Here is a 218,179-nt window from a genome sequence, read left to right on the forward strand (position 1 = left end):
TTTAGCCTCCTTTTGTCAGGACAAAGTGGGTGATGAACATTTTAGTGGCCTCTCATGTTACTACACTTAACACTTCCTGATAGGTGTGGCTGGTCCTGGCCCTGTGAGGGGTGAGGGGATGGATGGTTACAACTTGCAGTAGAGTCTCAAAGACAAACCAAAATGTCTACTGTGTTTGGAGAAAAAAAAATACAGGAAAAGTGATGCCACCACTTTCTAATAAGGCACAGATTACAAAGAGTTGAAAGAAAAGTTGTAACTGATGGCTTTATAAGTGGTTAATAAATCATTTCTCATGCCTAATAGATCAATTATAATCCATTAACGAGAACAAAAAATGATTGTGTTGTGAGAAGAAAACCTTTAATGTCCGTTTATCATTTCTATTTAGTAAAAATGCATTTAGAAATGTTGGTAATCTATTAATTAATCCTCACCAAATTGTTAATGAACAGATTTTGTATGGTGGTCATACAGTCCAAAATTACCTGCCATTTTAACCGCTGAATAAAGCATCACCAAGGCAGCAAACACAGATGTATAGATAACATACGGTTACACTTTACTTGAAAGTATCTACAGCGACATGACACTGTCATGAATGTGTCATAAACATTATAAACAGTCATAAACGTTTATGACATAACGCTTCTTTTAGTAGGTGTCATTCGGTTTTTGTCTTGACAAGTTAGGGTTAGGGTTAGGGTTCATGTGTCATGACTGTGTCATGTCACTCTTATGTAGATACCTTCAAATACCACATCACACACACACACACACACAAACACACACTATTGGTTCACCCATCGAGGCTCTGCCTCGGCACTCACCGCCTAATCAGGAGGTAGCAACCACATACAATCAGATAATAGTTATTTTTTGCTTTTATCCGGAATTGTGACGCACTTTGTAAAGTCTGTTTCAACATGAGCGCTATGAATGACTCATTGATCATCCTTCTGACGTTTAATAATAATGATGATTGAGAATTGCAATGATGGTTTGCAGAAACGTGATGAATTAGTGGTAGGCTACTATATGGACACTAACCACAGCCGTGCATAATGACAGTTGCTCTGGTGACATTGCACTTTCCTAATATATTTCTCATTGACAGGTCTAATGAGTGGTGGAGAAGGCACAAGTATTGATTATGCAAACTAGAACAGTTCCTCAATGATGGAGATTTATATAATCACAATGGGCCATACATGCAGCTTTATATATCTGATGAAAAGAATGCATATGAGCGTAGGCACAGTTTTAGTCATGAATCATGAGTTTTATGCATCTGGCCCAGCACTGTTCATCTCTCATTTTCATTCAGCCACCTTGGAGCACGGATCTACTTTCACAATCTAAATCCTTTTTTGTTTTTTTTGCCCACCCCCCCCCCCCCTTTTTTTTCTTTACCATGACGAAGAGCCTCACGGAGGACATCACTGCTGGTCTAGACACTGCTGGTCTTCACTACCCGGATTGCACCGGTGCCACCGGAAATTCTGCCGGATGTCACTCTTTTCGGCCAGATGTCCGCCACCTTCCGCTTTCTTTGTGTTGTAATTTAATTTCGGTGGATTTATGAGGACCATGGATAACTGCTCCTCAGATCTCTGCAGGGTATATCCAGATAGCTAGCTAGACTATCTGTCCAATCTGAGTTTTCTGTTGCACGACTAAAAACTTCTAAAGCTTTTAAACGTACACATGTTCCACCAAAACATGGCAATTTTGCAGCGGCACCATGGCTTCGTAAGGCGCTTAGCACCGCCCAAGATGATTGTGATTGGTTTAAAGAAATGCCAATAAACCAGAGCACGCTTTTATTTTCAACCTGGAATGTTGTGTGGACTAGCCAGACCCTCCTCCACAGTGCTGTGGATGAAGGTCTGACAATGAGAGACTACTGCTAGCCTAATCATCCAACCACGTGGCAGACAGAGGCCCTGTGGCAACTGCCCACCCATGGCGCCTATTATACATTACGGCTGAGGAAGATATTGTAGAGGTCAGATGATAGGGGCTGCACTCCTCTGGATGACCCAGCCGTTCACTATAAACAGTGGCTGTTCAGGTGTGGCACAGGCACTTAGCGGTGGTAGCTTATAAACATCTCCACTAACTCCCTCTTCTGCCAGGACATCCAGCTGATGATTGATTGGCTGGAGACAGTGAGGCAGGCGTCCAGGCAGTCGGACTCCCACCTACGCCCCCACCAGCTCCCATGTTGACAGCAGCCTCAGCATCACCCGTGCTGCCCTGTGACTTTGAGCCACACTGAGTGAGGCAGGTGTGCCAAACCGGTCGGAGCTTTGGTCTCATCTTACATCACCACCAAAGAGCTGAGCTCCTGTGATGCACACACAGGATGATTGGGGCCCCTTCTGGGAGGTGGAGGCTATCTCTTCTCTCTCTCAGGTGGGGGTAACTTCTGGGGCTCCAGCCCCAAATGTTTTCTCAAAAGCCCTGAATCTTTTATCCATCCATCTTCTTCCGCTTATCCGGTGTCGGGTCGCTATCTTTTCTTTTATGTTTTTTGAAATACTTTCAACTTTGTGTCATTTCCCCTCAGTATCTCTGAATGGCTTAAAATCAGTGGAGCAAAAGTTCATTTCCTGGAGAAATATTGCAATTACTTCTGTGAACTCTACCCTATTATGTAACCTATAACTTAAAAATAGTAACATTAGACATTTTTTTTGCTTTTTTAGGTGGCAGGAGTGAAAATCCTCAACATTAATTGTGTTCTAGTTTCAGAATGATGAAGACAGTTGGAGAACAGTTAGATACAAAACAGGATGTCTGCTCTGCAGGATCATTGATGTATTTTGTATTTTGTGCATATAAACAGCGTAACATGTCCACAGATAGATGGACAGGACTGTGTGTACGAGTGGTTTAAAGAGACACAAATAAGACAGAATTGCTAATAACTGTATGCTACTACAGCTGTCACTACTGTTGATGCACGGAGCAGCCATGATGGATTTTCAGGTTGGCTTTGCTCTGGCTGCTGCTGCTGTGATGTTCTCCGACTTTCCGTGTCGGAAATCCAACTTCAAGGGCGTTCCATTTGAAATTTCCTGACTTACAAATGGAACGCACCATTTTATTCCCATTCATTTATGTATTTAATGCCTAATTTATTTATTCAAGGATGTATTGCATAGGCATATTTATTTATTTAATTTGAATAAAACGGCATTCCATAGAGTTTTGGCGCCGCGCGGAACTGATGAACATGGTATTCGATCTACCCGGACGACAAGGCGGTGCGGACATGTGTAGCAGCATAATATCCACTGAAAACAGTTAAATCAAAGAATTTCTAAATTCACCATACATGTCGCTTGTTTAACGCTGTTGCGGTGAAGCTAACATGCATGATGTTGATTCGTAAATAATGTCTGACGCTGCTTTAGAGGAAGTTTCAGTGTTATCGTCTATTTACTGCGGAGAAGGAGAGTTCCAACTCATCCAGCAGTCCGGTAAGTTAACATTAGTTAGCATTTAAGTTAGCTGCAAACAAACATGGTATAACGTTAACGCTACAAATTACAAAAAATGTACTATGTTGATATACAACCCGTAGTTAACCTTTGGCATCAAGCCACGCCAACGTGTGGTGATTTTCTGTTTTTATTTCTTATTTCTTATTCATGTCCGTCCCTGTCTGTCTGTTACTTGTTGTCTGTTAAAGTGTATCCTCTATGTGCTGCCTTCTTGGCCAGGACTCACTTGTAAAAGAGATTGTAATCTCAAAGTGATTATTTTCCCTGGTAAAATAAAATAGGGCTGGGCAATATCATGCATTACAGTAAAGTGATGTAATACCAGACTTACTAGCTATCTGTTCTGTTATTTGCCCTTAACCGCTGAGTCATTACCCAAGTTATAGGTGATTATTTATCAAAACTATCATCTGTTAATGTTTTTGCAACAATAGTCAACCGTATAACATCGTTGCAATATCGACAGCTATTTAGCCAAAAATGTCGTGATATTAGATTTTTTTTTTCATATCGACCAGTTTTAAAGATAGATGATAGATTGATAGATACTTTATTGATCCCCAAGGGGAAATTCAAGGTCCCAGTAGCTTAAAGACATCACACACATCTTAAACAGGATGATAAAATTACATATCCACATGAATAATATGGACAATAAGAGAAAAAATACTAAATAAAAGAAATTCACATGGATGTGCTAAAGGCTGTTTTATACTTCTGTGTAAAATCTACGCCGTTGCTACGTACGTAGGTACGTGGAGACACAAACCTACAGCGGACCCTACGGGGTAGCCTGACGTGCACCTCTCGAAAATTGTAACTACACGTCACGGCGACGCACATCGCTCGGCCATGGCTTGGTAGCGTTGCATTTCCCCCTACTCATTTCCTGGTTCTCCTTTTTCATAAACAACATGAAATCAAGGAGAGGGTTAACTTTTCCTGCTACACATTTCCCACCGTGGTCAGAAAGCACATGAGAGACACTTTGTTTCTCTCACTATGACTCTAGAGTCGGTACTCGCTCCAAAGCTAATCGCCATCACTCTCTCACTTTCTCCCTCTCTCTATCACCCACTCCCCACACACACACACACACACACACACGTCGGCTCGAGGCACACACCAACGCACAAGTAAACAAAGAGTTTTGCGATTGACCCTCTGGAAACCCTCTGGGGGTCCCAGCATTCTGGCGGTGAAATGCACCGCGAGGCAAAGAAACGTGTTCAACCCCGACGCAGAACTATAAAAGGGTCACGACGCCGTAGCTACGGCGTGGAGTTGACACAGAAGCATAAAACAGCCTTAAGAGACGAGACGCTTGCAGTGACAGGGCAGGGACTGACCCTCTAAGTCAGTATGCATGGTAAGGTGCTCTTTGAGAGTGTGTTTCATGGTGGTAGTGCAAATAAGTCCAATAGTGCAAGGATAAAGTCTAGAGACCAGCATTAAATATGGACAATATAAGAGAATAAACGTAACAGATGAGCTACAGAGAAGGCTGCCACTCTCGAGGGCACCGGAAGTTGTAAAGCTTCAGTTCTTATACAGTATGATATTTAGGTAAATCTAAGTTTCCAAGTAGGCTACTTCTGTGCGAGCCTAAGTGCATTATAACGTAAACAAGGGTTTATTATATTGTCTAGTCTCGGGTTTGACTATAAAATAAGGAACCACTGGCTTCCAATGCCGGTGTCGTGCCAAGGCACTTATCACTGCCAGGATTTGCATCCCCTGGCCGCGGGAGCGAGCGTGCACTCAGAGAAGCGGCGTTTAACTGCTGCACTTCGAATTCACCTCTTAAATGGAACAAATAGCGACCTGCGAATTGTTTAATGCATTGTTTAGAAATACTGATCAGTATCGTGGAAGACTCAACAGGGTTTTTCATAATAACAAGGGACTCATTTATCTACATAAATAAGTTTATTTGTCTGTAACATTAAGGCAGCGTGTGAATTGTTTAATGTGTCGTTTAGTATTGTGGATTAATCAACAGTGTTTTCCAAAGTTCCATATTGCCATGCACCTTAGCTACATAGGCCGACTTATAGGCATATGTATGTGACTCGACATCACATGCAGGTTTATGAACAATATTTTTTCCTTTAATCTAGGCTACCTCCATCTGTCCATTCTCTGCGGGTGTGGTCTGAGGATGCCCCCGTCTGCCCTCTAAAGTGATTTCTGTTTTAATTTATTTAGTTTAATATGGCTTTTCAATTAACCCGCTTTGTTCACCGGTCTACCATATGAGTTACAGAGGGGATACACATTATATCAGGCCATTTTTCCACCTAATATAATGTGTACCCCCTCCCCTAACATGCAAAGAGTCTATCCTGTGTGTTCTTTTCTGTGTTTTTCGGTCACAATGAACTTTTTTGAGATTGAGATAATATTTAGATGTCTTCTCTTTTCTAGCAAAAGTTACAGAGAGGGTACACATTATATCAGGTGAAAAAACGGCCTGATATAATGTGTAACTTTTCCCAGAAAAGCGCAGATATCTTAATATTATCTCAGGTTGTTTATTGTGACCTGAAAAACACAGAAAATAACACACATGATGGCAGGATAGACCCTCTGCATGTAAGGGGAGGGGGTAGACATTATATTAGGTGGAAAAACGGCCTGATATAATGTGTATCCCCTCTGTAACTCATGTGGTAGACAGGTGAACAAAGTGGTTAATTGAAAAGCCATATTAAAGGTGCTCTAAGCGATGTTGGGTGACGTTACTTCTTGTTGACGTTCGAAGTATTTTCAAACAAAACAAGACTAGCTTGCCCCTCCCTCCTCCTCATCCCGTCCCCTCCCCCTCCCTTCCGTGCTTCTGCGCACCCCCCCACCCCCAGCTCCATCTTGTTGGTTATTGGCTGGAACACCGTTTGTTATGTTTCGTGGTGCAGGTTGGCAAAGTTTGTTTTCATTGCCGTTTGTTGAGCCTGGGCTGTCTACAGAGACCGCGTTTTTTTTACAGTATGTTCAGGGGACAGGTAGCTAGCGGAATAGTGAGGATATGTTTGCAGTATGTGACAAAAAATGTTGTAGCCTAAAAGACGTGACATCGCTTAGAGCACCTTTAAACTAAAACAGAAATCATGTTAGAGGGCAGGGAGGGACGGGTTAGCAAAGACGGGGCATCCTCAGACCACACCCGCAGAGAATGGACAGATGGAGGTAGCCTAGATTAAAGGAAAAAAATATAGTTCATAAACCTGCATGTGATGTCGAGTCACATACATAGGCCTATAAGTCGGCCTATGTAGCTGTGCATGGCAATATGGAACTTTGGAAAACACTGTTGATTAATCCACAATACTAAACGACACATTAAACAATTCACATGTTACCTTAATGTTACAGACAAATAAACTTATTGATGTAGATAAATGAGTCCCTTGTTACTATGGAAAACCCTGTTGAGTATTCCACGATACTGATCAGTATTTCTAAACAATGCATTAAAACAATTCGCAGGTCGCTATTTGTTCCATTTTAAGAGGTGAATTCGAAGTGCAGCAGTTAAACTCCGCTTCTTTGAGTGCTCGCGCCAGGGGATGCAAATCCTGCCAGTGATAAGTGCCTTTGCGCGACACCGCAACCAAGATGGCACTGCACGTCTCACTTTATTTAGTCTGTATCCTTGACGTTACACTTCTGGGATTGTTCCGGTGCCGCAGGAAAGTCTGCCGGATGCATGTATTTTCCGTTTGCTTCCGCTTTCTTTGTGTTGGAATTTTAAATCCGGTGGATTAATGAGGACTATTGTTGACTGCTCCTCAGATCTCTGCAGGGTAAATTGAGACAGCTAGCTAGACTATCTTTCCAATCTTGAGTTTTCTCTCGCACAACTATTTTGCAGCGGCTCTGTGCGGAGCTTAGCACCGCCCATGACGGTTCTGATTGGTTTAAAGAAATGCCATTAAACCAGAGCATGTTTTCCTCCCATCCCGGAATGCTATGTGGAGTAGCCAGACCTCCCTTCAGCGCGCTTTGGAGGAGGGTCTGGCAAAGCGAGACTACACTTTATTCAACCACAACACCGTCACAGTCAAAACTCAAATCCTGCTGTCTGTTAGTCCTGTCGCAGTTCTGCAGCGTTCACTCTGTTTGCCTTGTAGCTCAGGATGGGCTCGTGGTCCGAATCAACAGCACTGTCGGAGGAGAAAGAGGGCTGGACGTGAGACTGTTGTTCCATCTGCAGCCCAGCTACCCTTCCTGTCCCCCCGCCATCTCCATCTCTTCCACTGCTCTCTCTAGGACTCAGTGTCACAACATCAGACAGACGCTGCTGGATCAGGCTGCAGCTTTACCTCCAGAACCAATGGTCCATCAGCTGGTGGAGTGGTTGCAGGTAGGCTGAATTAACACGTTTACAGACTCTCTATTGAGCTGTAACTTTAGAAATGTAGCTGTTAACATTAGGGATGGCCCCCGATCCCGATCCAATTTTTTAAATATTGAATATCTTCTGATGGCGAGTCCCGATCCGACGCTTGTATTTGCCTAGACAATAGAGCTGCACACCTTTTTTTGTTTACAAAAGTTAACAAAGTAACTAAAAGATGTCTTCAGCTTAACTTAGTGCAGCTAGTATTTTTGTAAAACTCACATATAAAATCAACTTCACAAATCCACTTTGATGATATTGGATGTTGGGACTATTTTCACTTTTGTAGTTTAAAATACTTCCACACTGCTGACATTTTAGCCAAGGGTTTCACTACCCGATGTGAGTCGAGTGCACATGTGAGTTGCGCCGTCTGTGTCCTACTGAAATTTGTGAAATCCATAAAATAATAAACTTTTCTCATCGCAAACAATAACAGAAGATGAAAATGATTTCAAAAACATTTTGGCTATCTATGATTGTTTGATTGCTATAGTGATGGCGAACTGAAGCTTTCTGAAGCAGGGAAGCTTTCAAGCCAATTGTATCGAAAAAAGGTTCACTACTCGAAGCTTCAGAATTCTATGAGGACATCTGGTGGTGAAGTTAGGGATAGCATTGTGTCACAAACTGTTTCACAGTTATTAGCCATGAATGTCTTTAGAGTAAGCCCGACCCAACCCGAGCCCGTGCGCGTTGTGTCCAAGCCCGGCCCGACACGTTAACTGGAATTATGAGCCCGATTTCAACCCGACACTTTTTTAATACGTGGGCCATTATAACTGACGTTCTCATACAATTCAGAGTTGTTTGAACTGCAGAAATCTGTTTAAAATGATCTTAATGAATAATGCAACAAGGACTAGGCCTAAGCATGTAAACTGCGCTGTTTGTTTATTCAGAATGGAACGGATCGCAAATGGATCTGAATGAAGAAACGTAAAACAAAACCTCAACGTATTTCTCTGTGAGGGCTTGCCTCTCATCACGCTTGGAGAAGTAACAAATGAGGACGTTGAAGGCTGACTGTCATCTTTTCTGCCACGGCGAGCCTGCTTCATGTGTCTGTTCATCATCCAAGTCCCGTTTTATTTGCTGTTATAGGCGACAGTGTGCCGCACTTAATGCACTCAACAAAGCCGACACATATGTATTGTCACTGCCCACGACTTGTTTAAAATGGTTCCATACCTCCGACTTTCCTCCAAACTTGCTCAAAGGTAATTGTCCTATTTCTGATTATAACATGGCTTTCTCCCCACCCAATTTAGGCTATAGTAAAAAACACAAAAGCTTGATCAAGGGCCCGGCCCGGCCCGGCCCAGGATAGTGGCGGAAAATAACGGCCCGGCCCAAAAGTCGGGCAGGCTCGGGCAGAGAATCTAAACTCTAGGCGTACTTTAGAGTTGAAGATGAATACATTTTGAGTATGAATTCCTTGATAAATAAATAATGACATAAATAAATAAGCCTATGTGGGACCTTGCATAAATAAAAATGTAATTGCCTTCTCCGCCAAAAAAAAAAGAACTATAAAGTTAAGATTTTGGTTGTGAACTGTCTTGTGTTTGAAAACAAATACATCAATTTGGGAGGGAAATGAATGAAGAACACATTGCACATTGCACACACATTGCTGTGATTAGGCCTACGTAGCCTAGAGCAACATTGTCTCCTTAGCCAAATAGGTGAGATAGGCCGTGCAGAAGGCACTCTAAACTCTCTTTTATAAACTCTCTACTCACTATAAACTAGGCTACTCGCTATGAACTTTCTACTGGCTATACACTTTCTTACTGGCTATAATAATCTCTCTATTCACCAACTCTCCTGACTCTGTTGACTCTCCTACTGCAACAACCCCAGCCCCGTGTCGCGCTGCTCGCGCAGCTTTTGAATTCAACTTCGAAGCAGTCACGTGGGTGTGTGTGAAACGAAGCTTCGGACGTCACTGGTCACGTGATTATCCCAAAACGAATCAAGCTCCGATACAAAGCTTCATTCCAAATTGGTTCATGTTTTCGATACATGCCTCGAAGCAGGGGGTTCACGGGTAACATCACTAGATTGCTAAAGTTGGCTCAAAACGCCATTCAGGTGACCGCCTTTGTTGTGTTTGATTGCTAACTTGTAGCCAGCAGTGAACGGACTTCGTTATGTAGGTCAATTTGTTATTGTATTGACATTACAGAAGTCTCTCGTTCTTTTAGGCTACTTCAGCCTCTAATCTCGAACTGACATCAGGGATTATGCCGTGAAAATGTGATGCCTTAACGCTGTTTTATACTTCTGCGTAAAATCTACGCCGTTGCTACGTACGTAGGTACGTGAAGACATAAACCTACGCCCGACCCCACGCCGTAGCCTGACGTGCACCCCTCGAAAGATGTAACTACACGTTACACATTTCCCCTGACTCATTTCCTGGTTCTCCTTCTCCATAAACAACATGAAATCAAGGAGAGGGTTAACTTTTCCTGCTACAGATTTCCACCATAGTTAGAAGGGGAGACACTTTGTTTCTCTCACTATATGACTCTAGAGTGGGTACTCGCTCCGAAGCTAATCACCGTCACTCTCTCACTTCTCCCTCGCTCTACCGCACACTCCCCACACACACCGGCTCGACGCTCACACTAGCGCACAAGTATAAACATCAGGCCACTTACAGTACGTAGGCTATGGCGAAAGCTCTGCGTGGAGCCTCCGCAGAGCCATAAAACGGCCTTTACGCTAAATAATAAATTACTGCTATGTCGCAAAGTGACGCATGCGCAGCTCACATCTGTACTCGACTCACATCGGGTAGTGACAAAGGTAATATGACAAGTTACTTGCGAGTTTCCATGCTGCCGCAAATTGTGCTCAGGTGACGTAAATGATAGGAGTAAAGTGATTTTTGACTATGGGTGGGGGACAAAATCAATACAGCATAGTATGGTGATATTTTCTGTTGCAATACTGTATCCATACACAGACGCCAAGTAACTATCTATTAATTTAGCAAATTTGACCTGTTTTCAAAGTTTCTATGTATAGAAAACATGGGTTTTATTCAACCAAATTGCCCAAAAATAACATGCATCGTGCCATACACGAAACAGGCTGCGATTAATCATCAAGATACGTTCCTCTGATCTTACCTATAAGTCAAAATAATTAATCATTTCTGGGTTTTATAAATCAAAAAATGAGGTATAATTTAATATGAATGAGGTGTATTGACCACAAATTCAATAAATTCTGTACGTGTAAAACTAGTGGTAATTAGTTGGAATGAAGTTGGTTAAGAAGATGTATCACAGAATTGGGTGATCATTTATACTTGATGCTTATGAACAGGAAAAAACAGACGGAGGACAAGACTTTTTTTTGGTCTGTGTTTTAAAAACCAGCAGCGTGTGGAGTTGACGGAGAAGTTCAGAGGGGGTGAGGAGGAGGTGAAAGAGCGAGAGGGAGAGGAGGAGTGGACGGCAGTGCTGTCGTTAGACCACATCCGATCCCGGAGTCGTTACATCGGTCTGCTGGAGCGCTGGAGCCGGACGCTGCAGCTCACTGGGAGCTTACTACTGGGACAGAGTATACTGGTGGTTCTGCAGGGAGCCAGACCCAATATCAAGGTACCAGCCCACATGTTTAACACACCATCAGCCTGCTGCTTTTTGTGTATGTCTCTTATGCACCATGTGTACATACAAGGGATGGGCTGTTTTTTGGCAGTTTGCAGATTATTTGTATCAGCGTTTTATTTGCCCGATAACCGATAAAGTTAATGAATTAAAAAGTGCGCTACTTTGGCTCCGCTACAGCTCTGTGTCTGTCCCTGTGCTTCGGTTTCACTCACCACCGAGTCTGACTTGATAGATAGATAGATAGATAGATAGATAGATAGATAGATAGATACTTACTTACTTACTTACTTACTCTTACTTACTTACTTACTTACTTACTTACTTACTTACTTACTACTCTTACTTACTTATTTATTTATTTTACTTATTTATTTACTTATTTATTTATTTACTTATTTACTTACTTATTTACTTACTTATTTACTTATTTATTTATTTATTTATTTATTTATTTACTTACTTACTTACTTACTTACTTACTTTATTCATCCTGAGGGAAATGTTAGGCATCCAGTAGCTTAGCTACATATACAGTACAGGCCAAAAGTTTGGACACACCTTCTCATTCAATGTGTTTCCTTTTTATTTTAATGACTATTTACATTGTAGATTCTCACTGAAGGCATCAAAACTATGAATGAACACATATGGAATTATGTACTTAACAAAAAAGTGTGAAATAACTGAAAACATGTCTTATATTTTAGATTCTTCAAAGTAGCCACCCTTTGCTTTTTTATTAATAAGGGAAGAAATTCCACTAATTAACCCTAACAAAGCACACCTGTGAAGTGGAAACCATTTCAGGTGACTACCTCATGAAGCTCATTGAGAGAACACCAAGGGTTTTCAGAGTTATCAAAAAAGCAAAGGGTGGCTACTTTGAAGAATCTAAAATATAAGACATGTTTTTAGTTATTTCACACTTTTTTGTTAAGTACATAATTCCATATGTGTTCATTCATAGTTGTGATGCCTTCAGTGAGAATCTACAATGTAAATAGTGATGAAAATAAAGAAACACATTGAATGAGAAGGTGTGTCCAAACTTTTGGCCTGTACTGTATCTCACATACACATATATCTCACATACATAAAAATTACTCACAGAAACTTAAAGAGTTAACAATTTGTGAATTGATTACAAAGGTCTAGTATGGACTGGAATGTCATGACAATGCACCACAACACCATCTGACTATCTTTTACTGGGTATCATATTGAACGTTTCTCATTTATTAAAACATTTCTTAAAGCATTTAAACAAAGTTTAGTATTAAGAGTTTGTAACATTCCAAAATCTTAATTTTGATTTAAAGATTTTCATTTTCACAAATGCAGTTTCACCAACTACTTATAATCGGCATCGTCATGAGCTTCGGAAAAAACAGTATCGGTCGATCCCTAGTACATACAGTACATATACTGTGTACTGGACATAGGCCTATTGTATGTCTTATGAATAAGGATGTAACAATACACTCAACTTATGATTCTATATGATTCACGGTTTTAGGATTTTCTCAGGATTTGTTTTAACAGAATGATCTGCACAAATGAGTGAAAAATATTCCTTTACCTGTTCCTTATACAAACTGTGCCAAACAACAGATGTGTCCTCTTATCAAAAGTGCAACTGAAATTGCATTTTATCTTAAGTAACTAAAATAAAATAAAATATTAATAATTACATGTGTAAAACAAATCCCACATCAAAATTACTAAATAAATAGAAAAAAATCTCTTCAAATTAATAAACTAAGAAGATGTAGTGACAAATCAAAAGTAGATTACGCCCTTAAAAACACTACTGGTTGTAATCTTTACACATTTATATAGATTTTTGAACAATTCACGATGCAATGTTACTAGGGATTGACCGATACTGTTTTTTTAAAGGCCGATACCAATTATTAGTAGTTAAAGCGTAACTCTCACCAAAATGCAACCTAGGGTCTTTTTGTGAATGAACCAGAGTCAAACTTTCGTTTAAAAGCATAATTAGGATGGAAGCGCCACTTTTAAGATTGACCTTATTTTCGTTTGCGGTCAAATGGCCTTTTGAATGGGAGTGATAGGGCTACTACTATGATCGCATCAAAATCATTATTTTTAAAACACTAAAAAGGCTCGACACAACATGAAACTTTGCTCGAAGTATCACCAGGGGCTCTACACATGAACTCAGCATTGAGAACATTGTTTGTGTACACACAGTTTACTAAAAAAGATTTTAACAACTCACTTTAGCTGTTGTTGTTTTCGCTCGCCGCCATCTTGCCAGTCAACAAGTGTTGATCTCCAAATGCGAATGAACGGACTCCATAGGAGGAATGCTGTCCTCCTCTCCTACTTTAATGCCTAACAAATCTAGCTCTTTCTCTCCCTGAACCGGTCTTTCACTGGTTGAAGCCTGAAAATATTGTAAACAAATTAATAACATAACTAATTACACTGGTCGGACTGTTCAGCTCTGTTTCAGACTGATACCTCCGGTTCAGGCTGGTCCTCGTCCTCAACACGTTCCTTTTTCAGTAGCGAAAAAATACTTTTCAATACTCATCTGGATTGAAGCACAAACATTCAGTGTAAGAGTAAAGAAATGACATAACATTATTTACAATACGTTTATTTGATTCACAGCTGCTACATATAGTGTTTTGACCTCAACAACCCAACTACATTTTACCGCAAACTTGCGACTAGTTAACTTTCTGAAGCGGGCACAATCGCTTGTTTGCTAAGAGTCGGGTCGGTGATTGTGAATGTGTGATTGTGTAAAGGTGTTCACGAGCTAGATACCAACCTTTCATGAACTTGTGAATTTCGCCAGCTGTCCTTTTTATGGAGACAGACGCTGTGTGCACGGTGGGCTCGATTGTGTTTTAAGCCTCCAACGTCGCCTTCCAGGCAGCTAACCCTCACCTTAACTGTGTGTGTGTGTGTGTGTGTGTTTGTGTGTGTGTGTGTGTGTGTGTGTGTGTGTGTGTGTGTGTGTGTGTGTGTGTGTGTGTGTGTGTGTGTGTGTGTGTGTGTGTGTGTGTGTGTGTGTGTCAGACAAGTGACAGAGAGACATAGGAGAGCAGGGAAAGGAAATGCAGCGGTACGTGTTTTAAATAGCCTTTTAAGAAAAAATGTATAATGCAATGTGCGGCGGCCGGTGTTGATAGTGCGGCGCATCGCCACACATTAGTCTATGTGTGGGAAACACTGAAACCACACTGTATAACTTGTAACTTAAGTTTCTACTGCTACAGTAACTTGATTGAATGTTGTATGTTTAGTTTGTGAAGGTACTGGTGGAGTCGTGAATGATGAGTGCATTCTGACCGTACTCATGTCTCTTCAGGAGTTCTGTCGCCTTTTGAAGACTGTGAAGGTGGATGTGGATTCTTCAGGCAAGAAATGCAAAGAGAGGATGATGAGGGTTCTCATTGAAAGCCCTTTGTCTTCCTCCTGCGGAAATGGGTATGGATCAAAGGCACATGACTCTGATGTAGCAGAGGAATGGAATAAAGGCAGGACTTCTAGGGCCATGTGGTCAGTGTTAGATCACACAGCAGCAGCTCTCATATGGTTTCTCTCTGTGTTTGTCTCCGTGTCTTTCGATCAGTCTCCAGGGTTTCGTAGTGAAGAACTACGAGTCGTTGCCAGAGCTGGCCGCAGCCTTCCAGGAGATCAACATGACCGAGCTCTACCAGCAGATCCTGCCATCATTAAGGGACTGACAGCACACAGGGTACCATGGTGACCATGGTGACTTGACCTGAACTGAGACAAGATTCAAGGAAGTAGGAACAGGTGCACACAGGAAGAGCTGGCTCCGTTGTGTCAAAATGTGATAAAATCTGGTTTATAATTATATTATTATATTAAGGTCCAGTGTGTAACGTGTTTCATAATCAAAATCTGTGTTGCCCGTTCACAAACTTGTCCTTTTTCATGAATATTTACCACCACCATCAATTCCAAGTATTCCTTTTGGCTTGAAATTTTTACATTTGCATTCGCATGAACTTGGGTAGACGCTCCATATTCATGCGCCATCTTGAAATACGTTAGCCGGTAAGGGACATACAGGACATACTGTTCCGCCCTACTGTTTTCGCTGTCACATGATAAACTCACAGGTGCTGCCAATGCTGCTAATGGGTATCGTAGCTTCCCGGCCCCGGCAAGTTAGAAGAAGGAAACCTGGAGGACCACACGTATTCAAAATCCAAATTTCAGGAACAGGAGTCTTCTTCTTCGCCCAGAAAAAGAAAAAGAATATTGAAAAGAGCAAGAGACCGGCGTTTTGAAACGCGAAGGCTACCGTAGCTGTAATACGTACTTTGAACTGCGTGGTGCGAGAGAGTTGATTGCGATATATATGATCTCAACGCTAGATGGGAGAAATTCCTACACATTGGACCTTTTTTTAAGGGCAAATATAATGTTGTGAGTCTTTGTGGTATAGACAGGTGACGGTTATGTCTGCCTAAAGAGAAGTCCCAGACTCCCCCTCCTAGTGCCACTCTTAGTCGCTGCTGCACAGCTCCAGAGGCAGAGACTGACACAGAGCCAAGGCCTCAAGCGCTGGCACTAGAGATGCGAACTCGGCTAAAAACGAGCAAAAATCATCAATATAACTCAACCAGAAAGACCGTCCTAAAAAGCCGGTCCTTGGACTCCAAAGTATCCAATTGGATTCTCACACAGCATGTCCTGAAAAGGGTTATTGGTGGATTTATTTTGGGGGAAAGTCTCTTTTAGCAAATATAAGACGACACTAGACAAAGGAATCTATAGTAGTTTTTTTGTGTGTTGAATTCCTTTCGAGCACATTAAACTTTATTTTTTTGCATCGGATTCTGACTCTGTGGATTTTTCTAAGACCTTTTGGGATTTTTTTTCATACTTTGAGGAAAGACAGGAAAAGTATTTAAAAAGGGCAGTTTGGGGCCGTGCCATTATTCTGGTCTTGGCATCGGATCTATAATTTACTACAACAGCTGCCCAGAATTCCCAATGAAATGTAATGGCCGATACCCAACTCCAACACAACTCTAGAACTGTGTAGCTTCGGCTCAACAACAGACACAAAGAGACCGATGGTCGTTACACAGAATAAACATGGATCCATTACCCCTGATGTGTATTCTGACCATAGACTGTATAATATTAATGGACAGTGCATGTGTGACGTCACCCATTGGTTTGTGGAGATCTGCTATCCGTCGTCGAGTTTGCCTTTACGGGCGTAGCTACCCTGGTTGCAGATGTGATGATTTTACACACTTTCACTAGCAATCGCATCATAGCCACGCCCTAAAACACCCCCGTTTTATCGCCGATTTTAAAATCAACGAGACCATAATTCCAAAAACTGAACATCATTCTGTGTTGCAGAAGACTTGAAACTAGCGATTGAGACTGTAAACGCAGTATTAAAATGTTTACTGAGGTAATAAATCAAGTGAGAAGTGGGTCACTTTCTAATATACATATACTACTACGAAACTAACCTCCTTTTGCAACCGCACGTGTCGCCGCCCTGCTGGAATTCAGATAGAATGCAGGTTTAAGGCACTTGGCATTTGCAGCACTTCGCCGAACCGGATGCGTTGTCCATTAATATTAACAGTCTATGATTCTGACGCTTGATTTAATCGTCATTGATAAACCGATTGGTTTGTTCGTAATAAGTCCATGTGAACACATCTTGGGCCAGATCTATAAGATGAAAATCTTTTTGTTGTTGGTCTAAACCAATTGAACTGAACTACAGGTATAAAAGCTAGCGGTGGCGAGATGAAGCCTCATGAAGCATTGAAGCTTTCCAGCAAAATGGTTCGCAAAAGAGTTTATTTCTTGAGGCTTCATTTGCTCACAATACCACCTGTTGGTCAAAGAGTGTAAAACAGACAGGTATATTACAGATGATCTGATGTGATCTGTATTTTGCGCCAGGAAAGGCTTACAAATACAAAAGAGCTTTAGATTTAGAACAACAGTGTGTACATGGTTTATCCAAAAAACGTAGCTTACTGTTATGAAAAAAGCCATTTGATGCAAATGCTTCTTTTTGAGAGGTTTATGGCATTTTGAAGGCATTTAGACCGCAGTGTTTCATTTTGAAGGAGATGTGATCGAGGCATTTTGCATTTTGTGTTTGCAGTTTTGGGAATTGTGTGTAGAGTTTTGAAAAACGGAGAGATAATGTTTAAAACATGTTTAAACAGATGTAAAAAAACAGCGGTCGACAGCGGTCTAAAGGTTGAAATAGATCTACCTGACTATTGACCCCTTGCTGTGGCCGAAAATGCTAATGAAGTTTATTTCACTCACTTCGTCTTGTTTTAGACGCGGGTTCGAATCCACGCGAGGAGTGGCCACATTAAAAATGACTAAACGACAAAACATGATGGGCTCGTATTTCAAGCAGACAGAACAACTAAACAATACTACAGTCGCAGCTGAGGCTAAAGGAAATGTGATTTAGCTTAAAGCCCACCTCACCATCAGCACATACCTGATCAAAGATTACACTTAATGTCTAAAGAGTTTAAAACGTAGCGCACACACACGCCACACCTATGTGTGAATGGTTCCTGTAATATGTAAAAGTGCTTTTAGTATGCTACTTGTTAAAACTAGAAAAGCACTGTATAAATAAAGATTTTAAACACTGTAGTAAACGATGAGGCTCCAGGAGTAGTGTCAGATCTGTGAGTCATTGGGTTAGAGCGCCACCTGCCCATTGACACCTCGTTGTCAATGGGCGCTCAAGATGAGGGTTCGATTCTAAGCGAGTAGCGGCTACCTTAAAAAATAACAAAACGACAACACAATCTAATGGACTCGTATTTTCAGCAGACAAAATAACTGAGAAAGTACTACAGTGGCAGCCGTGGCTAAAGGAAATGTGATTTAGCTTAGAGCCCACCTCACCATGACCATATACCTGATTAAAGTTCCTATTTTATGGATGAGTCAGAAGAATTCGTATACATTAATTTTACGTTGCATTTATGAGGCGTTACCCACAATTCCAATGGGCATCCTCCAGCCAATCAAAGGCAATAATATGAAAACTAAAGCAATTTAAAATCTGAACTCAGTGTCTGCAGTGACGTGTGAAATAGAGAGTGTGTCCGACATGGGAATGAACAGAGAGTGTGTCCTACATGGGAATGAAAAGAAAAAAAAGAAAAAAAACAAATGTGCACCGTCAGTAAAACAAGGTGGACATTGGAGGCCTTTAAATACAGCTCGATTCCGTTGTTATATTTGTAGGTGGCTGAGCAGCTGCGAGGCTTGGAGAAACATTGACGTAAATATGCGTATGCGCCAAAAAAAAAGAAGGCGTATATGCATGTCTGTCAGTACTGAGTCTGATCAGCTTGTAAGGCGACCTACGTTTTTCCACTTTTTTTAAGCTTTGTGACATCAAACTCTTTTAATGACCTTTGGCATAATGCAGATAATAGGCTACCTAGCCTAATGCTCTGTTGTCTTTTTGAAGACTTACAGTTGTCTGACTAACAGTTTTAAATTAGGGTAGCCTAATAAAGTATTATCTTCCAGGAGATTTAAAAAAATAAAACAAAAAAACAACAGGCTTCAGTGGGGAAAATACAGTGCAAGATCTTTAAACCCCATCAAATCTCCATTTAATAAAGTAAAATTCCTTCAGGAGTCGTTTAGGAAACATGCTTGAAATTATTGGATGACAATCACCATCAACTCCCCCGACATCTGTCCCTCTGAAGTGGATGGATTCACACATAGTGCCCGCTTTTTCTAAACATAAAGGCTTTACCGGGCTTTAGTGTCTCCCTCGACAGCGGTCTAAACGTTGAAAGAGATCTACCTGACTATTGACCCCTTGCTGTGGCCGAAAATGCTAAAGAAGTTTATTTCACTCCGCCTCGTCTTGTTTTAGACGCGGGTTCGAATCCACGCGAGGAGTGGCCACATTAAAAATGACTAAACGACAAAACATGATGGGCTCGTATTTCAAGCCGACAGAACAACTAAACAATACTACAGTCGCAGCTGAGGCTAAAGGAAATGTGATTTAGCTTACAGCCCACCTCACCATCAGCACATACCTGATTAAAGATTACACTTAATGTCTAAAGAGTTTAAAACGTACACACACGCGCACACCTATGTGTGAATGGTTCCTGTAATATGTAAAAGTGCTTTTAGTATGCTACTTGTTAAAACTAGAAAAGCACTGTATAAATAAAGATTTTAAACACTGTAGTAAACGATGAGGCTCCAGGAGTAGGGTGGGTTGGGGGGGTTTGGGGGGGGGGGGGGGGGGCGCCCCCCCCCTCTTTTCCTTTTCTGTCTGCGCGTGGGTGTTTGGTGCGTGGCTGGGCGGCCACATTAAAAAATAACAAAACGACAACACAATCTAATGGACTCGTATTTTCAGCAGACAAAATAACTGAGAAAGTACTACAGTGGCAGCCGTGGCTAAAGGAAATGTGATTTAGCTTAGAGCCCACCTCACCATGACCATATACCTGATTAAAGTTCCTATTTTATGGATGAGTCATGAGAATTCGTATACATTAATTTTACGTTGCATTTATGAGGCGTTACCCACAATTCCAATGGGCATCCTCAGCCAACCCAAAGGCAATAATATGAAAACTAAAGCAATTTAAAATCTGAACTCAGTGTCTGCAGTGACTGTGAAATAGAGAGAGTGTGTCCGACATGGGAATGAACAGAGAGTGTGTCCTACATGGGAATGAAAAGAAAAAAGAAAAAACAAATGTGCACCGTCAGTGAAACAAGGTGATGGCATGGAGGCCTTTAAATACAGCTCGATTCCTTTGTTACATTTGTAGGTGGCTGAGCAGCTGCGAGGCTTGGAGAAACATTGACGTAAATATGCGTATGCGCCAAAAAAAAAGAAGGCGTATATGCATGTCTGTCAGTACTGAGTCTGATCAGCTTGTAAGGCGACCTACGTTTTTCCACTTTTTTTAAGCTTTGTGACATCAAACTCTTTTAATGACCTTTGGCATAATGCAGATAATAGGCTACCTAGCCTAATGCTCTGTTGTCTTTTTGAAGACTTACAGTTGTCTGACTAACAGTTTTAAATTAGGGTAGCCTAATAAAGTATTATCTTCCAGGAGATTTAAAAAAACAAAACAAAAAAACAACAGGCTTCAGTGGGGAAAATACAGTGCAAGATCTTGAAACCCCATCAAATCTCCATTTAATAAAGTAAAATTCCTTCAGGAGTCGTTTAGGAAACATTCTTGAAATTATTGGATGACAATCACCATCAACTCCCCCGACATCTGTCCCTCTGAAGTGGATGGATTCACACATAGTGCCCGCTTTTTCTAAACATAAAGGCTTTACCGGGCTTTAGTGTCTCCCTCGACAGCGGTCTAAATGTTGAAAGAGATCTACCTGACTATTGACCCCTTGCTGTGGCCGAAAATGCTAATGAAGTTTATTTCACTCCGCCTCGTGTTGTGTTAGGCTTCGAATCCACGCGAGGAGTGGCCACATTAAAAATGACTAAACGACAAAATATGATGGGCTCGTATTTCCAGCAGACAGAACAACTAAACAGTACTACAGTCGCAGCTGAGGCTAAAGGAAATGTGATTTAGCTTACAGCCCACCTCACCATCAGCACATACCTGATTAAAGATTACACTTAATGTCTAAAGAGTTTAAAACGTACACACACGCGCACACCTATGTGTGAATGGTTCCTGTAATATGTAAAAGTGCTTTTAGTATGCTACTTGTTAAAACTAGAAAAGCACTGTATAAATAAAGATTTTAAACACTGTAGTAAACGATGAGGCTCCAGGAGTAGTGTCAGATCTGGGAGTCATTGGGATAGAGCGCCACCTGCCCATTGACACCTCGTTGTCAATGGGCGCTCAAGATGAGGGTTCGATTCTAAGCGAGTAGCGGCCACATTAAAAAATAACAAAACGACAACACAATCTAATGGACTCGTATTTTCAGCAGACAAAATAACTGAGAAAGTACTACAGTGGCAGCCGTGGCTAAAGGAAATGTGATTTAGCTTAGAGCCCACCTCACCATGACCATATACCTGATTAAAGTTCCTATTTTATGGATGAGTCATGAGAATTCGTATACATTAATTTTACGTTGCATTTATGAGGCGTTACCCACAATTCCAATGGGCATCCTCAGCCAAATCAAAGGCAATAATATGAAAACTAAAGCAATTTAAAATCTGAACTCAGTGTCTGCAGTGACTGTGAAATAGAGAGAGTGTGTCCGACATGGGAATGAACAGAGAGTGTGTCCTACATGGGAATGAAAAGAAAAAAAAGAAAAAAACAAATGTGCACCGTCAGTGAAACAAGGTGGACATTGGAGGCCTTTAAATACAGCTCGATTCCTTTGTTACATTTGTAGGTGGCTGAGCAGCTGCGAGGCTTGGAGAAACATTGACGTAAATATGCGTATGCGCCAAAAAAAAAAAAGAAGGCGTATATGCATGTCTGTCAGTACTGAGTCTGATCAGCTTGTAAGGCGACCTACGTTTTTCCACTTTTTTTAAGCTTTGTGACATCAAACTCTTTTAATGACCTTTGGCATAATGCAGATAATAGGCTACCTAGCCTAATGCTCTGTTGTCTTTTTGAAGACTTACAGTTGTCTGACTAACAGTTTTAAATTAGGGTAGCCTAATAAAGTATTATCTTCCAGGAGATTTAAAAAAACAAAACAAAAAAACAACAGGCTTCAGTGGGGAAAATACAGTGCAAGATCTTGAAACCCCATCAAATCTCCATTTAATAAAGTAAAATTCCTTCAGGAGTCGTTTAGGAAACATTCTTGAAATTATTGGATGACAATCACCATCAACTCCCCCGACATCTGTCCCTCTGAAGTGGATGGATTCACACATAGTGCCCGCTTTTTCTAAACATAAAGGCTTTACCGGGCTTTAGTGTCTCCCTCGACAGCGGTCTAAATGTTGAAAGAGATCTACCTGACTATTGACCCCTTGCTGTGGCCGAAAATGCTAATGAAGTTTATTTCACTCCGCCTCGTGTTGTGTTAGGCTTCGAATCCACGCGAGGAGTGGCCACATTAAAAATGACTAAACGACAAAATATGATGGGCTCGTATTTCCAGCAGACAGAACAACTAAACAGTACTACAGTCGCAGCTGAGGCTAAAGGAAATGTGATTTAGCTTACAGCCCACCTCACCATCAGCACATACCTGATTAAAGATTACACTTAATGTCTAAAGAGTTTAAAACGTACACATACACACACACACACACACACACACACACACTTATGTGTGAATGGTTCCTGTAATATGTAAAAGTGCTTTTAGTATGCTACCCAGTAAGCACACATACGTCGCGGCGACAAAATGTAACCTATCAATAGTAAATATTTTAACCCTTTGGAAGTTGTACTTAAGTTACATTTTGTATTCAAATGTAACCCTAATGTGCAGTGAAGGAGATATACCACATGTCCTTCCTGCTGCTGCCAGACTTTATAATCAACACTGCTCCAAGTAGACCACACGTACCCTATCTGACAATTTACTCACGTGCAACATCAATGTACACCTTTTTTATGCAATATCAATAACTCCTCTGTGCAATACTGTGAATACCGTATTATTAAACTTTCTGTCTGTATACTGAACTGTTTTTACTGATGTTTTTGTCATTGCACTTTCCTTTTGGTGCAGTATCACTGAAAATGTCCTCCACTGTGGGATTAATTAAGGATCTTATCTTGTTTTCAATTTTTATATGTTTGTATTTTTCAGATCTCTCAATTGCCATGATGACCAAGATATTCAACGGGAAAATGTGGAAAGCTGCCATATTCCCAGTCATTACTTTGACAAATTATCTGTGGTAAGTTTACAAAATCGTAATTCAAAATGGGAGTAAGAAGTAAAGAGAGGGCAGCATAAAATGACACCTTTGGTTTCAAAAGTAAATACTTTTTAAATAATTGTGATTACTATGAAACCTTGATGTTAGCCCTTTTAGAGAGAAAGTTATGGTATTTTTTATGGGACGATTTATAACATGCTATTTAAAGCTTTAATTTACAGAGTTATCTCAATACATATTGTCAGAATGGCACTTTAACAGCGGTTGAGGCTAGATGGGATACAGCTATGGTGACGACAGTTAAGTTTAGGCACCAAAACGACTTGTTAAGTTCAGGAAACAGATCATGGTTTGAATAAAAAACTCTAGAGGAATGAAACACGTTTTCCTGGGTGAAAGTATAACAAATATATTATTATATTAGTCTAGATTTTGCGGGATTTTTGCGTAACTTTTGGCCGTAGCTGTATCCCTTCTACCGTAAACAGCCCACCTTGAACTTCATCCAAAATGAAACTGCACAGACTGCAGCGCCCACTACTGACCAAATGTCCTTACTGTTCAATTATATTTAAAGGCTGAATTGGAGCTTATGAGGGAAATTTAGCAGAGAATTTAACTACGTTAACGACATTTGGCTTGCCATATTCTACTTGCCATATTCTTCTATTCACATCTGCAAAAAAAAAAAATATTACTCAACCACTCAAAACAAAGGGAGATAAAACAAAAAATGTATTAAAAGATACTTCTTTGAATAACGCACAAAACCCAAATCTTTTGTTCTTGTCACTGCAGCAGCACCACTGAGGGACCCTACTTTCCTGAGTACGAAGCCAGCCATCAAGGAGTTCCCCAACTGGCAACAGACTGGAGCAGAGGCTGTAGCAGGGACAGCATTTTTTTTTGCTACTGAAATAATTTACATTATGATAGAAAGTGGACAATATAGTGTGACAATTAGTTTTTGTTCTCCAACATGTACACACTGCTGTTGTGAAGCAGTGATATACAGCTCACGAGTGTGTAGTCAAAAGAGAGAAATACTGTATATTTCAGCGACTCCTACAGATTAAGAAAAAATAATGAATTTTGTTAATAAATAAATGTTATTCTTGGCTCAATTGTTAAGTGTTTGGGTTCAAATAACATTACCATGATCCCATAGGCATCCAAAAATTGAGAAAGTGACGTTTTTTTAAACTGAAACAAGGGGTTTGACATCCTGTTGTGTGTGCAAGCCCTTTTTATTACCACGGGTTTACAGACAGTCTCTAATAATTGGGTATCACCTGGAACACAGCCAATAATCGAGAGACACACCCACCAAACGAGAGAAAACATAACTCAAGCCGTTGCACCCCGTTCCCAGGAAACCTGCATGCCCCAGCTCTTTGCCTGAGGGGAAGCCCACAGTCTCAGACTTTTAAAAAAAACCCTGGTTTAAGCTTTTAACCCTTGTGTTGACTTCGGGTCAAATTGACCCGTTTTCAACTTTTGTTTTATATCAGAAAATATGGGACGTAGAAATAAGCGCTGAAAATGTGTAGAAGAAAAATGTAATAATTTTTTTTTCAAGGTTGACGGAAGACAACACAAGGTAGTGTTTTTGTACATTAGCCCTTAGTATAGACCACAGTAGGATAATTATCCCCAAATCTAGCTACATACAAGAATATATTTTAAAGCCCATGTTGCAGGTTAACCACCACTGTTGATTAACAGGTACATATAGCACTCAATATATGTATATCATTGTTAAAAATGTCTCCAAATAGTGTTAAATGCGAGTTTTTGTCATTTTTGTCAGGTTTGTGGTATTAGTGTTTTTTCTTCCGCAATTCGGTGATGACGTCACGTTGGGGAGACGTGTATCAGCCTAGTACTAGAACTATGGTGACTGACTGAGATGAGGAAGAGGGGTTTTTACTGTCCGTGAATAGCACCAAGTGAAAGTCAATGTTTAATTTATATCTAGTGACAGTGATCATGTCGTTAGTTCAGATAAGTACCGGTAAACTTAACTAGATCTAGAAAATACAAGGCATCATGCTAGCTATGTGCCAACTTGCCGGTCCCACCTGTGAAATCCCAGATGGTTGTAAACACATAGATATGATTGATATCATGATTAGATATCTCATGTTTTGATGGTAGCCTACTAGCTCCAGTATCAACATATTTGCCTAGTGTTTATTTATTACTTGGACGGGGATGCTGTTCAGCTTTTCTCAAGTTTAGACAGCTAGCTCCTACGTCACGCTTCGTTTGCGTAACGTTACGCGCAACAGCCGTTAGCCTAGCCGGCTAGGTAAATATTACAACTGCCTTCGGAGTTTCCTATATCTCGTCCACGTTTTTAAACCCATACGCCGTTAGTGCTCCATTTGTACCATAACTTTATTGAATGAAACGTTAAACTTCGGCTCCTTACGAGATGGGTGAGTTTTTGTTAGTTACACACAAAGCTAAGTGGCTATAGTTAGCTGTGCGTATGCTAGCGGACATTAGCTAGCTAACGTTGCATAGCCAGCAAGCAGTCGGCGAGCTAACCTCGACAGCTAACACATCCATGTGTCTCCATTTCAAACATCACTGCAGATTGACTGCTTTTAACAGCAGAGGTTGATTGTGGGCAACATACTGTCGCGGTTAGCTCGCGAAACTACTGCCGATTGCCGGGTTGCTGGCTGGCTACGCAACATTAGCTAATCCCGCGCTAGCATACGTACAGGCTAACTATAGCCAGTTAGCTTCTTTGTGTAATGTTACAAAAAACACCTATTTCATAGGAGCGAGCTTAATATTTCATTCAATAAAAGTATGGCACAAAAGGAGCACTAACGCCACATGTCTTGTGTTGACAACGCGGGACGTAGCTCGATTGCAGTTGTAATACCGGTATTTAACTAGCACGTCGAGCTAACACTGTTGCGCTAACGTTAGCAAACGTCGCGCGTTAGCCGCGCTGTTAAAACTTATGACAAGACGAATAGCATCCCCGTTCAAGCTACCTTTCACTTCCCCAATATTATTATACACATAATAAAGACAAATTGACTCGGTCGAGACCAAAGCCATATTTTGCCAGACCAGCGGCAGAAACCGGCGGACGGACAGTGAACCGGCGACGGGCGGTCGTCTGTCGTCTCCCCAACGTGACGTCATGCAATGCATTGTGGGGGAAAGGAGAAACCACTGTAAAAATGTACTACTTTTTCGTATTTTATTCCGTTTTGTGATATCCATTGTATTTGATGTTGTTGGGTAACAGTTTAAATGTTTATTACCAACAAGCAAATTGCAAAAAATCGTTAGAAAATAAATCTTGCAACATGGGCTTTAATGTGTTACAGTGTGCTTTTTTCTATAATGATTTGAACTTGTGTAAATTGTCTTTGAGTACCCTGAAAAGCGCTTTATGAATAAAATGTATTATTATAAGTAATTGTGTATGGTTTATCTATCTTACTTTAGCAATTCAATTTAGTAAAGATATTTAAAGTAATTGTGTGTGACCTATTACTGACCAGTTTTGTTAAATGGATTAATGCAGGACCAATTGATCTGCACATCTTCCTGACATCTGTACTACGTATAACAGATGTCAGGAAGATGTACCTGAGACTGCATCTGTAAGATGTATAGCAGATGTTAGAACGATGTATATAAGCCTGCATCTCTACGATGTATTGCATACGTTAGAACGATGTATATAAGCCTGCATCTCTACGATGTATTGCATACGTTAGAACGATGTATATAAGCCTGCATCTCTACGATGTATTGCATACGTTAGAACGATGTATATATGTATACGTCGCGGAGAGAGCGGCTATATGACGCTGAAACGTAGCGCAGCGACGTCGCGGGGAGCAAACTACCAAAATACTACATATCCCGGATGCATTCTGATTACATCGCCAAAACGTCGCCGCGACGTATGTGTGCTTACTGGGTAGCATACTAAAAGCACTTTTACATATTACAGGAACCATTCACACATAAGTGTGTGTGTGTATGTGTACGTTTTAAACTCTTTAGACCTTAAGTGTAATCTTTAATCAGGTATGTGCTGATGGTGAGGTGGGCTGTAAGCTAAATCACATTTCCTTTAGCCTCAGCTGCGACTGTAGTACTGTTTAGTTGTTCTGTCTGCTGGAAATATGAGCCCATCATGTTGTGTCGTTTTTAATGTGGCCACTCCTCGCGTAGATTCGTATCCGCGTCTAACACAACACGAGGCGGAGTGAAATAAACTTCATTAGCATTTTCGGCCACAGCAAGGGGTCAATAGTCAGGTAGATCTCTTTCAACATTTAGACCGCTGTCGAGGGAGACACTAAAGCCCGGTAAAGCCTTTATGTTTAGAAAATTCACTATGTGTGAATCCATCCACTTCAGAGGGCCAGATGTCTGGGGAGTTGATGGTGATTGTCATCCAATAATTTCAAGAATGTTTCCTAAACGACTCCTGAAGGAATTTTACTTTATTAAATGGAGATTTGATGGGGTTTCAAGATCTTGCACTGTATTTTCCCCACTGAAGCCTGTTGTTTTTTTGTTTTGTTTTTTTAAATCTCCTGGAAAATAATACTTTATTAGGCTACCCTAATTTAAAACTGTAAGTCAGACAACTGTAAGTCTTCAAAAGACAACAGAGCATTAGGCTAGGTAGCCTATTATCTGCATTATGCCAAAGGTCATTAAAAGAGTTTGATGTCACAAAGCTTAAAAAAGGAAAAAACATAGGTCGTCTCTTACAAGCTGATCAGACTCAGTACTGACAGACATGCATATAACGCCTTCTTTTTTGGGCATACGCGCATATTTACGTCAATGTTTCGCCGAGACTGTCTAATGTTGAAAAATGTCGGCCAATTGCTGTCGTAGTTTTAACATTCCCAACCAATGGCGTTCGCGGCTTCAACATTCTGCAACCAATCACATTCGCGGCTTCAACATTGCTTCAACATTCAGCGACGAATCGTCTTCCCAGCTCCAAGCTACGATTTTTTTTTTTTCGGGAGGGGCCGCCATCGTTCATATTTACTCAAGCGAAATGGTGAGTGTTTATTACAGTGCTGTATGTATATAATGTATATTTAAGTATATAAGTAATTTAGCATTGTCATTGTGTCATATCGATTGATTTAGTTATCTAACGTGACGTTATCAAACTCCCCGTCTCGTCTGCCGAAGTTTGCTAATGTAAAGGTGGATTTTTAGGTAACGTTAGCTTATGAGTAACGTTACCGGTTTTTGACAACAAAAACGTTGACTGTGAAGGAGAATAATTTAAAACCAATTTGTAAATGTAGATGTATAAACGAATATGACGCGTTAGTACATGGTTGTCACGTGAATAATATAGCTAACTTCTGTTTAATGCCACTATTATTAGCTTTCATCCACGTAACGTTAACACCTTTATGGTGGGTATATCGTCAGTTTAGTGTCCCCAAATTCAATACAATGTCCTTAATTATGAACTCGCTAAACCACCTGTTTAACAGGTGTTATGGTTAGGGCAACAACCTGTCTCAAATAATACCCTCATCATTTGGGACACTCAGTTTTTGGCAAATAATTTGGGACACTAAACCTTTATGGTGATCATTTACCATTAGTGTTAACGTCACGCAATCACAGTATTAATAGTATGTACACTGTTCAAGTTTTAAAGCAGGGTATTATTTACAATATTGCGGCCTTTCTAACTATTCTGAGAAGAGATGACATAAATGTAGGCTTAGTATGATAAGTTAATGACAACGTCAATATTATATCCATTGTATGTAACGCCAGATTATTCATAAGATTATTAATATTATGACTATGGTATTAACACTGTCTTCTGTCTATCTGCCTAAAAAAAATATACAACTAGCTTTCTAATTAATGATAATCAGCACACACTAAGAATACATATTTATAATGGAATCTGGTTAATTCATGAGCTTTTTTCAAACACAGCCTAGGTATCTTATGCCACCCACTGCATTTTTCATATGATTATTACAATATAACGCCCATGGTCTGACTTACATGTTCCAGCACTTATGTTGTTTTTATGTATTGATGTCACCAAACTAGGCAAAATCACACAAAGGCATGGGAGACTCGGAGTGGATGGCACGCTTGAGAAAGTTTGCCAGCACGGGGGCCTGGCCTGCAGGTGAGGGAAACAGGCCAGCCCCCAGGGCAGACGGCGGGGAACGAGCTGTATCAAAGGGTATGAGTATATTCATGGCACAGTATATTAATCGTTATTTACTCTTAAGACATTTTGCTTATTATAACTTGTATCAAATATAATACAAGGCTAGGTTCCAATTAGTTAATAAACATTTAATGAGCAAATCATTTACATCAGATCTCTCTCTGTCACGACACAAATGAAAATCAGTTTTTGTATCTGTGTTTAATTCAATCAAATGTACAACTACTTTTTTTTTTTAGATTGAGAAATGCCCGATGCAAAAACAAGGACAAATGTCCTTGTTTGCCCAAGTGAGGAAGTGCCTGTGTGGATTCCACACTCAGAAGGTAACACTGGTATATTTAAGAGTCAAATGTGTGTGTGTGCATATCAATACACAAACTAATCAGTGATGTATCTATGCTGCCATGAAACAACAACCAACTTCTGTTCAGGCAGCAGCAGGGCAGCAGCAGACTGAAGCAACGGAGTCCGGGCCATGTATGTGGCCCAACACACTGCAACAGCGGGTCTGGTCCAAGCGACTGTGGGGCAGCAGAGTGCAGCACTGGGACTGGGAGTGCCGGGGGCGGTGGGCCATAAGCAGCGACCACCATTGAATTTGTCAATGGTAATTGGGCAGTTATTGACACTCATAAATTGACCCTGAATATTTGACATTTTGTTGGCTTAATTATAGTTTGACAATATTTGTTTTTATTGCCTTTTAGTTTACAAAGCCAAGATTTGGTGGAGCTCATCTTGATGCGGCAAAGCCAAATCTCAGTAAAGCCAGGCCCAGAATAGCAACCCAGGTAAGGTAGAGTCAAATAGCAAGTGTTTGAATTGTGTTATAAATACAAGTTACTTAGACTGAATGTTTTACAGACCCAAGTCAACGACCCCACCGACGAAAGGGCCAGTTCCTCAGCCAACATTGCTGTCTCAGTGAGTAATAATAGTGTTTTATGTAGAGCAGTTATATGAAACATTAACTTAAGGTTTGATTGTGTTGTAAATGCTATGAACATTTCAACGAAAGTGAGTATATTCTTTGCCATGTTTCATCAGGCTCCAGAGTCTCAGACAGTTTCAGCTTCAGCACCTGTCCTCAGTCCAGTAGCAGTGTGTGCCACTGTGTCCGTAAGTAATCTAACATTATATTTAATACTTTGTACAGCATCAGCCTAGTATTTTACTAGTGTTAAGTATGTTTGTGTATTGTTTTGTTATTGCAAAGACTGCTGACTCCAGGACAGAGACACCTGAAGCTGTAACATCGCTGCCCCGTTTGTGGTCAGAGGGCTTGCCCCCTGAAGACCACAAATGGATTTTAAAGACAGTAATGAAGGTGGGGCCCAAGGGAAAACTGCAGCTTCAAGACCACCTGAAGCTCTGGTTCTTTCCCCCACAACCAAGCCCTCTCTACCACCAGGCTCCTGCTCCCGACCGCTTTTTTGCGCATCCACTTCTTGTCTGGATGCCCTACAAGTTGTGGAAAGTGAAGGTGGTCTGTCCCAACCCTGTCTGTGGACAGCATCAGCTCACAGGAGGCGGGCTGCACAAGAGGGCACGACAGGTCCTGGATGTGGACAGGATCTACAATATGGTGACAGAGACTCTAACCTGCACCAAATGTAGATCCACCCATGTGTCGTGGAGCCAGACTGTCCTGAAACAACTGGACTTGGCTCACAGATCTGAATTTCGGGTCATCCTGACACAAAAGTGAGTAACTTTTCTCTTGTGCCTTGTCAAACAGAATTGTGTAAAACATTGTAATTGATATATCTGTCTATGGCTGTTGAAGGTTTGCGTGTGACATCCGGGTGATCCGTCTTCTGCGGGAAAGAGGCCTCGGTAACAGCCCAACGCGGGTTTTAAAGCAGCTGCGAGAGAACCACACAGAGGAGTGGCTGCATCGCGTAGCGAGGTACACCACACAGTGTGTGGACTTCCTCCAACGCCCTGGACTGTTGCCCATGGTATTTCCTGAACCTCCAGAGCCAGCTGTGGTGCCCAGCTGTAAGTGGCTCCTCTCTGTTTACAGCCAGGACATTTTGACAAGAGTGGATGACATCAAGGCCAGAATAACATCGACCTATGGCACCATTCTAAAAATGGATTCAACCAAAAAGGTTAAACAATCTTTTTATCTTTTAAAATAGGCTAGTGATATTATGAACTACTGCCTGTATTTCGGAATCATGCTAACAGACGCCCTATACTGTACATTTTGTGTGCTACAGATCATTAAGAAGCTTGCTGGAACAGCCAAGGGGACAGCACTCTGGCTCACCTCTGTGGGAAATGAGTACGGTCAGATTCTCATCAGTGTGCTGACCGCTCAGGAGGGAGCTGGCCTGGACATGATGACAGCAGGGCTAGTGAAGAGATACCAGCAGGCTGGTGTGGATCCCCCTGTTGCCTTATATGTGGACTGTGGCTGCTGTACTGAGGTAGGGGAGACCAAGCTGCAGGCGAGATTCAGCGGGTGGCCAGACCTCACCATAAGACTGGATATATGGCACTTCATGCGCCGGCTTGCCCTGGGATGCACAACAGACGCTCATCAGTTGTACCCAATCTTTATGTCCCGCATTTCTGCGTGCATTTTTGAGTGGGATGCAGCTGATTTAGCTCTGTTGCGCGAAGCCAAAAAGCAACAGCTTCTTTCCCAGGGCCTCACTAGCCCTACTGATGACATCAGTAGACATCTGTCCAGGGAGGAGCTGGCTCTCCATTGTCGGAGGAGGACCCGCGGTGAGGAGACCACCACTCGGCTGCTGGAGGAGCTGCTGCAGCAGCTCATAGGGACCAACGGCAACGACTCCCTTGGAGTTCCCCTGCTGGACAGAGAGAGGACGGAGCACATCTGGCGTGTCCAAAGAAAGCACATCAAGTGCATCCAGGATCCACCAGGTATTTCTCTGTACATCAGGACAGGGGAGCTCACAAAGGGAGGTGTGCGGTTGCCCATGTTCAGATGTGCCAGAGGCTCTACATCGTTAGAGTCTTTCCATCTACACCTCAACCGCTTCATACCAGGTTTGTGTCTATCAGACATGTTCATTCATGTGTCGCATAGTCCAAAAATATTTCATGATTTAACATTTAATAATGTATTTCTAGGGACCAGTGCCAACAGCCTGAATTTCCAAGTGTACCTGCTGGAAGGACTGCACAGGTGGAACCAGGACCGTGGTAGTGCTGCCCTGTCTACTGGACCATCTGCTTTACGCAGCTACTCAGGTGACCTGCTTCACTGTGTCAACCAACATTTTGAGAAGCTGTTCAGCAGGAAGATGGTCCCAGATTTCTGCCCACCTTCCCGTTACACTGGTAAGTATGTCTGAAATGTTTGTATTTATTTCATTTTTTATTAACTGATTTGGACTTATGTGTCGGAAATTAAGTTTGAACTTCTGACAATAATGCACTTTACCTCTATTGTTTCAGGAGAGCTTATTGGGATACAGTATCTGTTCCGGCAGACTGGTCAGGCCCTGCAGGATATGCACCCGGATTCAGAGGAGACTGCTCAGTTAGTCGAGGAGCACAACATGGAGGACAACCTGGAGGAGGATGAGGGCTTCTCTGATGTCACAGATGACCCCACAGTGCTGCTCCTGGAGGTTCAGGCTTCAGCCTCTTCTTCCTCCGCCACATCCACCCTGGCTCCTTCCTCCTCTTCCACATCCACCCTGGCTCCTTCCTCCTCTTCCACATCCACCCTGGCTCCTTCCTCTGCCACATCCAGCCTGGCTCCTTCCTCTGCCACATCCACCCTGGCTCCTTCCTCTGCCACATCCAGCCTGGCTCCTTCCTCCTCTTCCACATCCACCCTGGCTCCTTCCTCCTCTTCCACATCCACCCTGGCTCCTTCCTCTGCCACATCCAGCCTGGCTCCTTCCTCTGCCACATCCACCCTGGCTCCTTCCTCTGCCACATCCACCCTGGTCCTTCCTCCTCTTCCACATCCACCCTGGCTCCTTCCTCTGCCACATCCACCCTGGCTCCTTCCTCTTCCACATCCAGCCTGGCTCCTTCCTCTGCCACATCCAGCCTGGCTCCTTCCTCTGCCACATCCACCCTGGCTCCTTCCTCTGCCACATCCACCCTGGCTCCTTCCTCTGCCACATCCAGCCTGGCTCCTTCCTCTGCCACATCCACCCTGGCTCCCAGCATATCTGCAATGGCCTCTGGTGCATCAATTCTGCCCTCTAGTTCATCCTTTGAGGCTGGAGTCGATGCTCAAGATGAAGATATGGTAAGTGTCAGTGTGATAAATTTAGATATGTATATGAGCTTAGCTCTTTTTTTAGTATATATGCACACATATTTTATTAAATCTGCAGCATCAATAACATGTCATAACAGCTCTATGTAAGTAAAGGTTTTACATTGCTATTTTCTAAACTGTTTCATCATTTGCACAGGCTGTTGATGACAGAAATATTCCGGGGTACCAGCACGTGGACAAACTTGGAGAGTACTTGGTGGAGCTGCGAAACCAGACCTCTCTGTGTCTCAGCAACCAGCAGGCAAGGCAAATTCGAATGCTGTGGGACAGCTTGTCTGATGGAGACAAAGAGCGGGTGATTTTTTCTGCACGACACCAGGAGAGACTTTTGAGTGGTCGCTACAGAACACCCAAGAATCCCTCAAAAACGGCTGGTGTGGAGAGCGCCATCCGTTGCATGCTAGGTGCGAGCAGCGCACCTGCTCAGTGGCCTAGCTGCTGTAGGTTGGTGGAGAACATTTTTATAAGACTCTGCAACATTCACCAGTCCCCAGTAGGGAAAGGAAAGAAGGCCAAATCAAGGTGGTCCATAATTCTAAGAGACTACAACAAGATCAGGCAGCTTGTGGTTGGCAACTATCTGGTGATGCAGGAGACAGAACTTCAGCTGGTTTTTATGAACCAAAACACCCTAATTACATGGCACAACAAAAGGCTGAAGAGGCAGGAGCTGTCGGTGGTGCTCCAGGGTATATCATTACCTCCAGCCCTCCCTGTGTCTGAAGAGCCTCTTCAGGAGGCAAGAGTGCTCCCTGCTGTACCTGTGCCAGCAAGACAAGAACATCAGTACCAGCTGCCGCAGAGTACAGCAGGTCAGGCCCAACAGAGACAGATAGCCCTACGTCCCATCATGCCAAAGTTGCCTGTGTTTTTAGCGCCCTCAGTACCAGGACCCTTACTCACACCTCCGACCCACACACCAGCAGGACAAACTGTACGGCTAGTACCAGTAGCCATGCCCATGTCTGTGGTTCAGAGCACCATGCCACAAACCAGTGGAACCACCACCACGGCAGATGCTGGAGCCACTACAAAAGGCCATACAGACGCACTGTAGAAGCCAATACATGTAAGAAGTGTGCGCCACCAGTTCCGCCGCAGACACTGGACACAGTCATTACCGTGGGCAGAGTGTATTGCCCTCAGTCGGAGACTCTTACAAAAGCTCAGTGGCTGGAGGAAATGAGAAAAAAGTTCTCCAAATAATCATGTACATGTACTGTAAATAGTAGTTGTAATAATAGTTGTAATAATTATACTGTAAATAGTTTAAAATAGTCTTTGTTTGATAATTGATTTCTGCTTGCTGTGAATAGTTTTTACATTTGAAGTGTTCATTTTTTGTACTTTTTATGGTGTGTTTTAATTAAATCTTTAAAAAAAAAAATCTTGATGTATTCCACTTTTTCTAAGAACAAACAAAACTGGTGTAGACCAAAGTCGGTATTTTATTGACAGTTTGTGTAAACAGCACAACATTATAATAATAATAATAATGGTGATGACAACATGCAATAACAGATAGTTACATGGTATGCAAAACAAATATACATGAGGAGAAGTTGTAGAATGTGGGTCAGCAATGGAAAGATCCATTACCCAAGTTATGTCATGAGGCCTTTGCAGTGGACATTCTGGTCCTTGAGGAAGGTAGGAGAAGGGTAAAAAAAAGAACAATTAGACATTCTCATAAATAGTACAGTGTATAAATTTTCATTTATGAAAGATGCCAAACAATCCTTGCAATTAGACCAAAAGTAAGCATTTCTGTAAGGTGTAGGGAAGAACTTCACAAGAATTATTTATTTACATTTATTATTTATTGTATCACTATAATGTTATTAGCTTTATAACTGAGGGATACCCCCAAATAAGCCAATACACTGTTTTTAACCTGGATAACTGGACTAAATAAAGAAACTGATGGAATATCTGCCCTGTATTGGACTAGATAACAAAATAACTGTTCATTTTAACGAACAGTAGGGGGCAGTAAAACGCCTAGACTGGCAGGTAGACTTAAAGTTCCACAGGTCGATGGTTCGAAACCCACCCGCGGCTTGCCTGAACAATTTAAAACGTCCAAAAAATTATATATGTGTTCATGAGGGGCTAAAACACCTTAATGTCTTCAATTTTTTCCTTTTTTCCTACTTTTTTCTCTTTTTCTCTCTTTTCTTCTCCCACCTCTTTGACGGCCGATTGTTCCCCAGCTTTCTCCAAGCCTAGAAGCTGCTCAGCCACCTACAAATATAACAAAGGAATCGAGCTGTATTTAAAGGCCTCCAATGTCCACCTTGTTTCACTGACGGTGCACATTTGTTTTTTTCTTTTTTTTCTTTTCATTCCCATGTAGGACACACTCTCTGTTCATTCCCATGTCGGACACACTCTCTCTATCTCACAGTCACTGCAGACACTGAGTTCAGATTTTAAATTGCTTTAGTTTTCATATTATTGCCTTTGATTTGGCTGAGGATGCCCATTGGAATTGTGGGTAACGCCTCATAAATGCAACGTAAAATTAATGTATACGAATTCTCATGACTCATCCATAAAATAGGAACTTTAATCAGGTATATGGTCATGGTGAGGTGGGCTCTAAGCTAAATCACATTTCCTTTAGCCACGGCTGCCACTGTAGTACTTTCTCAGTTATTTTGTCTGCTGAAAATACGAGTCCATTAGATTGTGTTGTCGTTTTGTTATTTTTTAATGTGGCCGCTACTCGCTTAGAATCGAACCCTCATCTTGAGCGCCCATTGACAACGAGGTGTCAATGGGCAGGTGGCGCTCTATCCCAATGACTCCCAGATCTGACACTACTCCTGGAGCCTCATCGTTTACTACAGTGTTTAAAATCTTAATTTATACAGTGCTTTTCTAGTTTTAACAAGTAGCATACTAAAAGCACTTTTACATATTACAGGAACCATTCACACATAGGTGTGCGCGTGTGTGTAGGCCTACGTTTTAAACTCTTTAGACATTAAGTGTAATCTTTGATCAGGTATGTGCTGATGGTGAGGTGGGCTGTAAGCTAAATCACATTTCCTTTAGCCTCAGCTGCGACTGTAGTATTGTTTAGTTGTTCTGTCTGCTTGAAAAACGAGCCCATCATGTTTAGTCGTTTAGTCATTTTTAATGTGGCCACTCCTCGCGTGGATTCGAACCCGCGTCTAAAACAAGACGAAGCGGAGTGAAATAAACTTCATTAGCATTTTCGGCCACAGCAAGGGGTCAATAGTCAGGTAGATCTCTTTCAACATTTAGACCGCTGTCGAGGGAGACACTAAAGCCCGGTAAAGCCTTTATGTTTAGAAAAAGCGGGCACTATGTGTGAATCCATCCACTTCAGAGGGACAGATGTCGGGGGAGTTGATGGTGATTGTCATCCAATAATTTCAAGAATGTTTCCTAAACGACTCCTGAAGGAATTTTACTTTATTAAATGGAGATTTGATGGGGTTTCAAGATCTTGCACTGTATTTTCCCCACTGAAGCCTGTTGTTTTTTTGTTTTGTTTTTTTAAATCTCCTGGAAAATAATACTTTATTAGGCTACCCTAATTTAAAACTGTAAGTCAGACAACTGTAAGTCTTCAAAAAGACAACAGAGCATTAGACTAGGTAGCCTATTATCTGCATTATGCCAAAGGTCATTAAAAGAGTTTGATGTCACAAAGCTTAAAAAAAGTGGAAAAACGTAAGTCGCCTTACAAGCTGATCAGACTCAGTACTGACAGACATGCATATACGCCTTCTTTTTTTTGGCGCATACGCATATTTACGTCAATGCTTCTCCAAGCCTCGCAGCTGCTCAGCCACCTACAAATATAACAACGGAATCGAGCTGTATTTAAAGGCCTCCAATGTCCACCTTGTTTTACTGACGGTGCACATTTGTTTTTTTTTTTCTTTTCATTCCCATGTAGGACACACTCTCTGTTCATTCCCATGTCGGACACACTCTCTATCTCACAGTCACTGCAGACACTGAGTTCAGATTTTAAATTGCTTTAGTTTTCATATTATTGCCTTTGATTTGGCTGAGGATGCCCATTGGAATTGTGGGTAACGCCTCATAAATGCAACGTAAAATTAATGTATACGAATTCTCATGACTCATCCATAAAATAGGAACTTTAATCAGGTATATGGTCATGGTGAGGTGGGCTCTAAGCTAAATCACATTTCCTTTAGCCACGGCTGCCACTGTAGTACTTTCTCAGTTATTTTGTCTGCTGAAAATACGAGTCCATTAGATTGTGTTGTCGTTTTGTTATTTTTTAATGTAGCCGCTACTCGCTTAGAATCGAACCCTCATCTTGAGCGCCCATTGACAACGAGGTGTCAATGGGCAGGTGGCGCTCTATCCCAATGACTCCCAGATCTGACACTACTCCTGGAGCCTCATCGTTTACTACAGTGTTTAAAATCTTAATTTATACAGTGCTTTTCTAGTTTTAACAAGTAGCATACTAAAAGCACTTTTACATATTACAGGAACCATTCACACATAGGTGTGCGCGTGTGTGTAGGCCTACGTTTTAAACTCTTTAGACATTAAGTGTAATCTTTAATCAGGTATGTGCTGATGGTGAGGTGGGCTGTAAGCTAAATCACATTTCCTTTAGCCTCAGCTGCGACTGTAGTATTGTTTAGTTGTTCTGTCTGCTTGAAAAACGAGCCCATCATGTTTAGTCGTTTAGTCATTTTTAATGTGGCCACTCCTCGCGTGGATTCGAACCCGCGTCTAAAACAAGACGAAGCGGAGTGAAATAAACTTCATTAGCATTTTCGGCCACAGCAAGGGTCAATAGTCAGGTAGATCTCTTTCAACATTTAGACCGCTGTCGAGGGCAGACACTAAAGCCCGGTAAAGCCTTTATGTTTAGAAAAACCGGGCACTATGTGTGAATCCATCCACTTCAAGAGGGACAGATGTCGGGGAGTTGATGGTGATTGTCATCCAATAATTTCAAGAATGTTTCCTAAACGACTCCTGAAGGAATTTTACTTTATTAAATGGAGATTTGATGGGGTTTCAAGATCTTGCACTGTATTTTCCCCACTGAAGCCTGTTGTTTTTTTGTTTTGTTTTTTTAAATCTCCTGGAAAATAATACTTTATTAGGCTACCCTAATTTAAAACTGTAAGTCAGACAACTGTAAGTCTTCAAAAAGACAACAGAGCATTAGACTAGGTAGCCTATTATCTGCATTATGCCAAAGGTCATTAAAAGAGTTTGATGTCACAAAGCTTAAAAAAAGTGGAAAACGTAAATTAGTCGCCTTACAAGCTGATCAGACTCAGTACTGACAGACATGCATATACGCCTTCTTTTTTTTTTTTTTTTGGCGCATACGCATATTTACGTCAATGTTTCTCCAAGCCTCGCAGCTGCTCAGCCACCTACAAATATAACAAAGGAATCGAGCTGTATTTAAAGGCCTCCAATGTCCACCTTGTTTTACTGACGGTGCACATTTGTTTTTTTTTTTTCTTTTCATTCCCATGTAGGACACACTCTCTGTTCATTCCCATGTCGGACACACTCTCTCTATCTCACAGTCACTGCAGACACTGAGTTCAGATTTTAAATTGCTTTAGTTTTCATATTATTGCCGTTTGATTTGGCTGAGGATGCCCATTGGAATTGTGGGTAACGCCTCATAAATGCAACGTAAAATTAATGTATACGAATTCTCATGACTCATCCATAAAATAGGAACTTTAATCAGGTATATGGTCATGGTGAAGTGGGCTCTAAAGCTAAATCACATTTCCTTTAGCCCCGGCTGCCACTGTAGTACTTTCTCCAGTTATTTTGTCTGCTGAAAATACGAGTCCATTAGATTGTGTTGTCGTTTTGTTATTTTTTAATGTAGCCGCTACTCGCTTAGAATCGAACCCTCATCTTGAGCGCCCATTGACAACGAGGTGTCAATGGGCGGGCGCTCTATCCCAATGACTCCCAGATCTGACACTACTCCTGGGGCCTCATCGTTTACTACAGTGTTTAAAATCTTAATTTATAGTACAGTGCTTTTCTAGTTTTAACAAGTAGCATACTAAAAGCACTTTTACATATTACAGGAACCATTCACACATAGGTGTGCGCGTGTATGTAGTGCCCCTACGTTTTAAACTCTTTAGACATTAAGTGTAATCTTTGATCAGGTATGTGCTGATGGTGAGGTGGGCTGTAAGCTAAATCCACATTTCCTTTAGCCTCAGCTGCGACTGTAGTATTGTTTAGTTGTTCTGTCTGCTTGGAAAAACGGGCCCATCATGTTTAGTCGTTTAGTCATTTTTAATGGCGGCCACTCCGCGTGGATTCGAACCCGCGTCTAAAACAAGACGCAGGCGGGTGAAATAAACTTCATTAGCATTTTCCGCCACAGCAAGGGGTCAATAGTCAGGTAGATCTCTTTCAACATTTAGACCGCTGTCGAGGGAGACACTAAAGCCCGGTAAAGCCTTTTATGTTTAGAAAAAGCGGGCACTATGTGTGAATCCATCCACTTCAGAGGGACAGATGTCGGGGGAGTTGATGGTGATTGTCATCCAATAATTTCAAGAATGTTTCCTAAACGACTCCTGAAGGAATTTTACTTTATTAAATGGAGATTTGATGGGGTTTCAAGATCTTGCACTGTATTTTCCCCACTGAAGCCTGTTGTTTTTTGTTTTTTTTTTTAAATCTCCTGGAAAATAATACTTTATTAGGCTACCCTAATTTAAAACTGTAAGTCAGACAACTGTAAGTCTTCAAAAAGACAACAGAGAACGTAGACTAGGTAGCCTATTATCTGCATTATGCCCAAGGTCATTAAAAGAGTTTGATGTCACAAAGCTTAAAAAGTGGAAAACACAAGGTCGCCTTACAAGCTGATCAGACTCAGTACTGACAGACATGCATATACGCCTTCTTTTTTTTTTTTTTTTTTTAGGGCGCATACGCATATTTACGTCAATGTTTCTCCAAGCCTGCGCGCGCTACGACCACCTACAAATATAACAACGAGAAATCGAGCTGTATTTAAAGGCCTCCAATGTCCACCTTGTTTCACTGACGGTGCGCATTTGTTTTTTTCTTTTTTTTCTTTTCGTTCCCATGTAGGACACACTCTCTGTTCATTCCCATGTCGGACACACTCTCTCTATCTCACTGCAGACACTGAGTTCAGATTTTAAATTGCTTTAGTTTTCATATGATTGCCTTTGATTTGGCTGAGGATGCCCATTGGAATTGTGGGTAACGCCTCATAAATGCAACGTAAAATTAATGTATACGAATTCTCATGACTCATCCATAAAATAGGAACTTTTATCAGGTATATGGTCATGGTGAGGTGGGCTCTAAGCTAAATCACATTTCCTTTAGCCACGGATGCCACTGTAGTAGCTACTTTCTCAGTTATTTTGTCTGCTGAAAATACGAGCCCATTAGATTGTGTTGTCGTTTTGTTATTTTTTAATGTAGCCGCTACCGCTTAGAATCGAACCCTCATCTTGAGCGCCCATGAAACAACGAGGTGTCAATGGGCAGGTGGGCGTTTATCCCAATGACTCACAGATCTGACACTACTCCTGGAGCCTCATCGTTTACTACAGTGTTTAAAATCTTAATTTATACAGTGCTTTTCTAGTTTTAACAAGTAGCATACTAAAAGCACTTTTACATATTACAGGAACCATTCACACATAGGTGTGCGCGTGTGTAGTACCGTTTTAAACTCTTTAGACATTAAGTGTAATCTTTGATCAGGTATGTGCTGATGGTGAGGTGGGCTGTAAGCTAAATCACATTTCCTTTAGCCTCAGCTGCGACTGTAGTATTGTTTAGTTGTTCTGTCTGCTGGAAATACGAGCCCATCATGTTTTGTCGTTTTGTCATTTTTAATGTGGCCACTCCTCGCGTGGATTCGAACCCGCGTCTAAAACAAGGCGGGAGTGGGAAATAAACTTCATTAGCATTTTCGGCCACAGCAAGGGGTCAATAGTCAGGTAGATCTCTTTCAACATTTAGACCGCTGTCGGGGAGACACTAAAGCCCGGTAAAGCCTTTATGTTTAGAAAAAGCGGGCACTATGTGTGAATCCATCCACTTCAGAGGGACAGATGTCGGGGAGTTGATGGTGATTGTCATCCAATAATTTCAAGAATGTTTCCTAAACGACTCCTGAAGGAATTTTACTTTATTAAATGGAGATTTGATGGGGTTTAAAGATCTTGCACTGTATTTTCCCCACTGAAGCCTGTTGTTTTTTGTTTTATTTTTTAAATCTCCTGGAAAATAATACTTTATTAGGCTACCCTAATTTAAAACTGTAAGTCAGACAATGGAAGTCTTCAAAAGACAACAGAGCATTAGGCTAGGTAGCCTATTATCTGCATTATGCCAAAGGTCATTAAAAGAGTTTGATGTCACAAAGCTTAAAAAAGTGGAAAAACGTAGGTCGCCTTACAAGCTGATCAGACTCAGTACTGACAGACATGCATATACGCCTTCTTTTTTTTTTTTGGCGCATACGCATATTTACGTCAATGATTCTCCAAGCCTCGCAGCTGCTCAGCCACCTACAAATATAACAACGGAATCGAGCTGTATTTAAAGGGCTCCAATGTCCACCTTGTTTCACTGACCGTGCGCAATTTGTTTTTTCTTTTTTCTTTTCATTCCCATGTAGGACACACTCTCTGTTCATTCCCATGTCGGACAAACTCTCTCTATCTCACAGTCACTGCAGACACTGAGTTCAGATTTTAAATTGCTTTAGTTTTATATATATTGCCTTTGATTTGGCTGAGGATGCCCATTGAAATTGTGGGTAACGCCTCATAAATGCAACGTAAAATTAATGTATACGAATTCTCATGACTCATCCATAAAATAGGAACTTTAATCAGGTATATGGTCATGGTGAGGTGGGCTCTAAGCTAAATCACATTTCCTTTAGCCACGGCTGCCACTGTAGTACTTTCTCAGTTATTTTGTCTGCTGAAAATACGAGTCCATTAGATTGTGTTGTCGTTTTGTTATTTTTTAATGTAGCCGCTACTGCGCTTAGAATCGAACCCTCATCTTGAGCCCCCATTGACAACGAGGTGTCAATGGGCGGGGTCGCGCATATCCCAATGACTCACAGATCTGACCCTACTCGCGGCGCCTCATCGTTTACTACAGTGTTTAAAATCTTAATTTATACAGTGCTTTTCTAGTTTTAACAAGTAGCATACTAAAAGCACTTTTACATATTACAGGAACCATTCACACATAGGTGTGCGGCGTGTGTGTATACGTTTTAAACTCTTTAGACATTAAGTGTAATCTTTGATCAGGTATGTGCTGATGGTGAGGTGGGCTGTAAGCTAAATCACATTTCCTTTAGCCTCAGCTGCGACTGTAGTATTGTTTAGTTGTTCTGTCTGCTGGAAATACGAGCCCCATCATGTTTGTCGTTTTAGTCATTTTTAATGTGGCCACTCCTCGCGTGGATTCGAACCCGCGTCTAAAACAAGACGGGGCGGAGTGAAATAAACTTCATTAGCATTTTCGGCCACAGCAAAGGGGTCAATAGTCAGGTAGATCTCTTTCAACATTTAGACCGCTGTCGAGGGAGACACTAAAGCCCGGTAAAGCCTTTATGTTTAGAAAAGCGGGCACTATGTGTGAATCCATCCACTTCAGAGGGACAGATGTCGGGGGAGTTGATGGTGATTGTCATCCAATAATTTCAAGAATGTTTCCTAAACGACTCCTGAAGGAATTTTACTTTATTAAATGGAGATTTGATGGGGTTTCAAGATCTTGCACTGTATTTTCCCCACTGAAGCCTGTTGTTTTTTTGTTTTGTTTTTTTAAATCTCCTGGAAAATAATAATTTATTAGGCTACCCTTAAATTTAAAACTGTAAGTCAGACAACTGTAAGTCTTCAAAAAACAACAGAGCATTAGACTAGGTAGCCTATTATCTGCATTATGCCAAAGGTCATTAAAAGAGTTTGATGTCACAAAGCTTAAAAAAGTGGAAAAACGTGAGTGTCGCTTTACAAGCTGATCAGACTCAGTACTGACAGACATGCATATACGCCTTCTTTTTTTTTTTTTTTTTTTTGGCGAATACGCATATTTACGTCAATGATTCTCCAAGCCTCGCGCTAGCTTGGCCAGCCACCTACAAATATAACAACGGAATCGAGCTGTATTTAAAGGGCTCCAATGTCCACCTTGTTTCACTGACGGTGCGCATTTGTTTTTTTCTTTTTTTTCTTTTCGTTCCCATGTAGGACACACTCTCTGTTCATTCCCATGTCGGACACACTCTCTCTATCTCACTGCAGACACTGAGTTCAGATTTTAAATTGCTTTAGTTTTCATATGATTGCCTTTGATTTGGCTGAGGATGCCCATTGGAATTGTGGGTAACGCCTCATAAATGCAACGTAAAATTAATGTATACGAATTCTCATGACTCATCCATAAAATAGGAACTTTTATCAGGTATATGGTCATGGTGAGGTGGGCTCTAAGCTAAATCACATTTCCTTTAGCCACGGATGCCACTGTAGTAGCTACTTTCTCAGTTATTTTGTCTGCTGAAAATACGAGCCCATTAGATTGTGTTGTCGATTTGTTATTTTTTAATGTAGCCGCTACTCGCTTAGAATCGAACCCTCATCTTGAGCGCCCATTGACAACGAGGTGTCAATGGGCAGGTGGCGCTCCATCCCAATGACTCACAGATCTGACACTACTCCTGGAGCCTCATCGTTTACTACAGTGTTTAAAATCTTTATTTATACAGTGCTTTTCTAGTTTTAACAAGTAGCATACTAAAAGCACTTTTACATATTACAGGAACCATTCACACATAGGTGTGCGCGTGTGTGTACGTTTTAAACTCTTTAGACATTAAGTGTAATCTTTGATCAGGTATGTGCTGATGGTGAGGTGGGCTGTAAGCTAAATCACATTTCCTTTAGCCTCAGCTGCGACTGTAGTATTGTTTAGTTGTTCTGTCTGCTGGAAATACGAGCCCATCATGTTTTGTCGTTTTGTCATTTTTAATGTGGCCACTCCTCGCGTGGATTCGAACCCGCGTCTAAAACAAGACGAGGCGGAGTGAAATAAACTTCATTAGCATTTTCGGCCACAGCAAGGGGTCAATAGTCAGGTAGATCTCTTTCAACATTTAGACCGCTGTCGAGGGAGACACTAAAGCCCGGTAAAGCCTTTATGTTTAGAAAAAGCGGGCACTATGTGTGAATCCATCCACTTCAGAGGGACAGATGTCGGGGGAGTTGATGGTGATTGTCATCCAATAATTTCAAGAATGTTTCCTAAACGACTCCTGAAGGAATTTTACTTTATTAAATGGAGATTTGATGGGGTTTAAAGATCTTGCACTGTATTTTCCCCACTGAAGCCTGTTGTTTTTTTGTTTTATTTTTTTAAATCTCCTGGAAAATAATAATTTATTAGGCTACCCTAATTTAAAACTGTAAGTCAGACAACTGCAAGTCTTCAAAAAGACAACAGAGCATTAGGCTAGGTAGCCTATTATCTGCATTATGCCAAAGGTCATTAAAAGAGTTTGATGTCACAAAGCTTAAAAAAAGTGGAAAAACGTAGGTCGCCTTACAAGCTGATCAGACTCAGTACTGACAGACATGCATATACGCCTTCTTTTTTTTTTTTTTTGGCGAATACGCATATTTACGTCAATGATTCTCCAAGCCTCGCAGCTGCTCAGCCACCTACAAATATAACAACGGAATCGAGCTGTATTTAAAGGGCTCCAATGTCCACCTTGTTTCACTGACGGTGCGCATTTGTTTTTTTCTTTTTTTTCTTTTCGTTCCCATGTAGGACACACTCTCTGTTCATTCCCATGTCGGACACACTCTCTCTATCTCACAGTCACTGCAGACACTGAGTTCAGATTTTAAATTGCTTTAGTTTTCATATTATTGCCTTTGATTTGGCTGAGGATGCCCATTGGAATTGTGGGTAACGCCTCATAAATGCAACGTAAAATTAATGTATACGAATTCTCATGACTCATCCATAAAATAGGAACTTTTATCAGGTATATGGTCATGGTGAGGTGGGCTCTAAGCTAAATCACATTTCCTTTAGCCACGGATGCCACTGTAGTAGCTACTTTCTCAGTTATTTTGTCTGCTGAAAATACGAGCCCATTAGATTGTGTTGTCGATTTGTTATTTTTTAATGTAGCCGCTACTTCGCTTAGAATCGAACCCTCATCTTGGCGCCCATTGACAACGAGGTGTCAATGGGCAGGTGGGCTACTCTATCCCAATGACTCACAGATCTGACACTACTCCTGGAGCCTCATCGTTTACTACAGTGTTTAAAATCTTTATTTATACAGTGCTTTTCTAGTTTTAACAAGTAGCATACTAAAAGCACTTTTACATATTACAGGAACCATTCACACATAGGTGTGCGCGTGTGTGTACGTTTTAAACTCTTTAGACATTAAGTGTAATCTTTGATCAGGTATGTGCTGATGGTGAGGTGGGCTGTAAGCTAAATCACATTTCCTTTAGCCTCAGCTGCGACTGTAGTATTGTTTAGTTGTTCTGTCTGCTGGAAATACGAGCCCATCATGTTTTGTCGTTTTGTCATTTTTAATGTGGCCACTCCTCGCGTGGATTCGAACCCGCGTCTAAAACAAGACGGAGGCGGGGAAATAAACTTCATTAGCATTTTTCGCCACAGCAAGGGGTCAATAGTCAGGTAGATCTCTTTCAACATTTTAGACCCCTGTGCGTGAGGGAGACACTAAAGCCCGGTAAAGCCTTTATGTTTAGAAAAAGCGGGCACTATGTGTGAATCCATCCACTTCAGAGGGACAGATGTCCGGGAGTTGATGGTGATTGTCATCCAATAATTTCAAGAATGTTTCCTAAACGACTCCTGAAGGAATTTTACTTTATTAAATGGAGATTTGATGGGGTTTAAAGATCTTGCACTGTATTTTCCCCACTGAAGCCTGTTGTTTTTTTGTTTTATTTTTTTAAATCTCCTGGAAAATAATAATTTATTAGGCTACCCTAATTTAAAACTGTAAGTCAGACAACTGCAAGTCTTCAAAAAGACAACAGAGCATTAGGCTAGGTAGCCTATTATCTGCATTATGCCAAAGGTCATTAAAAGAGTTTGATGTCAAAGCTAAACTTAAAAAGTGGGAAAAACGTAGGGTTCGCCTTACAAGCTGATCAGACTCAGTACTGACAGACATGCATATACGCCTTCTTTTTTTGTGACGCACGCATATTTACGTCAATGATTCTCCAAGCCTCGCAGCTGCTCAGCCACCTACAAATATAACAACGGAATCGAGCTGTATTTAAAGGGCTCCAATGTCCACCTTGTTTCACTGACGGTGCGCATTTGTTTTTTTCTTTTTTTTCTTTTCGTTCCCATGTAGGACACACTCTCTGTTCATTCCCATGTCGGACACACTCTCTCTATCTCACTGCAGACACTGAGTTCAGATTTTAAATTGCTTTAGTTTTCATATGATTGCCTTTGATTTGGCTGAGGATGCCCATGAATAATTGTGGGTAACGCCTCATAAATGCAACGTAAAATTAATGTATACGAATTCTCATGACTCATCCATAAAATAGGAACTTTTATCAGGTATATGGTCATGGTGAGGTGGGCTCTAAGCTAAATCACATTTCCTTTAGCCACGGATGCCACTGTAGTAGCTACTTTCTCAGTTATTTTGTCTGCTGAAAATACGAGCCCATTAGATTGTGTTGTCGATTTGTTATTTTTTAATGTAGCCGCTACTCGCTTAGAATCGAACCCTCATCTTGAGCGCCCATTGACAACGAGGTGTCAATGGGCAGGGGTGCGCTCTATCCCAATGACTCCAGATCTGACACTACTCCTGGAGCCTCATCGTTTACTACAGTGTTTAAAATCTTAATTTATACAGTGCTTTTCTAGTTTTAACAAGTAGCATACTAAAAGCACTTTTACATATTACAGGAACCATTCACACATAGGTGTGCGCGTGTGGAGTATACGTTTTAAACTCTTTAGACATTAAGTGTAATCTTTGATCAGGTATGTGCTGATGGTGAGGTGGGCTGTAAGCTAAATCACATTTCCTTTAGCCTCAGCTGCGACTGTAGTATTGTTTAGTTGTTCTGTCTGCTGGAAATACGAGCCCATCATGTTTTGTCGTTTTGTCATTTTTAATGTGGCCACTCCTCGCGTGGATTCGAACCCGCGTCTAAAAAAACAAGCGCGGGAGTGAAATAAACTTCATTAGCATTTTCGGCCACAGCAAGGTTCAATAGTCAGGTAGATCTCTTTCAACATTTAGACCGCTGTCGAGGGAGACACTAAAGCCCGGTAAAGCCTTTATGTTTAGAAAAAGCGGGCACTATGTGTGAATCCATCCACTTCAGAGGGACAGATGTCGGGGGAGTTGATGGTGATTGTCATCCAATAATTTCAAGAATGTTTCCTAAACGACTCCTGAAGGAATTTTACTTTATTAAATGGAGATTTGATGGGGTTTAAAGATCTTGCACTGTATTTTCCCCACTGAAGCCTGTTGTTTTTTTGTTTTGTTTTTTAAATCTCCTGGAAAATAATACTTTATTAGGCTACCCTAATTTAAAACTGTAAGTCAGACAACTGTAAGTCTTCAAAAAGACAACAGAGCATTAGGCTAGGTAGCCTATTATCTGCATTATGCCAAAGGTCATTAAAAGAGTTTGATGTCACAAAGCTTAAAAAAAGTGGAAAAACGTAGGTCGCCTTACAAGCTGATCAGACTCAGTACTGACAGACATGCATATACGCCTTCTTTTTTTTTTTTTTTTTTTTTTTGGCGCATACGCATATTTACGTCAATGTTTCTCCAAGCCTCGCAGCTGCTCAGCCACCTACAAATATAACAACGGAATCGAGCTGTATTTAAAGGCCTCCAATGTCCACCTTGTTTCACTGACGGTGCGCATTTGTTTTTTTCTTTTTTTTCTTTTCGTTCCCATGTAGGACACACTCTCTGTTCATTCCCATGTCGGACACACTCTCTCTATCTCACAGTCACTGCAGACACTGAGTTCAGATTTTAAAATTGCTTTAGTTTTCATATTAGATTGCCTTTGATTTGGCTGAGGATGCCCATTGAAGAAGTGGGTAACGCCTCATAAATGCAACGTAAAATTAATGTATACGAATTCTCATGACTCATCCATAAAATAGGAACTTTAATCAGGTATATGGTCATGGTGAGGTGGGCTCTAAGCTAAATCACATTTCCTTTAGCCACGGCTGCCACTGTAGTACTTTCTCAGTTATTTTGTCTGCTGAAAATACGAGCCCATTAGATTGTGTTGTCGTTTTGTTTATTTTTAATGTAGCCGCTACTCGCTTAGAATCGAACCCTCATCTTGAGCGCCCATTGACAACGAGGTGTCAATGGGCGGGTGCGCTCTATCCCAATGACTCCCAGATCTGACACTACTCCTGGAGCCTCATCGTTTACTACAGTGTTTAAAATCTTTATTTATACAGTGCTTTTCTAGTTTTAACAAGTAGCATACTAAAAGCACTTTTACATATTACAGGAACCATTCACACATAGGTGTGCGCGTGTGTAGTACGTTTTAAACTCTTTAGACATTAAGTGTAATCTTTGATCAGGTATGTGCTGATGGTGAGGTGGGCTGTAAGCTAAATCACATTTCCTTTAGCCTCAGCTGCGACTGTAGTATTGTTTAGTTGTTCTGTCTGCTGGAAATACGAGCCCATCATGTTTTGTCGTTTTGTCATTTTTAATGTGGCCACTCCTCGCGTGGATTCGAACCCGCGTCTAAAACAAGACGAGGCGGAGTGAAATAAACTTCATTAGCATTTTCGGCCACAGCAAGGGGTCAATAGTCAGGTAGATCTCTTTCAACATTTAGACCGCTGTCGAGGGAGACACTAAAGCCCGGTAAAGCCTTTATGTTTAGAAAAAGCGGGCACTATGTGTGAATCCATCCACTTCAGAGGGACAGATGTCGGGGGAGTTGATGGTGATTGTCATCCAATAATTTCAAGAATGTTTCCTAAACGACTCCTGAAGGAATTTTACTTTATTAAATGGAGATTTGATGGGGTTTAAAGATCTTGCACTGTATTTTCCCCACTGAAGCCTGTTGTTTTTTTGTTTTATTTTTTTAAATCTCCTGGAAAATAATAATTTATTAGGCTACCCTAATTTAAAACTGTAAGTCAGACAACTGTAAGTCTTCAAAAAGACAACAGAGCATTAGGCTAGGTAGCCTATTATCTGCATTATGCCAAAGGTCATTAAAAGAGTTTGATGTCACAAAGCTTAAAAAAAGTGGAAAAACGTAGGTCGCCTTACAAGCTGATCAGACTCAGTACTGACAGACATGCATATACGCCTTCTTTTTTTTTTTTTTTTGGCGCATACGCATATTTACGTCAATGTTTCTCCAAGCCTCGCAGCTGCTCAGCCACCTACAAATATAACAACGGAATCGAGCTGTATTTAAAGGCCTCCAATGTCCACCTTGTTTCACTGACGGTGCACATTTGTTTTTTTTCTTTTTTTTCTTTTCATTCCCATGTAGGACACACTCTCTGTTCATTCCCATGTCGGACACACTCTCTCTATCTCACAGTCACTGCAGACACTGAGTTCAGATTTTAAATTGCTTTAGTTTTCATATTATTGCCTTTGATTTGGCTGAGGATGCCCATTGGAATTGTGGGTAACGCCTCATAAATGCAACGTAAAATTAATGTATACGAATTCTCATGACTCATCCATAAAATAGGAACTTTAATCAGGTATATGGTCATGGTGAGGTGGGCTCTAAGCTAAATCACATTTCCTTTAGCCACGGCTGCCACTGTAGTAGCTACTTTCTCAGTTATTTTGTCTGCTGAAAATACGAGTCCATTAGATTGTGTTGTCGATTTGTTATTTTTTAATGTAGCCGCTACTCGCTTAGAATCGAACCCTCATCTTGAGCGCCCATTGACAACGAGGTGTCAATGGGCAGGTGGCGCTCTATCCCAATGACTCCCAGATCTGACACTACTCCTGGAGCCTCATCGTTTACTACAGTGTTTAAAATCTTTATTTATACAGTGCTTTTCTAGTTTTAACAAGTAGCATACTAAAAGCACTTTTACATATTACAGGAACCATTCACACATAGGTGTGCGCGTGTGTGTACGTTTTAAACTCTTTAGACATTAAGTGTAATCTTTGATCAGGTATGTGCTGATGGTGAGGTGGGCTGTAAGCTAAATCACATTTCCTTTAGCCTCAGCTGCGACTGTAGTATTGTTTAGTTGTTCTGTCTGCTTGAAATACGAGCCCATCATGTTTTGTCGTTTAGTCATTTTTAATGTGGCCACTCCTCGCGTGGATTCGAACCCGCGTCTAAAACAAGACGAGGCGGAGTGAAATAAACTTCATTAGCATTTTCGGCCACAGCAAGGGGTCAATAGTCAGGTAGATCTCTTTCAACATTTAGACCGCTGTCGAGGGAGACACTAAAGCCCGGTAAAGCCTTTATGTTTAGAAAAAGCGGGCACTATGTGTGAATCCATCCACTTCAGAGGGACAGATGTCGGGGGAGTTGATGGTGATTGTCATCCAATAATTTCAAGAATGTTTCCTAAACGACTCCTGAAGGAATTTTACTTTATTAAATGGAGATTTGATGGGGTTTAAAGATCTTGCACTGTATTTTCCCCACTGAAGCCTGTTGTTTTTTTGTTTTGTTTTTTTAAATCTCCTGGAAAATAATACTTTATTAGGCTACCCTAATTTAAAACTGTAAGTCAGACAACTGTAAGTCTTCAAAAAGACAACAGAGCATTAGACTAGGTAGCCTATTATCTGCATTATGCCAAAGGTCATTAAAAGAGTTTGATGTCACAAAGCTTAAAAAAAGTGGAAAAACGTAGGTCGCCTTACAAGCTGATCAGACTCAGTACTGACAGACATGCATATACGCCTTCTTTTTTTTTTTGGCGCATACGCATATTTACGTCAATGTTTCTCCAAGCCTCGCAGCTGCTCAGCCACCTACAAATATAACAACGGAATCGAGCTGTATTTAAAGGCCTCCAATGTCCACCTTGTTTCACTGACGGTGCACATTTGTTTTTTTCTTTTTTTTCTTTTCATTCCCATGTAGGACACACTCTCTGTTCATTCCCATGTCGGACACACTCTCTCTATCTCACAGTCACTGCAGACACTGAGTTCAGATTTTAAATTGCTTTAGTTTTCATATGATTGCCTTTGATTTGGCTGAGGATGCCCATTGGAATTGTGGGTAACGCCTCATAAATGCAACGTAAAATTAATGTATACGAATTCTCATGACTCATCCATAAAATAGGAACTTTTATCAGGTATATGGTCATGGTGAGGTGGGCTCTAAGCTAAATCACATTTCCTTTAGCCACGGCTGCCACTGTAGTAGCTACTTTCTCAGTTATTTTGTCTGCTGAAAATACGAGCCCATTAGATTGTGTTGTCGATTTGTTATTTTTTAATGTAGCCGCTACTCGCTTAGAATCGAACCCTCATCTTGAGCGCCCATTGACAACGAGGTGTCAATGGGCAGGTGGCGCTCTATCCCAATGACTCACAGATCTGACACTACTCCTGGAGCCTCATCGTTTACTACAGTGTTTAAAATCTTTATTTATACAGTGCTTTTCTAGTTTTAACAAGTAGCATACTAAAAGCACTTTTACATATTACAGGAACCATTCACACATAGGTGTGCGCGTGTGTGTACGTTTTAAACTCTTTAGACATTAAGTGTAATCTTTGATCAGGTATGTGCTGATGGTGAGGTGGGCTGTAAGCTAAATCACATTTCCTTTAGCCTCAGCTGCGACTGTAGTATTGTTTAGTTGTTCTGTCTGCTGGAAATACGAGCCCATCATGTTTTGTCGTTTTGTCATTTTTAATGTGGCCACTCCTCGCGTGGATTCGAACCCGCGTCTAAAACAAGACGAGGCGGAGTGAAATAAACTTCATTAGCATTTTCGGCCACAGCAAGGGGTCAATAGTCAGGTAGATCTCTTTCAACATTTAGACCGCTGTCGAGGGAGACACTAAAGCCCGGTAAAGCGCTTTATGTTTAGAAAAAAGCGGGCACTATGTGTGAATCCATCCACTTCAGAGGGACAGATGTCGGGGGAGTTGATGGTGATTGTCATCCAATAATTTCAAGAATGTTTCCTAAACGACTCCTGAAGGAATTTTACTTTATTAAATGGAGATTTGATGGGGTTTAAAGATCTTGCACTGTATTTTCCCCACTGAAGCCTGTTGTTTTTTTGTTTTATTTTTTTAAATCTCCTGGAAAATAATAATTTATTAGGCTACCCTAATTTAAAACTGTAAGTCAGACAACTGCAAGTCTTCAAAAAGACAACAGAGCATTAGGCTAGGTAGCCTATTATCTGCATTATGCCAAAGGTCATTAAAAGAGTTTGATGTCACAAAGCTTAAAAAAAGTGGAAAAACGTAGGTCGCCTTACAAGCTGATCAGACTCAGTACTGACAGACATGCATATACGCCTTCTTTTTTTTTTTTTTTTGGCAATACGCATATTTACGTCAATGATTCTCCAAGCCTCGCAGCTGCTCAGCCACCTACAAATATAACAACGGAATCGAGCTGTATTTAAAGGGCTCCAATGTCCACCTTGTTTCACTGACGGTGCGCATTTGTTTTTTTCTTTTTTTTCTTTTCGTTCCCATGTAGGACACACTCTCTGTTCATTCCCATGTCGGACACACTCTCTCTATCTCACAGTCACTGCAGACACTGAGTTCAGATTTTAAATTGCTTTAGTTTTCATATGATTGCCTTTGATTTGGCTGAGGATGCCCATTGGAATTGTGGGTAACGCCTCATAAATGCAACGTAAAATTAATGTATACGAATTCTCATGACTCATCCATAAAATAGGAACTTTTATCAGGTATATGGTCATGGTGAGGTGGGCTCTAAGCTAAATCACATTTCCTTTAGCCACGGATGCCACTGTAGTAGCTACTTTCTCAGTTATTTTGTCTGCTGAAAATACGAGCCCATTAGATTGTGTTGTCGATTTGTTATTTTTTAATGTAGCCGCTACTCGCTTAGAATCGAACCCTCATCTTGAGCGCCCATTGACAACGAGGTGTCAATGGGCAGGTGGCGCTCTATCCCAATGACTCACAGATCTGACACTACTCCTGGAGCCTCATCGTTTACTACAGTGTTTAAAATCTTTATTTATACAGTGCTTTTCTAGTTTTAACAAGTAGCATACTAAAAGCACTTTTACATATTACAGGAACCATTCACACATAGGTGTGCGCGTGTGTGTACGTTTTAAACTCTTTAGACATTAAGTGTAATCTTTGATCAGGTATGTGCTGATGGTGAGGTGGGCTGTAAGCTAAATCACATTTCCTTTAGCCTCAGCTGCGACTGTAGTATTGTTTAGTTGTTCTGTCTGCTTGAAATACGCAGGCCCATCATGTTTTGTCGTTTAGTCATTTTTAATGTGGCCACTCCTCGCGTGGATTCGAACCCGCGTCTAAAACAAGACAGGCCGGAGTGAAATAAACTTCATTAGCATTTTCGGCCACAGCAAGGGGTCAATAGTCAGGTAGATCTCTTTCAACATTTAGACCGCTGTCGAGGGAGACACTAAAGCCCGGTAAAGCCTTTATGTTTAGAAAAAGCGGGCACTATGTGTGAATCCATCCACTTCAGAGGGACAGATGTCGGGGGAGTTGATGGTGATTGTCATCCAATAATTTCAAGAATGTTTCCTAAACGACTCCTGAAGGAATTTTACTTTATTAAATGGAGATTTGATGGGGTTTAAAGATCTTGCACTGTATTTTCCCCACTGAAGCCTGTTGTTTTTTTGTTTTGTTTTTTTAAATCTCCTGGAAAATAATACTTTATTAGGCTACCCTAATTTAAAACTGTAAGTCAGACAACTGTAAGTCTTCAAAAAGACAACAGAGCATTAGGCTAGGTAGCCTATTATCTGCATTATGCCAAAGGTCATTAAAAGAGTTTGATGTCACAAAGCTTAAAAAAAGTGGAAAAACGTAGGTCGCCTTACAAGCTGATCAGACTCAGTACTGACAGACATGCATATACGCCTTCTTTTTTTTTTTTTTTTTTGGCGCATACGCATATTTACGTCAATGTTTCTCCAAGCCTCGCAGCTGCTCAGCCACCTACAAATATAACAACGGAATCGAGCTGTATTTAAAGGCCTCCAATGTCCACCTTGTTTCACTGACGGTGCACATTTGTTTTTTTTCTTTTTTTTCTTTTCATTCCCATGTAGGACACACTCTCTGTTCATTCCCATGTCGGACACACTCTCTCTATCTCACAGTCACTGCAGACACTGAGTTCAGATTTTAAATTGCTTTAGTTTTCATATTATTGCCTTTGATTTGGCTGAGGATGCCCATTGGAATTGTGGGTAACGCCTCATAAATGCAACGTAAAATTAATGTATACGAATTCTCATGACTCATCCATAAAATAGGAACTTTAATCAGGTATATGGTCATGGTGAGGTGGGCTCTAAGCTAAATCACATTTCCTTTAGCCACGGCTGCCACTGTAGTACTTTCTCAGTTATTTTGTCTGCTGAAAATACGAGTCCATTAGATTGTGTTGTCGTTTTGTTATTTTTTAATGTAGCCGCTACTCGCTTAGAATCGAACCCTCATCTTGAGCGCCCATTGACAACAAGGTGTCAATGGGCAGGTGGCGCTCTATCCCAATGACTCCCAGATCTGACACTACTCCTGAGCGCCTCATCGTTTACTACAGTGTTTAAAATCTTTATTTATACAGTGCTTTTCTAGTTTTAACAAGTAGCATACTAAAAGCACTTTTACATATTACAGGAACCATTCACACATAGGTGTGCGCGTGTGTGTACGTTTTAAACTCTTTAGACATTAAGTGTAATCTTTGATCAGGTATGTGCTGATGGTGAGGTGGGCTGTAAGCTAAATCACATTTCCTTTAGCCTCAGCTGCGACTGTAGTATTGTTTAGTTGTTCTGTCTGCTTGAAAAACGAGCCCATCATGTTTTGGTCGTTTTGTCTTGTTTTACTTCGTTCGGCCACCCGTGGATTCGAACCCGCGTCTAAAACAAGACGAAGCGGAGTGAAATAAACTTCATTAGCATTTTCGGCCACAGCAAGGGGTCAATAGTCAGGTAGATCTCTTTCAACATTTAGACCGCTGTCGAGGGAGACACTAAAGCCCGGTAAAGCCTTTATGTTTAGAAAAAGCGGGCACTATGTGTGAATCCATCCACTTCAGAGGGACAGATGTCGGGGGAGTTGATGGTGATTGTCATCCAATAATTTCAAGAATGTTTCCTAAACGACTCCTGAAGGAATTTTACTTTATTAAATGGAGATTTGATGGGGTTTAAAGATCTTGCACTGTATTTTCCCCACTGAAGCCTGTTGTTTTTTTGTTTTGTTTTTTTAAATCTCCTGGAAAATAATACTTTATTAGGCTACCCTAATTTAAAACTGTAAGTCAGACAACTGTAAGTCTTCAAAAAGACAACAGAGCATTAGGCTAGGTAGCCTATTATCTGCATTATGCCAAAGGTCATTAAAAGAGTTTGATGTCACAAAGCTTAAAAAAAGTGGAAAAACGTAGGTCGCCTTACAAGCTGATCAGACTCAGTACTGACAGACATGCATATACGCCTTCTTTTTTTTTTTTTTTTTTTGGCGCATACGCATATTTACGTCAATGTTTCTCCAAGCCTCGCAGCTGCTCAGCCACCTACAAATATAACAACGGAATCGAGCTGTATTTAAAGGCCTCCAATGTCCACCTTGTTTCACTGACGGTGCACATTTGTTTTTTTTTTTTTCTTTTCATTCCCATGTAGGACACACTCTCTGTTCATTCCCATGTCGGACACACTCTCTCTATCTCACAGTCACTGCAGACACTGAGTTCAGATTTTAAATTGCTTTAGTTTTCATATTATTGCCTTTGATTTGGCTGAGGATGCCCATTGGAATTGTGGGTAACGCCTCATAAATGCAACGTAAAATTAATGTATACGAATTCTCATGACTCATCCATAAAATAGGAACTTTAATCAGGTATATGGTCATGGTGAGGTGGGCTCTAAGCTAAATCACATTTCCTTTAGCCACGGCTGCCACTGTAGTACTTTCTCAGTTATTTTGTCTGCTGAAAATACGAGTCCATTAGATTGTGTTGTCGTTTTGTTATTTTTTAATGTAGCCGCTACTCGCTTAGAATCGAACCCTCATCTTGAGCGCCCATTGACAACGAGGTGTCAATGGGCAGGTGGCGCTCTATCCCAATGACTCCCAGATCTGACACTACTCCTGGAGCCTCATCGTTTACTACAGTGTTTAAAATCTTTATTTATACAGTGCTTTTCTAGTTTTAACAAGTAGCATACTAAAAGCACTTTTACATATTACAGGAACCATTCACACATAGGTGTGCGCGTGTGTGTACGTTTTAAACTCTTTAGACATTAAGTGTAATCTTTAATCAGGTATGTGCTGATGGTGAGGTGGGCTGTAAGCTAAATCACATTTCCTTTAGCCTCAGCTGCGACTGTAGTATTGTTTAGTTGTTCTGTCTGCTTGAAATACGAGCCCATCATGTTTTGTCGTTTAGTCATTTTTAATGTGGCCACTCCTCGCGTGGATTCGAACCCGCGTCTAAAACAAGACGAGGCGGAGTGAAATAAACTTCTTTAGCATTTTCGGCCACAGCAAGGGGTCAATAGTCAGGTAGATCTCTTTCAACGTTTAGACCGCTGTCGAGGGAGACACTAAAGCCCGGTAAAGCCTTTATGTTTAGAAAAAGCGGGCACTATGTGTGAATCCATCCACTTCAGAGGGACAGATGTCGGGGAGTTGATGGTGATTGTCATCCAATAATTTCAAGAATGTTTCCTAAACGACTCCTGAAGGAATTTTACTTTATTAAATGGAGATTTGATGGGGTTTAAAGATCTTGCACTGTATTTTCCCCACTGAAGCCTGTGTTTTTTTTGTTTTGTTTTTTAAATCTCCTCCTGGAAAATAATACTTTATTAGGCTACCCTAATTTAAAACTGTTAGTCAGACAACTGTAAGTCTTCAAAAAGACAACAGAGCATTAGGCTAGGTAGCCTATTATCTGCATTATGCCAAAGGTCATTAAAAGAGTTTGATGTCACAAAGCTTAAAAAAGTGGAAAAACGTAGGTCGCCTTACAAGCTGATCAGACTCAGTACTGACAGACATGCATATACGCTCTTTTTTTTTTTGCGTATTACGCATATTTACGTCAATGTTTCTCCAAGCCCTCGCAGCTGCTCAGCCACCTACAAATATAAACAAAGGAATCGAGCTGTATTTAAAGGCCTCCCCAATGTCCACCTTGTTTCACTGACGGTGCACATTTGTTTTTTTCTTTTTTTTCTTTTCATTCCCATGTAGGACACACTCTCTGTTCATTCCCATGTCGGACACACTCTCTCTATCTCACAGTCTAAGCTAAATCACATTTCCTTTAGCCACGGCTGCCACTGTAGTACTTTCTCAGTTATTTTGTCTGCTGAAAATACGAGCCCATTAGATTGTGTTGTCGTTTTGTTATTTTTTAATGTGGCCGTTATTCGCTTAGAATCGAACCCTCATCTTGAGCGCCATGAGGCCGGGAGAAATAGGCTGCATTACCATGTTCGGCCACAACGAGGTGTCAATGGGCAGGTGGCGCTCTATCCCAATGACTCCCAGATCTGACACTACTCCTGGAGCCTCATCGTTTACTACAGTGTTTAAAATCTTTATTTATACAGTGCTTTTCTAGTTTTAACAAGTAGCATACTAAAAGCACTTTTACATATTACAGGAACCATTCAAACATAGGTGTGCGCGTGTGTGTACGTTTTAAACTCTTTAGACCTTAAGTGTAATCTTTGATCAGGTATGTGCTGATGGTGAGGTGGGCTGTAAGCTAAATCACATTTCCTTTAGCCTCAGCTGCGACTGTAGTATTGTTTAGTTGTTCTGTCTGCTTGAAATACGAGCCCATCATGTTTTGTCGTTTAGTCATTTTTAATGTGGCCACTCCTCGCGTGAATTCGAACCCGCGTCTAAAACAAGACGAGGCGGAGTGAAATAAACTTCATTAGCATTTTCGGCCACAGCAAGGGGTCAATAGTCAGGTAGATCTCTTTCAACATTTAGACCGCTGTCGAGGGAGACACTAAAGCCCGGTAAAGCCTTTATGTTTAGAAAAAGCGGGCACTATGTGTGAATCCATCCAGAGGCGCGGGAAGTCATTTCCAGCAGGGGGTGCGGGAGAACAACTCTCCCTCTGCCTCCCCCCCCCCCATGAAGTAGGCTACATACTGCTATGTACTGCACAGCGAACTATATAGGCACTAAATCACATGCCAATCACTACTGGTCAAAAGATTCCTTTGCAGCGGCCCGGTTTAAATCCGACCTGCGGCCCTTTCCTGCGTGTCATTCCCTCTCTCTCTCCCCGTTCCTGTCTATCCACTGTCACTATCGATAAAAAAATAATAAAAAGATGAATGACTAGTCCAGCTGAGCAGGCGTCAAGTATGCCTTTCCAGTTCAATAAACCAAGTACTGCCATCTGACTCACACATCACAAGACAGTGTTACAATTAATTAAATCATACCAAAGCGTTGTATGGTTCAAGACTATGGCGATATAGTACTCACAAAAAATCACCCAAGCAGAAAGCACAATAGTAATTCTGAAACGTGATTGACTGAAGATACAACAATGCCATCACACAACACAGCTGAGTGAAGGTTGTTAAATAACAGTCACTTAGTCAGCTGCAACTTCACAAACTGCAAAAGCCAACAAATCGCAATAATATCGTATCGCGACATAAGTATCGCGATGATATTGTATCGTGAGGCCTCTGGTGATTCCCACCACTAACATTTACCATGTATATTCTGATATAATCATGTTGAGACAGAATAAAAGGCATTGAAAAACATAAAAATAGGTAATAGGCAGCATTTGTCATCTTGGTGCTTTCAACATTAAACAATTGGAAAGTTGCGACCAAAGGGCAAAACATATTTACAGTGTAGTGAACCTAACATCCAAGCTATACAATTTTGTACCTTGGGTTCAAATACAGCTCACTGGTGTCAAAGCTTGTCATAATATCTAAAGGCTGAAAATCTGAAGTTTCAGCCAATGTAATCAGTTCATATTCTTTTGTTCTTTGCACTGCATAGGCATAAAAATGGTCATCAAAGTACTTGACTTTTAGGATCCTCACAAACATAAGAATCGACTCATTTACTGCCTGTGGCAAAATATGAATGACTTCACCGAACAAACGTTCTTCTCTATGGTCTGTTCTCAGTGGCAGTATAGAACCAGTTCTATGAGCCTGGCCATACACATCAACACAGTGAGACACAAATAAGGTACTGGTCAAAGAAAGGTCAGTTTCAAGGGTTAACCTCAAGTTTTCTAACAAAACATCAACAAAGGCTGTCTCAGTTCAACCCATTTAGGAGGAGGAGGAGCGTTGAACAATTTAGTTGAAACTGATAATCCTATTTCAGATGTTTTGGAGATGTCCACTGATGCTGTAGCATCAGAGTCAAGGAAACGGTCTGATCTTGGTGACTGTGCGGCCTCTTTTGTGGCCCAGATGTATGCGTCGTCAAATGTGACTTTAAAAGATGTGAAAGGAGTGTTAACTGTACAAAAGGAGTTGCTTGAGAGAACTGTAGACAGTTTGCAACAATCAACTGCTTCTTTGTTGAGTAGTTTGGATGTACCACATGACAGTGAGGCTGTTCAAGCATTAATGGATGAACATGCTAAACACATATTTAAAGGTGCAATATGTAATATTGTGTGTAATACTGGCAGCTAGCGGTTAAAATAGTTACTGCAGTACAAATTCAAAATACTGGAGAGTCGTTTCCCCCGCCCCCTCCTGCCCAGACTCGAAGTTCACGGAGGTTGCCAGGCTGAGACCGCAGCATTCACAACAATGTTGCTAGATGCTTTTCTCACATAGCCAGACATTACTTCACAGCACAGCAGAGTAGCTAACGTTAGATGCTAGTCTCACATAGCCAGACATTACTCCACAGCACAGCGTAGCTAACGTTAGATTCTGGATATATTGACAGTCATAAAAGCCCCGTGCTCATTCGGGGCTCTGTAACCAACTGACAGACACACCTTTTCGGTTTAAAATTACAGTATGAACCGCTAAAAACACAACAACCTCACCGTCCTCACCCGCCAGTCAGGCGCACTTCCCCGGCTTAGAATTACAATACGAAACGCTAAATATACCACTACCTTGCCGACGGAACACACTTCATTGGCTTAGAATTACGGCAACAATCGCTAAACACACTGCAAACTCACAGTCCTCTCTTTCCGATTTACAGCCCCCCTCTCGTGGCTTAAAATAACTCACCGTTGTCGGCTCCAGCCGCTGAAGAGGCTACATGCTGTAAACAGCCATGGGCTTGCCTGGTCCCCCGGTAACGTTAGCAGTAAGCAGGGTTAGCAAGGCAGCGTTAGCCAGGACCAGTCGGGATCACTTTACTGTCTCAATTGTTTTTTGCAAGTAACCAACTCCGGTACTCTAGCTATATAATTCAATGTGAGTACACAAATGTTTAAATGACAAAAATGCCCCTAGTAGCTGTGATAAATTAGCCCCGAAGCTAATGCTTACCGGTTCAGGAGGAAATAAGCCAATTCTGCGTCCTTTTGGGCTCTAAGCTGTCTCCATCTTTCAAATACATCTCCAATATTTACCAGGGGGTTGTTACGTCTCTGGTCACGCAACTGTTAGAAAAATCCTGTTTTCTTTTTTTTAGGTCGGGTAGAATCTATCTCTGTTGATCCTGTTCGTTTGTTTGCTGCTTTCATGGCTGTACTACCGTTACAGCTGTAGCGTGCTGGGTTTACGTTTTTACAGGTATATCTGGCAACCCAGCCTGGCTGTCAAACTGGGCCGTTGATAACAACACACAGGCCAAAACATAAACATAAATTCCGTCACGGAATGTAAATTTCAAAAAGAAAAATACTGAAATTAGCATTGTTGTCAGAAAAGATAGTATTTCAGTTTAACATGTTTCCTTAATATCTGATGAGGCATTGGTGTCATTTTTGGATTTATTACAGTACAAATATTACATATTGGACCTTTAAAGATGTGGACACACAATATAAAATGAACAAGTACTTCACTGAGAAGGTTTCCTTTGTTAAACCAAAAGAAAGTTTCCTGGGTCACAGGTCTGATACCGTAAGAAAGGATGGTCAGATGAAAACGATTCTGGCAGCAGACACATGTCAGTACATATCCATCATTGAAACTTTAACATTTCTATTCAAACATAAGGAAATGCAGGACCTGTTTCTACAGAATAAGAAGAGCACTGATGACAAGATGTGTGATTACTGTGAGGCTTTCAGTTCTCCTCACACCTGTATGTCCCCTGATGCTCTTCACATACAACTTTACTTTGATGACTTCAAAACAACACATCCTTTGGTTTCCAAGACAAAAATACATAAGCTAGGAGCTGTGTATTTTACCTTGAAGAATTTCCCACCAGAGTGTAATTCCTCACTTGCGAATATTCACCTGTCTTCTTTTCAACTTAATTGACAGAGAGGATTTGACAAGATTTTGCAACCACTTCTGGATGACCTAAGATTTCTTGAAAATTCTGGTCTAACAGTGGAGTTAAGAGGTAAAAGCCATCAACTGTGTGGCACAGTTTGCCTGTTAACGGCAGATAATTTGGCCATGCGTTCACTTTGAGGATACCTTGAAAGTTTTTCTGCAAACAAATTGTCAGTTTTGCATGATTGACAAAAAACTGCACAATTTAGTTATGATGAGGATGAAGTTGAGTTGCGCACCAAAGACAATTATCAGCACCAAGTCAGCCTAAATGAACCAACCACAACAGGTGTGAAAGAGGACTCCTGCTTGAATAAGCTTCAGTATTTTCATGGAACAGAGAACAAAAGTGTTGATGCATGATATACTTGAAGGAGTAGCCCCTTTAGAGGTAAAATTAATGCTGCGCCATTTTATTTATGAGGAGAAGCTGATTACTTTGGAACAGCTGAATGACCGAATTTCAAGTTTTCAGTGTGGATATGGAAATGTAAAAAACAAACCAAGTGTCATAATGAACTTGAGGTCCAATGAGAATGCAGTTAAACAGACGGCATCTCAAATGTGGTGCCTTTTACTGGTCTTGCCCTTCTTATTAGGAGGTCTTGTAGACAGAAAAAGTCAACATTGGCATTTATTTATTCTACTTAGGGAAATACGCAGCATCATCTTTGCACCAGTTGTTACAAATGGGCCTGCTGTATACCTAAAAGAGCTGATAAAAGAGCACCATACTCTCTTCAGACTACTTTATGACAAAAATCTCATTCCAAAACATCATTTTATGATACATTATCCGAGGATGATGATTTTGTTTGGACCTCTGTCTAAACTTTGGTGCATGCGATTTGAAGCCAAGCACAATCCATTTAAAAGACTAGCACATGCCGTTTGTAACTTTAAAAATGTGTCAAAGACATTGGCTTTCAAACATCAGGTTCAACAGATGTATCACTATAAGCATTGTGATAATATATCTAAGAAAATAGATGTGACCAATGCCTATCTTGTTAGTGTAGGGTCATTGAAAAAAACTGATGTTTTGTTAGAAAACTTGAGGTTAACCCTTGAAACTGACCTTTCTTTGACCAGTACCATATTTGTGTCTCACAGTGTTGATGTGTATGGCCAGGCTCATAGAACTGGTTCTGTACTGCCACTGAGAACAGACCATAGAGAAGAACGTTTGTTCGGTGAAGTCATTCATATTTTGAATGACTTCCACAGGCAGTAAATGAGTCAATTCTTATGTTTGTGAGGATCCTAAAAGTCAAGTACTTTGATGACCATTTTTATGCCTATGCAGTGCAAAGAACAAAAGAATGTGAACTGATTACACTGGCTGAAACTTCAGATTTTCGGCCTTTAGATATTATGACAAGCTTTGACAGCAGTGAGCTGTATTTGAACCCAAGGTACTAAATTGTATAGCTTGGATGTTATGTTCACTACACTGTAAATATGTTTCGCCCTTTGGTTGCAACTTTCCAATTGTTTAATGTTGAAAGCACTAAGATGACAACTGCTGCCTATTACCTGTTTTTATGTTTTTCAATGCCATGTATTCGGTCTCAACATATCAGAATAGACATGGTAAATGTAAGGGCATTGTTTTTATGGTTGTGGACATTTTAACAAGTATTCACAAAACGGTTAGTTAGGCACAAGCTATTTTGTTATATGACGCACAGTTAGGTGTGCATGTCACCCTTTGCAGGTACTGTGGAATTACATGGTTTATTTTTGTTTTATATTTGCTGCACAGAAACCATGCAATCATTTTGTGAGTTCATCCCATTTGAGAGAAGTGGGACTAATGGATATGGAGTCCTTAAAAAAATTTGTCTTCACATATGCATTTAGTAATTCAAATAAATGATTGGTATGTATTACCGATTACAGAAACGGATTTAATTACATGATTGTTTTAATGTAAAACTCTAAATTTTAATCTGTAATAAACTTACGTGAACAAATGTACATGTTTCTTTCTTGATTGCACAAATGTAAATTGTCTACACAAAATGTTTTTAATCATAAGTTTGTAATTCCACATTAATCCATCAAAACACAAGTAAACACATCTTTGTGTAAAAATAACACATCTTTGTGTTAAAATACATCTTTGTGTAAAAATAACATATCTTTGTGTTGACCTTTTTGACACAATAGATGTGTTAAAGAAACGGACACATGAGTTGTGTCAAATCTGACACAACATGTGTTGTCCCTGAGCTGATTCAGCACGTGTTAAAATTGAACACATGTGTTGTTTTTAACACATCTGTTCTAAGAGTGTAGTATAAAATAATAATTACAAAAAATACAACCTTTGTGTCCCCTTTTGATGTTATAGAGTAGATGAAGAGAGTGCAAGTTGCAGCCATGAGGCCAGGGAAAGTGCACGTGCAGGCAGCCAATAAAAATAAATCATTTTGGTGCGGAGTTTTGAAATTCATGTTCACCCCCCCGCCCCCCAAGTGCCTCGTCCCGAATTTTACCCATTCTCATCTGGTCACCCTATTTCCAGGAGATTTAAAAAAACAAAAACAAAAAAACAACAGGCTTCAGTGGGGAAAATACAGTGCAAGGTCTTTAAACCCCATCAAATCTCAATTTAATAAAGTAAAATTCCTTCAGGAGTCGTTTAGGAAACATTCTTGAAATTATTGGATGACAATCACCGTCAACTCCCCCGACATCTGTCCCTCTGAAGTGGATGGATTCACACATAGTGCCCGCTTTTTCTAAACATAAAGGCTTTACCGGGCTTTAGTGTCTCCCTCGACAGTGGTCTAAATGTTGAAAGAGATCTACCTGACTAATGACCCCTTGCTGTGGCTGAAAATGCTAATGAAGTTTATTTCACTCCGCCTCGTGTTGTTTTAGACGCGGGTTCGAATCCACGCGAGGAGTGGCCACATTAAAAATGACAAAACGACGAAACATGATGGGCTCGTATTTCCAGCAGACAGAACAACTAAACAGTATTACAGTCGCAGCTGAGGCTAAAGGAAATGTGATTTAGCTTACAGCCCACCTCACCATCAGCACATACCTGATCAAAGATTACACTTAATGTCTAAAGAGTTTAAAACGTACACACACGCGCACACCTGTGAATGGTTCCTGTAATATGTAAGAGTGCTTTTAGTATGCTACTTGTTAAAACTAGAAAAGCACTGTATAAATAAAGATTTTAAACACTGTAGTAAACGATGTGGCTCCAGGAGTAGTGTCAGATCTGTGAGTCATTGGGATAGAGCGCCACCTGCCCATTGACACCTCGTTGTCAATGGGCGCTCAAGATGAGGGTTCGATTCTAAGCGAGTAGCGGCTACATTAAAAAATAACAAAACGACAACACAATCTAATGGACTCGTATTTTCAGCAGACAAAATAACTGAGAAAGTACTACAGTGGCAGCCGTGGCTAAAGGAAATGTGATTTAGCTTAGAGCCCACCTCACCATGACCATATACCTGATTAAAGTTCCTATTTTATGGATGAGTCATGAGAATTCGTATACATTAATTTTACGTTGCATTTATGAGGCGTTACCCACAATTCCAATGGGCATCCTCAGCCAAATCAAAGGCAATAATATGAAAACTAAAGCAATTTAAAATCTGAACTCAGTGTCTGCAGTGACTGTGAGATAGAGAGATTGTGTCCGACATGGGAATGAACAGAGAGTGTGTCCTACATGGGAATGAAAAGAAAAAAAAGAAAAAAACAAATGTGCACCGTCAGTGAAACAAGGTGGACATTGGAGGCCTTTAAATACAGCTCGATTCCATTGTTATATTTGTAGGTGGCTGAGCAGCTGCGAGGCTTGGAGAAACATTGACGTAAATATGCGTATGCGCCAAAAAAAAAAAAAGAAGGCGTATATGCATGTCTGTCAGTACTGAGTCTGATCAGCTTGTAAGGCGACCTACGTTTTTCGACTTTTTTAAGCTTTGTGACATCAAACTCTTTTAATGACCTTTGGCATAATAGGCTACCTAGCCTAATGCTCTGTTGTCTGTATGAAGACTTACAGTTGTCTGACTTTGTCTCTATAAGACCCGACACCTCACTGCATGTCTAAACATTTTAAAATTAGGGTAGCCTAATAAAGTATTACCGTCAATGTGACAAGATTAAATTATTTTATTTTATATTATAACAGCTAACATTCAAACTTATGAATACACGCAAGTCTTCCGAGTCATCGTGCCTCAAGTCAAGTCTTGAGTCATTAAAGGGTAGGCTAACCTGGATGTTTTTGTGTCTAAGTGACTGATGGGAACAACAATCTTTGACATTGGTCCAATATTAAGCGAGATCGCTTCAGTCGGCAGCGGCGAAACAAGCTACAATGTAAGTTAACAGGACAATTGTGCGGCTTGTATTTACCTTCAGAAAAGTGCTTGTTTTGCCACTGACAGGCTCAGATTAATATTGTAGCCCTAAGTGTCTGACATTATGGTAAGGATTTCTAAGGAGGTTGACCTTTCTGTTAAAGATTAAGTTCCTGTGGCCAGGTTAGCTCAGTTGGTAGAGCGGGCGCACATATGTAGAGGTTTACTCCACAACGTAGCGGCCGCAGGTATGTCTCTGACCTGCAGCCTCTGCATGTCATTCCCCCTCTCTCTCCCCTTTCATGTCTTTATCTGTCTTGTGAAAATAAAGGCCTAAAAACATCTTTGAAATCTTATGTGGCTGGGTTGTCTCAGTGGGTAGAGCAGGCGCACATATATACTTGGAAGTTTATGCTTCGACGCAGAGGTCCAGGGTTTGAATCCGACCTGTGATGATTTCCTGCATGTCTTCCCCCTCTCTGTCTCTGTCTTTCTCTCAGCTAGCTGTCCTGTCAAGTAAAGGCGGAAAAGCCCCATGCAAATTTTAGCATTGATTTTAGCATCGTAAAATACACTTCATTCAAAGTCGACAGAAACAAAATAAAACTATGAAAAGCCGTTTCAGGCCGTCTTTCCGCTTTTCCAACCGTCCCAACTCTAGTTTTGGTTGAAATAAACACATAGTTTACCGATTTACATGTGAAAATATGTTTGCTCTATGCACGCTACAAGTATTCCTTTTTTAAATGGAGTCTGGTGGGTTTAGCGACTTCAGAGCTTTTTCTGATTAAACAGAAAGGTCTCAAAGAGGTTTTAAAAAGGTCTATCTCTGAAGGTATCCTTTCCATAATGTTGTCAGATACATAGAATATTAATCCGAGTCTGTCAGTGGCAAAACAAGCACTTTTGTGAAGGTTAATACAAGCCGGACAGTTGCACTATTAACTTACATTGTAGCTTGTTTCGCTGCTGCCAATCGCTTAATACTGGACAAATGTCAAAGATTGTTGTTCCCATCAGTCACTTAGACACAAAAACATGGGAAAACAGGGTCCAAGTTGAAAAAAAAGAAAAAGAAAGGTAGTTACCCTTTAATTTACAAGTCCAAAATGAGTCTGGAGTCGACTTGTCACCAAGTTTCAAGTCTCTGGGAAAACCTCTAAGCTGTGTATAATGAGTTATAATGTAAATGTGTTGTACATATCAGAAACAGAAGTTAAGTGATCTAAAATCTTTTCTTTGCCTTTTTCATACTATTCATCCTGCACATACACTTATTCTTACTATTCTTATAATGTTACTGTTTCTGCATTTAAATGGTACTGTTACCATACTGCACATAGCTGTACATACTGTACATATCTGCTTATATGGTTCATACTGCATATCCATATTTATTCTGTTTTTCTTATAATATATTCTGTTAACACACTGCATCTATCTATATTATTCTTACTACTATTATAATGTTACTGCTACTACATTGCACATATCTGTACATGTTGTTCATACATTGTTCATATTACATAGCCATATTTATTCTGCTCTTATAAGGCTAATACAATGCACATATTTATATTTAATTTATATTACTCTAAACCCCCTTCTGTACACTGCACTATATTTCTTGACCTGTCTATAGCTGTCTATGCTTTGTATATCGCATTGCACTTTTCTGCTCTTTTTGCACTTCTGGTTGGACGCAAACTGCAGTTGAAATAGTTGAATATAATCTAATCTAATCTTATGTATGAATACGATAAACATACAGTAAGTCTTCAGTTGGGCCACGTAGAGCTTGAAATATAAACTATGAACATCGGTTTTACTCCAAACTGTGAGTCTTTGATTTACAATCTTAAGACGTTTCTGCAGTCTATCCCGTGTGACTACCCGGGTATTAACTGTAAACCGCTGCTCTGAGCCATTCTGAGCTCTCTTGAGTATCCCCCCCTCCGGTTGCTGCAGGTAGGAGTGGACTCCTCAGCATGGATACCTTCCTCTACCCACACAAATACCCAGCACTGAGCTGATGCATGTGTAGCCTCACCAGCACTGATACTCTTTAGCAGTCTGACTGTGTACCAGCACGCTTCACATGGCCCATTCTCTATCAATAAAATGTTATTCTGCTCCGAGGCATTGTCCAGGATTCGGAGCCTGAGCTGATTTGAAACAGGATGGCCTGTAATTACAAAAAAACAACAGCACACCAGTGTCTCGTGCCTCTTGTACAGGAACATTTTAATAAGACATGTATCTGAGAAGTGGAGTAAATCAGACACCTCTATAAGCAGTGACAGTATCAGCACCACAGGCCTATCCCAAAATCAATAATATAGACTAATGAAGGTAAATGTGTCAATACTTTTAAGCATCTTTAAGCGTCTTAGTAAAGATTTGTTCCACTAAGTGCCTCAAGGACAGCTTTAAGGAACACGATGAAAACGATAAAGAGCATTCTTTAAAACACGTGTCAAACTCAAGGCCCGCGGGCCAAATCCGGCCCCTCGCAAATATTGATCCGGCCCGCAATTTGGCAGATTTGCAGACTTAATTCAGGCTGTGAAACAGGTTGCTGTGAGTCGGCTGTGTGGTAGCATACTTTTAGAAATGTAATCCTAGTTTTGCTTGATTTGTTAAATTCTCTGATGGCTAAGGAGCTTTTTTGCTGACTTTTTTAGGGCTTCATGTCGAACAAGCTGTAAGTGAGAAGACTGTACGAGACAGACAATACATTCAAAAATATGTTAAGTTGACTAAATAAAAGCATGTCAGTAAACTTAACATGTCTGGCCCTTGATGTGATATCATTTTCCAGTGTGGCCCTTAGTGAAATTGAGTGAAGAAGATGTTACCATTCAGTGAACCCTCAAGGCCTGCATGGAAGCATCTTGGTTCACTGTGCATCTAATTTATTCTGCTTTCTCCTTTGATTTGTCACCCGTCTGTATATCACCGAGAAGTCAAACCAGAATCTGGAATGGCTGAAATGTGCTGTGCAGACATGTTATAGACTTTTCAGGTTTGCCTGCAGAGGGCAGTGGCTTTTTGTGAAAGGTTTGTCCCATAGAACAGATCTGAATGTTCTCAGCTGTGGTGGAAGAAGTATTCAGATCCTTTACTTAAGTAAAACTAATAATACCACACTGTAACAATACTCTGTTACAAGTAAAAATCCTGTTCCTTGTAACTGTACTAGCATTAAAAGTAATAGGACTCAATGCAGAAAAATCCTCCCATTTTAGAAAGTGGAAAGGATCCACACAGTTGTGTCTAATCAGTCTAATCATTTCAGCTGGACTTGTAGGCCGTTATATTGTTGGGTAGTGTCATTTATAATAAAACATCAGATTTTATAAACTACATGTGTTTTGTGTGCAAAAATCCTAATGTGTAAAGTAACTACTAATGTAGTGGAGTAAAAAGTACAATATTTCTCTCTGAAATGTAGCGGAGTAGAAAGTAGAAAATGTCACGAAGAGAAAAGAGTCAAGTAAAGTACAAGTACCTCAACATTTGTACTTAAGTACAGTACTGGAGTAGATTTAATTAGTTACATTCCACCACTCACTTTATATTTCTCCCTCTATCTCTCTCTCTCACACACACACAAAACAATTACAACTACTACAACTATTAAACAACTACAACACTTAAAACTATTACAAATAATCAGAAAGCCAAGTCATTTACACAAATCTCCAACATAACTTGACATCATGACCTTCTTTGCAGCACCTATGGGGCACACTTTAAAAGTGATAGTCCCTTGATTAATTAAAGTTTCAGGAACAGGGCCACCCCTCAACCCTGTTCCAGCATTCCTATAAACACCCACCTAACCCTGTCCTCGTCGTTCCCACTCCCATTCTGCGCCTCTCCCTCCCTCCCTCTTTCTGTTTGTTCCCCTCCCCTCCATAGAGTCCTAAGGGGGTCTGTCATGCCCGGGTACTTTGGCAGATTCCCTGCCTTGTGCTTCCCCACAACACAAACAGCCAGCAGGAGAACTACAAGCGAGTTCAAGCCTCACACACCAATCATTTCTCATTGACACATTGTTTAAAAGGATCTTGCTGGTCCTTGCTAGTGAACATAATCCGGGAAAATTCTGGCTGTATTTACTGTGGGACGTTCTCAGTTTCTTGCTAAAACTGAAAACCAGTCTATTTACAAATGTGGAGCAGATATTGTAATTGTATGTGATATTTTTTAGAACAGCTCAGACGTAGTAAAAGTACCAGCAATTAAATCAAACATTCTGTCACAATTAAATGACAGGCTTAAAGGCAAGGTGGGGAATGTTTAAAACAACCATGACTACTATTAGCAATACGGTGACGCCACGCATTGAGCTCAGGTTCACACATCGGAGGGGTAGAGTACGTACAGTGGGGCAAGGAGGCATTTCATTGGTTCTTTTACTTGTAACAGAGTATTTTTACAGTTTGGTATTAGTACTTTTACTTAAGTAAAGGATCTGAATACTTCTTCCACCACAGCTGAGAACATTTAGATCTGTTCTATGGGATAAACCTTTCGTGAAACCCCACTGCCCTCGGCAGGTAGCCTGGGTGCCAGCCGAACTTAGCCCCGCCCACAACATTTGAGGTCGGGAAGTTCGGTCTGAACTTGATCCGTTGTGGAGCAACTATGCTCGAACCAGAGCTGTTTGGACCAATCTTATTGTCAGGGCGGGCTTTATACCATGATGGACAGATGATCAACAGTAACGTAATCAACCACGTCACCAAAGAGCGCTTGGGTTGAATTAATTTACAACAAAGATGGCTGCCGCTGGAGAATTGAGATGTGTAGATTCCGCCATCACGTCTGTTATAGAAGATATCGACAGCGCATTCATTTTAAAAGAGGAACAGAAACCACAATCAAGGCATTTGTCAATCGGAAAGATGTTTTGCCGTCCTTCCTACGGGCTTCGGCAAAAGTTTAAACATCACATACTCCGTTGCTCTAATTGGTTGTAGGTCTGTCCAATTGAGTGCAGAGGCATTTTCTTTCCTGGTTCCGCTGAAACACGCCCCATAATCACAGCCCAGTGGAGCAGTATCTGACTAATCTGAGAATGACGACGTCAGGCAAACCTCAAAAGTCTGTAACATGTCTGCACAGCACATTTCAGCCATTCCAGATTCTGGTTTGAATTCTCGTGATATACAGGCGAGTGACAAATTAAAGGAGAAAGCAGAATAAATTGGACGCACAATGATACTATTTTTTTTATTTATAATTTTTTGTGGGCTTTTCCCTTTATTTGAAAGTGGATAGATATAAAAGGGGGAGAGGGGGATGACCCGCAGCAAAGGGCAGCAGGTTGGACCCGAACCCTGCGCCGCTGCAGGACTCAACCAACATGGGGCGAATGCTCCCACTGGGTGAGCCAGAGGCCGCCACACAAAGTACACCTTTTATATGACGTTAATGGAATCAGTTGTCCTTGTTTATTTATAGAATGTGCTTTTCCAGACCAATGTGTTTATTATGAAATAAACTGGTGTCCTCACTTGCCTGCCTTCAGCTGAGCAGTAGACTCTAACCCGACAGGATGGTCTGATATAAGACAGAACAACCCCAGTTCTATATGGAGAGTAGGCCTATCTTCATCATTACCAGGAATAACAACAACAACACACAGAGGAAACAAACACTTCTGGGTCTTAGATGAGCCAGTTTCAAGTTAAACGCCACGAGGATGTAGACAAGAACACATTCTAGTTGCTTCATCTCAAGAATGTAAACCCCAGGTCACTCACCAGCTACAGCTGTTGTGTGTTTTTCCTCAAACATTTCTGACCATATATGGGATTTCGAAGGCTGGAATATGCTGTTTTGTGCTTTCAGTCTCCATCCTCATCCTCAAGAATTGATTTATTTTTGTATTTGATTCATTGTACTACTAATATTGATCACTATTAATGTTGTTAACATGAGGCCAGTGGTGTTTCAGCAGCTTTTCACCATGACACTTTTTCTGTCAAGGACAAAATTTGGGCACTTTCAGTCCAAATAGCTGGATTTAACATATGTACTTGTGTGACTGTTCTATAAAATGTTTTGTCAGATGCATAAAGGCACTAATTGATCCCCAGTGTCCCCCAGGGGTGATCAGATGGCTGGAAAACAGAAATGTTCAAAGTCTGCACACCTAAACAACAAAATAGGTTGTTTGTCAATTGATTTAAAAATCAACTTTTCACATTGGTAGGATGAAGACACAGTATCAATAGCTTTTGTAAGGAATTTTATTGTGTTACCTCTCAGTTAAATGTCAAGAGGAAGTTACAGTAAACCACAGACTTTTATTGTGACGGGAAAGGAAGTGGAAAAAGGCAGTAATGTGTGACTGTGGACTAGCCTGGAAAGCCAGACCCAAATCCAAAAGATTAAGGGTCTGGCAATGAGTAATGAAAATGGCCAAACTCGAGGGGCGGCACCAAGCAGACATTGGTGCCTGGAAAAATCTCACTGCACGCAATTGGATAACACTACGACCAATCACAACAATACACAGGGTATCCATAGCTATCCGTACCCATACGCTTAACTACCAGCGGAGCTATCCAGTCAGCAAAACAGCAAAAATGTCCTTCTTGCAAAGGAACGATTCGAGCGCCGTCTTCTGTTCCTCTTTTAGATAAAAAGCCAAGTCTAACTCGTTCATTTTACGGCCAAAGCCGTTTCAAACAACTGGTGTTCATCCGTAGCCATCTTGCAATGTTTACTAATGACTTCGACGTCACAGCACTGTCGTCATCTGTTTAGCTCGCCTCTGGGCCACCTATATCAGATACACTGATGTGATTGGTGATTGAGATTCAATTTCTGCTTAGTTTTTTTTCTTTTGTAGTTAGTCATATCACTCAATTCATACAGTCAGGTGACATCCCTGCAGCATACATATCCTGATAGCCCGGGTTATCCTGAAAATTAGCAACAGTCATAGCGTTGGCAGCACCAGGGCTGAGTTTCCCACGCTTAAGCTCTGAATGTTTTCAGCAAAGCCCCGAATCTTTATCACCTCTGGCGTGTTTCGCCTTAAACCCAAATCAAAGCTGCATAGGAACCAAAGTGTTTTGCATGGTTGGAGTGAGGCACAGACGGAATGAAAAACGATCTCTTTTTTAGCCTTACAGCATTTGCATACAATTAAACCTGTTATCTTGATAGGGTTATTTTTTTACTTATAATTTAATAAGACTGGGGGCTTGTTGTCTCTTCCAGGCCCGGCCATGCCACCCAGTTATGTGCATGGCCCACACATCACAACATTTCTGGTTACTTTTTCTTCAGTGAAAACAGCTCTCTGCTGCTGCTGAAAATGACACTGATGAGAGCAGTGAGAGTGAACAAAACACTGAAGCTGTGCACTGAAAAAAATGAGCTTAGAGATGTTCAAACCATAGACTGTATAATATTAATGGACAACGCATCCGGGTGGGTGAAGTGCTGCAAATGCGAAAGTGCCTTAAACCTGCATTCTATCTGAATTCCAGCAGGGGGCGACACGTGCGCTTGCAAAAGGAGGTTGGTTTCTGTAGAAGTCTATGAGAAAGTGATCCACTTCTCACTTGATTTATTACCTCAATAAACATTTTCATAATGAGTTTATGGTCTCAATTGCTAATTTGAAGTCTTCTGCAACACAGAATGATTTTCATTTTTTTACTTATGGTCTCGTTGATTTTAAAATGCGCGATAAAGCAGGGGGTGTTGGGCTATGATGTGATTGCCAGTGAAAGTGTGTAACGTAAAGTAGAGTGTAAGCAGCTCCTCCTTCACTCCTCCCTCTCGTCTGAAATCGTCACATCCGCAACCAGGATGGCTGCACCCGTAACGGCAAACTCGACGACGGATAGAAGATCTCCACAAAACAATGGGTGACGTCACACATGCTCAGTCTATGGTTTAAACGCTAAAAATATCCGAGCTAGGTGGCCGGGTTGGATCAGTGGTAGAGCAGGTGCTCATATACTAAGAGGTTTATGCCTCGACACAGAGGTCCAGGGTTCGAATCAGACCTGTGACAATTTCCTGCATGTCTTCTCACCTAGCTGTCCTGTCAAATTAAAGGTGGAAAACCCAAAAAATAAATATCTGAGCTAGCATGGGGAGAAATGATAATAAACTGTAGCATCATGTTTTAATAAAGCTGTGGTCATAGCAGTCACTGTAATAGAAGACAGAGGCAGCACTTCTGGATTTTAAAAGCTAAGTGTGCTTTATTATTTACATTTTAACTGAGCTGAAAATATTCAGCTCAAAATAAAAAAAAATAAAAACTCACTGAAACAGAAGGGAAATAGACAATAGCTCAGAACTTTAAACTGAGATCATGAAATGGCAGAGAAAGACAATCTAATTTGATAAACCAGAAATAAAACAAGTGGCAGCTCCATGCTTTACTATCTTTGATTAAAAGCGGTTAAACTTCATATTGTAAAACGCACATGCATTATAATGTAGTTTTGTACATGTTTATACCATTCAAGTTCAGTACAGAATATTTATACACATTCCACATACTGCTGTTTACAAAATGTTTTATGGAAATCACACCTGCCTTCAGGAACCTGTAAAAATACAACAGAAGATCATTCCAAAATGAGACATCCACCATTTGAAAACAAGTTGAATACCCTTTACAAATAAAGAGTAACTTGTGACTTGTCCTGACAAAGGACTTCTCTCCATACTTGTCTTATTAGATCTTAGTGCTGCATTCGACACTATTGACCATACCATCCTGTTACAGAGATTGGAACATTTATTTGGCATTAAAGGAATTGCACTAAGCTGGTTTAAGTCCTGTTTCTCTGATCAATCTCAATTTGTTAATATTAACAATAAATCCTCCAAGCACGCTAAAGTTAGCCATGGTGTTCCACAGGCTCAGTGCTTGGACCAATTCTATTCTCCTCCTATATGCTTCCTCTAGGCAATATTATTAGGAAACATTCAATCAAATTATAGAGTGTGGTCTAGACCTACTCTATCTGTAAAGTGTCTTGAGATAACTCTTGTTATGATTTGATACTATAAATAAAATTGAATTGAATTGAACTTTAGTTCTTTATGGAAGTTTGTAACAGACATAAAGTAGGTTCGACCAAATGGTAACACTCCACTTGTTGTGTCTTCTTCAGACAGATTGAGAGTGAGAGAGAAGGAGGTGTGGGTGGTGTTTGGCTCCTCATCCGTTCATCAGACAGGTCCGGCAGCAGAACTGACGGTAAAGCTTCTTCTCACAGAGACGGTTGGACTTGACCATCTCACAGAAAACCTCGTCAGCTGGCAGACAGATCGGAGCACAAGCACAGAATCAGCTTCAAGAAATAAAAACCTTACTGTCTGCTGCCTGTTCCAAGAGCTGAGTCAAATCAATTCTTTGCTTATATATATTAGAGATGTTCCGAAACAATTATTTCCTTCCCGATACTGATTCCGATACCTTCCATGTTGGCCGATACAGTGTACCGATCCGATACCAGTGTGAAAGAAAAATAAATAAATATACAGTATACAGTGTATATATATTATGTTTTTACAGCTGTGTAACCCTGTACAGATGCGATATGATTACTATCATTGTTGTATGGCCTGGCTCAGGTTAAACTCTTTGTGAAACATGAACAAATACAGAAAGAGAAGGAATGCAATAAAACTTTCTTTGATTATCTAGTTTGACAGTCAGTCATAACGAAAAACAAATATGAATGAACTACTTTAAGGTAGATTTTTTTCAGGGCTTCAAATGACTTGGTATCGGATCGTTGCATAGTTTCACATACTGGCAGATACCGATACCAGCATTTTAGGCGGTACATCTCTAATATACAGTATAAGTTGATTATTTTTTTTTGATAGTTGAGGAAATATAATTGAGTCCTGCTGTCAGATATCAGCAGATAAAACAGAATCCCTTTAGCAGTGTAAGTGGTCATATTAGAGGACCTGCCATTGACGCGTCATCAGAGCAGAGCTGAACAGTGATAGAAATAAAGAGGGAATGGTTGGACATAAGTGGTCCTTGACAACAACTACTTTGTTCGTACCTAAGAGAAAATTTAAAGAATGAGAAAATTGGTAAATGCCACAATTGAAGCGAACACTTAAAAGGTAAATTTAGTATTTTTCAACCTGGACCCTATTTTTTTCATGTTTTGTGTCTAAGTGACTGATGGTAAAAACATTTATTTAAGCAGCGTACATTTTTATCCACTAAAAGTGCTGTTTTTGCCACTGACAGGCTCAGATTATTATTCTAAGTGTCTGACAACATTATGGAAATGATCCCTATAGAGGTCGTCCTTTCTTTTAAAGAGTTACATTATTTGTGTTTTACCAGAAACAGCTCCGAAATCGCCATCACCAAACTCACCAGACTCCATGTAAATAAACAGTACTTTTAGCGTGTATAGAGCCAGCATACAATAAGTTTTTCAATAATAATGTAAATGGGTGAATTAGGGGTTAATTTCAACCAACCCAGAGTGGTGATTGTTGAAACAGGGGATATACAAACCAAGACAGATTTTATTAGTTTTATTCTGTTTCTGTTGACTTTGAATAAAGCGTGTTTTATGATGTAAAATGATAATGGGGTCTGTTGAGTTTGGCGATAGCGATTCCAAGGATGTTTCATGTTAAACAAAAATGATCTTAATCTAAGGTCTATCTCTGTAGGGATCCTTTCCATAATGTGTTCAGACACTTCTCAGCCTGTCAGTGGCAAAAACAGCACTTTTAGTGGACAGAAATTGAAGGTGCGCAATTGCCCATGACCGTTACATGGTAGCTTGTTTTGTCTTGCTTAATACTGGACCAATTTCAAAAATTGTTGTTCCCATTAGTCACTTAGACACAAAAACATGGGAAAATAGGGTCTAGGTATTGCCAGTAGAACATCACCCTAGGGGAATGAAGCCTATGTAGGTTATAATTTCAAACTCACCATTATTACAGGATGCATTCACAATACAAGTCCTGCTGACCAGACTAAAACCCTCTTTGCATTTGGTGCAAGTTGTTCCGGCTCCACTGCAGCTCAGGCAGTTTTCCTCACACCTTGAGAGACAAAGGCAGATTAAAAAAATTAAATCATCCTATCTTATACAAACACCTGTTTAGTTAATTTCCATCCTTCCTTTATATAAAGAGAGATGCTTGGGGGTACTCAAACAGTAAATATATCATTATTTTTAAATAAAAAATATGACTGAAGCTAGTGTATACCTCTCCCTTTGCACCAGTACATGCAAGGTGTATACTTCTAATTTAACTGCAATAAAAGAACAATCCAAGGTTTAGATTTTACAGGCTATCAAGTTATACAGATAAGAAGCATTACACCCTGACTGACATGGCAACAAGGCAGGCCTGCTTGGTTCTTTCGGGGAATGATTGTAAAGATATATAAAAAGTATATATTGTAACGGCCGGCAGGATGCTGTTGTGTTGACTGTTCTGCACTGCAGTGCAAAGGATCATGAGACTATGTTATTAAAGGATCCTGTCCTAGTTTAAGTGTGTTCATGATGTTCTGTTAGTGTTTTCGTTATGCATTCATGTTATCTGGGATTTAGTCTTGATTTAGTGTCAAATGGTTATTTACAGTACATTTGTTGGGTTACCATGACTGAGACACTGGGGTAGGTTGATGACCTCTGTGTATTGAGTGTGTATACAACATGAATAAACTACCTTAAATTCCAGTAGCTCTGGCTCTCTGACTTCTTCCACGCAGCTTGCTACAATATTAATTGCTTTTCCTCTCTAACTGGGATGTTTTGGGACTGATTGGAAGGATTGCTGTGGACGAAGTACACACGGCGATACACTGGTGAGGTTTAACCATGTATCCAGCTAATTTAAAGTGCTCATATTATGCTCATTTTCAGGTTCATAATTGTATTTAGAGGTTATATCAGAATAGGTTTACATAGTTTAATTTTCAAAAAACACCATATTTTTGTTATACTGCACATTGCTGCAGCTCCTCTTTTCACCCTATGTGTTGAGCTCTCTGTTTTAGCTACCAAGTGAGGCATCTCACTTCTGTTCCATCTTTGTTGGGAGTCGCACATGCGCACTGCCTAGGTCAGCACTACGAGCTAGCCAAGCAGAGTATGAGGGTGTGCCACGCTAGCAGCTAGGTGAGCATAATAATTGTTGTTACAAAGTGACACACGTTTGTCACGGAAGTAAAGGCTGGACTACAATAGAGCTGTTTGGAGCAGTTTGTGAACAGTGTTTTCTGTTGGAGATGTCCCTTTGGGGTGGACTTTGGGCTTTTTCACTTTGTAAACCTATAACGTGCACAAAAAAGATACATAACACAATAAAGGAAAGGGAAAAAGTCAAAAAGCATAATATGTGCACTTTAAATAGCTCACGTTACTTTATTATGTGAACAGTTAACTTAATTTAATATTGTATGTGGAGTTTTCTTTTGCAGGGTGCAAATGTTCCACCAAAACAAGTTCCTTCCTGAGACTATTTTGCAAAGCCCCCGTCACTACATCTGGAGCTTAGCGCTGCCCAAGACAATTGTGATTGGTTTAAAAAAATGCAAACAACCCAGAATGTTTTTTCCTCTCATCCCAGAATGTATCAGTGGTGTAGCCAGACTTTACTCCACAACGCTGTGGAGGTAGAGCTGGCAATGCAAGACTATTGTAAGACAAACATGTTAAAATGATGCAGGGATGAACCAGTGATGAATCACCCACCTATGACACATCTGATGAGGGACTCCTGCTGCCTTTCCAGAGTAGTAGCCAGGAGTACAGGCTTCCACACACCTCCACTCCTGCTGCAGGTAGCCCTCAGCACACTTGATACACTCCTCCTTACCTGGTCCTGGGAAATACATACATATTAAACTTATGTTTTAATTAATTCCTGTTGCTTACCATAACAAATGATCAAGTCACTATGACTTTATGTGATTAATTCACACTTAAGGAGTGTTAATTCACATACTTTGTACTTTATGCAGCCACATTTTTGCCAAAAAGTTAATTTCAGACCGCATTTGCTCAGGCTCTTTGAAAGCAATTCCTTTTTATTCTCCCCCATTTTGTCAATTGGCACCTGCTAGATGATTTTGGTTTGGTGCAGCAACATGTACATGTTTGCATCTGACAACCAGTTACATAAAACAAAAAAATAGCTTCATAGTTCTGTGAGAATAGGTAGGCTACTGTTAATTTGGTTGCATATCAATTAATGTATGAAGAAACTGTGAACTAACATTCCTTAACTGATTATCTGTTAAGTGTGTACTAATCACATGAAGTCATAGTGACTGGATCATTTGTTAATGGCATGGGTGGAATTAACCAATTTAATTTACTCTCGTTAATGTAACTTCAAATTCATGATGCATCCTGCAATAATTCATGCATTAAATCATTATGAATCATGCAATAGTGAAACATGACTTAACTCTAGGATTTGTATGCTGATTATAAAGTGTTACCAAAATATATCCACAACTGAACCTACATCTCTTCAACCATGTCTGCTGGGCAACATGTGTATACCTCAGATTTTTGAATTATCATTTGCCTGTATTAGTTCTGTGGCTTCTGTGAGGGCACTGTAAAAACTGCCCACGCGTGGCAAACACACTGACCTGTACACGTCCTACAAGAGGAATGGCATGGGCTGCAGGTCATCTCTTCCAAATGGAAAAAGGTCCCATTGGTGCATTCAGGAACACAAGTCATCCCTGCAAGACTATAATCAAAAATCACTACATTACAACACTTTGTTTTGAACCAAAGTGTAAATATATAAATGGCAGTGTAAGAGTGTGTTTCCATACCTGTAGCCTTCGCTGCAGGCAGTGCATCTGTCTGCATACCTCAGGCATCTCATACACGTGTTATGGCACTTCAGACACTGTCTCTGATCTGGCATAGACGGCATGCACAACCATCAGTATAGTGGTGAAAATAACTACATCATGTCCAACCTCTGAATCAGCGAACTAGCAGCAGGCCTCAGACCCTTTACTACCAGGCCACCAGGAAACGGAATAATATTCCTGACTGTTTTAGACCATTTGTGCTGGAATAACCTTGGACTTGGTGGGGTTTGTCTGTGTTGCATCTTCTCTCATTACTTTCCATCATAGTGATTTTAAATAAAAGTAAGTCATTTGACTTGTGCTTTCTTTTCTTGCAGATTTCCTTTGGATTGTGGTGGCACCTGGATTGTGGTTGCAGATGCTGCCATGGTCCTGGTCTATGCCCGGCTACGCCCTGCACTGATGCTACTATTATTATTAAGTCATAGTTCTATTATCTTTATCTTTACTTTAACTGCCACAGTTCATTATACCATTCCATTATACCCACTGCTATAATTATTATGAGTCATATTTCTGTATGGCCCCCCACCAAGAGTCAGGTTCCGTGTGAGGTTTCTGCCTGTTAAAAAAGGTTTTCCTCGCCGCTCTCGCACCAAATGTGTGCTCTTGGAGCTAATTGTTGGGTCTCTGTCAATTATAGTGATGTCTAGACCTACTCTATATGTAAAGTGTTCTGAAATAACTTCTGTTATGATTTGACACTAAAAATAAAATTGCATTAAATGTAAGTCATCAGTCTGTCCTCACTTATTACTGTTGCAAACTAGTTTGCTAATATGGATAAGGAACAAAAACATGAGTTTAAGGGATAGTTGTAGAGTTACTTTTAGGTAGGGGAGATACAAAGTCCTAGTGTGTGTGTGTGTGTGTGTGTTACAAACATTTAAACTACATAAAGCCTAATTTTATAACTCAATAACCACACACACCCCTAACACATCCATTTGAACACTGACAATATATAAGAACGGCCCATGGATCAAAAATGTTGCAAACCCCTGATCTACATGCCTGGTACATATCAGATATTTAATAAAAGGCCAACTGAGTTCAGATTACACTGTGGATGTGTTGACTTACTGTCATCAGCAAAGTAACCTGGGGGACAGGTATCGATGCAGCTGGAGTTGAGTGTGTTGAGAAACAGGCCTCTTCGACAGGAGAGACAATCACCGGCTGACCGGGCTACACATCTCTCACAGCCTTTGTAGCAGCGTCTACAGCGACGGGAAGCTGTGTCCTCGTAGTGTCCCAGTGGACAATGGCTTACACAGGTTCTTACACAGAGGTGGGACGGTGCAAAGACAGTTAACAGCACAATAAGGACTTTCCACTTGTCTGGTTTTACTTCTTTCTATCAACTCTTACCTGCCACTTTTCAAGCTGCCTGAGCTGAAGTGGACACAGTTGAGGCAGTGGTCACTATCTGGTCCGTCGCAGCCCTGGTCTCCACACTCACTGTGGCATTGCCCTAATGAACACAACATTGATTATGATCAACATTCTATCACTAGTTTTAGACATCTTAAGAAAATATGTTTGGTAATTTTTTAAAGCCATAGTGCGTAGTTTCTGTCTCCTCCATGAGGAATTCTAAGTAATGACAACCACTCCCACCCCATCCTCCACACAGTCTGGTTGGGTAGTGTTTGGTTCAGAAGCCTTAATGTTATTTTTGACGGTAGAAAGTGCTGCTCCATTCCATTCCAATCTAACGTTAGCATATTGCTAACTATTAAGTAGCTGCATGCTAACGCCAGATAGCTGTAATCCTGGCTGCCAATGCAGGTCATTTCTCCTCAATTTCGGGTCACATTACTGATGGGACATGTCCCGTTGTGTGGTACTTTGTTTAGAAGGCTTTATTAATGATTTGTAACAGTACAAAGACCCGCTGTATACTCCACTCCTCGGATGTGGAAACACGCTGACCAATCAGAGCAGACGGGGCTTTTTCGGGAGCGGGGCTTAAAGAGACAGGCGCTCCAACAGAGTGTCTCAGACAGAGGGTGAATACAGGAGCAGTAGCCATGGGCAGTATGAGAAATATTAAGTGTTTTTTAATATTGAAGCATGTAAACATGTTCTAGTACAAACACAAAATACAAGTATGAACCTAAAAATGCTATATAATAGGTCACCTGTAATATAAAATAGTCGGGCACTATAGCTTTAATAAATTTTATCTTTTTTTATTAACACCACAACTGCAATATTAAATCTTGTTATTTCAGTTTAGATGTAAAGTTAGGAACAATTAAATTCAATTGCATTGTCATTGACACAATGTGCAGGCACATCTGTAACGAGATGTGACTTCCTTAAATCTCTCACCATTGTACTCGTCTTCCTCCTCCAGCTCGGGCTCCTCCAGGATCTCCTCCGTGGCTGGGATCTCCACCATCCTTGAACCAGAGTGCTGAGCACTGCTGGGCTGGTAAGGGTTCTGAGATGTGCCATAAAGGACCAGTGTCCATTCTTTCAGGTTTCCTGTGCCAAGTAACAATAATAATTTTAGATTGCTCTGGATAAGGACACCAACATTAACTGTAATGGGACATCTAATGCCTGAGTGTGCTGATTGTGCTGTTGGACCTCACCCAGCACCTCGGGGTTGCGAAGCTTCGATGGTGAGTCAACAATCTCCAGAGTCCATGTGCCCTCTGCCCTCTCACCCCAGAAATGAACTGTCATGAACTCCCAGTTCCTGAAGCCCTCATTGGAACTGTCAAACAACCTGTGAGCATAACAGTGAGGTGAAATGAAACGCGAGCAAGGTGAAGTTAAGAAGATGTTTTGAAAATTCGCACATCCAACAATTCTATTGTGCATGTGTGTTGGAAATATATCACATATCTTCTCAACTTGGGAAAAAGGAAAATCCCACACCCTGCTCTTGCTGCAGCATCACCATTTATAAAAAGAAAAACTACTGTTCCGGTCCCTCTAAATGGTGATGCTGCAGCAAGAGCAGTGTGCAGGATTTTCATTTTTTCAAAGTTGAGAAGATAAAAGCTCTATGTTAATGGTTTAAATTACCCCTTAAGGGCCCTTTGCACTGTAGTATTTACATGTGATGAAATCTTTGGCCGGTTTAGAGCTTTGGTGACCTAAAACAGCCTGTCTAAAATTCTGTGAGTGTCATAAATTTAGACCTTAAATCTCTCAATGTTCCCACATTTACGCACCCAGGAATCAAATCAGAATATGATATGAAATTACACAGAATGCACTGGCAGCTGGTTGATAATGTTTAGAATATTGGCACAGCATGCCAAAAGATTGAGAGTTGGCAACCCTGTTAGCATTTACTTTAGCTGAAAGCTAAACCTCACAGAGCTGCTAGTGCATCTGCTATACTTATACACATAATATAAGTATAATAATGAATACATAATACACAGCCTTTTTCTGACCATTTATCACAGACTTTGCTTTCTGTTTGTTTCACTTTGTTTTCAACTTGATAGTAATAATAATGATTCATTACGTTTATATAGTGCTTTATCATAGACACTCCAAGCGCTTCAGGCTTCAAACTTGTTGAGACTTTAAAGAGAACTCCACTGATTTATCGCTGCACTCCCTGAACAGTGAACACTGATGACTTAGTGGCTTCCCCAGACACTTACAGTAAAAAACCATCTACATTTCAAAAGACATTCTATGGTTTTATTCATAAGCATATTATGAAGAGTACCGACAATAAATAGTGCTCTGTGAATATCAACAAAGACGATGAAAGGGAAAGCTAGGCAGAAAGAAAAGGCAAAATAGAGGGATATGTGCCTGTCCCTCACACACACAAAGCCCCATGGTTATGTGTGTGTGTGTGTGTGTTTGTGTGAGATGGATTTAATTCTTGGTCAGCCTTTTTATTTGAAGAATGCTTTCCAGATTTAATTTGAATCTTTACTGTTTCGTTGTTGTTGTTAGTAGTATTTAGATGATTACAGAGTCTATTTTGAACATGCCTCATCATGACCTGCAAGCACACACCATGCTTAGAGATTGTGGAGTGATGATAATAAACTGCCGTCACACATCCTGGGAGCGATGTGGCCTGGGCGGTGGAAGCTGCTGAGGAAGCCGCGACAGCGTGCGGGAGGAGAAATGGAGAAATGTGCGCAACCGCCGGCAACAAAATAACGTGCTGGAGAGCCCAAGAGCCGGGGCGTCCATCTTTATGTGCTTGTGAACGATTATTTTCATCATTTGCATGTAGGGTAGACAGCAATCAGTTTTTGGCGGATGATCACTTTTTGGCAGGACACCACTAGCCGGTGAACCGCAATCAATGAGCCATCTAGGGATGTAGTAACTCCCAGCCCCTGCTGCTGTACTGCTCATGGACACACACACACACACACACACACACACACACACACACACACAAACACACGCACAGAGATTCCTCGATTTCTATTTAGATTCACAGATCTCACTGTGAACTGTTTTCAATAGGAATGGCAGAACATAGTGAAAACTGTTAGAACCTCTGCAGATGACGTTGAGTGGTGTGCAGAGTGTAGCTCTCACCTGTTGGCCAGTAGCTGGGACCTGGTCCCAGACGGAGAGATCAGGTTGATCTCCAGGTCTCCTCGCCGCGGGTGGACAATCAGGACCTTGACCACCACGTGCTCCAGGTAAGCCACGTGCTGCTCAGGCTCTCCTGAGCACCCAGAAGTGCTAATGTTGCAGCTCATATGTTGGCCAGCATGGATGTGCCTGGGACAGCCGTCAGTATAAGCATTATGCAATTACATGATAACTGTAAGAATTGCAGTTTCATTTCGGCAGCAGGTTTGCGGTCAGCTACCTGTCTGTAGTTTCCCTCACCTGGTGCGTCGCTCGGGCGTGTGACTGCAGGTGTGCTGAGCAGGAACAGTCCTCCACTTCATGGCCTCCAGCACCATGGCCTCTGCATCCACCAGGCCAAAGCCATACAAATGGCTGACTGGGAGAAAAGACAACGTAAGGAAGGATTATGCTGAGGCCTTTTAGAATGATCTTAGTCCGAGGCTACAGTGTTGTCACATGTTTTGAGTATGAAACAGTCAATGTACTATGCAAGTATTAGAAGTAGAATGCAGTGTGCCTCTGAATCCTGCAGCATTGGTCTTCCAGTCATCAGCTTTCAGGTGGACTGGTCTGGATGTCTTCACCAGAAGATGTTGCACATCCCTCCATGTCAGCAGAAGGCTGCAGAAACCAAAGACACCATTCATCTCCCCTTGCCAGACAGAGCCACTCATGACCTTTAGCTTTGTTTCATTGTTATGACAAGTCAATTCAACTTCTTTAATTTGAAGAAATGCCCCGTGTTTTTGGCAGACCGTTCCATTGGTCAACATTAGCCTTTACAGTACATTCACACATGGAGGTACAAAAATACAAGAAGAGGCAAGACACCATTCATTGTTAAGTAAGGGCGCGTTCACACCTATAGTTTGGTAGACTCTGTGTGATTCGGGAGTTAGGTTGCAACATTGTTGCATTTTTCATTTGGTCACATGGTCGAAACGATCACTTGTTTATTGGACAATATCTGAGTGAAACTCATTGATACTTATGGTCTCAGAAATAATGGAGCAACACCAAATTTTTTAACGTCTTGGGTTTTCTGGTTCTGCTTCAGTGTTTCTAATGTTTTAGAAGAAGGCGAACAATAAGCAGCTGACAAACAGCGAGTGAAGGAGAGAGAGATGATGATGTCACACAGACTTATGATGTATGCTCAGAACAGCTTATGGATCTGAAAGTTATCATCCCGTAAATCATAAAGAAGTCCGTAAATTGTGTTCAAGGTTGAAACTTTTCAAGCGGACCAGATTTTGTTTCTTTGATCCGCAGTTCCGAGTTCGGATGAGCTTTCACACCAGCCCAAACATGGATATAATGGACCAAAACAGCTCAGGTGTAAAAGCAATCTAAAGCTAAAAGGATTGATGATATTTTTGTTTTTCTTATTGTTATCAAATTCAATGAAAACCATTGAGTACTGTGAGTACTGTGTGTATCCAAAGCCTGATATATCTTATTCATCTGTGTCACTGATAGGGTTGGGTACTGAAACCTGGTGCTAATACGGCACCGGTGCGTAAACGATCGGTATCTACCGGACCGAATTGCAACGCGGATTTTGGTGCCTCATTTCGGTGCCACTTAAATGCCTTCTGCGCTGCTCTCTGATGCTCTGAAAACAGACATTAGAGGCAAAAGGAGCATCAAAGTTAACACTTCACTTGACAGCAGCTAACATTAACCTATACCGTTAGCTAGCAGCTGGATTAAACACGGTTAAAATGCTGACAGCTAAACGGTGTGAAGGGTGTCTGTGTTTCATGTAGAGGATTCCAACAGCGGGACGTTAAGCAGTGTGCAGCTGCCGTAGTGCTGTTGTCGGAAAAACAACACAGACGTGGTGCATTCACTTGAAACTAGTGAGCCTCGTGGTGCATTCAAGTTATTGTAAAATACCCTATAACAGTATTTTTTTAAGTATCGGTTAAGGCACTGGCACCATTTTAAAAGTATTGTTTTAGCACCGGTATCAAAAAAAACGATACCCAACCCTAGTCACAGAGCTGCAGTTTTAAGACACAACTGAGCATTTTTGTTTTTAAAGATTTACATTGAGGAACCAATGGGCTGTGCCACAGACAGGGTAGGGGAGTCTTCAGAGACGGACTAAAGGAGCGAGAGTGCTGCGGTCGAATGGTCGAAATTAATTGAACTTTGACCCCAGAGTCACAGAAACTGAAGTCACGGTTACACACACGGGTAATGGAAAATATAACTGCAACATTATTTTCTCTTGAGAGGAGTCTGAGCATCACAATAACATTGACACTTAATGTTTATCAAGGAGTGTATAAGGATAAAAGGAACATAAAGTACCAATCAGGACAGAAGCTCTGAAAGTTCACAGAGAAATCGGGGAAACATCCTGCACACAAAAAATGAAACTAAAATGTAACTAACTCAGAGAAATTATATTTTTAGCTGTAGTTTCTAGATAAGACACAGCACACACAGTTCAGATGTCAGCAGAAGACCTAAACAGACATTAAGAAAGGACAGAAGACAGATGGTTACGGAGAGAACATAGTAATGAGATGATTGTGACAGTAAACAGAAAACTTGACTTACTTGGCTTCCAGAGCGAGAGCTATGATTGCGGCCACAATAGGAGCAGAGACAGAAGTGCCAGTATGACCGTCAGTGCAGCGGTGCCTCAGGTCAGTGGTTACCTGCAACGCAGCACAAACATAGTATAGTTCCCATTATATGCAGTGTTTATTATTATTATTATTATTATTATTATTATTATTTCTAGTCATAGTTCGATTATCTTTATTGTTACTTTAAGTGCCATGGCGCATCATACCAACTGCTATAACTGTTGTGAATCATATCATGTATATCTGTATCAGTGTCTCTGTGTCCCAAACAGACAGCGGCAGATGGCCGTCTACCTAGAGCCTGGGTCTGTCCGAGGTTTCTCCCTAAAAAGAAGTTTTTCCTCACCCCTGTCACACCAAATGCTTGCTCGTGGGAAATTGATGGGCCTTTGTAAATTATAGAGAGTGGTCTAGACCTACACTATCTGTAAAGTGTCCTGAGATAACTCCTGTTGTGATTTGCCACTAAATAAAATTGAATTGAATTAAATTGTTTAAAGATCTGATTTTGTATAAAGTTCCTTCTACAAAGTATTATTAATGTATTGATGTTTACTGAGAGTCCTTAATTTGACAGAATGCTGATCAGCCTATAGGTGCATTTACATGGTCAAACAGAGGTAATCACAAAATGGTATATCACTGAAAAAAACATTGAATTGCTTATTCAGACTTTCTCTTCCAAACCTGCTCTGTCTTGGGTCTCAGTCAATGATCTTGTAGATCATTTCAGTTTTAAAATTACAAATGTTCTGGATGCCATTGCCCCAACTATGATAAAGGTAGTCTCTGAATAGAAAAACGATGACGCTGGTAAAGCTGAAAGCTCTTTTCATATGATACCAATAACTTCACTATAGCTTTTAAACAGAGGTCGGGGCCAGAGAGGGGTCTGGTCTAATATTACAGGGGCGCTGCCTCCCCCTTGACCCCCCCCTTAGAATGGCCATTGCTCCACAAGCTGACTAACTTTGCTGTTTGGCTGGCCTCCACTTTACACACTGCAATGAGGAGCTGGTTCTCTCGTCACTCTGGTTGGTGTTACACTAGTCTATATCCTTTGCGTTCTACTTCCTGGATTGCTCCGGTGCTGCAGGAAATTCCACCGGATGCATGTATTTTTCCTTTCCTTCCGCTTTCTTTGTGTTGTAATTTTAAATTCGGTGGATTAATGAGAACTATTGTTGACTGCTCCTCAGATCTATGCAGGGTAAATTGAGACAGCTAGCTAGACTGTCCAATCTGAGTTTTCTCTCGCACGACTATTTTGCAGCGGCTCTGTGCGGAGTTTAGCACTGTCCATGATGATTCTGATTGGTTTAAAGAAATGCCATTGAACCAGAGCACGTTTTCCTCCCATCCCCGAATGCTATGTGGAGTAGCCAGACCCTCCTTCAGTGCACTTTGGAGGAGCGTCTGGCAAAGCGAGACTAGTTTTACACAAACCAAAGCATACTATTTACACTGAGGAACAAAGTCTGTGAGCCGGCCACATAGAGAGATGGCTTGTAGCCAGAGCCAAGAGGCAGATTCTCACAGTTTGTTGTTAACAGCAGCACAACTTCTACCTTTTGTGTGTATGTGTATGTGTGTGTGTTTTGAACATAAATCATTATGTCTCTTCACTTGGTCATAATTCTCTTATTCTTTTATTCACACACACACACACACACACACACACACACACACACACACACACACACACACACACAAAACACACACACAAACACACACAAACCACAAGTGTACAATCTTACACTTACAATCTGTACACGCTGGCTTCATACTTTTGGAGTACATGCCTCACCACAAATCTCAACACTGTGGTTGGCAAGAGAGCTATTCTCATAATAATGAGATACAGAAGTCATTGTTTCGCATTGCCAGCTCTATCTCCACAGTGCAGAGTAAGATCTCGCTAAACCACACATACATTCTGGGATAAGAGAAAAAAAAACAATCACAATTGTCGCTAAGCTTCAGACGCAGCGAAGGTGGCTCTACAAAATAGTCTCAGGAAGGAACTTGTTTTGGTGGAACAAGAAGGGTGATTTACATGAAGAAGGCAATGAAAAAGTCTAACTAGAGAAGAAGATATTCAGGGAAACCATCACACAAGTTCAAGAAACAGCAAGAGACTCTCGCTTGTCATGACCAAAACTTACAAGCCGCTCAGTGACGGTGTTATCGTGTCCCTGTCTGCTGCACTCTCTACACAGCAACACCCCTTGTCTAAACCAAAAGAGCATTTACAGTAAGTGAGAATGCATCTGACATGGACAATCTCAAGTTATGTGCCACGTGTGTTAAAGGGAAACTCCGGACTATGTCATATACATAGACATAATTCCTCGGACATTGTCCAGAGTTCATATGTAAAAACGGCTCTAGATAAACCAAAGAGAAGAGCTACTAAATTAATCCCAGGAATGAAACATATGTCATATGAAGAGAGATTGAGAAAATTAAGTTCTTTTTTTTGACTTTTGTATACAGAAGATACAGAGGAGACATGATTGAGGTTTATAAGCTGTGCGTTCCCCTTCAGTTAACTCTTGGATAGGTTGGATACATTTTGTTTGTCAAAAGATGTCATGTACAACTATTAAGCTGGTTTGTAATTTATGTAATTTATTTATGAAATATAAGTCATTTTGAATCATGAAATGGATATGATTTATGAAATTAGTATGCTTTCAAATTTGTTTATATCATTTTGTTTTTGTTGTACACAGTGTCTGAGTCTGGAGTAGAGGATTTTATATCCTGTACCAGAAAGGTTCAATATATTTTTTAAATTTCAATGTTAGCAGCTTACAGACATTCAACAGTTATATGTCACGGGTGTAACCAATTTGTTTGGAATTGTCATATGAATTATGAATGTGTCTAACTGTCTGAGCTACAGTTGATGAAGATAGATAGATAGTCTTTATTGTTCACTGGGGATATTTGTTTTCACAGTCTGTACAGGGCCTCACAAATATACATACACATATAGTAAACATAGACACCTTCACCCCCAAACACCCTATAATGCACAGTTCCAGCAAATACAAATAAAACATATAAGTTACCACGACACACACACACACACACACACACACACACACACACACACACACACACACACACACACACACACACACACACACACAAGTGTACAATCTTACACTTACAATCTGTACACGCTGGCTTCATACTTTTGGAGTACATGCCTCACCACAAATCTCAACACTGTGGTTGGCAAGAGAGCTATTCTCATAATAATGAGATACAGAAGTCATTGTTTCGCATTGCCAGCTCTATCTCCACAGTGCAGAGTAAGATCTCGCTAAACCACACATACATTCTGGGATAAGAGAAAAAAAAACAATCACAATTGTCGCTAAGCTTCAGACGCAGCGAAGGTGGCTCTACAAAATAGTCTCAGGAAGGAACTTGTTTTGGTGGAACAAGAAGGGTGATTTACATGAAGAAGGCAATGAAAAAGTCTAACTAGAGAAGAAGATATTCAGGAAACCATCACACAAGTTCAAGAAACAGCAAGAGACTCGCTTGTCTATGACCAAATTACAAGCCGGCTCAGTGACGGTGTTATCGTGTCCTGTCTGCTGCACTCTCTACACAGCAACACCCCTTGTCTAAACCAAAAAGAGCATTTACAGTAAGTGAGAATGCATCTGACATGGACAATCTCAAGTTATGTGCCACGTGTGTTAAAGGGAAACTCCGGACTATGTCATATACATAGACATAATTCCTCGGACATTGTCCAGAGTTCATATGTAAAAACGGCTCTAGATAAACCAAAGAGAAGAGCTACTAAATTAATCCCAGGAATGAAACATATGTCATATGAAGAGAGATTGAGAAAATTAAGTTCTTTTTTTTGACTTTTGTATACAGAAGATACAGAGGAGACATGATTGAGGTTTATAAGCTGTGCGTTCCCCTTCAGTTAACTCTTGGATAGGTTGGATACATTTTGTTTGTCAAAAGATGTCATGTACAACTATTAAGCTGGTTTGTAATTTATGTAATTTATTTATGAAATATAAGTCATTTTGAATCATGAAATGGATATGATTTATGAAATTAGTATGCTTTCAAATTTGTTTATATCATTTTGTTTTGTTGTACACAGTGTCTGAGTCTGGAGTAGAGGATTTTATATCCTGTACCAGAAAGGTTCAATATATTTTTTAAATTTCAATGTTAGCAGCTTACAGACATTCAACAGTTATATGCTACGGGTGTAACCAATTTGTTTGGAATTGTCATATGAATTATGAATGTGTCTAACTGTCTGAGCTACAGTTGATGAAGATAGATAGATAGTCTTTATTGTTCACTGGGGATATTTGTTTTCACAGTCTGTACAGGGCCTCACAAATATACATACACATATAGTAAACATAGACACCTTCACCCCAAACACCCTATAATGCACAGTTCCAGCAAATACAAATACAACATATAAGTTACACACGCACACACACACACACACACACACACACACACACACACACACACACACACACACACACACACACACACACACACACACACACACACACACACACACAATCACCACTGGAACTGGAATTGAAATTGACGCAGTACTTACAATCTTCCTCTCATTAAACTCTCCACTACTGTAAGTTGTGGCTATGATGGAGCTGCACACCTCCAGGTACCAGGGCTTGTTTCCGTTCTCTGTGGTGCTGGAGATGGAGATGGTGTAGATACTGCTGGTGTAACCGTCACATGAGCAGTGATCACCCTGGCGACCCCCGTTACCTGACGCCCAGACAAAAATGGACCCCAAGCCTTTGCGGCCCTGTGTGACACACAGTGATGTGTTGCTGTGATTCCACTCAAACACCAATCATACGTGCATTAAGTCTTCTCAGAGACATTCTGGTTTTTCTTTGTGACTGTTCAAACCTTGTTGATGCCTTGTTCAAAAGCTTGTTTAGTTAGCGGCCCTGGGCCATCCACCGTCTTGCCATCGTCTTTTGGGCCCCAGCTGGCACTGTAGATGTCAATGTAGTCTGGTCGGATTCCCAGGGACATGGCCTCTACCAAATCAGTCACATCGCCATCCAGCATCCGAATCCCTGTGTCAAAGACGGCATCAATCCCAATTCAACACACTCATTTCAACTGGAATAGATATTCCAGTCTTCTTTGCATATTCATTAGATTACACAGTAAATTGGTGTATAAATAAAGAGATACAAGCAGCATCTACACAAAATAACAATAATATCTTGCAGCTTGAAGTAAAGTCTCATACAGAAAATTGTTTACTTTTTACTCTGCTATCTTTTTCTGATACTTTATCTGATAGCTGTAGTTATACTTGATTTTACACACAAAGGTGACTCATAAAATAGGATACTTTGCAATTTAAACCAGTGGTTCCCAACCTTTTTGGTCTGAGGTCCCCCCACATGAACTCACATACCCCTTCATCGATTCCCAATGTATGTTCAAATATATAACACTATTCATTATATAAAAGTGGATATTGTTTAGTATTTTATTCAATTGAACTGTTTAATTTAACCTCCTAGGCTACTACTACTTGGAGAGAAGCTGAATGTTTCAACCATTTATCCATCCGTTTAAGCCAATCATCTCAACCGTTAGCCAACTATTTCAATCGTTAGCTAACTATTTAAACTTTTAGCTATTTTAAGTGCTCCATTACTTTTCCCTAATCATTTTGACTGTTTAGTCATTACTTTTGGCTAGTTATTTCTATCATTCATTCATTCATTACTTTTGCTAAACTTCCTTGCTGGTTTACTAACTAGTTTTCTCCCCATAACTGCAACATGTAGTGTTCAGATGTCACAGTTAACTTAATGTGAATATTTGGGTATATTCTTCCAAACAAATGATAATTTCATTTTGTTTTTAATTTAGTTGAGCTACTCTACAATCTTTCCACATACCCAACTGCAGAAGTACCCAATGGGGTATATGCACACCTGGTTGGGAATCACTGGTTTAAACTACTTAAAAGTGGATACATATTTTTAATTAGCACCACTGGGTCTCGCTCACACCATAAAATGCTGTTTACAACACTCATTTCAGAATTTCAGTTCTTGCCCACCCCTGCAGACACTTGAGGTTTGATTCTTGGTGGTGAAACACCACTTAAAATAAAGTATAAATTGCATCTTTGTATGATTTGCTTTAGAAAGCATTGAAAAAGACTACATTAAAAACAGACCAGCTGCACCCTGCAATACAACAACAATTATTTAAAGTTTGACCTGATTAATAGTAGGATCAACAAAGTCTTTAGGATTCATCATTTGTTATCCATTAATGTCTAAACTAAACTTTGTGCCAATCAATGTAGAAGATTTCAAGATGTCAGGGGATAAGTGAACCTTCTGATGTGTAATGATGGCGCTAAATCAAAAGTTGGGATCAACAGAGTAATTGTGATCCATCCTGTGGGGACCATGAATATCTACACATTTCATAGCAATTCATCCAGTATAGGCTGAGATATTTCTGTCTGGAACAAAGCGATGGATCAGCAGACCACACTGCTAATGTGGCTCAGGTGTTGAGAAAAAGGACAGAGAACTCTACCTCCAATCCGAGCATTATAGGCAATCCCAACGGCACAGTGGGAGTTATTGGCCACTGCTGCAACTTGACCTGCACACCGAGTACCATGTCTACAGAGAGCAGTAAAAAGAGAGCAAACACAAAAGCCTGACAAGTTCAAAGGCAGATTACTGTAAACATTTCTAACAGGCATATCTGAAATTAAATAACTTGACAGAGTGGTGAGAAGGCTTATTTTATAAACCACACCAACATTTATTTTATATATCATTCAAATGAGAAATGTAATCACACCAAGAGTGGGATCAAAGACACACTATGGAGACTACTCTTGCTTCTGCTATGATGGATTTCCTCTTGTATGATCATTAGTACAAAATGGTCTAGAAAGAAGTCTTTAATTCCTTGGGATGACATCAAAACCTGGCATTTACTGTTGGTTTTTTAGGTTGCTTTTGCTCTCAAAGCCTATGTTAGATCTGCTGGAAATAGAAAAAGATGAGGATTTGAACATCAAAGGTGTAGGCATTATTATGTAGGTTGGGCATAGGCCCATTGGATGAATACTAACAGAATGAATCCAACCCAAAAGTAGGTGCAGTTACCTCATCTGCAGCACTGAAATGAAGGCACAACCATCTACCTCACATGGGGAACTTTAAAAAGAGGATTTGGAAAAAAATATTTGAAAGCTTTATCCCATCACACAAAGCGTTATCCCATCACACAAAAAATGAAAGAAGTAGTTGTGTGAAGAATGCAAACAGAACTTAAGAGATCATTTTCTCACCTTCACACAGCTGACCAATCGCTGCATAAAGTGAGCGTGAAAGTTACAAAACTGTTGGACACAGCCCCCCTGATTCTGCTGTCACAATCCAACAATGACTGTGTTTGAAGCCCCCTGAGGCACTTAGTATTTCTAAATATTCTGAAAATGAGCCTGGAACCAATCTGACACTACTCTGCTGTATAGTGTGCAATTGGCCTTATATCAAAATGACAGAGACATGATTAAAGGACGTAGATGGGGGAACTGCGGAATAGATTTAATTTGAATGTGACAAAGTGGAGACATTGGTGCTATTCATTCTTACATGTTTTCATTGCGGGAGTCATAACGTGGTGTAGGGTCATGGTCATTCCCATTGACATCATAACTTGCTAGATGGTCCTAGAGAAGTGATACATGACAACAGAAGAAATGGCAACAAATAGGTGAGGCTGAGACAATAGACTGTGAAAATAATGGACATAGATTCAGTGATGTCACCCATTGGTTTGTGGACTGCCGTTTTGAAGCCTTGAGTTAGGACGTCGCCAACGGATCAACGTTTGTATCTTGTAAGTTACCCCACTAATAATGCCCGAAATGATACCAAACTTCTACACTAGTACAAATAGGTTATGCACTCATAAAACAACGGATTGGAAAGTACACCAGAAGTTTATGTAAATAACACTTGCCTATTGGCTTCTCGTCTCTGCTGCTGCTGCTGCTACCGAGTGCTTAGGGCCGTCTACAAATTACAACACCGAAAAGAGATACAACAAAAATATTTATTAATTTAATAATTAAATAAGGTAATGTCTCCAAACTTACCTCAATTACAATTTGTCTCCTGCTAGTTATACTACAGCACTTAAAAAAAAAAAGTTAAATTAATAAATATTTTTGTTGTATCTCTTTTCGTTGTTGTAATTTGTAGACGGCCCTAAGCTCTCGTCTTACTGCGGTAGCAGCAGCAACAGCAGCAGCAGAGAGCAGAAGCCAACAGGCAAGTGTTATTTACATAAACTTCTGGTGTACTTACAAACTTTCCAATCCATCGTTTTATGAATGCATAACCTATTTGTACTAGTGTAGAAGTTTGGTATCATTTTGGGCATTATTAGTGGGGTAACTTACGAGATACAAACCTGGATCCATTAGCCCCTGTGCTAAGCTATTCAGCTGTTAACGGTAACTCGTCCAATGTTCGACCCAGGTGAAAAAAGCTTCTGGGGGATTGTTTGGCTCGAGGTCATGGTGCAAAGGACCCTAGGGTGAAATTACTCCGAACCATCACTTTAAGTTACCAGCTAACGCTAGCGGTAGCTAGCTAGATCAATTGGCGAACGCTGAACAAGAAATTTTTAGGCGACCAAAATGTTCCAATTTACTTTGATGAACACAGACAACACCCAAAAACAAGTTCAGGTCTATTTTAATGTCCACAGTGCCGTGGTTAGCATTGTAAAGCTTCTGTCCTGAATGACAGGTCGGCGTGTAGCCCGTCCCCTAAAGCATACCCTGCTTTATCGTCTATTTTTAAATAAAAAGGACCATCATTTGTAAAAATTATGCTGTTTTGAAGAAGACTTGAACATTTTTAGAAACAGATTTCTTTTTGCCCCCTGCTGGAAATGAGATAGAATGCAGGTTTTAGGCACTTAGGGCATGTGAAATGAAATCCACAGCACGTTTATTGATTTTGAACTGTGTCCATATTTGGAGATGGTTGTATAGATAACACATACATAGTTCTGAGCCAGATCAGGGTGGTTCCTCTCGATGCCGTCATCCAATATGGTGACCACCACGTTCTTGCCGGTGTAGCCCCTCTGCCAGGCTTCCAGAATGTTCATCTCTGAGCAACAACGGCTGCTCTTATCATTGCAGTGCTAAAAGGAAAATGAAAGGCAAGCACCAAACTTCTTAATTTGTCTTGCTGAAATGGAAATGGCAGGATGAATGATAATTCAGTGCACTTTACTTACAATGTACCACATGTTGGACCATTTAGGGTCATTGAAATGAATGAAGCTTGGGTCACTTTGGACATACCTCTTTACTCTTGGTTTTACTACCTGCTGCTCAGCCCAGGCCACCTAAGGATGGAAATGGAAACAGTCAGAGCCACACCATTTCTATGGAAGCCCACACCTATACATTAATATCAAAATCCTCATTTTGTGGGTTAGGGTTAGGGTTAGGTAAAGTCAAGAACTTTATTTTCTCAAAAATAAAATACATTTTAATAATGGATTAATAAAAGAATTGGTTCATAATTGATTTCATCTAAGAATACTGAAATTACTGTTATATATAGGCATCCTACCGCAATGTAGAATCCTTACCCTGACTTTTGCAGTTACATGAGCATACACCCACATACACACTAGAGCTGTCCATATTCCTCTATTTTACCATTCAAATTTCATTCATTGCTAATATTGGAATTGTATTTAATGCTCAAATTCAGCTTAATAATATTTACTTTACTATTAAGACTTATACGATAGAACTTAATTATCAGTTTACACTGAAATTCATTTTGCGTTCCCAAGCAGCCTGTTGTGTCTAAGCGAAAGGAATCTATTGCCTGTTAGAAGGCAAAACTTGGTATTCATAATTCAAAACATGCATGGAGTCAGAAGAGTCTGAGCATGCTCTTCTTGTGGATTATTTTAAAGGAGTGTGCAACAGGTTGACCAATGATTGTAGCGCAAACTTTGAGTTGATTATATAATTTTCTTTTAAGTTTTGCACATGTGCATTGCCAATGGCAATATCAGCATGTGGTTGTTGTTATAAATTCAATAGACTATCTGTCCAATCTGAGTTTTCTGTTGCATGACTAAAACAACTTTTGAACGTACTAGTTGCACAAAAACAAGTTGGGCGCTTAGCACCGCCCATGACGATTGTGATTGGTTTAAAGAAATACCAATAAACCAGAGCACGTTTTTCTCTTTCTCCCATCTCGGAATGCTGTTACTACAAACTACAAAGCTAGCAAACACAGATGTAAACAATGAATGGTCAAAATAATAGCAGCTGCTGTCAATGTTTTATGAGGAAGGAGATGCATTCAACATGTTTGTTAGATCCCAAGGATACACACATGCATTTTGGTTTGCACACATAGCTTTGTTTGAAAGAAACATATGCACCTTTAATGCAGCAGTCTCACATGATCTGCAAGACTCCTCCACGCTCAAACCTCTTTTCTTCTGTTTTGTGTCCATGCGTTTCAAATCTTCAAATCTGAGCATCTCCTTACTTTCTTTTGATGTTAATATCAACGTAAACATGTTTAAGTCACTCAGTCATTTAAGTTTTAATTACTAAAACTCTATTTGTTATTCACTTTTCAAAATTATCATCATTACTCTATATTTAATTCACTTGATTTTGCTTGTGCAATTATTTTCCAGCTGATGTTTGATTGGATGACGTGTCCTCCAATATATGCTTTAATGAAGGCTTTAGTTGTAAATAAAATTCACTAAAATTGACAATTGCGTGTCGTTTGTCTTCACTTTTTAAAATTAGCAGTGGAGTGGAGTGAGTCTCCAAGGAAGGAATGTATCTTATCTGTGTTGTGAAAACAACCACTATTTTTTTCATCCACCTGAAACTCAGTCCAAGAGGCGCAAACCTGTCTTCTTATAACTGCACAAAAATGTCAGGTTCATCTTTTTTAACCCTTGTGTGGTGTTCATATTGGTGGTGTTCATATTTAAGGCTTTTAAATCAATACAGCCATGACAATTTATGTAAAAATACTTAACAGATGTTTACTTTAGCTCAATTACCAATGATATATACATCATTTATGGTTAATATTTGCCATTTACCCCTGTGAGATCACATTTATGAGCATTTGATCATTTTCGTTTTTTGTGAGAAAACAAGGAAATTCAATTATAAAAAAGGTTTTAAAAAAAATTGATTTTTGATCATTATTGGTGCTTATTTCTTAGAACTTAATCAGAACAGGTGAAAGTGCTGGAAATGTAACTATTGTGTAACTTTATGTGGGAATAGCATGTGCAGAAATACAACATAGTTTCATAGCACCTACAATTAAATACACTTGGGTCCAGTAGACCCGAATACCTCATATGTAATAGTTATGTGTGCAGTCATTGAAAATAAGTTATTTTTTATGTTCTTCACAGAAAATGAGCCAAGGCCAATGAGTTTGAGTTAGATGAAATAATAAATAGCATAACTTTTCTTTTAGCAAACACTGAAAACGGGTCCCACAGACTCGAACACCACACAAGGGTTAAATCAGCTATACAGCATTTCCACATCATAGTATAAACCAGTGAAATGGAAAATTACAGAAATATTTGAACTGCTGCCAGTGTGGTACTCCAACTACGTCCAGGGTTGCCAGGTCTGATGGGAAGGCTTTAGACAAGAGGAAACGTGTGTTCATTTGATCAGATCTCCTCTATTGTGTTGTGATTCCACTTGAAAGAAACTGATCCGGGACTCACCTCAGGATCCATATGGATGAAGCTGTGGGGGCCCTTCAAAGAGTATGCCGCTCTGCGAACCACTCTGCTGTGGTGGAAATGGTAATGGTCCTCCAGACTTCCTATCTGACCGAACACAAACAGCAACATCAAGACAAGGACAACAACTGCACTGAAACTCAGACCATAAAACCATGGCTAAATGCTAAATATTCTATCTATCTGAGCTGCTTTCATCTAAATGGCTTTTACACTGATGTGGTCTGACTTAATTCAAAAACATAAACCTTATTCTACAAAGCATTCTACATTCAAAACACATTTGGACCATCTGTATAAATTCTGTCACTCAATAAATATGCTTTTTCTCTCTTGACTTAGCACCAAAAATGTCATCTGGATTCTCAGCACATGTGCACAGCTGGCACAACTGCAGTCATATGCTTACATCTCTCTTAATTCTCTCCCTATCTCTTTCAACCACACATGTCTTGTGTTATTCTCTTTTACAGACTGTACTCCTACTGTATCTAGTAGATTACCACTTTCGAAAAGGCAACCTTTATAAAGCGTTAAGAACATAAGTTGTAACTTGTAATTTTACAAATGTTATTAAATCCTTTACTGAAGGTTTATAGATCACTTATAAGCGAAGACGATGATTGTGGCCATTCCTAAAGGTGCAGCACAAAAATATCCAAAGAGAAGAAGAAGCTCCTAAAGTTCTAATGTTGCAATGTTTTCACCTACAAGGTCTTTATCGAGACACCCGAAAAACACTCCCATAAGTTGTTTGTACAAGCTGCAATTATGGCCTATATTTATGTTTCTGACAGAGCCCTCCAGTGGTTGAGGTAGTCATGACGGGAGCAAAGCAGGAAGTAAGGTGTGGAAGTAGAAGAGCACCAAATTTCTGCATAAGCAGGCAGGTTGGGGGGGATGGATGGGTCAGACAAACACAGGACTTTCACTATTAACGGACATCACGTTCAGCACATCTACAACGTTCCACTTCCGGGATTGCTCCAGTGCCGCTGGAAATTCTGCCAGATGTCCCTCATTTCAGCCGGATGACCGGTACCTTCCTCTTTCTTTGTGTTGGCGTTCTAAACTCCGGTGGATTTATGAGGACTATGGTTAACTGCTCCTCAGATCTCTGCAGGGTAAATCCAGATAGCTAGCTTAATCTGTCCAATCTGAGTTTTCTGTTGCACGACTAAAACAACTTTTGAACGTACACATGTTCCACCAAAACAAGTTCCTTCCCGAGGCTATTTTGCAGCGGCGCCGGGACACCGTGCCGCGCTTAGCGGCACCCAAGACGATTGTGATTGGTTTAAAGAAATGCCAATAAACCAGAGCACGTTTTTTTCCCATCCCGGAATGCTGTGTGGACTAGCCAGACCCTTCTCCGAGACTACGGTCAGCGTAACCTTCAGGGTGTAAAGTAACGTCTGATTTGAACCCAAATGACAATCATTTTATAAACCTAACCAAGTAGTTTTTGTGCCTAAACACAACCAAAATTCGACTGTGTCAAGTTTTTTTTTACTTTACGAACATGACATACAGCATCACGTGCGTAACCAGCATCTGATTTTAAGCCAATCCACCATCTTTTTCTGAACCTAATTAAGTAGTTGTGTGCCTAAACATAACCAAACTGACATTTTCACTTTTAAAAAAATTCTCAAAAAATGTACAATAATTTGGTGGCTCCCCCCTGCATTAACTGGAGGGCCATCCAGCATCTTTTTTTCTTCTCTTTTTTCTTATGTTAACAGCTATTTTGTATATAGCCTATTTGTTTCTGTATTTGTTCTTTATTTCATATTAATGTGCAATAGGCTTATGTTTGTTTGTTTGTTTATGTATGCACCAACCAAGGCTACTTAGCCTACTTGGCAATACATCTTTCTCTGATTCTGACCCAGTCCCCCTGCTATAGAGTAGGCTATTAATAAATTAATTATTAACTATGAATACATACGTAATGAACACATTTTAAACATCTTTTAATCTTATATGCTTCAATATCCAGAAGGCAATAAGTCAATCAGTTCTCCCCTGCAGGAAAGTGTACACAGTTTTGAAAGCTACAGCCTCCATAGGACACTTAGGCTATTACAACATTTCATGTGGGTGGACTTGATTTATTCTCATATATAGCTTATTTTCTCAAATGTAGCCATTTTGATTATATCTAATCTTACCAAGTGTGAGATCACAGTGACCATTACAGTTACTGCATGCTGCTACGTCACAAAGTAAACATGACAGTAATAACAAATCAACAGCGATAAACTGCTTACCTGTCCGAAGTTGATGTATCCATATTTAGCAGCGATCCTGTCCGCCTGTCCCCGGCCCCCTGGGATCCGCACTGCCCAGTGGTTGGTATAAACGCTCCCGGGTCCCGGAGCCACTGACTCACTCCTAACAACAGTTACTATAATGAGAAGCAAGAAAAAAGCCATCCTGACTCCCAAGTTAGGAAACAAAACTCGGTTGAGGAGATACAGATGGTGTCGGATCTTTGGGTCAGCTTTGGAGGGAAAGTCTAATAAGTCCATCATGTTGTGGTCAGTCCCGGTAAACTCCGGTAGAAACGACCGGGGCTATGTGTGAGCGATCAGATCAGAGCTGTCAGCTGCAGCCAATGGCACACACACACACACACACACACACACACACACACACACACACACACACACACACACACACACACACACACACATCATTAGATCAGCGCCCTGGCTCACTGCTGTTGCTGCTGCTGCTTATAGCCTACCATTTACCTGCAGTGGTACGTTTACACCACACTAAATGTTGGCGCACATTTGTTCAGTCTTTTAGTCGGTAATTATTATAATTAACGGTCCTGTGTAGATGGCCTGCTTTAAAACAAACGCTTTCCCCTCAAATAAGTTGTCCAAAATCTGAAACTTAAAGTTGGATAATGTCAATCCCTTTATTTAAAACGAATAATCAAACTCATCAACTAAATAAATAACAGTTCTCCTTTCCATCTTAACAGGAGCGATTCTAGGATCAAACCTATGAGGGCTCAGCCCCTAATGAGAACGTGACATGGATACGGGAGAACGAACAGTTTTTAATTAAACGTAATTTACAAAGACATTTTAAAACACTGAAAGCTAATATTTTTTCACTAGCAACCTAAATCTGTCCTCTGTCAAATACAGTTGCATTTTCAGCTCTGAACGAAACCGTTCGGGAGTTATTTAAGCAGTAGTCTGAAGTGTTTTTTTTCATTCGTCCAGGCCAGGAGGGACGAAAGAAACATACAGTTTAAGCTATGTAGGCCTACACTTCCCACAACTTCAATATTTGGCAACATATCATGAATGTAACTTCAGATAGGTGTTATTTCAGATAGATTGCTGCAGGGCTATACGTCTTGGTGAATGTCTGTTAACAACTCATTGCGTAAGTGCGTATCTCGTGGTTATGGAAATACCATGCATTATGCCATTTATATAGTTAGAATAATATATGTTTCCAATTATATAATGTTTCTATAGTACAAAATGTTATTTCACTCTGTTCTTATGTGGGTAGGCCCCCGCACATCCAAATAAGTGCGCTTCATGACCCATAGGCCGTCAGTCTCCATAGGATAACATGGCAAAACTCGACCCCCTACCTGATAGCCCCAAATATATTTGCATCTTTCTAAAACCACTTTTCCATGTCTCATGGGGTTTACTGCCTGGTCGGGACGAATGAAATAACTGTTTCATTCATCCCGACAGCACCAATTGACATTTAAACCTATTTTGCTCCTAAACTAAAAAACTCTGACATTCCACACTGTAGGACATTTTAAAACACTAATTCATCTGTCGTATGACCATGACAACGGTACATGAAACAATAAATACAACCGGTCATTAAAAAAAAATTACCGCATCAAACATTTTACAGACCCGCGAAATTGGGTTCGCGGGTCTAACTTTGTAGCAGCATGACGTCATGACGCCAACTTTCCTGGGTCTGGTAGATCTTGTGTGCTGTACGTGCTGACGAAATTTGACATTTGCAACGTGTATGGTTTTCGGGATAACTGCAATGTTTCATTTGTCGTTTCAATCGTCCCGGTTGTACCCTACAGCTCCTAGCTAGATAAGTAATTTCATTAGCCAATAATCTCTGAGCTAGTTACCTTGCGTTCATGGACATCGGAAAAACGTTTTTTACCATTCACGTAACGTCCTGTGGGAATCAGAGGTGGGAAACTCGGGCTGAATTTTGCTAACCGAGTTTCCCAGTTGGTGACGTGTTGTTGACAACTGACGTTTGACGTAGGCGACTTTGGTTCACTGAACATATTTCAATGACAATAAACTGTTTATTGTGGACAAATGCCTCTGCCAAGAAACATACACAGACATAACATGTTTAAAATTATTCATAAACAGGCCCATGTATAAAAAAACACATTATCTGTGTCTTTTCCCGTTCGTTGTCCTACAGATAACACAAACAAACACCTAGCGATGCGCTGTTTGGATGCTTGTAATAGAAAACAACAGCAAATCTTTTGTTATTGTGGCCTCCGTGTTTTCACACACCTGATGCTCTAGGCTACGCCCAACCGTTGGTGTCAGTCATACAAAAAGTTGTTATGCCAAACGCCAATATAACAGAAGAAGAAGAACACACATTCCGACCATGTGAACGCTGCCAGTTGGAAAAACAACGTAACCACGGGGAGGGTTATTCCGAGGTGGCATGAACGCACCATCTGTGAACAACAACGTCAGCTAACGTTTTTTGACACTATTAACACTATGATGGAACTAAACCTGACACTTATAGGTCACAGTAATAACGACCAGTTTGACACAATGTTCTAACATTCAGCAATTTGAGTTGCTTACGTTTCAATTTAGGTTCTAATCTGCGCCATGAAATTATCTACTTCTTCTCTTTCTCTGGGGACTACCAACGTTAAACTTCACAACCGCACTCCCTCTGACAGATTAGATAGAGACTCAGCCAAGGGCGGGAGTCTGGCACAACCTCCTCCGATTGGCCAACACTATGTTTCTGTTAACCCTTTCCTTGACTGGGTTACAGGAGCATAGCATCGGCGACAGCGACACAGGATATTAAACCTGTTTCAAGCCCTTTTAACCTGTAATTGTTTGTCCTCTGTCACTATCAGACAAGTACGCAAACTCTAACTTGAAGCACTAAAATTGATTTAAAAAAATTAGGCTTGAGCCCCCCTAAATAGGTTCTAAAATCGCCCATGCATCTTAAAACATTACCACCATACCTCGTACTACGAAACCATGGTCAAAAATCTGTGACCCCCCTGTGTGCAACACAGCTGTAGCCTACCAATTAGTCTGCGTCACACGCTGGGGGCCAATGAAATGGCTCCAACACTGAACAACCGCAAATACTCATATAGCCTAAATCATATTAAAACAAATTTGGCAAACTTTTTTCATACTTTGGAAGCAGTGGTGGAATGTAGCTAGATCGTTTACTCCAGTACTGTACTTAGGCTACAAGTTTGAGGTAGGCTACTTGTACCTTACTTGAGTCTTTAATTTTCTTTTCTCTTTCTACTTCTACTCCGCTACATTTCAGAGAGAAATATTGCACTTTTTACTCCACTGCATTCATCTCACAGCTTTAGTTACTTTACACATAATCATTTTGCACACAAAACACATTACACATATTATGAATAAACTAGCCAAGTCCAGCTGAAATGATTAGACCATTAAAGTCCAATGGACTTTCTCCCATCTAGTGTTGAGAGCATATGTCGCAATCAACTCTGTCACGCCATGCAGTTCAAAGTAGGTATTACAGCTGCGGTAGCCTTCACTCTTTTTTTCTGATGACGCCGGCCTCTTACTCTTTTCAATATCCATTTTCTTTTTCTGGGCAAAGAAGAAGACTCCTGTTCCTGAAATTTGGATTTTGAATACATGTGGCCCTCCAAGTTTCCTTCTTCAAACTTGCCGGGCCGGGAAGCGACGATACCCATTAGCAGCACCTGAGTTTATCATGTGACAGCAAAAACGCTAAAGGCGGAGCAGTATGTCCTGTATGTCCCTTACCGGCTAACGTATTTTAAGATGGCGCATGAATATGGAGCGTCTACCACAGTTCATGCGAATGCAAATGTAAAATTTCAAGCCAAAAGGAATACTTGGAATTGATGGTGGAGGTAAATATTCATGAAAAAGGACAAGTTTGTGAACGGGCAACACAGATTTTGATAATGAACAACTAAACACGTTACACAATGGACCTTTAAACACACAACTGTTTGGATCCTTTACACTTTCTAAAATGTGAGGATTTTTCTGCATTGTGTACTTTTACTTTTATTACTTCATTTTCCTGATGATGCGTACATACTTTTACTTAAGAAACATTAATGCAGGACTTTAACTTGTAACAGAGTATTTTTACAGTGTTGCATTAGTACCTTTACTTAAGTAAAGGATCTGAATACTTCCTCCACCACTGTTTGGAAGGTGTTTAACTAAGGTGAGAACAATAATTAATCCAAAAGTGAACAGTTTTGTTATTTAATCAAAAACAAACTTTAATATGCCCTGCACTAATGTCTGAGGATGTGTGAATATACTCAGCTACTGATAATAATTTATGTTTGCTGGGTTTTCCCACAACAAGTTAAATAAAACATATACAAAATGTCTCCTGTGTAACTGAAAAGTCCATTCTCAGTGTTTGTGGCCTGCACACACTGGCTGTGATGTGACAAAATCCTTCTGACTGTGTCATACATGTGTTGAACTCAGATTTAAGGTGAGCTCATAGATGTGTAAGCAAACTCTGCACGGACATTATTCAGCACAGTGAAGCTCACAGCAGAACACATTTCTGACTAGGGGGACTTCTTGCCCACACATTTAAATAAATATTACATTTGCAAATTACAAATGCACAGAAAAACAACCCACCATGAATCACAAAAACCCACAACACAAATATTCCAATAGGCTATATACTTAAAGCTTTAGTGCGTTACTTTTTGATATAAATGAACATCTGTTACATTCAAGCCATTGCCAAATGAACTGCTACAAAGCTAATTAAGACTATCATCTCTGGGGCGACCTCTAGCTCACCCAGTAAGAGTGTTCGCCACATGTTGGCTGAGTCCTGCAGCGGTGCAGGGTTCAAATCTGACCTGCTGCCCTTTGCTGTGTGTCATCTCTCTGCCCCTTTCTGGTCTATCCACTTACAAAAATAAAGGGAAAACCCCCCCAAAAATAATCTTTAAGACTATCAGCTCCACACAACTCTCTTTGTATTTCTCAGTAAGTATTTCTATGTTCAGAAGACTGTGGCGTCCGGCGACTTTCCCACGTAGAAACTCAAGTGAAGATAATTACCTCTTCTGAAGATTCCATCATGTTTTTTTTAATCCTCCGTGTCTTCCTTGGCTACTAGCAACTGCGTGGAGGAGGGGTGGGAGGGCTGCACGATCATGGAAGGCTTGTGTCATGTGGATGTGCCGGCAGTGTGGTTGTCATTACTTAGAATTCCACATGGGGGAAACAGAAACTACGCACTATAGCTTTAAATTATTAAAACTGAATAAACCATGCAACATAGAAATGACCCATCATATTTGTAATTTGCTCATTTGGGGCCCCCTGGTGCCCTCTAGGTCCCAAGTAGCTGCTGGGTATCAGCTGGATGTGATTACAGTATTTAACACCAATCTCCAATGTCCAGGTCCATCTGTCTGTCTGTCTGTCTGTTGGTCCACCACTTTGGTTCAGACTGAAATATCTCAACAACTGTTACATGGATTGCCATTTCATTTGGTTTCATTTTGTTTCAGATATTCCCATCAGGATGAATAGTATTACCATTTTTTGTGATTTGTCTAATTTAGAGCCATCATCAGGTTGATATTGTAATTTCTGACATTTCAGTTTGATCCGAACCAAAATTACAGGTGTGAAACCTTCCCCAGGCCACGGTTAGGACCAAACAGCCGAAATTTGGTCCGACAAAAAGAGGTGGTCTCGGTCCTGATCAAACTGAACCATGTTCTGATTGGTTTATAGTGTGAAAGCATTAATGAGTGGTCCGGACTTTCGGACCAAATACAGGAAGTTCTTGCAGGCTATCGTCAAATTATAAGAGTAGGAAAACTCTTAAAAGGAACATCTCAGTATATGGGATCTTTAAAAAAACTGATGACTTCATGTCCGTGCTGGTTGGTGGAATAGGCAATTGTTCTGGTTCTCTGCAATCAGTGCTCCACAGCCTTTGGAGCTCCATTTGGAGGATTTTTTTTATGTCAACATCATGACGATGTGAACGGGTCCCTATTAGAGGATAAAGAATCGAGATCAAATTGTGCTTTTAGACACTTTTACAGTAATTCATCAGACTGGATGGTTGCGTCCCAACTGCTTCTCCATATACAAGCATAGGCAATTGTTTCTAAAATGTTTCATTACACTCTGTGTGTGGGGGAAGTTAGTACAAACACAGGATTTGGCAGCTGTATGGCTGGCAGAGGTCCTGCGGAGTTGGCAGACTGACAGGGTTGTGTTTGAAGTTCTCAGGTTGGGTAGACTATGTGTCACTGCCCAATGAATCACCTATTTCTACAAACAGACCAAAGTTTTTATGGACTGTTGGACCAATGTGAACAAATATTTTGCACGGATTCATCACCATGGATCGTTTGATGTTAACCTATCGGAGTTACGTTTCTTCATTATTCTTTGTAGAGTTTTAAAAACAGGTCTCACATTCAGTCTACTGGCTATGTTCAGATGTCATGACACTCTTCATGTAGTGACTGTAGTCACATTGAAAAGACTGACTGCTCAGAAAATCCACTGGCATTGTCTTGACACCACTGCAATCTAGTGAAGAATACACAGAGACAGAGTGAGAGAACAGTATTAGGTTATTTATCAAAACTAATTTGCCTTCTGGTTGCTCACCTGTTTGATTGTGCGTCCTTTACTGTGTACAGTTGTTCTGTCAATAAAAAAAAATTAAAATTAAAGCTGTAAGCAGCGATGACGGGCCCTCGCTTCTTACTGGCATATGCAACATCACATGTAGACCACACATTCTAAGTTTCATGTAAATTGCAAAACTTTTGCCAAGATAGAACCGTTCATGTTTCCACACCCACGCAGATTGGACTCACGGCCCAGGAGGAGTTAGACAAAGTATGTTTCCCATATATCGCGATGTGAATAATTAATAAAAAAAATTCTAACAGCGCCATCTATATAAATTAAATTTGGCGTGGATGCTCAAACCCCTATACGGAACAACTTTGTCATATTTGGTGTCAATCAGGAATAAATCTTGTTAAGATACGCAACTTCCTGTTTCGACAGCCCCCTACAGGAAGTTGGTCCTCTGTAACTTGCGCATAGTGTTAGCTATCAAAATTCTTTTGATATATTTTTGTCATGAGGGTCCACCGAGTCTACATGCACATTTTTGTGCAGATGGGACTCACGCTCTAGGAGGAGTTAAAAAAAGTAGGTTTCGCTCAAAGCAAATTAGCTAATTAATTAAAAAAAAATAAAACAGCGCCATCTAAAGGCCAATTGACGACATATTTGGCAAACAGCCTCATTGGCACATGAGGAACAACTTTCTTAAGTTTTGTGTCCATTGGAATAGCCGTTGGCAAGATATAACCATTCCTGTTTCCACTCCCACCTACAGGAAGTTGGTCCTCCATAACTTTAGAAGTTGGTCCTCCATAACTAAAGCATTGTTTTATCTATCAATATTCTTTTGATAACATTTTGTCATGAGGGTCCTCCGAGTGTATATGCAAGTTTTCGTGCCGATCGGACTCACGTCCCAGGAGTAGTTAGACAAAGTAGGCTTCCCATATGTCAATATTTTGATGATTAAATAAAAAAACTTAAAACAGCGCCATCTAATGGCTGATTGCAGCCAACTTTGGCACAGTTGATAAACAGGCCAGGAGGAACATCCTTGTCAAGTTTCGGGGCAATCGGAATAACTGTTGTCAAGATAACGCAACTTCCTGTTTAGACAGTAAGTTGCTATAACTTCCGCATTTTTTCAACTATCAAAATTCTCTGGATAACTTTTCATTATGAGGGTCAACAGATACTTCCTGCAAAGATTCAAGAAGATTGAAGTCACGGCCTAGGACGAGTTCGAAAGAATGTTAAACACCTGAAAAATGGGCGGAGCTAATGAATGTAAATGGGAAATATGTCTGCAATGATTAGAGCAATATGGGTATTAAATCTGGTGAAGATCGGAGCAACTATGTCCAAGTTAAGGCCTTCTACGCATTAGGGGGCGCTATGGAGCCCGCTTACAGGTATGGGCCAAATCGCTGTACAGTCTCGCAAAGCCCCCAGGTGTTTATGTGGGCGCCAATTTTTGTGAGTTTTCGTATATATTTAGGCCGTCAAAAATGTGCCTAAATAGCTCCATGAAGACCTATGTTCCCTCAAAAGTTGGTATATTAACTTCTTACTTTTTTCGGAATTAAGGCGCACGTTAGGGGGCGCTATGGAGCCCCTTGGCAACACCAGAGGCCAAGCACTACAGAACTTTGCAATTTTCACCAGTTGTGACAGGTGTGCAAATTTTTGTGAGTTTTCATGCATGCTTACGCCCTCAAAAATGCGACAAAGGACTCGGAAAAATGATAATCTGACGAAAAACAATAGGTTCCTTCGCACTTTCAGAGCAAGGCACTGTTGGGGCCTTGCACTTTCGTGCTCGGGCCCTAATAATACTCACAGGGGCTTCGTCCCTAACAGGAAACAGTGGTGGTACCAGCAACATTGCTCAACAATAAACACAATACCGTCCTCCACGAAGATTGCCAACCTGGTTAATAGTTCCAGCTCCAATTGTGTGATACATTTAGGAAATACATCTGTATGTAGGCCTAATACATATTCCAATTCCATTTTCTACTACTACTTTAATAAATTCTCTATCCACTATACAGCACTTAAAGAAAACTTACTTTTACAGCTAGTTCACTGTTTCTATAGTTATTTCCTTCTTCCAAAACAGCCAGCAGTTGAGTTTTCATTAAAACTAAATTATGACTCGTGTGATAACTGCATGCCAAATTAATCAGAGCACACAAGGCCAAATGGCCTTTCTAAGGTACCACATTGCAAAGGCTCTTTTTAAAATCGCAGTGATGGCGAGATGAAGCCTATATCCAGCAAATTCATTAGCAAAAGGGTTCATTTCTCAAGGCTTCATGAGCATAATACCACCTGTTAAGAGTGTAAAACAGGCAGATATATTACCCATGATCTGATGTGATCTGTAACAGACTGTATTTAGTGCCAGAAAATCTTAGAAATAACGATGAAGAGAAAATCAATTACCATGCAATCCATTTGTATCAATATAGTGTGTTTTTTGGTAGTATGTTATGATTGCATAACATAACTCTATAATAGACTAATTGTCTTGTGAGGAATGCAACATATCCTTTGGTCATAATATAATAATGGTGGGGGAATATTAGTATTCTAAAACTGGAAAGTGGCAATGGTTTAAAGCTGTAGTACGTAACTTTTGCCATGTGCGGTCACGGAAGGTTCGTTTCATGTGGACGCGTCAACATTTTTGTTGTCATTACTTAGAATTTCTCATGGGGGAGACAGAAACTACACACAATAGCTTTAACCGGCAGAGGGCAATGAAAATGATGCAGAGGGTATTCTTGTTCAGATGAGAGCAGATTAACTTCTGTCTCTCCCAGTATTAAAGTGGATCTCCAATCATCCATATTTGGTTCAAACTATCAAATTACAATCACCATTATATGTCTTCCACGCAATCATTATTTTTCTTAAAGAACCAAAATGGTCCATTTCTGACCGTGTAACCCAAAGTTGAGGTAGTCTTTATTATCCCTGAGGGGTAATTTGTGATCCAGCCAGCAACCAACACATACAATCATTACAAAACAACAACAGTACAGTAAGGATTAACCATTAAGTGCATGTATAGCAGCAGTAACAGATTTTTAACCTGTTCATCCTGCATCCAAGCAAGCTGTAACTACAACCAGGCGGGAGCAACTGAAGAGAGAACTGCAAAATGGGAGATTGGTCAAAGTAGTACATGCGATTTTGTACAAAATACAAGAGACTTTATTGTCATTGCACTACTGTTTAGCAGGATCACAACAACATTGCACTGGTACTCCTTGAAAATTAAATTAAAATTTTAACACAACAAAACAAAACAAATACACAAAATGGAAGACACTGTACTTTAAGGGGTCCCATATTCCCCTAAATGAGTCTTTGTTTCATATGTCATTTTTCTAATGCCATCTCCTTAAACCACTTACCAACAGGTGTGGATGATTTACTTTTACTTTTTCAGTTAAGCATCTTTGATTGCCAAATACACATACTAATGAGCACATATTGACCCATTTATATATAAATGTGTACAGTATACATTTGTAATAAACATTCTAGGTTCAAAGGGGAAGTGTGCTAAAACCAACAGTCCAACAGCACAATGAACCTCTCCAGAAATTCCTTACCAACCTACGTTTCCACCGGGAGTGTTTATTTGATATCATTCAAATCACTTAGAATAATGGCTATTCCTGTGAATCTACTGTATGTCTGTGGCCAACTGTGGTGAGAAGAATCAACACAATGCATTTGTAATTTCACCCAAATCCAGCCCCTTGTGAAGCAGCAGTGTTGGGGAATCTTTTTTGACTTGCTGACCGGGCGCAGTAGGGGGTGCTGTCCTCTACCTTATATGTGACTCTGTCTCCAGCTGGGACTGCCAAGTACAGTAGCTTGTGTGGAGTCATATAAAGACTAGTTTTGTCCTATAAAGTGATAAACATTTGGTTATAAATTTACTTTTACACTTTGTGTCACCGATGTTTAAAGCTATAGTGCGCGACAACTTTATATTATTGAACGTCCGTTACATTCAAGCCATTGCCAAATGAGTTGATACAAAGCTAATTGAGCCCATCAGCTCCTCAAAACCCTCTCTGTATTTCTCAGTATGGCTATTTTACTAAATGGTGTAGTCCGGCGACTCTTGAGTGATGCGTTTTATGTCACTGCTGAGAAAGGAAACAGCAGCGTTCCACAGAGGAGACGAAGAGGACTGATGCAACAGGTGAAAGCAGGGCTGAAAACCCGAAGAAGTGCCTACGAAATGTTTCAGTCAGTGATTGTGCTTCTAAGAGAAGACCTACATGATCAGCAGGAGGACTAAAATCCCCAAAAGAAAGTGACCATGGACCGACCGCATTTCTGTTGCATAAAAACAACAAGATAATTACCTCTTCTGAAGAGTCCATCATGTTTTTGTTTTTTTTTAAGATTATTCTTTGGCATTCCGCCTTTAATGGATAGGAAAGCTGAAATATAAAAGGGGAGAGAGAGGGGGAAAAACATGCAGGAAACCGTCATAGGTCAGTCTCAAACCCTTAACCTTCTGCCTCGAGGAATAAACCTCTCTACATATGTGTGCCCACTCTACCAACTGGGCTAACCAGCCACCATCATCACAGTGTCCTCCTTGATTTGACGAGATAAATGCTACTAGCAACTGCGTGGAGGAGGGGTGGGGGTGGTGCACGATCACGGAAGTCTAGCGTCAAGTGGGTTCTTTGGGCCGACACAAACTACGCACTATAGCTTTGATATACATCTCAGAAAGCCCCAGTACAAAGCCAGCAACCTGTGCTTCTCCCTTTATGACAAGTCAAATTAACCGCTGTGAAAAATGCCTACTACTCTATCTCAACTGCACTGTAGAAGAATAGAATTATCCTCAGCCCATGTTAATAAAGTCATTGTGATTAAAATGTTCTCATGTGTGCACTTAACTTACTGTGCAACCCGGTGACCTGGATGTGACATGGGTGTGAAGACTAGAAGCACAAACGCGTTTGTGTTTGATCACACTGCCGACTTCTGAAAAGAACAATTTAACGTGCATGAAATGACAAACAAGTTGGCAGCGTGTCAGTTTGTTATCTTGTTTTTTTACTGCAGCAGTCAGACAACACTGAACCTGATTGTGAAACGTGAGCTATCGTCTCAGTTTTAGCTCAGTTTTACTCTGTAGTTTCTGCCACAGAGAAAAGATTTCACTCTCTGTTGATGCAGTAGATTGCTGCTTTGTTTTTCGAGATTCTTATTTTGTTTCATCCAAATATGTTTTGTTGCCACTTAACAGGTTAGCACATGTGTAACCTCAGTATCTACCTCAACATCACATACTGTTGCTCAGATGTTTAAAAGTTGTAGAATGCTAGTTTTATTTTGAAGTAAATTGATAGTTGGAGATGGAGGCGGAAATATGATTATAGCTTAAATCAATAGACATGGCTTACATAATAAAGTGAATGGAAAATTCCCAGGAAGCAGTTTTAAAAATGTTTCCATTCTGAAAATAAATGGCATTTCCTTCTTATTTTTCAGTGTCACACTTCAAATGTAGCTCCCTCCCCGTCACTTCTTGAAAAATGGGCTGGTCTTAAAGCTGAACTTACTTTGGAAACTCCCATTGCGCCACAAAGGCTTTAAGTACTTAAACACAGCAGCTCGTCTCCTCAGAAAGACAAGACGAACTATCAGAAAAAAGACACTGACAACAGGACTCTTGTTGACTTGTTGCCTAGAAACAAAGACACCATGGCTGTACAGCTCATGTTTACTCAGGATAACCGGGACCGGATACACGCTGTGGAGAACTCATTTGGGCCCAAGGTGAAGCCCTTGTCCAAGCCGGGTCGGGTCCTGATCGGAGAGGGCCGGCTGATGAAGCTGAGCCGCAGGGGGCCGCAGCCTAAAGTCTTCTTCCTCTTCAACGATGTGCTGGTGTACGGCAGCATCATTCTGAACGGCCGTTGGAACAAAAAACAGAAGATCATTCATCTAGGTGAGCAACTCATCTGCTTCTCCTCAACACTTTATCCAACTAGACAAAAACTCCCCTGAGGAAGATTAGGCTTGATTGCGCCATCATTTTTAGGGTTTTGAAATGCTTTGACAGTTAAAAGTGTTGGTGGTCAGTCTGATTGGCCTACATCTCTGCAGCTACAGGCAGTGACAATGTTTAGATGACATTTTGAAACAAGGGATGGCTGTAACTGCTGGCTCACATGCTTGGTGACCATCTGATAATGTCCCTTTGTTACCTTATCTTAAACTATTCTTTCATAATTTCAGAGGACATCCAGCTGGAGGACTTGGAGGACAGCGTGACAATGAGGAACCAATGGTTGATCCGCACACCACGCAAGTCCTTCTACGTGTCAGCCATCTCAGACAAGGAGAAGCGAGCCTGGATGGAACACATCGAGGACTGGCGGTCCAGACTGGTGCAGAGCGGTGGCTGCAGGCCCGGCTCCACCTTCGCTGTCACCTGGATCCCCAACCATGCCTCTGCGGTCTGCATGCGCTGCTCCGATAAGTTCACCATGGCCCAGCGGCGACACCACTGCCGGAGATGCGGTTTCGTGGTCTGCTGTGCGTGCTCCAAGAAGCGAGCGGTAATCCAACACATTCACCCGACTAAGAGGTTGAGGGTCTGCACCACGTGTCACTCGAGTCTTTCCACGACGGACGCAAAAACCCAAGAGATGTCTCGTCAGAGGGGAGACAGCACAGAGAAGATCGGTTCGGATGAAGATGAACTGGAGGGATCCAGTGAGGAAGAGGAGGCAGAGGAGCAGATGGAGGACCATGACCCCAGCAGGTGGATGGAGACCCAGATGGACTCCTGGTCCCCATATGTCTACCTTAAACCAGACCATTTGAGGCCCCAAACATGAAGCACACCAAGAGTGCTGCAGCCACTCAGAACGCACCTGGCGTTGGTCTTTCTATAACATGGACACAACACTGATGCAGCTTTGTGCAGTCAGTCATGAACATAACAAGACAATAATGTATTAAGTTAAATTATTTTGTACATACTTTATTTATTGATGTGAATAATTTGTCTGTTCACATTGTGCTGTTTGTGGGAACACTGCTGCTGTGAAGTCCTTGATTTGCTCTGATAATGTGGTCAGAGGATTTGGAGTAGAACACTAAAGCTAGGTCTCAGTCTGCCTTAGTCTGACTAGATTTTAATTTAAGACTACCTCCTGTGGAAAGGACATCCTGGGATTTCTAGTGATGTCACACAATTGTGGGTGTGGCCAACAGAACACTTCTTCTGCAGCAAAAACTTTGATGAATTTATATTGTGTAAATGTATAGTGCTGTGCATTTTGTGGAAAATATTGCCCTGACATCCACTACAAGGGTCATGTTTTAAAAATGAAATAAATAACTTTTTTGAGTAAATAAAAAAAGTGTAATATGTTTTTTTTTACATCACAAAAACCTTATAAATCAAGTTATGTAAAAAAACAAACAACAAAATGTGCCTCACATTTGTCTTTGGAATGAAGTATGAAAAATAAAACACTTGACTGAAGTGTTACTACCTCAGCTAGCAGGGCTAACATGTTATCAGTCGATGTTGAAACGTCTGTCTGTCAGGATATTTCCGAGCTGCTCGACACCTTTTCGTGAAATAATGACCCACACAGATGACACATGGTTCATGGTCAAATCATTGTAGTACCACATATGGATTCTCTGTAATCCTTTGGCCTCTGTTCAGATGAAAAAGGAACCCCACCATAAATGGTTTTGACATCCAGAATCTCCATATTATATATATATATGATTCACATCATTTTCATACGTGTTAAACATTTCAGTAAACTCTCATATGTTGTGGATGTGGGCACTGGGATGCAGATTTTTTTTTCCCATTTTACACTTGATTTTAAGGTCACATAATCACATACAAAGCCCTTCATGATACAGGCCCTTCTTACATTTCAGACTTTTTAATTCCTTATCAACCAACAAGAGTCTTCAGGGCCTCGGATACTCTGAAGGAGCCCACAAAACAAGCAGAGAAACTGCTTCCAGCTACGCTCCAAGACTCCCTGCCCAGCTACCTTAGATATGCAAGCTCTGTTGACACTTTTGAAAACCAACTGAAGAACTATACAGGCTGTCATTTAGTTCATGTCGTTCGTTGCTATCTTTTTAAACTGCCATTTTTGCGACTTTTATTTCTCTGCCTTTGCCTTTTTTATTTTATTCATATTAACATATTTATCTTATGTATGTTGTCTTTTCTCTATTGTGTTTTGTTTAAATGTCATACTGTAAAGCACTTTGTGCTGCATTTTATGTATTAAAAGGTGCTACACAAACAAGTTAATATTATTAAGTCATTTTTTTGCCATTATTATGCATTCCTTTTTCCCTTTGTTTTGTCCCCTGTCTGGATATTGCTTTGTATGCTTCCTAAGTGCTCTAGTTCGTTTTTCATCGCTTGAACACAGTTTTCAAAACTCTACACACTTATACCACGACTTTAACCACAACGTGCACAACACTGTAGATTTACAGCACTTTGTTCAAATGCTAACACACTGCTGTCAAAACTGTTAACCACACATTCAAAACAGAATAGATTTCAGTCTGGTGCCAATCAAACACTGCTGATTGGAATTTTAGCTGAAAGCCTAAGCAGGTGTCTTGTTTTAGACTAGTTAGTGAACATTTATGGTATTTATAAAGAGAAAGCTCAGAAAGCCTTTTTTTTGTATACAAACACCAAATACAGTTTTTTTCGATTGCTAGACGACTCTGGGCACAACTGGAGTCACATGTGCAAAACTCTAACTACAGTCTGCACAGCAGCAGTTCATGTGGACCAAACTCTAGATTGTTTTTCATTGCTTGAACACAGTTTTCAAAACTCTACACACTTATCCCATGACTTTAACCACAACGTGCACAACACTGTAGATTTACAGCACTTTGTTCAAATGCTAACACACTGCTTTCAAAACTGTTAACCACACACTCAAAACAGAATAGATTTCAGTCTGGTGCCTATCAAACACTGCTGATTGCAATTTTAGCTGAAAGCCTAAGCAGGTGTCTTGTTTTAGACTAATTAGTGAACATATATACGGTATTTATACAGAGAAAGCTCAGAAAGCCTTTTTTGTACACAAACACCAAATAAGAATGAAACAATTATACACTGTACTGTTTGAGAGAAACAGGTAAAAGAGCAAAGATACCAATATGTCCAGGGAAGATGTCTAAGGTTATATACACAGATAAAATACTATATCTTTGCTATAGTAAAACTGCGTTCTTACTGTTTTTCAGAAAGTAATGGAGGTGAAAGCAATGGAAACACCACATTCATTTGTATTTAGAGATGATGCAGACATCCAATGTGATGAAGAAAACTTGCCACATGATGCTGGAGAGAGTTGTGTTCTGAGTGACAGTGTGTGTTATCTCAGTGAGGCTTGTTCATAGTGTTTGGCTGCACTGAGCCTGTTTCGAGACGCGTGTTAAGAGTTGTGTTGCTTTGAATGAGTATTGCAGGTGATGTGAACTGTTTAGCTCAGGTGACTGTTGGTAATGCAGACTGTGGCTTGAGTTTTGGACATGTGACTCCAGTTGTGCCCACTGTCGTTTAGCAATCGAAGAAAACTGTAATTTGGTTTCATGATTGATCAGGCTAATGTGTGTTAACATTAACATATTGCAAACAACATGCACTTATCTGTGTCTGGCAGTGCGTGGGTTTGTCACCAACCGAGAAATAGGTCACAGGTGGTTACAGGTGTGGTCATCACAACAGACTTTCCATGAGCTGGAAGTGAAAAAAGTCCCTAGACTGCATAAACATTGCACACCCACACACACTTCTGTGTTTTTCCATACAGCAGAAGCCATTGTTCCACATGGGCAACACTATTGTATTATATAACAGGCTTTTATCACAAGCGGGAAAAGCCGTGCCACTGAGACAGTAGTGTCAAACCTGTTTGACTTACCTGCCTCTGGCAAGGTGGCTGCACGGAACAAGGAAATATTTCTCACGAAGTTTTTCTGGAAGACACCCTCGAGCAGATTATAGCGTGACCTGAACAGAGAGTGACAATGTAATACAGTAATCTCAAACAAAATTAATTTGCTCTCTTGCGAAGACGTGTAAACATACTATTAGGTACTGTTTTTTATTTTTATTTTAAGAATATCCCATTGTGAAGCACTAACAACAGTAGACATGGCTTAATCATGTCATAAGACAATTATGTTTAATTAAATAAAAAATAAAAAAAGCATGTGGCCCATGAACAAACCTGAAGTTGGGTTATAGTACAGACGGGTCAGATGTAAAGGGGCTTAAAAGAGTAACTTTGTCTTTTATTTCAACATGGACCCTATTTTATCATGTTTTTTTGTGTCTAAGTGACTGATGGGAACAATTGGTCCAGTATTAGTCAAGTCAAGTGGGTCTTGTCATTTCAACCATATACACTGTATATAGCAACGCAAAGCAACATTTCACCATGGATCAAGTGGTGTTACACATTTAAAATAGGACATTATATAAAAACGACACAATAAACAAGCGACATTCGAGACAGGCTACATTTATTGCACACAAATTATAGACTTTACATAAAGTGCAATTACTACTTAAAGTAGAGCATTTAAGACAGACAAGGGACAGGACATAAGTAGATTTCTAACATAGCACTGATTGAGGTAGGATATATAGAGTTTTAGCAGCATAAAAATAGGTGTGCATTTCAGTTCCGTGTGAAAAAAAAATGTAATCATGTTTTGTTGTTCAACAGTCTGACAGCTCGAGGGAAGAAGCTCTTCCCCTTCTGGAGGTGTGGGCAGTTATACTGCGGTACATTCTACCTGATGGCAGTAAGGAGAAGAGTGCATGGGACGGTTGTGCTATGTCCTTAACAATGCTTATGGCTTTGCGCAGACAGTGGGTGTTGTAGATGTCAGAGAGAGAGGGAAGAGAGGCCCCAGTGATCTTTTCAGCTGTCCTCACAATCCGCTGCAGTAAGCAAGACCGCTGCAGTGAAGCCGCAATTTGACGGTAATGGGGAATTACGCACCTTCAATTTACGTCCACAAAAACTGCTGTTATTGCCACTGACAGCTTCACATTATATATAAATATATATATATATATATATATATACACTCACCTAAAGGATTATTATATAACATATAGGAATACCCTTCTAATACCGTGTTTGACCCCCTTTCGCCTTCAGAACTGCCTTAATTCTTCGTGGCATTGATTCAACAAGGTGCTGAAAGCATTCTTTAGAAATGTTGGCCCATATTGATAGGATAGCATCTTGCAGTTGATGGAGATTTGTGGGATGCACATCCAGGGCACGAAGCTCCTGTTCCACCACATCCCAAAGATGTTCTATTGGGTTGAGATCTGGTGACTGTGGGGGCCATTTTAGTACAGTAAACTCATTGTCATGTTCGAGAAACAAATTTGAAATGATTCAAGCTTTGTGACATGGTGCATTATCCTGCTGGAAGTAGCCATCCGAGGATGGGTAGATGATGGTCATAAAGGGATGGACGTGGTCAGAACAATGCTCAGGTAGGCTGTGGCATTTAAACAATGCCCAATTGGTACTAAGGGGCCTAAAGTGTGCCAAGAAAACATTCCCCACACCATTACACCACCACCAGCAGCCTGCCCAGTGGTAACAAGGCATGACGGATCCATGTTCTCATTCTGTTTGCGCCAAATTCTGACTCTATCTGAATATATAATCTGAATGTCTCAACAGAAATCGAGACTCATCAGACCAGGCAACATTTTTACAGTCTTCAACTGTCCAATTTTGGTGAGCTCGTGTAAATTGTAGCCCCTTTTTCCTATTTATAGTGGAGATGAGTGGTACCCGGTGGGGTCATCTGCTGGTGTAGCCCATCCGCCTCAAGGTTGTGCGTGTTGTGGCTTCACAAATGCTTTGCTGCATACCTCGGTTGTAACAAGTGGTTATTTGAGTCAAAGTTGATCTTCTGTCAGATGGAATCAGTCGGCCCATTCTCCTCTGACCTCTAGCATCAACAGGACATTTTCGCCCAGAGGACTGCAGCATACTGGATGTTTTTCCTTTTTCAGACCATTCTTTGTAAACCCTAGAAATGGTTGTGGGTGAAAATCCCAGTAACTGAGCAGATTGGGAAGTACTCAAACCAGCCCATCTGGCACCAACAACCATGCCACGCTCAAAGTTGTTTAGATCACCTTTCTTTCCCATTCTGACATTAGTTTGGAGTTCAGGAGATTGTCTAGACCTGGACCACACCCCTAAATGCATTGAAGCAGCTGCCATATGATTGGTTGATTAGATAATTGCATTAATGAGAAATCTTACAGGTGTTCCTAATAATCCTTTAGGTTAGTGTATATATAAAATCTGAAATGTAAGTGTCTGACAACATTATGGAAAGGATCCCTACAGAGTTAGACCTTTTTGTCAAAGAGTAAAATCCAATTTTTTTAAAACATAAAAACAGCCCCGAAATCGCTATTGCCAAACCCACCAGACTCCATCTAAAAAAGCAGTATCTTATAGTATATAGTATAGTATATGATCGTCGCCTATGATAGAGGAAGACTGACAGATCTACATGTTATAATTTATTTACAAGACTGTTAAAGGGTATCTTTCTGCCCTGTCAGATGCTCTCTGTAGTTCCAATGAGACAACCTGTAGGGGGATCGAAGCGGGAAAAGTTCTCTAGTGTTGCTTTAAAGGTCCCATGGCATGAAAATGTCACTTTATGAGTTTTTTTAACATTAATATGTGTTCCCCCAGCCTGCCTATGGTCCCCAAGTGGCTAGAAATGGCGATAGATGTAAACCGAGCCCTGGGTATCCTGCTCTGAGAAAATGAAAGCTCAGATGGGCCGATCTGGAATGTTGCTCCTTATGAGGTCATAAGGAGCAAGGTTACCTCCCCCTTCTCTGCTTGAGAGAGAGAGACATCCCATGAGAGAGAGAGACATCATGGCTTTCAAAGGAGCAAAGTGGCAGTTGGTCAAGGCCACACCCCCACCCTCCACCTTGCCCCCCCTCTCTCCTCCTCAATAGCTACAGACACAGAAATGACACATACTAAGGAAAGCTCATTGTGGGACTGGCTCTAGTGGTTGTAATTCTACACCAAGGCTGAATTTTGGGAAATAGACTTCAGATAGACCACTTAGGGGACCACTAAGGTCTATATAAAAGCATCCAAAGAGCACCATGTCATGGGACCTTTAACTTTGAATTTCTGATTGGGCGGGCCAGCTGTCAATATGGGTTATTACTTGCTTTGTTGAATGGTCTCAATGTTTTATTGTTTACTAGAGGAGTAACAAAGTGCATTTAGTTTCAATGCTTATTGTGTTTCCACAACAATGTTAGTGAGTAAATCTACTGAAATGGCCACCATAATAGTGGAGTGTGATGTGTAAGATGAGCAGAAGTTAAGTCATGTATGTCATGGTTGTAAAAAAAAAAAAAAACAGTGGCTATTTGTACGTTTTTTCCAAAAGTGCAAACCAGTACAGAGAAGGCATCAATAAATTGTTGGGGTGGGTTGTGACTTTTTCCCTAATCATTTAGGAGGGTCACAGAAAAATGAAATGAAGGGAGGGTCAAGTCTATTTTGACTAAAGATCCCAAAACTCCTCCGTTAGCCCCTCCGTTAGCCCCTTTAATTAAAAATGAACAGTCCCTTAGAAATTTAGAATAATAATCTGAGCCTGTCTGCGGCAAAAATACTGCATGAGCAGCAGCGCTGAGTATGTGGGTTGCGCCCATGAAGAATTTGCCACAGTCCTTACCTCAACCCCATTGAACACTTGTGGGATCAGCTTGGGAGTGCTGTTTGTTGTTGTTTGCCGAAGCGAACAGAGTCTGAGAACGGCAACACACAGAGAGCGGAAGACGAGGAATATGTACTTTACATTGATCCAGACTAATGCATCAATAATAGCTCTCCAATGCTCCAATGCTATGAAAGAGGGCATTTTTCATAATGACTATTTAACTTAACTTTTGATGGCTGATAGTATTTCTGTACATCAGTAAATTTTTGGATGCAAGTCTTTTACTTTAAACAGAGAACTTATATCTGAACACTGTCCCACCACTGAAAAAACATTCAAAACGTGAACATAGAGTGTTTATTAGAAACAGCCGAGGGAAAGGCCAGCATCACTTAGTGTCAACCACTAAGGTTTCAGATAAACGAGAAGGAAGCGAAGAGTGAGTTAATCTATCACACTCAAAATCTTGTGGTTGACTTCTACAGTGCAATAGTTCCTCTTTATTCGAAATGGTTTTCTAAGAAAATGAAGCCAGACATCAACCTTTCTCCAGCAATACACCGAAACTTGTGCCTATGTTTTGCTTCTTGCTTCTAGTTGGGTTGAGAAAAAGGTCTGCGTTGACTTTTACGCAGAAGTATAAATCAAGCTTTAAGCGTGATATTGTACGAGTCTGTTCATGACAATGGGTTGTTTTGGTGCATTTTTTTATCAATGTCAGATAAAAAAAAAAAGAAGAAAGTCCCCTTCCTAAAACTGCTTTAAAAATATGATATGATTAACCAACGTGGCCAACGTGAAAAAAAGTTTTAATCTGGTGGAAAATAGTAAAACTACAATTAGATGCCAGGGCTCGAGATTGAAAGCCTGATATATTAATATGATTTCATGCTGTAATGGCCATGGGATCATAGTCAAATTTTAAATATTGAATTACTTTTTCTTTCTTTTACTTTTAAAGTTTTGAATTAAACTCCAGGACATGCCTCTTGGTTATATTACTGTTATGTGACCCAGATAATGTAGTACACAGCACACAACACACATAGCCTATGAAGTAAACCACAACTCTTTATTATCATCAAATTTTAAAATAAAAAATTCTAAAATGAACATAAAATTGACAATAGAACATTTATCCTTTATCAATAAAAAACAAAGCATTGATCATTTACCAAAACAGATTAGTAGTACAAAAAATAGACATCACTATCGGCAAAACTATGTGGAAAAATAGTCCTCACTGCTACTGTATGCCTACTTACGTTTTTTTTCTTGTCATTTGTTTTGCTATGAACGTGTATAGAGTGCCAACAACTAACAAAATGGATAGCTTTAGCTCAACGCTTTGACCAATCAAACCCGTTCTCACTCTGAACTCGTAAAATACGGATGTATGGACAGTGGCTGTCAGTGACAAAGGCACCTGACCAAGCGTCCGTATTTTACGAGATGGTAGTGAGAACCTGTTGGACCAATAATCAATTTTATTATTACAATTTGGCATATCCAAACAAAATAAAAAATTACCATCAACAGCCATACACCTTAGGACCTTAGCTAATGTTAGCAATTAATTGCGGTTAAACAAATGAACCGCTATTATGTAAAAATATTGCTTATTACATACTGTGGGCATTCAGTGGCATGCTGTGGGATCAATGGTGCATGCAGTGGTTAGTTACACTGTGGGAACACAGTCTGGTTTGTCATTTATTACCAACATTGATTTTGATGCATTTTTATTTTTTGAGCAGATTTTGTGTCAGAAAAAACTCTCTTTTGTCACGTCTGTTACATTCAAGACCTACACCTACACGTTCAGCAGAAGAACAAAAATCCCCTCCCAAAAAAGTGACCGACAGACTGACCACATTTCTGTGTTACAAGATAATTATCTCTTCTGAAGAGTCCATCATGATTTGACAGGATAAACAGTACTAGAAACGTGCAGAGAAGTTGCGCAATCACCGAAGGCTTACGTCATGTGGATACAACAACAGTGTTGTCGTAATTTCTTAGAATTCCTCATGGGGCTACAAAAACTATGCACATGCATAGCTTTAAAAAAAATAGAAATATGATATATTGATATTATATTCCACTTTTACTGAGTTAGAATTTTAACTAACATTGGACCTGATTATAACCAGGCTTCAAAATTAACATTTTCGTCTACCAGCCAAATGGCTAATGAATGTTCAAATATTACCAGCCATTCAATAGATTACCATTGGTTTTTTGGCTGGTGAGTGAAGCAAATCTACCAGCCACTTGCATATTTCACCAGCATTTGGCTGGTAAACGGTGCTAATTTAGAACCCTGATTATAACTACCAAATGTGGTGATTTTTCTTTCCACAGTCTGGGGATACGTCAATGACTAGCAACAACATTGATTTTGATGCATCAAACACTGCAGTGCTCCATAATGCAGCAGCAATAACCCGAGTGGAAACCAGGAACATAGCATTTACTTGCCTCATAGGGCAAACATGAGAAAATGTCTCAATCTGGTGGAAAATAGTAAAAACTACAATGTTGAAGCCAGTGCTCTACATTAAAACTGACATAAAAGAATATGATTTTATCCTGCAATGACGATGGGATAAAAATGGTTTAAAATGATTTTAATGGGTTTTCTATGAGGACAAATTGTCCTTAAGGGTCTGAGTTTCTGTATATTCGCTACAGTTTATTATAGACTCATCATAGGAGCTAAGGTTGCACTTCCAAAATTCGATAAAATAAACTAATTTATGCCATCTGCAGTAACAGCCAAAATTATAAAAAAAAATAAAAAGCCAAAGATGTGCCTATTGATGCACAAGGGTTTAAAATGTGAATGACTAATTGACAGTGGAGTCACAGACAGCTTACACAATTGTCCTCATTAATGAGAGCACGCTACAGCATGTAACGCATAGCACTGGCACACACCGATTTTTGGCTTCACACAATGTAACAGATACAAACAATAAAAGGCTGGATTCTGCAGTGTTATTAATCTGATCCAAGTGAAACCTCTGCCTGCTGCAGGCCTGTCAGGTGTCTGCAATTCTGCACTGCCAAAGCACAGACTCCTTTAGCTCAGCGGTGTCAATACGAGTTCTCTAACAAGGCGCCCTGGGGAGCAGGACTGTGGGAGAGGCAAAGCAGCATGTTTTGTACTGCTGTTTTATACACATCAACAGTTTAATCAGAGCAAACATAGGACACACTATGGGCTCATTGGGTATACCGTGGGCACACTGTGGGCTCATTGGGTATACCCATAGACTGTATAATATTAATGGACAGAACATGTGTGACGTCACCCATTGGTTTTGGAGATCTGCTATGAGTCGTCAAGTTTGCCGTTACGGGCACAGCCATGGTTGCGGATGTCACGATTTTCGACGAGAGGGAGGAGTGAGGGAGGAGCTGCTTACACTCTACGTTAAGTTACACACTTTCACTGGCAATCACATCATAGCCACGCCCTTAAACACCCCCTGCTTTATTGCCGATTTTAAAATCACTGAGACCATAATTCAAAAAATGAACATCATTCTGTGTTGCAGAAGACTTGAAACTAGCAATTGAGACTATAAACTCATTATGAAAATGTTTACTGAGGTAATAAATCAAGTGAGAAGTGGGTCACTTTCTCATAGACTTTTACAGAAACTGACCTCCTTTTGCAACCGCACATGTCGCCCCCCGGCTGGAATTCAGATAGAAAGCAGGTTTAAGGCACTTCCGCATTTGCAGCACTTCGCCGAACCGGATGCTTTTTCCATTAATATTATACAGTCTATGGGTATACCGTGGGCACATTGTGGGCTCATTGGGAATACAGTTTGGGCATACTGTGGGCTCATTGGGTAAGAAATTACAGTAATTGTTCCTTTAGGTTGCAATACAAACAGACATACATGCCATTTACATATCAGAACGTCAACATTGTTCAAATCCAGCAGTTCTACTAGAACTAAAAAGGAAAAGATAACATTACTAGCTATTTAGCATTACTGGCTTTTCCTTTCTAGTTCGCTAGCAAACTAGCATTTGCATGAGTAGGCTACATGATGATTAGATTAGCTCAGCATCTCCAAAACAGTCTCAATAAAAACAAAAGCTGACTGCGCAGCTCCATGTGCTGAACAGCGCAGTGGCACTGGTAACTGCCTTTCCAACATGTTCCAACATCAGCTGATAACACTCCAATCATCACAGGCAAATATGTATTTTCCTTTTAGTGCTTTATTTTTCATAACTCCAAAGACAAATGTGAGGCTCATGTTAAGTCCAAATGCTCATATGTACACAAACACTGACATATCCTCCTGACACCCGGAAGAAAAAGGTTCATAAAATAATATATATATTTTTGTGATGTAAGAAACTAATACACATAATATTTCTCAAAAATGTTATTTTTAAATAACTTAACACTTGTAGTTGACATCGGGTCAATCTTTTCCACAAAATACACAGCACAGTACATTTACATAATATAAATGCAATGGGTTTAAATTAATTAATTCAATCTGCTGCAGAAGAAGTGTTCTTTGGCCACATCCCCATGTGTGTGACATCACTAGAAAGCCCAGGATGTCCTTTCCATAGGAGGTAGTCTTAAATTAAAATCTAGTCAGACTAAGGCAGAGTGAGGCCTAGCTTTAGTGTTCTACTCCAAATCCTCTGACCACATTATCAGAGCAAATCAAGGACTTCACAGCAGCAGTGTTCCCACAAACAGCACAATGTGAACAGACAAATTATTCACGTCAATAAATAAAGTATGTACAAAATAATTTAACTTAATACATTATTGTCTTGTTATGTTCATGACTGACTGCACAAAGCTGCATCAGTGTTGTGTCCATGTTATAGAAAGTCCAACGCCAGGTGCGTTCTGAGTGGCTGCAGCACTCTTGGTGTGCTTCATGTTTGGGGCCTCAAATGGTCTGGTTTAAGGTAGACATATGGGGACCAGGAGCCCATCTGGGTCTCCATCCACCTGCTGGGGTCATGGTCCTCCATCTGCTCCTCTGCCTCCTCTTCCACACTGGATCCCTCCAGTTCATCTTCATCCGAGCCGATCTTCTCTGTGCTGTCTCCCCTCTGACGAGACATCTCTTGGGTTTTTGCGTCCGTCGTGGAAAGACTCGAGTGACACGTGGTACAGACCCTCAACCGCTTAGTCGGGTGAATGTGTTGGATTACCACTCGCTTCTTGGAGCACGCACCGCAGACCACGAAACCGCATCTCCGGCAGTGGTGTCGCCGCTGGGCCACGGTGAACTTGTCGGAGCAGCGCATGCAGACAGCAGAGGCATGGTCGGGGATCCAGGTGACGGCGAAGGTGGAGCCGGGCCTGCAGCCACCGCTCTGCACCAGTCTGGACTGCCAGTCCTCGATGTGTTCCATCCAGGCTCGCTTCTCCTCGTCTGAGACGGCGGACACGTAGAAGGACTTGCGTGGTGTGCGGATCAACCATTGGTTCTTCATTGTCACGCTGTCCTCCAAGTCCTCCAGCTGGATGTCCTCTGAAATTATGAAAGAATAGTTTAAGACAAGGTAACAAAGGGACATTATCAGATGGTCACCAAGCATGTGAGCCAGAAGTTACAGCCATCCCTTGTTTCAAAATGTCATCTAAACATTGTCACTGCCTGTAGCTGCAGAGATGTAGGCCAATCAGACTGACCACCAATTGGCTCTCAGTGTAAACCTGTTGCTTCTGAATGTTTTGGCCCTTTGTTCTCATTCTTCACCTTTTACTCTGTGAGTCTGAGGATCACTTTTAACTGTAAAAGCATTTCAAAACCCTAAAAACGATGGAGCAATCAAGCCTAATCTTCCTCAGGGGAGTTTTTGTCTAGTTGGATCAAGTGTTGAGGAGAAGCAGATGAGTTGCTCACCTAGAGGAATGATCTTCTGTTTTTTGTTCCAACGGCCCTTCAGAATGATGCTGCCGTACACCAGCACATCGTTGAAGAGGAAGAAGACTTTAGGCTGCGGCCCCCGGCGGCTCAGCTTCATCAGCCGGCCCTCTCCGATCAAGACCCGACCCGGCTTGGACAAGGGCTTCCCTTTTGGCCCAAATGAGTTCTCCACAGCGTGGATCCGGTCCCGGTTATCCTGAGTAAACATGAGCTGTACAGCCATGGTGTCTTTGTTTCTAGTTAACAAGTCAACAAGAGTCCTGTTGTCAGTGTCTTTTCTCTGATAGTTTGTCTTGTCTTTCTGAGGAGACAAGCTGCTGTGTTTAAGTACTTAAAGCTTTGTGGCGTAATGGGAGTTTCCAAAGTAAGTTCAGCTTTAAGACCAGCCCATTTTTCAAGAGGTGACGGGGAGGGAGCTACATTTGAAGTGTGACACAAAACCTTCTACAGACGGGAATGCCAGCATTTACAGAATGGAAACATTTTGAGAACTGAAATTCTTCATCATGCTTTGTCATGCCTATTGATTTAATCTATAATCATTTTTCCTCCTCTATCTCCAGCTATCAGTTGAATTCAAAATTAAATTAGCATTCTACACCTTTTAAACATCTATATATATATACACACACTACCAGTCAAAAGTTTGGGGTCACTTAGAAATTTCCATTCCACTCCATTATTAGACAGAATACCAGCTGAGATCAGTTGCATTGTTTTTTTAACCAGGGCAGCAGTTTTCAGATGACATTATGTGCTTACATAATTGCTTAAGGGTTCTCCAATGTTTTCTCAGTTAGCCTTTTAAAATTCTATCAGATTAGTACACAGAATATGCCTTTGGAACATGAATGGTTGCTGATAATGGGCAATGTAGATACTGCATTAAAGATCAGCCACTTTCTACAGCAGTCGAGAACCCTTTTGCAATCTACTACATTAACAGAGAGTGAAATCTCTGAACTGACGATAGCTCATGTTTCACAATCAGTTTCAGTGTTGTCTAACTGCTGCGGTAAAAAAACAAGATGACAAACTGACACACTGCCAACTCGTTTGTCATTTCATGCACGTTAAGTTGTTCTTTTCTGAAGTCGGCTTGATCAAGTGATCAAACACAAACGTGTTTGTGCTTCTAGTCCTCACGCCCAAGTCACATCCAGGTTACAGTAAGTGCACACATGAGAACATTTTAATCACAATGACTTTATTAACATGGGCTGAGGGGAATTCTGTTCTTCCACTGTGCAGTTGAGATAGAATAGTAGGCACTTTCTACAGCAGAAGGGAGAAGCACAGGTGTTGCTAATTACATGAATGCTGGTTCTGTTCTATTTAAGTGTCCCAGTCAGTCCTGACAGTAAGCCAGTATGCAGGACCCTGAAACTAATGGAATTCAGCCATCACTCATTTTTATTATTTTCACTGCTCCAAATTGTCCAAATTGGCCAGTGCATTTCAACCAGGAGAGACTTCGTTGCAGATATGCAAAGGTTTATTTGTACATATACATAATATGTAATGTACAGTCTTTGGAGATTAGACTCCATCGTTTTATAAAAATAATTTTTAAAGGGGTAGAGAAGCCTAGCTTCACACAATGTACCAGATACAAACCTGAAAGTCTGGATTCTGCAGGGTTATTAATCTTGATCTGTAATCTGATCTGAGCGAAACCTCTGCCTGCTGCAGGCCTCTCAGGTGCACTTAAATAGCACGCTGACAAAAAGTGTTTGTGTCTACTACAATTCTGCACTGTGGAAGCACAGTCTCCTTCAGCTCAGTGAATATGTGGCTATAGACGAGTTCTCTAACAAGGAAACGTGTGAGAGGCAAAGTGTTAGACATCTCCAGGAGGAGGGAAGTACACAGAGAAAGAGTTGTATTTGTATTCAGTCCAGTACAGCGTACAGCCAACAATGTTTCACATGTTCTGTTACAAAAAGGGTGCGCTGTCCTCTACTGTACAATAAACATCACATAATCAAACTGAATTAGTTAAACAAACTGAATGCTGCTGTTAAACAGCGGACATTGTCTCCATCTTGCTCATAATATGACATATTTTAAATGTAATCAATCAGTTCAATGACTCCCGAGAAAGAAAAAAAAAAGGATGCAATAAAGTCTCTGGTTTGTTTCTTCACTCCACTGTGAGCAAACTTCTGAAAAAGACTTATTACTGGTTTACTGCTGTTTTGTACTCAACAGTTTAATCAGTGCACACCAATATGAGTTACTCAACAGGGCTGGGCTTTTATTACGTATAGCTGGGTTAGGGTTGATACTTTTTTGACAATAAAAAAAATAAAACATTATTCCCTTTTGTCTCAAAGCAGCCATGCAAAAGCCTGAGAAAAATACATATTTAAAATGATCAAAAAGCATGCGTTTAAATCCACATACGTCGATCAAAGATTAGGTTAACAACTACAACCAGGAACCAGAAATAAACTCTGTGTTGTCTGCAGCCGCTGTCTGTACTCAGCCAAAGATCCGTTTTCAAGGAAGAAGCTCCACTCTGTACGATGGTGAGTGGACTGAGTGTTTCTGTAGTTCACGCAACTCCAACAGAGTGACACGTCTTCTCTTTGCAGTTTCAGGGGCCACATTCTCCAGATCCTCTTTCATTCACGTCATATCAATACATTCAGGTTATTAGCTTAACATTTTTGAACCAGGACCTTCAGTATTAGGATCAAGTAGCTCATGAAAAATAAGGCATGTCAGATTAAGTAGTCTACATCTGTATTACAGTGCGTCAGATACGTATTTGATCAACATTTCATACCCATTTGTGAAAGCTGTCAATATTCAGCAAGGTGAAAACTGAACCAAAAGCTGTAAACATATCTTTAAGATGTGGTTTTACAGTATGTGGTATGAAAAATAAAGTAAAAAATATGTTTTTGAATATTTTCTGGGGACCTCCTGGAACCCGCGCCCCACGGACCCCACTTTAGGAACCACTGCCATAGACAATAAATAACCACAATGCACCAGCTACACGTTGGTCATTGTTGTGGCAGTTCCTTCCGATTGCGGTTAGACGGTCAGTAGAAGTCTGAGCGTCTAATGGCTCTTTCATTGAGGCACACAGCTTCCTGTAGGAATGGAAAACAGCTTCCTGTAGTGATGCATCACAGGTCGATGGTTCCTCTCACTTTAAACTTCTTGGCGGAGCGTTCACTGGCTCGCTGCTCAAACTTGCTTCCATAGATGTGGGAGACGAAGCCGTTGACCTCCACTGCAAACACGCTGTTCCTCTTAGGGATCACTGTCCCACAGCATGTGGAGGGAGAGAAAAGAACAGAGGAACTAATGTGTTAACCTCGTAACGTATGGATCATCATCACTGTCATCAAACCAGAGCGCAGACAGACACTCGCTTGTCAATCGAATCAGCTGAAGTTCGGTTAAAAAAAAACTCATGCGAATAAAGCCGGTGAAAGTGTGTTTCCATCCAGCGGCTTTAAAGCCAATAAAAACCTGTACGTAATGACGTCACGTGCCGTTTTGCGGTCAAATTGGTATATCGAATTGATTTGATACATTTTATGGTGTTTCCATTCATTTTCGCACTGAATCGCACAACATTCAAGTTAACATTTGCGAACAAAGTTTTGCTTGACAAAAGAGACAGCGCCGTCTACCTACTTATGAGTAATAATCGCAGAAGTTGTAACAGTGCTTATGTGCCAGCTGATAGCGACGAATCAAGCTGTAATAAGAAAACGACGACGCTATTAACACATTGCTATGATGATGCAGGTGCACGTAAGTGGCCTGTGGTGTGGGAATGAGAGCGCTCCAAACTGTTCTAGAATATCGTGGTTTAGAGGCACTTCACGGAAACCCTTTGGTTGAAGCATTTTCGGATTTGACCTGCTGTGCAATTTTACTGTCCCGCCCCTTGACCCTTATAAGCCGTGGCCATCTGGTTCCAATCAAGAAGCGTATCGCCATTGCACTCTACAAACTGGCTACATGTGCAGAGTACAGAGTGGTTGGCGAAACATTTGGGTCAGCAAGACCACCGTGTGTTTACGCCGTGCGCAATGTGGGACTGGGCAATATGGAGACAATCAGATATCACGATATTCTTGACAAAATACCTCGATGTCGATATTGCGGCGATACTCTAGGGTTGAGAATTGGTGCTTTAACAAAATATCTTCACACTTAGATTTTAGATAAATAATCATCAGTAATGTGGACATAATGTCTAAGTGGGGGAAACGCAAATAATAGAACAGCTACAACAGTATGGTAAGTTCAGAAAAGTACATCACTTTACTGTAATGCAGCCTTTAAAACCAGGAAAAGCAATACAGCAGACAGGACTCATGTCCCGATTAGAGCCCCTGCTGAAGGCTGCAGGGATGTTGTCAATAGAAAGGGCTGGCTATCTATCGTATTACTACAGGCTGTAGTAGACGGTGGTTGCGTGATAAAGGGACATTTGAGTCGGCACTCCCGGCAGTGCGCATTGGGTGTGCAGTCGTCACCACTTCTGACCTGTACAAGTGCATCCGTTTAACCATAAAATGACCTAAAAACTTTAATCGCAACACATTATTTATTCGGCAAATAACATTTCCATCAGCGTTTATTGCATAAGCCGTATATAGATCAAGAGAAAATCCGATGAGACCGAACGTATAACCTTTGAGTCGATATCCATGAAATTCAATCGTTTCCATAAGGCATATTTTATTCGCGTGTGGATGGAAACATTGCTACTGACCAACACTGGAAGCTTTCAGCAGCATTAAACGTGGGGTATACTCGCCGCAGCTGACCTGTCGAGCGCCAGTGTGATGTCATGGGAGCGCCGTATGCCGTTTATATTCGTGCGTGGTGGTCGCGACACTAGTTGCAGTCTTCTCCTGAACAGAGGTGGCGCTAATGAGGAAAGGCTACCGACTTTGCTATTTCTACGGACTAGAAGAAGAAGAAAAAGGTAAATAACGGCAGAACTGGCAGCAGCATTGACGTCAATGCTTCGATTTGATGACCTACTTCGTCGGATCAAGCCTTTCATTCACCATAAAAGAGCTCCTCTTAACCCAGTAAGTTTACAAGGGAGACTTGCAGTCACTCTGACATCCTGGCATCCGGTTGCTCTCGAGCTCGTTCACACTTCGTCTGCTCACACACTCAAAATCCTGGCGCCGTCATTTTGACGTCACATTGGCGCGCGCCATCCGCCAGCTCGGCTGCGGCGACTATAAAAAGGCCCTCAGTCTGGCATTGCATCTCCACAGTGCTGTGGAGTAAGGTCTGGCTAAAAAAAAAAAAACACTCTAGGTTGTTTGCATTTCTTTTAACGAATCACAATTGTCTTGGGCGGTGCTAAGCTCCAGACGCATCAACGGTGGCTCTGCTAAAAAAAAAAAAAAAGTCTCGGGAAGGAACTTGTTCAGGTGGAACATTTACACCCCGCAAAAGAAAACGCTACACACAACGGTTCACAAAATACAGTAACATGAGCAATTAAAAGTGTCGCCATGTGGAATGCATTTTTTTATGTTAGCAGTAACAACTTTTCCTGCATGACGAGTCAAAATATCTTCTTTAAAAAAAGGTCTACTGGGTTCTACTGTTATGCCTTCCTTTACAAAAAGTTCAATAACTAATATTGTTAGTTTGTAATTAAAACTTTTGTGGAAGTCATTAGTTTGGACGACAGAATTTTGTGAAAAGGTAACCCAGGTAACCCAGTTATCTGACCCACCTATTGACCACCAAGAGCTAAAGGGGAGTTTCAGTGAGTGAGACACATCCAGCCGTCTCACCTTTCAGTTTGTTTTCTTTGGTGATGATTTTGAAGACGTGTTTGAACTCTTGGACCAGAATCCCTGTCGTTCCTACATATGATGGGCACTTAGATCGGACCACTGTGAGAGAGAAAAGGAACAAACCATTAGTAGTAGCTAAGCAGCAGTGTGTTGTGTCTACAAACAGGTACCTGTAGGGTCTCACAAAGCGCACAGGGGCCATTGAACATGATAGGATACACCATTCAGTAGGTCACAAGAAAATAAAATGTAATTTCCCCTTGCGAGATCAACAAAGAATGTCTTAGTCTTAATATCACATTAACACTGTACATTAGAGTTGTTTGAATGCCAGTATTGGAAAAGCCTCGGATACCGCCTAAAATGCTGGTATCGTTGAGTACACAACGCGAAGCACCGATTCCGATAACACGTAATTTAGCCACAAACAAAACTGATAAAACGGCTGTTTGCTAACGTAAGCTCTTTGCTAACTCTCCGCTTGCAGACCAACCACAAATTCTTCTTTGTGTGTAGCCTACAGAGCAAGTTGTGCTGGCAGCGACAGTTTTTAGAGGCAACCACATGTGGTCTGCTTTAATGCTTTGGTCAATGACTTTTCAACCGAATTTAGTAGGAAAAAGAAATTCCCTGGATTACATCTGTGGGAATTGGGAGCTAATGGTCCGTGTCCACAGGCAGCGTCTCAAAAACTCTCAAAAATCTTTTAAACTGGCATTTGTCGATCTGAAATGAAGAAAGATTCAGCAACTGCATAGCCTATTTCTCACAATAAAATGTTTTCAGAAACACATTTCAGTGAACTATTTTTGTATAGTTTCCAAACGAGCCGCCATGTGGGTCAATTTTGAAATCCAGGAGCAGACAGCCCCATGAGTTAAGCGTTATTCCAATCAGGTGCAGCCATCGCAGCAAGTGTCCATTTCTGGGAGGCGGGGCGATCCCTGCTGTGGAGAAACGCCACCGGGGACACGTCACGTAAGGGTAACAAAGAGCCCCCATTAGCTGTGTGCCACAGCCACGGCTGCAGCTCCAACTGCTGACTGCGATGGTGAGCGGCCAAATCAGCAGACAAACTACAAACGACTAACTTCTGTTTTTTTTACGACACCTGCACACACCTGACCCTTTCCCGGTATCTTTATCTATAAATTCAACCACTGGATAGTATAGGTGTGAATCTTCACTGATCTCCCGATTCGATTAGGATTATCAGGTCAGCGATTCAATTCGATATCTCGATGCATCACGATGCGTCAAATGCATTTTTCTATTAAAGCCACGTAGGATATTTAATTCATAGCTTTTCAAGCTTCAAAAACAAAACATTCTGCAGTGCTCTAATACTAAATAAATTGGATACATAAAACTATACATGGCACTTCCTGAATGTGCAAAACATAACAGAATATGTCAACAGAAATGTTGTTAGGCCTCCATTAAATTGTAAACAGAAATAATCGATTATGAGCCTGCCGATTATCGATGCAGCATCGTCCACGTCCACGATTCGATGCATCGATTATTGGATTCATTTCAACACCTCTACTGCATAGTGATACTGAATAAAGTCACTGTGATGCTCATTTAAGAGAAAACTCGACATGTACCTGTGATGATGGCACCGTGGAAGTCCGCCTTCAGAAGCTTCTGTTGCACTAACTGTGGATTGCTGTAAACACACAACATAACATGAGACTGAGTGCACGGGTGAAAGTAACAAGAACTTCTGTAGTTTCATTAAATGAGCTCTTGTTGAGGAAGGCCAGGGTTCACGTCTGTAGTATGTACAGTGGAGCTCCAAACTGACTTACCTCGTTGGTTTCAAACCACCGCACAGGTCGATGACGTACTGTCTCCAGAGTTCATGCAGAGGCAGGAAAAGCTCGTATCTACAATGACAATAATAAAGGATGGTGAGTACACTATTATTCCAATATTATTCCACTATTGTTCCGACGTTCCAAATTTGATACAGGTCGTGTAAACAGCATATTCTGTTTAGATATTCTGAATAAGGTCTTCTTTGACTCAGGCATTTTCCGATTAAGACATGTTTCATATGCTGGTTTTAGAAGCATTCTTTGGACATGTATACAGCACATTGGGAATATGCGTCTCAATCCGGTTTTCCACCGCAGTTTACGGCCCGTTTTCGGCTTGTGGTCAGCTCTGTGCGTTGCTATGGTTGCTGTATACAATCCAACCAGCCGACAGTTTGCAGGGCTGCGATGGCGATGCATGACCAAAAGAAAACAAGGAGCTACTTTTGGACATTATGAAAGACTTTGATATCAACAGGTTTTAAAAAAAAATGAGCAAACATCGCTACGCTGACCTTTTCTAGAAGCTGGTTGAAGGAATGAAAGAGGGACGCTGTGTGTTTGCACGGTCCAACAAGTCCACCACCGCTGGAACACTTTCGAAAAAAATCTTATTTTGCACGGCTACATGTAAACAGGAATATTAGTGGACTAGTCACTTTGATTAGCCATTTAAACAGCTTAGAGGACTATTGTCTATATTGTCGGAATATTATGTGCATGTAAACGTGTATCACTATCAATTTTGACAATATTTGTGATGCCGCCATGTACATCACTGTTCCAAACACATTTCTTTCCATATGAAGATCCTTCAGATCGCTCCTCACTGGGCAACATATCGATATTATATCTATATCGTGATGCTGAGGAGATCGTGATGAGACTAGATATCGTCTTAGATTTTGGATATCGTAAAATCGTAATATATTAAGTGTGGTCTTTTCCTGGTTTTGAAGGCTGCATTAGAGTAAACTGATGTAATTTTCTGAACTCAACAGACTGTTCTAGCTGTTCTGTTATTTGCCTTTACACACTTTGTCATTAAATCGACATTTCTGATGATTATTTATAAAAAATCTCTGTGTAAATAAAATTTTGTTGAAGCACCAATTGTCAATCCTACAATATCGTCGCAATATCGACATCGAGGTATTTGGTCAAGAATCGCCCAGCCCTACTCCTCACCTACCTCTGGTGCTCGGGCTTGATCTGGAAGACCTTCCTTTCCCTCTTCTGCTGAGCGTTCAGCCCCTTGGCTTTCTTGCTTTTCCTCTTGGACTTGTCCTTCTTGGGCCTGGCGTAGCCCAGGATCAACGCCTTGTGCTTCAACATGTCTTTCATCTCATGGTGTCTGTGCTGCCGAATGCTGTTCTTCAGGAAGGCCTGGGCGAAGGCGCGGGCATGAGTCCTGGACAGAGACTGGAAAGGAAGGATGTTTACAGAGATGTCAAATGTGTTGTTTTTCCTCTACAGCTTTGACATAAGCTGTCTAATGATTGTTGAGTGGAAAAATCAATATAATCTGTGTATCATCCTTTTTCATATTGAATTAAGAAATAAAAAAATCGAAAAATTAAGAAACGATTCGTTATCCTTTTTTTATTTTTTTGGATTTTGATATTTAATGCGTCTGATTTGTGTGACCAGGGAGTTGCTGACTCATTTGTGTCTTGCACTTGATTAACTTGCAGTAGATACACTTGGATGATGGCGCTTCCTAATTTAATGCAATTTATAATAATAATTTGTAATATATTGTCACAGTTAAAGGTAGGGCGCACAGCACAGATACGTCATCATTGCTTCTGGTTTTAGTTGCGACTTGAAAGATTAGCAGTAATGAGGCCAAAGCTGAAATAATATGAGCTTTAAGCGCTTCTCGGCAGCAATTCTGAGCGCTGCACTTTGCCAAGGGTAGCGCTTCCTCTGTCTCCAGCGCTCTCCCCGTAGGAAAACGATGGCACAGGCAGCGCAAAGCGGTTTTGCCGCCAATCATGTGTTGGTGGCTTGACGTGTGCGGGGGACGGCAGGGAGACGTCGCCTCTGCAACATGCTCTGCAACTTAATCAGTTAAGATGGATAGCAATGCCGATAAAGAGGTTGCAACTGTGATTACTTTCAAACATGCCATGCAGACATCGCTCGCCACAGTTGCAGGTTCGCTGCAACATAATATAACGACGAGCTGAGAGCAGCCGCTCTGAGACATATGTATCATGTGCTCCAGTAAAGACAGAAAGAAAACAAATTAAAACAAAGTTCATGGGAGCTACTGGCGGCCGCTTCTGCAGAAAACGGCAAGTGTGAAAATACCCTAACATTTGAAAGTGCCCATATTATGATGTCTTTGGTGCTTCCACACGCATACAAACTTGGAAGAAAAAAAACATCCATGCTGTTTTGAGTGAGATACGGGTTTCTGAATGTAACCTGCCTTCAGTCTCCAGGTGAGCTGTTCAAAATCGGCATGGCCGTCTACGTCATTGGCCGAAACATGTATTGGTGTGTGCTAACCACTTTAGCTAATATCACATCAGCTGGCTGTTTCTCCAACTTCGGCCTGTACAAGGCAGGATTAGCCGGGAGACTCCTTCTAAACGAGGGCGCACTTCCAACTTTGCGTGGAATACCTGCAGAACAGGGACACGTAAGTAGTTCTATACAATTTCTTTTGTAGATTAGGGTGAACTTCTGTGTGTTGTAGCAGTGTTTTGCAATTGAGAACGAGGTGGCTAACCGCTAGCATGCTAGCTACAACCGTCAAAACACTGCTACAACACACACGAGTTAACCTTAATCTACAAAAGACCTACTTACATGCATAGACAGTAAAATAAATGGACAAATAGACCCTGTTGTTTTCCACGGAGACCAGTGAAGGATATTAGAAGCACTTTTCCGGTGATGGCTGAGCGTTACTGCTCGGCTGCAAACTGAGCTTGGCGACGTAGATGTGACGTGAGCAACCTGTCTGAAAAAGTCTTCTGGTAGCTGTGCCAAGAGAAATCTCAATCATTCCCAATCTTGCAGAGACGGAGAGCGTAGGTATATGTTAGGAGATAACATAGGCACAGGCTAATTATTGCTAACTAAAATGCTAGTTAACATTAGTAATTAAACTTAAACAGCTAATGTAAGTCTAAACTGCCTGCGAACTTCTCCTGTACTATACGGTAATTCCTCTACTATGTGACAGAAAGTCGCGTGGTTATGACACAATTGTTGGCCTCTTTTTACAAAAACGTCTGTTACGGAGCCATATCGTGAGATACAAGGTAATGGAGCCTTTTATACATTGTTGTGTTTCTTTAGAAATAAACAATGGACAAATAGAGTCTTTGAACGCTTCAGATGTAAAGTTATTCTCTGTCAAAGTGGCGCCAAAATGAATGGCAATCAATGGAATGCTAACAGCACCTGATGGCTTATTAGTAGTGATGCACCGAAATGAAAATTCTTGGCCGAAACCGAAAACCGAAAAAAGAGGAAACCAAGACCGAAAACCGAAACCGAAACACCGAAAGAAATTAAGCCAATTATTAGTACCATTGCATTTATGGCTATGACTGGGTACTAACTTTACTAAAATCAAGGCATTGCAATTGTATAAATTAATATTAAAGTTTAATAAAAAATATCTCTAGCAGAAATATGGCTACAATCTGATAGTCACATACAGTATACAGTAGCCTAAGAACATAATAGCTTACCTATTGTTATTATTATTATTATTATTATTATTATTATTATTATTAATTGAGGCACTTTCTTGCAGGATTTCACTGAACATATCAGACAACGAGGGTGCATGCCCCTCATCTGGTGCAGCGACACAAGTCTTTTTTGGCCTCTGATCTCCTGCGCTGGCGCCGTTCGTCTCCACGCGGGTTCTCCGCATCCATCGCGGCCTGGATCATTTCTCGGTCGCCCTGCTTTATTTCCGCATCCAAGTAATGGTCTTTATAACGCCGGATCAAGTACAGTCGCGATGAAGTGCAGAGGATCCGAACAGATCTCACTGAAACGTGTGCTGACAGACTCTAAGAGCTACTTTTCATTGTTTTCACTTCGTCGCGTCTCAACCTCTTTGCTTAGGAGACGCTTTATAAGTGGAACGGATCGGGTACTGACACACGTGCAGGTCGCGTTTTCTGTTTGCGTCATCACAACATTTTCGGCCGTATTGTTTCGGTGATAAAGGTATTTTGGCCGAAAACCGAAAATGCCCTTTTGGGCCATTTTCGGCCGAAAATTTTCGGTGGCCGAATATTCGGTGCATCCCTACTTATTAGCATCAAAATGGTTCAATGGGAGGTATGCTTTGTGGAGGGTGGCTTACCCCCTTGCTTACATGTCCCTGTTCTGCAGGTATTCAACGCAAAGTAGGAAGTGCACCCTCTTTTAGAAGAAGTCTCCTGGCTAATCCTCCCTTGTACTGACCAAAGTTGGAGAAAGAGCTGGTATTAGCTAAAGCAGCGTTAGCTTCTAGCTAGTAGTCCTTACCTAACTACTGCGCATGTGCGACTCCCACCAAAGATGGGATAGAAGTGCGATGCCTCACTCTGTAGCTAAAACAGAGAGCTCAACACACAGGGTGAAAAGAGGAGCTGCAGCAATGTGCAGTACAACAAAAATATGGTGTTTTGTGAAAATTAAACCATGTAAACCTATTCTCGTACAACCTCAAAATACAATTATGAACCTGAAAATGAGCATAATATGGGCACTTTAACAAAAGGAAATTACAACATTACACAGAATGGTACAAATCTTTTTATTTATTTTTCAGCTCCTACTATGTGAGCCCACTCTGTGTAACGTAGAGGTTTTCCTGTGTGTCTCTACGACGTGTAGCGTTAGACAGCCAATCAGCAGCATTATAAGATCATAGTAGAAGCAGCAGCTGCATGCTTATTGGCTCACTAACACTGATGAGATTTACTCCTTAGGTATTAAATTTGATTGTTCGATACTCGATACTAAGGAGGCAATTCTGTCGGTGCCTAAAAAGTATGGAATTCCCGTCATCCTCATAATTGAGAAGGTGAAACCTGGTTTTTTTTGTTTTTTTTCAGAAAAATGAGAAGAACAATAAACTGATTATCAAAAAGGTTGCAGATTATTAACTATTGACTATGGACGCATCAAAAAAAAAATATGTCAGCAGCACTGGATCTAATCTCAATTTCTTCTTTGCAGGAAAGGGTTTACACAACATGACGGGAAACTGCGTCAGAGTGATGCATCTGGAATACATAGTGACACTATCGGCTCACCTCCACACCCAGATCCTTCGCCAGATCCTGGGGAATCTTGGCTCGAACAAGCGCTTCTGTTGAACAGGACAAAAACAAAAAATAGTGTTACACACAAGACCTTAGTAACCGGACCAGGATGCAGTAGGTGTTGCTGGGCCAATGTGGACCCCTGCAGCCAGCCACAGAGACACATGAAAAGTTCTAGCTTTATCGACAACGTCTATCTTGTTGCTACCAACAATGCTATTACTGCCTCCAAGCAAAAAGTACAGTTTGGCTAAAACTAACTATTATTTCCCATTATCGATTACAAAAAGTCTATTATTCCTTATTATTTCCTATCAATTGATTAACCATGGAGTTGCAGGTTCAAGCTATGTTATACTACAATATAACAAGGAGAGAAACTGCATATTTAAGAAGCAGTGGGCTGACGCTGTTTGGCATATGTGCTTAATAAATGACTTACACAATAAATTATCAAAAATAGGGCTGGGTTAAAATAATCAATTCTCCAATTAAAATCAAAGTTTTGTGTGATCTGATATTGAAAATCCATCTTTTAATACATGCCTTTTCACCATGGATGTGTGTTTTGTGACAGTTAATATTACTAATAATAATGTATACTTTATTAATCCTGCAAGGGGAAATTACAATGTTTTCACTCTTGTTATTACATCACACACAGGCCTGAATACACACACACACACACACACACACACACACACACACACACACACACACACACACACACACACACACACACACACAACCTATACATCATGCACTAATGGAGAGATGTCAGAGTGAGGGAGCTGCCCATGAAAAGGCGCCCCGAGCAGTTGGGGGTTCGGTGCCTTGCTCAAGAGCACCTTGGCAGTGCCCAGGAGGTGAACTGGCACCTCTCCAGCTACCAGTCCACCACCATACTTTGGTCCGTATGGGGACTTGACCTAACCCAACTCCCTACAGACTGAGCTACTGCCACCATATCAGTCAATTACAATCATAATTTTTGCTGCACATGCAAAACCTCTTCAGGTTAAGCCATGGGATCTGAGGATTTGAGTTTTAAAAAAACCCAACTATTTTGAATATTCTTTTGGACTGGAAAGCTGTATGAAAAAAACATTATAAATCCGGTTTTCCAGAGTGTCTGAGAACTGTGAGAATGAAGCCAACAAAGCTGCCAAAGGGGAAATCTTTAGCTGCACTATCCTCTAACCCGTTGACTTTGGGGTCGGATTTCCCTGTTTTAGAATAAGCCATTGCACGAAAAGCAAACATGACAATGACAATGACCTGAATAGCTAAATGTCAAAATATCAGGTGTCAGGGGGTTGGCGATGAAAACGTTTTGTGCTGACTGAGAACAAGGGCCGTTCAGGAAAATCCAGTTTTTTGTTGTTTTTTGAAGGTGGGAAATGTTCTGTGACAATGATGAACGAGCCTTTGCAAAAGCAGACTAAAGAGAGGACAACAGAGACCTTTTATAGAGTAGACAGACGTGTCTGACTAGCTTCTGTCTGTACACACACAGTCAGAGTAGTTCAGAGTCATTTCTACTACTCCACCGATAACAGCAACAAAAATCAGGCAACAACAATTTAACCTGCGTCTAGGGCTGGGCTTTATATATCGATATATGAGGCTAGAAATGGTCAATTACAGTAAAGTGATGTCCTTTTCTGAAGCTACCAGACTGTTCTAGCTGTTCTATTATTTGCCTTTACCCACTTAAAGTCATGCTATGCAACTTTTCCAGCTTCAATCCCCCTACAGGTTGTCTCATTGGAACTGCAGCTGTAGTTCCAAGTAATTATATTCACATTACTGATGACTATTCATCAAAAATCTCATTGTGTAAATATTTGGTCAAAGCACCAATAGTCAACCCTACAATATCGATCTCAATGTAAAAAGTAAAAAATATTGTGGTATCATTATATAATAACATAATACGTATTTATTCCAGCATCCTTTGCATTATGCTCCATAATTAAAATAATAATAATTTATCATAAAAATAATTTACTCCTGCACACTTTGCACTCTTCATTGCACTACTGCCTCAACCTGTCTATATTGTTTCTGTTTATTAGAGCTGGGCAATATATCGATATTATATCAATATCGTGATATGAGACTAGATATAGTCTTAGATTTTGGATATCGTAATGTGGCATAAGTGTTGTCTTTTCCTGGTTTTAAAGGCTGCATTACAGTAGAGTGATGTCGTTTTCTGACCTTACCAGACTGTTGTAACTGTTCTATTATTTGCCTTTACCCACTTATCATTATATCCACATTACTGATGATTATTTATCAAAAATTTTGTATTTTTGGTGAAAGCACCAATAGTCAACACTACAATATCATTGCGGTATCGATATCGAGGTATTTGGTCAAAAATATTGTGATATTTGATTTTCTCCATATCGCCCAGCCCTACTGTTTATAGTGTGTATTGTTTGTTTTGTATAAGTAAGCATACTGTAAGCAATGTATAATCCAAAGCAAAAAAATGTGTCCTCATACTTGGCAAATAAAGCGGATTCTGATTTGTCAAAGATGTAAAGCACAGGTGGAAAGAATACCATTAATTAGGACCGTTCCAGAGAGCCTGCATGCTGGAATTGGCACATGGAATACAGCAAAATCCATATATCATTAATTATACCAGTTTATTTGAAAAGCAATTATAAAATACTTATCCATAGATCCATTAATTGTTATAATTTATAGAAAAATGATAAAGTACTAACTACTATTTGAGCCTTCCACTTTTTTTATTTTATTTATCTAGTAGTACATTTTGATATCACATCTTAATAAGCAAGGTGTTCTAAAAATGTAAATGAGGTGCTTTCTGCAACTCTTTTACCTGTATTGCAGGGTTTTTCGTGATTACATTGCAACGTTATGTAGCTAACGTTATTGTATATTGACGTTATTGCTCTTTTACCAGCAGTCCAGTATGAAGGTTATACAGATAGCCTTTGTTAACTTTTGAATGCAGTCTTTGAATTAGACGTTTCTCTGAACGGTATTACTACTTTTATTTTCGGAGTGCTTCTTCCTAACAGCATCCCTCCACAGATATTATAAAGATATAGAGCCAAAGTAACGTAGATATATTGCTGGATATGAAACGAGGTTTTAACACGAGGTTGAGGAATGTCGCGTTTATGGGTCAACAACACTCATGAGCTCCTAAAACTGCAACTTTACTTCCCCTCGTGGAAACTTAAACTCACCGCTCACTGGCATGTTTTCGCAGAATTCAACAGCAGAGAAACTGCTAGCTATCAGCTAGCTATATATCTAATAGTATACTGTCTATGAATAAGACGGACCTCGCTTCCTTTTCCTTCTTTTTCTTCTTCTTCCGGTGCAAGTTTAGGATAGCCGATTGGTCAGGGTATAGGCATTGGGTATAGGAGGCGGGTATGGCGGTATGGAAAGCCAAAAGGGTCACAATTCGTCACAATTCGCACGGCGTTTTGAACGGCGTTTGTGGCGCCACCTGGCGTTTATTTAACGCCACTACACGTCTAATAAACGTCACCACGCGTGTGACGTCACCAGGCGTTTAATAAACGCCACCAGATGCTTATTAGACACCTGGTGGCGTTTTGATAATCAACTCCGCCCTGTGGCTTTCACAGCCAATAGATTTGAACTCTAATCACCCAATCAGTAAAGAAGAAGGTCAGGCAACAATAATCAAGCACGGATCTCAGCTTGTTTGAGTAGCCCAAAGAAAATGCACAACTTTGTAGTATGTTAGTTTTGTATTGCCAGACATCAGTAGGCACTGGCTGCTCATACTTTATTTAATTAATCAATCCAAATCATCCTCCCAAAAATGTATTAAAAGAAGCACTGTCACACTAACAACTGACTAAACGCTGTCACACTAAGAACCTAATGGCATCACATTTGCCTTTTATTGTACATTTTATCTGGGTCTGTTATTAAAAGGGTTTCATATATGGTGATATTTAATTGCTGCAAATACCTGTCTATTACTACGAGACCAAGAGAGGGGTTAACATGAAGAGTAAGCAGATTTTCAAAAATACTGTACTCTTAATTCAACTACTAGGAACCAAAGAGTAGCTTACCAGAAAATCTGACAACTCTGAAAATCTTCTTGACAAAAAGGATTACTAGTTTCTGTAAAGTGCATGCAACAATCAAACCGAAATAACAGTTTGTCTTATTTACAAACTACAAAAAAATGCTAGTTTGGTAGCTACAATTTTAGACAGTCACAGCTGTCTTGCATACAGTCAGTTAAATAATAATTAGTTATATCTCAATAAAAACTAAATTAGAATTATAATGGCAGCATAAGGCACTATCACCATTTATTTTAATTCCAGTAAGCACAGTTGACCCAAAGATGGCTAGATATATGAATTCTGACATCTTTACTTTCATGTCTTTATGCAAAAAACACCCACTGGCGCTCTATATAAAGCAACTAAATTAAACATATGCGTCTCATACTTCATTTGACTTATCACATCACTGGGTGGGATTTAAACACGTCACCTTTCAGGAGACTTACCTTGACACAGGAACAGCAGGTGTTCTATTCCTTAACACATTTAAATATTATGGTTTATGATCTTGACTCAATTGGACATTACAGTTTTTTTCGATTGCTAAACGACAGTGGGCACAACTGGAGTCACATATGCAAAACTCTAACTACAGTCTCCACAGCAGCAGTTCATGTGGACCAAACTCTAGTTCATTTTTCATTGCTTGAACACAGTTTTCAAAACTCTACACACTTATCCCATGACCTTAACCACAACGTGCACAACACTGTAGATTTACAGCACTTTGTTCAAATGCTAACACACTGCTGTCAAAACTGTTAACCACACATTCAAAACAGAATAGATTTCAGTCTGGTGCCTATCAAACACTGCTGATTGCAATTTTAGCTGAAAGCCTAAGCAGGTGTCTTGTTTTAGACTAGTTAGTGAACATATATGGTATTTATACAGAGAAAGCTCAGAAAGTCTTTTTTTGTATACAAACACCAAATAAGAATGAAACAATTCTACACTGTACTGTTTGAGAGAAACGGGTAAAAGAGCAAAGATACCAATATGTCTAGGTAAGATGTCTGAGGTTATGTACGCAGCTATAAAAAAAGTGAAAAACACTATATCTTTACAATAGTAAAACTGTGTTCTTACTGTTTTTCAGAAAGTAATGGAGGTGAAAGCAACAGAAACACCACATTCATTTGTATTTAGAGATGATGCAGACATCCAATGTGATGAAGAGAACTTGCCACATGATGCTGGAGAGAGGCAGGATTAGTCACACTATTCGTTGGTACTGTTATGTACCTCCTCCAGTAATTCCATAAATTACTAGAGACAAAATACCTTATTGAAGAAAACTGATGATTTTCATTCCTTCTTGTTTACCTTATGTAAAAATTGGTATGCTATACAATCTATATTTTTTCCTTAAATAAACTGTTGAGTAGTGTCAAGTCACTCAAATTGTTCAAACTGTAAAGATGAGAAAGTTTGTAATTTCTGTATTGGTGTTTGATGCTAGTGTTTTTACCCCCAGTGTGTTCTGAGTGACAGTGTGTGTTATCTCAGTGAGGCCTGTGCATACTGTTTGTGACGTGTGTTAAGAGTTGTGTTGCTTTGAATGAGTTTTGCAGGTGATGTGAACTGTTTAGCTCAGGTGACTGTAGGTAGTGCAGACTGTAGTTTGAGTTTTGCACATGTGACTCCAGTTGTGCCCACTGTCGTTTAGCAATCGAAAAAAACTGTAAGTTGTAATAATAAATCATTCTAAACATTATTTATTTTTATTCCATGCATTACTAAAAATGTCAAGCTCAAAAATGTACTGACAAACACAAAAGCATGACAGATATAAAAAATGAGATTTATTAAATAACATAAAAAATTCCGCAGCACTAGGGTGCAAGTAGTCCTTTGTGCATAGTTTCTGATATATATTTATAAGGACCATGTGACATTACAGTGCTTTGCAGTCACCATTTTTGTGTCTGGTCAAAGCTAGGGGACCTACGTCATATCAACCACAACAGCTAGAGGAGACGGATACGTGATACACACAAGAGTATACGCGGAACGTAATGTTAACCAGCCGTTAGCCCTTAACGAACAACTTGCTAGTTAACGTTACTAGTGTGATCAATCTAGACTTAACCACCACCAAAATAACACTGTTGATAATTGATGACTTGCATGTCCTGTTATCACATACTGTACATTAGTTTTTCTTCAACTGCCATATGTTGGTGTCATTCACCTATCCTGCAACAGCGTATCGATGGGCATCTGTACTCACGACATACTCCAGTGTATGGAGATGAATTATGTACAAGTTAATGTTAAATGTGTCAGGAAACGTAAGTTTGGGCTGACGTATGGCTGGGCGATTTATATATACATTTTAGAGTATCGTTCAATATGTTTGATGATGAGATGGAAAAAAATGTGCAAGGTCCAGTGGAGGCGCGTTAAGCAGGAATGGTTCAGGAGGTTCTTTTCTTGACTGCCATGCAGGGCTGCGATGGAAAGCCGACAGTCAAGTGACACCTTTCAAAACAATGGATGACCCCGCAGCCTCCTCGGGAAAAGTTGAACTGGATCAGCACTGTTTTGGAGAATGTGATCTCCCTTACAGGAAGTTGTAGATGGAGTGGATGAGGGGAGTCACTAGGGTACAGAGAGAAGATGACATTAGTGGAAGTGACATTCAAAGTTCACTTCTGTACAAGAAACACAAGATATCGGTCATTCCATCAACTCAAACTTCGAAAATAGAGAAATCCCTGTTCTTTTGTAAGTATCTGTCTGTATGGACTATATAGTGTAGGACAGATGCCTGTGCCCCAGATTACCTGTGACTGGCTGATTTTGAAACAAAGATAAATGAGCATACATGAAGAAGAAAAATGATCTGTGCGTTTGTTTTCTTTGATCCTGTCACTGCCGTGCAGTCGATACACTGTCTAACATTTGGCGCTGTGTGGGAAACTTTCCATTATAGCTTTCACAATTCAAACAATCCTCGGCTGGAAGTTTTCATTCTTTGATTTTCTGTTAGCAATCTATGTTTCTCAATATTATTAAAAAAAGTGCATCCAATATGAATTAGGTACGTTTTGTGTTAACCTTAATTACTCTTTTATATTGTAACTCAGAACGAAACCTCATGTACAAAATCTAAGACCCAAAAATGATACTTTAAATACTATAAACCCAGATATGTGAATTTATTTAGTTACAGTACAAAAATAATAAACACATATACGGTGTATTAGAAACATATACACAAGTGAGGCCAGTATAAATAACTCCCTATTTTTATATACACACAAAAAAAAAAATTTAAAAGCTTTCAACAGTATATTAATAAAGTGTTACCTCTGCTTAGGTTTCAATAAAATAAATGCATAAATCCTTTTGACATGTAAACCTCAATAGTTATCTGTGGGCCCACACTCTCACATTCATACTCAGCAATCAAAATACAGACAATAAAAACCTGTTGCAGGCCTGAATAGAAGCTTGGGAGAGGAGGCCTAAAAATTTGACGGCCGTTTCACTTGTTTACACAACCAATAAAATAAAATACACGTGCAATATACTCAGTACTCACGAATCCCAGTCAAGGGGATATATGAAAAAGGCGAACTTGGCGATGGCAGCAGGCAGAGCACCCGAAAAAAACACTGCAGGAAGACCAGCAGAACAGAAAACAGCAGCGACAGTCTACATTACACCAGCAGGATGGAAAACCGCTCTCTGTGTGGTCCAAAAGGAGCTTCCCCAATCTTCTCTCTTTTACAGTCACAAATGTCCGTCTCCTGAATCAAATAAATTAACTGAGCAAGCAGGTCCAGCCACTAACGGCTATTCACAGTTAGTGACACAATAGATACTACAACACTTGCCTACCCTCCCCTTTCCCCACTATCCTTTGTTGGATGCAACACTGTGAATTTCCCCGTTGTGGGATTAATAAAGGATTTTGAATCTGAATCTTTGAATCTACATTATGTAATCCATGTGTTCACACTTTTTATTCTACCCTCTCTTTAACATCCTCTGTGTGTATGACATGTTTCTATAACTCACAGTTGATACTGTAATGTATATGCTCAATTGAACTTCATAATTCCATATCTGATGCAACGTCTAGCCTAAGTTTCTGTCAGTAAATCAGTAAAACAAAAAGAAAAAAACAACTACATACTATCATTCAAATCTCTGTTGCTTGTTGGTAGATATTAAGGATAGTTTCGGTTCTTGTTTTAAACCATAGATTACAACTAGTATAAAAAAAAAATCCATTAGCCTAATAATTATAATTAGATGTGATATTGCCTACAATTTCAAATTGAAAGGGGATTACTCTAAGTGAAGTGCTTCTCTTGATAGAACTAAATAAAGTCACAATTCTTTGCAAAATATTTATTTAAAATCTGTTCGTTGACATTTTATATACAGTTATAATAAAACAGATCACAAAAATGCAGAATACAAGCTGAAAAAATTGCATTCCAACTTCCCTATACATCCAAACCTTTCAATAAAAATCATTCCCCTGTTTTTTTCTACAAATAAACCACATTTGAACTTTATTTATATACATACCAAGGCACACTTTGGCTTTGAATAAAATCTAGAAATCTTGTTTAAAAAAAAAAAAAGAGATGTGAATGCTTTATGGCAGATACCCCTCTTCAAAGTCAGATCAAATCTGTTTGTTTTTACGGAGCTATTTTTTTTATACGCCATCAGTAGAGGGATGGTAATGCAGCCTCACCAGCACCACAAATACTCCCAGAATATTAGCCCCATTCACACATGCATGTCTCTCCCTTTATGTTCTGGAAATTAGACATATTGGTGTCTCAGGTGTGAGTATAATATATGAACAGATACACAAAGCTCTATGTTCTGAGACATAGTATATGTTGAGTATATATGCTGTATATGGATGGTTCTAAAAAAAACATTACACATACATTTACTTTCACCAAGGAGCTTTTGATTTTGGTTCTAATAGTTAGCAGGTTGTCTCAAAAACCTACGATAATAGTAATTTTTTATTAATTTTAATAAAAATTTTTATTTATATAGCGCCTTTCATGAAACCTAAGGACGCTTTACATTATTACAGTGGCTATACTAATGGAGGTTGTAGGCTGTGGTAAACAAGTGGAGTTTCAGGAGTCTTTTTTTTTTTTAAATGTCCAGGGATGTAGCATTTCGGATATCTGCAGGGAGGGTGTTTCCCGGAGGGATGGGGCTGCAACACTAAGGCTCTGTCTCCAAAAGTACAGAGTCTGGGGTGGGGAATGGAGAGCAGGCCAGCGTCTGAGGACCGCAGGTTTCGGGTTGGGGTGTATGGATGGAGGAGGTCAGAGAGTAAGATAAGTGTAATTTCAAATTATTATTTCATTATTTAAAATTGTGTGTGTGTGTGTGTGTGGTAAGTAAGGCCAGTGGCTCCCAACCTTTTTGGTCTGAGGTCCCCTCACAGCCCTATCAGATGAACTCACGTACCCCGTTATCACTTCCCAATGTATGTCCCAAATGTATAACACTATTCATTATATAAAAGTGGATACTGTTCAATTTTCTTGTAAGATTGAACTTTCATTATTAAGGTTGGTTTGGTCAGCAATCCTAGTACTACTAGTCTACAAGGCTGCTACTACTTGGGGGGTAGTCTCGGATAGCCAGACCAGTCTGGCTAGTCCCCACAGCATTCTGGGATTGGAGAAAAACGCGCTCTGGTTTATTGGCATTTCTTTAAACTAATCACACTCGTCTTGGGCGGTGCTAAGCGCCGGACAGAGCAACAGGGCCTCTGCAAAATAGCCTCTGGAAGGAACCTGTTTTGGTGGAACATGTTCAAAAGTTGTTTTAGTCGTGCAACAGAAACAGGAAACTCAGATTGGACAGATAGTCTAGCTAACTGTCTGGATTTACCCTGCAGAGATCTGAGGAGCATTTAAACATAGTCCTCATAAATCCACCGGGTTCAGAACGCCAACACAAAGGAAGCGGAAGAAAAAAAAAAGGGTGAGGCTATTTGCACCCCTGGTACAATTAGCAGTGTATGCTATTCGTAACCTGGTGCAATTAGAAATTAATGCTATTCGTACCCCACCGGTGCACACAGCAATGTGTTCTATTAATACCCCGTCTGGTACAAATATCAATGTTATTTGCACCCCTGTGCATTTACAGTACCTTGGCATATATTTACACACAGTTATCCATACTACTCATGTATTACACCTTTTTGGAATATTATCGCCCTGACATTGATTCTTACCCTAACCATAACCAATCCCACTCCTCTTGCCTAAACCTAACCAACCCAACCAGAGCAGGCATATTCATGAGTCTTTCCCTACCACCCTGCAAAAAAAGTTCGCGTTCGCGGAAGTGCATGCAAATGATCTAATCCAAAATGAAAAATCAAGACCACCTCAGCAGGGAATCAAACTCCAAACTCCCAGACCAAAGCGCAGTGTTCTAACCACTCACCTAGCAGTTCTTACAGCATGTTGTACAACTGTTTACCACTTGGTGTCTTCAAGCCTCGGTTGCTAGGTAACCATGCTGTATACAAAAAATAGGTACTAACTAACAAACTAACTGTTGAATGCTTTCACTGAAGACGGAAAGTGCAACTGTAGTATCCATTTTCCGCTAGAAATTCAATTGTTATAAACTTTAGAGACAAAACTTTCCTAATATGCCAGTTTCTGTGGTCATGGAAGATGAACGTCCGCCATGATTTCGGTGCACGCGATCAATGTGTTTTTGTTGTTACATCACAGGGTGTGAAGAGCTCAGCTGTGTGGCCGAGGCTATTCGTACCGGGGGTGCAAATAGACACTCAAAAAAAAAAAAAAACACATCCGACGGACTTTTTGATATATCCTACTGAATGAAGGTTTTAATTGTTTGTCCATTAGTTTTAGCTAATCATTTGAACTGTTTAATCATCTATGTCGAAGATATATTAATTACTTTTAGCAAACATTCTGTGCTGGCTTGCTAACTAGTTTTGGCCAGGCTGACTTAATGTTAATATGTGGATATATTCTTTTTTTAATCAAATCATATTTTCAATTTCTTTTTTCAAATGAGTTGAGCTACTCTTCAATTTTCCACGTACCCCAGGTCAACAGCAGAAGTACAAGTAGGCCAACCCCCTCCCCCCCCTGTTGGGAATCACCACAGGTCAATAAGGAACAAGTGGTTGTTTTTTTTGGCGTGGATCCGGTAAAAAAGTAAATGTTATCATTGTGAGATGAGACATTTTGAACATTTCCTTATGAAATTCTGCATTTAAATGGGTGAAAAGAAAACTGGCACATACATACATGTACAGTAACTGTGTATTATAATGTGCAGTAATGTGCAGAACACCAGGAAAAAGAGTGCAGGAGTGCCAGTAACAGGTGTGTTTCCTGGTTCCTGGTGGATGGCTTTCTTGTGTAGCCAGAAATGTACTCTGATGATGGCATTCCCCACATTCTACACACACGGAACAAAAGTCCCACAACAAGTGAACAATGTAAGTGTTGATTAAATAACAGCCAGACTTATCTTTTACACTTTGTTTTTCCGGTAACACTTTACTTGAAGGTATCTACATAAGAGTGACATGACAGTAACTTGTCATGACAAAAAACCGAATGACACTTAGTAAAAGAAGCGTTATGTCATAAACATTTATGACTTGTTTATAATGTCTATGAGACGTTCATGACAGTGTCATGTCACTCTTATGTAGATACCTTCAAGTAAAGTGTAACCGTTTTTTCCTATCTGAATCGCGGTTCTTAAGACAGAGGTTGTTGTATCTTGCACAGATTGTAAAAAGCCCCATGAGCAAAATTTGTGATATTGGGCTATATCAATAAAAATAACGTGACTTGATTAAAATTGCTCCTAGGTGAGGAAGTGAGTTGAAAAAGTATAGGAGGACCAAGTTCCGCGGAAGGAAGTAGGTTGGCGCGATGAATGGGTCAAACAAGCAGGACTTTCACTCAGGAGACCGGGGTTTCGGTCTCTTCTAAAATTAAAAAGTCAAGGGTCAGTTTTTGAAATGAACCGACTTTTACGGACCTTAGTCCGTGACGCAGTTTCACGGGACTCATTTTAAGCCAATCCCTGATGATTTCCTAACCCTAAGTATTTTTGTTACCTAAACTTAACACGTTCTGTTGCCCAATGTTGTCTACGTGTTTTAAAACGGCGACTGTTACGTTAAAGCAACACCAACGATTATTTTGTACCTTAAAATAATGTTTCCAAAATCGTTTCATTGGTTCTTCAACTCGTAACAGGGTGAACGGCACTTCTGCGTTCGCTTTGCGGCCCTCTAGCGGCTGTTTATTTTTCACGGGCATTTTTTAAGTCACTTTGCCAGGTTATCAGAACAGATCAGGATAGATTCTAAAACCTGCAAATAGTTAAAAACTAGTGACAAATAGTTAAAAACTAGTGACTCCCCAGGAATCTTGCACAGAGGAAACAACAATGTTTGTGTTCCCCCCCAAATAATGTGAACACAGCTTGGTGCTTTCAGACCAGCACCATGGCCGACAGCAGCTGTGCCCTGCAGGAAGGGCACGTTCAGACCAACGATAAAGCGACAGCGATCCGGTGATTTTCCGCAGGGTTGTGCGGCGGGGGGGAGTTTCACTTAAACGGCCCATTTGTGTGACGTCCAGTTGTGTTCTTTAACCCTCACCAATGTAGCACAAGTAGACTTTATATTTCACAATTACTGTTTTCCGTCAGATCGTTTGTAAATCTCGACATTTCCGAGCGCACTTGAAGGCAGCCTTATTGCCCCGAGAAAGAGAGAAATTAAAGAGACGAAAGGACTGAGGAAACTCCCGGGCAGTTCGCAAATTTTCTTTTTTTGCAGGATGGTAGGGGAAGACTCATCCCTGATTGGCTCGCCCTGACATTCTTACCCTAACCATAACCAATCCCACTCCTCTTGCCTAAACCTAACCAACCAGAGCAGGCAACAAGTACTAGCCATTCAGGGTTGAGTTCCATAATGAATATTCATGAGTCTTCCCCTACCATCCTGCAAAAAAACATTTCACGGGCAGTTCTGAACTTGTGTTTGGTGTTCTTTGGCTTTCTTGTGGCAGCGATAGAGGCAGTGATGTTTCCTGTTTCCTCTACAGGGCTCCGGCTACATGATTGGCTACTGCAGGGTGAAGTGGGGTTGCGGTTTTAACAGGGTGTCAGCGGCAAGGAAAAGGGGCAACTGCTGTTGTGCACAGTTATTTTACTTCTTTACTTCTTACTTTTCTGTGACACTATACGTACACTCCTGCAGTGCAGAGGAGAAAAGACACCAACCCATCTAGGATGGTCCCTCAAAGAGACAACTTAAATGTGTTCCACATAGCAAATCACATTGGGAAAATGTTGTAGGTTCCCCGTGTGAAAGAGGCAAAAGTCACTGGGAGCAAGATCAGATTTCTTAAAAAGCTGGTGAAGCCATTTCACTTTTGAGTTTCCGCATAGTCTTTTATGGTTTTAGTGGTGCAATGACTGCATCCAGTGAAAGATCACATCTGCTAATTCTTTGTAAACAAGCACAATAAAGGTTATTCTCATTTTACAGCAGCAGTACCCACACATATATACATACACATATACAACCCATATTTAAGTGGTTCTCTTATTTCAATAAAGTGGCAATAAACAGCGTAAAACATATTTGGTAGAACAACAACCTAGGCTATATAGAGGCACATTACAGCACAGCGCTGTGTCTGATTTACTAAACAGTAACCTTGTAACGGAAAAACACTCAAATTTTTATTTGAAATGTTTAGAATCCATCACTAAATTCATTCATTATTACATTATTAACAGTAAAATTATTTTAGGAACTATGCTTGACTGGTATTTTTTTAACTTTACATAAAAACACACACACATTCACGTACCCCTTGCAGTACTCAAAAGTATGTGTGGTACCCCCATTTTGAGAAAACACTGCTCTGGAGGCTCTGGGGGGGAAGGGCAGTGCCCTTGTAATATTAAGCCTACAGGGGCCTATATTATGCCTATATTGTGCCCTCCTGAAATTGTAATATAGTATTGATTGGCAGTGATAACTGAAATGTACATTAACACTGAATGAGTGTTCTTGTTTTCATTGTTATATAGTCTGGCTCAACAGATGTACATTGCTGCGATGAAGCCTGGACACCTGGCACCCCCTCTCACCCCCGCCCAGAACGGTTGTTGATTGGTTTAAAGAAATACAAACAAGCCAGAGGCCTTTTTTTCCCTTTCCCAGAATGATTAGCAGTAGCCAGACCTTACGGATGGGTCTGACAATGCCAGGCTAATTATCATAGTGTAGTTCATGGGAGAACCAGACCTTGTGCTTAATATACTGTATTTGGTACCCCTAAAATCGCTTTAATGTTTTTTGAACCGCCACTGGAAGCCCTTCCCAAACTCCATTCAGTTGTTTTCACTCTAGTGAAACTCTCGAGGACGTTGGTGCCACAGCTTGGCAAACAAATCATAAAGTAGTTACATTCGGAAATTTGGAAAATTCTATGTGGCGTTCCTTTAATTTAAAATTGGCAGGAGCTTTTTGTTGTCGCAGTTTGATTCATTTCTTGTGCAGTTATTGCAAAGATACTTTACAGTATTACAGTATGGATTTGGCCCACAACTTGTGGTTCTTTAGCTCCGCCCAATCATGTTGATCTCAACCAATGACATGACGTCTGCCTCCACAGAGCCTCTACCAGGTAGAAACCTGTGTAGGCTACAGCTTGCAGTGGTTCATGAACATGACAAATCATAACATGTGCTTCCTACTTGTTTCAGTAGTAATCCAAAATTAAAATACATTAATTATAGTATTAGAATGCTGTAATATTGACCCTTTCAGTACTTCTACCACACAATAGACTCATTTAGTAACAATAAATGATACTGTGTGTGTGTGTGTGTGTGTGTGTGTCACCAGTGTATGTGTAAGTGGGGGTGTTGGTGTAGTTGACATAGCAATTCCTCTTCAGTTGGCTCCTGGATCTGCTCTCTGCAGAGAACAGAGGAATGATTGGACAAAGAGTTAGCTATAGCTTGAGAGCTACATATGTGAGTTATATGACTTAACCCACAAATAGCGTCAACCTACCTAAACATGAGCTGAACAGAGGTTTCATATCGGATCCTCTCCACATCTGTAACGGAGCATCTGTGACTACGGTCCCACTTATAGATGAAGTTCTGTTAAAAAAAAAAAAAAAAAATAGTATTTGTGCAGTTTGCAAATTTTAATATGTAGTTTATATCAAAAGATAAGACTGGTATTATTCAAGTGTTTTCTTCAACTGGTCACAAAAACCAACAATCCCTTTCTTATGTCCATACCCTGTTTGTGTCATTAAAGATGTAAATCTTTAAAACAAATCACCTCACAAATATTTTAATTTAAAAATAAAGTATAAAGTATACAGTATGCTGGTATATGTATTACTTCTTGATGGAAATAATAAAAATAATTATAAAAGCTACGCGGCGCTTGAAGATGACATAGTATTAAGAGCGACAACGGTAGCGAGTAGTATGAAAGGTGGATGGTTCAGACAACACAGGACTTTCACCCAGGAGACCGGGGATTGTGTCCCGTTCTTGTCCCGCGTGTCACTGAGACGTTCATTATATAACCCCCACCCACAATCTTTTCCCAAACCCGAATGTCCCGTTCCTCTTTCCCTAAACCCAACTGTCCTGTTCTTGTCCCGTTCTTCTTTTCCTAAACCCAAGTGTCTCGTTCTTGTCCCGCGTGTCACGTAAACGTACCTTTTATAAGCCCGCCCACAATCTTTTCCTTAACCTAATTGTGTCAAAAGTGACAATAGTCCCGACCCAGCGCTTTTAAAGGAACACGCCGACTTATTGGGAATTTAGCTTATTCAACGTAACCCTCAGAGTAAGTCCATACATACCCTTCTCATCTCCGTGCGTGCTGTAACGCTGTCTGACGGCTCCAGCATTAGCTTAGCCCAGCACAGATCCTGCAGGTAACTGGTTCCAACTAGCCTACTGCTCTGAATTGTGACAAAAGTGACAAAATAACGCCAACATGTTCCTATTTACATGTTGTGATTTGTAGAGTCACAGCGTGTCCAAAAAACAACGTAACATGTTGGCGTTATTTTGTCACTTATTCGGAGCAGTAGGATTACTGGAACCATTCACCTGCCTGTTCTGTGATGGGCTGATGCCGCTGGAGCCGTCAGACAGCTTTACAGCACGCACGGAGATGAGAAGGGTATGTATCAACTTGTGTAACTCTGGGGGTTACGGTTAATAAGCTAAATTCCCAATAAGTGGCGTGTTCCTTTAAATAAAGTGCGTTTAGATATGATGCTTAAGGAGACTTTAAGCCTCAATAACAACGCTAAAGGCACCTGACCAAAGCGATCCATTGAATTTTAAGCTATGGAAGGAAAAAGGGGTGAATGTTGAAAAGATTGGCAAGGGGGTTAAAAAAAAAAAAAGTTTTGGTGGAACATTTGCACCCCGCAACAGAAAACATTAAATGAAGTTAACTGTTCACACAATACAGTAATGTGGGCTATTTAAATTAGGTGCATACATAGTTAAACCTCATTTACTGTGTGTATTTCGTCCACAGCAATCCCACCAATCGGTCCCAAAACGTCCCGGTTAGAGAGGAAAACGCCGTTAACATATTCTTTGTAAATCTTTACAATCATTCCCCGAAAGAACCAAGCAGGCCTGCCTTGCTGCACGATCAAAATTTTCTTCAAAACGTGCCATTTTCAGCGTTTAGCTCGCTAATTCAAAGGCTGTTATTGTTTCCCCCGAAGAGAACGGAGTTCGTGAATGACAACACAAAAAAACAGTCGGAAGTCTGAGGTTTTGCTCACAGGGATTTCTTTTAAATACTTCTAACCCCTGTTTTTTAAAGCTTTGGTCATGTTAAACATGAACATATGACATTGTAACATTATATATACAGTATATGACAGAAAATACAGAAAAGCATCTTCTTTAAAAAAACAAAACAAGCACCTGTTCTGTCACACGAGACAGATTACTGAATAAAGTGGCTAAAATGTGTGAAGACATATGTAAATGGTGGCGGACGAGGTGGCGGTGAAGAGCAACATGATGTTAAGTAGTGTGTGTCTCTATGGGGACACCACAGAGTCTATATCATGTCTACTTTACATAGGAAAAAGGAGGCTCGATGGTGTTTTAAGCCCCCAACGTCGACTTCAAGGCACCTAACCCTAAACATTGCCTAATCCTAGTGACGACGTTGGGGGCTTAAAACACCAAACGCCAAAAAGGAGCGGCTGTGTTTACACCACCATCAAAGGCAGCAAGATGGCTCAATAGTTAGCACTTCTGCCTCACAGCAAGAAGGTTCTGGGTTCGAACCCAGGTCGTCCCAGGCTTTTCTGTGTGGAGTTTGCATGTACTCCCCGTGCTTGCTGGGTTTTCTCCAGGTGCTCTGGTTTCTTCCACCATAAAGACATGTGTGCAACTAGGACTACAGTTGAAAATTAGCCAACTGGCTAACACAGCATTTACAGAAAGGTTGATTAATGTGCGTTGTCTTACTCAAAATAAATAAATCTTGTAATTGTTTTAACTGTTTGTAGTCAGTCTAATCCAGTGTCAAACTCAACTTCACTAAGGGCCATACTGGAAAATGAGACACATCAAGGGCCACACACGTATAGTTTACTGACATGCTTTTATTTAATCGAAAAAGTCTAATATCTTTCACCGTTTTATCGCCTGTCTCATATAGTCTACTCCCCTACAGTTTGGTCGACATAAAGCCCTAAAAAAGTCAGCCAAAAAGTTCCTTAGCCATCATAGAAAAAGTGACAAAAAGGTTGAAAAAAAGCACAAAAACATGTCCAAAAATGGAACAAAAACGACAAAAAAAGCAACAAAAAACACGGAAAAAGCAAAAAAATGTTTTAATGCAAACCTAAATTTCAAAATCAGCGAGGGGCTGGATTTGGCCCGTGGGCTCTGAGTTTGACACATGTGCGTTACTAAAATGCATTAAAAAAAATAAATAAAAAAATAAAAAGTTATGTTTCCATGGTAACTTGCAGTTTAATATACCTTGTGCACTGACGTAGACCAGCATCTAAACTGCTGACATGTTAAGTTTTTTTCTGTAACCGTGTTATGAATGAATGCATCCGTCGGTGTTGTCCGAGTGAACTGACCTCTAAGATGAGCGCCACAAACAGGTTGACCCACATGACAGAGGAGGTGAGCCACCAACACACAAAGTAGATCTTCGACCACCTGGGGGAAAAAAAACAAAACCCGTTCATCAACACAACAATCAGCCGCGGCATTAGCTGCTACGCCCGTCAAATGTTAATTTTCTTACTCAGTGGTGTATCTGCTGTACGCATCCATGAAGGCCTGCCAGTTGTTGACTACCATGACATCATACAGCAGAATGAGGGATGCCTGACACAGAGGGAGGGAAAGACACGCTTTTTACTCTTCTGCACTTTTTTAGTCTGAGTACATCCCAGCAGTCTTCAGCAGCACACAAATATGAAATTGCAGTCCCTAAAAATCATCACAAAAGTACATCATAATCTTCGTCATCATCATCATCATCAAATGTCAAACTAACAAATGTCAAAAATTACTAGTGTGACATATTAAAGTAGCTACAAGGAACTTTTAAATGTTTCTGAAACTGTGTAATGTTCCATCTGATGATCATAAATGACCTGTAACTAACAGTGAAAAGAACGCTGGTTTTATATAGTTTTTATTAATGCCTTTGCTAGAGCTGGGCAATATATCGATATCGTGATATGAGACTAATATCGTCTTCAATTTTGGATATCGTAATATGGCAGGTGTTGTCTTTTCCTGGTTTAATTTTCTTACCAGACTGTTCTATGTATTATTATTCTATGTAACTGTTCTATTATTTGCCTTTACCCACTTAGTCATTACATACACACTACTGATGATTATTTATCAAAAATCTGTAAATATTTTGTGAAAGCACCAATAGTCAACACTACAATATCGTTGCGGTATCGATATCGATGATTTACGGCAGGTAGACGGCGCTACAGAGCACACAATCTGATGGGTCACAGATTTTTGCGTAACACCGGAAAAAAGCCTGTGTTTGTGTATAAAGCCATAGGCGCCGATGCCGTGGGTGCTCGAGCTCCGGAGCACCCACGGTATCGGCGCCTATGGCTGAAAATACTGAGCACCCACGTGTGCCAGACTGCCAGTAGGTTACATTCATTTAAAATTAAACGTTGCCGTTGGTGCAAAGTGGAGCGTCTGTCATAGTGTGATTCTTAATTTCCACCAAAGCTGATTGTGGTTACTTGTCAATTAAACTTTTCATCTCCAATCCTATCTGTATTTGTGATAAGTGGCGCTGTCCTGAGTTGAAATATAGCCTACTTTATTCTATGGCTTTATTATCGAGCTGTCCATTCTTTTAAAGGGCGTGCGCCCGTGAGCACTCACGGAGGAAAACGTAAATCGGCGTCTATGTATCCAGCCAGATAAAAGGTAGCAGGAGATTTCTTTATACAGTATAGGCCAAGATTGTATTTTAATTTTATTTAAGAAGTTATCTGCTGTGGTTACGGATGATACTGGGACAAGGCCATCGCAGAAAAGAAGGCAGTTAAACAAAGGAAAAGCTACTAAAAGCTAAAAAGGGAAAGTGACAGACAACGGGCGAAACTGAGTCTATCTCGATCGGGCTTTCAACAGATGGAGACGATTACGGGATTGTAAATAATTCAAAAATGACCCCGAATTTTGCCCGCTGTGGTTGTACATTTTAGGTGAGAGGTCTTGCTAAAAGGGGGAGAAAGTGTGAAACACAAATACCTGAAATCAAAAGAAAACAATGAAGATGTGACTGGACTGTTATGTTACTCACAGCAAAGTCGTCAAAGTTATTTGGCCAGTAGCCCAGCTGCTCATAGGTGCCACACTCCATGCTGGAGGTGATGTTTCCCATGGAGGAATTGGAGGGCACACTGGGAGACACACACACACACACACACACACACACACACACACAAGCAGGGATTTAGGCCGGTTACACACTGGCTGCGTGGCGTGAGCATGGCGTTTCTGATTTTTCCTTTACACACCAGAAACGTGTCTGACGCGGCGCTGCTGCTGCTAGCCTTGTCTGGACACATGTATGTTTCCCATTGATAAAATGAAATACCATGTTAAACATAATATATACTGATTCGATTACAGCAAAGACAACGTCGGCAGTATTGACGGCAAAATAGGCTACAGAATATTTCGTTCTGTATTGACAGGTGCAATATTAGAAAATCGATTTTTTTTTTTTATTACATTTATATCTGCATTTATATCAAAACCTAGAGACTTTCAAACATCAACATGTCATTTATTAATATGTATTTGTGTCTAAACAACATATAAACATTTTTTCCTATTCTTTTTTGCCTGGAAATGCTTCCAACACGCTTGCGAGTCGTGTGACAAATAGGCGTCGGTTCTATTTCTATCGCACCTTGACTGCCTGCATGAAGCGCGTGTGTAAGCTCTAACCTGTCAAAATTGGGTGCGGAAAAAAAAGTAAAATTCACGTAGCGGACACGCATCCTACGTATCATCTATGTGTAATCGGCCTTAGGGTTCTGAAAATGATTTAGTGTTTCTGCTTCACGTTATGAGCCGCGTTATGTTTGGAGTGGATGATGTGTTCTTCCTGCCGATGACATCATACCTCATCTCTGGCGGAGGTTTAATGGCTCCTTCAAACAGCCAGATCCCAAAAACAGCAAACACATAGTACACCACCTGCACACAGAGTATCAAACAGACAGCCATCAGTCCCCATACTCACTGGTGTCAGCTGAAAACCTTGTATCTCCAACACTTACAGCAGCTTTTGGGGCTGTGGTAAGCAGCCTGGTTTAAAGCTATGGTATAGTGCGTTGTTTCTGTCTCCCCCATGAGGAATCCTAAGTAATGACAACAAAACTGTCGGAGCGTCCATAGTATACAAGCTTTCTGTGATCGCACACCACCCTCCACCCTTCCTCCACGCAGTTGCTAGTAGCCAAGGAGGACACTGAGAATTAAAAAAACATGACTTACTCTTCAGAAGAGGTCATTATCTTCACTTGGTTTTCGGCACTTGAAAGTCGCCGGGCGACACCATTTTATAAACATAGCCAGTAGGTTTTTAAAGTTACTAGCCAATCAGATTTACCACTAGGCACATTTTACTTCTTTTCCTCCTTTTTCATCTTCTGTTTCCCCTGTCTCTTCAGCCTTCATCTTTTGCTCTTCTGGTTTCTTAACGTTCCATTCACCTTCTCCGTTTCAGCTCATAATCGATACTGCACGCTAGGCACGTAGCCAATGGTTGTACAACCCGCCAAGACATAGTGTTCATGGGAAATGTAGGATATACAAGCAGTGTTGTCAGATAAAGATTAAATTTCAAAGTTACCGGCCAAATTGGCTCGTAACTTTCCAACGTTCCCTGCCAAAGTTAACTTTTACCTGCATTTGGCGGGTTGGCGGGTGGTAATTTAAAACCCTGGTAGCCATACTGAGAAATCCAGAGAGACTTGTGTGGAGCTGATAGTCTTAATTAGCTTTGTAGCAACTCATTTGGCAATGGCTTGAATGCCGTTCATTAATATAAAATTCTTTTTTTTTTAACAATATCCAGAGTTTCCAACAGCTTTATGAGCTGAAGATGATGATCCCACATCATCATTCAGCCTATTTAAAAGCATGAACATGACCACTGAGACAAAGTTTTCACCCAATTGAACATTTAACAGCATTTCAAAATACTTTTTTTTATTTGGATTTTTTTCTGCCTGAGCTCCATTGCTCAAATTAAGAATTACAAAATGTGTCTGATAGGACTCCATTGAGAGCAAAGCTTGCTTTTTTTTTTATAGCAAACAGTATGTGTAAATCAGCTGTCTGATTGAAGTAGAGTATGCTGAAGTCACTCACCATCAGTATCCCTGCGAAGGCTCGGAGGTTTTTCACCAGGTCCAACAGAGTACTTGCGACCAAAGCCATGAGCTGGACGACAAGATGAAAACGCATGAGAGGCAAAAAAGAAACATAAAGACAGACACATGGACATCTGTGTTGCGTACCAGTTATCATGGCTATACACAACAGTGTTTCACATAACCTTGTATGTCCAAAACAGTTGCTTTTCAGGAAATGATAAAAAATGTTAATTTGAAAAATTTCATTGAACTATTTATTTTCCTTCGTCAAAGTCAGATGAAATTGCTTTGTCACTGTTTAAATATTTGTAAAAAAAGCCACAGACAGGTGACCAATAGCATTGGTTTATGAAAAAATGTAAACATGAAAAATATGGAGGTACAAGGTTTCTGCCCGATAAATCACACGATTTATCACAATACGATTTCATATTGTTTCTTTGGACAACGATACAATATTTACTGATATTTACAGAGTCTACCACAATACAATTTCAATTTGATTCAATTCAGCGGCTTGTGATCGATATGAGATGATACATGAGCCCATTCAACACATCACAATCAGTTACATTTATTTATATTTTTACAAAAAGCAATTAAAGGTGCTCTAAGCGATGTTGAGTGACGTTCTTGTTGACGTTCGAAGTATTGTCAAACAAAACGGAGGCTAGCTCGCCCCTCCCTCCTCCTCCTCCGCCTCATCCCGTCCCCTCCCCTCCCCTCGTGAAACAGTCATGAACGCGCATTGTAGAAGTAGCTGCGGTGATGGCTCAACCAAATCCTTCTTGTCGATTATTGGCTGGAACGCTGTTTGTTATGTTTGGTGGTGCAGGTTGACACGGTTTGTTTTTGTTGCCGTTTGTGGAGCCTGGGTTGTCTACAGAGACCGCATTTTTTTTATTTACGGTGTGTTCAGGGGACAGGCAGCTCGCGGATAGTGAGGAGATGTTTGCTGTAGGTATGTCACAAAAAATGTTGTAGCCTAAACAACGCGTGACATCGCTTAGAGCACCTTTAATACAATATATGACTTGGCAATTTAATTACTGAGACCTTCAAGACATTTAAATTAAAAACAAACTACTCCTTTTAAGAAAAAGAATAAATATGAAGTGGGAATTTTAAAATGAAAGGCGCATCTTAAAGATGACAATATATCGATTCAGATCGATGTATCGGTGCACCCCTACTGCCCGATAGCAACGATGTAGTGTTTTACTGGCTATCCTTTTGCTTTTATTACAGTTATGTCTTGGCTAAGCTCGCAACAGAAATTATTATAATTTTTTACAATACATTTGGCTGCTTCGAAAAGCCACAAACTGGTATGGGAGTGCTCCTGGGACAGCTTTTATTTGAAGAAGTTGTAGTTTTTGTTTGCCTGCTGTGTACCTTGATATCTGGGATGATGCGCAGGAAGCGGAACACAATCAACATGTTGATCAACCGGAGCATCTCCCACAGAGACATCACGCCATGGGAAGATGGGTCCCTGTTGGAAACACACACACACACACACACACACACACACACACACACACACACACACACACACACACACACACACACACACACACACACACACACACACACACACACACACACACACACACACACAAACAAATGTAAGACAAGACATTCTGCAGGTTATTTAACATTTAGCTTACTGATTTAAAAAAACACGTCAACAATTCTTTGAGCTTTTCTTGGCCTGCAGCTACAAAATATATCCCTGTGTGTACAGTTAGAAAGATTTTGAATCCTGAATCCTGAATCCAAACAAGAAATGGCAACTGCACAGTTAAAGGTGAGGTTGCAGTGTTGGAACATGTCTTTGTACACAGAGTGTGTCTTTGTATTTCACTTTAATTTATCTTTGAAATCTGGACGACGTTTGATCCAAATAATTTAATGTAATTTCTGTCTGTTTCCAATGCTCATGTAGACATTAGAAAGACAAATATTTGTGCTCCAGCCTCTGGGAACAGTCTGAATTTAATATTTGCAGACTCTGATGCTATTTGTCTATGTTGTTAGCTGTTAGATTTTGTCTCATGTGTGGATTTCTCTTAGTATACGTGCTCTGTTTTATATTTTTGTCTGTTTGGTCTATCTGTCTGTCTGTCTTGGACAGGTCTCCCTTCTCTAAGGTGATCACCTTGTTAAATAAAGGTTACATTTGAAACGTAGAACTTGAGTTTATTTTGATACAGTCCTGTGACGTTAATGTGAATCATGATTGCAGAATACAAAAGCAATCCTCACATGAGAGGCACTAAAGTTACTTAAGTTAAATAGAGCTGCAAAGATGAATCCATTAATCGATTAGTTGTCAACAATTAAATTGATCTCCAACTATTTTGATAACCGATAAGTGTGAGTCGTTTTTATTTTAAAAAAAAAGATTAAAATTCTGTGATTACAGCTTGTTAAATGTGAATATCTTCTAGTTTCTTCACTCCTCTGTGACAGTAAACTGAATATCTTTGAGTTGTAGACAGAACAACACATTGGAGGAAATGGGCTTGAAACTAAAAAGTATTTTATAGACCAAGCAACTAATTCATAATCGACAAATTAATTGGCTATGAAAGTAATCAGTAGTTGCAGCCCTAAAGTTGGATATACAAAAATAATTGAAAGTAAACACAATCGTACCAGTCAGAATACGGAAGCCTGTAGGTGACATATATAGTGAATTGTAGGACCTGATAGAGAAACAAACACATACGATCAGTGATGAATATCAAAAGTGATGATAATAGCAACAGATCAAAATATTCATGAGACATTTCACTTCTTTAAACCTGCAAAAAATAAACAACTGTTGCTTTTGCCCACCTAGGGGCAGCAGAAACAAGTTGTGAACACAACATTGACATCCCATCACCTTTTAAAGGAACACGGCAACTTATTAGGACTTTGTCTTATTCACCGTATCCCCCAGAGTTAGATAAGTCCATACATACTCTTCTCATCTCCGTGCGTGTCCTAACTCTGTCTGACGCACCAACTGCTAGCCTAGCTTAGCACAGATCCTGGAGTTAACCAGCTCAATCTAGTTGGCGTTATTTTGTCACTTTTTGGGAGCAGTAGGCTAGATGGAGCCGGTTACCTCCAGGATCTGTGCTAAGCTAGGCTAGCGGTGGGTGCGTCAGACAGAGTTACAACACGCACAGAGATGAGAAGGCTATGTATGGACTTATCTAACTCTGGGGGATACAATGAATAAGACAAAGTCCCAATAAGTCGGCGTGTTCCTTTAAAGTTTGATATGGTGACAGTTGCTTATTTACACATCCAGCAGTTACTAAGCAACGTCAACATTCATGAAGAGTGGTGTTTGTGTCCACCAGGTAGGGCTGCACGACATGAGGAAAATATGCGATATGCAATAACGACTTTCCTGCGATAAATAAACAGATAATAAAGTGTACTCAGTTTGGCTGCTTTCAGTATTCTGCTACAATACAACAAACAGCTTGTTGAATTTAAAACAAATGAAAGGAAATCATTTCCAACATTCTTTCTTTGAACAAACTGAACATTGAATTAAATGTAAGAGGTACCACTTAAAAATGAACGACAGTCACGTTTTAAAGTGCAGTTTTCTTTCAACTAACACAAAAATCTTTCGTGATATGTCGCAGCCTTTTGCGATGTCTTTACTGCGACAGTTGATATCACGATGAGGATTTTTTTTTTTAAACGATATATTGTGCAGCCCTACCACCAGGTATGATGAGGTAAATGAGGGCGGAATATCTGGCGGCACCGGAACAATCCGGGAAATGAATCGTCGTCGATATAGACTGTAAATACGACAGTGATAAGAGTGAGTGGGGAGAGCAGGGTTACCAGGAGCAGGATGGTGAGGAAGCCGTCAAAGATGTTGTTCCTGTAGGACAGGTATCCTCTCCAGCCGAACGCAAAGATCTTCACGCACATTTCAAACAGGTAGTACAGGATGAAGCACAGGTTGATGATCTGACAGTGGGACAGTGGAAGGGTGAAGTCAGTTCATCAAGTAGTAAACATGCTGCAATGTTCATTTTACCCCCGAAAAATATGAGATGATGATTTGACTCATTTAAAGACATATTTTGTTCTAACAGGGACCTAAAGAAGAGGCCATTAAAGGAACACTCTGTCTCTCTATTTTTGTTATAAGTTCCAACAATGCAAGTGGTGTAAATCCTTAATATTATAAAATCAACTAATTGTTATACTACAAATTCAAAACATTAAAAAAACAAGTATAAGCAAACTTTATGGAAGCCTACAGGGGACGTTGTTGAAATGATAATGAAAAAGCATTATCATTTTTCACAAATGTATGTGTTTTTTAAATAACAATTTAAAATAAAAATGCAATAATTCAATTTTCATTTTTACATAAAATGCTAATCAGGATTCAACACAGTCACAGTCAATTTCAGGCATACATTTTTACTAAAACGTGTTGGTTAAGGCAGTGGTTCCCAAACTGGGGGCCGGGGACCCCCAGGGGTCCTCGAGGGAGTTCCAGGGGGTCCCCAGCAAAAAGTGTTATCATTATTTTCACTAAGATTTTCACAATAATTCCATCCTTAGGTAACACAATAACAGAATGTATGACTATTTTGATCATGGGTTTCATACATTTTATGTCATAAAGAAACTAAAAAGCAAAATTCCTACCAGATGGGGGCCCCTGGGAAGAAAAACTATCATATGGGGGTCTAATGGTCTAATTTGTGTCAGTTTAGGGGGGCTTGACATGAAAAAGTTTGGAAACAAGGGCTCATTTTGACCTGATGGTGGTGCTACAGGAAAGGACAGGGGGGTCACCAAAAATGATGAAGAACCTCCCTCTGTGGACCATGTACCTCTGTAACACATTATATGACTGTTATGTGTTCACCTCCATGATAAAGTTGTCTCTCTCTGCTGTGGACTTTTCAGAATTCAACACCAGGACGGTCTGAAATACAACACACAAAAGTTATACAGAAATAGCTTAGTCAGGATGCATATGTGTGTGTGTGTGTGTGTGTGTGTGTGTGTGTGTGTGTGTGTGTAACTTACACATATGCAAATGACATTGGCCAGTGCCACTGCGTTGCCAAGTATTGTGACATAGTAGTGACTGAAGATCACCTGGCATCTCTGCAGAACTGGGGAGTTGTACTGGGGCAAGGGGGGGTGCTGGGAGGAAAACACAAACACACACACACACACACACACACACACACACACACACAGAGTAAGAAACATGAAACAGATATCAAAGTGGAGAATCTTTGAAGCAGCACAGCTCTACCTCTTTAATGTGATCTTTATCCAGAGCATCGAATATCTTGGTGAACTGCTCTCGATCCATGTAGCCCACATCTGCATACTGCTGTGCATCCTGAACTCCAGATGGCGTCAAAGAAAACAGTCAAGGTAAAGAACTAATGAATGTGTTCTAACCCACTCAAAAGCTTAGCTTATGGTAAGATGTATGATGTATTGTTGTGCTATATATATATATATATATATATATATATATACAGTATCTCACAAAAGTGAGTACACCCCTCACATTTTAGTAAATATTTCATTATATCTTTTAATGGGATAACACTGAAGAAATTACACTTTGCTACAATGTAAATTATGAAGTGTACAGCCCCACATAATCACATATCCTTCACCATACCTAGAGATTGGCATGGGGTACTTTCCATAAAATCATCTCTCAATGCAAATCAAACCAGCTATTAGGCTAACCGACATAAAACCATGCCAATCTCCAGGTATGGTGAAGGGCTAGTGATGATGTGGGGCTATTTTATATATTATATATATATATATATATATATATATATATATATATATATGTATATATGTGTGTGTGTGTGTGTGTGTGTGTGTGTGCGTGCGTGTGTGTGTGTGTGTGTGTGTGTGTGAAGTCTGAAGATATGGAATGAAAGTCTGAATATATTGAATGAAATGAAGTGAATCCAATGAAATGAAGAGATTCCCTCAAGACGTTCCGGGGACGGACAACCCGAAAACATAATGCCTCCGGTCGCGGCTGTCACCGGCACGGAGGTACAACAAAGGTACTCAGAAGACCCATGGAGCGTGGAGTGTGAAGAAGAAAACATATCAGGATATTCCCCACAGCCTGTGCAGGTATGTAATATTAGTATCGTCTCACATCTAGAATTAAAATAATCATAATTTGCATTGTATTTTGGTGATTGAGGGCCTTTGACTGGTTGCGTTCGTGTGTGTGCGTGTGTGTGTGTGTGTGTGTTCGGACCGTAGTGATGGCTGCTCTGTAGTAGCACTTCATCTGGACCCTGGACATGACCTTCAGCACCACATCAACCTGCACATGCTCCCTTGACAGAGAAAACAACTCAACTGTCTCCAACTGTCCATTTTATATTTCGTGGGAGAATATTCTAAAAGAGCCAGTTTACTGTAAACTGTGCTGGCTTTTTGAACTGAAATGATGCGTGTGTGTGTGTGTGTGTGTGTGTCTCTTACTCGACAGCCCGCTGGGCTCCCTGGCAGCTGAGGACTTGGAAAGCAGCTCGGATCCCCAGTCGTCTCCTGATGATGGACGTTTGGACCGACATCTGGACCAAGACATGAACAGAAAAATTCTCTGACTGTACACTTCTTACTTGTCTTCAGTGTTAAGGCAGGGGTGTCAAACTCATTTTAGTTCATGGGCCACATACCCCTTATTTGATCTCAAGTGGGCCAGACCAGTAAACCACTCCAGAAAGATCAGAAACTTTATCTGCCACAGAGTTTCTTGTCAGCTTGATGTTGGCAAACGCAAGTTGCTACTACTATGACAGCGTTCTAAGGCCATTGTAGGAAATGAATAATGTTACGGACCCGGGAGAGAGGGGTAATATCCAGAGAAAAACTAAAATTAAAGTCATAAATTTATGGAAAAAGGACTCGGATATTCTCTGAGCTTAAAGTGGTAATTATGTCTCTGCAAATTTCACACTTTGCAAAGTCATCCAGTGGGCCCAACTGGACCCTTGGGCGGACCAGTTCTGGCCCACGGGCCATATGTTTGACACCCCTTTGTTAAGGGCTGTTAAGATTTTAAAGATAGTAAGTGAGCTAATCAAGATAAGAGTTTAAAGCTATAGTGCGTAGTTTCTGTCACCCCCTTGAGGAATTCTAAGCAATGACAACAAAACTGTCAGCGCGTCCACATGATACAAGCCTTCCGTGATCACGCACAGCCCCCCCACCCCTCCTCAATGCAGTTGCAAGTAGCCAAGGAGGACACAGAGGATTAAAAAAACACGATGGACTCTTCAGAAGAGGTCATTATCTTGTCATCTGTATGTCCTCTTCGTCTAAAAGCTGAACGCTGCTGTTGTCCGTTCTCAGTGGTGACGTAAAACTCATCACTCAAGTTTCTGCGCACGAAAGTCGTCGGACTACAGCATTTAGTAAACAAAGCCATACTGAGAAATACAGAGAAAGATCTTGATGATCTTACATCGAAACGTTAGTCACTGTTATGCACCTTAAGAAATAAAACCATCAAGTAAGAAGACATCTGTGTTGCACCGGCAATTTTTTGCTGTTTTATATTGTTGTGTCCTGCCTTGGCTGCACCGGCTTGTTGTGGTCTGCAGAAGCGCGGAGAACTTCCCTTTTTTCTAAATACAGACAGATTTTTGTGGAGCTGATCGGCTGAATTAGCATTCTACCAAGTCATTTGGCAATGGCTTAAACGTAACAGACGTTCATTAAGAAGGTATCTACATAAGAGTGACATGACACTATCATGACACAGTTATGACACATGAACCTTAACCCTAACCCTAACTTGTCAAAAACTAAATGACACCTACTAAAAGAACGTTTATGACACGTTCATGACAGTGTCATGTCACTCTTATGCAGAGACCTTCAAGTAAAGTGTAACCAATAGTGGCGCACTATAGCTTTAAAAGCATCCTTATAGACATCACTGAATGTATTAATTGCTGATCATGCACACTGTCCATTTACCAGCCAAATGGACTGGTTTAAATATGATCATAATACTAACCTATTCTCATGACCTTTAACATAGTTTTCATTCCATTTTTCCATTTACTGGGTTTTAGTTCATAAATGATCTGCTTATTCATTTCTTTCTGAGAGTGAGATGAGAAGATGGATATCAATCATATCCATCCAGGACGCAGTTAGCCTAGCTTAGCATAGCAACCCTCTAACGCTTACTAATGAACATATTAGTTTGCATTAGAACGTATGTATTCCAGTTGTTTAGCTTCTACATGAACAGAAATGCAAAACTCCATAGCTCCATATAGACGTGAGATTGATACACCTGGCAGGGTCTAAAAACAGACTTTTCTTTTATGACAATAACGTTTTGACATACTTTAATCAAGTGTGCGGATACTTTGTTGGTTTCCTCCTTAATATTGCTTGATGTTATGTACCTCTATCTTTAAGCTTTTTCTATCATTATTTTGAGCAATGCACACTGTATTTGTCTGCAATGGGCTTTAAGGAAGCCCTGAGAGGTATGGGTTTTAATAGAATGGTAAGGCCTTTTTATTGACACTGTACAGCTAATCATGACTCTGCATTTGTAATGTTTGATGTACATTGTAGGGCTGAACGATTAATGGTTTTCTGATCAAAATGGAGATTTGAAAGAATGCGATTAGCTAATCTAGAAGACCGCGATTAATCGAATGTGCAATACTTAGTTGAACGTTTGGTGTAAAATTTGATATAACATTTTTGATTCCTCTTTTTATTGTAATATTTACTGTTTTTTCACAAGATAAATGTAGCGATATTTGTTACATATCACAGATTGTTTACAGTGGATATTTCATTTATTTCGTATTACTTTATTTAACATGATGGTAGAAGGTGCAATGTGTAGATGCTGCTGTTGAACGGAGGCAGCTCAGACATTTCAATTTGTAGGAAAGTACTGATATTTCTTATGGAATTGTTTTGATGATTATAATAACTGGCTTTTGTGATAAATGGTCTGTGTTTGATTGTTCAATCTTCCATGCTCATTAAAAGAAAAACACTCATTGCTGGCAATTCTTATCCATGTTCTCATCCATAAGAATATAGAGCAGTTTTGATGGTGTCTCATGTTAGAATGCTCCATGACATGTTTTATCTGTAATCATAATTGTAATATCTGGCAGAAAAATCGCAGATTAGATTTTTTCCCCAAATCCTTCAACCCTAGTACATTGTCAGAATATAATCCAGCTATACTCCTGATATAGTCCAGCAGATGGCAGTCACAGCTCAGCAATCTGTTCCACTCTCTCTCTCTCTCTCTGATGAACCGGTAACCTGGGAGGCATATTTGGCTATGTTCAGACTTCAGGCAAAAGTGGCCCAAATCAGATTTTTTTGGGGGTGAAGTGACCAGGTCAGACTTCTTTAGAAGTAGTGTGAAGACTCAAATCTTGCCCAGATCAGATTTTTTTCCAAATCAGATTTAGACCACTTCAATATGTGGTCCTGAATCAGACCCAGGTCTGATGTTTTTCAATACGGCCGCAGTGTGAACTTGGTTGTTCACACTGCGGTGGGCGGATTTGATGCGACTTTTACATCTACATCTACATTTGTCACAATTATGCCCCATTGGGAATTAGCCCTAGACACAGTAAAATAAAAAACTTGACTAGGCCTGCAAAATGGAGAACAGTGATGGAGCAAGTCAATGGAGGGAGAGTGAGGTGTTAGACCTAATCAGTGTATGGGGAGATACTGTATTTCAATCAAAACTAGAAAGGATCAGCACCTGCTCATTAATGTTATGGCTGCCATTACACAAACATTTTAAAATAAAAGCGAAAATGCTTACTTCGTCCATAACCTCCCTAACTTTAGTGCAACAGCGTGCTGCGTCATTGCTGTCGTTCTTTTGCGCATGCGGGTCAGTTCGAAACCGCAAACAGTTCACACTGGAATCTGATATAGGCCACATTTTAAAAGGTCATGTGAACAGCCAAACAAAAAATCGGATCTGAGCAAAAAAAAAAAATCCAAATTAAGCATTAAGACTTGTGGTGTGAACGCAGCCTTAGTAAGCTGCAAGTTTACTAAAGTAGAAGCAATGTAGTTACTTTACACTTGATGTTCTCTGTGATATATAACCCGATTCAAGAGTGCGCTGAAGTATTGTTTTACATTGTACAGAAATAAATAGAAACTAATCGATGCCTGGAAAATGTATCAAAAACACAACACAGCAACATTGACTGCAAAAGCTTTAGCTGTAATGTATTGTATCCATGACTTCTAGTAAATGCTCTAAAACAGTGGTTCCCAACCTTTTTTCCTTGGCGCCCCCCCCCACTCATGTCTAAGAAAAGCTGAGCCCCCCTGAAACCGAAGTTGAGGTAACTCTCGAGATAAAGCCTTACTTTCTTTTTTGATACAGAGGAGTTATCAGCACTGTTACGTTTCTCCGCCATGTTTCATTCATAAAATAGTGATGCCGTGGTGGCAGGAAAAACGAGGATACAACAAAATACAGTGCCTTGCGAAAGTATTCGGCCCCCTTGAACTTTTCGACCTTTTTCCACATTTCAGGCCTCAAACATAAAGATATAAAACTGTAATTTTTTGTGAAGAATCAACAACAAGTGGGACACAATCATGAAGTGGAACGAAATTTATTGGATATTTCAAACCTTTTAAACAAATAAAAAACTGAAAAATTGGGGCGAAAAATTATTCAGCCCCTAAGTTAATACTTTGGCAGCCATCTTTTGCTGCGATTACAGCTGTAAGTCGCTTGGGGTATGTCTCTATCAGTTTTGCACATCGAGACTGACATTTTTGCCCATTCCTCCTTGCAAAACAGCTCGAGCTCAGTGAGGTTGGATGGAGAGCGTTTGTGAACAGCAGTTTTCCGTTCTTTCCACAGATTCTCGATTGGATTCAGGTCTGGACTTTGACTTGGCCATTCTAACACCTGGATATGTTTATTTGTGAACCATTCCATTGTAGATTTTGCTTAATGTTTTGGATCATTGTCTTGTTGGAAGACAAATCTCCGTCCCAGTCTCAGGTCTTTTGCAGACTCCATCAGGTTTTCTTCCAGAATGGTCCTGTATTTGGCTCCATCCATCTTCCCATCAATTTTAACCATCTTCCCTGTCCCTGCTGAAGAAAAGCAGGCCCAAACCATGATGCTGCCACCACCATGTTTGACAGTGGGGATGGTGTGTTCAGGGTGATGAGCTGTGTTGCTTTTACCCAAACATAACGTTTTGCATTGTTGCCAAAAGTTCGATTTTGGTTTATCTGACCACAGCACCTTCTTCCACATGTTTGGTGTGTCTCCCAGGTGGCTTTTGGCAAACTTTAACGCAACACTTTTATGGATATCTTTAAGAAATGGCTTTCTTCTTGCCACTCTTCCATAAAGGCCAGATTTGTGCAGTATCACTTTCTATGACACAACCTCAGCTGTAGATCTCTCCAGTTCTATCCAGAGTGATCATGGGCCTCTTGGCTGCATCTCTGATCAGTCTTCTCATGTATTGTACTGAAAGTTTAGAGAGGGACGCCGGTCTGTAGATTTGTAGTGGTCTGATACTCCTTCCATTTCAATATTATCGCTTGCACAGTGCTCCTTGGGATGTTTAAAGCTTGGGAAATCTTTTGTATCCAACCGCTTTAAACTTCCACAACAGTATCTCGGACCTGCCTGGTGTGTTCCTTGTTCTTCATGATGCTCTCTGCGCTTTACACGGACCTCTGGACTATCACAGAGCAGGTGCATTTATACGGAGACTTGATTACACACAGCTGGATTCTATTTATCATCATTAGTCATTTAGGTCAACATTGGATCATTCAGAGATCCTCACTGAACTTCTGAGAGAGTTTGCTGCACTGAAAGTAAGGGGGCTGAATAATTTTGCACGCCCACTTTTCAGTTTTATTTGTTAAAAAGTTTGAAATAGCAATGAATTTCGTTCCACTTCATAATTGGGACCCACTTGTTGTTGATTCTTCACAAAAAATTACAGTTTTATATCTTTATGTTTGAGGCCTGAAATGTGGCAAAAGGTCGAAACGTTCAAGGGGGCCGAATACTTTCGCAAGGCACTGTATATAGTTTTTATACCGACTTTTGTATACATTATATATTCTAGTGTATTATCATAATTTGTTTAACGTGGCAATTTTTTTTTGTTACCTCAACCTCAAACAAGATAAATACTTGCGCCCCCCCTGGGGGTGCCCGGACCCCAGGTTGGGAACCACTGCTCTAAAACATGCAAAACCACTGGTATGGTCCTCTTTTTGCCTTCAGCCAGGCCGCCACTGTAAATACCAACCTGTTCTAAATGACTTGCCGGGTTAAATAAAGGTTAAATAAAGTCCTCGTGAAAAATAGGCAAATATATTAGGGCTGTCAGCATTAACGCATTAATCGTGATGCGGTTAAATGCCGAGCATAACGCGTTAATTTTGTTTTTAAATCGCATAATTTTTTTTAATCGCATAATTAATAAATGTATTAATTTCTTTTACACTTCACTCGGCTTCGCGTCGTGCCTAACAACGCCCCTTAGCTGTTCTAAAATCACTAGAATCTAAGGCCTCTTGCCGAAGGCTCAGTAGACAAGTCGAAAGCCATATGCACATTGTGTCAAGCCGAATTAAAATATCACCGAAGCACGTCAAGCTTGCGCTACCACCTACGAGCTAAGCATAGTACAGTTAACGTGACTCAGGTTGATGCTAGCGGGCTCAGGCAAAGCACTGTTTTGGAGAATGCTAGTTGCCAACCTGTGGATCCAAAAAATGACTACCGCTCTTGCGAAATGGGTGAAATAAAGTCAATTTCTTTGCATTCATTTGATTCCCAATCAAGATCCACTGGTAAGAATTGCTTTCCATTGTTAATATGTACTTTAAAACAGTTCTGAAATGCAAAATAATAGAATTTTAATCATGTGATAAAACATGCGATTAATTCTGATTAACTATAGAAATTCAGCGATTAATCAAGATTAAGAAAAAAATTAATCGTTTGACAGCCCTAAAATACATACATGTTTTTTAGTATTCATCATTGACTTCATTCCAGATGAAAACAGGTGAATGTAACAGAGCTTTAACTTAAAGATGACCTGAAATAAACATTTAGTTGGCTTAACACCCAATCTTAACCCTTGTGCATCACTAGGGACATGGTTGGCTTTATGTGCATATGGCAGACATTTTGGCAAGGGTTTCAGTTTTTTCTTTTCTTTTTTCTTTGGAAGTTCAGCTTCAGCTCCTATAATTAGTCTATAATAAACTGTGTAGCCAAAAGACAGACACTCAGACCGTTAAGGACAAAATTTCCACACAACATTTTTGATCCACGGGCCATGACAGCATAAACTCATATTCTGTCATATCAGGCTTTCAATCTAGAGCCCTGTCTTCAAAATTGTAGTTTGTGAATGATTTTTTTTTAGGTTAAGCACAAATGAATGACTCAATGTTGGGCGTATCCTCTGGCATGTGAAATGAATTGTCAATGTCAGACATTCCACTGACTGAGGCTGGTTTTTTCCTGGGGACACACCTGTTTCTCCAGCTGGGAATAATAAAGTAACAGCAGTCATGATTTGTTTAGTAAATAAAAAACCCTCTCACATGACTGGCCCACATTAAGGATGTCTGACGCATATGATCAGAACAGACAGACAGACAGACAGACAGACAGACAGACAGACCGGCAGACAGACAGACAGGCAGGCAGCCAGGCAGACAGACAGACAGACAGACAGTAAGACAGACAGACAGGCAGACACAGACAGAAATGCAGGCAGATAGAGAGGCAAGCAGGTAGGCAGACAGACAGTAAAACAGACAGACCGACAGTAAAACAGACAGACAGACAGACACCTAGCAAAGTACTCAAATCCTCTGCTACAGAACGTGTCTCCAGGACCACATTTTTCCATGATGACACACACACACACACACACACACACACACACACACACACACACACACACACATTTTGATGAATCAATTTTGAAAGAATGAATTATCAGAAATTTTGCTCAACAATCTTCTTTCAATCAACTAATTGATGAAGAGACTCCTGATTTCAGATGAGCAAGGGTACAAGAAGTAGCCTGTCAAGTGATCCTTGCTTTGCAAGTCTAGCCGCAGATGCATGTTAGTGCACTTGGCTAAGACAGACAGACAGACAGACAGTAAGACAGACAGACAGACAGACAGACAGACAGACAGGCAGGCAGACAGGCAGACAGCTTCCAGATTTCAACAAGTTAAATTTAAGACTTTTTAAGACCTTTATGAATGAAATTTAAGACCTACTGTATATCACGACATACAAGAACAACAAAATGCAGAGTCACAAAAGTACTTGCAAAGTAAATAAACTTATTAAAATTGAATAAAAGCGACACAGAGAAATAATAATCTGTAAATATACAGCGAATTATACTTGGACGAGCAAAAGAAAAAACGACGCCACAGAATAAAATGAGCATTAGAGGTGGTGTTACATGGACATAGGGAAATTAAGACCTGTTTAAAATAATTTATGACCTTGAACACAATACTTCAGTGAATTTAAGACTTAAAATTTTAGGCCTTAAAAGGTTTTTTTTTTGTGACTTTTTTTAGACTTTTTAAGACCCCGCGGTAACCCTGAAGATAACTCCCAGGGTTATGAAATGCTCCTCAGCAGCATGATGTCAAACTGTGTGTGTGACTCACCAGTAAATATCCTCTGAACTGGTTATAGATGATAGCTGTCAGTAAATTCATCAAACAGTAGGTTCCTGCAGGAAGCAAAACAAATTCCCTCTAAAACACATTTATTTTAAAACACTTCATTCAACAGATTATTTTAACCCATTTATTTTTGCTTTAACTTGTGATGGAGTACTCGTGTCCTCGAGTCGCTATTCTTTGGACTAATGATTTGACTTGGACTCGAGGATTAATGAAAATAGGACTTGGAAGTTGGATGAAATGTTTGACTACTTTAAGTGTATTGTAGGCAGTGATTGGGAAGTCAAGTCCAAGTCGCTATTTTCTAGCCTAGAAATCTAGACGCACCCCAGCGGCAGCACATGTAATTTGAGGCCAGGGGGGGTCTAGCAACTCTCTGTTGGATTGCGAGCTGGAAAAACCAAACTCCAGCTGGGCCAATCACTTCGTGTATAGAGTCGGTGGGCGGGCTTCACATAATGACGGCAGAGTTGTGAAAGTTCCGCATTAATTCCCTGCTACTTAAAAACAAAGGAGATGGCTGCTGCTGCTGGCGAACAGCGGTCTCTCGAATTGGCTTTTGCCACGACTCTGGAAGACTTGGAGTTCAGCTTTTCTTTGAGAAAAGGAGAAAGAACGGCACTGAAGTCATTCTTAAAAAAGGAAGACGTGTTCGGAGTTTTGACGACCGGAAACGGCAAAAGTTTAATCTATCAACTAGCGTCGCTCTGGTTGGTTGTAGCGCTATCCTATTGTGTGCAGAGGGAATTTGAAAGACAACCGTTTATCCCGCCCCTCGGATTGAGCCCTGCCAATGGTGAGTTCCCAGGCCCAACATCTTGATGTGGGTCTGGCTTGCCAGGCTAGATATTCTCTGGAATTGTGACTAGACTCTGACTCAAACTAAGGTAACGGTGGTGACTCGAGTCGGACCCGACTTGGACCCTCCTTTGGTGACTCGGATTTGGACTCGAGGATTTATGAAATCGGACTGGAGCATTCATTAAATAGGACTTGGAAGTTGGATGAAGTTTTCTGTCTACTTTTATGTTCAATAGGTGGTGATGGAGTACTCAGGTCTGGACTCGGACTCAAGTCCGACTCGAATTGCTATTATCTGGACTCGTCGACTCAGGTAATGGTGATTAGACTCTGACTGGACTCTGACTCTTCTTTGGTGACTCATGCTTGGACTCAGACTCGAACACTGGGGACTCGAGACTTTGGTGATTTAACTACAACACTGGCTTCAACAGCAACACGATAATGTACTATCCCTTTAAGTCACTTAAGCTGACACACACAACAATCTAGAATCACTTACCAATCACACTGAAGGTGACAAAGAAGATGGAGTAGCCTCTGTTTAGGGAGTAGGCAGGGATCATCACTGTGACAGGACACAAGAAATATTAAAAAGAGATCCATGACAAAAACAATTAACGGTAATCAGCCAACATTGCTTGTTTATCACGCCAGTGACCATGTACCATCTGGGTTGTTGGCAGTGGTGAGCAGCACCAGCAGAGAGGTGAGAGAATTAGGCAGGGATCTGAAGTGTAGCTTCCACTCCTCGTTCTTGTCTGGATCCTGAACACAAACACAGCGGGAGAGTGATGAACAGAGGGGAGAGATATTATATTGTTCTGTCTACACGGGCTTTAATATAGTACTGAAAATTAAAAAGAAAAAATTCAAATATTTGGTTTCAGCCTCTCAGATATAAAGACTTGTTTTAAATAAACAAAATACATTACTTTACCATCAGATGACTTGTGGCAAGCATTTATCATTAGTTTTGATATTTCGTAGAAAGTAGGCTTCTTGATTAATTGACATATTAAAGGTCCGATATCATGCTCATTTTCAGGTTCATCCTTGTATTTTGGGTTTCTACTAGAACATGTTTACATGCTTTAATGTTCAAAAAACATTTTAATTTTTCTCATATTGTCTTTCTGAATATACCTGTATTCACCCTTTGTCTGAAACACTCCGTTTTAGCACCTGTCTCTTCAAGCCCCCCCTCCTAAAAAAGTCCAGTGTGCTCTGATTGGTCAGCATTTCTGGGTCTTTCACATCTGTGCTCTCTGAGTCTCTGCACCGTCACTGCAGCCGGGGAATGACTGTAATGGCCCTTTCTATTTATAGTACAGTTGTGACATCACGACCGTACAGAAGTCCTGACGACTCGTTTAAAGACAGTTTCTGAATATGAGCTTTGTGCATTTCTCTGTGGATGGAGTGTTCTGATACTTTACAAAATTTATATGGCAAATCAACCTGCTTTACATTGAAAAAAGACATGGAAATCTTACTTTTTACAATATGGGACCAATAATACAGTATATAAATGAACCAAAAGAGTAATTACTTCTTCAGTTAGATACTGTATGTTACAAAGGCAGATAACTTTTATCACGTCATTAGCCTCTGTAATTCACTACAGTCTCACATTAAAGCTTTCATCTTTCTATAAAAGTAAAACATGTTTCAGAGTAAATAAATGACTATCTACTACAGCACTGATATTAGAATTCAAACCACTAACAATGTCAAACAAATATGATCCTTAAAGGTATAATATGCAGTGCTTTCCTCAAGAAAAACAATGCATAGAGTAATACAAAAATAATCCCTCTCAATCATCACTTATGACAAACTAGAAGTGTGTGGTGGTGTCTGTATGCCTTGTGTCTTTTATTTTTTATTTTGTTGCGTGCAGGACGTTTCTTGGTGGTAACATAAAGCCTTTGGGCGCCGCCAGGGTGTGTAACCCCCAGGCAATAACAGCATGCAGCCCGTTCTCATTCCCCACCGCCGCTTTGCCCCTCAACGTTTCATATCCACGCACAAGTTTGAACTGACCCAGACGTACATTCACTCAGAATCCAACGATGCTGCACCTTCCCGCGGAGCTGTGGGTGTGTGCATATTTGGGCTTTGGAACATAATCGCTGCCAACCAATGAGAGAAGAGGCTGCTTTTCCTCTGATTCACTGCATTGTTTGCCACTCCCTCTCTTCACTCACTCGCAAGCTCTCTCAACCACCGCTGCTCTGTCTCTCTCTGTCTCGCTCTCCCTCTCTCTCTGGGAGGAGAGACCAACTTTGAACGCTGTGTATACAAACAGTAAAGCCATACCTACTATGTATTATATCTTTAATCTAAGTCTAAGTCACTAAAAGCCTAAATATTACATAGAATTTTTAAAATTTTATTTACTATCCCTGTCTAGACAAACACAATGAACCACATTACATACTGTTGAGTAAGGTTGTGATTCAGGGTCAGGTCATAACAAATGGCTGGTGGGATTTTGGTGGAGGTTTTCTTACTTAGAATTTCTTGGAAATTGTTTGGGCCTCAAGTATATTTATATACTCACTTTAGGCCTCCACCATCTAGTGAGGTAAAGCTTTGCTCTGGTTTACACATATTTTATATCCTATCCATCCAACCTTTCCTGGGTCAGTTTAAGAAATTACTGTTTTCAAATGTACGTCTCTATTTTTGCAACTCTATTTTCAATGACAGGCAACACACACACACACACACACACACACACACACAGACACACACACACACACACACACACACACACACACACACACACACACACACACACACACACACACACACACACACACACACACACACACACCTGAACCCACCTCACTTTTAGCAAACAGCAGCATGCCGATCATAGTGAAGAGGCAGAGGTGGAGCGCCAGCAGCAGGATGACACTGCACACAGAGGGGAACGAACACACGTCACTTCAAGTCAGTGAAGAATCTTAATCTTTCTCTATTTCTCAAAGAAAGAAAGAAAGACAACATAAGACTTTCTTGAAAAACTTACTTCTTAAAAATATTACAGGTTTATGCAATGGCCATCAGTTTAAATTTCAACTTTATTTCTGAAAAATCCTTTCTTTAATTCAGTATGGCTGATGGTTCTAAATTCTACAATACACATGAGCCTCAGCAAGTTTGCCTAAAGAAGTTTGTGGCTGCAGCTTGGAACAAAACCCCACCACAGATTCTGAAATGATCCCAAACTGACCCAGAATCTGACAGTGTGCTCTGTGATTTAGAGCTGCAAAGATTAATGGACTATTAAATTAATCTCCAACTGTTTTGATAATCAATTAATCCGTTTGATTCATTTGTCCACATTCTGTGATGTCAGCTTGTTAAATGGGAATATGTTCTAGTTTTCTTCTCTCCTCTGACGTCATCTTGGGCTTTGGGAAACACTGATTGACATTTTTCACCATTTTCTAACATTTTAGAGACCAAACAACTAATCCATTCATCAAGGAAATAATCGACAGATTAATCAACAATGAAATAATAATAACTAATAATCGTTAGTTGCAGCCCCACTGTAATTGGACAATTACTACTGGAATGCTCCTTGAAAGTCGTAGTTGAGTTGAGTTTGTGGTGATTCAACGGGGAGAGTTTATGTCCAAGTGCTCCAAATGCCATTCACCAAACATTCTTTAATATTGGTGTCGGAAATAACTGTAACACATCTGTAGCACCAATCATACCCTGCAAACAATCCTCCTAATTGTTCAACTTAATGAAATTCAATACAGTTTTGGAACTGTACTAACTATTAGACACTATAACCCAGTCTGAGTGTATAATACAGTTAGGTGGTGCAGTCAGAATACATAATGTTCCATCTGTGGCCACATTATAGGGAAGCAGCGACCCGCTGGCAGAAGTGATAGTGCTCTAGAATCAGTGGTGACCGTTATTTTTTCAAGATTATATTTATTGCCTTTATTTATAGCGCAGCTTAAGTCAGGAAAGTGGGAGAGAGAGAGAGGGGGATGACATGCAGCAAAGGGCCGCAAAGACTGAGCCTCTGTACATGGGGCCCACCCTCAACAGGTGAGCTACCCAGGCGCCCCGCATTTTTATTTGTTAAGTGGTGAAAAAAATAAGTGAAGATAAGTGAGCCAACTGCTGGTGTCACTGTTGTTTCAGTTTGTACAGTGAGTAAAGTGCATGGTGCTGAGCTCACCATTCAGCCCCCTCCCTTCCTGCAGCTCATGATGGGAACCCATTACCAGGGCTGTCAAAATGAACGCAATAATAACAAGTTAACGCAAATACCTTTTAAAGGTCTCATGGCATGAACATTTTATGAGGTTTTTTTAACATTAATATTAGTTCCCCCAGCCTAGAAATGGCTAGAAATAGTGATAGGTGTAAACTGAGCCCTGGGTATCCTGCTCTGCCTTTGAGAAAATGAAAGCTCAGATGGGCCGATCTGGAATCTTGCTCCTTATGAGGTCACAAGGAGCAAGGTTACCTCCTCTTTCTCTGCTTTGCTCATGGCTTTGCCCGGCAAGAGAATTTGGCCTGCCCATGAAAAAATGAGCTATGACCGCAAGCTGGTCAAGGCCACACCTCCACCCTCCACCTTGCCCCCCCCCTCAATAGCATTTAAAGCTACAGACACAGAATTTCGGGAAAGAGACTTCAGATACAGTATTAGGGGACCAATAAGGCCTATATAAAAGCATCCAAATATTTTTGAGGAGACCCGCGGTGTGCAGAAGGTGTTCCTGGAGAACGTGATCCATGATGAGTTTGAGTTTAGTTTATTTATAAAAGGGGACAGCGCAAATTAATAAAACATGATTTCCCATGGGTTAAAAAAGCCAGAATTAGCCAAAAGGCTATTTTTCCATCTGTAATCCCCTGCCTTCGATGTTAAAAAAGGCTCTTTTAACCCTTGTGTTGTCCTTCTGTTGACCATGCACTTGTTGTCCTCCTAGGTCAAAACTTGAAAATAAACTTTTGTTGCTTTTTCAGCCCACATTGAATCTTAAGACGTACCAGGACGTTTTCCATGCTTTTCCCCCACTACCACCACTATATACACCACTTACACCAACTTATTACCACTAGTTTTACAATACATTTTTTTCTTCGGATTCATGGTCAATAAACGTCATTTATATGATTTTATACCTACATTTTTGTGTTAATGAGCAGACATTGTCAATTATATTTGAATAGTTAAAGGTACATTGTGTAGGAATTTCTCCCATCTAGCGGTGAAATTGTATTTTACATTCAAACGAATAGTGCTCTCTAGCGCCTCACTTTTTCAAATGCGTGTTGCAACCACGATAGCCGTTATGTACCAATTTTCGAGGATTCCTTCTCCTGTGGCTCGGCATAAGTTTGATCCTCCATTATGAACTAAAGTGCAGTGCAGGCTTTCAAATGTTGCCGGGGCGGCAACAAGCGCCTCTCGCTGATCTCCTTCTCCGTTTCAGCTGGTTTCAGTCACGTGACGCTGGCTCTGACGAAAGGGCGTTGTGGATTAGCTAGACAGGGAGGCTAGTGCTTTATATCCCTCTCAGCGATTAGAGTTTTTCAAAATGGCGGAACGACATGGAAGCCTCCTTGGACTTGCCCGTCCAATGTAAATACAGATAAGAAATTCTTCGCGGACGAGGATAAGTCAGATCATTGGCAGAGGTCATTTTACACCAAAGAGGAGATAGTTATGAATGAAGACATTGATTTTAGCTAATAAAATACTTAAAACACTACACAGTGTACCCTTTAAGATCAGAGGAAGAGTTTTGTCAAAGTTTAGTCAGGATACTGTTTTGAAACCATTTAATCCGTTTATCTGAAATGCTATAAATTAAATAAAACCGATCCGATCCTTAATTTTACTTGCGAAGAGTTGTATCCCAGTAGACCACATAGACAAAACACATTCACCAGGACTGATAAACCATGCAGTAAAAAAATCTGACAGTGAAATACTGTAAATTCATTTTACTATTTTAATATTTATTCTCTTTACTTATATTTCTGTATTGTTTGTTTATCTATGTCTTCTACCTTTTCTCTTATCCCTTGCTGCTGCAACAGTGGGAACTTGCCCATTGTAGGATAAATAAAGGATTTTGAATCTCAAATCTGAATTGAATGGGACCACCCATGTTATTTTTGGACAATTTGGTTGAAAGAAACCCAAATTTCTGTCATAGAAACTTCGAAAACGGGTCAAATTTGACACACTTCATCTGAAGAGAGACTTCCCGTTCTGAGTAACAGGCTTCATGACTTACACTTTTAACTAAATCAATGATCGTTAAAAAGCAGCTCAAGACCCCAAACAAGAAAGAAGCCTCCTTGAGCAGAAATTGATAAAGTAAAGGTTTCTTTTAAATAGCAAGTTGAGTTTCAAAGCCCTTCCAGATGGTTCTCTCCACGAGACTAAAGTTATTTGCAAGTACTGTCGACGTGAACTGAGTTACAGCCGAAGTACGCCCAGTCTCAAATACCACTTGAGAATTAAGAACTTGAAAAAAAACAAATCCCTTTTAAAGTACATCTAGAACAGATTAAAAAAAGTGTCATTCATTTGCTGGTGACCTATGGACAATCATGCGATTAATCATGATTAGGTATTTTAATTGATTGACAGCCATGCTTATTACTAATTAACAGTGTTGGGAACGTTACTTTAAAAAAAGTAATTAGTTATAGTTACTCACTACTTGTTCCAAAAAGTAACTGAGTTAGTAACTGAATTACTCTACAATAAAAGTAACTCGTTACCAGGGAAAGTAACTATTTGCGTTACTGTTTTACAGTGTAAAAAGTTGCTATATGTCAAAGAATTTGTTTTTTTTTAGCAGTTTTCACAAGTCAGTTGAAATGAGTAGAACAGACAGGTGTTTGTACATAACTTACGATAGTTATTGCACTGCAACAGCAAGAGGTTTATCCTGCACTTCAAGTATTATCTTTGTAAGAAAAGTAAACAGTTACACCATATAAAGTGCATTTAACTCTAGCAAATTAAATCAAACTCTCTCGACCTGAGACAACTGATCAAGTAAACAACCTGTACTTCCAAGTGTTTTGTTCACACCAAAAGTAAACTTTTAAACAACAAAAAAGTGTGTTTAGTTCTGTAGTCTTATTCTCCATACCTGCCTATCGTACGGTTGACTTCAGCCTGTGCCTTAGCCAATCATAATCGCTTACCTCGTTATTAACCCACCTCCTCACTAGCTGTGAGCCAGGGGTGCGTTTGGATTACACAGTTTATTCAATCAATGCATAGTAACGCACCGCATTTAACGTCCAGTAACATTAACGGCGTTGTAACGACGGGAAAAGTAATTAGAGTACCCGTTACTGAAAAAAAGAACGGCGTTATTCCAAACACTGCTAATTAATAATGTATTGGGATTCCTTTTTCAATTAGTGAGTAATGAGTAAATGAAATAACTTGCCCAACACTGTTACTGAGCCAGTTTGCTGACAGTTTTATGTCTCATTTCTACAACTACAATGAGTTTTAGCATACGCCATTAACCTGTAATTGTCATTTTTGGTCACAGTTAGAGCTGAAGATCTTTGCCCAAACCCGACGGGTGAAGCCATTTGCTTCCGCCTGCTCCTCGGTAAATGAGGGGTCAGGTGATGCATTTTGATTAGCGCGAAAATGGATGCTGAGGAGGTGAAACGGAGACAGGCCTCTGGCGATTACGTTTTAGTTGCACTGGCAAAGAAAGCAAAGTCTGAGGTGTGGAAAATTTTTGACCATGTACATAATGAAAAATGACTCATTCTTGACAAAAGGCGAAAGAGCTGTGTGGGCTTCGGCTTTTAAAAAACTGTCAGTCAAAATGTACTTGTCGGGCTCGGGCCTTGTCGGGCCTTACTTTTATGGCCCGATTACAGTTCTAGTCACAGTGGCCAGAAAATAGGGGCGTTGAAATTTGTCATTGCATCGATGCATCGTGATGCAGATGTGGATGATTCTGCATCGGTGCAGTGACAGACCATAATCGATTATTGCCTACTGATGTTGCTTGATGATTTTCCGGTCGCTGCTTTTTTTCTTTTTGCCTTTTGTCTGTTGTCTGCTGTGTTCAGACTCCGCTACATTCAGGAAGTGTTGTTTTTTAAAAGCAGATGCAATAAAAAGGGGAGGTCATATGTATCTGACTGCTAGAATTAGTCGTGATGCATCGTGATATTGAATCGTATTGAATCGTTGACAGGATAATCGTAATCAAATTGAATCGTGAGACCAGTGAAGATTCACACCCCTACCAGAAAACATAAGAAAGTATAATAATAAATAGCTTGAATTATGTTGCATAGAGGGACCATGAATGAGGAAGAGAAGATCACTTTAAAGCAACAGCTCTCAGCTAGCGCTGCCGGTGTTAAGGAGTCAGATACCTGGCGATCTCTGGCAGCGTCCTCTTGATGCACTTGAGTGTTTTTTTCATCAGGGAAGAGTTCTGCAGGAGGAAGAACGGCCGGAGGAGTCGCCGTACTCGAAGTTTCTGATTAACAGAGAGGAGACAGGATACCTTGTCATCCCAGGGTGATCATGAGTCATTTGAATTCACTAGGCCCTTTTAACACGGAGTATGCCCTGTTGTGAGTTTTAGCTTGGCAAGTTAAACTCACAAGAACAGGTACATGCATTTCAGCAGAACTGTAAATCATTTTAACTACGAAGTCTGCCTTTACAGAGCTTTCAACTGTGTTGACTATAAGATGCGGTCAACAGATATACCTGTGCCAAGAGAAATCTCAATCATTCCCAATATTGCAGAGACGGAGAGCATAGGTATATATATATACAGTACAGGCCAAAAGTTTGGACACACCTTCTCATTCAATGCGTTTCCTTTTTATTTTCATGACTATTTACATTGTAGATTCTCACTGAAGGCATCAAAACTATGAATGAACACATATGGAATTATGTACTTAACAAAAAAGTGTGAAATAAGTGAAAACATGTCTTATATTTTAGATTCTTCAAAGTAGCCACCCTTTGCTTTTTTATTAATAAGGGAAAAACGTCCACTAATTAACCCTGACAAAGCACACCTGTGAAGTGGAAACCATTTCAGGTGACTACCTCATGAAGATCATTGAGAGAACACCAAAGGTTTGCAGAGTTATCAAAAAAAGCAAAGGGTGGCTACTTTGAAGAATCTAAAATATAAGACATGTTTTCAGTTATTTCACACTTTTTTATTAAGTACATAATTCCATATGTGTTCATTCATAGTTTTGATGCCTTCAGTGAGAAGCTACAATGTAAATAGTCATGAAAATAAAGAAACACATTGAATGAGAAGGTGTGTCCAAACTTTTGGCCTGTACTGTATATGTAAGGACATAACATAGGCACAGGCTAAGTATTGCTAACTAACATGCTAGTTAACATTATTAATTAAACTTAAACAGCTAATGTAAGTCGAAACTGCCTGCGAGCTTCTCCTGTAAATACGGTCAATTCTCTACTGTGCGGCAGGAAGTCGCGTGGTTATGACACAATCGTTAGCCTATCTTTATATAAACATCTGCTACGGAGCCATAACGTGAGATAAAAGGTAATGGAGCCTTTTATACATTGCCGTGTTTCTTTTAGAAATAAACAATGGACAAAAATAGGCTGCGTCTCAAACCGCCTACTTGGACACTTCAAACACTTAGTTTTAAGTATATAGTGTAGACAACACAAATAGTCATTGCACTGAAAGTATCCAGATGACCCCCTAAAAACGGTCAAAAAATTCAGTGTGGAATGATGGACACTACGCGCACTAAACGGGCACCATCTTGACTATGAAGCGAAAAGGGGAGGGACCAGCAACGTCGACCGGCAGCTGATTGGACGAACGCGTCACGTGGGTCTGGCTACTCCCGGATTTCACAACAGAGCATAATGGCGGCTCCTTCAGAATACGATCTCGTATTTTACGAAAATAGTTCACCGAAACGTGTTTCTGAAAACATTTTAAGCGAGAAATAGGCCGTGCAGTTGCTGAATCTGTCTTCATTTTAGATCGACAAAGGTCAGTTTAAAAGATTTAACCATCGAAAGTGGGCACTACGGCAGTAAGTGGTCAGTGCACATTAGCAGTGTACTGACGGAAGTATGCCAAATGAGACACAGCCAGAGTCTTTAAACGCTTCACATGTAAAGTTATTCGCCGTCAAAGTGACACCAAAATGTATGGGAGTCAATGGAATGGTAACAGAAGGTTGTTCTGTTTGTTTGTTGTTTCCTATATTCTTCTTGTATGTTCGCTTGGTTTATTTCCTGTTTTATTTTATAGTGTTTAGTTTCATGTGTCTTGGTGTAGCTTCTTTTCCTGTTTGAGTCTGATTGGTCCCTAATATATTTCACCTGTTTGCTCCATCCCTGCCTGTTTGCCCCTGTATATAACGTCTTCTGCCGTATCCTCATCTTTGTTGAGTGTTCCTGCTTGATCCTGACTACTTACCCCTTGTGTTGGACCTTTTGATGCCATGGTGGAGTTCAGTTATTATTTTGGAAAGTTCTACCTTGGTTTGGATTCTTGCACTTTAACAGGATTTCTGCAGGTTTCACCAAGTCAAATTTAAGACATTTTTTATGACCATTATAAATGAAATTTAAGAACTATATCACGACATAAAAAAACAACAAAAAATGTCAGTGTCAAAGTCCGGAAACATTGCTAATTTTGCACTTCCCCATAGCTGGGGTCTCAAAAGAGACTTCGGCACTCTGCTGCAATATAAGTTGCATGTTGGTTTGTAGTAGTAATACAGCTGATTATATTAGGAGTAGCTAAAAAAAACTACCAGAAAATTTAGACCGGTTTAAAATTATTTTAGCTCTAGAACACAATTCTTCAGCAAATTTAAGACTTTTTAAAGCGCCCATATTATACTCATTTTCAGGTTCATAATTGTATTTTAAGGTTGTACCAGAATAGGTTTACATGGTTTAATTTTCAAAAAACACCATATTTTTGTTGTACTGCACAGCTCTCTCTCACTGCTGTAGATCCTCTTTTCACCTGGTTTCTGTTTTAGCTACAGAGTGAGACCTCTTTTCTTCTTCTTCTTCTGTACTATCTTTGATTGCACTCGCACATGCTCAGTAGCTCAGATGTAGATCATGTCAGCTAGCTAGCTCCATAGAAGTAAAAGACTGTTTCTCCAACTTCAGTCAGTTACAAGGCAGGATTAGCTGGGAGACTTCTAAATGAGGGCGCACATGTAAGTAGTTCTTTTGTAGATTATGGTGAACTTGTGTGTGTTGTAGCAGTGCTTTGCTATTGAGAACGAGGTACCATGCTAGTGTTAGCATTAGCGTTAGCATGCTAATGCTAACGCTACGAGCTAACGGTTGCGGTTAGCCAGCTCATTTCGGACTGTGACGTCACAGTCCGAGCCGATTTTGAACAGCTCACTAGGAGACTGAAGACAGGACACATTCAGAAACCGTATCTCACTCAAAACAGCATGGATGGATTTTTTTCAAAGTTTGTATGTGTGTGGAAGCACCAGAGACACAAAAGAACACCCCAAATCCCAGAAAAAGTGATTTTTTCATAATATGGGCACTTTAAAGCCTAAAAATTTTAATTTTAAGTTTTAGACTTGTTAAGACTTTTAAAGACCCCACAGAAACCCTGTTTAAGACTCACGTAAGCCTTGATTTTTCTGTTATAATAAATTCTACACCTGCATCTACTCCTCGTTGAGTCGTGCATTTTGGGTCCAGAACTCCTTTAACTGTCTCAGCACTTGGCCAGCCTTGTCAGCAGGTAATAATGGTACACTGCACCCCTCTAAGCACAACATGCTAAGAAAAGCATGACGGAGGACAGGCTCACCTCATCACACACCATGCTGACAGATAGCACCCAGTCGATGGTGGAGACTGAAATGACTACTGTGTAGCCGATCAGCCATTTGTTCTTTCTGAGTTCCTCCCAGCCAATCAAGTAGCTCTGAGGATGAAACAGATTGAGTGAACCAGTGGTTCAAACGGACAATTGGGAAGGTAATACAGTGGGGAGAACAAGTATTTGATACACTGCCGATTTTGCAGGTTTTCCTACTTACAAAGCATGTAGAGGTCTGTAATTTTTATCATAGGTACACTTAAACTGTGAGAGACGTAATCTAAAACAAAAATCCAGAAAATCACATTGTATGATTTTTAAATAATTAATTTTCATTTTATTGCATGACATAAGTATTTGATCACCTACCAACCAGTAAGAATTCCGGCTCTCACAGACCTGTTAGTTTTTCTTTAAGAAGCCCTCCTGTTCTCCACTCGTTACCTGTATTAACTGCACCTGTTTGAACTCGTTTACTGTATAAAAGACACCTGTTCACACACTCAATCAAACAGACTCCACCTCTCCACAATGGCCAAGTCCAGAGAGATGTGTAAGGACATCAGGGATAAAACTGTAGACCTGCACAAGGCTGGGATGGGCTACAGGACAATAGGCAAGCAGCTTGGTGAGAAGGCAACAACTGTTGGCGCAACTATTAGAAAATGGAAGAAGTTCAAGATGACGGTCAATCTCCCTCGGTCTGGGGCACCATGCAAGATCTCACCCCATCGTGGGGCATCAATGATCATGAGGAAGGTGAGGGATCAGCCCAGAACTACACGGCAGGACCTGGTCAATGTCCTGAAGAGAGCTGGGACCACAGTCTCAAAGAAAACCATTAGTAACACACTACGCCGTCATGGATTAAAATCCTGCAGCTGCTCAAGCCATTGCATGTCCAGGCCCGTCTGAAGTTTGCCAATGACCATCTGGATGATGCAGAGGAGGAATGGGATAAGGTCATGTGTTCTGATGAGACAAAAATAGAGCTTTTTGGTCTAAACTCCACTCGCCGTGTTTGGAGGAAGAAGAAGGATGAGTACAACCCCAAGAACACCATCCCAACCGTGAAGCATGGGGAGGATTGATAGGGCCATGTATCGCAAGATCTTGGCCAACAACCTCCTTCCCTTAGTAAGAGCATTGAAGATGGGTCGTGGCTGGGTCTTCCAGCATGACAATGACCCGAAACACACAGCCAGGGCAACTAAGGAGTGGCTCCGTAAGAAGCATCTCAAGGTCCCGGAGTGGCCTAGCCAGTCTCCAGACCTGAACCCAATAGAAAATCTTTGGAGGGAGCTGAAAGTCTGTATTGCCCAGCGACAGCCCCGAAACCTGAAGGATCTGGAGAAGGTCTGTATGGAGGAGTGGGCCAAAGTCCCTGCTGCAGTGTGTGCAAACCTGGTCAAGAACTACAGGAAACGTATGATCTCTGTAATTGCAAACAAAGGTTTCTGTACCAAATATGAAGTTCTGCTTTTGTGATGTATCAAATACTTATGTCATGCAATAAAATGCAAAAGAATTAATTAAAAATCATACAATGTGATTTTCTCGATTTTTGTTTTAGATTCCGTCACTCACAGTTGAAGAGTACCTATGATAAAAATGACAGACTTCTACATGCTTTGTAAGTGGGAAAACCTGCAAAATCGGCAGTGTATCAAATACTTGTTCTCCCCACTGTAGCTATCAAAAGCAGCAAGATTATTTGGAAACATCACATGTAGCAAAATCCATGTTGAAACCTTTGTTCAAGCAGACAGCTTGGGAGCAAATCTTCTCCACCCTGAATGTGCTTACCTTAACAGCAAGATCAAGAGTAAAGATGACAAGGCAGACCATCTCGATGCTTTCGGTGAAGCCGCAGGGAGGCTCCCAGGGTGGAGAGCGATGCCGGGGGTCCGAGGAAGCGGACAGGGAGGACGGGCGCTCCACGAATGCCAGCAACAACACCACCGCAATGGTTAGGCCCAAGCCCCTGGTGCAGGGAAAGATGGGTGAGTGGATAGACAAATACAGTCATGTGAAAAATTAGGACACCCCTGCTAAAGTTGACTAAAAAGAGGAATACAAAAATCATCTTTTGGAAATTGATCTTAATGCCTTAATTAAAAAACTGAGGAAAAATCTGACCTTTAAGGACACCAATTTTCTTTGTGAATGAATAATGTAACATAAATAAATAAATGTTCTTCTTTAAAATACAGGGGGCATAAGTACACCCCTATGTTAAATTCCCATAGAGGCAGGCAGATTTTTATTTTTAAAGGCCAGTTATTTCATGGATCCAGGATACTATGCATCCTGATAAAGTTCCCTTAGCCTTTGGAATTAAAATAGCCCCACATCATCACATACCCTTCACCATACCTAGAGATTGGCATGGTTTTATTTCAGTTAGCCTAATAGCTGATTTGATTTGCATTGAGAGATGACTTTATGGAAAGTACCCCATGCCAATCCTCTTTTATGGCCTATAGGCCATACAACTTGCAAACATCAACTCAGATACAGTTTTATTAATAGATGACCTGGCCTGAGCAGGTGAGAACTTACCACTGGCATATCCTGGAGTAGTACCATCGATACAGGCGGAGAGAGCGGGCATCCACCCGGTGGTTGATGGACCGAAACTATAAGCAAGCACACCAAGGGAAGAAGACCGCAAGAATTTTTGCTAATCTTTGGGCTGAGGGAAGGGTCTGACTTTTGCAGTGTTCAGTGAAAATAAATTCACATACAATACATACAATATTTCACATAAAGCTTTTCAGGTTGTGATCAAAGTTCAACAACCTTATTAGGTATGTTTTCATATAACTATAACCTATGGTAGATATTGTTATCCAAGACATCTTAAAGGTGCACTATGAGTTCCTGCATGGTTTCAGCGCAATTTCATTTTTGTCTCAAATTGTAGGCTCCTTGATCCGCTAGCTGCCTGCCCCCTGAATACACTGTGAAAAAGATAAGATAAGATAGACTTTATTAATCCCACAGTGGGGAAATTCCTGTGCTACAGCAGCTCAAAAGAAAATGTACACACCTCAGAATAACACAAATACACATTAAGTAGACATAGGAGAAAAAATATACATAAAGTATAGGGAATGGAAAAATAGAATAGAATTAGTTATAATAATAATAATAAATTAAAAAAGCCTGGTCTCGGGAGACAACACAGGTGGTCGTAAACGTCAAACAAACACTAGAGGCACAGGCTGTGCACCTAAATACAACAAACCACTCCAGCCAATCACAGACAAGATGGTTGAGGGAGGGGGTGGGGGTTAGTGACAGTTAGTCACTTCGGGGCCGTCCACACGGAAACTTTTTTTTGTGCAAACGCACGTTTTGCACCGTCCGGCACTTTTTTGAAACCTGGTCTCAGGGTGAAAAAAATCGAAAACGGCTCTCGTTTGGCTTCGTATGGATGGTGAATACGAATACGACCCCGTATCGATGATGTCATCGCCACACCCCTCGACCTCTTACCGCACTAGTGCTATAGAGCTCAACAGTCCCGCCCACAGCGGGTTCCAGAAGTAAAAATACAATGCAATTTCTAAGTATAAGCCATAAAATGATAACAGTCGATGGTAGACTTAAAACCAGCATGCCGACGTGACTAAGCGATTCTATATAATCATATAGACGCCAAAAATGATGGGGCACCAACCTTGTTTTGAGATAAACGTCTTTTATTCGTGATGTCTTTGATAAGTACTTCATTACCCACAATCCTGAACAATCCCACAATCCCACAGTGACGCCTCTGATTGGTGGAACTCATGCTGGTGAGGAGGGGGAGCTGCCTGCACGAACCGTCACGAGGATTTACGACACTGCACGAATCACAATCTGTTCCACGCTTCTGCCGTTAGCCTCCGCTGGGAAGCTAACGTTAGTTTAGTTGACAGCTATTTCGGCTAACCGCTAGCTGACAGCTTGATTCAGTCTAAAATAACGTTAACTCAAACTAAACACTGGGGAAAGCAGGCTACAGCTGATGTAACAGCCGTTATATATTTTAACGGTTATTTTCAGGTTTTATTTTGAGGGTCTGTTAAAGTTATTACATGCTGTCTCAGCTAGCGGTTAGCCAAATTAGCCATTAGCTAAACTAACGTAGCTTCCTTTATTCAGTGGTGCGCGGTGGTTTATGGGATGAGTAGTTCCTTCACTTTGAAATGACGATATGTACACAGTCTTGTACCTTTGACTTTTTTTGGATTTTGTGTTTGTTTTTTCACTCGAAATGGTATGTTGTATGCATATGAGTCACGTACCATCTGGTTAGCCTAATGCATGGTCTAAAACTCTTTATGTACGGATTTTTCCAGACGTCAATGGGAGAAATGAATGGGAAATTTACTTTCGGAACCCAAGGTCTCTCAGAGGAGGGGCGTGACTGTTGAGCTCTATTGCACACCGATCACACACGACTGCGATGAAGCTAAGCGAGCATATCCCATCTCCGTGGTCAAACCAGCTCACTTCATCTAAATACTTTGTCTCTGCTCCCTGACACTTCCCTCTGCCCTGCCGGTCCTGGATTCTACACAAGATATATTGCTAACGTTATGTAGCCAACGTTAAACATCGCTAAAGTAGCTGACCACTACAGCTGCGACGTAGCTAACGTTAGCTGCTATGGTTGTTTATAAAGTGAAAGTAGACAACTTATCAACTAGCTAGCTAGCTAATCTGTCTGCTTATCAACTCCTTGAACGGATTATAGTAACTTTTACCACGGCTTATTGTAGAAAGGCTACTGCCACAAAACTGTAGATTATCAAAAAGACATCATTCATGGATCATTGAGGTTTGTTTGACTGCCGATGTCAGCTAGCAGAGCTAGCGCGCTGCAATCATGTCCGATGGCAGACAGAATTGCAAAATAAAAAGCAATCCAACAGCACATTATACAATGTAAACAAATACACGTTTTCTTGCGGTAGCCTTTATAAAATGAGCAGTGGTGAAAGTTATTATAGTCCATGGATGTATTAAGAGAGCGTTAGTCTAGCTAGCCATGTTATGATGGGAAGTGGAAGTGACAATGCTCTTCTTCTCAGTTTCTTTGGTGAATTTCTGTAGCAGAAACAGCGCCGCCTATAGGCCTGGAATAGGAAGTAGCGTATTGAGTCATTTACAAATGGATTCGTTTGGACGCAACTAATCTTGAAACGAATCCAGGGAAGACGGGTAAAAAAAAGATTGTTTTGGTACGTCTGAACGTGGCCTAAGTCATGACAGTTACGGAAACATGGGGGGAGGGGCGAGCTTGTTCTGTTTTGTTTTAAATTTACTTGGAACGTCAACAGAAGTGACCATGCAGGGACTCATAGTGCACCTTTAAAGTAAGGTGAATTCATGAAGGAGAATGAGCATGAAGAACATAACAAAGAACTTTCTAAGGTCCAACTCTACCCACGATATAATACTGTTTTGTTAATGCCTTTGCATGTTCATTCGCCCTTTTCTTATTATTTAGCAAAAGATAAATAAGTAAGGTCATTGCTCTTACCTGTATGGCATCCTCAATGAATACAACAGCTTGTTGGATGTAGAGGTCCTCATCATCTGTGGACCGTGAGAGTGTGAGTAGGACCATCTGAACACTTCCAGAAGTACAATTAACCTAATCGTAACATACAATATGTCATCTGTGCTCTGAGCACTGTGATCTTCACTGTCCCGAATCCCAATGTGTTCCTTTACTCAGTAAATAACTTGTTCTCTGACTAAACAGACAACAGAAACTGTCTGAGATATTGTTGTCTGTAGAACTGGTTGGACTGGGAGCTGAGGTGGAAGTTAGTTCTTTCCATAAACTGTAAAAATAATGGACATAGCTTCCAGGTCTGAAAAGTGAAGCCAATGTTGAAGTGCCTTAAACCTGCACTCTATCTCATTTCCAGCAGGGGGCGACTCCACTGGCTCCAAAAAGAAGTCTGTTTCTATAGAAGTCTATGAGAAAATGAGCCTACTTCTCACTTGATTTATTACCTCAATAAAAATGTTCATAATGAGTTTATGATGTTCATATAGTATATTAGGGTCCCATTTATTTTTAAATTGACGATCAAGCAGGCGATGCTTTAGGGGCGTGGCTACACACTGACCTGTCAATCAGGACAGAGGCTTAGCAATGCTGCATGGCACTGCGTACATTAAAATAGACCTGAACTTGTTTTTGGGGTGTTTTTGACTTTGACTGTGTGTTTTTTACATTTTGGTGGTCTAATATGTCGTGTTCAGTGTTCTGCCAAACAAACTAGTTAGCAACCTCTAGCGTTAGCTCGTAATTTAAGGAAGAGTTTGCAGATTTTCTGTACTGCCGTACATACAGATGAATGGCGGCAGTAGTTTACCTGCCGGTATATCTCCGCTGGATGACTCGCTTCATTAGGGGTTAATATTCGGCTACTTTCCCTAGCGTTTAACTTAGCACAGATATTGCACAAATTGCCAAAGTCGAGGCTTCCAAACGGCAGTGCACAAACCAATGGGTGACGTCACTGAAGCTACGTCCACTGTTTTTTACAGTGTATGGTTCTTTCTTGACAGGTTGGATTGGGAGCTGAGGTGAAAGTTATTTTTCTCTTGAGGCACAATTGGGAAATAAAGAACAGGAACTGGGATATAGCTGAGGGCTGTTGTACAAAATACAAACAAGACTATAGGTCTAAACCCTGTTCCAGCGTAATATGACATAAAATCGGCTATTTGTTAACAATTGTAAGATTTGGACAAAACTGTCAAGCAAACAATGTAGAGACTGGTTGAATGCGTGCTAGTACGAAATGCAGTTAAATAAAATAGAGTAGCATTGAATAGATCAGAACAGAATAGGGTAGAAGCTGTCAGAGACTCAGGGCTATACAGCTGTCATGTGATTCTGTTTAATGAGTCTAACTTTTCCATCCAGCAGTTACATAGAGACGGACATGATGACTCAGTGCTGGCCAGCCACACTAGCATATTCACACACACACACACACACACACACACACACACACACACACACACACACACACACACACACACACACACACACACACACACACACACACACACACACACACACACACTTGGTGCTGCTGACTCAACCCTTCACAGCAGGATATGTCATGGTGGTGGGTGCCACTGACAGGACAACACTTAAAACGGCTGAAACACACTGCTGAAAGACACACACACACACACACACACACACACACACACACACACACACACACACACACACACACACACACACACACACACACACACACACACACACACACACACACACACACACACACACACACACCGCAGAGGATAAACAGGTGTGATCTGCACTTCTATCTCACACTTGTTGCAGCAGCCGTCGAGAAACAGAATCTGTCAGAGAAAATGCTGCACTGAATGACTTTCAACACCACTGAGATTAATTATCCAAGAAACAATATTACAATAAATCCTTACAACATTAATGTTATCTATTAACATTTATCATGTTTGAATTTAAGTGGCCAACCATATAGTATGACTGTAAATAAGACAGAAATAGCTAAAAAGATTTAGGTTTATGGAGTAACTTTAAACTAAATTTAAAGTTAAAAATTAATATAATATATAAATATTAAAGGGTCATTTTAGTATTTCCTTTTTAACCTTGAGTCTATTTCCCCATGCATTGGTGCCTAAGTGACTAATTTGAACAAAGGTCTTTGAAATTGGTCCAGTATTGAGCAAGAACTCTGTAACCGGGCTGCAAATCCTATTGGGCAAATGTGTAACCAGAAACAGCTCTGAAATCGCCATCACCAAATTCACCAGCAGTGTTGGGCAAGTTACTTCCAAAATGTAATACATTATAGATTACTACTTACTGTCACTTGAGAGTAATTAGTTATATTACAATATTACTGTCTCTGAATTGTAATGAGTAACACTACTTTTGCGTTACTTTTGAGTTACTTTCACCAAAGTAACAGCGGAAGTTGGACTTGGCAGGTAGCTTGTGAATGTCACCACCGGCTCAATAAAGTCTCCTCTTTATCCACTTTATTAATAAATCATAGATTATTCATAATATTTTGTATAATTAATGTGAATATGCAAAGTAACTAAAGCTATAAAAATAGAGAAGTAAAACGTACAATAGGCAAGTGGGAGAAAATGAAAATACTCAATTAACAGTACCTTACAGTTGTATTGAAGTACGGCATAGTTACTTTCCACGGCTGATAAAATGCAATGGTATTTATGTGTAGCAAGCCTAAACATTAATTCCCAACATGTTTCTATCTGTCAGCAGCTCGGACACACTGTTGGGACACAGATGTTGTCCGTACAGTCTCTGGTTCTGGCTCTGACCACGGGAACAGTGACGGGACAGCTCGCTTCAACGCAAATGTATCTGTCTCTGCAGTCATCTCAACCATCAAATACAGCAACAGGAAATAACACTCACGGACCCTTTTTTTTTTTTTAACCTCTGAAGAAATGTTTCACTGTGTTGGTGAATCTAAAAAAACAAAACACCACTAAATGTTGCATTATAATGCATTGGAACTCGCGTTACTGAGATTGTAACGGGTATAGTATTCATATTAAACAAAAAGGATGATTACTTTTTAACAATAAGGTCTATCTCTTCCGTAATGTTGTCAGACCCTTAGAATAAGAATCTGAGCCTGTCAGCGGCAAAAACAGTGCTTTAAGTGGATGCAAATTGAAGGTGCGCAATTGCCCATTAACATTACATTGCAGCTTGTTTCGTGTGTTGCTTGATACTGGACCAATTTCAAAGACTGTAGTTCCCATCAGTCACTATACATAAACATGGGAAAATAGGGTCCAGGTTTGAAAAAAAAACTGAAGTTGCCCATCTCATCAGGTGCATGTCTAAAAGGGACATCATTTACATTTCATATTAGTAATACTTTTAAATACAATATGTTTAAAGACATTATGAAAAAAAATATATATTTCTTAGCTGTCTGCCACGGTGGTTTGATCTTTTAGGCCTGATTAAAAAAGAAAAAATGATGTGAAGAATGTTTTTATGCTGGGTACAATCTGTTTCCTGAAATCACTTACATTTTATCCGCTGCATTCAATTATATGAGTTTCCACTCCTATCACCTTCCAGACATCACAGTGTCAGGTCAGGTGACCTCGCAGGACAGTTTATGATGTACACTAAAGTGCTCATATTATGCTGTTTTGGCTTTTTCCGTTTGCTTTATTGTGTTATATATCTTTTTTGTGCACATTATAGGTTTACAAAGTGAAAAACCCAACGTCCACCCCAAAGGGACTTACTATCTCCAACAGAAAACACTGTTCACAAACTGCTCCAAACAGCTCTACTGTAGTCCAGCCTTTACTTCAGAGACAAACGTGCGTCACTTTGTAACACACGTTATAATGCTCGCCTAGCTGCTAGCGTGGCACGCCCTCATGCTCTGCAACTGACTGGCTAGTAGTCATTACCTAGCTACTGCGCATGTGCAACTCCCAGCAAAGATGGAACAGAAGTACGATGCCTCACTCTGTAGCTAAAACAGAGAGCTCAACACAGGGTGAAAAGAGGAGCTGTACAACAAAAATATGGTGTTTTTAAACCACATAAACCTATTCTGGTACAACCTCTAAATACAATTATGAACCTGAAAATGAGCATAATATGAGCTCTTTAATACATACTTTAGTACATACCTGCAGCCCTTTTAAAGTCAAATGTCAAGAAACATAACTTGAATAATTTCTGTTTTTATAAACTGCTTGTTGCAGCACTATTATTATTACTTAATACCAGTGTTGGGAGTAACGCGTTACAAAAGTAACGCAATTACAGTAATGTATTCCTTTTTGCTGTAACGCAGTAATATAACGCATTACTAATTAAATTTCAGTAATACTATACCCGTTACAATCGCAATAACGCGAGTTCCAACGCATTTTAACGCAACATTTAGTGGTGTTTAGTTTCTTTAAGAATTCACCAACACCGCGAAACATTTCTTCACACGTAAAAAAAAAAGCCGTGAGTGTTATTTCCTGTTGCTGTATTCGATGGTTGAGATGACTGCAGAGACATATACATTTGCGAGATGGACATTATTTCCAGGAGTTATTACGCTGCGTTGAAGCGAGCTGTCCCGTCACTGTTCCCCGCGGTCAGAGCCAGAACCAGAGACGGTATGGACAACATCTGTGTCCCAACAGGTGACGGTACGTCAGCGCGGGCAGCAGTGTGTCTGAGATGCTGACAGATAGAAACATGTCGGGAATTAATGTTTACGCTTGCTACACGTAAATACCATTGCATTTTATCAGCCGTGGAAAGTAACAATTCTGTCCTTCAATACAACTGTAAGGTACTTTTACTTTTGAGTATTTTCATTTTCTCCTACTTGCCTATTGTACGTTTTACTTCTCTATTTTTATAGCTTTAGTTACTTTGCATATTCATATTAATTATACAAAATATTATGAATAATCTATGATGTATTAAAGTGGATAAAGAGGAGACTTTATTGATCCGGTGGTGAAATTTAGAAGCTACCTGCCAAGAAAAAGTAGTGTAAAGCATTACAATTCAGAGACAGTAATATTGTAATATAACTCATTACTGTCAAATGACAGTAACTAATAATCTATAATGTATTACATTTTGGAAATAACTTGCCCAACACTGCTTAATACTATTGGAATTGAATATACACTCTCCATACTGTGTAGATAGAACTAACATCCTTCATATGCAGGAATAAAAGCATATGCTTTTGTAAGCGCATTTTCACACTTGGTCTGTTTTAGCCCTCTAAAAGAACTCCGACCTATTAGTAGGGCTGGGAAAATATGCTTTTGTCCCGATTCGATTCTTTCACGATACATGGGTGCCTATTCGATTTGTATTGTGATTATAGAAGTATTGCGATTCGATAGTGTTGAGTATTGCAGTTTTCTTTTCCTTCTTTAACAAAATCAAAAGTTGAATCATACACTTCTAGAGACAATATATCATAAGACATTTCTAAAAACTAATTGTTTTCTGAGAAGAATGCACATCACAGTCTGACATTTATTTCATTTGTAAAGAAGAACATAACATGGATTTTCTGCTTTCTCTCTGTTTTGCTGGAAACAGATTTGGTGTTGTAGTAGCTAACGTTCACGTTAGCTAACGTTCAAGCCAACATTAGATGATAACTAACGTTAGCTAAACACAGATGTCTAGGCGCCAGTAGCTAGCTAACATTAACGTTAGCTACTAACCTAGCACGAACAAACTGCAGGGAGAGCTAAGATAGTTAGCTAGCACCACCGAAGAATTCTGTGAGGAGGTTGCTGTTTCGTCCTCCATTCTGCAATCTTTTGGTCTCCCACATGTATGGCAAGCATAGACTGTATAATATACAGTCTATGGTGGCGAGCTGTGGCGGCCCAAAAATATTGTAATATTTCCCCCTACCTATTAGTTAGCATTTCTTTGTGCATATGTGAAAACTCCAAAGGCACTCAGAACCCTCTGGAACAAACCGTACTCAGACCAAGTCCGTGTTGCGGTTCTCCTCGCCTGTGCATTGTGAACAGGGGCAGGGGAGAGTTCTAGCCCGACCAGGCTCCTCTCCTTAACCTGTCTCTCTTGATTATGCTGTTATAGTTTTAGACTGCCAGGGGACTTCCTTTGACACACTGGATTTCTCTCTCCTCTCTCTTTCCATCTGTGTGCATCATTGTCCCAGAAATGCTTGTTACTATTCCCCAGAGTCCTTATGTGTTTCTTTTGCCCAACATGTTTCCTTGGATTAGGGTGGCACCTAAATCATGCTATCATAAGCAGCTAAAGCAGCTATCCCGGTGGTCCTGCTCCACACCCTGTTACACCCTGCTACACTCTGCAGTGCCCTCTCTTTGGCTTACTGGATTTCTCTCTGCTCTCTCTTTCCCATCTGTGTGTATCATTTGTCCCAAATGCTTGTTGCCTATTCCCCGGTCCTATGTGTTCTTTGTGCCCACATGTTTCACCCTTGGATTAGGGTGGCACCTAAATCATGCTATCATAGCAGCAAGCTGCTATCCGGTGGTCCTGCTCACCCTGCTGTGCCCTGCTACGTCCTGCTATGCTCTGCTGTGCCCTGCTACGTCCTGTAACGCCTTGCAGTGCCTTGCTACGCCATGAACTACTACAAATACTATTTCTGGTCATTGTTCCATTGTCTTTATTATGACTATTGTTGCCATTGTTCATCACACCCCCAACCGGCACCGTCAGACACCGCCTACCAAGAGCCTGTGTCTGTCCCAGGTTTCTCCCTAAAAGGAAGTTTTTCTCACCACCCGAGGTTTCTTCCTAAAAGGAGTTGTTCCTCGCCACTGTTGCACTACATGCTTGCTCTTGGGGGAATTACTGGAATTGTTGGGTCTTTGTAAATTATAGAGTGTGGTCTAGACCTACTCTATCTGTAAAGTGTCCTGACACAACTCTTGTTATGATTTGATACTATAAATAAAATTGAATTGAACACAACACGCTTCAGGTTCTTCTCGCCTTTTGACCTGTATTTATTTTAGCCCTGAGCATCAGAGCAGAGAATAAATCAGCAGTTTACTTGTTACGTGGTAGTAAATGTACAGTGTAGGTTTCAGTTTGTCTCTGAATAAATGCTGCAGCTCCTCAAAACCGAAATAAAGTTCCCGGGTTAACACAACAAAACAAAAAGAGCCGCAGTAGCACGGGAAGAGCAGCAATCAGAAAAAAATTCCGACACCAGAAAGAGGATACGATAGGCCGGGGGAAGTGTTTAAGAAAACACGTGCAAATAGACAAAACACAAGCAAATTAAGAAAACAACTTCATTAATTTGGCAACACGTGCAGCATTTAGCAAACGCGCTGCAAATACACACAAGAGAGAGAGAGAGAGAGAGAGAGAGAGAGAGAGAGAGACAGAGAGAGAGACGGGACACATTCAATCTCAGAACCGGGTGCAACGGTGAGATCATAGACTGTAAATATTAAGTCTATGTTTGAGATAATAAGAAGAGCAAACTATAATTCTACATAAATATGAAGAACACAGACATGGTTTTGCAGGCAAAATGCAATACAGTCGCTACTTCCTCAAACATGAAGGAAAGCTGGCAAAAAAAATAGGCGATGCTGTAAATGCGTAAATCACAACGCTTATCAATATCACTTCCTCATCAGTCAGGCACAAGATCGGACCATAATTACACTTGTGCTTTCCATAAACTGTCGTTGCTTTAGCCTGTTATTTCAGTTGCAACCCTGGTAGTGGGAAGCGATCGTGAGAGCAAATAAAATATAAATACATAATTCAAACCGATGTGCGCATTGGCGACACACGGCTCAAGAAGCCGACAAATAGACGATATGTAATTCCCTCCGATTAAAATCTATATATTTCATAAAAATACCAATCAGGGAATGTTAACTGTCGGTCTCTAAATGTTTTAACTTTTATGAGCGCACACCTCTCTCCCCTCTCTCTCCGCTCTCTCTCTCTGCGCACCGAGCTCCGCCTGATCTTCTTTAAGAACGGTGACACCGTTATCAATCGAGTATTGATTGGTCAGTAGGCGGTGCTTTTACACCGGTTGATCTCTGATCTCCAACTTAACCTGCTCCCGACCAGGTTAGGTGTTCAGCATAAATTACCACGGCGACTGAACCCGGTAACAACTAATCCACCGTCGTGGTACAGAAAATCCTGGGTTGAACCCAAGGGGGTAAGCGAGCGTCTGGAATGCGTAGCTCCTATGGCGCCGTTTTGATGCTAATAAGCGATCACCCGCCGTTAGCATTCCATTGACTGCCATTCATTTTGACGTCACTTTAACAGTGAATAACTTTACATCTGAAGCGTTTAAAGACTATTTGTCCATTGTTCATTTCTAAAGAAACACGACAATGTATAAAAGGCTCCATTACCTTGTATCTCACGTTATGGCTCCGTAGCAGACGTTTTTGTAAAAATAGGCTAACAATTGTGTCATAACCATGCGACTTACTGTCGCATAGTAGAGGAATTACCGTATAGTACATACTTACATTAGCTGTTTAGGTTTAATTACTGATGTTGTAAATGTCAATGGTTGAACCTTAAGTTAGCTCGTTAACGCCAAATCCTGCTTCGTAGTACAGGCCTCAGCCAATTTACCGCGGGATTTATCAAACTGAATAAATCCTGCCTGCAAATAAACACAAAAACTTTACTTGCTCCATCGTGTTGTAACTAAGACATCTGCTCGAAACGTTATTGTATTCATTAGCATGATTGCCGTACTGTTTAGTTCAAAAACATCCAAAACACCAAAGTACGAAGAGCGGACCAGACGCAAGCTTTTATTTTGAAAAGGTCTGGAGAACTTCTGTTGTGCAATCTGGATGCAGCGTTTTTTTTGTTGCATTTGTTTTCGGAGTTCGTGTGCTTTTCTTTTTGCATCGTTTTTTTATTTGCAGTGCGTTTGTGTATTTGGTTGTGTTGTGTGTCTTTGCAGCGAGTTTGCTGAATGCTGCGCATGTGTTGTCAAATTAATGAAGTTGTTTTTTTTTGTCTATTTGCATGTGTTTTTTTAAGTTGCAGGGCGTTTGCCCCTGTCGGCCACCGATAGCTCATCTGGTAGAGCGTGTGCCCCGTGTACCAAGGCTCCGTCCCTGTCGCAGGTTCAACTCTGACCTGCTGCCCTTTGCTGCATGTCATTCCCTCTCTCTCCCCTTTCACATCTTCAGCTGTCCTGCATAATAAAGGCATCCTAAAATGCCCCAAAAAAGGGCTACATGTGAAAACACACTTATACTTGAATCAATTATACCAACCTCTCCTCATACTGAGGTTACCAGGGGCCTGTTTCACAAAAGCAGAATATATAAATCCAGGATAACTGATAAAGCGAGGCTTGACCTAGTCTAATCCGTGCTTCCTGGCTTGGTGCGTTTAGGAGCGACTAGGTCGAGCCAGGCTGAAGTAATTCAGATAGATGCGCGTCCACGGCTTTCCTCAAAAGACCGCAAGGTCGATCACAGATTTACTGATGCCAAAATGGAGAATATGCATTGTACATACTTTATACAGAGTGAACAGCAGCTTCTTGTGGAAGTAGGATGACGTGAAACACATTATTTGTATAAAAAGAAAAGAAACACGGCCGCTGTAATGAAACAGCAAGAGAAAGCGTAGCAGACGATCACGGACCGACTGAATGCGTAATTGTAGCCTAAATATATACATTAACTGACCACTGCTCTGAAACATTCAAGGATTAGGACTACTAATCATTTTCACAAATTAACAGTTGTACTCTTTGCCTTAAAAGTATAAAAAGATAATGTTACTCAGGAAATTTACCATGACGATCAATTTTCTACAACGCTAGAATATGATGCGTAAATATGTCTTTCACTCTATTCCTTTCCATCTCTCTCATGGGCTAAAATCCTGTTCTAAATCATATTAACTTCCACTGCTCGCTTTTAATGCAAAGTGTACAACTGTTCGTTTTTGCAGTGACAGTGACTCATTGAATTGTTTCAGTTAAGAGCAGTAGTTCATAAATGTATATTTTTTAGATATATCATTCAGCCTGTCCGCTATTATCGCGTTTTTGTTTTTTAATTTTTTATAGTGGACGAGTTTCCTTCTCTACATATTATATGCCTTGCACCCTCATATATATGGACATAGAAAATAAAGACACTGAAGAAATTGGACTCTAAAATCTAGAAACTATAAAGATAATAAAGTGATAAATTCCAAAAATATAAGTTATATATATGTTTTTGACCTTATATAAAATATAAGGTCAAAAACAATTGGGGTGTCCTCTCCCTGTTGTTACATGAATGTACAGTAGCCTACATCACTAGATAGTTACTGGTCCAGTGGACTAAGACTATAATTTGGGAGGATTGTACAATTAGGATATGTTCTTAAAATTGTACAATCCTCCCAAATTATAGTCCCAGTTTACTGGACAACACAAACTGTGTGCTAAGAATGCCAAATACAATGCACATGGAAGCGGAACAAACATGATCCTTATTGTCAAAGAATTAAAAAAAAAATTAATCAACTAAAACAATTCAAGGTGCATTGTTCAACTATAGAAACACACATGTACAACATTGTATGTATTGCCCTTAGTAACAGACTTAATTTAAAACACATTTGAATTTTTTTTTATTTCATACAGCAATATAACCGTAGCAATGAAAAAATAATGGTCACAACTTTAAATAATTAAATGAACAGCAACATGCACCTGTTGTATTTTAATCCAGGCTGATAACAATAGGGTAAAACCACTGCTGGGTGATCAGAAAAGGCTCCAGGATTAAATAAATCCTGGTTGTTAGCCTGGTCGGGAGCAGGCTAGCTGCGCAGAATAAATCTCCATGGTGATTTATGTGCCTCCGCTTTCGTGAAACCGAGTCAAGGCTAAATTCATTCAGGATAACGGGGAAATCCCAGCTTAATCCCTTATCTTGGTTTTGTGAATCAGGCCCCTGGTTTGCACATTGTCAAAAACTAAATAAAAAAGGTTTGCACATTGCCATAGAACTAAACAAATGGGGACTCTGGGCTGTATTGGTGTCTAGATCGCAAGCTAAAAAGGGTGCAACATTAAAATAAGATGGTCTTGTAATTGCTGCAGTGAGCGTTTTTCCACTTTTGATGGAGCTATGGTAGTAGTTTCCCTCTTTTTCCAGTCTTTGTGCTAAGCTAGGCTAAAAAAATCCCAGGTCTATCGCTATACTGGGCACACAGACGTGAAACCGATCTTTTCCTCTGACTCTGTGTCAGACAGGGAAACAAGAGGATTTCCCCACACATCGCTCTGTTCCTTTCCATTGTCAACCTTCAAAACATTCTTGTAATTGTTGCCTACTATCAGCATATAGACCCATCCCTATGAAAGTCCTCTAATAACACGTCGTGAACCTGATGTGGCATTAGAATTCTATGAAACCTTAGTGGATCCGAACATAAAGTGCCTGACAGTGAGTGAAACCTTTCATCTGAGTCACAGGACACATCACTGCTGCTTTAACTCGATTAACTTGTTAGGCTTAAAGAGCCTAACAAAGTGGAATACTCACTTCATTTATTACTCAGTTTACTGAGTGCCAGCTGGTGCTAGGCCCTATAGGTGGGGTGGCCTGCCATGTTGATAGGGACTAGTTTGTTAGTTAAAGTGATGGTTCGAGTAATGATAGAGTTATTATTATTAGCTATCGACTCAGTGCCTCACTAATAATGCCCAAAATGATACCAAACGTCTACAAGTAGTACAAATAGGTTATGCTCTCATAAAACGATGGATTGGAAAGTTTGTAATGTACAAGTTTCAAAGTTATGTAAATAACACTTGCCTGCTGGCTTCTGCTCCGGCTGTTGTTGTTGCTGCTGTAAGATGAGTGCTTAGGGTCGTAAATTAAACACAAGAGATGCAACAAAAATATTTATTAATTTTTTTTTAAAGTAAGTGCTGTAGTATAACTAGCAGGAGACAAGTAATAATTGAGGTAAGTTTGGAGACATTACGTTATTTAATCATTGAATTAATAAATATTTTTGTTGTAACTCTTTTCGGTGTAGTAATTTGTAGACGGCCCTAAGCACTCGTCTAACTGCAGGTAGCAGCAGCAGCAGCAACAGAGAGCTGAAGAGAGCAGGCAAGTGTTCATAAACTTTTGGTGTACTTACAAACTTTCCAATCCATCGTTTTATGAGAGCATAACCTATTTGTACTACTTGTAGACGTTTGGTATCATTTCGGGCATTATTAGTGGGGTAACTTACGAGATACAAACGTGGGTCCGTTAGCCCCTGCGCTAAGCTATTCAGCTGATAACGCTACTCTACGCTAACTCTCCCAATGTTCGACCCAGGTGAAAAAAGCTTCTGGGGGGGTGTTTGGCTTGAGGTCATGGTGCAAAGGACCCTAGGGTGAATTACTCTGAACCATCACTTTAATAGGCTACTGTACTTGTAGGCCTACTTTTATTTGAGTAAAGTCTTGAATATGCCTATAGGACTTTTGTTGTAGGACTTTTGCATTGCTGTGCTTGTACTAAAGCAGGGATCTTCAACAGGGGGTCCGGGACCCTAAAGGCTCTTATACACCAACCCGACGGCCCGACCGTCGGCAGAAAAGGCAGTCGGACTGATCAGTCGGCTGATTTTGAAAGTTTTTTCAAAAATGAAAAAGTCCTAACATGAATCCAACATAGCAAATATAAATCCCCACTGCTTACTGGCCTATAGGTAAGGTATAGTCACTATAAGGTGGCCATCCACAGATACATTAATCATAAGGATTCACTGTGCTACATGTATGTTCAACATTAAAACATGATTGATAAAATCATGCCAACAATTATTAGGCTATTTAATAGCTAGGGCTGGGCAATATATCAATATTATATCGATATCATGATATGACACAAGTCTTATCTGTCCCTGGTTTTAATGGCTGGATTACAGTAAAGTGATGTCATTATTTGAATTTACCAGACTGTTCTAGATTTTTTTATTATTTGCCTTTACCCACTTAGTTACTATATATACACATTAATGATGATTATTTATCTAAAATCTCATGGTGTAAATATTTTTTTGTAAGCACCAATTGTCAACCCTACAATATCGATATTGAGGTATTTGGTCAACAATATCGTGATATTAGATTTTTTTCCATACCGCCCAGCCCTATTAATAGCTTAGTATTCAATAAAAAAAACTATGTATAAAGGCTTTAGGCCACCCTTCACGTTATGGTAGGCCCAGTTTAATACACAACTTAATTTATACAATATACGTATGTGGTAGGGGGTCCCTGATCTGTCTCTCTTTCGGTTAAGAGGTCCTTGGCTTAAAAAAACGTTGAAGACCCATGTACTAAAGGCTCTGAATATTATTCCACCACCAGTGGTGGAATGTAACTAAGTACATTTTATCAAATACTGTACTTACACATTTGAGGTAATTGTACTTTGACTTGAGTATTTTCTTTTCATGCCACTTTCCACTTCTACTCTACTACATTTCAGAGAGAAATACTTTTTACTCCACTACATTCGTTAATTACAAATTTAGATTTTTGCACACAAAACATATAGATTATGAATTAAACTACCCAACAATATAATGGCCTTTAAGTCCAGCTGGAATGGTTATACCATTAAACACTGAGTTGATTGACAGTTTAACTGTTTGGATCTATTCTGAAAATGTGAGGATTTTTATTTTGTATACTTTAAGTGCATTTTCCTGATACATACTTTTACGTAAGTAACATTTTCAATGCAGGACTTTTACTTGTAACAGAGTGTGTACCAGTGTTTGAGCCCATTAGCAGGCTACTTTTACTTGAGTAAAGGATCTGTAATCTTCCTCCACTAGCTACTGTATTTGAGTAAAGTTTTGTATATGTGACTTTTCATGTACGATGACTTTTACTATTGTATTGCTATATAAAGATCAGAATAATCTTCCAATAATCTTTTTTGTACCGAATAACAAACAGAGGACAGCCCACCGACAAGAGAGTGTGCTAATCCACTTCCACTCACCTGTGTCCCCGCCGACCATGCACAAGTCCCCGGCCACGGTGCACGACGTCCGTCTGCTGCCCGGGGACCCGCGGTCCTCTGCGCCCGTCGAGGAGCCATAGTCCCCGGACACTCCGTTCACACTCCCGGTCAGCAGACTGTCCGTTTCCATCCAGGAAATCAACAAGTTCTGTCCCAAGTTCTGTTTTCCGCTCCCCCGCTGGGAAAGTGAAAGTAGAAAGCGTGGTAGGAGACGGGGTGAAACCTGCTCCGGTGGAACCGTGAAGCGGAGTTTAGTCCGTCTGTTGAGCCAGTGACAAACAAGTCAAAGAAAGCGTCAGTCACGGTTAGCTTCAAACAGCATAGCGAGCCTCAAGCTGAGGGCAGAGGAATGCACTTTTAGGAAGTCGCTGCTCGGCTCGGCTCGGCTCTGCTCCACCCTCCAGTCCTGTCCTCAAGTATCACTTTACACTTTAAAAACACACACTCCACCTACAGCGCAGCGCACCGTGCTGCAGGCTACAGCGGTATACAGAGGAGCGGGAAGATATTAGGCTCTCTGGTAGTGATGACATGAGAAGAGGCTTCAACATTCCCGGTAGGAAATGATGAGGCTTGTCGCAGAAGCATGCAGTAGGTAGATAGAAAACGTAAAAAAAAAAATACATATACATATATATATATACACATATACATATATATATATACACATATACATATATATATATATATACACATATATATACATATACATATACATACATATATACATATATATACATATACATACATATATACATACATATACACTATATATATATATATATACATATACATACATACATACATACATATATATATATATATATATTTTTTAAATATATATATATTTATATATATTTTTTTTTTATTTATAATATAATTTTATTTTTATAAAAACATATTTGCATGCATGTATACTTCCAACTTCAAATTTTTCCCAATTTCAAATAATGTCCCCAAAGGAAAATTTTGTCAACATCTGTTTTATCTAAAAAGATACATTTCTCTGTCTGTTCATCTCACTTCAATTTTATTGCTGCAAAATGGGATTGTCAAGCAGACAGACTGACCAACACATTTATCATAAAAGATCGATACTTGGCATCTGTGTATCGATACAGTATTGCCACGAAAAATATCGCGATACTATGCTGTATCGATTTTTTTCCCCCACCCCTAATATATATATGCATATACTGTACAGGTAGGCTATAAGCCCGGGGCTGGATAGAACCCCCCCCCGTCACGTTCTTGTGTAGGGAGCTGTCAGGTAGGGCAGTGGTTCTCAAACTTTTTTCAATAATCTACCCCTTTTGAATTGTTTCTTTAAGCTGACCAGCGCTTATCATTTTCGGTAGAAAAAAAAAGTGTATATTAAACAGAAACAGTACAGCGCTGTCAGCGATAGATTTACTAAACAACAGCCTTGTAACTGAAAAAAACAACATTTAAATGCTAATGAGAAAAAGAGACAAAAACTGTAAAAAAGACAAAAACTTGGAAAAAGATGGTGGTAGAAAGAAGGAAGGAAGTAAGGCAAGAATAGGTCAAAATAGACATAAGAAGAAAAAAGTGAGAAACTTGTAAAAAGTAGAAGGACAGTAGGCTGTAGGAAGGAAGGCAAGATTAGGTCCAAAGAAGGCGACACAAATGTCACATTTTTGGTAGGAAAAAAAAAAAATTCGACATAAAGAGGAACAATGTTCTAGACAACAGCCTTGCAACTATTAAACATTTTGTTAAATATCTCACGTACCCCCTGCAGTCCTCCAAAGTAACCCTAGGGGGACACGTACCCCCATTTGAGAAACACTGGGGTAGGGTATATGGAAGCCCATTTCCGACAGAAAAAGAAAAAAAAAATTATAAAATGTTTGGAATGATAAAAAATAAAAAACACTCACTGTATGTTAAAATAATCACATATTTGACTTAAAGTTGACTTTTAAAGTCACAAGTAGGCTAGGCTATTGCATGTCAGAATGATGCAGAGATGTTCACAAGTCATTTTTGGAAGTCCAAGTCGAGTCTCAAGTCTCTAGCCTTCTGATCTGGATACAACTATAAAGATACTATGTGCCTGTTCCCAGCATTAGCACAACGCTTTGCGATGGTTAGCTCGTTACCTGTGACGATATATGCTAAATGTAACGTCTCTTTCACATTAGCAAGCGACTGACCTATCTGGGTGCGTTTGGAGATGCCTGATGAAGTTCAGGGGACATTGCAGCTCGTCATACGTTTCCCCAACGTATATGCGCCAATAAAGGAAAACAGAAATACATGAATACATTTAGATTTAAAAAGCAATAATTGCATGAAAACAGGTTGTTGACGAGTCTCGAAGCTCGAGTCCAAAGTCTGAAGTCTTTTGAGTCGAGTCGCAAGTCAAGTCTGAAGTCAGCGGTTTGTGTGACTTAAGTGCGACTCGAGTCCCCATCTCTGTGATGATGACACTCCGAGGGTGTTTTCACACCCAGTTGGTTTGCAGTTAGTTAATGAGTTTGTAAACTTGACGCAATTTCCCCTTTGTTCAGTTTCGTTTTACACCTAGAAAAATCTAAGTGAACTTTAATGCCTCATTAGTAATTGCGTGGTTTGTAATGACACACTAGAACGTCCTCTTTTTGGTCAGATGTGTCTGGGGCAAGGGCAAGACAGTAAATACAGGAAGAAGGTCCTGTGTTCTGGAGTAGTGCATATTTCTTGCATCTCCATGGTTAAACCAGCTCATTTCATTCGACTAATACAACATTGTTTCGCAAGCGACGTTACTACGTCTGCTCCTGGTCACTGAGACTTCGCTCTGCCAACATGGCATCATGACTTTGCGTAAACATAAACGCCACTTTCCTAAAGCCAAATGGCGTGTTATCTGGTTTTGAATACACCTGTGCTTTTCCTACTATGACATGTCAACATGTCTGCCGTGAAAAAGATCTATGAGGCAGGTGTCAGGCAGTTTTAGGCCAAGATTTTGAGATCAAGTCAAAATTTTGAGTATGTCAAACCTTTCACTGTTCATAATTTTGACTTCGTAAATGTCATTGTTTAGAGTCACAATTTTGACTGATGTCAAAAATTTTACATTAAAAATAGAGCTACAACCAATGACTATAGACCGTTGATTAATCTGACCATGATTGTTTGAAATCAAGATAACACACTGAATGCAATGTAAGAAAAAAACACTTATATGTAGATAGTGGGAGATATACAAACACAGTACAAAGGATGAAACATGTTAATTAGGCCTCTACTGTACTTTTCACACTTTTTTCCAAATCTAGGGCATGCCGTACAAACTTGTAATAGTTCAGTCATATTGACACGTTTGTGTTCCACCCCTACAAAGTTTGGGCTGCCTATGAATAATACTTTCCATTATATCAATGTCCAAATATTGCTTACAAGATAATGTGATTTTCAGGCAAGTAATTTCAAGGGCTGAAAATATGAAGACATATGATTTGAACAGAAATATTTTACAGGCCTTGGTTTTGGGACACATTCTTGATATAGACAAGGTTTGAACAAAATCTGAGACAGTGCAACAACAACCTGTAATTCCATTTTAACCCAGAAGACTCTGACAGTGCACCTGATAAATAGCCTATAATATGTAATTGAGAAAAAAAATTATTTCATTGCCAAGACATATACATTTATCTACACGAATAGAGCAGTGTAAATATTGCATAAGGCCATTCTCAACCTTACAGTAGGCTACTTGTATGAGACATCTGACACGATTTCTGTTCAGCAATCAACTGTCAATTGTTGTTATGCACGGGCTAACGTTTGCAGGTTTTAATATGCAGGTAGTTAACGTTACAGTTACTGTGTGATGTAACTTTGGCTATGTTCACTGCATATTCCACGAATGAACGTGCCATAACGGACATGCAATACTAATGTAAGGTATTTTATTGTGTAACCTCTCAATTGAGGCTTAAGAGGAAAATACAGTAAACATAGAGCTTTTGTCGTGACAGGAAAAACGGAAGTGCATTTTACCTCGAGTAGTTAAGGTTAGGATAGCAGATTGGTCAGGGGATAGGACCTGTACAGGGGGCGGAGTCACATGCACAAGGGAGCAGGTTTCATTTTAAGCTCTCCAACATTTTATTTCTCTATTTAATAAACAAACTATTCAGTCAGATAGGTATTTGTTGTATAAGAAATAAGTAGTGATGCACCGAAATGAAAATTCTTGGCCGAAACCGAAAACCGAAAAAAGAGGAAACCAAGACCGAAAACCGAAACCGAAACACCGAAAGAAATTAAGCCAATTATTAGTACCATTGCATTTATGGCTATGACTGTGTACTAACTTTACTAAAATCAAGGCATTGCAATTGTATAAATTAATATTAAAGTTTAATTAAAAAATATCTAGCAGAAATATGGCTACAATCTGATAGTCACATACAGTATACAGTAGCCTAAGAACAGAAAAGCTTACCTATTGTTAATTATTATTATTATTAATTGAGGCACTTTCTTGCAGGATTTCACTGAACATATCAGACAACGAGGGTGCATGCCCCTCATCTGGTGCAGCGAGACAAGTCTTTTTTCTGCGCTCTGATCTCCTGGCGGGACGCTGTTCCGTCTCCGTCTCCACGCGGGTTCTCCCGCATCCACCGCGCCCTGGATCATTTCTCGCTGCGCCCTGCTTTATTTCCGCATCCAAGTAATGGTCTTTATAACGCGGATCAAGTACAGTCGCGATGAAGTGCAGAGGATCCGAACAGATCTCTAACCGATACGTTGCTGACAGACTCTAAGAGCCGTATTTTCATTGTTTTCACTCCGTGGTCCGTCTCAACCTCTTTGCTTAGGAGACGCTTTGCAGGTGGAACGGATCGGGTACTGACACACGTGCAGGTCGCGTTTTCTGTTTGCGTCATCACAACATTTTCGGCCGTATTGTTTCGGTGATAAAGGTATTTCGGCCGAAAACCGAAAATGCCCTTTTGGGCCATTTTCGGCCGAAAATTTTCGGTGGCCGAATATTCGGTGCATCCCTAGAAATAAGGTTACAATTTCAAGCATATTCAAGCATTTTATCCAACATTTAAGCACTTTTCAAACCTTGAAAACAAAACATCAAAATTCAAGCATTTTCAAGGATTTCAAGCACCCGTATGAACCCTGAATCGGACTTTTCTGTTGCACGACTTAAACAACTTTTGAGCGTACGTAGTTTCTTCCCGAGGCTTTTTTGCAGCTTAGCGCTGCCCAAGACGATTGTGATTGGTTTAAAGAAATTCCAATAAACCAGAGCACATTTTTCTCCCATCCCGGAATGCTGTGTGGACTAGCCAGACCCTCCTCCGCAGCGCTGTGGAGGAAGGACAACCAATTCAACCAGCACATTCTTTGTTTTTCCACACTGATGTTTGCTGCTGTTGCTTTCTCCAACACAACCAGAATTTGTTAGTTTTTTTTGTCATAAAACTTTCAACACGTAGAAACAACATGTTAAAAAACAATTTTAGTCTGCAGTGCTCTGGAGATAGGTCTGGCAATGCAGAACTTAAACCATTTTAACGTCTTTCAGAGTCACTTTATTTCCAGAAATCCCTCAAGCTCTTCCAATCCTTCCCATACACGCTGTCTCACCAACTTCAACGTATTCTCATGAACGGGTTCGTATGATACCATACCAAAACAGGAAGTACAGCCTCACAGAGCTGCAGGCATGGCTGAAGACTCTTCGGCTTGTTATAGGCTTGCCCTAAACAAAAAATATATACTATCTTCAATCCTATGTATGGTTTACACCTAAAGAGTTTGAGGCACCAACTGTTATATAGTCTACCTACCCAGAACAAGTCTGATTGGTTTACAGAAATGCAAACAAGACAAATAGATTTTTTTTACACATTCTCACTCCCATCGCGTAAAATACAGACGCTTGGTCAGGTGCCTTTGGCGTTGGTATTGACGTTTTGGCGTCATATCTAAACACACTTTATCTAAACGTGCTTGGTCGGGACTACTGGGGTCACTTTTGACGCAGTTAGGTTAAGGAAAAGGTCGTGGGTGGGCTTACGTTTCCATGACACGCGGGACAAGAACGGGACAGTTGGGTTCAGGAAAAGAAGAACGGGACAGTTGGGTTTAGGAAAAGAAGAACGGGATAGTTGGGTTTAGGAAAAGAAGAACGGGAGGGTTGGGTTTAGGAAAAGAAGAACGGGAGGGTTGGGTTTAGGAAAAGAAGAACGGGAGGGTTGGGTTTAGGAAAAGAACAGGACGGTTGGGTTTAGGAAAAGAAGAACGGGACGGTTGGGTTTAGGAAAAGAAGAACGGGACGGTTGGGTTTAGGAAAAGAAGAACAGGACGGTTGGGTTTAGGAAAAGAAGAACGGGACGGTTGGGTTTAGGAAAAGAAGAACGGGACTGTGGGGGTTAGGAAAAGAAGAATGGGACGGTTGGGTTTAGGAAAAGAAGAACGGGACGGCTGGGTTTACGAAAAGATGAACTGGGTGAAGTTGTTGGGTTTAGGAAAAGAAGAACGGGACAGCTGGGTTTAGGAAAAAAAAGAAAACGGAACAGTTGGGTTTAGGAAAAGAAGAACGGGACAGTTGGGTTTAGGAAAAGAAGAACGGGACAGTTGGGTTCAGGAAAAGAAGAACGGACAGTTGGGTTTAGGAAAAGAAGAACGGGACGGTTGGGTTTAGGAAAAGAAGAACAGGACAGTTGGGTTTAGGAAAAGAAGAACGGGACGGTTGGGTTTAGGAAAAAAAAGAACGGGACAGTTGGGTTTAGGAAAAGATGAAGGGAACAGTTGGGTTTAGGAAAAGAAGAACGAGACGGTTGGGTTTAGGAAAAGAAGAACGAGACGGTTGGGTTTAGGAAAAGAAGAACGAGACGGTTGGGTTTAGGAAAAGTGACACGCGGGACACGAACCCCAGTCTCCTGGGTGAAAGTCCTGGGTTGTTTGACCCCTCCACCACCTCAACCAACCTCCTCCCCTATGCGGATTTTTGGGCTTTCTAACCTACCGTAGTCCCTCTTAATGCATAGTCATCTCCAAGCGGCGTGTAGCTGCTGCTCTGCCCGGTGCGTTCTACACACACACGCTGAAGGGTGCTTTTTTACATCCTATCTGACGCCGACAGCCACTGCCCAAGCGTCCGTATTTTACGAGTTCGGAGTGAGAACGGATTGGAATAGATAGGTTGGTGTAGCCAGACCATACTCCGTCGCTGACACAGCGCTGTGGAGATTGTACCATAGTGAACCATAATGTAAATAGCATTTTTGTGTAGTTATACA

The 218,179-nt window shown here is 40.4% G+C and overlaps 6 protein-coding genes across 7 annotated transcripts; 2 read left to right on the top strand and 4 right to left on the bottom strand.

Annotated features, from left to right (window-relative positions):
* The first annotated feature begins 3,248 nt into the window (after nucleotides 1-3,248).
* On the top strand, nucleotides 3,249-15,483 carry rwdd3 (RWD domain containing 3). 2 transcript variants are annotated; one of them, XM_039796247.1, is made up of 5 exons: nucleotides 3,249-3,488; nucleotides 7,643-7,875; nucleotides 11,310-11,531; nucleotides 14,893-15,011; nucleotides 15,157-15,483. In XM_039796247.1, the coding sequence occupies exons 1-5, from the start codon at nucleotides 3,404-3,406 to the stop codon at nucleotides 15,269-15,271; spliced, it is 774 nt and encodes a 257-aa protein (XP_039652181.1). In that variant the 5' UTR covers nucleotides 3,249-3,403; the 3' UTR covers nucleotides 15,272-15,483. The 2 variants fall into 2 exon arrangements, with proteins under 2 accessions (XP_039652181.1, XP_039652180.1); XM_039796246.1 differs by having other exon boundaries at nucleotides 3,250-3,488; nucleotides 11,307-11,531; nucleotides 15,157-15,481.
* A 59,826-nt stretch (nucleotides 15,484-75,309) lies between these two features.
* pcsk6 (proprotein convertase subtilisin/kexin type 6) lies at nucleotides 75,310-102,689 on the bottom strand. The gene is made up of 21 exons (XM_039795895.1): nucleotides 102,340-102,689; nucleotides 100,049-100,153; nucleotides 97,535-97,645; nucleotides 97,295-97,438; nucleotides 95,872-95,948; nucleotides 94,796-94,884; nucleotides 93,125-93,297; nucleotides 92,805-93,017; nucleotides 88,143-88,243; nucleotides 86,089-86,192; nucleotides 85,830-85,947; nucleotides 85,530-85,718; nucleotides 83,591-83,727; nucleotides 83,325-83,480; nucleotides 82,359-82,461; nucleotides 82,071-82,267; nucleotides 80,943-81,030; nucleotides 80,751-80,854; nucleotides 79,843-79,972; nucleotides 78,066-78,178; nucleotides 75,310-76,402 (listed from the first exon to the last, which is right to left on the bottom strand). The coding sequence occupies exons 1-21, from the start codon at nucleotides 102,601-102,603 to the stop codon at nucleotides 76,305-76,307; spliced, it is 2,814 nt and encodes a 937-aa protein (XP_039651829.1). The 5' UTR covers nucleotides 102,604-102,689; the 3' UTR covers nucleotides 75,310-76,304.
* Nucleotides 102,690-114,615: 11,926 nt separating this feature from the next.
* Nucleotides 114,616-116,400, top strand: LOC120555501 (pleckstrin homology domain-containing family F member 2-like). Its single transcript, XM_039794210.1, has 2 exons — nucleotides 114,616-114,988; nucleotides 115,279-116,400. Exons 1-2 carry the CDS (start codon nucleotides 114,742-114,744, stop codon nucleotides 115,881-115,883), a joined length of 852 nt encoding a protein of 283 aa, XP_039650144.1. The 5' UTR covers nucleotides 114,616-114,741; the 3' UTR covers nucleotides 115,884-116,400.
* A 10,641-nt stretch (nucleotides 116,401-127,041) lies between these two features.
* On the bottom strand, nucleotides 127,042-129,373 carry LOC120555473 (pleckstrin homology domain-containing family F member 2-like). The gene is made up of 2 exons (XM_039794172.1): nucleotides 128,724-129,373; nucleotides 127,042-128,348 (listed from the first exon to the last, which is right to left on the bottom strand). The coding sequence occupies exons 1-2, from the start codon at nucleotides 128,968-128,970 to the stop codon at nucleotides 127,744-127,746; spliced, it is 852 nt and encodes a 283-aa protein (XP_039650106.1). The 5' UTR covers nucleotides 128,971-129,373; the 3' UTR covers nucleotides 127,042-127,743.
* A 564-nt stretch (nucleotides 129,374-129,937) lies between these two features.
* On the bottom strand, nucleotides 129,938-145,034 carry pop4 (POP4 homolog, ribonuclease P/MRP subunit). Its single transcript, XM_039795883.1, has 7 exons — nucleotides 144,893-145,034; nucleotides 141,651-141,706; nucleotides 137,564-137,793; nucleotides 136,363-136,440; nucleotides 136,159-136,220; nucleotides 134,546-134,647; nucleotides 129,938-132,024 (listed from the first exon to the last, which is right to left on the bottom strand). The coding sequence occupies exons 1-7, from the start codon at nucleotides 144,903-144,905 to the stop codon at nucleotides 131,888-131,890; spliced, it is 678 nt and encodes a 225-aa protein (XP_039651817.1). The 5' UTR covers nucleotides 144,906-145,034; the 3' UTR covers nucleotides 129,938-131,887.
* Nucleotides 145,035-154,720: 9,686 nt separating this feature from the next.
* tpcn2 (two pore segment channel 2) lies at nucleotides 154,721-211,318 on the bottom strand. Its single transcript, XM_039795655.1, has 25 exons — nucleotides 210,873-211,318; nucleotides 196,804-196,859; nucleotides 193,830-193,906; nucleotides 193,074-193,251; nucleotides 191,256-191,372; nucleotides 187,804-187,910; nucleotides 182,226-182,298; nucleotides 180,042-180,141; nucleotides 179,876-179,941; nucleotides 178,555-178,619; nucleotides 170,302-170,393; nucleotides 170,072-170,153; nucleotides 169,082-169,171; nucleotides 168,847-168,966; nucleotides 168,683-168,742; nucleotides 167,638-167,766; nucleotides 166,438-166,487; nucleotides 165,172-165,271; nucleotides 163,772-163,843; nucleotides 162,519-162,592; nucleotides 161,688-161,787; nucleotides 160,140-160,222; nucleotides 159,970-160,051; nucleotides 156,882-156,973; nucleotides 154,721-156,782 (listed from the first exon to the last, which is right to left on the bottom strand). The coding sequence occupies exons 1-25, from the start codon at nucleotides 211,021-211,023 to the stop codon at nucleotides 156,704-156,706; spliced, it is 2,295 nt and encodes a 764-aa protein (XP_039651589.1). The 5' UTR covers nucleotides 211,024-211,318; the 3' UTR covers nucleotides 154,721-156,703.
* Nucleotides 211,319-218,179: the final 6,861 nt, after the last annotated feature.

The sequence above is a fragment of the Perca fluviatilis genome, chromosome 3, assembly GCF_010015445.1.
Source record: "Perca fluviatilis chromosome 3, GENO_Pfluv_1.0, whole genome shotgun sequence".
Taxonomy (NCBI): domain Eukaryota; kingdom Metazoa; phylum Chordata; class Actinopteri; order Perciformes; family Percidae; genus Perca; species Perca fluviatilis.

Coding starts and splice junctions, on each gene's coding strand:
- pcsk6 (XM_039795895.1), bottom strand. CDS start 102,603: ATGATGGACTTATTAGACTTTCCCTCCAAAGCTGACCCAAAGATCCGA. Junction 97,646..100,048: donor TCATCCATATGGATCCTGAG/GTGAGTCCCGGA, acceptor TTCCATCCTTAG/GTGGCCTGGGCTGAGCAGCA. Junction 88,244..92,804: donor AGTTTAATGAGAGGAAGATT/GTAAGTACTGCG, acceptor GCTGCGTTGCAG/GTAACCACTGACCTGAGGCA.
- LOC120555501 (XM_039794210.1), top strand. CDS start 114,742: ATGGCTGTACAGCTCATGTTTACTCAGGATAACCGGGACCGGATACAC. Junction 114,989..115,278: donor ACAGAAGATCATTCATCTAG/GTGAGCAACTCA, acceptor TCATAATTTCAG/AGGACATCCAGCTGGAGGAC.
- rwdd3 (XM_039796246.1), top strand. CDS start 3,404: ATGTCTGACGCTGCTTTAGAGGAAGTTTCAGTGTTATCGTCTATTTAC. Junction 7,876..11,306: donor AGCTGGTGGAGTGGTTGCAG/GTAGGCTGAATT, acceptor TTTAAAAACCAG/CAGCGTGTGGAGTTGACGGA. Junction 11,532..14,892: donor GAGCCAGACCCAATATCAAG/GTACCAGCCCAC, acceptor ATGTCTCTTCAG/GAGTTCTGTCGCCTTTTGAA.
- LOC120555473 (XM_039794172.1), bottom strand. CDS start 128,970: ATGGCTGTACAGCTCATGTTTACTCAGGATAACCGGGACCGGATCCAC. Junction 128,349..128,723: donor ACAGAAGATCATTCCTCTAG/GTGAGCAACTCA, acceptor TCATAATTTCAG/AGGACATCCAGCTGGAGGAC.
- pop4 (XM_039795883.1), bottom strand. Junction 136,221..136,362: donor GGTGGTTTGAAACCAACGAG/GTAAGTCAGTTT, acceptor GTGTGTTTACAG/CAATCCACAGTTAGTGCAAC. Junction 132,025..134,545: donor CAAAGAAAACAAACTGAAAG/GTGAGACGGCTG, acceptor GCTGTGGGACAG/TGATCCCTAAGAGGAACAGC.
- tpcn2 (XM_039795655.1), bottom strand. CDS start 211,023: ATGGAAACGGACAGTCTGCTGACCGGGAGTGTGAACGGAGTGTCCGGG. Junction 165,272..166,437: donor AGGCTTCCGTATTCTGACTG/GTACGATTGTGT, acceptor TGTTTCCAACAG/GGACCCATCTTCCCATGGCG. Junction 162,593..163,771: donor CCTTCGCAGGGATACTGATG/GTGAGTGACTTC, acceptor CTCTGTGTGCAG/GTGGTGTACTATGTGTTTGC.